General features: G+C 41.3%; 1 protein-coding gene, 1 long non-coding RNA gene and 1 other non-coding gene across 12 annotated transcripts; 1 reads left to right on the forward strand and 2 right to left on the reverse strand.

Annotated features, from left to right (window-relative positions):
• Window positions 1-93,376: 93,376 nt before the first annotated feature.
• LOC120927550 lies at window positions 93,377-123,815 on the reverse strand. Its single transcript, XR_005747098.1, has 2 exons — window positions 123,543-123,815; window positions 93,377-95,451 (listed from the first exon to the last, which is right to left on the reverse strand). It is a non-coding gene; the product is annotated as an uncharacterized LOC120927550 (long non-coding RNA).
• ELN (elastin) lies at window positions 119,456-242,479 on the forward strand. Of its 10 annotated transcripts, none has more exons than XM_040338297.1 (46): window positions 119,456-119,558; window positions 157,435-157,506; window positions 158,510-158,566; window positions 160,936-160,968; window positions 161,504-161,710; window positions 163,442-163,483; window positions 164,962-165,009; window positions 167,564-167,611; window positions 170,806-170,889; window positions 171,359-171,397; window positions 171,944-171,994; window positions 173,149-173,187; window positions 175,165-175,194; window positions 175,960-176,022; window positions 178,695-178,745; window positions 183,308-183,379; window positions 184,683-184,712; window positions 186,964-187,035; window positions 190,211-190,249; window positions 194,131-194,193; window positions 196,296-196,352; window positions 200,673-200,837; window positions 200,933-200,968; window positions 204,017-204,175; window positions 205,868-205,897; window positions 206,142-206,174; window positions 207,732-207,758; window positions 208,614-208,649; window positions 209,928-209,963; window positions 213,759-213,806; window positions 213,905-213,937; window positions 216,630-216,746; window positions 219,480-219,512; window positions 220,225-220,401; window positions 220,920-221,099; window positions 222,023-222,199; window positions 224,811-224,945; window positions 226,116-226,151; window positions 228,378-228,527; window positions 234,308-234,340; window positions 234,433-234,678; window positions 235,185-235,211; window positions 235,929-235,985; window positions 237,238-237,264; window positions 237,361-237,390; window positions 240,914-242,479. In XM_040338297.1, exons 1-46 carry the CDS (start codon window positions 119,480-119,482, stop codon window positions 240,961-240,963), a joined length of 3,354 nt encoding a protein of 1,117 aa, XP_040194231.1. In that variant the 5' UTR covers window positions 119,456-119,479; the 3' UTR covers window positions 240,964-242,479. The 10 variants fall into 10 exon arrangements, with proteins under 10 accessions (XP_040194231.1, XP_040194232.1, XP_040194234.1 ...); XM_040338298.1 differs by having other exon boundaries at window positions 226,122-226,151; XM_040338300.1 differs by lacking the exons at window positions 167,564-167,611; window positions 170,806-170,889 and adding an exon at window positions 166,360-166,407.
• A 462-nt stretch (window positions 242,480-242,941) lies between these two features.
• Window positions 242,942-243,138, reverse strand: LOC120929910. The gene has a single exon (XR_005747560.1). It is a non-coding gene; the product is annotated as a U2 spliceosomal RNA (small nuclear RNA).
• Window positions 243,139-270,057: the final 26,919 nt, after the last annotated feature.

Below are 270,057 nucleotides of genomic sequence, written 5' to 3' on the forward strand. Positions count from 1 at the left end.
GTTAAAGGACAAAAATTTAAAAACCTATTGCAGGACAATTTTATGGTGCAGTTTATTGAGGCCCCAACTAGGAATGATGCCCTGTTGGACCTGATAATCTCAAACCATGCAGAGCTTATTACTAATGTTCAGATAAAGGAACACCTGGGTAGCAGTGATCATAACATGATTTCATTTAATGTTAACTATAAGCAAGAAATACATACAGGAAATATTAAAACACTAAATTTTAAGAGAGCAAATTTTCCAAGGATGAGGGCTGCTCTCCAGGACTTGGACTGGGAGGGACTATTGGCACAGCTGAACACAGAACAGAAATGGGAATTCTTCAAAAAGACTGTGTGGAACCTCACTGCAAAGTATGTTCCCATGGGCAATAAGTTTAAAAGGCTAAAAATAAAACCTATGTGGCTCACGGTCAAAGTTAAAAAAGCTATAAACAATAAGAAAGTAGCTTTTATAAAATATAAAAATGAAGGAACACTAGTGTTGTTTAAATGTTACAAAGAATATAACAGGATATGCAAAAAGGAAATCAAGGATGCAAAAATTCAAAACGAACGACAAATTGCAAAAGATAGTAGGACAAACCCCAAAAAATTCTTTAAATATATTAATAGTAAAAAGGTGAAGTCTGAGCATGTAGGCCCCTTACAGAATAATCTAGAGTGGGTGACTGGGGACAAAGAGAAGGCAAATTTATTAAATGTTTTCTTCAGCTCTGTGTATACAATGGAGCATGGGAGATCTCATGTCCAAAATGGGGGTGGGAGTGACACAGCCTCAAACCCACAATGGCTCAAAAGTGATATGGTCCAAAAATATTTAGACAGAATAAAGGTGGATAAAGCACCTGGACCTGATGGCATCCATCCACGGATCCTAGGTGAGTTGAGCTCTGTCATTTCAAAGCCACTGTATCTAATATTTAGGGACTCATTAAAGACAGGAATAGTACCACTGGATTGGCGCAGGGCCAATGTGGTGCCCATATTTAAAAAGGGAACAAAGTCTTTACCAAGTAACTATAGACCGGTTAGTTTAACTTCTATAGTTGGGAAGATACTGGAACGTTTAATAAAAGACCACATGGATGAGTTCTTGCTGGAAAAAAACTATTTAAGCAGCAGACAACATGGATTCATGAAAGACAGAAGTTGTCAGACAAACCTGATTTCCTTTTATGAAGAGGTAAGTAAAAGCCTGGACAGAGGCGTGGCTGTGGACGTGGTATATTTGGATTTTGCAAAAGCGTTCGATACAGTTCCGCACACACGGCTCATGTGTAAGGTAAGGTCTACAGGATTGGATATATCAGTTTGTAAATGGATAGAAAACTGGCTGAAAGACAGAATTCAGAGAGTCGTGGTTAATGATTCTTACTCTGAATGGTCCAAGGTTATCAGTGGTGTACCCCAAGGTTCAGTGCTGGGACCCTTACTTTTCAATATATTTATAAATGATATTGGGTCTGAGATCAAAAGTAACATTTCTGTCTTTGCAGATGACACCAAGCTATGCAGTGGAATAACGTCCTTGCAGGATGTCTCCAATTTACAAGCCGACCTCAATGCTCTGTCTAATCGGGCGACTAAGTGGCAGATGAGGTTTAATGTAGATAAATGTAAAGTTATGCACTTGGGGGCTAAGAATATGCATGCATCATACATACTAGGGGGAGTACAACTGGGGGGATCTGTAGTGGAGAAGGATCTGGGGGTTTTAGTTGATCATAAGCTCAATAATGGCATGCAATGCCAAGCTGCGGTTTCCAAAGCGAGCAAAGTCCTTTCTTGTATTAAGAGAGGTATGGACTCCAGAGACAGAGATATAATTTTGCCCCTGTACAAATCATTAGTAAGACCTCATCTGGAATATGCAGTTCAGTTTTGGGCACCAGTTCTCAAAAAGGACATCGGAGAACTGGAGAAAGTGCAGAGAAGGGCAACCAAACTGATAAGAGGCATGGAGGAGCTCAGCTATGAGGAAAGATTAGAGGAACTGAATTTATTCACTCTTGAGAAGAGGAGAATAAGGGGGGATATGATCAACATGTACAAATATATAAGAGGTCCATACAGTGTACTTGGTGTTGAGTTATTCACTTTACGGTCAACACTGAGGACAAGGGGGCACTCTTTACGTCTAGAGGAAAAGAGATTTCACCTCCAAATACGGAAAGGTTTTTTCACAGTAAGAGCTGTGAAAATGTGGAACAGACTCCCTCCAGAGGTGGTTCTGGCCAGCTCAGTAGATTGCTTTAAGAAAGGCCTGGATTCTTTCCTAAATGTACAGAATATAACTGAGTACTAAGATTAAAGTTGATCCAGGGTAAATACGATTGCCTCTCGGGGGATCAGGAAGGAATTTTTTCCCCTGCTGTAGCAAATTGGATCATGCTCTGCTGGGATTTTTTGCCTTCCTCTGGATCAACTGTGGGTATGGAGTTGGGTGTATAGGATTTTACTGTGTTTTTTATTTTGTTTTTTTATTTTTTGTGGTTGAACTGGATGGACTTGTGTCTTTTTTCAACCTGCCTAACTATGTAACTATGTAACTATGTAACTATGTATAGGGAGCAGGTAGGGCAGGGAGGGGTGAGGGGATGCTGGGAAAGAAAAAAAAAAAGAAGAAACCCCTGTATCTTAGGGTCTGGTCACTCGTCCAAGTCCCTAAGTAACTAATAAATTCCATGATCGCAGGCGCCCAGCGATTCGCGAGACAGCCTGCTATTCGCTTAATAAAAATAAAAAAGGAAACAAGAAAAAAGAAAAAAATTTGAACGCCTCCGACTTCCCTCCACTTAGAGGAGAGGCGTTATAAATGGGGCGAGTGTGTAAGCAGTGCGGAGAGCTCCACTGTGGTATCTGTCCATGTGCACCCTATAATTAAACTATTAAACTAAATTCCCCTCGATAGGTCCCATCCCCCCTCCCCCCCCCCCCCCCCGTCCAACACCCCTCTGTACCTGTCTCTTAACCTTAGCAACTCCACAAAGGACGAGAGAGGGGGGAGGGGTGAAGGATCCCAGGAACATGAAAAAGAAAAAGAAAAAGAGGGGAAAGAACCCCGACACACCCAATCACCCTTATTCATTGACTCTCATTGACTCTCCTTATTGCATGATGATATTTTGCTGACCATATCTATCATACCATAATATCTCTTATTATAACATCTTGGAATAACCCATCCAACCCATGAAAGATAACCCACAAAAGGAAGGGTTCCCAATCCACCTGTCTATGCCCCCCCCTCAAATCCTATACATTTCATATTAGTGCTATATTGTGTTATTGTGTGCTATATTGTGCAATATTATTCAAAAAGCTCCCCAATCTATCTCAAGGGCCAAACAAAAAAAAAAGAGCTTTCACTAACAAAAACAAAAGCAGACAACAGCACACACCAGCTACTACACAAGTCAAATACAGCCTGGTGTAGTACCTAGCTTGTGCTGTTGTCAGCTCATTTTTTTTTTTAATAAACTACCTTTTTTCCAGATGCAATTATTCACCACAGCAGCTGACAGTTTCCATTGTCTCTATCGTCCTGAATAGCTGGCTGCATGTTTGGACTGAAATTGGATTGATTTACTAAAACTGGAGAGTGCAAAATCTGGGCCAGCTCTGCAAATAAATCTGCTTCCATGTTTTTTTGTCAAAGCTTAATTGAACAAGCTGACGTTAGAAGCTACCATGCACAGCTGCCCCAGATTTTGAACTCTCCAGTTTTAAAAACCAACCCCTATGTACTAAACAGGAGAAATAAGGAGACGGCATAGCAGGAAGATGCTCTATCTGGCAGCTTAGGAAGGGGACGAGGGCTGTGTAGGATTTGTGTGGGCTCTGTGCACACTGCCAGTCATGCCCCTTCTTCTTCTGAGCTGTCACTCAGAAATTTGTGTCACATGGACAGAGTTAGCTGTCTTACACCACAGCTGACAGGTTTAGCAAGCTTCTTTTTTTCCTAATGATAAATCTTTAAATCTACAGACAAATGTGTCATTACAGCCATGACAGCATCTGAATTCTAGTGACAGCTGTGTCTGGGAGGTAGCTATATGAAAACTGCATGTAGTATTCTAACAAGCCTCCAAAGATATGCTACTTGATTTTTTTTTATTTTTTTAAGTATTTTGTATACACAGGTTTTAACTTTGTGCTTTTGATATTCATTAGTAGAACATTTTAAAAAGCCTTTGTAACCCAGTGTTTGAACCAAGATTTTCATCTTACCGATAAAAGTTCAGTTGCAATGACTTATTAATTATTGCTGCAATTGTTGTGTCCTCCATTTGGTTATTGCAGCATGTCCTATTCTGCCACATCTAAAATGTTTTTTTTTTTATTCTGCTATATGAGTCAATTAGAATGTTAACAAAAGTTAGTCAAAAGTTAGGCCAAAATTAAAGCAAAGCAGGAGCAATGACAATTTAACTCCAATTCAAACATTTACCCCGAGAGCAGCTGTTAAGATTGATTACTTTCTGAGTCTGAACATACATAAGCTCTTCAACCTTTAAAAAAAAAAAATTTAGTTGGTACAAGACCTTGGGGAACCCCCTGTAGCGCCTGTGTACTTTTTAGTACCGGTGCTAGTTAAAATTTAAGGTTAGATCAGAGTGTAGTTAGACTCTGATCCAGATTGTTAAGTGCAAAACAGGGTCTCTGTCTCAGCTTGACTGTGCTGTAGGCTATTCTGTTGCGTTGGGGTGTTTTTCCAGCCACGATGCTGCAGGTGGCAACAGTGGAGTCAAGATTTGGGTGCTCGTTCCCAGCAGTCAATCAGGAGGGTTTGACCTTGCTGTGCATGCTGGGGAGGGGTATTTATGAGTTCTGGGTCTTCTTCGTCCAGTGTGGCACCCACCTTTAGGGTGGCCACAACACGGCGCCCCAGCGTTATGGTCTACCTGGCCGGGGCGTGCGTGCCACATGGTGTTCCTGGTTCTGGGGCCATGCTAACCCTGAGCATCTGAACAGCGACTGGGACCCAGTGAGTGACTGGGTTCCCACCTTTGAGGATCCCAAGCTGTACTGCTGTTTGGTGGGGAGTCAGTCTGAGGAGCGCCATTGAGAGGCTGGTGGTCCAAAAGGGCCTGGACAAACCACCGGGGATCGAGGTAGCCGGACACTGAGGGATTGATCACCTGTCAGTCGGTACCTGAGCGACAAGTTGAAGGAGACCCAGGCGTAATTCATCTAAGGAGGGATATCTCCAAGAATTTAGTCCAGAGAGGACCTGTGGCAGAGGTACCTTTTTGAGGCTCCCGAGGAGGGTCTGTGGCAGAGACTTTTTCCTCAAGTTAAAGTTCACCAAGGAGAGTCTGTGGCAGAGACTTCATCCTACAATTGTCTGAGTGATACTCCAGCTGCCAGGTCAGTGAGAGAGGCCTGTCCGGGTACACTAAACCCACTCCGGCAGGAGTGGCGCAGAGAAGTGTTACGCTTGGGAGCAGGACTGTTTCCCTATCATCATGCCTAAATCTGCTATCCTCCCTTCTTCTTCAGCCTTACTTTCCTCATTGCAAGTTTATTGTTTTTACCCGGCTGGGTAATAAAGAGCACAGCAAAGAGCACCTGTCGTGGACATTCCTTTACTTCTACTATATGCAATACGCATCACTCACCCCTAGGAATTCGGAGGAGCCATGAGGTAATGTGCCACCCAAAAATCCAGAAGCTCCTCCAGGGGTAATGCTATACAGGATAAAAGAAGATCCTTGACTGCCGCACTCCTTAAAATTATGTCTTTATTGTACAAATAAAATCCAAAAAAACAACCAAAGCAATGCAGTTTTTTTTTTTTTTCAGGGAAGCCTATCCCATCTTTACCTAAAAACTGACCTTTGACTTTCTCGTTCTCACAGCTATTATCTTTGTATCATCTTGCCCCCACCCTACCACCACCACCATTTGTGATTGCAAGCTCTCATAAGCATGGCCCTTTTTATACCCGTTAAAACAAGAGGAACCTCACAGAAAAAGTCAGATGTGAGCTTTTGAATGGAAATTCCGACCGTGTGTATGCCCCATCGGACTTTTGCTGTCAGAATTTCCGACCAACAAAAGAGCTGAGAGCTGGTTCTCAAATTTTCCAACAGAAAAAAATCCTATCGGAAAATCTGATCATCTGTAGCAATTTCCGACATGCAAAATACAGATGCATGCTCGGAAACAATATGATGCATGCTCGGAAGCATTGAACTTACATTTCTTGGCTCGTCGTAGTGTCGTACGTCACTGCGTTCTTAACGGATGAAGGTTCAGAGAACTTTTGTGTGACCGTGTGTATGCAAGCCAAGCTTGAGTAAAATTCGGTCTGGAAAAACCATGCAAGGTTTTTTCGACGAAAAATCCGATCGTGTGTACACGGCATAAGTTTCTTGTATCGAACTGTTTTGTAAATGTCCTGCATCTCTTATATCTTGTATAATTATAAAGATAGGATTTTTACATGTTACTGTATTTATCTTCACTCGGGAACATCCATGGCCCTCCACTTTGCTCCCATTATACTTTAGGTCTACTTTAATGATTAAACCAAACCACCTACACCTTTAAATGTAACTAATGGCCTAGGTCCTCTATGGCTGCAACAACAAGACATGAGGAAAAGCCCAACAGGCACTTTCTCACTACCCAATCCACAGATGCAAATACAATTGCAGGGCACATACTGTACTCATTATGCCCTGTAAACACGATCATTTTTTCCGTCAGAATAAACTCCGCTCAAGCTGTCTTGCATACACATGGTCACACCAAATTCCGACCGTTAAAAACGCGGTGACGTATAAGGCGTATGATGAGCTGAGAAAAAATTAAGTTCAATGCTTTCCGAGCATGCATTGACTTGATTCTGAGCATGCATGTTTTTTTCTCCGTCAGAGTTCCATACAGACTAAAGGAATTTCCATCGAAAAAAAAGAGAACATGTTCGCTTTCTAAGTCCGTCTAAATTTCCTACGGAAAAAGTCCTATGGGGCATATACACGGTCGGAATATCCGTTAAAAAAATTCCGTCTGACTGTTTTCATCTAAAATTTTGATCATGTGTACGAGGAGTAAGTGTTCAATAAAATCTATTGTTCCACATGGATCTAGTACAAGGATTTGGCTTGTCTGACTTATTTTTCCCTGCTACCGGGCTTAATGATAGACACCTCTTGGAACAATAAAGTTTTAACACTAAAAACTGTGACGTGCATCCTGTGTTTATATTTCCAGCTATCTACTCAATACCAGTTAGGAATAATGAATAATAAGTAGGCCTGCAGACAAACTGCACTGACTAAAATAAACAGCCTGGTAATCTAGAGCAGTGTTTCTCAACTCCAGTCCTCAAGGCGCACCAACAGGTCATGTTTTCAGGATTTCCCTCAGATGAAATGGCTGTGGTAATTACTAAGGCAGTGAAACTGATTAAATCACCTGTGCAAAATAATGGAAAGACTGAAAACATGACCTGTTGGGGCGCCTTGAGGACTGGAGTTGAGAAACACTGATCTAGAGATACAGTGATCCTCGGAACAACCAGTCAATCATCTTCAAACATCTCATAGAAAATCCTTCACTAGACTCAGAATCAGGATTGAGAAATACGCAAGTCCTTCAACTAATTTTTAGGTTAAATAAATTAGGGTGTCACAGACAATTGGAAAAATGTATTCAAGCAATTGCCCATATGATTGCTTCCAGCTCAGATCCATGACCTAACAAAGTAAGAAAGAAATATGATTATGCGTATAAAATTTGCTAATGGTGGTAGCAAACCTGGCATTTTTTTTTCTCCTAGAACTTTCAGCCTCATTTAATGTTACAAGCCATAAAATATTAATATAGCTACAACTACAACAGTTTTGTGGTGAAGATGAAGCAGCTGGTTATAATCCTCCCTTTCAAGTCAAACAAAGCTTCTTTAGGAGCAATTTTCTACATCAGTTTATATTCTGTAACTTAACGTGGATGAAACATCCACATGAAGTGCCACAAAGTGTCGCTACCCAGACATGGGCAAATGCAGGATATAAAATAAAGCATTTAAAAGCAAAATTAATGCCTATCCCTCACTGAAAGGTACAACACATTTTACAGCAAAGAAAACAAATGCATCCACTATGTCTAAGTACTGGTAAGCTGCAATATATTACAATTTAGTTTTTGGGTTTAGATACACTTTAAAAACAAAAACTTTTAAAATAACCAAGCGATTTCTTTCTGGTATACATCTATCCAAGCTTTACACCTCACCCTTTACTGAAACACAGTTTTTGGGTAGGTCTTTACACAGATGGGAGCTGATATCTGATGCAGTGGGTGTTCACAATTAATGTTTTGAGAACAAATCTATCACCATCACTTTGACACTTGAATATCTTGCTGTGAAAATATGTGTACAAACACTATAGGGTCGATTGACTAAAGGCAGATAGGCTGTTCACATTGCAAGGGAATTTTTACTTTGCAACTGAATTTTCCCTTAGGGAATGTGATTAAAAAAATCTATTTGCATAACAGTGTTTTCGCTTTGCCTACAGTAAATGAACCCTAAATATTTATGGGTAGTCCAAAATGGCCATTATGATGTTCTGTTTACAATATTTTTCCATTACAACTATCTAAATAAAGAAGTCAAGATGGCGGTACCTGAATTTGTCAAGTATGTATTTCTACATCTTTTTTATTTATTGATGAATAAACAATGAACTGCTGGTTTATATCACTGGATGCTGCCAACACACAATGGTTGGCTAGATCTGTCAAATATTTAGTTATGGAAAATAATACAATTGACTGTTTAACTATTCATGAATTTTCAGAAACCATAGAGAAGTTTTGGCTGTTAGTGATTGCTCTTTTTAAATGTTCTAATAAAGTGTAAAAAAGTGTACGCAGTAGCGATGGAGATTTCCTCAGTTATTTAGAGCCTACCTATCTTACCTCTAACAAAAGAGGTTTGGGATTGTTTCCATTTCTTGGATTTATCATTTATGCCTTTATAATGTTTAAAAGCAAATAAAGTGAGTTGTGGAGAAACAGCTGTCTACAGTACTGCACTTTCTATATTGTTCATATAATCAACATAACATGTACACAAGCCAGCTTCTGGCACCTTTTCTCACATTTAGACTTGATTGCAAGAAACGGGTGATCATCCAAATTACTCTTCAGTGCTATTTGTCTTATAGTGATTTCTTGCACGCAACATGGGTGTGAAATTCTTTCTTTTGTAGAATATTATGTCCCAGTTTCTCTTCTTTTTGAGCCTTGGTTTAGACTACCCATTGCTAGAATATTGCATATCCCAACTTAACATGCACCATTATCATAAGGCAGGGGTCTCAAACTGCCGACCCACCAGCTGTTGTGAAACTACAAGTCCCATGAGGCATTGCAAGGCTGACAGTTACAAGCATGACTCCCAAAGGCAGAGGCATGATGGATGATGGGACTTATAGATTCACAAAAGCTGGAAGGCCACCAGTTTGAGACCCCTGTCATAAGGCATTCAAGCTGTTAGCATTTGTCAGTCCTGCTCTATCTTTTAATACAGTTACAATATGACATTTATCTGTGACTTATAATGCTAGAATACGGTCAAGAATTTTTAGCCCAGATATTGTATGACATATATTCTATTTCATATTGGTCTTTTTTCTTGTTCCAGAATGCAGAGCTAGTACAGTTGGACATTAGTACCAATTTTAGGACTATCTGCTCTTTCACACCAACAGTCATGCTGAATGTGTTTACTTTTTTCTGCTAACTTGCTACACTGAAAAAGTAATGTCTGCTGTCCTTTTTCAGCACGCACTACAGAACCACAGTGGCCTTTTGCATTGCGTTTTGTTGAGATTGCACTGGGCAAGGGTGCTCAGTGCACCTGGCGTGAAAGGGCCCAAACACAGTACTTGCAGTTATAGCTTCTCTTTGGAACTCTTATCACCATAGACTTTTTCAGAAGGCCCTCTAAAAAAAAGGGCACTAAAAACTCAACTTTCTTGGCAAAAGTTAAGGTCTGTTCCACCGCTTCCCACAACAATCTATAGAACTTTTCAGCCATCCACCTCCTTAACAATGAATGAAGAGCTTAAGGACATTGGATTTTTGGAGTTTAAAAGAAGCTTGAATGGCTTGGACCTTATATTTATTTTTTTGCCCAGATATTTATTCTCAGTTCAATAAAAGTTGCACTTTTTTCAGTTACATGACAAAACAACTTAATTGCATTTTTTGTCCCATTCCATTGACATCATTTTTAAATATACTTAATTTTTCTTAGAAAGATAAGTAATCTTATAAACACCTTCCCTCCTGAGATAGTGTCATTGAACCACCAGCTGTCAAGTACACCAATATCAAATTGAATTCAATTGGCAATTTTCAGCCTCTATATTTGCCAAATATTAGCAAATTTTTACTTTGATATCAATCTAAGATGCTAAATATTCTAACAGGGAAAATTTAATTGGATCAATTTTTCTTGATCAGTTTCCTCTTTGCAGCTGCTTTCAAACTGTATTGGAATAACAATATGAATATTTTAATAATGATCTCAAGTATTTATGTACTAGACGTACACTGACCAACACTTTTTTACGTACTGAATGTGCTAAAACATTTTACGTAACTGACATTAAAGGGGTTGTAAAGGTTCTTATTTTCTAAATAGGTTCCTTTAAGCTAGTGCATTGTTGGTTCACTTACCTTTTCCTTCCATTTCCCTTCTAAATGTTTTTTTCTTTGAATTTCTCACTTCCTGTTCCTCCTCAGTAAGCTGTTCTGGCTGACTAACCACCGCTCGGATGATGGTGGCAAGCTTACTGAGGAGAATCAGGAAGTGAGAAATTCAGACAAAGAAAAAAAACATTTAGAAGGGAAATTGAAAGAAAAGGTAAGTGAACCAACAATGCACTAGCTTAAAGGAACCTATTTGGAAAATAAAAATGAACCTTTACAACCCCTTTAATAAATTAGCTGTAGGTTGCTTGCACATTAGCCTTTGTCCTGTCTATCCCCCTCTGGTCTAGTTGTGCTTTTAACTGTGGTATATTGGAACTCATCCCTGGCTTTTACCAAAGGACCAATGACTCTTTCCATAATCCCTTTGAGTTGCAGAGGATGAAATTAAATAAGTACAGAAACCAGCTCTATTATGTCCCATTGGGGCATTGCTGTTCCTTTTTCAGTATCAGTTAGGCTGCATGCTGCAGTCAAGAGAGAACAAGGGAAGCTTGTATTAGATTGCATTAACCCTGCTCAGTGGTATAAATGGCATAGGAGATCAAAGACAATAAAGAAGGAACTAAAAAGCTGTGATAAAAACAAGACATAATAGTATAGCCACAGCCAGGAGACTCTTCCAGTGGTGACTCAGATTGGAAAATGAGGTTGGCCACTCATATGCTTTACAAAAATAGGGCAAGTACTGTTGTGTAGTTTAGTCTGGGGGGCAGAGTAGTTATGCAGCAGGGGTGTCAAACTCAATTTCATCGTGTGCCACATCAGCATTCTGATTGCCCTCAAAAGGGCCAATTTTATCTGTAAGAGTAGATGTATAGCGCATCCCCTCGCCATATATTAGATGTCAAGAGCCACCCCACCATCAGAAGTTGAGTCCCCAACTCTCCCTTACATGACAGTGCACCCCCATTTCTATATGCTGTTGCTGGGAAAAAGCTGGATGCATTGCTTGAAAGAAGAATATAAGGGTCTGGAGGAGGACCAGATGAGGGTTTTAGCGGTTGCTTTAGACCAGGGGTGTCCAAACTTTTTTCAAAGAGGGCCAGATTTGATGACGTGAACATGAGGGCCAACTATTTTGCCTGACATTCTTTGAACCGTTAAAATACACTGCCCAACAAGAATTCTCTGTGTGTGGTGAAGAGATGAGCTTGGGCGTGTTATTTGGATATATATATATATATATATGTGTGTGTGTGTGTATATATATATAATCTTTTGTGGCCTCAATGAATCCCTGAGGGCGGCTCAGGACTAAGGATGAGCTTAGTAGTGTTGAGCAGAATATGCCATATTCGATTTCGCGATATATCTCGAATATATATTCGAATATTCGAGATATATTCGCTAAATTCGAATATTCGTGATATTTTATCGAAATTAATTGAATGCGATTTTTCGCTATTGCGAATGCGAAAATAATTGCGATTTTTTAATAACTGCGGTAGGAGCGCTCTGATTGGCTTAGAATATTCGTGATATTTTATCGAAATATCGCAACATGCGAATGCGATATTTATTGCGGAATTTCGAGATATGCTGGAGGAGCGCTCTGATTGGCTTAGAATATTCGTGATATTTTATCGAAATATCGCAACATGCGAATGCGATATTTATTGCGGAATTTCGAGATATGCTGGAGGAGCGCTCTGATTGGCTCAGAATATTCGTGATATTTTATCGAAATATCGCAACATGCGAATGCGATATTTATTGCGGAATTTCGAGATATGCTGGAGGAGCGCTCTGATTGGCTCAGAATATTCGTGATATTTTATCGAAATATCGCAACATGCGAATGCGATATTTATTGCGCAATTTCGAGATATGCTGGAGGAGCGCTCTGATTGGCTCAGAATATTCCTGATATTTTATCGAAATATCGCAACATGCGAATGCGAAATTTATTGCAGATATTTCGAAAACTGCTGTAGCAGCACTCTGAAATCGAATATGTATGATATTTTAACCAAAATACATATTGCGATTGCGATTTTTCGATCGCGCATGCGCAATTGCGCGAACAACACGCGACCATTTCCTGGAGCCTTGCCAGTTTCCAACTTATGATCGCAGCGCAATCACACAGCAACATGGTTGGAAGCAATTTCACTAAGTCTGAGGAAAAGTTGCTGATTTGTGTAAGTATTTTGACCACTGTTATTTCATCATCTTCAACTGCATTTTAGTCTAGTTTAAAAGTTAGTATATATGATCAGATATTAGTATTTCACAAAAAATGTGTCTCCTGCTTTTACAAAACTACAAGTCCCAGCATGCCTGGACAGCTGCAGACACCCTGGTTGGCAAATGTGTATTTAGGCACTTTTCCTTGTTATTTAGCATAATGAATTTAACATTTTATTGGACATAGGACGTATGCGAACGTCCTGACTTCAGTGTCCTCAAGGCCCAAGGACGTTCGAATACATATTGCCCTTTAGATGTTGCAGAACTACAACTTCCAGCATGCCTGGGAATGCTGGCACTTCTAGTATTGTAAGTTCTGCAGGCCCACATTTTTCAGGCCTTTATGCACGGGTCTCTAAACTGTGGCACCCTAGATGCAGCAAAAGTAAAATTCTTAGCATGCACTGACAGACCGTGGCTGATGGGAGTAGTAGTTTTGCAACAGCTGGAGGTGGACTGGTCTTGAAACCCAGAGTTAGGTAACAAACCCGTAGTGTTTTGCAACCATTCTGCCTCCAGCTGGTTATTTTCTGTTGAAAAGCCTGTGGCGTGCAAAACACAACCCAAAAACTCCACCCGGTGCAAGGAAAAATTTGCACACACCTAAAGAGTGACATCACAAAAAACTGCGACGGTTGCATACGTCAGTGGTCCTCCGAAAAGGTCCCGTCTCTGACCCCCCGGGGCGTTAGGCTCCTAGGCTCCTGACAGGGAAAAGAGTTACTGTGGTCCATACAGCCGAAGCCATATGGACCCATCTCGGTCCAAGCAGCGCAATCAACACGCGAACAACACGCGACCATTTCCTGGAGCCTTGCCAGTTTCCAACTTATGATCGCAGCGCAATCACACAGCAACATGGTTGGAAGCAATTTCACTAAGTCTGAGGAAAAGTTGCTGATTTGTGTAAGTATTTTGACCACTGTTATTTCATCATCTTCAACTGCATTTAAGTCTAGTTTAAAAGTTAGTATATATGATCAGATATTAGTATTTAACCAAAAATGTGTCTCCTGCTTTTACAAAACTACAAGTCCCAGCCCAGCCCAGCATTTTAGTCTAGTTTAAAAGTTAGTATATATGATCATATATTAGTATTTCACAAAAAATGTGTCTCCTGCTTTTACAAAACTACAAGTCCCAGCATGCCTGGACAGCTGCAGACACCCTGGTTGGCAAATGTGTATTTAGGCACTTTTCCTTGTTATTTAGCATAATGAATTTAAAAAAAATTTGGACATAGGACGTATGCGAACGTCCTGACTTCAGTGTCCTCAAGGCCCAAGGACGTTCGAATACATATTGCCCTTTAGATGTTGCAGAACTACAACTTCCAGCATGCCTGGGAATGCTGGCACTTCTAGTATTGTAAGTTCTGCAGGCCCCCATTTTTCAGGCCTTTATGCACGGGTCTCTAAACTGTGGCACCCTAGATGCAGCAAAAGTAAAATTCTTAGCATGCACTGACAGACCGTGGCTGATGGGAGTAGTAGTTTTGCAACAGCTGGAGGTGGACTGGTCTTGAAACCCAGAGTTAAGTAACAAACACGTAGTGTTTTGCAACCATTCTGCCTCCAGCTGTTTTTTTCCTGTTGAAAAGCCTGTGGCGTGCAAAACACAACCCAAAAACTCCACCCGGATGCAGTGAAAAATGTGCACACACCTAAAGAGTGACATCACAAAAAACTGCGACGGGTACATACGTCAGTGGTCCTCCGAAAAAGGTCCCGTCTCTGACCCCCCGGGGCGTTAGGCTCCTGACAGGGAAAAGAGTTAGCAACGCATATCTCCCCTATACGTGTATCCTGTGTTGTTAATAATATATTCATAATTATGCAAATGATAATGGCTGCTATATTTATGCAAAAAAGGTGGCGATAGAAATTGCAGGATATAAAATCTTTCATGTTACCCCTGTCATTGATTAATAAGGCGAGAATGCTTCCAATTGTTGAATAGCATACATTTACGTCATATATCCATAAGGCTGTCAACAGAAGTATTACAATATACTTTGTTCTTCATCTTGCAGAAGTTCCTGGAAACAGGATACGATGAGCTGCGGAGGCAGCCAGAGAAAAGGGCTGTGGTCAGCGCCCTAATCGCTGACTTTGGCGGCCAACATGACCACAAGGCAATTGTTAAGAAGTGGTCTGACCTGAAGAGGCGCCAAATGGTTCAGGTCAGACGTCTTCGGGCTAAATATCATCCAGGTAAGTTATTGTTGACAGTTATGTTTTTTTTTTAAAAAGTGTATTTTGTGCGTGAACTCGAAAGAGAGAGGAGCCGGCCTGCAGGAGTTGGGAGGCCTCCCCCAGAGGCAATCTGCCACCTTTCTCCATGCCCCGGTTGGCAATGGCGGGTGTGAGGGGGTCCTCCCAACCCAACCTCGCATAGCACACCCACCAGGGGCGGGGCTGAGACCACCAAACTCAATTCACAGGTAGCCGAGAGCGGGATCCGAACCCCTAGCTGCAGAGGTGAATCAGTTGTCAGTGCAGTGGCAATCGCGTGGAGCCACCGCAGCTCCTTTGGTGACAGTTATGTAAGGTCATATGTAATTCATGTAAGGTCAGATGTTGTTAACCAAGATGCCATGTTGTGCTAACATATATCACCACCGGCCAAGGTATTCATAGTACTGTTGAAAAAAGACATGGGACAGCAGACAGGAACACAGAAGTTATGTGGGAACATAATTTTCCCATTGCTTTGCATGGGACTTTAAAGAAAAACCCCGACCATGGCAAGTGGGGGTGGGTAAGGTTTAAACCACCTATCCTATGTTTGTGGCTGACATATAAGTAACCTGTGTGCCAAGTTTCATATAAATATCTTTAGCCGTTTGTACGTGATGCTGGAACATACATACATACATACATACATACATACATACATTTATGCACACACACACGTTGAGTTTTATATATATAGATTACCAATAAATTCCTGTGTTAGGAGTGGGGTTGTTATAGTAATCCCGTGTGCTCCATCAGGCCCTTTTTTTAACATGAGATGGTCTGAACAAAACAAAGTAGACAAAAACAGCTCATTTTAACATGGTTGAATGAATGAATGAATGAAATGAATGAATGAAAAACTTATAAAGCGCGGCGCATGCGAACTGAATCGCTTCTGGTTGCATCCCAGCTCACGCTCAGTCCCCTGTAGTGCCCACAAGACCCTTTAATATAACATTGTCCCATTGGTTAACTGTCTATATAAATCAATTTGTATTCATATACAATACAGCAGAGTACACTGAATTTGCATACGTCATTAGAAAACATTTTTATAATATATGAACATTGTGTTATTATAGGAGCTCCAATGCCAGTTGTCCGCGCCAAGCGCAGAAGGCGCCAGGCCGATGAGGAGGAGGAGGATGCGGCAGAGGAGGATGCGGCAGAGGAGGAGATGCATGAGGAGGAGCAGCCAGGGCCCTCCCACTCCCCAACCCCAGCTCCTGTTGAGGAGCAAGCTGAGGAGCTTCCCCCCCCCACCACCCCAACTTCTCAAGCAGAAGAGCAGGAGGAAGAGAGCGGTCCTGTGAGCCTCATTCAGGAAGGTAAATATGTGCACAATGATTAATAACATTTCAACAACAAAATGTAGATATAAAAATGGACAACATATAAAGCGCACCTGTCAGATTGTAGAACCATAATATGGTATTGATGCTAGAAGTATACAGGTAGTGCATAATTATTAGGCAAGTTGTATTTTTTGAGGATTCATTTTATTATTGAACAACAACCATGTTCTCAATGAACCCCAAAAACTCATTAATATCAAAGCTGAATTTTTTTGGAAGTAGTTTTTAGTTTGTTTTTAGTGTTAGTTATTTTCGGGGGATATCTGTGTGTGCAGGTGACTACTATTACTGTGCAGAATTATTAGGCAACTTAACCAAAAAATAAATAGATACCCATTTCAATGATTTATTTTTAACAGTGAAACCAATATAACATCTCAACATTCACAAATACACATTTCTGACATTTAAAAACAAAACAAAAACAAATCAGTGACCAATATAGCCACCTTTCTTTGCAAGGACACTCAAAAGCCTGACATCCATGGATTCTGTCAGTGTTTTGATCTGTTCACCATCAACATTGCGTGCAGCAGCAACCACAGCCTCCCAGACACTGTTCAGAGAGGTGTACTGTTTTCCCTCCTTGTAAATCCCACATTTGATGATGGACCACAGGTTCTCAATGGGGTTCAGATCAGGTGAACAAGGAGGCCATGTCATTACTTTTTTTTATTTAATACCCTTTCTTGCCAGCCACGCTGTGGAGTACTTTGACACGTGTGATGGAGCATTGTCCTGCATGAAAATCATGTTTTTCTTGAAGGATGGTGACTTTTTCCTGTACCACTGCTTGAAGAAGGTCTCTTCCATAATCTGGCAGTAGGACTGGGAGTTGAGCTTGACTCCATCCTCAATCCGAAAAGGCCCCACAAGCTCATCTTTGATGATACCAGCCCAAACCAGTACTCCACCACCACCTTGCTGGCGTCTGAGTTGGACTGGAGCTCCCTGCCCTTTACCAATCCAGCCACGGGCTCTTCCATCTGGCCCATCAAGACTCACTCTCATTTCAGCAGTCCATAAAACCTTAGAAAAATCTTTCTTGAGATATTTATTGGCACAGTCTTGACGTTGCAGCTTGTGTGTCTTGTTCAGTGGTCATCGTCTTTCAGCCTTTCTTACCTTGGCCATGTCTCTGGGTATTGCACACCTTGTGCTTTTGGGCACCCCAGTGATGTTGCAGCTCTGAAATATGGCCAATCTTGTGGCAAGTGGCATCTTGGCAGCTGCACGCTTAACTTTTCTCAGTTCATGGGCAGTTATTTTGCACCTTTGTTTTTCCACACGCTTCTTTTGTTTGATGATCACGCTTCAGAAGCTTTGCAACTTTAAGAGTGCTGCATCCCTCTGCTAGATATCTCTCTATTTTGGACTTTTCAGAGTCTGTCAAATCCTTCTTTTGGCCAATTTTGCCAAAGAAAAGGAAATTGACTAATAATTATGCACACCTGATATAGAGTGTTGATGTCATTAGACCACACACCTTCTCATTACAGAGATGTACATTACCTAATATGCCTAATCTGTAGTAGGCTTTCGAGCCTATACAGCTTGGAGTAAGACAACATGCATAAAGAGGATGATGTGGTCCAAATACTCATTTGCCTAATAATTCTGCACTCCCGGGATGTGTTAGACACATAACAAGTGTATACACATGATAATGATTGATTAATAAGCAAAAAAAAATATTTATTTATTTGGTAACGTTATTTGAAATCCAAATGTTTTTTTATTATATCCTAAAAGCATCAAGAGATATGAGGAGGCAAAACAGACTCATCGAAAAGACGCACCAGAAGATCCTTCAGAACCAGCGGAAGATGAGCTACCTCACCCAACAAAATGCTCTGCTAGAGCAGCAGCTATCGGGTCAGATTGCGGAAATGCACCGCATTCAGAAACGGATTGAGAGCTATATTTAAATTTATTTTTGTATTAAAAAAACGTATTTTTTGGAAATGTTTCATTTCTTTTTGAGATAGAGTTGTAGGTTTTTCAACACATCTAACTTCACATCAAACAAATCAACATCAACACATTTAACTTCATAATAAGCAAAAACATTTTATACTATTATTTTATTTAACATTAACCTAGGACAAACTAAAGCACACGACACAGACACGACGAACACAAAATAAACTGTTGAAAAATGAACATAACAAAAGCAACAATATATATATATATACAAAGAGAGAGAGAGGGAGAGCAAGAAAGAGAGAGAATGCAGATGAGCTCTTGCAGTCAGCCCAATGGTTGCAGTATAAATGCCGCAAAACAGGGTTTAACATAAGGTTCATTGTTATAGTTACACTTGCTGTTTAGATCCGGTCTGGTAGTCCGGTCTGGTAGCTTGTAGCGGAGGCTGTTGGTGGATCCGCTGTGCCAGAGAGGTCATGAAGCTTTACTCAGCATGGAGGCAGCAGCAGGAGTATTAAAATATAATATAACTAGACAATGCATTTCCTGAGGAAAATGCGAGTGGGAATGCTGAATAGCTTAATTGGTGAGCCCCTTGCCAAAGACATTCACCATAACCACTACACTATCTTTAGGACACACAGCTTCTTTCTCTATCTGCAAAGTATAGAGTATGCTGACTTCCTGGTCGCCCCTCCCCCCTCAATAGGTTTCCCCTCCCCCCCAGGTCAGTGAGGAGGAATATTGCACTGAGGTCAGGAAAGTTATTTATGGAAAGAAATAACATTACAAACGCTTTAAATTCACAGATCTAATACATGATTTAAGCCTCCAAACAAAGCTTAATAAATCCTCAAACGTACATGCAATTGATACAACGACTACACCGTTTGAAATACACGGCCCTTGTAAACGCATCGATATGAAATTTATGTAGATAAACTTAAAAATGTGGCCATGTCTGCGATTTAGAAAAGAGCGTCTTTGTGAGTTCTGCAGCAACATTTTTTAGATAATTTCACATGAGAGTCTATGAGACATAATTTCTGGCTGTTGCTCCAATAATTAAAACTAAAATACGTATCGCAGAATTGGTCACATTGCCATAAACCAGACAAGCATAGCTACGTTTTGATATAAAAATTGTGTATGAAAAGTAGATCTTGTGGGCGTGAGACCAATTTGTTTCCCCTTTTTGTAAAGATATTTTTAATTACAAAGATCTCCAATGTTAAGGTCACATGACAGACTCTAAATCCCCTCCATAGGATTACATTATAACCTATTGCATTTTTGTGAAAAATTCGCAAAACGTAAATTGCGTTTTCACCAAAAAATTGTAAACGATAACGATCTGAAAAGTCATAGCCGGATAGCTAAATATTTTGTGACCGCTTTAAAGTTTTTTCAGTGTCTGTAAGTGAAAGTATGAAGTAGCTGAAACTTTTGGCATGGCATGTGAATTCAAAGGGGAAAAGGATGTTCTCATTGACTTCAATGTTTAAAAAAAGGGTCTAAAAGCTTAAAATTTATAAAAGTGTAAAAAGTAGAAAAAAACTTGAAGAAGTCCCATCATTAGCTGAACGAGACGAACATTTTTACAGTTGAATGGTCTCAATAGCTGAAAGTATGCCGAAGTTACGCAGAACCAAAAAACGTAAGGAATAATAAGATTACTAAATTTACGGATATCAATACTGGAAATGTTTATTAAAGCATTCACACTAATTAAGATTAATACATTTACGGGTATCCATACTAGGAATGCTTATTAAAGCATTCCCACTAAGTATCACACAGGCATGATTTACAAGCAGTAGTGGTAATAGTAATACATAGCATAAAAACACTTGGGGAATACTTTACAGCATCAGTAGTGGTCATAGTAGTCAATAGTGTACCAAAAAATTGGGACACAGGTGTCTTGACTGAGCTGTAATAGTAGTAGTAGACATTGACAATACAGTGTCAAATCACTCGGGCAAGAGGTGCCATGATGAACAGCAGTCTTAATAAGAGTATATAGGGTGTGAAATAACTGCTGACATAGGTGTCTTGACTGGGCAGCAGAAGCAGCAGTAGTAGTATTAACAGTAGTAGTTGATACAGAGTCATATCACATGGGCAGGAGGTGCCATGATGAACAGCAGTAGGAATAGGAGTATATAGAGTGTCAAATAACTGCTGACATAGGTGTCTTGACTGGGCAGCAGCAGCAGAAGCAGCAGTAGTATTAACAGTAGTAGTTGATACAGAGTCATATCACATGGGCAGGAGGTGCCATGATGAACAGCAGTAGGAATAGGAGTATATAGAGTGTCAAATAACTGCTGACATAGGTGTATTGACTGGGCAGCAGCAGCAGAAGCAGCAGTAGTATTAACAGTAGTAGTTGATACAGAGTCATATCACATGGGCAGGAGGTGCCATGATGAACAGCAGTAGGAATAGGAGTATATAGAGTGTCAAATAACTGCTGACATAGGTGTCTTGACTGGGCAGCAGCAGCAGAAGCAGCAGTAGTATTAACAGTAGTAGTTGATACAGAGTCATATCACATGGGCAGGAGGTGCCATGATGAACAGCAGTAGGAATAGGAGTATATAGAGTGTCAAATAACTGCTGACATAGGTGTCTTGACTGGGCAGCAGCAGCAGAAGCAGCAGTAGTATTAACAGTAGTAGTTGATACAGAGTCATATCACATGGGCAGGAGGTGCCATCATGAACAGCAGTAGGAATAGGAGTATATAGAGTGTCAAATAACTGCTGACATAGGTGTCTTGACTGGGCAGCAGCAGCAGCAGAAGCAGCAGCAGTAGTATTAACAGTAGTAGTTGATACAGAGTCATATCACATGGGCAGGAGGTGCCATGATGAACAGCAGTAGGAATAGGAGTATATAGAGTGTCAAATAACTGCTGACATAGGTGTCTTGACTGGGCAGCAGCAGCAGAAGCAGAAGCAGCAGTAGTAGTATTAACAGTAGTAGTTGATACAGAGTCATATCACATGGGCAGGAGGTGCCATGATGAACAGCAGTAGGAATAGGAGTATATAGAGTGTCAAATAACTGCTGACATAGGTGTCTTGACTGGGCAGCAGCAGCAGAAGCAGAAGCAGCAGTAGTAGTATTAACAGTAGTAGTTGATACAGAGTCATATCACATGGGCAGGAGGTGCCATGATGAACAGCAGTAGGAATAAGAGTATATAGAGTGTTAAACAACTGCTGACATAGGTGTATTGACTGGGCGGCAGCAGCAGCAGAAGCAGCAGTAGTAGTATTAACAGTAGTAGTTGATACAGAGTCATATCACATGGGCAGGAGTTGCCATGATGTACAGCAGTCTTAATAAGAGTATATAGGGTGTGAAATAACTGCTGACATAATTGTCTTGACTGATCCAAAGGAGTCATGGGAGAAAATCATGTGGTCAGATGAGACTATAATATAATTTTTTGATCATAATTTCACTAACCGTGTTCGGAGGAAGAATAATGATGAGTACCATGCCAAGAACGCCATCCCTAATGTGAAGCATGGGGGTGGTAGCATCATGCTTTGGTGGTGTTTTTCTGCACATGGGACAGGGTGACTGCACTGTATTAAGGAGAGGATGACCGGGGCCATGTATTGCAAGATTTTGGGCAACAACCTCCTTCCCTGAGTTAGAGCTTTGAAGATGGGTCGAGGCTGGGTCTTCCAACATGAGAATGACCCAAAGCACACAGCCAGGATAACCAAGGATTGGCTCTGTAAGGAGCATATCAAGGTTCTGGCGTGGCCTAGCCAGTCTCCAGACCTAAACCCAATAGAGAATCTTTGGAGGGAGCTCAAACTCCGTGTTTCTCAGCGATAGCCCAGAAACATGACTGATGTAGAGAAGATCTGTGTGGAGGAGTGGGCCAAAATCCTCCTCCAGTGTGTGCAAAGCTGGTGTAAAACTACAAGAAATGTTTGACCGCTGTAATTGCAAAGAAAGCCTACTGTACCAAATATTAACATTGATTTTCTCTGATGTTGAAATAGTTATATTCAGCACTGTAAATACATCAGGTCCGGGGCTTCATCAGGGAATGCATGGCAAGGGACCCTTCAGCGCCCTGAACCGACGACGGGTGCCAGAAAGTCACCGCCGATCCAGGACTCATTCATCTTTATGAATGTGAGTCTGTCCACGGAGTCTGTGGACAGACGGGTCCTCTTGTCCGTGACCACCCCACCTGCCGCGCTGAATGTCCGCTCAGATAGTACGCTGGAGGGGGGGCAAGACAATAACTCCAGCGCATACTGAGCGAGCTCGCGGCAGGTGTCCAATCTGGCAACCCAGTACTCCATGGGGTCGTCGGTGCTCATACTGTCAGAAGCACCGACGGACGCCATGTAGTCTGCCACCATGTGGGCCAGCCGCTGGTGGTGACTGCTGCTGCTGCTGCTGGTGGTGGTACTGGGTCGCTCGGTTTGGAAGAACATCCTCATCTCTTCCATTAGGTCCCCTGCTCGGCTGCAGCTGGGTGCAGCCACCTGCTGGGTGAGATGAGGGGGGACAACTGGAGGCCGGGGAGTTGCCTGCTCCAACCGTCTGACAATGGCTGCCTGCAGTTCCTCCATCCGGTGCTGCCTCCGGCTGGCTGGGATGAACTGCTCCAGTTTCCCCTTGCACCTGGGATCCAAAAGGGTGGCCATCCAGAAATCATCCCTCGTCTTGATGGTCTTAACCCGGGGGTCCCTCCTGAGGCATCTCAGCATGTGGGCAGCCATGGGGAAGAGCACAGCCCGCTGTGACTCCTCAATGCTGGCCAGGTGAATGAGGTGCGACTCTTCATCCCTGAGGCGCTGCTGGTCAAACTCAGACATGCCCAACCCCCGGACTATCGGTGCCCCCAACACCGGCTCTCCCTCCTGACCAGGCCCTGACTCCGGGACGACACCAGCAACCACCTCCTCCTCCTCTTCATCATCATCCTCCTCCTCCTCCTCCTGGTCCTGGCCCTGGTCTCGGTGGAGCATTGCTGACTCCTCCTGCTCCACCAAGGCACTCTCCCCAGCCTCGAGCAGGCGATCTAGTGTCCTCTCCAGCATGAACAGTATTGGCAGCACGCTATTGAGGCCAATTTGCTCACTGCTGACCATCTTGGTCGCCTGCTCGAAGGAGGACAACACTTGGCAGACCTGGTTTATCTGCCCCCACTGCGCACAGGCGATGAAAGGGAGTTGTGGTGAAGCCCTCTCAGTGCCTAGTTCCATCAGGTACTCCCTCACCGCCCTTTGCTGCTCCCACAACCTCTTCAGCATGTGGAGGGTGGAGTTCCACCGCGTCACACTGTCCACAATCAGCCTGTGAAGGGGCAGATTGTACTTCCGCTGCAATTTGGACAGGGACGCGGTAGCGGTTGGGGAGCGCCTGAAGTGGCTGGCAATCCTACGCGCCTTTGCCACAATGTCACTCAACCCTGGATAAGTGCGCAGGAACTTCTGCACCACCAGGTTGAGGACATGTGCCAGACAGGGCACGTGCGTCAGACTGCCAGCATGGAGGGCGGCGAGTAGGTTGCTGCCGTTATCGCAGACAACCATACCTGGCTGGAGCCTTCGGGGTGTCAGCCACTTCTGGACCTGAGCTTGAAGTGCTTTCAGCACTTCTTCTGCAGTGTGTCTCCGGTCCCCTAAACTAACAAGCTGGAGCACGGCCTGACAGCGCACGTGCCCCACACTTGAGTAGCTACGGGGGCGCTTGCTGGGAGGCTCAGCAGCTGCGGAGACAGTGGCTTGAGGGAGACCAGCAGTTCTCCCCTGGACACCCCGGGGCGGCACCACAAGATCGGTTGCCGACGATCCCTCACCGACGCCTCGGAGGGAAACCCAATGGGCCGTGAAGCTGATGTAGCGTCCCTGCCCATGCCTGCTGGTCCAGCCATCCATTGTCAGATGAACCCTGTCGCTGACAGCGTGATCCAGCGACAGGGTTACATTCTGCACAATGTGCTGGTGTAGGGCAGGGACACCAGTCCTGGCAAAGAAATGGCGGCTGGGGACACGCCATTGGGGTTGGGCCTGCTCCAACATCTGCCTGAAGGGGTTGCTGTCAACTATGTTGAAGGGCAGCAGATGTTGGGCAATAACCCTTGCCAGGAGCCCATTGAGGGAACGCACACGTCGGTCTCCAGGGGGGAAGGGAGTGGTGCGGTCAAAGGCGTCTGAAATCGACGCCTGGCGCCGGACGGCAGTGCGGGACACAGACGTGGAGGGTGCTGTGGAAGTAGAGGTCTGGCTGCCGGTACCAGTACCTCTACTAGAGGGAGCGGGGGGGCATGACCTGCTGGAAACAGATGAAGATGTGGCAGGGGCTGCTGTACCCTGCTCACTTGTGGTGGTGGCGCTGCTACCACCACCACGCTTCATCTCGTCATACAACGCCCAGTGGTTTATCCTCAGGTGCTGGTTCAGGGCTGTGGTACCCACCCGAGCCAAACACTTCCCTCTCTTCACCCTCACTTTACAAATCCGGCAGATGGCCACGGTAGGGTTGTCTGCCACCAGGGTAAAGAAATTCCAGACAGGTGACTTCAGCACCGCCCTCCTGTCAGATGGGGTGACGCTTACTTGCACCTGCTAGGATTCGGTGCGCACAGGTGGAGCTGCCTGCTGCTGCTGCTGCTGCTGCTGCTCCTCCTCCTGACACCTCCTGCTGCCATCACCAGTGGAGACCCTGACGATGGTCTCCCTGGTGGTGACCTGGCGCACCGTTTCACCAGGGTGCCTACCTTCCCCGTCGTCACTGACGTAGTGAGCCGACGCGTCAGATGGCAACCATGATGGGTCACCCTCTTCGCCCCCAGAGATGTCAGACCAAGGGCTGAGATGTGTTGGTCTGAGGGAACCACGTGACATGGAGCCTCTAGCCTGGCTCCGCTGTCCCCTCACCCACGCCTGGGTCTGACTAGGTGCTGCTGTTTCCTGCACCAAAACAGCAGCACCAGTTTGAAGGGATGTCTCTGGGATACTGCCAGCAGGTATCCCATCCTCCTCATCCATCCCTTCAAAAAGGTCCTGACCATCAGGACAGAGCTGGAGGTCTGCCTGATGCATGGCCTCCCCCAAGAGATCCCTATCACTGTCGCTGTCGAACAGTAAGATGCTGGACTCTTGGGGGCTGGGGGGGGGTAGTACAGGCAACGGTGTAATGGTGGTACTACTGTGAGTCGGGACCGACGACTCAGTGGCACTGCTGTGCCCCATGTAGTCCACCACTACTTGAGCCTGAGATGGCAATATCGGGCGGCTGCCCGATGGGAAGAACTCCCGGATCAGGCGTACTCCCCTTGCACCCGATCCTCTACCACTAGTAGGGGCACGAGAGGTACCCCGTGCTGGCAGCGATCCAGCACTGGGAGTAACTCCCCTACCCCTGCTGCCACGGCCACGGATGCCGCTCATTATTGCTGATATGTGTGTGGGGGGGGTAAACTTTATTGGGGGGGGAAAATGTGAACAAAATGTGTTTTTGTGTTTTTTTTACAAGACAGGCACGCAGACAAAGACGTACACAGACAGCTACTAAACTATAAGAAAAGTAGTACACCAGACAAGGACTACAAAATTAAAGAAAAAAAAAAAAGCACTAAACAAACACTAACTTTTTTTTTTTTTTTTTTTTTTTAAACACAAAACACAGACACTAAACACACACTAAGCTAAGCTAGATGAAATAAATGTACACTAACAGTGTGTACACTTACTACACAAAATTTAACTAAACTGAACACAAAACTTAGCTTTTATAAAAGCTCTTTAGGGAAAACTAAACAAAATTTGAACTGAGATGCCTATCAAATATCACTGAACAGCGAACCTGCAAGATCTAACAGTAACACAAGATGAACAAAACTTAGCTTTTAGAAAAGCTCTTTTATAAAGCTCAGCAAAATGTGTTCTGAAATCTCTTGCAAATATAACTGAACAGGGAGGATTGCAGGATCAAACAGTAACACAAATGAAAAAAACAGCACAAAACAGCACAAAACGTAGCTTTGAAAAAAGCTCTTGGGTCTATTGCTTTGAAAAAAGCAGTTGATATACTGGAAAAGATCCACTGGAATCACTAAATAGCAATGCTGGTGATGATCTAAATCAATCAAGAACAAAGACACAGGAAACCAGGAACACAGAAACAGCCTCCACACTCTATAGCCAGCTTCTGAATCTGCAATGAAATGGTGCTGGGAGTGAGCTTATATAATGTCCATGCAGGCAGGTTCCTATTGGTTGCTAACCTGTGACGAGTGTGGAAGGAGAACTCTGATTGGCTCTGATGCAAAAGGGCGGAGCAAATAATCGCGCAATATTCCTATTGCCGAATATTCGCATTGCGAATATTCGGCAATATAAAATGATCGCTTCAGCTACTCGGCCCAATGGCTCTAATCATACCAGCAATGCTTTCAGACGTCTATGGAGATCACTAGGATGTGATCTGTTTTAAAAATGAAACTGTAAAAATCGCTCTGATGCGGAAGATCGGGGCGAGGAAAATAATCGCGCGATATTGCGTTTGCCGAATAATCGCATTGCGATCTTTCTGGAAAATTCAATGAACGCTTCAGCTACTCGGCCCAGGGTCTCTAATGATACCAGCAATGCTTTTAGACGTCGATGGAGATATCTAGGATGTGATCTGATTAAAAAAAAAAATTGTAAAAAATCGAATATTCGGAATTGCGAATATTTACCGCGAATTTCGAAATATAGCGCGATTTCTCGAATATGCTATATTCGAGTCGAATATTCGCAATGCGAATATTCGTGAGCAACACTAGAGCTTAGGCGTGTTATTTGGATATACCGTCTTTATCGGCAAATAACACACACAGGCATATGATATAACACACACCTTCACTTTAAGAGGGAAGTTTCAGGACTGTGAAGAAAAATAGGGGGCAGTGCCCAGGAATGCAGCTTCACCATTGCCATGAATTCAGCCTTATCATTGCATCCAATGCAGCCTCACATGTGCCATGAAAGCAGCCTCATATGTGCCATGAAAGCACCTTCACATGTGCCACGAACGTAAGCCTCACATGTGCCATGAATGTAGCCTCACATGTGCCACGAATGCAGCCTTACCATTGCCATGAGTGCAGCCTGATCAATGCCCATCTGCAGCCTTGGAGGGGACAGTGAGGGGGGGCGGGATGAGCGCCGACAGATTACATACAGGAGAAATTCCTTCTTAATATGCAGCCTCTTTAATACAAAGTCCCACCTCCTATGATAGACAGAACAGTTGTCCAATGGCAGCACAGGAGACCGGACTTCCTATTACAGATGCCATTGAGTAAACAGGAGACTCTCCTGTATGTAATCTGAAACTAAATCTAAACTGATAAATACGGTATATATCTTTTGTGCCCTGGGGGCCACACAAGATATATATCCAAATCACCAGGAAGGCTCTATTAAACCGGAACAAGGGCCACAATTGGCCCATGGGCAGGACTTTGGACATGCCTGCCTAGACAGAGCAGAGAGCGATGTACTCACCTGTCACATTATTTTCATTCTCACCTAATACAGTGAGCTCCTTATGTGATTAGCCTCAACTAGTAAGTGTTTAAGGAAACACCTTTTAAATAAAAAATGTGCACATATAATAAATAGAAGTTTTAGTTATGACTACCACCTTCCATACTCTATTCTACACAAAGGAGGATATGCTGATGAAATTCCTGAAAGTCACAAAGAATCAGCCTCTGTCCCGATTCTGCTAATTCCATGCGTGAGACAAACTCTTATCGCGTGAGACACAGGTTCCAGTAACCTAATTAACTTAAACAATGCAATGCCAAAAATAACAAAGTCTAGCCTCATAACTAATAGTTTCAATGCCAGAGGGGCCTGCAAGCCATTACATTGTAATGCTTTTGTAGGTCAATCAAGAAACAAAAGAGTGAAAGGCCACATTTTGTATATACTGATCAACGCTGTGCGGCAGGTGTAAGACAATTGTGTCTCTAATTTACGCGGTTTAAAAATTACATCACGCTGCAGGAATGAGCAAAGAATTTGTAATGTGCATGCTCAGAATACACATGCATTATTCACTGATTGTCACAGAAATGGCTAAAATGATACTACAAGCTAAATGATACTGAAATGAATGCATATCTGTATATTTTTTTAAAGATGATTAATATATGAAAACAGAGATGGAATTATCACAGTATTCACAGCTTGGTGAAAGGGCGGACTAAAAAAAAATTCTGCACCCACTGAAATGATCCTCCAGTTGCAGCTAGAAGTCATTAAATTAGTGGCAGTATTACTACCACCCCTGGATGAAAACTCTCTGCTCCAAACGTCTTTGGGTGCTAGGACACAAGAGACTGCGACATCAGTTCCCAGCAATGTAAATATTTGCCAGCACACCATGGAACAACGTAAATAGCGTTCAAACGGATGATTTATTGCATGATCACAACTAAGGAGAGTGCAACATTTCGGAGTCATACAGGACCCCTTCGTCAGGCATGCCTGACGAAGGGGTCCTGCATGACTCCGAAACGTCCCACTCTCCTGTGTTGTGATCATGCAATAAATCATCCGTTTGGACGCTATTTATGTCGTTCCATGGTGTGCTGGCAAATATTTACATTGTGACTTGAACCAGTTCCCAGCTGGTTGTTGCGACAGCACCCTAATCTGGGAGCTCATCCAGGAATGTGTGTGATGGGAATATGAAGTATGTATCAGTTCCCAGCAGACTCCTAACCATAAATTAAATTTCCCCAGCCAGCACCTAAGGGGCAGGGTCATCACTATAATTAATCTTTTATGTCATCTGGGATATCTTGCACCTTTGTTTACGTGTAACTGTGGAGTTGGGAAACATAATTCACAGCAAAAGTCTATCGGCAGTGGGTCCAAACATTTTGTTTGGCGGGTTTGCACTTTCTGTTTATCGTAGTTAGGGACAAGCTTTGGTTTGGTCTGGACTTGAGTCAATGATATTGACTCAATATGGCCATGTAGCCATATTAGGTCAATGATGTCACATGCATCCCCGCCCCGTTTGTGTATGTGCAACTGCGGTGTTGGGAATGCCCTGGTGTCTGGGATCTTGTGCAGCAGGTGCTCATTCCTTTTCAGCAGCTGCTAATTCCTGTTCATACAGAAACATATTTTTTTACTGTCAGACCTCAGATACTGCCGCACTTTATAGCCAAGGCCAACCTAGACTCCTTCTTGTGGGTGACAAGAGAGAGCTCTGTACAAGGGTTGATTTGTCGAGGGGGGGTTGGGAAAGAGCAACTGCTCTGTATGGCAAAATTCAGTAATTATAATGAATTAAAACAAATAATTATAATGGGCAGAAAAGGAACGTAGCCAGTAAAAATGATATTGGGGTTGATTTACTAAAGGCAAATCCACTTTGCACTACAAGTGCACTTGAAAGTGCACTTGTGGTGCAGTTGCTGTCGATCGCTGTAGATCTGAGGGGAAACTCTGAAATGAGGGGAAGCTCTGCTGATTTTATCATCCAATCATGTGCAAGCAAAAATGCTGTTTTTTTATTTTCCTTGCATCATGCATGTCCCCCTCAGATCTACAGTGCCTGCACTTCCAAGTGCACTTGCAGTGCACTTGTAATGCAAAGTGGATTTGCCTTTCATAAACAACCTCCATTGTGTCCTTATATTAATGTAAGGCCCCGTACACACGACCGAGTTTCTCGGCAGAATTCAGCCAGAAACTCGGTTCAGAGCTGAATTCTGCCGAGAAACCCGGCCGTGTGTACACTTTCGGCCGAGGAAGCCGACGAGGACCTCGGCGAGGAAATAGAGAACATGTTCTCTATTTCCTCGTTGTTCAATGGCAAAAGTCGGCCCGCCGAGTTCCTCGGCGGCTTCCACACTGAACTCGACAAGGAACTCGATGTGTTTGGCACGTCGAGTTCCTCGGTCGTGTGTACGGGGCCTTAGTGGAAGTGCCTTTTTACATTTGTGTTCAGAGAAGTGCTCTCTAGGTAGTCCTAGAAAGAAAAGCCACTTGGATTAGTAATCATGCAGCCACAGACTATGACATGGACATCTTTATGTAGAGCAACATTTCTTTTTTTCAGATCCTCACAGAGTTTACCATGAGGTGCCATGTTGCCAAATGACCAGTATGAGAGAGTGAGTGCGATAACACCACATTTAACACACCTGCTCCCCATTCACACCTGAGACCTTGTAACACTACATTGACACTGGGAGGGAGGGTATTCGTGGGTCTCATTTCCACCACAGATCCAACAAATAAAGGTAATTTTAGTAGGATTGTTTCTTTTAGCCCTCACCTCATCAGAATGTTTTTAGATGTTCTAGTGGTCAAACTACCTCTTGGTGTATTGATCTTGCAGGACATTGGGTCAATAGTAGCATAAAACAGGAAAAAGAGATGGGGTGCTAAGCTGACCACAGTGTAGTAACCAAGTTTATGATAAATTTAAAAGCAAATAAAAGTTGCACTCACAAATATAAATGAATAAGAGCGTGTCTCTCAGACTCTTCATTCAGGACCACTGTGGGAAGGCACTGTGGGGTTGGAAGGGGCTTTAGCTGTGGAACCCCGGATGCCACCACCGAGACACTATGCAAACACTGCCAGGACATCTGTCATCACAAGAACTGTTGGGAAATGCACTTTGAAGGTAAAGACCTGCCTCCTTCCTGAGACTCAGGAAGGAGGCGGGTCTTTGCCTCCGAAAAGTTTTTCGCGACAGCTCTTGAGATGACAGATGTCCTGGCGGTGTTTGCATAGTCTCTCAACGGCAGCTCCAGTGTTCCACAGCTGCATCTCCTTCCAGCTCCATGATGCCTTTCCACAGTGGCACTGGATGAAGAGTGCATGAGGCAGCTGTGATCTGGTTTCCCACCTCCACTGATCTGAGAGACATGCTCTTATTCATTTATGTTTGTGAGTGAAACTTTTATTTGCTTTTAGTTTTATAATAAACTTGGTTACTACACTATGGTCGGCTTATTCATTGCAGCACACTTCATTATTTGTATATGCCAATTACTTAAAGGAGTTGTAAAGGCAGAAGGTTTTTAATTTTAATGCATTCAATGCATTAAGATAAAAAACCTTCTGTGTGTAGCAGCCTCCCCAGCACCTCCTAATTACTTACCTGAGCCCCATCTTTTTCCAGTGATGTCCATGAGTTTCTTGACCGTCCGGGATTCTCTTCCTGATTGAATGAGAAAGGATTGGGAATAGAGAGGGAAAAGAAGGGAGGGCTTAAAAAGAAAAAGGGAGGGGAAGGTTAGGGTGTACACCTCGTGTGTAACGTAGGTGTACACCCTGGGACACATATTTGACCCTCGGACAGCCGCTTGATGCAACCTTTATAGGCTCAAATTTTGATGTCCAGCACAGGAACCAGTATATTGGCGATTTGTTATGTGCGGATGGTATCTTATCCTGTCGTTTGAGAGAAGGTTGTTGTCCCAGTTGGCTGCAGGGTCACTCATTTTAGTACAGATGATGTGTAACTACACCTGTGACGCCTAATCCAAGTTTGAAATACATTTTGTTTTGACCTCAAAGTCACTGCAAGATTCTTTCAAAATTTGAGGACAAGTTTCTTGTCGGTTGTGTTATACCGCCTGCTATACGTGCCCTGTGGATGCATCCATCGAGAGACCATCTGTTATATAACCACTTGTTCTCTGTTACACACTTTTCCACAACATCCTTGTCATGGTCCTGAAGAAGCCCCACGGCGAAACGTGCGTCGGCGACTTCTAAGGATTTTGTATACAGTGGTCATTTTTTGTATTTGTATTTTATAACTATGTGCTTTTTTGTATTATATTGATGATATTAAAACTTTATTTTTAACATACTTCCTTGGCCTTAAAGTCCGACCATCAATATCTACCTGTAGTTATTGTTCTCCTTCCTCTCTTCCTGATTGGACACAGCAGCGGTGCCATTGGCTCCCGTGGCTGTCAATCAAAGTTAGTCAGCCAATCAGGGGAGAAAGGGGGCCGGGCCAGGTCAGGACTCTGTGACTAAATGTGCTCTGACTCAGCTCGGGTGCCCCCATAGAGAGCTGCTGGCTGAGGGGACACTCGATAGGAGGGAGGGGCCAGGAGCAACAAAGATGGACCCAAGAAGTGGAAGATCCGTGCTGCCCAGTGCAAAACCAACTACATAGAAGAGGTATGTATAACATGTTTGTTTTTTTTTGTTTTTTTTAAAACAAGACTTTATAATCACTTTAAGAAACTTTGATTATACAGTTATATCTAGGAGCTGTTTCCTAGCTCATGTTATTTATCACTCTTTTCTGATATTTTTATTCTCCCTGTTGGAAAAGCACCAGATATTTCTCCTTTTTATCGTCCTAAAGGTGAATACTAGCAGAACTACCTAAATGTGTCATGATCTTGCAGGACATTGGGTGATTAGTAGTATAACTGCCTTATTGTGTCTTAATGTTGCAGGACATTGCATGAATAGCAGTATAACTACCCAAATGTGCCTTAATATAGCAGGACAATGGATGAGAGAGGTTCTCAGCACTAGTAGCCAGTTAAGCTTTCTTGCACTGCACATGTGCTTACAGCACTGACAAGAGAAAGCAAAACGAAAACTTCTGCCCTGCCCCTTTATTGTCCAATCAGCAGGTTTGAGGTATGTTTTGGAGCACTGAAGGTCCAGGCTTATGCTATCTTGCAGGAGTATATGGATCAGAAAACTTGGTGCGCATAATTAAAAAAATTTGGGCAAGTTAAAGCATTTACTTATACCTATTTTAACTATGTATGTACCTGATTTTCTGTAAATAAATTTGAAAAAACCTGCACTGTGGAAACAATGGTAACTCAAAAGTAAATAATAATGTGAAAAAGTGGTTTGGGCTGCTGCTGTAGTGCAAGGTAAAAAAAAAAACAAGTGCCGAAAAATAGATGTTATACTAAGTGCTGCTCCTGTAAACAATGAACACTAATGCGATATATAATAATAAAGTGCCTATATCAATATAATCAATGGAATAACATTGCTTAACAATATAATATAAAGTGCTTAGCGCGATTATAGTGCAAAACAAATAAAGTGCAGTTATATAAAATCCATCCAAATAATGTGTTGAACTATGCCTGTTATTATATTGTATCTCCCATCAACTGCTAAGACGTGGTCATTATATGGGTGAAAACGACACCTACCTTCCACCGGTATATTAGAAGTGTCTGGTGTATCCTATAGTCAAATTTGGTTGTCACCTTCCCAACTTTCACAGTGATCATATAATCAGATATGCATTTTAGACGTATGGCAATGAAGAGAAAAAGGTATATAGTGTAATACTGCTAGTTTTATTCATAAAAATACCAAATTATTACTCTTACATTGAGCCTTAGGCTGGGTTCACACTGATACACACGTCAGTCATACGACTTTCATCCTTCTTTGCTCTGCGACATCAGTCCTATATCGGTCCTACATTGGTCCTACATCCATCCGACTTTCATGAACAGGATACTACTTTGATCCGACTTTGTGATAGTCTGACTTGTTTCTTGACCAATTAAAACAATCCCAGTGTGAGATAAATTCCTTTTACTGCTGCTGTAATCACAATGTCAGATGTCACAAGTCGGATGGTTAGGACAAGGATCTTACTTTGATCCGACTTCAATGATATTCAATGGGCTGAAGTACTGTAGGATCAAAGTCGGACCAACGTAGTACAGGGAGCATTTTCAAAGTCGGAGAGACTTGTGTCGGACCAGTTAAGACGGCTCTTATAGGGAAACATTGATTTTCACACGTCATGCGACATGAGCTCCTAATGTCGGAGCGTTTGTCGGACAAGTGTGAACCCAGCCACGTCAGTCATACGACTTTCATCCTACTTTGCTCTGCGACATCAGTCCTACATCGGTCCAACATTGGTCCTACATTGGTCCTACATCCATCCGACTTTCATGAACAGGATACTACTTTGATCCAACTTTGTGATAGTCTGACTTGTTTCTTGACCAATTAAAACAATACCAGTGTGAGATAAATTCCTTTTACTGCTGCTGTAATCACAATGTCGGATGTCACAAGTCGGATGGTTAGGACAAGGATCCTACTTTTATCCGACTTCGAAGATATTCAATGGGCTGAAGTAGGATCAAAGTCGGACCAGCGTAGTACAGGGAGCATTTTCAAAGTCGGAGCGACTTGTGTCAGACCAGTTAAGATGGCTTTTTATAGGGAAACATTGATTTTCACACGTCATGCGACATGAGCTCCCAATGTCGTACCAGTGTGAACCCAGCCTGACACCCACTTTAAGCCTGGGTTCACACTTGCACGACAAACGCTCCGACATTGGGAGCTCATGTCGCTTGACGTGTGAAAATCAATGTTTCCTTATGGGAGCTGTCTTAACTGGTCCGACACAAGTCGGTCCGACTTTGAAAATGCTCCCTATACTACTTTGGTCCGACTTTGATCCTACTTCAAAGTCAGACTTAATGTATATACAAATGAAAGACCTTAGTTAAAAGGAAATATGTGAAACAAAAGTATATTAAAAGTTGCAATTTTGGGATAGCTGTCATTCAATTTATGGCATGACCATGAGTGATAGTGATCAGTGATTTTAAGTGACGTACCTGGTGTTCAAAGTGCTCAGATTGTGCTATGAGTCTTTGCTGTTTATAAATGATCCTTTTTTATCAGTGTGCACATTTATACAAAGGAAAGGCAAATGATAAAAGTCTCTTAGCTGCACAACACCTTGTATTCATTAATGCTTCAATACATTTAATGAAGATGATGTAGTCTTCCAGAGATCTGTCTTTACACAAGATGAAACAACTGTCTGGGCATTTTCTGTCTGTGCACTTTTAACCTACATTCTTTTTGAGTAATAGGCTATACATACAGGCATTTCATGGTCACTGCTAATGTTCAAAGAAATATAGTATAAATTACTTGAAATTATGCATGCAGGAAAATAGTATTAGACACTATCTACATTAAAATAATTACAAATCCAGTAGACAAATTGCAAAACGCAAGAAATTAGAAAGATTAATTGGAAGTCTTGTGACCTTCCTTTAGAAAAAAAAAATGCCAAAAGATATGCTGTTATTTATGTACTATGCTGTACTTTTTTTCTTATGTAGTAAAGCACTGAGGGCCTGATCCACAGCCAGCGGGTGTAACTTAAATATTCGGATTTAAGTTACACCGCCGGAAAATTTCTACCTAAGTGCCCGATCCACAAAGCACTTACCTAGAAATTTTCTGCGGTGTAACTTAAATCCGGCCGGCGCAAGGCGTTCCTAATTTAATGGGGCGAGTCCCATTTAAATTAGGCGCGCTCCCGCGCCGGACGTACTGCGCATGCTCCCGACGTCATTTTCTCAACGTGCTTTGTGCGGTTTTACGTTGCGCCGGGTTTTGAGAATCGCGACGGGCGTAAAAAAAAATACAAGTTGCGGCGGGAAAAAATCGTTTTTTTTAAAAAATAAAAGACAACGACGCGGGATAGGAGGGTCTACTTTTACAAGGTCTAAACAGTTTAGGCCTTGTAAAAGCAGCCCTAATATTGCGACGGCAAACTAATACTTACAGAGAAAAAACGAAGCGTAAAAGCTTTGTGGATCTCCATAAGTGCTAATTTGCATACCCGAAGCGGCATTTCGACGAGAAATGCCCCCAGCGGCGGCTGCGGTACTGCATCCTAAGATCCGACAGTGTAAGTCCCTTACACATGTCGGATCTTCTGCCTATCTATGTGAAACTGATTCTGTGGATCAGTTCCATAGATAGAAACAGGGATACAATGGCGTATCAGGAGATACGCCGGCGTATCCCTTTTGTGGATCAGGCCCTTTGACTTTATGTTATGAAGAGACACGAGATGGCTGCCAGACATTCTGGTATAACCTAATTCAGGTATAACAAACATTTCTTTGTTAACATGCATGCATAGATCAAATGGACACATATTGTAATGCCTACAGTATACATAGAGAGAAGAATGCCCTGACATTTTCTGGCACTTTCCTTATCCTGCATTAAACAATAGTAACAACAAAAATCCAACCCAACTGGTAAATTGGCAAGAATTTCACCAATGAGAGTCTGCTTCTATCCCTAGACATGAGGATTATCACTTGATATGGCTAATTCTCATATCTATGGGTGCCATTATGTTTCCTGACCATAAACATAGATTAGGTAAGTTCTAGGATGCGCCGTCGTATCTATGCGCCGTATTCTTGAAACCAGATACGCCTGAATTCTGGCTCCATCCGACCAACGTAAGTCTCCTACGCCGTCGTATCTTGGGTGCATATTTACGCTGACCGCTAGGGGCGCTTCCATTGATTTACGCGTTGAATATGTAAATGACCTAGATACGCCGATTCACGAACATACTTGCGCCCGTCGCAGTAAGCTACGTCGTTTACGTAAGGCGTACGTTCGGCGTATAGTTATCCCTCATAAAGCAGGGGTAAGTCATGTTAGGGTATGGACGTCCGAACAGCCGTCGGATTTAATGTCGTTTGCGTAAGTCGTACGTGAATGGGGCTGGGCGTAGGTTACGTTCACGCCGTACGCATTGAGGCGTTGTTTCTTAGAGAGTATATGCAATGTGATTCTGAGCATGCGCACGCATGCACCGTTCATCGGCCATTCATTTACATGGGGTCATGGTTAATTTAAATACAACACGCCCACTACCTTCCAAATTTAAATTAGGCGGGCTTACGCCGGCCCATTTACGCTACGCCGCCGTAACTTAGGGAGCAAGTGCTTTGTGAATACTGCTCTTGCCTCTCAGAGTTACATCGGTGTAGCGCATATGAGATGTGATACGCCCGCTCAACGATACGCCAAGCTACCTGAATATGGCCCTATGTCTCTCTCCCCTGACAGAACAGGAATTTGTGTGTTTACACACAAATCCCTGTTCCTGGGCTCACTGGCCATGTGCATCGGGTTCCCCACCGTGCAGCGGGCGTGCGCGCCTGATATTGCCCTTAAGGGTACAGTCGTACCCATATGGCGATTCGCTGGAAACAAACCACTTTGCCAACATATATCGGCTCGAACACGGTCGGCAAGTGGTTAAACACCACTGGCCCCTTTCACATGGGGTGAACTCCATTGAGATCAGGAGAGGATCTGTCTGTTTATCCCCTGCTGATTAGACCAGAGTGGGCGAAAGACAGGTCCATGTATGCTTAGGTCCGCCTGAAAAACTGACAAACTAACCGCATCGGGACCTTCATTGCAAGGAGCCTTATGCCGCATACACACCATCACTTTATGTGATGAAAAAAAACGACACTTTCTGTGAAGTAAAAAATGACGTTTTTGAAACTTCAATTTTCAAAGACGAAGTTGCCTACACACCATCGTTTTTCTCACAATGTTCTTGCAAAGTGAGGTTACGTTCCACCACGTTTTACCATTGAAGTAGCTTCTGGGCATGCGTGGATGAAAAAACGTCTTACAAAACTACGTTTTTTGCTACACACGGTCAATTTCTGTGAAGTAAAAAGTGCACTTTTGAAAAACGACACATAAAATTGAAGCATGCTTCAATTTTTTTTGGTCGTTTTTTACAAGACATAAAACGACGTTTTCCCCCACACACAGTCAATTAAAGTGACGTTTTTAAAAACGTCATTTTTTTTCATCACATAAAGTGATGGTGTGTACGCGGCATTACAGTTTTTTTTTTAATTGATGCATTCCAAACAACCTTGTAAACATTACTCAGGACATAATTTGATTGATATGTATGCTTAACACTTGCACCTTGAGTACTTTAAAATACACACTGCATTAAGGATAGTGTAGACTCCAACTGACGTCAATTATTCACTTGAAGGATTGGGGGGGGGGGCAGGGGAGTGGCTTGCCACAGGGACTGATATACTGTAAATTTGTGGATTCTTTTGTGGACCCTTCCAGAAAAATAATTTCCTGCTTGTGTAATTGGCTCACTGATTTTCCCAGAAGTGTACACTAAAGCCCTGTACACACGATCAGTCCATCCGATGAGAGCGGTCCTTCGGACCGTTCTCATCGGTTAACCAATGAAGCTGACTGATGGTCTGATGTGCCTACACACCATAGGTTAAATAACTGATCGAGTCAGAACGCGGTGACGTAAAACACAACGACGTGCTGAAAAAAATGAAGTTCAATGCTTCCAAGCATGTGTCGACTTGATTCTGAGCATGCATGGATCTTTAACCGATGCTTTTGAATACTAACCGTCGGTTTTGACCTATCGGTTAAGCGTCCATCGGTTCAATTTTAAAGCAAGTTCTACATTTTTTGACCGAAGGATAACTGACCGATGGGGCCCACACACAGTCGGTTTGGTCCGATGAAAAGGTCCTTCAGTCCGTTTTCATCGGTTTTGACCGACCGTGTGTACGCGGCCTAAGATACAAGTCCGATTTCAGTCATCCCCTGCAACAAAAACTAAATTTTTGGTGAGATACTCCCAATAGGAAATCATGTCTAAAAGGATGAAGACACTGCAATTTTCCTCATTAGAGCCTTGCAGGTGCAGCAGCTGATTGATAATTATGAAACCACTCTCATTACTAGTCACTATACACAGACACAGACAAACACACAGGGATTTCTTCAGAATAACAAAAGGTAGGAATCTACAACAAAGTTTGTTAAAATTATTTGTAATATACATAGATTACCCAGAGGGGACTGTTTTTTATTCAACAAAAGTGGAGTTACTCTTTAAGCACAAAAAATGTATGATAAGTTGGTAAAAAAAAGGTCAGTTCTAGAAATAAAACTTCCCAAATAATGTTTTTTGCCCATTTATAATGGAAATGTGGCCTCATTGTACCTTCTAAAGTGACTCTTCCTAACTTATTTAGAAGACCTATGGCTCAAGGGAACCCCAGGGGCCCTCTTAGGTAATTATCGATCACACAAATTCCGAGCCCAAGTGTTCCCACACTCTGTGTCATCAATTTGGCTAACCGATGATGATGAGCCTCACTGGCCAATAAGAAGAATAAGAAATTAAGTGTGGGAAGATAAACTGGAAATTAACTGAATCTTGTATTTGTTTCCAAAGGTGGGAAGGTAGACAAGAGTTTGTGTCATAAATCAGACACTGGGAATTATTCTATGTCGGAGAATAGGTCACAAAAATATGTTGTGTCAGCGGCAACTTTCCAAGCAAAAGGAGTAGCCACACACAGCTCCTAACATTGCATACGCATAGCACTGCTTAGAAAGCGCAAGAGTATATGGATGTCTTATCAATTTATTTTCCTATGGGATAACTGTTTGAAGCATCAAAATATTACAATTTTAAAAAATTGCTAACATTTTAAATTATATTGGCATATTGCATGATTATTTCATATAAAATAATTTAGATATAATATAGCCTTTAAATGATCTTCTGGTTTTTATTAATTAGGGGTATATTTTTAATGTATAAATGATTAATCATTCTCATTTTTACACTGCAGAAAGCGAAAAATTAGCCATGTTTATAAAACATAATTGTAGTCTTCAGTCATTTGCAAGTTTGCATGATTAAGTTACATTTGTCACTGTTGCTCAAGGGAACATCGTAATTATAATGGTTGGTGTTAGATTATTTGCCTTCACAAATTGTATAATTGTGTTGCAAACAGATTGTGATTTATTAAAATTCCTCTCTGTCATCTAAGTGCACAGTTGTAATTCTACAAATAAGAAATTTAGCATATGATCCTCATTTGCATACAAGGGTATTCACTTTCTTTATCCACTACCAGAAAACTTTATAACTCAGTTTATAAAACTGTCGCTGTATATCCAAGGGGAAGATCTGAAATGAGTGGAAGCTCTGTTGATTTTATCATCCAATCATGTGCAAGCTAAAATTTTGTTTTTGTTTTTTTATTTTCCTTGCATGTCCCCCTCAGATCTAGAGCGACTGCACTTCCAAGGGCACTTTCAGTGACCTTGTAGTGCAAAGTGGATTTGCTTTTAGTAAATAACCCCCAACGCTTACATCAATACTGAATTTACCATCCATGTAACTCAATTTAGAGTCATCAAGTCTATTAGAGTCATCAAATCTAATTTCCCCACCACATTTAAGGATTGGTAAGCAGAAATACATAAAATATTGTTTTTGGGTTTGGATAGGATTTATCCTATCCATATAGATAGGAACTGGGTCAGGACTTGTGGAACATCGCCCTAAGCACCAATAGAATTGTTGCAACATTACCCTGAGATTCTTAGACCCCTTTCACACTGAGAAGTTTTTTAGGCGTTTTAGCGCTAAAAATAGCGCCTAAATACCGCCTGAAAAACTCCTGCTCTGCAGTCTCAATGTGAAAGCCAGAGGGCTTTGACACTGGAGCGGTGCCCTAGCAGGACCGCTCCAAAAGTGCTGCTTGCAGCATCTTTGGAGTGGTGAAGGAGCTCCTCCACCGATCCGCCAACGCTCCTTCCCATTGAAAGCAATGGGAAACCGTGGTAATACCACCGGCAATGCACCTCTGCAGAGGCGCATTGCCAGCGTTATTAACCCTTTTTCGCCCGCCAGCGCCCCTATCGTCCGAATACCGCCGCAATTCTGCAGCAATTTTGACGGTATAGCAGCGCTAAAAATAGCACCTCCCGCCCCAGTGTGAAAGACCTTAGTGATCTTAAAGTGAGCACAGAGATGTCACAAGGAGGGAAAACACACCACAAAGGTCATATATGTTCTCTTGAGAAGCACTGAATTTGGGAATAAGCAATCATTCAGACACATCACCACTGGAATATATATATATAGATATGCACTTTATATGGTATGGTATATACCACAGTGTATTAAAATGTATATGATTTTATGATACACGCTGCAGTATAGAGTCTGCGCAACATCATTTTTTACTACTACATTGTCTATACTTGTGGGAGCACAGTGGGAGGGTGGGAGCTTGCAGCAACTCGCCTTTACATTGTATGTTTATTGTGGCTTTATTTTAAAAAATGTTTTTATTTTTTCACATATACACATTTTACCTGGATCATTATATTGTCATAGAGGTAGCACAGAGGTACACATTCACTTTTTATCACTAATAAGGGTATTTACAATTTTGTATATATATATTTTTTAAAGGTACTGGGGTAGATTCAGTAGGGCTGCGCACTCTTACGGAGGCGCAGCGTACCGTTTTAACGCTACGCCTCTGTAAATTACTTGCGCTACGCTTCATTCACGAAGCAGTAGCTCCGTAATTCGCGTGGGCGCTCCGTAAAACTCGCCGGCGTAAGCTCGCGTAATTTAAATGATCCCGTAGGGGGCGTGGATCATTTAAATTAGGCGCGTTCCCGCGCCGAACGTAGTGCGCATGCTCCCTCGGGAAACTTTCCTGATGTGCATTACGGTAAATGACGTCGCAAGGACGTCATTTGCTTCAACGTGAACGTAAATGGCGTCCAGTGCCATTCACGATTCACTTACGCAAACGACGTAATTTTCAAAAATCACGACGCGGGAACGACGGGTATATTGGGAACGACTGCTAATAGCATGAGCAGCCTTACGCAGAAACCGACGAACGCAAATGACGTAAAATGCGAACGCCGGGTGCGCGTACGGTTGTGAATCGGCGTGAGTATGCAATTTTGCATACTCTACGCTGACCACTACGGGAACCCCACCTAGCGGCCAGCGTAAGAATGCAGCCTACGATACGACGGCATAAGAGCCTTATGCCAGTCATATCTTAGGCTACAGTCGGCGTATCGAGCTTTCTGAATACAGAAAAGTAGATACGCTGACGCAACTAAGCAATTACGCTGCGTATCTATGGATACGCAGACGCAATTGCTTTCTGAATCTACCCCAATGTGTACGGTAATTTGTTTTGTTTTATTATGGTCAGGAGAAAATGGAACACACACATTTAAATTTTTTTTTTTTTTTTGGGGGGGGTTAATGGAATATTTTATATTAATATTTTCTTTATCAGCAAGTAGTGTTTTGTGCTCCTTTTCACAGTATGCAGTTGTTTCTTGCCTTTGTAAAAAGCCTGTTGTTTACATAGCTTAAAGCGGAAATTCACCCATTTAAAAGTCAGCAGCTACATAAAGTGTAGCTGCTGACTTTTAATAATCAGACACTCACCTGTCCCAGGGTCCAGCGATGCGGGCTCACGAAGCCCCGCTCCTCTCCCTCTCATCTCCGAGGTACCGATATTCTAACTCTGGGCGCCCGGCTGCGCGCTGTGAATGGCTGGGTCATCTTCTGGGACCTGAGATGTGTCCCAAAACATTGCAGGGAGGGAGGGGGAGAGGTGAACTTCCGTCCAGTGCATTATTTGCAGTGGAGGGGAGCCTCTATGGGAGCCACGTTTTTGCCTTCCCTGGCCAATTTGTACATGTGTTGGTGGGAGGAACTGTTTTTGTTTTCCCACCGATGTGCATACTGCAATGTATGTTAACACATGTTACATACTTTAGTGTGTTGCAGTGCCACTCACTGTCAATGGTACTCCAACATGCTAACCCAACACACTTCCAACAAACATTTGTTGCAGCACACCACAATGCACATCAACACATTACCGTGCATTGTGATATGCTGTGTCAGAAGGAATAGTGCATGTTCGATTTAAATTTTTTGGTCCATTCTGAACACAGTGCATGGGAATTGATTGGTGCAAATCCAGTCTTGTAGCTAGCAGGGATATAGATAATCTTTTTCCTGAGGGGGGAGCAACCTTAATCCGCCAAAGGATTAAAACCACTTACTAGAGGTAGAAGTTAAAAACTCATCATTAGAGTTGAGCGGACACCTGGATGTTTGGGTTCGGACCCGAACCCGGACTTTTAAAAAAAAGTTCGGGTTCGGGACCGAACCCGAACCCGGACTTTGACCCAAACCCGAACCCCATTTAAGTCAATGGGGACCCGGACTTTTGACTACAAAAATGTCTCTAAAAAACTAAGGGGAAAGGCTGGAGGGCTGCAAATGGCAGCAAAATGTTGGGAAGAGCATGGCAAGTACTCTGGAAATAAATGTGGATAGGGAAATAACTTAAAATAACATAAAAAAAATAAAAATAAAAAATATAATGATTTTGACCTTGGAGGACGAGGTCCATGCAGTTTTGTTCAAAATGATTCAACCCCCCAATGCTGTAAAGGGTTTTAGGGAATTTTAGTGTACATTTGTAATTGTATTCAGAATGAAATCCTACAAGGACTTCATAAAGAACCATATGCAACGAATATGACATCAATTGGAAGCCAGCACTAAACAATGTACTGCACAGACAGTATATCACAGGGGACAGGTGGAGTGCTGGTGAAATGGGCAGAGATTCACCTATATTTTTCTCTACCTATAGCAATAAGCAGGAAGCCAGCCCTAAACAATGTACTGCACAGACAGTATATCACAGGGGACAGGCGGAGTGCTGGTGAAATGGGCAGAGATTCACCTATATATTTCTCAAATTTAGGGTCTTGCCCTAATTTTGAGAAATTTTAAATACAAAAATAGTGTAAGCTGGTGAAATAGGCAGAGATTCACCTATATATTTCTCTACCTATAGCAATAAGCAGGAAGCCAGCCCTAAACAATGTACTGCACAGACAGTATATCACAGGGGACAGGTGGAGGGCTGGTGAAATGGGCAGAGATTCACCTATATATTTCTCCACCTATAGCAAGAAGCAGGAACCCAGCCCTAAACAATGTACTGCACAGACAGTATATCACAGGGGACAGGCGCAGTGCTGTTGAAATATTCAGAGTCACCTATAGATTGCTGACTGTCCCTATAGGAAATTTCTGGAACCTGTCCCTGAACTATGTACTTCACAAAAAAACACAGTATATCACAGGTGCACAGGTGGTGGCAGGTGCAGTGCTGTTGAAATATTCAGAGTCACCTATAGATTGCTGACTGTCCCTATAGGAACATTTCTGGAACCTGTCCCTGAACTATGTACTTGACAAAAAAAACACAGTATATCACAGGTGCACAGGTGGTGGCAGGTGCAGTGCTGTTGAAATATTCAGAGTCACCTATAGATTGCTGACTGCCCCTACAGGAAAATTTCTGGAACCTGTCCCTCAACTATGTACTTGACAAAAAACACAGTAAATCACAGGTGCACAGGTGGTGGCAGGTGCAGTGCTGTTGAAATATTCAGAGTCACCTATAGATTGCTGACTGCCCCAAAATGAAAATTTCTGGAACCTGTCCCTGAACTATGTACTTGACAAAAAAACACAGTATATCACAGGTGCACGGGTGGTGGCAGGTGCAGTGCTGTTGAAATATTCAGAGTCACCTATAGATTGCTGACTGCCCCTATAGGAACATTTCTGGAACCTGTCCCTGAACTATGTACTTGACAAAAAAACACAGTATATCACAGGTGCACAGGTGGTGGCAGGTGCAGTGCTGTTGAAATATTCAGAGTCACCTATAGATTGCTGACTGCCCCTATAGGAAAATTTCTGGAACCTGTCCCTGAACTATGTAGAACGCTGGACTCGTAGGTGACGTCACCGAAAGTGCGCCCAAAGTCAGAGTGAACCGCATGGGCTGGAAGTGGCGTCTATTAGGCGGGATGCATTTCAGAGCATCTGATAAGCTCCTTCTTCATGCTGATGGAGATGAGTCTGATTTTTATGATCTTTTTGCGGATCTCCACTTCTTTATCAATTGTGGGGTCTTCAAAGAGCTGCACTATAAGTTACTTTTCCAGAGGGAAGTGTTGCATTCACCTGAATGTGTGCGGAAATACTGTGTGAAAGTTGTATTGAGTTACATTTTGTTTGAGGGTATGGTAGTTGCCAGGAATACAACACTCCCCTCCGGAAAGATATTTATTTTAGGCTAACCCTACATTTAAATAATAACTATCTGGTCTGCTTATATTCGGTATATATAGAGATGGAATCCATTTTTTTTTTAAATGTGAATGGTGAATAAAAAATAATATAATATTTTGGGTTAAATACAATTGATAAAATTTGTAAATATTTGCATACATATGCAAAATCATAAATATTTTAATACTGTATATACACACAATACATGCATATAAATACACATGTTTAGTTCATTAAGATTATATGCTTTCTACATAGTCAAGGCTAATGGAGGAATAAAGAATAGCAGCAAGCAAGAAATATATAATTATAATAAATAAAGGTTTTATTGACTGTTTTCTCCAATGATTACAGTATTACTTTTTAATATCAGTGGAAGCTAAACTGACTACTTACTGCCTAAGCAAAGTGGAAAAGCAGTAAAAAAATCTGTGTGGTGGTCACTAGGCACAGTGGGGGTAAGTAAGTGTCTGAGACAAATTATGTCTCAACTGGCGCCATTCCCTATAGCAACCAATCAGCTTCTACATTTCATTCGTTTACCGCACAGCTCAAAAAAATGAACATTTTGAAGCCATAAGACACTTCTTATTACTGTTTACTATTTATTGGTATATAACACTCACTTTTTTACCCTGAAAATAGAGTGTAAACTGTGCCTGCATGTTATATGCAGGGGGGTGTGGAAAGTTTTTTTCCTGAAACTTCCCTCTTAAAGTTAGGGTGTGTGTTATATGCCTGTGCGTGTTATACTCCAATAAATCTGGTAATTCCCCCCTAGCAGGCCCCGATAATTGTTTTCAAACTAACGTTACATATGCCATTCAAGGGTACATTTTTTTGGGGCAGGTAGGTCATTACTGATCCAATTTAAAAAAAGTTACTGTAACCAATATATTTTAACAATTAATAGTGATTTTTTTTTTTTTTTTTTAAAGGTTTGCTCTTTCCAATTCTATTGCAGAAGATATATTGCATGTGTTTTCTACAATAAGGAACCTGCTTGCTTGTATTTTTTTTTAATTTAGACTTTAGGTTAAAGTGATTGTAAACTATTTTTTTTTTCAAAATAACAAACATGTCATACTTACCTGCTCGATGCAGTGGTTTTGCACAGATCAGCCCTGATCCTCCTCTTCTTGGGTTCCCCACTGGCGTTCCTGGCTCCTCCCCCCACCCAGTGTCCTCATTGCAAGCTGCTTGCAATGTGGGCTTACTTTCAAGCTGGCTCTGGGGGTCCATAGACACACAAAGCGTGACTTGGCACCACCCCCCACTTCCTCCTCACTGGCCGTGATTGAATGAATGAAAACTTATATAGCGCGGCACATGCAAACTAAATCGCCTCTGGGCGCTTGTTGTTCCTGTCTCTTTTGATATCAAAAGAGATGTGTCTTGAGCTTTCTCCTGAATGCTAAGTGGTTTTCTTCCAACCGAATGCTGGTTGGTAAAGCGTTCCATAGTCTGGGACCCTGGACCGCGAATCTTCTTTCTCCTTTGGACTTATAATTGGCTTTCGGTATCTGGAGCAGATTTTGGTTGGTGGATCGCAGAACGCGATTGGGATTATGAGCTTTTATTTTTTCGCAGAGATAATGGGGAGCATTCCCATGAATACATCTATGCGTTAGACAGAGTGCTTTAAAAACAATTCTGTCCTTTACTGGCAACCAATGAAGGGATCTCAGTGAAGGTGAGATTGATTCCCAGGGTTTTTTCCCAGTCACTAGTCTGGCGGCCGTATTTTGAACGACTTGCAGACGAGCGATTTGGTATTTTGGGAGTCCGAGGTAAAGGGCGTTTGCATAATCCAATCTGGAGTTTACAATCGCTCCCACCACGGCCGATATGTCTTCTTTGGGAATAAAAGGAGTACGTTTGCGTAGTAGGCACAGCAGATGGTGAGATCCGCTGACTACTGACCCTATTTGTGCGTCCAATGTCATGTAGGAGTCAAAGATGACTCTGAGACTTTTGACTTTGGCGCTAGGGGTGATGATTTTGCCCAGAATGGGCGGGGGGGTCCAAGTTGTTGCAGGTTGATTCATACACTTGGCGTGAAACAGGAGAAGTTCTGTTTTCGCTCCGTTGAGTTTAAGATAACTCTTTGTCATCCAGTCTTCTATCAAAGAGAGGCATGTCTCTAGATTGAGGTGGTGATCCTTTTTGTTGCAAATGCGGAAATACAGTTGCGTGTCATCTGCATATGAGTGATAAAGCAGTTTTTGGCTGCTAATGATTTCAAAAAGAGGACGAAGATAGATGTTAAACAGCACCGGCGATAGAGGCGATCCTTGAGGGACTCCGTACGATACCGTGCGTTTCTCAGAAGTGAAAGGTCCCAATTTCACTATTTGTGATCGGTTTTCCAAAAAAGAGGAGAACCAAGATAAATCACCTTCTGCGACTTTGGCTACGTCAGCTAGCCGAGTCAGAAATAGTTTGTGGTCTACAGTGTCGAAGGCAGCACTTAGGTCCAACAGAACCAGGAGACAAGATTCTCCTTCGTCTGCGGCCTCGAGAGCGTCGTCCCATATTTTGAGTAATGCTGTTTCCGTACCGTGTCCGGGACGGAAACCTGATTGAAATGGATCAAGTAGGTTATGGGTATCTAGATGCTGTTGCAGCTGTTGTACCACTACTTTCTCAATTACCTTGGAGAAAACGTTTAGACCTGTTATGGGACGACGGTGAAGTGGGTCCTTGGGGTCAAGGGTGGTTTCTTCAAGATGGGTTGGATTATGCCCTCTTTCAACTGGGGGGGCACTATGCCCTCCTTGAAAGACTGGTTTATAAGCTGCGTGATAGGAGGTGCCAGGATGTCGGCGCATTCCTTCAGCAGTTTGGTGGAAATGATATCATTTGGCGCTGTGCTATTTCGCAAGGTACCAATGATATTTTTTGTGGCATCGATGGAGATGGGTTCTAGAGTGAACTTTCCTGATTGTGGTGAATTTCTGTGGGTGTTGGGTGAATAATTGCGGGGGGGGGGGGTTGAGGGGGGTGTTGTTTTGCTGAATGCTTTCCCGGATTCCCTCAATTTTATTAATGAAGTAATCCGACAATTCATTGCAGAACTCTTGGGTGTCCGAATTGGGGGCTTCAAGACAGACGGGATTCATGGTCTGAGTGACCATCTTGATTGACAGCAGTGGGAGCCAATGGTTCCCATATGCTGTGTTTGAGCCTATAAGGAGGGAGAGAGCAGAGAGAGAAGCTGCTCTTGTGCACATTGCTAGATCAAGATCGGGCCCAGATATGTATAGGGGGGGAGGTTGGGGGAGGGGCTGGGTGAGAGAATTGCGTATTTAAGGCTTTTTTGCAGAGAATGCATTAAGGGAAAAATCCTTCAGTCGTTAGAACCATCTAACTTAACAACTTTAACTGTAATTTTAAAAAGATATCTTTCTGTTGTTGATTATAAATCCCTGATTTATTTTAAAGACAGTGTTATGCTATGCATGGTATTCCAAAAAAAAATGTAAAATTTAATTTTAATTATTTAAATGCTTGTGCTATTATATCATTTTAGCATAATAGTGTACTACAGCTGAAACATGAAGATCTAATCTAGGATAGAAGATATATGTTATTTACCATATTTCCTGTAAATCCTTAATTCCTTGTGGATATTATGACCATTGTGAAAGAATGTACAATGAATCTATAATCTGGTATTAGGTGACAGGGAATAGTCACCCGTTGACATCACCTCAGTATCATGTACTCCATGAAAACAAAATACTGTACTGCCACGTACACACGATCGGACATTCCGTCATCAAAACCGTGGATTTTTTTCCCGACAGATTATTCGCATAAACTTGTCTTGCATACACACGGTCACACAAATGTTGTTGGAAATTCCGAACGTCAAGAATGAGGTCAACACCACGACGAGCCGAGAAAAATGAAGTTCAATGATTCTGAGCATGCGTCTAATTGATTCCGAGCATGCGCAGGATTTTTGTGCTTCGGAATTGGCAGACGATCAGAATTTGAGAACCAGCTTTCAAACATCTTTTTGTTGGAAATTCCAACAGCAAATGTCCGATGGAGCATACACACGGTCGGATTTTCCGACAACAAGCTCACATTGAACATTTGTTGTCGGAAATTCCGACTGTGTGTATGCGGCATTAGAGTTACTATTTGGGATAAGGTTCAGGTTTGCACCTATCATGGATTCTTGTCAAATCTTGTGGATTCAATATTCTTGGTTGTAGCAGATTTACTGTATGTGCAAATTCACCCAGGTGAATTTCTATTCAGCTATAATGCACTGTATAGCCTTTGAACCATGGCCAACAAGGTTTGAAGGGTCAATAAGGGGGCTTTTGTAAAAGCTAACCCCTTCACCTAAAAATAAATGGTTCAGAGCAGCCATAGCATCCATATGTTGAAGGCCACTGCAGGAGGAAATAGGGAGGGGTGACAAACTGAGTGAGTGAGTAAGAGTGAGTGAATAACTTGCATAGCGCTACAAATGCGAACTAAATCGCCTCAAGGCTGCAGAGGTCGAGATTAGGGACACTTAGGCAACCTTGCTCTTGGGCGCTCATCCCCTTCTTACCCCCGCCCCTTTCCTTTTGATGCCTTTTTCATTTTTATCATTGGGGTTCCCTTTGTCTTTAGTTTGTGGTTGATTTAACTTTTTTTACTATCACCACTGTATGCCCTATGATAGTGGCAGCAGGGGGGTTTTACACACACTCCCAGTTTTTTCCAAAAAGTGATCAGGTGACTATAAAGCCACCCGATTGCTTTCCTTAACCCCCAGAGTGTCCCCCCTTCCACAGCCAGGGTTAAAGCTGGAGAGCGATCTGGGCTCCATTATCTTCGGTGGAAGACATATGAAATATAAGGGGCCAATAGAGAGAAAAAAATTATACCACATAGGGAACTATTTGCTCCTAATGTGATTTTAATAAGGTTTTAGTGAAAGTATAAACAATTTTTAAAAGGTAAAGTTACACACAAGTCCTTAAAATCCCCCAAACAAAATGTTTTATATTTTAGTGCCCTAAAATTAACTGTACGGTAATCATTTAACCAAAGTACCATTGGGATCAGTCGTGTGTGTCAAGTCATCAGGTATTTTTTTTTTTTTCAGTGAGTCACTGAACAGCAGGCACTGTGATTGATGCTGGATTTATGAGGGACATATTTGGGGGGTTTTTAATTTATTAATAAAGGACTTGTCAAACATTTAGGTGTCTTCTGGGCATTATATTTTTTAATGAATGAGTGGATGTACTTATGCCATGCTATGTACATGTGGCCTGGTAATGTTCAGGAGGGTGGCGCACATTCAACTGAAATTTAAAGCTGAAATTTTGCTAAAATTCTGTGACTGATCAGATTATACCATATTTACAGGTCATGTTACAAGCAGTGTAATCAATGAAAGAACTTTTCTTAATAGACGAGAAGGAAGGGCATGTGCCCATCATTACTAAGGCTTACCAGAGGTAGTGCATAAACTGCTACAGTAGGCTGCTACAGGCCTGTGAACCCCACCTGCCACTTATAACTAAAATGATAAGACCGACACACCTTTGGATTGAAAATTGGCCATAGCGGCCATTTATTAACAATAAACAACATATAAACATTCCTTAGAACAGAAATATAATAACAATAACAATAATGCCCAAGGTCCTCAGCCGCAGAGCACTGGCTCAAGGACAATACCAAATTTCCCGCTGACACCTCCATTTCCACAAATTCCTGTTAACTGGGGTGAAATAGAAGACGCCATATCATAGCCAGGTCCTTACACAGTAAAATCTGGACACCTCCAAATACCCCAACCACCATACCACTAGAACCACCAACAAGTCCACCATTCACAGGATGGGAGAGTGGGAAATTTCCTTGTCGTCCATTGCCTCAAAGCGCCCTCAGACTTTTCGTCCCCCAGCTTTAACATTGTTGTTGCCCCTATCTAGCAATTACTTCCACCAATAAATGCATGTACCCCTTCTATTAACTTTTGACCATGCTATTTATTTCGCCCTCTGACTCCTTGACTACCCTGCTATTCCAGTCATGCCTGCTCTTCTGCCCAATTTTTTTTTATTTTTGCTTCAGGCCTATCTGACCATATTTACTGCTTTTCTGCCTGAAGGACAACAGGGGCTCTTTATTCAATATTATGCAGGGGATCATGGCTTTCTAGTAAGCTTGTAACTTGGTCACTTGCTGTCCCATTCTGTTCAATGGAACTGTTCTAATAGGAGCGACTCAAGTCGCTCCGCCTTATAAAAAGGCTCTTGTACGACTTGCATTGACTTCAATACAGAAGTAATTTTGCAAGTCGCCTCTGAAGTCGTCTTGAGACTGTGTGAACCGGGTCTTAGAGTCGAGTCCCATTCAATGCAATGGAACCGTTCTAATAGGAGCGACGCAAGTCGCTCTGACTTAGAAAAAGGTTCTTGCACGACTTCGGGGGCGGCTCGGGGCAACCTGCATTGACTTCTATACAGAAGTCGTTTTGCGGGTCGCCTCTGAAGTCGTCTTTAGGACGACTTGCAGAGTCGCCCCCAAAGTCGTGCCGCGGAAGTGTGAACTGGCTCTTACTGATACTGTTTTCACTTTATGCTCATGTTTATATGCCCTAAAACCATTGAAAGATAACAATTTTTTTCTTTTTCATTTTCTTTTGTTGGTTTGATTAGCGCTACACTTCATTCTATCTGTTTAAAGGATTTATATGGGATATACATACAGTAGTGTGTTAGCTGCTTTTCACTATAGTTGGTACAGTATTTTCCACTAGTAACCATAAACATGGCACCATTTTCTTTGTTCTGCCTGAGGCTATTGACCATTGTAGCACAGGAATTTCAGAGAACTGGAAAAAGACAGGGCATCCCTGCAGTGAAAGTTTCTTCAAGGTCCAGCTGCCTGCATAACATGGGACATCCTTCAATACTGGTAAGCGATGTGACTAAATCTGTAGAGATTTTTTTACTACCTAAACTTCATCTTTGGGCTACCTGTTTAACATAGTAGGGCCAACTTATGCCCTGTACACACAATCGGAATTTCCGATGGAAAAAGTCCATCTGACTTTTTTCATCGGATTTTTCGATTGTGTGTAGCCCCATCTGAGTTTTTTTAATCGGAAATTCTGATGAATTCCATCAGACTTTAGATATAGAACATGTTCTATATTTTTTTGATAAAATTCCGATGTGATTTGGCCGAGCAAAAGCCTGATCGTGTGTACGCGGCATTAGTCAGGAGACGGCCAACCTACCAGCATGTTTTTGGAGTGTGGGAGAACACCCACTGAAGCACAAGGAGAACATGCAAACTCCATGCATGTAGTATTCTGGTTGGGATTCAAAGCAAGGAACCCCAGCATTGCAGATCAGAAGTGCTAACCACTAATGCCTCGTACACACGACCGAGAATCTCGTCGTAAAATAAACGTTGTTTTCCTCGACTAGGTTCTTGTCAAGCTTTCCTTGCATACACACTGTCGAGACAAAATCTTGTTGTTCTCAAACGCGGTGACGTACAACACGTACAACGGCACTATAAAGGGGAAGTTTGATTCCACTTACGCCACCCTTGGGGCTGCTTTTGCTAATCTCATGTTACCACGTGTTAAGTAAAAGTTTGGTAAGAGACGATTTGCGCTTTTCAGTCTGTTACAGCGTGATGAATGTGCTATCTCCATTACGAACGCTAATTTTACCGAAGGTGCGCTCCCATCTCATACTTTATTCTGAGCATGCGTGGGTTTTTAAGCATTCACACAAGTGTGTTTCTCGTCGTAAACCAGCCCAATGAGAACCACAACGAGAAAATTGAGACTCCCGATGAGAAAAAAGAGAACATCTCGTCGAGATCCACAACAGTTTTCTCGACGAAAAACATACACACGACCGTTTTTTTCGGGAAAAAAGCTCTGCCAGCAGTTTTCTTTATGGTTTTTGCCGGGGAAAACGGTTGTGTGTACGAGGCATCAGCCACAATGCTGCCCTATACAGTATATATAAATCCTTCCTTCTAGAGCTTTTAGGCCTTGTACACACGACCGAACATGTCCGCTGAAACTGGTCCGTGGACCAGTTTCCGCGGACATGTCCGACCGTGTGTAGGGCCTAGCAGAGAGTTTTCCGGCCTAGCGGACAGGTTTTCGAAACTTGTCCGCTGGAAACATGTCCGTCGGACATGTCCGATGGTTAGTACGACTCATCGGACATGTACGCTGGTTATGACGTATAACCAGCGGCCCGAAATACCGCGCATGCGTTGAATTGATTCGACGCATGCGTGGAAGCATTGAACTCGCGTGTTAGAGAACGTCAGTATCTTCTACGTCACCGCGTTCTCTGTCCGCGGGGATTTTGGTCTGATGGTGTGTACACACATCAGACCAAATGCTCCCAGCAGACATGTTCGATGAAAACGGTCCGCGGACTGTTTTCATCGGACATGTCTGCTCGTGTGTACAGGGCCTCAGAAGTGTGTATCGTAGGGATATATTTCCTAATGATGCATTTTTGTCACACCGAGGAGCCGCAATTCTATAATATATATTTTTTCTCTCCTGTTACTCATAATTGGCAACAGTTAACTTCATGGCTGATTTTTAGGTAGCGATGTGTAATGTTTTGGTATCTGGAGACATGCAGGTACTTGTTTTTTTGCCCAGTATGATTCCTTCATGAGGTAATCTGTTAAGTGCTGTTAGTTGTTTGGAGTGTTATGTAAGCCTGCAGGACTGTCAATAGCATTTTGCTATGTGTGGCAAAGTGTGGTTTGGAGGGGAGCAGGTCTGCGGCTTCTCCTGTGGTTGCGGTAAAAAGAGTCTCTATGCTCAGAGGAGTCATTAGTGGTTTGTGGATTTGGCAGGAGTTTCATTAGGTTACATGAACCTTTTCTTGCCAGAAAGTTGAAGAATCCTGCTGCAGCATAATCAAATCCTTGAACAAATCATATTAACACAAAGCCATATTGATCTCATAATATAACAACCTGAAATAATAATAAGTGAATCTCTGCTATTCAGTTTTGTGGTCAGAATAGCTATATCATCAACCAAACAAGCATGTTTATGATATATATACATACACACACTATATTACCAAAAGTATTGGGACGCCTGCCTTTATATGCACATGAACTTTAATGGCATCCCAGTCTTAGTCCGTAGGGTTCAATATTAAGTTGGCCCACCTTTTGCAGCTATAACAGTTTCAACTCGTCTGGGAAGGCTGTCCACAAGGTTTAGGAGTGTTAGGAGTGTTTCTATGGGAATGTTTGACCATTCTTCTAGAAGCGCATTTGTAAGGTCAGGCACTGATGTGGATGAGAAGGCCAGGATCACACTCTCTGCTCTAATCATCCCAAAGGTGTTCTATCGAGTTGAGGTCAGGACTGTGCAGTCAAGTTCCTCCATCCCAAATTCCCTCATATATGTCTTCATGGGCCTTGCTTTGTGAGGTTTGTTGATGAATTACAGTGGAGACTGCGAGGCAGGCCTTCTCATCCACATCAGTACCTGACCTCACAAATGTGCTTCTGGAAGAATGATATACTAACCAGACCAAAGCAGAGAAAATAAGAGAAGTTCATTGTTAGAGTTTGCATACACTTTAAAGTGGTTTTTAAAGTCAAAGTTTTCATCTTAATGCATTCTATGTATTAAGATGAATGACCTTCTGTGTTCAGCAGCCCCCCTCGGCCCCCCTAATACTTATCTGAGCCCCATCTCAATCCAGCAATGTTGCACAGGACTTTCGACTGTCCGGGACTCTCCCTCCTCAATGCCTGATACAGCAGGGGGACGCTATTTGCTCCCGCTGCTGTCAATCAAAGTCAGTGAGCCAATGAGGAGAGAGATGGAGTGGGGCTGAGGCACGGCTCTGTGCCTGAATAGAGACACAGAGCAACGGCTCAGCTCTAGCGCACTATAGCCGACTGACGGCTACAGTGCATCTTGATAACTCTGGGAGGGCGTACATTGACGTCCTCCCAGAAATGCCCACCCGCGTGCCCCCTGGGGCGCGCACACGGGAGTATCTCTGACTGCCATCACAAATCACGATAAATGGCCGCTGACAGTGGCCGTTTACCACATAATCACTCTATCAAATGACGAAGCGATCAATTGGTACAGTGTGAGCGGAGAGGGGAGAGAACGGTTGCAGCAATGCTGTGGGCTGGATGTGTAGTGCCCACAGCGCTGCTCTGTGACAACTGCAGCCTCATACAGCCATCCATCCATCCCTCTGTATTACATCAATACTCAGCCATACCGCAATCCATACTCAGCCATCCCGCCATCCATACTTAGCCATACCGCCATCCATACTCAGCCATCCCGCCATCCATACTCAGCCATCCCACCATCCATACTCAGCCATCTCGCCATCCATACTCAGCCATCCCGCCATCCATACTCATCCATCCATACTCATCCATCTATACTCATACCTCCATGGTCAGCCATCCCTCTGTCATACCTATCCACCCATCCATGCTCATCTATCCAAACTCAGCAATACTCATCCATCCATACATACTCAGCCATCCCATTCACCCCCAGCCATACTCAGCCGTACCCAGCCATACCCAGCCATACTCAGCCATACCCAGCCATACCCAGCCATACTCAGCCGTACCCAGCCATGCTATGCAATATTTGGCGATACCTAGTCATACTCCGCCGTACTCTGCCTCTGTATGTGGACAGGCTGTGGAAAAGTCTCACATGTGGTATCACCGTACTGAGGAGGAGAAGGAGAATCTATTTTGGGTGTCATTTTTGATATGTACATGCTATGTGTTAGAAATATTGTATAAATGGACAACTTTGTGTTAAAAAAAAATGCGTTTTCAATTTTTTTCCCACATTTTCCAAACATTTGTAGAAAAAAATTACATGCATGTGTAGAAGACTCATTATGCCTCATAGATTATACGTTGGGGTGTTTTCTTTCCAAAATTGAGTATTTTTTGGGGTGTTTCCATTGTCCCGGTGCTCCAGGGCCTTCAAAAGTTTAAGAGGTAATCAGGATATTAGATGTGTAATTTGTGCTCCAGAACGCCTGAAGGTGCTCCCTGCATGTTGGGCCTCTGTATGTGGTCACACATGTGGTATCGCCATACTCGGAAGTAATAGCAGAATGTGTTTTGGGTATGTGATATTTGTGGTATGCAGATGCTGTGTGTGAGAAATAACCTGCTAATATGACAATTTTGCGAAAAAAAATTATCTTGATTTTCCAAAGAATTGTGGGAAAAAATGACAACTTAAAAAAACTCACTGTGCCTCTTTCTAAATACCTCGGAGTGTCTACTTTCCAAAAAAGGGGTAATTTGGGGGCATGTTAGGATCTCAAGAAATGAGATAGGGTGTCAGTACATCAGGTGTGATCAATTTTCAGAGATTGGCACCATAGCTTGTTGACTCTATAACTTTCACAAAGACCAAATTATATACACCCATTTGGGTTATTTTTTTACCAAAGATATGTAGCAGTATAAATTTTGCCCAAAATTTATGAAGAAAAATTACTAATTTGTAAAATTTTATAACAAAAACAAAGAATTTTTTTTTTTTTACAGAATTTTCAGTCTTTTATTTTTTTTTTTTTTCAAATAACTTTTTTTATTGAAAATAAGAAGGAGAAGGAGTACATTTCTTACAGAGTACAGAGCCACATGTCGCAGCATGAGGAGACACAAATAGACAAGGCACAAGTCAACTTTCCTTTGGTTTCCTACTGCTGCAGTGCGGATAACAACAAGTATGAACCGTCTACACGATCCTATACAATAACAGGTACATAACTGAGTTAAGAATGTCGCTGCACAGCGACCTATGTTTTCATGTTGCGTGACTGCACACACATAAGAGTAGAGATAGATAAAGAGAGTGAGAAAAGAAAAAAGAAAGGGAACAGAGAGAAGATAGGAGGGGAGGGGTGGGAAGAGGGGGAATCGATCATCGGAATAGCACAGCTACCTGGTCAAGATGCATCCTCCCGGAGGCGCCACGGTTCCCAGACAGTGTCGTGGGTCTCCAGTCTATCCTGTATCCTGGCAGTCATTCTCTCCATCAGCTCCACATCCTTAATCCTGGCATGCAGGGCCTCAGGGGTAGGGGGAGACCGTTTTTTCCAGTTCAGAGCAACAAGACAGCGGGCAGCCGTGAGAATGTGGCGTAACAGTTTTTTGTAAGGTGTGGGAATCTTCAAGGGGGATAGACCCAGAAGAAAAAATTTGGGGGACATGGGGATCTGAGTATCTAGGAGGCGGCTAAGCAATTGCTGAACTTCAGACCAGTAGGGGGCAATCAATGGGCAGCTCCAGTAGATATGGAAGAGGGAGCCCCTATCCCCTTGGCATCGCCAGCAGCGATCGGAACTAGCGGGATATATAGCATGGAGCACATCGGGAGTCATATACCAAAAGAGAAGTATTTTATATGTGTTTTCCTTGTATAAGGTGCAGAGGGAGCTCTTAGCTGCTTGGGACCAAATAGTCCGCCATTGCTCCAGGGGTATTTCCTCATTAAGAGCTTTTTCCCACTTTAACATATAGGAGTGTTTACCTAAAGATTCCAGGGGATAGGCATTTAGAATTTTATAGATATCAGAAATTAGGCCTTTTTGGGTTGATCCGGCCAGGACCAGTCTTTCAAAGGGGGTTGGGGGGGAGAATTGCAGATTGGGTGTTATAGACAAAGCGTAGTGGCGAATTTGCAAGTAACCGTAGAATACCGTCTTGGGAAGGTCATATTTGGCCTGAAGGGTAGGAAAGGGCAGTAGTTTACGCGACAGGGGATCCACCAGGTTCCCAAAATGAAATAGGTTCCGTGACGTCCACGGATGGGACATTTGGTGGGTGAGGCTATCTGGCACTTTGGGATTATACATAAATGAAATCAAAAGTGAGCGCTCCGCTGAGAGTCCACATGGTCGCGACAGACGGCGCCATAGACGTCGAAGCTGCAACACCGAGCCCAGTAGGCGTTCAGGGGGGGCTTCCGCGTCTGCGCCCCAAAGTAGACTGTTAGGGTGGGTCGGGGCCAGCCACAACTTCTCGATCTCCGTCCACCTGTTGTAGGACCGTTGGGTGAACCAGGAGGTCACTGCGCGCAGTTGCGCAGCCTGATAGTACTTGACCAGATTAGGAAACGCAAGGCCGCCGTCCGAGCGCGCTACCATCAGTACCTTCTGGGGTACCCTGTGTCTCTTGTAGTTCCATGTAAATTTAAGTAGGTCAGCTTGAAGTTTTCTCAGATGCTTATGGGGGACTGGAATGGGCAGTGTTTGAAAAAGGTAAAGGAGCTTCGGGAGAATTGTCATCTTGATCGAGGCGATCCGGCCGAGCAAAGAAATATGATGCTTTTTCCATTGCAATAGCAGGGATCGGATAGATCGGAATAGGGGGGGGAAGTTTTCTTGGTACAGGGCAGCGAAGCTTGGGGTGATATGTATCCCTAAGTATTTCAGGGAGGTTGTCTTCCATTGGTAGGGGAAGTTGGCCCGTAGGTGATCGACCTCCACGGTAGGGATGTTGACAGGGAGGGCCTCAGATTTAGAGGTGTTAATTTTGTAGCCCGACAGGGCTCCATATCGGGCCAACTCTGCATGGAGGTTTGGGAGGGAAATCCTGGGTTGCGTGAGGGAAAGGATGATATCGTCCGCGAACAGGGATATTTTAAATTCCCTACCCCGGACAGTCACCCCCCGGATAGACGGGTTTCCCCGAATGGTGGCTGCTAAGGGTTCAACACAAAGTGCGAATAGGAGGGGCGATAGTGGACACCCTTGTCGGGTGCCGTTGGTAATGGGAAAGGAGGGCGAGAGGGCAAAAGGTGTCTTAACCTGGGACGAGGGATCGAGGTAGAGATGGCGAATTGCATTCATAAATGGGCCCCGAATCCCTACATGTCGTAATGTAGCAAACATGAAGGGCCACCCAAGCCGGTCAAAGGCCTTCTCGGCATCCAGGCTAAGAAGCAGGGATGCCGCCATTTCCCTGTTCGCCACATCCACCAAATCAATCACCTTTCGGGTGTTATCGCCCGCCTGCCTAAGGGGTACAAAGCCCACTTGGTCCTTGTGGATAAGGGAGGGGAGAATCCCGTTCAGACGGATAGAAAGCAGTTTTGTAAAAATTTTCAGGTCCGAATTAAGCAGGGCGATGGGTCTATAGTTAGCGCAGAGTACGGGGTCCTTGTCCGGCTTGGGGATCAGAGTAATAAAGGAGCGTTGCATATCTGCCGGGACAGGAGTGTCTCGGAGGAAGGCGTTAAAAAGTTTGCACATGTGGGGTAGGAAGAGGGGTAGGAAGGCTTTATAATATTCATAGGGTAGACCGTCTGGGCCTGGGGACTTGCGGGAGGGCAGGGATTTAATAGTCTGCTCTATCTCCTCTTCGGAGATCAGCATGTTGAGGGATGACAGGTCGGAGGGCTGGAGGCGGGAGACCCCACTCTGTTCCAGATATTGTCTTATACTAAGGGAGACGTCCGGGGGGGGTGGGTTACCGGGGATGTTAGGGTCATTATAAAGTTTTGTGTAAAAGTCTGAGAATGTCTGGGCTATGTCTCTGGGGTGGGACTGAAGGCATCCTGAACCGTCCTTAATTTGGTGAGGTGTCGTCGCGAGATGTGTATCACGTAGTTTCTTTGCTAACAGTGAGTGGGCCTTGTTGCCCTTGTCGTAATAGATCTGTCGCAATCTAACCAGAGCCTTCTCTACGCAGCCAAGAGCCAAGTCCCTCAAGATTGCTCGCAGATTTGTGATTTTCTTAAGGAGGGCAATGGAGGGGGTTAGCTGCAAGCGGCGTTCCAGACCCACTAGCTCCTTCTCGGTTCTCTGTTTAGTGGCCTGTGCATCTTTTTTTAGGGCGGCTGATAGTGCTATGCATTTACCTCGAAGGACTGCCTTATGGGCCTCCCAGAGCGTGGGGGCAGAAATGTCAGGAGTGTTGTTCTCCGCAAAGTAAAGTTGGAGAGTGGAGGTAAGTTCTGTCCTGGACGGCAGGTGCTGGAGGAGGAAAGTGTTTAGTTTCCAGTTGCAGGGCCTACGGGTGGGGGAGCCTAGATCTAGCGTTAGAAGGACAGGAGCGTGGTCTGACCATGATATCGGAAGAATCTGTGTCTCACGTGTCGCCCGGAGTGTGCTGCTATTAGTGAAGAAGTAGTCGATGCGGGAGTGGGTTCTATGGGGGGCCGAATAGAAGGTATACTGCCGATCCCCTGGGTGGAGAGCCCTCCAGGCGTCGAAGAGAGCATATCGTCTAGTGATTTGGCGGAAAAGCTTCGAGTCTCTGAGGGCTCGAGCTGACGGCCCCCGGGGGCCCACCACGTGGCGATCGGCAGTTGCAGATTGGGTCAAATTGAAATCCCCCCCCACCACCAGCAGCCCATGGTCTGACTTAAAGAGACGGGTGAACAACCTAGTTAGGAACCTATGTTGCTGGACATTCGGGGCATAAAGTGCGCAAAAAGTGACCTCCTGTGTCTGCCACATGCCTTTAAGGATAACGAAATGTCCCAGGGGGTCGCTATAACAGCTAGAGCAGGTGAACGGAGATCCACGCTTGAGAAGTATCGCAACCCCAGCTCGTTTGCGGGGGCCCGAGGAGGAGTAGATTTGTGGGAATTGTCTGGTAGCGAACGCGAAGGACCCGCCGCTATCAAAGTGCGTTTCCTGGACAAAAATTACGTCAGCGCCCGACTGTCTAAATTCCCTCAGTGCCAGATGCCTTTTCCTATCTGAGTTTAAACCATGCACGTTCAGGGACAGTATCTTAGCCATGGGATTGGATAGAGGGAGGGGGGGAGCGTCCTACCTGGTGTGGTGTGGAGCTGACGGAGATCAGAGGCCGAGGGTGGAGGCGCCCCGGGAGGAATTCCAGGCGGGTTCCACAGGTTCCATAGCGAACCATCCGACGATCGGGGAGAAGGGAGGGGGGTTGGGAACTGAAAAAGAGAGAAGGCGTCAGTACACAGAACAAAACAACACATAATCAAAAGTAATATTTGCATCAGACCTTGGGAGGCCAAAGGGCCTAGGTCAACACGGTTTCCCAAAGACCCATCCGGCCACATCCCAGAAGAATGCGCCAGATAGGTGCCCGGGAGCCCTAGGGTGGTCATCAAAAAAAAACTAAAATTGCAAAACATGGTTAAATACATTCGCTAGACCAGGGGGGGTGGGTCAAGCAGAAAGGAAAAAGAAAAAAGGGCAAAAAAGAACTCCTAAACTCTCAGGTCTCGGCAGAGACAAGCCCAATGTGAAAACTAGAATTGGTGTTATGGGCATTTTCAGGGGGGACTAAGTGCAAAAAGAAAATGTCCAGGGCAAAAACAACGGTCCCAGTGGGACGGAAGAAAAAAAAACAAAAAGTGAACTGTTCAGGCTAAAAAGCTAAATAACAGAGTCCACAAAAAAGGGAGGGATCTCCAAGTTCAGGCCTTCAGGTGCCTCCATGGCGGGGTGATTTGCGGGGTGGTCCCCTGCTCCGATGGCGGTTAGGCGGGGGCACCTTCTGCCAGACCACTGGTGGAGGAGGTGGTGTAGCCACAAGGTCCCACTCAGGGAGTTGGGGAACAGGGATTCCCAGCACATCGCAGAAAGCGTCGAGATCCTCCGGATACCTCAGGATGGCCGATTTGCCCTGATGCTTGGCTGTGAGGCTGAAGGGGAAACCCCATCTGTAAATTATATGTTCATCTTGCAGGGTACGCAGCAAGGGTTGTAACAATCTGCGCTTTTGAAGAGTGATCCACGAGAGATCCGGGTACAGTTGTATGGGTACCTCTTGAAGCATCACTTTCCGCGCCAAGCGAGCTTGGCGCATGATCTCTTCCTTCAGTGGGTAGGAACTGATCCTGCAAATTATGTCTCTTGGCTTAGAGGCGGTGTTTTTTGGACGCAGGGCCCTATGCGCCCTATCCATTTCAATGCGGGCATTAGGCGGCTCCCCCAGAAGGTTATTGAATACTGACTGTAGCGTGTCTTGGAGATCCTCCGGTACATCAGTTTCCGGCACCCCCCGCAGCCTGATGTTATTTCTGCGCCCCCTGTTGTCCAGGTCCTCCACATGGCGCTGCATGTCCCTCAACAGGGTGCGGTGGTCTGCCCCCTGTAGTTGAACTCTATGGACCGCTAATTTGGTTTCCTGAAGTTCTTCTTCTGCCATCTCTACGCGGTCCGTCAGGTGCTTCATGCCAGATTGGAGCACCTGAATTTCTGAGCGGCATGCCGACTTAACTTCCTCAATCAGGAGTTTAAAGTCCTCTTTGGTAGGGATAGCTTGTAGATAGGATTGCCACTGGAGGGGGACGGGGTGAGCGTAGGTTGGTGTCGATGAATGCCCAGAGGAGGAGGGGTGGGGAGGCGGCTGCTGGGAGTTTGGGGTGACATAGCCATGGGCCAGGTATGCCAGCTCTGTGGGGGAGTGCCCCGGATCGGTCTCTGGCAGGGCCCGGGCAGATGGGTATAGCCTCCGGTCAGAGGGATAGGCTGCAGGGGAACCTGCTTTCTGGGCATATGTAATCAGTGCAGGACGCACCTCAGGAGAGCCAGAGGGCCGCGTCTCCGAAAGTCTCTGTGCCTTAGGGGGGGATGGAACCGATGCACGGGGGCTGCAGGCCTCACGGATCTCCCCAGGCCCCCGCAATGCCCGATCCATAGGATACATAGGGGCTGGCAGGTCAGGAAAGTCCCCTGATGAGACTGAGGGGGTGGGGGAGCCCCCTTCAAAGTCCGGGAGGCAGGGATCTGACATGGTCCTCAGCAATTGAGGGAATGCCTCAGAGCACTGCGTGTAAAACGGGGGGTGGAGGGGGCCTGTCATGGCGGCCTGCGCTCCATGCGGTGAGACCTTGGAGAGGACGAGGTGGCTTGGGCTAGGGGAACTCACCGCTCCCAAGGTGGATGGAGAGTCTGTGGAGCCCGATGTAGCCATCGGTAGTCTCCCGGGAGACAGGGATCCGGAGCAGGCTGGCTGGGAGAGCCGCGCTGGTGACTCAGGGCGCGCTGTGTGAGGATCCGGCGCCATCTTGGCAGCTCCGTCAGGCGGCGCGTTCTGGGCCATAAAGAAGGACCGGAGGTCCGCAGCCGTGCTCGGCGGGGGTTGAGAGGATCCCCGATGTTTCGTGGAGCGGGTGCCCCTGGATCTGCCCATAAGAGTGCGGATTAAAGTCCCCTAAAATGCCTTCTCAGTGCGGGCTGTATGAGAGCTGAGGAATCAGGCTGCCATCCAGGTCGGCTTCCGGTCACGCCCCCCAGTCTTTTTTTTTTATAGCCCAAAAAATTTAAAACCCAGCAGTGATCAAATACCACCAAAAAAAGCTCTATTTGTGTGAAAAAAAAGGAGAAAATTTTCATATGGGTACAATGTTGCATGACTGAGTAATTGTCACCAAAATGTGAGAGCACCGAAAGCTGAAAATTGGTCTGGTTAGGGAGGGGGGTTTAATTGCCCAGTGGTCAAGTGGTTAATCAAAAAAACAAAAAAAAACAAGACTAAAATATCACTATAATATCACTTTAAAGCAGAGCTAAAATAAAAGTTGCAAAGTTTTTTTTAGCAAAAGAGGGATCTACTGTAGTTATAAAAAATTCACTTTGCGAATGTCTCTACGTAAATGAAAGAGTAACAAATAATACCCATAATTCTTGTAATATGAGTATGATAATTATATGCCTATAAAGTCCGACCTAGGGTTACTGTTTAAGTACCCCTATTTTTTGTTCCCCTCTAATCTACGGATGTGGCAATGTGAGTGCTTCCTCTCTTATTCTCATGTGTATAATAGCTTATTTGTTGATTTTTTTCCTATGTGAATGTAACAATTCTGTCCTAAGGGAAAAATCTCTATAAGAACATTCAACAATAAGAGTTAAAGGGTTTTTTCCCCTCTGTTTTCACCTGCTGATCTGGTAACACACCACCTGTATTAGTGACTCCACTCTGGATAAATGAGCACAGGGGGCACATTTGGACAGTAGTATTGTCAGTCTGGGGGGGGGGGGTTGTGTTAGATGTACTAGCAGATTTAAATAGACTAACACATTTTAACCAAACCCCAGTTAACACTTTATGCAGTTGCACCAATAAGTTTTTTTTTTTCATTTTGGGATAACAACTATGGGGAGCAGTGATACACGATCTTAAAATCAAACGAAAAATACCGCTTTCGAAGCAATCATACGATAATCTGGTTGTTAGAGCTTTTTACAGCTTTTGAGAGCCGATACCAACAATTCATGCAAAATTATACGATGGGACAAGTACAAAAAAAATTCTCGTAGGATATCAGACTGTACGTTTTTCATTTAATCAGTACAGTTTTCGTCCAAAAAATACAATACAGATTCAATACAACACATTACATCACTTTTTATTCTGTAACGTTAGTAACCTCTACATTTTCGATGGGAGATTAGCATGCAAAGAAAAGGTTGATTATTCGTCTGATAATCTCATTGTGTGTATCGGGCATTAGACCAGGAATGGGCAATCTATGGCCCGCATGCCGTATACGGCCCGGTGGACCTTTTAATCCGGCCCGCGGAGCACTAGCTAACGGCATGGTAGTGGCTGGGCCGACCAGCAGCTAGCTGGGGTGGCGGGGCCGTGGGCAGAGTACGGATTGAGCCGTATGTGCAGGCGCAGGCAGGGAGTTGACGTCACGTCAGATGACGTCAACTGCCTTTCCGCGCGCCTGCTAGTGAGGAGCGATGCATGCGGCGGGCGGCAGTCTCCTGGCAGCAGATTGCCTTTTGGAAAGAAGAGAGAGAAGACCACAGTCTGGAACTCTGTAAGTTAACTAGTTATTCACTCAGGTCTCAGCCTATATATACTGTTTGCTAGCTGGTGAGGTGAGGGCGGCAGCAGCAGCAAGCGCGCGAACTCCGTACGGTGGCGGCTCTGACTGGAGCCCTATACAGGGGCCTTTATGGTACATTGAGGAGGCATTGTGAAGTGAATAACAGATTGAATAAAATAACTTGTATCAGGCAGGGTAAATTAACAGGGGGTACATAACTAGGGAGGGGTATGCCATCAGGGTACACGTAGGCCGGGTAATGTAACTGAGGAGGGCTAAGCTACTAGCAGACAATATACAGGGGTAATATAACTTATATATTACCCCTCACTCCTGTATTATGTCTCCGATAGTCCTCCTCAGTTATTACCCCTGTGTAATGTACCCTGATACCCATCAGTTAACAAAAAAGGGAGACCAACAACACTAACACTAAACACCAAAATTGAAGGTACTATTTTATGAAAGAAATACATTGCATAAAAGTTTTGTAAAATAACTCTTTTTATGCTTTTCTACCTTAAATTAATCTAAACATTTAATGTTACAAATTTAAATTTAATTTATATTAATTCACACATACACACCGTCCATCTACTCTTGGTCCGGCCCCCGGGTCCAATATATAAACCCATTGCGGCCCTCGAGTCAAAAAGTTTGCCACCCCTGCATTAGACTGTCTATAAGTATTATGCCCTGTACACACGATCGGACCTTTGTCCAACCAAATTCACATCGGAATTCCATCGGAGGAAAAGAGAACATGTTCTCTATGTAACTATAAGCTTGTTAACTAGAAAGTGAGTTGTACTGCAAATAGAAAGCAATCAGATGCTAGACTCCATTTTGACTCCTTTTATAAGAAAGTTTTTGGTAGAAATCTAGTTAGTTTACACAGAAACACATTTTGTTATGTATAAAATGTTTTAAATTGAAACCAATTGCCACTAAAGACAATATATTGGGTTTATGCTGGGAAAAAACTGAGCCATAATTAATATCACAGGCTGTCCTGACTTTTTGCGGATGAAGGGAACTTGTCTTCTTGATGCCTTCCATTCTGACTATGAATGTAACATGCACACATTTTACATCACATAAAACATTGGCTGTAATATTAACCCTAACTCTGATGGATCATTTGGTTTCGAGACATGAGCTCAGCATCTTGGGATGGAGCTGGCAATAACTAAAACACATCTATTCTGCCCAGCATCACATCTGACCAACATTGCTTCTTATTCCCTGTCTGGCACTGGCTGCCCATTTGCTCATTCTACTTTTTTTTTTAATTCCCTATGATGACTCAAACTGAAAAAGGGTTTGAAGTCATTTTATTGAGGCTATTCCAGATTTAGCACAGGACAATAACATTTTATTTTTAAATATCAGTATTATTGTCTTGTTGTTTTAAGCAGAAATTTATAATATATAAAAAAAAACTCAACAACTCGTTGCAATTGCCACTTACAAACCACAATGGATTATGGAAACTTAATTTCAACACCAATAATGAACAACAAATGTCCCCAAGTTGTTACTAAGCCATTGCAAATAAGAAAGCAAATTATAACCATGCACAAAATATGACATTTAAAATGTAATAAGAGTACTTAACCCCCAAAATGTAATATTTTACCTTTAATCTACCACTAAAATAAGCTCTTAACTGGACCCCAAAACTTAGCCCTAGCATCAAAACAAAACAGAACTGCTAAACTGATGACTTAAAGCGGAGTTACAACAAAAATCAGCAGCTACAAATACTGCAGCTGCTGACTTTTAATAATCGGACACTTAAATGTCCCACGGTCCAGCGATACGGGGGAATGAAGCCCCGCTCGTCTCCTCCTCCTCTCCGTGGCGCCGGCATCACTACTGTGGGCGCGAGCCACGCTGCGCACTGTGACTGGCCGGGCAATCATCTGGGACCTGTAACGTGTCCCAGATGATTGCCGAGAGGGAGGGGGGGGAGAGGTGAACTTCCTTCCGGCATTGCGGAGGAAGTGGGAGCGGAAACCCTCTAAAAAGAGGGTTTCTGCTCCCCCCCAAATGTGGCATGTCAGTGGGTCACCTTCCCTTAAAACAGAAGTTTGATTTTTGGGTGGAACTCCGCTTTAACATTTTAAGTGAATAAATAATCAACTGAATGACCAGATAGAGAGTTACTGTGACTTGCAGTTTGCTAAACAGGTCCAATGTTAGAAGCAATAATGCAAAAAAGTTTTAGGGTGGCAAGGAGCATGCATACACTGCAGAAAAACAGATTGTGAAAGCTGCACAAACATAGAGCCTTAACAGCATTGGCTACATTTGCATTTGCTAATCATAGTTGTTTATTGATTTTTACTGTGCAATATTTATTCATTAAATATACAGAACAAGCTTAATTTCTTACACACCTCAAATTGTTTAATTAAATGACCATGCCATATGCGGGCCGTCCGTTATGAGAGCCCGGACGCCGTCCCCTCTATCACATGACCCCTTATATGTATAATGGATAGATTCATGCATTGCAGCAATCTATCCATGGTCGCTGTGGCCACACCCTATTCAGGCATCCGGACCCTTTTCGGACCCCGGGCACCTGAATTACAGCGGCGGGGTGGTTTTTTTTAAGCACATGATTAGAGCCATAGGCTCTAATAGGCTTCAAAAAAGGGTGGACAGTGCAGAGCATTGCATCGCAGAGCAAAAGCGCCTGAAAAATGCCCCGGTGTGAAAAGGGTTTTATTGAACAAGCTGAAGTTAGAAGCTGATTGGTTACTATGCACAACTGCACCAGATTCTGTGTGCACCAGTTGTAGTAAATCTCCCCCTAAAAGTCATCATAGGCACAATATACATTAGACTCAATTCACAATTCAGATTAAAACACCAGGATGGGTATACCTATTTTTTTAAGTCAAAGTTCTGTTAAGCTATGTACAATGAGCCATTACAATTGCAAGACAAAATTCTAAAGCATTACCTTTGTTTGGTGAATGACATATAGGATTGGCCAGGTCACATGCAGTAGTTCTTTGCTGCAGTGCACAATTTAAAGATTATAATCCACATTCAGATAAAGACTAGTGTTGCTAGTCTTTATCTGAGTGTTCAAGTCACAGGCCAAAGATTGCAGAAACCCCAAACCCAAATTTGAACACCATCAAAGTCATTGGCCCAGATTCAAGTAGAATTGCGCGATATTTGCGGGGGAGCAGGGCAACGATTTTGCCCTGCGCCCCCGCAAATATTTTGCGCTGCCCTCGATTCACGGAGCAGTAGCTCCGTAAATTGCGAGGGCGCGCCGGCAAATTTGCCCGGCGTAAGCGCGCAAGTTAAATGATCCCGCCGGGGGCGGGAATCATTTAAATTAGGCGCGCTCCCGCACCGAGTGTACAGCGCATGCTCCGTCAGGAAACTTTCCCGACGTGCATTGCGGCAAATGACGTCGCAAGGACGTCATTTGCTTCTAAGTGAACGTGAATGGCGTCCAGCGCCATTCACGTCATTTGCTTCTAAGTGAACGTGAGTGGCGTCCAGCGCCATTCACGTTTCACTTACGCAAACGCCGTGAAATTCAAATTTCACGGCGCGGGAAGGCCGGCTATACTTTAGCATTGGCTGCCCCTACTATTAGAAGGGGCAGCCTTGCGCTAAAAGTAGCCGTACGGAAACTCCGTACCTGGCTTGCGCGGGGCCCGCGCAAGCTTGTGAATCAGTGGTAGTATGCAATTTGCATACTACACGCTGATACACAATGGGAGCGCCCCCTAGCAGCCCCCGCAAGAATGCAGCCTAAAATCTGCGAGGCATAAGAGCCTTATGCCGCGCAGATTTTAGCCTGCAGTCGGTGTAACGAGGTTCCTGAATCAGGAGCACTCGTTACACCGGAGCAAGTAAGCACTTGCGCAGCGTAACCTATGGTTGCGCGGGCGCAAGTGCTTCTTGAATCTGGGCCATTGGTGTTAGAATTCAGTAATAAACAGGATGGGGTTCCCCTTAGTACTTCAACCAGATCCTTATATATGTAGCCTGAGGGGCCAGGAAAGGAAGGGCAGCTAAAGTTTGACCCCTTCCTATACCATACCAGGCCACATACCATTCAGCATACCTTGCACCTTGCAGAGGAAGGGCATGGCAAAGTACTGGCATCATAACAAGAAGTAAAGCTGCCTCTGGTCCTCCAGACTGAGCAGTGCTGGATATCCAGTGCATGTACAATGCAACAAACATCCAAGCTCTTGCATGGACAGTTTTTTGCATTACACCTGCAAGGGGCCCAATGGTCCCCAGGGCCCCTTACAGGCCCGGCCGGCCCCCCACCCATTTTTTTCGTTTTTTAATTAAGGGGGGCCCTGCCTAATGCTGTGTAAGGGGCCCCAAAATGTGTGATGGTTGCCCTGACAACACTAGAGGAAGAAGCCATGTGTGTAGAGGCTGTACATAGTGCTGTCACAACCATGCTGGATCGAAGACCATATACAGTAAAAAAGCATACCAGTCAAACTAGAATGTGTGGGTAAGTCCTCCAATCAGGGGCACAGTGACAACTCATGGGGCCCCCGGGCAATAGAAGATTATGGGGCCCCGGGCCTACAGATGGCCACCATGCCAGGAGGCAATGCAGAGGCGGGGCAGCTAAAATCTCGAGATTTTCACATCAAAAGCATGTCGGTATCGGACATATCAGGGACAGATGTAAAAAAAAAAACACACAGATTTTTACATACTGTCCCTGGTTTTACTGAGCCGGGCCCCCTAGTGGCATGAGGCCCTCGGGCAGTGCCCGGGAGCCTGAATGGTCAGTCCGCCCCTGCCTCCAATGACTAACATAGGCTCTACTCTGCTCCTGATAGCAAGTAAGACTGTGGTTCAGCTTTAACTCTGCACTACAGATTTTTTGAATTGCTGAACCAGGTTTGAGATCCACTGCAGGTAGAGATAAAAACAAAATATCATACAGCCCGCTGGCAGAACCACTTTTTCATGGCTACTAACCTCAATCCTACTGAGCTAAGAAAGTATGGCCTCTGACCATCTCCTATACAATCTCAGGGATCTCTCCACAGCAAGAACTTATGTGCAGCTCAAACAACTACACAGCATGGCCTGATTTATAGGAATTATGCCTTCAGCGAAGAGTAGACTATAATAGAGAATACATATTTTATCTGCTCGCTATTAGAAATCAGCCCCCTGTGTAGTAGCCAAGGAATTTGGAAAATCACAATCATGAACTAACATGTCTATATGTATTTATTATTTACAGAAAAAGTAAAGCATCTGGACAATCTGGCAATAATTTGGGGTATAAGGCAACGTTGAACTACTCAAGATTGTTGATATATGTGTGAAAGTTCACTTGCTGTAATTGTTTAGAAGGAAAAAGAAAAATAGAAAACCTAATGAAATGTCCACAATTGTACCATGTCAACTAATACTGACCCAAGTGACTGTCATGAAGAAGAAGAGAAGTATAGGTGCTGCCATTGCTTGTCACCTTCTGAAAATGCGATATACCAATCTGAATATGTTTATATTCACACGGGAGTTCATGTGTGACCAGTGGAGGCAAGAATCAGTAGATTTTTGCCCTCTGCTGTAAATCATATCAATGGCAGGCATCACTGCTGTTTGCATGTAACCGCTGCAGGAAGGGGCAGAGAGGGATTGGAGCTGCAGGAAGGGATGGGGGGGTCCGATTATAGAGGGGGATTGCTGGAACTGTTCACCCTGTGGCTCCCCCTGCAGCAGGTGAAAGTCAATGACAGGGAGAGAAGGAGATGCTGGTTGTGGTGCAGAGGGAGCCACAGGGGGATTGATTTCCCTTTACCTCCCTCCTGCTTATCAGGTACCTGGGCATCTCTGTTGAACTGATGTCCATACAGAAGTCCCTGTTCTATTGCATTATCAGTATCCCTTACTCCAACTCGCTCTTCTGGATTTAGTATGCCGAATGAAATCCCTTAGGCAGCCCATAGATAGGGTGCCCAAGTGTCCCGGATTGCTCGGGACTGTTCGCAAATGACATGTCTGTCCTGGGTCCCGGGCACCTTCATTCTGGGAGAATACAATGTCCCTGAATGAAATAGAGGACACAGCCACCCCCTACTAACTAATAACTACATTTCCAGAACTGGTTGCTAGGACCAGCACTGCCTGGCATTTTGCAACCAGTGACAATTTACTTTCAGTCAGTGAGACCGGGAGCGAGGCCTGCGCCTAGTGCAGCACTGCTGTCCCCACCCACCTCGGCACCTCTTCCTTCTCTGGCACCCAGCGGAAAGCAGCAGGGACTGGTGTGAACTCTCCAGATAGTGATGCCACTCCTTTCCTTCTACGCACGTGGCTCATGCAGAGGGAGTGACAGCAGCACTGCATCTGGTGGCAGGCTATGGGTGGCAAGCGGCACTGCATCTGGTGGAAAGTGGCACATTCACCTGACAATTAACCCGCTGCCAAATTCCCCATCAACCCAGAGACTATGTTACCCCCCGCTCCCCTCATCTTTTTGGGGGGAGGGTGAGGGAGGGGGTGTGTCCCTGAATGGCAGTTTGGAAATGTGGTCATCCTACCCATAGATGAGTGACCTTTTTCAATAAACCAGTGGGTTGAATGGAAAAAAAATGACTTGCTTCCTTCATCCATTCTCCTAAATAAGCTATTGTATTCTGACAGTGGAGAGGCTTCCCCGCCACCAAAATACACTGATCGGTGCTGCTGACTATAGCTGGCAGTGCAGATTGAGTGAGGAAAGTCTGACAGGGCACTGCACAGTGGTTGATTGATAGATTGACTACTGTACAACCTCCCTGTGACCACAAATGTATTAAGGCTTTACATTCTCTAAACTAACTGCTGCATACTGCCATCCACCCCACAAGGGGTCAAGGATGCCACCCTGAGGTTTGAAATGCTACTCTATCAGACCACCTAGGACACGTTCTCATTTACCAAGGAACAAGGGGTTGCTACATTTTAATTCCTTAATTTTGGTTAGTTAAATACCAAGTTCAGAAAACTTGAAAATTATACATTGTAGTGGGTTAAAATTTTCCTGAGTTGGGCTTTAAATATGCATTTGAAAGAATAATTATATCTGTTCGATACCTGATGATCCTGCCAGAAATCCTTATTCTATAACTTGCTGTGCTCTCTGCCTGTTAAAGTGGCTGTAAAGGCTGAACGTTTTTTTATTCATTCTATGCATGAAGGTAAAAAAAACTTCAGTGTGCAGCTCCCCCCACTTATACTCATCTGAGCCTGATCTGGATCCAAAGATATGACCGAGAGCAGAAGCTCTCCTAGGTCTCTCCCTCCTCACTGGCTGAGACTCAGCAGTGGGGTGCCATTGTCTCCCGTTGCTGACAATCACAGTCAGTGAGGAGGGAGCAGGGGGCAGGGCCGGCCCATACTTTGTATGTCTATGGGGGCATTCGGCCATGTTCGTTCCTTTTTATTTAATCATGAGCCTTTACAAATAGTTTACCATTTATAATTTTTCCAGTTATCTCTGTGGAGCACAGAAAACCATCTCCCATGTTATGGAAATGAGGAGGTGGGGACAATGTGACAATGTTACTTCTCCTTGGACACAGTATACTGAATGTGTCATCCCACAACAGTCATTATTACAGCATTTTTTTCAAAATTGTCGCTCTATTTTTGTTTATAGCGCAAAAAATAAAAACCGCAGAGGTGATCAAATACCACCAAAAGAAAGCTTTGTTTGTGGGAAAAAAAGGACATCAATTTTGTTTGTGAGCCACGTCGCGCGACCCCGCAATTGTCAGTTAAAGCGGCGCAGTGCCGAATCGCAAAAAGTGGCCTGGTCTTTGGCCAGCAAAATGGTCTGGGGCTTAAGTGGTTAAGAGACATCACCCAGTGGTGTGCGCTCTCGTGAAGTCAATGGCTATAGAGAACAGATTGGAAACCACCCCAGAAAACATGAATTGAAGTGTAATGCCGCGTACACACCACCGTTTTTAATGTCATGGAAAAAAATCTAAGTTTTTCTCTACGTGATTCTTGTCAAGCCTGCCTTGCACACACACGACCGTGAAAAAAATATGGTCAAGCAAAGCGCGGTGACGTACAACACGTACAACGGCACTATAAAGGGAAAGTTCCATTCGAATGAAGCCACCCTTTGGGCTGATTATGCAAATTTCCCTTCTCATAACTTGCTTCTGAGCATGCATGTTTTTTTTTCCCCGTCGTTAAAGCCTACACACGACCGTTTTTCACAACGAGGAAAACGACGATGTGAAAAACGGCATGAAAAAATAGAGTATGTTCTAAATTTTGAATGCCCATTTTTCACGTCGAGAAAAATGCTCTGGAGCCTACACACAATCGTTTTTAATGACCAATTAAAAAAATTTAAATTTTCTCGTCATGAAAAACAGTCGTGTGTACGCGCCATTACACTTCAAAGCAATACAAGGAGCTAAGTGAAATAACTCATAGTGAAGTGAAATATTGATGTTGATTGGTTGCTTTGTGATACATTACTTTGCACATTGGTATTTGCCCTTTTGAATAATCCTGTATATGTTGTTATGTTGTTGAAGTGACATGTAAATGCTTACTGTACATCTGACACTTATACTACTCGTCAAATGTCATATGTTAGCTCCATGAATGAATGCTTTGTTTTCGGATTTCATTAAAGCGGGGGATCACCCAAAAAAAAAAAAATGTATTGCATCTAGCAGATCCAGCATGTTAAGGACATTACATTTCCGCATTTTTTTTTTTTCTCGGTACATACCTTTATATCCTGATGTTGTCCAGGGCTTCCGGGTTCCGATGACTGCAGGACTGGGCGTTCCTATCCTTCCGTTCGATGATTGACGTCTTATGAAACAGGTGACCTGTCGCACAACGCGCGTCACCAGACGTCGGGAAAGAGCTGAGCTGCGAGCCGGCACTATACGGCGCCTGCGCAGTCAGCTCCACACAGCAGGCGCAGGCGCCGTATAGTGCCGACTCTTAGCTCGGGTATTTCCGGAAATCTGGTGACGCGCGTTGTGCGACAGGTCACCTGTTTCACAAGCCGTCAATCATCCAACGAAAGGATAGGAACGCCCAGTCCCTCAAGCATCGGAAGCCTGAGGCAGGGATAGGAACGCCCAGTGTCTGAGTCGTCAGAACGCGGAAGCCCTGGACAAAATCCTGATATAAAGGTAAGTACAGAGCAAAAAAAAAAAATAAACTGCCGAAATGTAATGTCCTTACTATTGTACTTTTTAATGTAAAAAAAAAGTTTTTAGGGTGAACCTCCACTTTAATCACTGTGCATTCCCAATGAAAGTTGTGATGAATAATGTAGGCTGATATAAAATGCAGGCTATTTTTATGTGCTTTGCACATACAAATTATGTAAAAGAAATTTGCTTGTAAAATGCTGTCACTGCATAAATCAACAATACAGGAAAAGTATTTCTTTCAGGTAAAAAGCCTGCTCAGTGTACAGATGCAATAGCCTTCTACAGAGTTCAGCGCTCTTCCATTCTCATGAAGTTCCATTACTAGCTGAACAGCTGACTTTGACTCTGCATTCTATCAAACCCACGGCACCAATTATCTGGAGAAATGTTTGTGACCCTGCTCATCTTTTTTTTACGTTGTACTGTCTGTATCTCGGACTCTCGCACTAAAAAGCACACAGCTGCACGTCTCCGTTCCTCTTGTACAGCTGTTTGCCACTCTGCCCATCATTAAACTTTCTTGACAATTTCTTGGAACGCTAAAAACCTCATTTACATTGTTATCATCAGCTCAATCAGGTGTTGGAAGAGTTAACAATGTTCTTAGATCGAGTTATGTTTTTAAGGAATACACAGAGCGACTGTCTGCAACTGGAACAAGATTTCCTAATCAAAATTCTTTTTACAATCCAAATGTTTCTGTTAGCACGTCATTCCTCTAACCTCATTAAATTGGGTACATTTAAGTGGATTTTTGGGTTATGAAATCCATTTTAAAAAGACAGTATTAACCCCTCCCAACTTAAGAGGCCAATGGAGAATTCCTCCCCTGCAAAGTATTGAATTATGAGATTCGCTGTGATACCCCCGGATTGAGATCAGGCAATGCTCTAGAGCTTCATATGGAGACCATCACATGTTCTTTGTCACAGACGGTTGTCAGCATTACTCTTCCCAATGGAAGGGGGCTGCCAGAGTGAGCATCAGATGGGTGTAAGCCCTGTCACATGACTAGACATCAGAGCAGCTGAGTTATGTCACATGACTAGGCACCAACAATTGTGTCTATGGCACGCCTAGATGCATATGTGCCGACTCATAGTCTAACTGTAAATGTCTGAAACTAAACTAGTGAAATTAAACTAGACATAGGATATATTAGATAAAAAAGGTCCTGGACCGCCGCACTCCTTGAAACAATGGTCCAGATTCACGTAGAAGTGCGGCGGCGTAACGTATCCTAGATACGTTACACCGCTGCAAGTTTTCATCGCAAGTGCCTGATTCACAAAGCACTTGCAATGAAAACCTACGCTGGCGGCCTCCGGCGTAAGCCCGCGTAATTCAAAGGGGCACGTGCCATTTAAATTAGGCGCGCTCCCGCGCCGGACCTACAGCGCATGCTCCATTTCGAAATTCCCGCCGTGTTTTGCGCGAAGTGACGTCATTTTTTCGAACGGCAACGTGAGTAGCGTACTTCCGTATTCCCGGACGTCTTACGCAAGAAAAAAATGTTTGCATTTCGACGGGGGAACGACGGCCATACTTTAACATGGGCCGTGTAAAGTAAGGGCAGCTAAAACGACGACTAACTTTGCGACGGGAAACTAGACTAGCAGCGACGTAGCGAACGCGAAAAGCCGCCGTGGATCGCCGTTAGTACTAATTTGCATACCCGACGCTGGTTTACGACGTGAACTCCCCCCAGCGGCGGCCGCGGTATTGCATCCTAAGATCCGACAGTGTAAAACAATTACACCTGTCGGATCTTAGGGCAAACTATGCGTAACTGATTCTATGAATCAGTCGCATAGTTAGCAAGCCCCTAAAACAGAGATACGACGGCGTATCAGGAGATACGCCGTCGTATCTCTTTTGTGAATCTGGCCCAATGTCTTTATTTAGCAAGTGAAGTTCAAAGAACAAAAAACAACCAAAAACAATGCAGTCAAAAAGAAGAAGTGGACAAAAGGAAAAGGATGGCTGACATGTTTCACATCGTAAGATGCTTACTCGTAGCCCTAACATAGGATATACATACAGTATCTCACGAAAGTACACGCCTCATATTTTTGTAAATATGTTATTATATCCTTTCATGTGACAACACTGAAGAAATGACACTTTGCTACAATGTAAAGTATTAGTGAGTGTACAGCTTGTATAACAGTGTAAATTTGCTGTCCCCTAAAAATAACTCAACACACAACCATTAATGTCTAAAGGGCTGGCAACAAAAGTGAGTACACCCCTGAATGAAAATATCCAAATTGGGCACAATTAGCCATTTTCCCTCCCCGGTGTCATGTGACAAGTTAGTGTTACAAGGTCTCAGGTGTGAATGGGGAGCAGGTGTGTTAAATTTGGTGTTATTGATCTCACTTTGTCATACTGGTCACTGGAAGTTCAACATGGCACCTCATGGCAAAGAACTCTGAGGATTTGAAAAAAATAAATGTTGCTCTATATAAAGATGGCCTAGGCTATAAGAAAATTTCCAAGACCCTGAAACTGAGCTGCAGCACGATGGCCAAGACCATAAAGCGGTATAACAGGACAGGTTCCATTCAGAACAGGCCTCGCCATGGTAGACCAAAGGAGTTGAGTGCACGTGCTCAGCGTCATTTCCAGAGGTTGTCTTTGGGAAATAGACGTATGAGTGCTGCCAGCATTGCTGCAGAGGTTAAAGGGGTGGGGTCTCAGACTGTCTGTGCTCAGACCATACGCTCCATGGCCGTCATCCCAGGAAGCCTCTTCTAAAAATAATGCACAAGAAAGCCCACAAACAGTTTGCTGAAGACAAGCAGACTAAGAACATGGATTACTAGAACCATGTCCTGTGGTCTTATGAGACCATAAGATAAATAAATATGATAAACTTATTTGGTTAACCACTTCCCGACGGCCGTACGACTATATACGGCCGCCGGGTGGCTCTACTTCTCTGGGAGGCCGTGTTTTTACGGCCGCCCCTTTTCGCGTTCCCCGCGCGCGCTCCCGAGCGCGCAGCGGGGAACTGCTGTGCTGGCCGTGTCCCTTGGACACAGCCAGTCACAGATCGCCGTGAACGGCCAATCGGAGCGGCCGTTTCCTAGGCGATCTGTGCGGCCAATGAGAGATGATCTCATATGTTTACATATGAGATCATCTCTCATTCCCGGCTCTCGCAGACAGCGGTGCTGTCAGGGGAGAGAGGAGACGGATCTGTGTCTCTTGTACATAGGGACACAGATCGGTCACCCCCCCCAGTCACCCCCCCTCCCCCACAGTTAGAACACTAATTAGGATACACATTTAACCCCTTCCTCACCCCCTAGTGTTAACCCCTTCCCTGCCAGTCACATTTATACAGTAATTAGTGCATATTTATAGCACTGATTGCAGTATAAATGTGAATGGCGCCAAAAATGTGTCAAAAGTGTCCGATGTGTCCGCCATAACGTCGCAGTCCCAATAAAAATCGCAGATCGCCGCCATTTCTAGTAAAAAAAAAATTTATACAGTAATTAGTGCATATTTATAGCACTGATTGCAGTATAAATGTGAATGGCGCCAAAAACGTGTCAAAAGTGTCCGATGTGTCCGCCATAACGTCGCAGTCCCAATAAAAATCGCAGATCGCCGCCATTTCTAGTAAAAAAAAAATAATAATAATAATAATTCTGTCCCTTATTTTGTAGGCGCTATAACTTTTGCGCAAACCAGTCGCTTATTGCGATTTTTTTTTTTTTTTTTTACTAAAAATATGTAGAATACGTATCGGCCTAGACTGAGGATAAAAAAAAACGTAAAAAAAAAAAATTGAGCTATTTATTATAGCAACAAGTAAAAATATTTTTTTTTTTTTCAAAATTGTCGCTCTATTTTTGTTTATAGCGCAAAAAATAAAAACCGCAGAGGTGATCAAATACCACCAAAAGAAAGCTCTATTTGTGGGGAAAAAAGGACGTTAATTTTGTTTTCGAGCCACGTCGCACGACCGCGCAATTGTCAGTTAAAGCGACGCAGTGCCGAATCGCAAAAAGTCCTCTGGTCAGGAAGGGGTTTAAGTGCCCAGTAAGGAAGTGGTTAAGATGATGTCAAGCGTGTGGCGGCATCCAGGTGAGCAGTACAAAGACAAGTGTGCCTTGCCTACAGTCAAGCATGGTGATGGGAGTGTTATGGTCTGGGCATAGGTGTGCGCAGCCTATTGCATTAGGGTGTGCACCCCAAAGCTCAAACATATTTGCATGTGTATATACAGTATACTGATGGTATCAGCAGAGCGGTGGACGGTGTCAGTAGGGCAGAGGACAGTGTCAGTAGTTTTTTACTTTTTTTTAAGAGCCCCATTAGGGAGCTTTGGTGAAATATTGGGGGTATATTTCTGTGCATTACTGCATGTTTAACTCACTATATTCCAGTGTGTTACTGCACGTTTAATGCAGCATATTTCTGTGCATTAGTGCATGTTTGAAGTAGTATATTTTGGTGTGTTATGTGCCGTTTAATGCTGTATTTTTCTGTGCGTTAGTGCCAGTTTAATGTAGTATTTTTCGGTACAATGTGTACCACACAGGGTGATTAGGGTGTGCCCAGGCACACCTGGCACACCCTGTGCGCACGCCTATCGGTCTGGGGCTGCATAAGTTCTGCCAGCACTGGGAAGCTACAGTTCACTGAGGGAACAATAAATGTCAACATATACTGTGACATAATGGAGCAGAGCATAATCCGCTTCCTTCGAAGACTGGGCCACAGAGCAGTATTCCAACATGATAATGACCACAAACACACCTCCAAGACCACTGCCTTGCTAAACAAGCTGAGGGTAAAGGGGATTGACTGGCCTAGCATGCCTCCAGTCCAGACCTAAACCCTATTGAGCATCTGTGGGGCATCCTCAAATGGAAGGTGGAGGAGCGCAAGGTCTCTAACATCCACCAGCTCTGTGATGTCGTCATGAAGGAGTGGGAAAAAAACGTTTTAGAGCTACTATGCACAGTTACCCGATATACACTTACTCTGCACTGCACTGTGTAATAGGTGGGTGGAGCTAAAAGGTAACTGCTCTGTCACTGCAGGAAGTTTCTTTCTTTTTTGTATTACATTTGTGTTCTTGGGACTTGAAACATTTTAAGATTGTGGTGGTTTCTAGAGTCTTGCTTGTGTGAAGGGGGTTATTTGAAGCCTATCCATTTACAAAAATGAATACATTATGAAGACTTGATCTTGCAACCCCTTAATAATGGTGTTACTGGCTAGCCTCAATCCTGGGAAATGGTAATGTTTTCACTGTGGATGCCACCATGCCTCCAGGGGTCAAAAGGGTGCTACACTTTCGGTGCCAAATGTGGGGCTCAACATTATTTTTGCTGTGTTTGCCCCCAGTAACAGACTGCAGTTACTTCGAGATTTTGTTTGGCTCCACGGAAAACTGGCAGCACCCGTGACCCACGGCTGGACAATAGCACAGCACGTACCTGTACGTGCATGTGCCCAGCCATGCCATTCTGCCGACGTAAATGTGCAGGAGGCAGTCCTTAAGTGGTTAAAGAGCAAGTAAACCTTCCTGTATATTTTGTAGCTATAGGTAAGCCTAGAATAAGTATACTGTAAATATCACCTAAACGTATGCCATTTAGGAGATATTTACTGTATACTGCGCCGATGATGTCATGATGCACTCTGAAGGAACAGCCGTCCATGCCATTTCTTCAGAAGCATGTGCCGTGTTCGCTGGCTCCTGCGCAAATGCACGGCATGCAGCTCTGGCCAGTCACGCAGCCGGAGTCCGTGCCCCAGAAGGAAGACAGGGGAATATGGATGCGGCCTCCAGCGGGGATGGTGCGGGCTTCGTTGCAGGGAAGTGTCACATAATGTGCTAGTAAGCGAACACAATGCCTAGTCACACAGAGCAATGGCCACCCACAAAGAATTCAACAAGATAACAACACAACCATTAATCCAGATCTGTGATCCTGACAAATGCAGAACTTTACAGAAGATGCAGTACTGTATGTCAATGATGCCCAATGCTGGACAGGCAATGACTGAAATTATATATTTAGTCAGCACCTGGGGTTTGTTATAACATTTATAAATTTGATGAAAATGACAGGTATAGAGAAGAGGTTTTTTTTTTTTTTTTCAAATTGCACTTACTGTTTAAAGTCTGCTTTATAATGAATGCATTTAATAAAATTAACTTGCAACTGTTTATTAATTTTAATATGTGCTCAGACAGTGCAGTTACATTTTGGCTTCCTATCTTCAGAGGATGACAGCTGTAATCAGCTCTAAAAGAAATAATGAATATGACCATTTACTGTATGTGTGTAGATTTAGCCTTTCCCCTTCTATATAGACACAGTCACTTCATACACAAGAGAAAGTAAGCAGCTGCAGAGCAAGACTCCCTCTACACTTCAAACATGCACACTGCTATTTCCTAAATCAGTTCTAGCTATATTCTCTTCCCTAAATTACAATCCTAGAGGGTTAAGGCAGTGCTGGAAAATATTGGTGGCCAAACAAAATATTGACACTTTGGGCCCAATTTGGACATTTTCACTCAGGGGTGTACTCACTTTTGTTGCCAACGGTTTAGACATTAATGGCTGCGTGTTGAGTTTTTTTGAGGGGACAGCAAATTTACACTGTTATACAAGTTGTACACTCCTTACTTTACATTGGAGCAAAGTGGCATTTCTTCAGTGTTGTCACATAAAAAGATAGAATAAAATATTTTTAAAATTGTGAGGGGTGTACTCACTTTTGTGAGATAATGTGTGTGTATATATATATATATATATATATATATATATATATATATATATATATATATATATATATATGCGTATGTGTGTATATATATATATATATATGCTCAAAAAAATTAAAGGAACACTTTTGAATCAGAACTCCTGGGATATTGATCTGGTCAGTTAAGTAGCGGAGGGGGAGGGGTGTATACAGAGGGGTTGTTAATCATTTAAAGCTATTTTGCTGTTAATTGAAATTAACAGGTGCACTAGATGGGCAACAATGAGACGACCTCCAAAACAGGAATGTTTTTTCAGGTGGAGGTGTATGACATTTGTTTCCCCTACTCATCTTTTCTGACTGTTTTTCACTCGTTTAGCATTTGGCTAGGGTCAGTGTCACTACTGGTAGCACAAGGCGATACTTGGACCCTATAAAGGTTGCACAGGCAGTCCAACTCCTCCAGGATGGCACATCAATACGTGTCATTGCCAGAAGTCTCAAGAGCATGGAGGAGATTCCAGGAGACAGGCAGTTACTCTAGGAGAGCTGGACAGAGCCGTAGAAGGTCCTTAACCCATCAGCAGGACCGGTATCTGCACCTTTGTGCAAGGAGGAACAGGATGGGCATTGCCAGAGCCCTACAAAATGACCTCCAGCAGGCCACTGGTGTGAATGTCTCTGACCAAACAGAAACAGACTTCATGGGGGTGGCCTGAGGGCCCGACGTCCTCTAGTGTGCTCTCTGCTCACTGCGGGACACTGTGGAGCTCGATTGGCATTTTCCATTGAACACCAGAATTGGCAGGTCCGCCACTGGTGCCCCATGCTTTTCACAGATGAGAGCAGGTTCACCTTGAGCATATGTGACAGACGTGAAAGGGTCTGGAGAAGCCGCGGAGAACTTTATGCTGCCTATAACATCATTCAGCATGACCGGTTTGGTGGTGGGTCAGTGATGGTCTGTGGAGGCATATCCATGGAGGGGCGCACAGATCTCTATAGGCTACACAATGGCACCCTGACTGCCATTAGGTATCGGGATGAAATCCTTGGACCTATTGTCAGACCCTACGCTGGTGTCCTGGGTTCCTGCTGGTGCACGACAATGCCCGGCCTCATGTGGTGAGAGCATGCAGCCAGTTCCTGGAGGATGAAGGAATTTATACCATTGAATGGCCCCCATGCTCACCTGACCTAAATCCAAAAGAACACCTCTGGGACATTATGTTTCGGTCCATCCGGTGCCACCAGGTTGCACCTCAGTCTGTTCAGGAGCTCAGTGATGCTCTGGTCCAGATCTGGGAGGAAATACCCCAGGACACCATCCGTCGTCTCATTAAGAGCATGCCCTGATGTTGTCAGGCATGCATACAAGCACTTGGGGGCCATACAGACTGCTGAGGATCATTTTGAGTTGTTGCAATGAAATTTCAGCAAAATGGACTAGCTTGCTGCATAATTTTTTCACTTTGATTTTCGGGGTATCTTTGAATTCAGCCCTCTGTAGGTGGATAATTTTCATTTCCATTAAATGATGTGCCATCCTTTCATTCCTTACACATTACCCAGTCCATACCAGTATAAATATCCAGCATGAGATGTTTGCCTGTTGATATCTGATATGTTTTCAAAGTGTTCCTTTAATTTTTTTGAGCAGTTTATATATATAAACATACTTTCTGTATATTTATATTAGTATATACATAAAGGCCAACTTATGATGGAAACCTGGGTAGTGGGCCAGATTCTCGTAGAAACGGCGTTGGCGTAGTGTAAGCCATTTACACCACGCCACCGCAACTTACTGGAGCAAGTGCTGTATTTTCCAAGCACTTGCTCCGTAATTTGCGGCGGCGTAGTGTAAATGGCCCGGCGTATGGCCGCGTAATTCAAAGGGGGCGGCTTGTATTCAAATTAAGCGCGCCCCCGTGCCGATTGAACTGCGCATGCTCCGGGCTGAAAAATAGCCCAGTGCGCATGCTCCAGCTCACGACGGAAAACGTCAATGACGCCGATGTGAGCGTCATTGACGTAAAGTCGTATTCAAGAACGACTTAGTAAAACAACATAACCGACGGAAAAAGACGACGCGGACCCGACGCCATACTTAACATGGGATACGGCGGACTGGCGTAAGGTTACCCCTCATATAGCAGTGGTAACCTTACGCTTACGGAAACGACGTAAATGACGACGACGCGGCGCGAATTCGTTCGGGAATCGGCGTATCAGGCTCATTTGCATAGTCAAATGAGACCTAAACGTAAACGTCACCTAGCGGTCAGCGTTGTATTGCATTTAGGATCCGACGGTGTAAGTGACTTACATCAGTCGGATCCTAGCCTAATTCCAGCGTATCTTGTTTTGTGAATACAAAACAATGATACGCCGGCGGGAATGTCGAATTACGCCGGTGTATCTGTAGATACACCGGCGTAACTCTTTTGAGAATCTGGCCCAGTATTCATTGGTGCATATGATGCTTCATAAATTGATGCATAAATTAGCTTCAATGATTAAGCAATCCATTGTGGCATCACATGGTCAAACTGTGCCCTAAATAGATATAAACTAACATATTGACCAAACAAATATGATTATGTGTGGACAGTACTAAGAAAACTTGCACAAGACAATTGGAATAGACAATCTTTCCTCACTACGTCCAGATTATCTTCCAATCATTTCCACATGACTGATAAAAGTGTTGGAAACTAAAACAGTACAGGCTACATGGTATGGTAATGTTTCATGAGTGGACAACAAATTACACTGCCATATTAAAAGTCTTTTAAGGAAGTGGCCAAATTCTGGAAGTTGAACCAAGGATAAGCTGGGAGAAAGTGCGCAGGGTCACATTTCCTCTGCACTTTGGTGTGGTTTTTCCCACTTGGCTTATTTAGTATCCTCTATGAACCTCTATAGCCTTTTTGGATTTCTAATGATAAACAGAGATGTATATTCTGTCATTTTTGCAAACTGGAAATTTTGACACATGATTGTCAAATTCCCTCACGCTGTACTATGGTTTCATCTTTGATGAATATTGTGTGGTCCTCTTCCGCAGCTAGGCTGTCTGAATATTTTAACACATTATTGCTGAATTCCCTCCATGAGATCATTTTTTTCAGTGGAGAATGTTCTCAATGGGACTTCTCTGTGCTATGTTGTTCCTATAGATCCCATATGCAAACAGATGTGTAGGGCAAATCTGCCATGTTCTTTCTATGTAAGTAGTCATAGCAACCATTGACACCATAATAATGTAAGCAGTAGAAGCCCTAAAGCGGCCCTATAAATATATGTAGGATAAGAAAAGACTGTGCTAGAACCAAATGTGAAAAAAAGGAGCTGCCAACACTCTAACAAACAAAGTCAAACAGAAATAAAGGATAAATCGGGCAGCGCTAAATAATCATGAGTGGTAAACTGGTTAAAGCAGTGTTTCTCAATTCCAGTCCTCAGGCCCCCCCAACAGGTCAGGTTTTCAGGATTTCCCTCAGATGAAAAGGCTGTGGTGATTACTAAGGCAGTGAAACTGATCAAATCACCTGTGCAAAATAATGGAAATCCTGAAAACCTGACCTGTTGGGGGGGCCTGAGGACTGGAATTGAGAAACACTGGGTTAAAGTAACCACAAGATGATGGATATAACCAATATAAGTAATAATATTAAATAGTGACACAACTAAGTAAAATAATATAATATGAAACTCCATATGTGATGAACACATAATGTGAGGAAATTCCTTCCAGGCAACAACACTAAATTCTGAATAGCCAGTTGACTGAAGAGATCAAGGTTACTTCAAACAGGAAAAAGGTGAGGCACTCTTACCATGTGTGATGGACTCATCTGTTATACAACAGTGGGTCAGATGGGCTTGTGGTCTCAAAGACCAAAGTCGATGTGACAAGGTCTTGCAGGTTACCCAAAGGGTCTGGATGCTGGGGTGGAGAGCCAGTAGTCCTTCCGCTGAAGAATGAATGTGGGGGAAATCCGTGTGGACTCCAAGAATGATAAAAGCAAAAAAAGAATGCTCCAAATGATGCAGGTCATAAAAAAACAATGAAGGTTTATTAGAATAAAATGGTCATACAGAAAATTACACAATAAAAGTAAATGTAAAAGTGATCACATAAGCAAAATAAAAGCAGTATGGGGTGCAATGATGCAAACCTGACGCGTTTCGACTAAGGAAGTCGTCCACGGGGGCTATAAATATATACCTCAGGGGCCAGGCCAGGCACAGCTATGACCCTGAATCATGTGCAGCTATCAGACTGTCCTACCAAAGCATATGTCCTAAATTCATTTCAGAAGATATAATAATCCACTCACACTAGCTGTCCTTCTTCAGTACTTTGTAATGAAATATTTGTGGATATTATACCTGGCTGTCATCTTATATTGCCACAGATACACAATTGCATTATATAGAATGCATTATGGGCTATATCATTAAATTAGAGTACCATTTTACATTTTGTATGCTTACACAGTGTCTCCAATTTTGCTTCTGCCTCTTATGTTGCATACACACGGTCTGAATTTCCGTTGGAAAAAGACTGATGGGAGCTTTTCATCGGATATTTCGTTCGTGTGTATGCCCCATCTGCCTTTTTCCTTCGGAAATTACCGAAGGACTTAGATAGAGAGCAGGTTTTCTATTTTTCCGTCGGAAATTCCAACTGAGTTTTGTCACGGTCAAAAGTTTGTCCGTGTGTACGCGGCATTAGACTTCATTGGTTCCTTCATATCAACTCAACACTGTAGGCAAAGGAGTTCTATGACTGCAATAACACTTAACAGAGAATATACTGGTGGGCAAACATATACAATACATGGAATTCAAGCTATGCAAACTTTTTTGATTTGATGTTAAGCTTTATGTTTTAAACAGTAGGGGGCAGTCTGGCAAATGCCAACATAATTGCAGCAAAGAAAACATTTATGAATAAGGCATTTCAGTTAAATGTTGTATATGTTGCTTAACAGACAAAGTAAACATAACCCACCTGTCTTGGTAGAGGCAAATATCTATGCTTAGTATTTAGTATTCAGTGAAAAGCTCCCACAACAAGGACCATTCTCTTTCCCTATGGCCCCTAAGCTTAAAGGGGTTTTGTAAAGGTTTGTTTTTTATTTTCTAAATAGGTTACTTTTCCTTCGATTTCCCTTCTAAATGTTTTTTTTGTTTTGTTTTCTTTGTCTGAATTTCTCACTTTCTGTTCCTCCTCAGTACGGTGTTCAGTAAGCTGTTCTAAATGACTTTCCTCCGCTCGGATGATGGTGGAAAGCTTACTGAGGAGAAACTGGAAGTGAGAAATTCAAACAAAGAAAAAAAACATTTAGAAGGGAAATCGAAGGAAAAGGTAAGTGAACCAACAATGCACTAGCTTAAAGGAACATATTTAGAAAATAAAAGACGTACCTTTACAAACCCTTTAACTGTAGCCCTAAAACTAACCTTCCCCTAAGTGAAAATAACCCAATGTACGCATGCTCACTTCCTTTTTACCAACAGAAAGAAAAGGGGGTAACTGGCGCAAAACACAGTGTGATCATGAATACTGAAAGCCCTCTGGGTAAAAACATTCATACATGGACAACAAAAAAAAAACAGTCTATTGACAAGCTGAAATAAGTCTATAAGTCCAATGTAAGACTAATAGTGGCAGCTGTCCTCAAAGATAAGCTAACTCTGTGAAATACAAGTAGGGAAGACAAAGCAGGAAGCGCCACCTGAGTGTAGTATTAAAACCACAGTTTAAAAACACTCTCAGGAACAAAAGTACAAACAGGCTAATCTGGTGCAGGGGGGGCACTATACTCCATCCCACGGACATAACAGATTGACAGGCCTGCCTATCCCAGTGATCTTCCTGTGTGTATCCTGGCTGCCTTCTCACCTCCGGTGACGTCACATTCACAGTGCGGTCCACGGTGGTTCTTCCAGCTTCTCTGAGACCATGGAACGCCATCCAGCCTCTCCACTGCACCAGTGCTTTCTGTGTCCTCTACGCACATCGTGATGTCCGTGGGATGGAGTAGAGCACCCCCCCTGCACGAGATGAGCCTGTTTGTACTTTTGTTCCTGTGAGATTTAAGACTGCAAAATGGCAGACTATATGCAATTTCTGTCCGTTCCTTTACAATGCAATCTTATTAATTTAAAGAAGATCTGAACTCTGAAAGTTGTGCCCAAAAAGATGGGCAGAGGATATGGGACAAGTCAGCAGTATGACATGTGGTCTCTTGCAGTTGATCTCCATTACTGGCACACTCTGTCATCTTCTGCACGGTGTCTCTGTGTGGAGTCATCCATCTTAACCACTTGACCACCTGGCCTATTTTGGCACTTCTCTCCTTCATGTAAAAATCACATTTTTTTTTTTACAGGTTACTATTTTCGAGTTACAGAGGAGGTCTAGTGCTAGAATTGTTGCACACGCTATAACGCACGTGACGATACCTCACATGTGGGGTTTGAACAACGTTTACATATGTGGGTGGGACTTGCATGCGTGTTCACTTCTGAGCGCGAGCTACCGGGGACAGGGGCGTTTTTAAAAAAAATAAATGTTATTTTTATTTTACTTCATTTTTTTTTATCACTTTTATTCCTATTACAAGGAATGTAAACATCCCTTGTAATAGTATTAACTGTGACAGGTCCTCTTTTTGGAAGGATGTGGAGTCAATAAGACGGTCATAGAGATGACTGGTGACCATCTGGTCACCGGTCATCTCTATGCTTCCCAGCCAGCGCCGGTTGATTCGTTCTCCGGGCTCCCGATGGCACGGGAGAGCCCGGAGAAGCACCGGATGGCCCCTCACGCTGACTTATTTTCTATAACACATATGCAAGCTTTCTTGCTACAAAAAAACAAACTCAAATGCAAAAAGGAAGAAATTTATCAAGGCACACTAAAAACTAAGATATACTGGTTACCTTTCAATTTAGCTAATTATTTAATGTGCCTTTCTGCAACTGAAATAATTATTATTTTGTGTAAGATACATATAATTCTTAGGGAATCAAATTTCTGCTGCAGTGTCCCTATTCTAAATTTGGTACTGCTGGGCTGTAGTCAGTCTGGATTGCTTGTTCAGCATAGCTCCCAACTGTCCCTGATTTTGAGAGACTGTCCCTGATTTGGAACAATGTCCCCCTGTCCCTCTTCCCTCCTCATTTGTCCCTCATTTTGGTCTGAGCTATATAGTTGTATATGAAATGCACTTTTTATCTTTTAAAATGGGATTCCCAGTGCTAAACCTTTTATCCAAGTTGGAAATTGCTGCATTTTTAAATGCCAAAAGCCAGCATAAAGGAATAATAGTGGTAAAAATAGCACCTGCCTACATATTTTTGCTAAAATGTGTCCCTCGTTCCCATCTCAAAAAGTTGGGAGGTAGGGTTCACATTATATATAAAAGTCCCAATAGTAAGACCAAGGTAAGGATAAAGTCCCTCGTGAAGAAGATGAGTTTGAATCCGATGCTGGTGAGCGTGACAATAGAATCCTCCACCACACACACAATGTGCTTACCAGAAAAGATGGACCTCTCTGTGGGAGAAGGTCATGTGAGCATGTATCCAACAAGGGATAATACGAAATGATCCATGCAGCAGGAGTGTCTCCAACCAGGTGAGCAGTAAAACCAGGGCTGGCCTGCAGTGTCCGTGATCTCCACTATAAGTTGCTGGGTGAAATCGCATTGGAATGCATGATCAAAAAAATAAAGGAAATAAATGGCCTCCGTATCTGCCTTTTATTCTCCCCTATTCAAGATATTCCAACACCTAGCACAAGGCTTATTCACCCATTTCTCACCTCCATTCATTGGGCCATAGCCTTTAATTGGCACTCCACTTCGGTACCCTGGCCACAGATTCTCAACCGCATGACAAGCATCAAACTCTCTGAGAGAATTTACCATATGTTATATGATTCTATGCCCCTTGACCTTTTATAAAATTGTTTGTAAACAAAAAATAAATGGCCTCCGTGTTTAGTTGAAAAAAAGGAGGTGGACATATAAAAAGGTAAATGCTGATGGTACAGTAGCACAGGGATAAAACAAATGTATCAAACAAGCGGGGAAGCGGAATATAACAATCCAGCAGAGAGATGGCAGCGGGTGACGTCCGTGCATAAGCTCCTCCTCCCATACGCAGCAGTATGTCATGGTTGGACTTCATCAGCGGGGGGTGGAGCCTGAGTGTCACCCGGCCTGTTAAGTAACAAGCTGGTAACTATAGAAACCAAAAGCGAAACCGGAAGTCAGAGAAAAAAACTAAAACGGCTGCCTTTCTCTATGGGGGTGACCAGCTCGCATTAAAGAAGGAAAAAAACATAAAAGTAAAGATGGCAATAAAAATATATTACACATACAGTCCCTATATACAATAAAATTAGTAATAACAATTTTATAATAACGAACATATATAAAAAAATACCCGCGGCCATCTCTTAACAAATATAAGCTAAAATAAGAATTTATTAATAATAAAGTCTACTTATCTGATATAAAACAGTTGAGATCAAACTCAACATTTAACCCCCTAGGCATGGCAACTTTGGTCTCATGGATCCACAGAGATTCCCGTTGACGTAATTGTCTAATATAATTCCCTCCCCTCCAATGTTTGGTCACCTTTTCTAAGCCCCAAAACTTGCGGTATTTCGGATCTCTATCATGAAACATTCTAAAGTGTTTAGACGCATTATGGGTTTTGACACCTCTCTTTATGTTGTTTATTTCTGCCTTCTGCTGGGGAGTTTCACTGCCAATAGTGTGGGAAGATCCAGTAGCCTGGGTTATGAATATTTATTTCACTAGGATGTTTATTGCCAGTTGTGCATGCAGGGGAAGGGTATAAGTATTTGGAGGCTCAGCCTGGGAATGCCCTTTGCTTAACATTCCTTTGACCTCCCAGTCTTGCTGCCCAGAAGGCACATGTGCTTGAGAAAAGTAGGCCCAAGGCTTGAGCCTGAAGCCTGTACTAACTGTTCAGAAGTGTTGCCTGGGAGCAGTGATGCTAAAACTGGAATAGCAGCACCAGGGATGAACTTCTGCTACAGCAGGAGTATTTGGAGAAGCTTGGTACAAGCTTAGACTTCACAGGAACTCTTGTAGTGTGTCAAGTAAATTAAATGCCACTACTGCTTTACAGTCAGGAGAATACAGAGTACTGATCTGACTTGAAGGTCCTTGTTTCTGTTTTAACTGTAACTAGGTTTTTGGAGTCTGTGTATTGTTCTTTTGTGTGTCTAAGTTTCTAAATGTTGTACCTTCATTAAATGTAACCATATTGCTACACTAAGGCCCCGTACACGCGGTCGGTTTGGTCCGATGAGAATGAACCGAAGTTCATTTTCATCGGACCAAACCGACCCTGTGTATAGGCTATCGGTCTGTTTTCCTTCGGTCCAAAATTTTAAAACATGCTTCAAAACCGAACCGATGGACCGCTGCCCCATCGGACCAAACCGATGGTTAGTACAGAAAAGCATCGGTTCAAAACCAGCGCATGCTCAGAATCAAGTCGACGCATACTTGGAAGCATTGAACTTCGTTTTTTTCAGCACGTCGTGTGTTTTACATCACCGCATTCTGACCCGATCGGATTTTGAACTGTACACACATCAGACCATCAGGCCACTTCAGCGGTGAACCGATGAAAACGGTCCGTCGGACCAATCTCATCGGTTTTGTCCGACCGTGTGAACGGGACCTTAGAGGCTCCTCTCTTCTTTTTTATACTCAGTTGTGACATGACGCTACTCTTTTATTAAGACATTGCTTGTATATCAAGGCAAAATGTATTAAAACATTTAGCTTGTCTCGCAAAATGCTCTCAAACCAAGTTACTCTCAAACCAAGGTTTTACTGTACTCAATAAAGCACCATCTCTCTTAAAATGGAATTTGATACATTTATAAATAAGTAGAAAATACTTTATCTGGCAAAGTCTTAGGCAATATTTAAGTAGCGTTTTAACAGATGTTGCAAAATGCAACGCAAGGCTTGAATGAGAGAAAGGAAGAGGAAAACCACAACCTGGCAGTAAAGCCATGTTGCCAGTGGAACACAACTACTCTTCACAGTCTGTCCAGCTGATTTCAGAAGGACAATGTTAGCCCAGTCTTTGGAGACATGACGTATACACGTAAACTACAGCTAAAGTGACACTGGTTGACTGACTTTGACAGGACCTGTTGAGTATCATTAAGTCTGTTGAATATCAAGGGGGTTGTATATTATGCTTAAAACATTTATGAAATTCTGAGTGAATACCCCTTATGTTTGCTTTTGTGCACCAGCTAAAACCAACAAGAGTTGTTCTGTTTTAGGAAAATCTGTTTTGACATACTTTCCAATAAAACCAATTAATTGTACTTTCTTTTTACAGCCTCCATATTTTGTTCCAACCTTCCAGGAAGCGTACAATACAAAAACCTTATAATTTGTACCGTTACCATTTTAATGATCTGAAAAATTGATAATTAAGCTGCATGGCGTATAATTGCATTAAGTCCTAAAGAGAAAAAAAGCTGCTTTTACCAAATATTTCATCATAACAGAGCACTAGAACCTCTGTGTTTTACATCCATTATTGGATGGCTTAATCTCCTATGTGATTAAACATTCTAAATGCAAGGGGGGTGCGACTACTCTCTGGTGTATTGCCTGTGGGCTAGGTTCCCACATGGAGCTCTAGCACCTGTTTTGAAGGTTACCTAGAATGCCAAATATGTAATAAAGTGTATTGGGAACAGTGACATTTAATCCCAGAACAAATTAAAAACGTTAGGATCCCCAGAACACTGCCAAACCAACCCTACTGTATGAATCCCATCTTTAAAAAGGCAGACCACCTCTGGGCTAGAACACGCAACCTTATCCCCATGTCTGTATTAGTGTTGCTGTTATTTAGCTCCATGTTGGCAATGTAAACCAAATGCTTCACAAAGTCATGATCCAGCAATCCAATGTTTAAAAAAAAAAAAAAAAATTCTGATGTACTAAATATATTCTCAAGGGCTACACCATGTGCTACATCCCCACAGCATTCATAAAAAAAGAAATATAGCAAAGAGATGGTAATTTTTAAGGTGCAAATCTCAGGGAAGAACCTCACTTAAAGCATAAAAACAACATGTTTTTGAATATAAATGTTAAAAGTAAAAAAAAAAGAGCGTTACTGTGTCTAAACCCACATACATTAACCTTTATCAGACATCATATCACATCCAATAGTTTCTCATAAATGGGTTGTATATTAGAGCCTTTCAATTTGAGAGTGTAAGGATGAATTCTAGACATAACATATAAATCTGAATGTGAGTTCTCAAAGCGTTTCGCAGTAAAGCTTCATCAGGAGAAGTTTTAGTACTGATAATATAAAAGGTTCACACAAATTAGCACATAATATAAGGAATACAAATACTCATGCAAAGCCAGAACTGAGGCACTCAAGCCTCGGTAGAACACTTATATTGATTGTATCACCATGTACAATGTTGTTCTCCAGGCTTGTGGTTAACTGCTTGCTTGAATATTAAATACATCTTTTTGAATTTGGATTCAGCCGCGGTCAACATTATTGAAAGTCCTTAAATTCTGGGCTTTCCCTGTCAAGAAATATAGCAAAGAGATGGTAATTTTAAGGTGCACATCTCAGGGAAGGACCTCACTTAAAGCATAAAAACAAAATGTTATTGAATATAAATGTTAAAAGTAATATAAAAACAGCATTACTGTGTCAAAACCCACATACTGTACATTAACCTTTATCAGACATCATATCACATCCAATAATTGCTCATTAATGGGTTGTATATTAGAGCCTTTCAATTTGAGAGTGTAAGGATGAATTCTAGACATAACATATAAATCTGAATGTGAGTTCTCAAAGCATTTTGCAGTAAAGCTTCATCAGGAGAAGTTTTAGTACTGATAATATAAAAGGTACACACAACTTAGCACATAATATTAAGAATACAAATACTCATGCAAAGCCAAGATGGATTTCTGCTTACAGCTGATATGTATGCACTGGGCAGCAGCATGTCAATATGGGAGAGGGCCCCCCAAAAATCCCATCTCTTTGCTATATCTATTTTTTATTAAAAGTTTCTTACTGATATTTGTCTATTTTTGTAAATACCAAAATAAGCCAAAAACAAAGTACATATACCCATAAATAAAAAGACATAGAATAAATCATCATATTAGCCAGAAATCTATGAATTTAAATTTCCACAAATGCTTTTATCCCTGATATGCACAGGAAAGCATCCAAGTGGGCATGAACTAATAATAGGATCACTGAAATATAAACCACCCATCACTGAAAACACAGCCTCAGATTCGTCTGTTTATGAAATATAGGTATTCCATCTAACATGAGAGAACAACAAAGATATAAAAGCTGAAAGTGTAATTTGTGAAAGCATAAAACAATAGGGACAAGCAAAAGAGACAAAGCCATAGATCTCAAAGGGAACACACCCTGCATAAATGAATGGAATCCAAACATAGGTGTTCTAGCTCCAAAAGTGTTCTCCAATTACTGGATGCATGAAAGTAGTAGGAAGAGCCAGGAACTTCAGAAACCCTCTTTCAGCCGAAACACGTTAGCATGTATTTCCTTTATCTACAATAAAGTCTTTAAAGAGGATTTCTGTAGTTGCCGGATCTTCATAAAACAAAGGACTCATTACTACTAAACACCTTTGAGTTAATTCCGTCTGTCCTCCCACAACACAGCATGAGATGCCAAGAGGTGGATGCTTACCATAATACTCTGAATTAATGGATCCAACAAAAAGTGTTATTTGGATTCACTAGCAGAGGTCATTCATGAATGAATGCCTTCCATTTGGTACCTAACTTGCTCAGATAATTGTGTGAATCACTACAACATCATGAATAGATAAAGGTTAGTTTTAGGGGAATTTCTAAACATTTCTTAACTTAAATGCATACTGCCATATACCTGGTTGGAGGCCAAGGTGACAATAGGGCTTCCCTTGTGACTAAGGTCCTAGCACCCCTGGAGGTGATGACAGGGAGTGCAAGGCTCACAGAAGCACAGATGCCATTTAGGCTGGTCTACTAAGATCTACTTCAGGAAGTCCCCAGCTAAGTGATTCTCTGGCAGACTGTCAGGAGTGATGGCAGGAACACAAGAAACTGTTGTGGAAGAGCACCCCCGGTGTGGCAGCAAGGGGCGTTCTGACACCCATGGAAGGAGCAGAGTTAGACCAGTACGGTGGGACTAGAGAAGCATAGTCAAGGTCTGGATCCAAGTCAGGGTCAAATACGAGAGATCAGTAGGATGCAAGGCAGGAGCATAGTCAGGAACAGTCATGCACAGGAATCAGGAGCAGAAGACAGCAGAAAGGTCAGGAGGCAAGCCAAGGTTATACATGGGGGGTCAGAAGAGGCAGAGTCCTTTACAAGACATGGGGTAACAATGAGAGGTCAGATCAAGTCGGTAACGAGGAATCATGATAATATAGGGTACACAGGAAAAAACAGCACTGATAAGCTGAAGATCATCCAGCTATCTACTGTCACTGCTTCCTTTCCTAAATATGGTGTTTGGGGGCCAGTTCTGGTATTAGGCATGCACACCCAAACGCCAGCACTCCTTGGCATGCATGCAATGCGTCTGCACACATTTCTACACAAAAAGCTTAATTTATGTAGAATATTGGCAGACTTGCTATGCCCGTCTTTTTGCACTTTCGCAATTCTGTTCTGCACAGTGCCCTGAAGCATACAATGTTTACACTGAAATGATAAAACTACTTATATTTTATTAGATACACCCTAAGAAAATTACTGCCAGAATTTTAAATAGTTCCTTGTTTTGTCATATTTTAATGTTCAAGTACTCAATGTTGTCATGTCATCACACTACACACAATACCATCACATAAAGTGTTATAACATTGCTACATAATGGATAACAACCTCACTGGGTTTTCTGGGTTTACTGCATTTATTTATAAAGCAAAAAAAAAAAATAGTACATCGCTTTTGATTGTGGGGTGAAGATATAAAGAAATTATTTGGCTGATTAGCAGACTTTCAGGTGATAAGCATTATTTAACCATATACAGTGTGTATCAGCTTGAATTATGGATATTCTTAAGAGAACGCTGCAGGTTCAAGGTCTGTCATTCTGATCCCGTCTTCACTATCTCATGTAGCCGTTAAAATCTGAACTCCCTTCTTACATGCTGGTTCCAATGCAGTGTCTCCCTAGATAATAAAGTGAGAATGACAGCTGCAGAACCTGCAAAAAAAAAAAAAAACATTAATGTTTGCTACCATATTTTTATCCACAAAAATTCCCTTTAGGTTAAGGATGTAGTTCTAGCCTATCACGTCCCTATCATATTTGGTGTTACTACATTATATGCATATTGGTTTTGCAGAAACTTCAGATTACAGGTTAGCCCATCACAGAAACTAGCTCTAGCCTTTGTTCATGTAGCACCCTTTAGTTGTGCTAGGTGTTAGTGTAGGCACATTTCTAAGCCTGAGCTGTGAATCTGGGTCAGGGTTCAGTGAATCTGGGCTGGATGACTCATCCTTGCAGCCTCTCCGGTGCCTCCCCCTGCTTTCTGGGACACTGGAGAATGTTCTAGACATAGCGGGTGGGGGTTAGCAGGAACTGCTTAGCATATTTATGAAGGACTCAACAAATCCCCAGTAAAGGGCTGGCAGGGGGCAGGCCACCTTATAAATAGGCATGAGTCATGTCAGCAAAGGGAAGTCGGGTGGAAGATGGAGAACTTTGAGTGCCGAGGAGGCCCTCAAAGGTGCCCCTAGTCTGGGGGGGGTGACCTTAAGTTGGGGCTAGAGTGCTGCAAGGATCCTGCCATAACACATGAAGGAAGACCTTTGTGGAGGCACAAGAGCAAGGAGAGAGGACAGCAGGGGCAGGTCAGCACTACTGGTAAATCTCCTGAGAGTCAGCCAAGTGGGCTGGTGTGTGTCGGTCTGGAGGACTGTGGTGGAGAAGTTAACCTGGAGGGCTAGTAAAGGGGCAACTGCAGCCAGGCGTGTTGGCAGTGCCTGAAGAGGTGGTTCTGGGATCAATAGCCACAGGAGGAGGAGTACAAGCTGGACACTGTAATCTTTTTGCTACACAACCAACCAACCAAGTGTGCACTGAAAAATAAAGTGGAGCTGTATATAGAGACTGTATATAGGAAGAATGTCCCTGAAGTTCTGCTAAAGTTAAGTGGGCATCCTATAACCTCCCATCCCTATCCAAGTTATAACCCTCTAATAAAAAAAAAACACAAAGTCATAGACTGTTCTCTGCCTCAAAAGTGCCTTTGGAAATTCGGTGTGTCTGGCTGTGCAGGGTGGAGGATCCCAGTTTAACCACAGCTCCTTAGAGGGATGTGCTAGATTCATCTTCATTGCATGCAGGATCAGTAGTTTACAGAACAAAGTTAAAATTTTACTAAACCCAGGACCCTGCATTCACTATATCTGGTATCCGGCAGTACACATAACATATAAATGCAATCAATTTAGTCAATATAAACTGTTAAATATCTTTTCTCATTTAGCAGTTAGAGCAGTCTTGTGATTTATATCAGTGCCTGGTTAAAGCTTGTAGGAGTAGTTTTCATTCTGCCCTGATTGTCCTGATTGGCCCTGTGCTGATCACATGTACAACCCCCCCCCCCCCCAAAAAAAAACTTTTTCTAGCAATACACACAAAACTGAGCATGTGCAGAGTGCCCCCAAAGCTCTGTTCTATCAGGAGATGGTTTGGGGACTGTGGAAAAAAGTGAGGATCAAAGAAGATGGGATCAAACAGCCTTTTTACACAATGCAGAGGATTAACCCCTTAGGTTCCACAACGAATTTAACAAGCATGCTTTACTGCATATACAGACTGAGACAATGCCGATTGGATAATAACAGAATGCAACAAACAAGATGTCACTGAGCACTTCATCAGAAGTGTGCCCAGCAAAGGAACTCCTTCTAACTACTGCACTGACATCGGTCAGGCAAATTCAGTATTTCAAATAAACTAATCAGACTTTAAGAAGGACAAATATATATATATACAGTATATATATATATATATATATATATATATATATATATATATATATATATATATATATATATATATATATATATTTGGATCCATGTTGCATTCTGGGTGTATCCAAATAAATCTGTGTATGGACCCGTAACAGAAAATACATCCATGGGCCTTCATACAGACGCCTTTGAAAACAGACATGATGCCTTGGTTTCCACCCTATAAAGTTAGGCATGACAACTATAATGATCTCAAAGCTGACAAAGCTGATTGGAGGAGGTGGAGAAGTGGGACAGTTTTCTCACCTCCTGCAACATGGCAGAAAACAGTTGGAGGGCTCTAAGTTCAGGTACCAGCTACAACATAGCAGAGCACAATTCAACAGGCAGTATTAAGGAGTGAGTTTGGGGTGGAGAATGTGTGAATATGATTAAGGGGTATTGTCATGAATGCTGCTGCCAGATTTATCCACCCTACTAATCGTTCAGTGTCCACCACTCCTCTCTGACAATCCTTCCCTTAACTTCTGAATACAATTAAAAAAATAACGACAACATACAAAACCATCCAGAACTTTGTCCCCAGCTACATCACCAAGCTTGTCTCAAAAAATCAACCAAACCATACCCTTTGCTCCTCCTAAGACCTTCTGCTCTAGAACAGTTCCCATCTCTGCCGGTACACGTGGTGAACTACTGCATGCAACAGCTTGGATGCATTTATCACTGAATAAAATTATACATGCCCTCCTTATCTCTATACCAGTCTTCAGCCCAGCTATCCAGCTATCCAGTCAAAGTCTTAACAATAACATAACTAACACTGAATACATCTGTGATTGTTTTTTTTTTTTTGTTCTGTAATGGACTAATCAACATGTTATGACCCAGCCCAGTGCTCCATGCTTATCTCATTTCTTTATAGTGAAATTACTTCTGACAGTTGTCTAACAAAACTCAAACATTGTACTGCCTGGGAGAAAGAGCCGTTTCCACAGAGGAGGGCATATGGGAGGATGTTTATATTTAAAGAACAGTAAAGTGTCTAAATCAGTTTCCATCAATTAAATTGCCTTGAAAGTGATGTTTAAATTGTGCCTTTATCCAGAAAGGAAGAATCAATCTGATCCTTCGAGTTCTGCTAATTACTTCCGGAACTGCTCCTAATGCCTCGTGCACACGGTCAGACTTTTGACCGTGCAAAAGTCCACCGTGAGTCCGTCGGAAGTCCGACGGAAAGATAGAGAACAGGTTCTCTATCTAAGGTCCGTCGGACTTCCGACCAAAAAAGTCCGACTGTGTGTAAGAGGCATAAGGTTCATTTATTTTTGGTAGAGGTGTCCTGTCATCAAGTAGTTTTGGAAGCATGTATATACAAATATTTCAGTTGTTTCGCTGCAATGGGACCCAGATTCTGAATTTATCTGTTGAAGCTGAATTCCAAGTATGGATATATTTTGCTTAGTTATGATGTTGATACAGCTTGGACCATGTGGCATACCTGTGGGATCCATGTGCAAGCTTAAATCACTGTAGAAGGCACCACTACTACAGTGATCTCCACTAACTTCCCAGGTTTATTTTCACAATGATCAATCAATTCTCTGGTTTGATGAGGTGCAGAAGCAGGATGTTAATCTCACAATTTCCACCCCATCCAATCAGAAAATGCCTTTTATTCATTGAGAAAAACACAAGGCCTTCTGTGAATGGTGCCCGCACTGTGTGAGTGACCATCTGTGTTCACTATATAGCAGGGCAGCAACTTGATGCATGACCTGGAAGCTAGCAGGGATCACTGTAGTAGTGGTGACTACTACAGTGATTTCCAGCTGTCACAGGGCTTGGCCAAGTATGGAACATGTATACTTACATTGCTCCAAGCTGGACCAATGCTTTAAAGTGGATGTAAACCCTATTGTTTTTTTGTTTTTTTTGCTGTCATCATGTAGAGTATAAGATTTCCTATCATCTGTGCCCAGTCTTGCCACAAAGAGTTAATCCAGCTCTGAGCAATCCTCTTTTGTTTTTTCAGTGAGATAAACAGACAAACAGGAGAAAACTTTTGTCCGTTCTTCCCCCTTGCTGTGAATGACAGATTATTTACATATCTTATGCACTAGCCTGAGAGGCATTATTTTTTAATTCCCACCCCCACTCCTTTTCTGAAGTCATGTGGTTACTTTTTTGGATTTTGACTGGATGTTAGTGATCATAGCAGAATTTAGTTTAAGGAATACACAGGAGAAAATGCATGTTGACAAGGGGAGTGTACAGGTGGGCGGGGGGAGTCTACTGTGATCACGACTCCACCCACCGAGCTCCAGACAACAGATCCACCCACAGAATCTGCAGTTTTTCCGTTCTTATAACAGACAGAGGGGAGACATTTGACAGGTAAGGATACATTCAGGAGGCACCCATATCCTTATAGATCAGCACTATGGCAGTAGTTTAGAAAGGATGAGAGTGGGTTTACATCTACTTTAACTATACTATTGAAAGTGTTTAGTCAAATTTGTTCAGCAAATGCAAAAAAAATACCTGTTGATCATGCCCAAAATCCATTTCTGTTCTGTGTTCTGTGCTTTCCGCGGTGTGATCTCAAACACCGATGTCAGCACTTCCTACCTCTGTGTTATGGAGAAGAAGAAGGGGGAGGTGTTCTGCAGTCTTAACACACATTCTGCGCTATTGGGACATCGCTGCTACTCTAGACATGCAGTACAATGAGTGAGCATTGTCCCCCTAGTACAGAAAGTACGATATTGAAAAGCCCACCACCAGCAAATAAAATAAAAAAATGCCAGAGAAAAGAAAACAAACTCAGCCATATAAACTGGTAAGCCTCATGTAGGCAAGTGGAGTTGGGCTTAGGTCTATTTTAGGGTTGCTCCTCCTTCTGAAAAAGAAAAGTGGTTGCTGGTGCAAACCTGGTCACAGAGTCTTAGAAATTGGCGCTTGGAATTAATGTGTGAGTTCTGCTGGGGGCAAGGGGGATAGCAATACACGGTCAGAAGAGTGGGATGCTTAGGCCTATGGCCACCATCCATGCAAGGATCAGTATGGAGTGAGCTGTACAGTTGATGCAGTTGATGCAGCCCAGCAACTGGAATTTTCTGAGTCGACGTCTGGTTGCATGTGATACTGTAACCACAAGTGAACAAGCCACACTTGCCAACACACAATCTACTAAATCAGGGTTGCCCAACCAGTGGCCCGGGGGCCATATGTGGCCCGCGACCTCCTGCTCTGGGATGGAATAAAATTGAATATAATACTGTTAGTAAAGGTAAATTTATTACTAAAATCACACTGTATATATGGGCTTATCTGTTCTGCAGTGGTTACTGGGCTTCTTTCAAACTTATCCACAGGTGCAGAGAAGGGCACCTGTGGGTTACCTACACTGTGCCACAGACTTCTATTACCTGGTTTGGTGTGCTGGGAGTAGAGTGGGCTCTATACAGTATAGCCGAGTGGGCTGCCATCCACCTACTCTGCCCATTGTGGCCCACGACCGGTTACCAAGTCGCCTAAGTGGCCCTTGCTCTTCAAAAGGTTGGGCAGCCCTGTACTAAATGTTTGTTCTTGGGGTTAGATACACTTTCACGAGACAAAAATAAATAACTAAGAATTCCAGTATACTGTATATATACCATTTTATGTAGATGCTTTCACGCAAACCAATTAATATGTGCTTATAGGAAATGTTTTACCAAAGGCATGTGCAATAGCAGAATATATTTTGGACAACATTTATATAAAAAAAATTCTATGGAAATGTTTAATAGCAGAATGTTAAAAAAAAAAATGTTTTCCATCTTTTCAATTGTTTTTACTTATATAATAAAAAAACTGTGGTGATCAAATACTACATTTTTGAAGGTGTCTTTGTTGTTATTTTTGTGATAATGGTGAGGTTACTTTTCAACATATAAGCAAAAAAGAAAAAATACGTTCATCCAGAAGTTTTCCATTGGCTTTTTATTTTTCATACTTTCCTTTGGTAGTGTTTTTTCTAGAGACAAGCAGGAAACCCCCAACAGTTTCACCACTTTCCCTGTTACCAGTAAGTCACAACACAAGGTCCACAAGCATGTGTACTTAGTGTTATACGAGTGCCAGTCAATATGCTTTGTAGCTTTCAGTGAATGCTTCAAGGAGGTGCCCAAAAATTCTGCATGTCATATTATTAGGACTTCCGAGCATCAGTCTTTTACACACATCTGGTGTTTCAAAATACGGTGTGGGAAGTGTGTGTGTGGGCAAATATATATATATACTAGTCCTGTTAAAATACTGGAGTGGATATCTATAGTTCTACGGTGTCTAATCTCTGATCACCAAGTTTGGAGATCGGTGGAGGAATATCATTGCATATGTACTTAACAAGGGAGAAACGAGGGGCAGAGAAAGAGGTAAGATAAAGGAATAGTGGGCCAGATTCAGATACAATTACGTTGCTCCACGGCAGCGTAACGTATCGGATTTACGTTACACCGCCGCAGGTTTACAGCGTAAGTGCCTGATTCTCAAAACTCTTACCTGTAAACTTGCGGCGGTGTAACGTAAATGCGCTCAGCGCAAGCCCGCCCAATTCAAATGGGGCGGGCACCATTTAAATTAGGCGCGTTCACGCGCCGAACGTACTGCGCATGCTCCGTCGGATAAATTACCTGACGTGCATTGCGCTAAATGACGTCACATAGACGTCATTTGTTTAGACGTTAATGTAAATGGCGCCCAGCGCCATTCACGGACGACTTACACAAACGACGTGGTTTTTTAAATTTCGACGCGGGAACGACGGCCATACTTAACATGGCTTAGAACAACTAGAGCTCAGCCCTAATTTTACGTGGCGTAACTCGACGGAAACAACGTAAAGTTAGATCGACGGGCAGCGCGGACGTTCGGGAATCGCCGTAACTAGTCATTTGCATATTTTACGCCGACCGCAATGGCCTCGCCACCTATCGGCCGTCCTAGAATTGCATCCTTAAGATCCGACAGTGTAATTCAATTACACCTGTCGGATCTTAGGGCTGGCTATGCGTAACTGATTCTATGAATCAGTCACATAGTTAGGACGGCCGTAACACAGAGATACGACGGCGTATCAGGAGAGGAGATACGCCGTCGTATCTCTTCTGTGAATCTGGCCCAAAGTTCTTATAGTAGAGAAAGAGTAAATCTCCACACCCTTTAGGAGCTCTCAAACCTTATATCTGCTGTATATACATATACTCTTGTAGCATATCCAGACTAACAAAGTATTTAAAAAGTCATCATTTGTGTTTCTGTACTGGGAAATCGTTCATTCCATCTGATGTATGTAAGCTAATCCCCCCATTTCCATTATTTGGGGGGTATTGTACTATCACAAGCATTTAGCGAAAACGGTGCAAGCCACAGTCAAGTGTCTCACAGTAGTCCATTATAAATGTATATGTTCCAGGTATCATAGTGAGCAGGTTAATGCTTGACATGTTGTGACTTGTATGTCCTGCAATTCTGTCATTTACTTAAAGAAGGGGTCCATTTTGTGGAGAACAAATGGACATCTGTACCAGTTTAATAACATCTTCTAATTCCCCTGAGCTCTGGAAGAGACAGAGATTTTGTGGGCTAAGGGCAATGCCTTATGCCAGACAGCCTCTTTGGTAGTGTTATTCAAGTCCATCTCCAATTTAGTCACAAAACTAGGCATAAGTGGAAATGTTTCCTTAACCAATAGACTATAAACTGGAGAAACTAGTTGGTCTGTTTTTGGTGTTTGTGGCACTAGTGAAGAATGCTCCCTTTAGAATAGTGGTCCGAATGCCACCCTTACAAACACCTAAAACTATTATTTCTGTTATGCAGCTGGCTCTGCCGTGTGGCTTTGTCCCCAGAAGTATGAAAGCACTGTCAAACTGGAGGTCAATCTTCTACAACCAATACCTAGTAACTTCTGGATGAACCCTGGTTGAGTTTGTTATAGTAACTGCAGCTTATGGAGGGAGGGAGTTGGGGGTTGGTGAAAGGGTGGGCCCTCTTGCAAATGTATACGAGTTGCACTTTAAATCTGAAAATTGGCAGTGGCTTGAGTCAATTAACACACAGCAGTAATCCGCAGATTTTCTCTTATTTCTTGATCGTAAACCTTTCCAATGGTTTTCTAATGTCTAATTTTCCAGGGATATAAGTAGGTGTAGGCCTGATTACGCCTATACTAGTATCTTAATGTAACCCTTACATTATAAAGTAACATGACTTAAGAATTCGTCAGCCTCGGTTCTTCAACCTTTTTAATAAAGACACTGACTGTGTGACATGGGTTTAAATTGGTTGTACACCTCCCTTGGCAAGTAGTACCTATAGGTAAGTCTAGACACCATACAGTTCTGAAGCCATCAGTTCCAAAAACATTTATAATGGCCTCAGGGCCACCATCAGGAATTATGGGACCCCTTACACAGCTTCAGGGAACCCGAACCGGGGGGGGGGGGTGCTGCCGCCTGAAATTGAGAAGCGGGGGGGGACCTTTACAAAAAAAAGAAGGAATAAATAAAAATATATATAAAAATAAAAGAACCCCATTGACGTCTATGGGACTACTAAAATGTTTTTATAAAAAAAGGGGGTAGCCATCCGGGGGCCTGGGGACCTCTGGGCCCTTTAATAAAAAGAAAAAAATAAACCTCTGGGCCCTTTAATAAAAAATAAATAAAAAAAATATAAACAAAATAAACATTTATAAAAAATAAATAAAAAAAAAGGGGGGTTGCCATCCGGGGGCCCTGGGGACCCCTGGGCCTTTTAATAAAAAAATAATAATTTTAAGATAAAAAAATAAATATAAACAAAAATAAAAAATAAACATTTATAAAAAAAAATGGGGGGGATCGCCGTTATCGGTGGCGGGTGAGGGCCCCCCCTCCCGCCGCTCTTCCGCTCCCCGGTAGCGGCGGAGGAGATCGGATGCTGCTGGCTCTTCAGTGAGGACTCGAGTGAGGGCAAGATGGCCCCCACCCGTCCTCATAGCTTTGCTGGGCGGAAGTGACGTCAAAACGTCAGTCCCGCCCAGCGTCTTAAAGAGACAATTTTTTTGTTGTCATTTTTTTAAATGACAAATTTTCCTTTTTTTTTTTTTTCTTGCATTTAAGTCTAAATATGAGATCTGAGGTCTTTTTGACCCCAGATCTCATATTTAAGAGGACCTGTCATGCTTTTTTCTATTACAAGGGATGTTTACATTCCTTGTAATAGGAATAAAAGTGATAATTTTTTTTTTTTATTATTTCAGTGTAAAAAATTATAAAATCAAGAATAATAAATAAGAAAACAAAAAAAAAATTATTTTAAAGCGCCCCGTCCCGACGAGCTTGCGCGCAGAAGCGAACTCATATGCGAGTAGAGCCCACATATGAAAACGTTGTTCAAACCACACAAGTGAGGTATCGCCGCGATCGTTAGAGCGAGAGCAATAATTATAGCCCTAGACCTACTCTGTAACTCAAAAAATGCAACCTATAGAATTTTTTAAACGTCGCCTATTGAGATTTTTATGGGTAAAAGTTTGACGCCATGCCACGAGCGGGCGCAATTTTTAAGCGTGACATGTTGGGTATCATTTTACTCGGCGTAACATTATCTTTCACAATATATAAAAAAATTGGGCCAAATTTATTGTGGTCTTATTTTTTAATTCAAAAAAGTGATTTTTTTCCAAAAAAGTTTGCTTGTAAGACCGCTGCGCAAATACGGTGTGACAAAAAGTATTGCAATGACCGCCATTTTATTCTCTAGGGTGTTAGAAAAAAATATATATAATTTTTGGGGGTTTTAAGTAATTTTCTAGCAAAAAAAAATTTTTTAGTCTTGTAAAGGCCGAATCTGAAAAACACCTTCTGTCCTTAAGTGGATAATCAACTGTCTACTGGACACCTGTTTAATGAATAATTAGACTCACTTGTATTTGAATTCTTGTTAATAAGGATTTTGAAAGGAAAGAAAAGGGTTTCTGACAAATATGTTGGGGTGTACAACAGTATACTGTATTTATATATGTAAAACATAAAAGCTTCTGCTTTAGACTCTCTTCTGATTAACAATATATGTGTGGTATGTAATTATGTTTCCTTATATTTAATAGAATGGCAAAAATGTATATTAAAATGAATGCAGCCACATATATAAAACTCTTATTAAGTAGTATTTTTCACAGATGTATGCCTGCTTCCATACAGGTGGCTTGTTTAAAATGAATAGGCTGGTGACGTTCTCATTTAAGTTTACTTCACCTTTATGTAAACATAGCATATTAAATGCCATTACATGGCACCAACCCAAGTACATTACAAGAATACTTGTAGATCTGCTTTAAATCATAGGACTGACCCCGAAAGTCAACCTTTAACTAACCTAGGTGATTCAAACTGAGCATATATTAGAAAATGGATATACAGCGGTTACCATGAGTAAAAACTGCATGTAGGAGCAATCAGTAAATACAGAGATATAGATAGCTGAAGCTGTATGCAAATTTAGCATTTTCTTGTAAAAAGCAAGCTTGGACTTTGCAAAAAAATTCAGTATGCAGTTTTCACTGCAGCTAAACATTATGTTAATGTCTCTAAAGGTCTGCATTTATCTAGAACCCAATATAGCTAGTAGTAGTAGTTAGTATAGTAATAGCAGTTAGTCACATTGTTCTGTACCATTTATATGTATTTTCTCTGTGTTATATTAAACAGTATCAGGTTGCCTTTAATGTTTGCTGACATCTAGTGGTGGTTTTGGGTCATTACAACGTGTTTACTTACCTGAATTGGTATCTCCCTCTGTCCTCGCCTCCTATTTAGTGCTAGTTAGTTTAGTCCTACAGTAGGTGTTTGTGACATTGTGTTTTTAGCACGACAGCATCGCGCTGATTCTCGGCGACGTGGTGCCGAGATCTCGCACTCACTGGAATAGTGACAGCACATCCCAGCAAGCGCGTCATAGAAGCGACGGGAGATCCGACTTGGATTCCCGCCAATTCTACACGTGTGCGGCGTTTGTTATGAATCCTGAGGGGGAAGTCCCCGCCGGATTTTAAATAAAAATCCGGCATAGGTTCCCCCCTCAGGAGCATACCGGGCCCTTAGGTCTGTTATGGGTTGTAAGGAGAGCCCCCCTACGCCGAAAAAAATGGCGTAGGGGGTCCCCCTACAATCCATACCAGACCCGTATCCAAAGCACGCTATCCGGCCGGCCAGGAAGGGAGTGGGGACGAGCGAGCGCCCCCCCCCCCTCCTGAGCCGTACCAGGCTGCATGCCCTCAACATGGGGGGGTTGGGTGCTCTGGGGCAGGGGGGCGCACTGCGGCCCCCCCACCTCAGAGCACCCTGTCCCCATGTTGATGAGGACAGGGCCCCTTCCCGACAACCCTGGCCGTTGGTTGTCGGGGTATGCGGGCGGGAGGCTTATCGGAATCTGGGAGCCCCCTTTAATAAGGGGGCCCCCAGATACCGGCCCCCCACCCTAAGTGAATGGATATGGGGTACATCGTACCCCTACCCATTCACCTGGAGGAAAAATGTCAAAGTTAATAAGCACACCACACAAGGGTTTTTAAAATAATTTATTTTTCAGCTCCGGAGGCCCCCCCTGTCTTCTTTATTAGCTCTGTTTACCAGGGGGGCTTCTTCTGTGACGTCTTCGGGTGGGTGGGGGCCGCCGTCTGGTTCTCTTCCACCGCCGGGGGGGGGTCGCTTTTAAAAAAGCCCCCACCCCCCAGCGGGTTTCCTCCGGCGTCTTCGGCGGGGGGGCTTCTTCTTCCGCTATCCCGACGGGTCTTCTCCGCTATCCGGGGGGTCTCCTTCTATGTTCGCCGCTCTCCGCTGTTGACTCGGCGCACCCCGGTTCTTCCTCCAGCTGTCCGGTGCCTTCTCCTTCAGCGCTGAACGTCTATCTTCTTCTTCCGTGCTGTGAAGTATTCTTCTTCTTCCGGGCTGTGACGTCATCTTCTTCACTTCTCCAGATGTTGACACGCCGGCTCTGGGTAGGTACAGAGCATGATGGGACTGTGAGGCCTATATAGGTCCGATGCAAGGCGCGCATCCGTCATTTCAGTGAGAAGAGCCGGCGTGTCAACATCTGGAGAAGTGAAGAAGGATTCATAACAAACGCCGCACACGTGTAGAATTGGCGGGAATCCAAGTCGGATCTCCCGTCGCTTCTATGACGGCTCTGTCTCCATCGCGGCAAGCCAGCTCGGCGCTGGCTCCCGCGATGGGGCTCGTAGGTGGTCAATCTCGCCGAGAAAGGGAGCGAGATTGACACAATATCGAGTTCACCTACTGTAGCTAGACCCTTCGTGTTTCTTCCGTGCGCCGATAGTCAGCGTTAGTACTCACAGAGACAGGACTTAGGAAGGTCATTGGCTTCTCACATTTCTAAATACTGGAAAAAAATCATCATCTGTACTGCAATTATCTGAAATAAATCTGCATTGGATTCCACCTTTATGAGTTAAAGTGGAAGTAAATAAAAAAATATATATATATCTCCTTGTAAGGTTAATTCATAATGTGCTAGTATGCATCACATCCAGTGGTGCACTGTCACTGCTGACAGGGCTTCTATCTTCGCCCAGTCTTTCTTCCAGGTTCGCAGGCTCCGGCCCTTTGAATGGCTGAGCCACGATAATGTCCCTGATAATGTCCCCGCTTATGTCATGTGCACGAGATTCCCTGTTTTCAGCACAGGGCTCTGAAGGAACGGCATTTGCCGTTCCTTCAGAGCCCTGTGCTGTATACAGCGACTCCCGTGAATGCGCCGGTGACGTCACTGGCTGCAGAGGCACTAAATATCTCCTAAACAGTGCACACTTAGGATATATTTATTTTATTTATAGGTAAGCCTTATTATAAGCTTACCTGCAGATCAAAGTGTTGAATGGGACTTTAATGCCACTTTAAGCTGCCTTTGGATGGTGGAAGTTCAGCAGGTGACAATACAATCTGGGAAAACTGCATCTACGGAGGTATGTCACTTTATGAAGAGCCATTTGAAACACATTGAACACACATTGAACTGGACTTTGCTTATGAATATGTTTTTGGTATATTCAGTTTGAGTTGCCCAAGTTTGTGGAAGGCCGTTTGCTGAATGCTTCAAATGTTACTGTATTTTTGAAGGCCTAATGAGATGCTTTGGCAATTCAGTATGTGCATCAGTGCTGTCTCTTGGCCTAGGCCGACAAGGCCCAGGCCCAGTGCGGCACTTTGCGGGGGGCGGCAAATAAGCCGCCCCGCACGAAAAAAAGCCCCCCAACCTGTCCTCCCGAGTCTCGCCTTGCATGGCCGCCTCCCGCACATATACTGTATAATCACCGGCGGAAGGCGGATAGAGCGCCGCGCTGCCTAGCACCACCATAGAGAGCACCACGCTGCCCAGTACCACCAGAGAGACCGCCACACTGCCCAGCACCACCAGAGAGACCGCTACACAACACAGGGTGAGCAAACATCCAGCCGGTGGGATCACTGCTGCTGTTTCGCTGGGTCTAGTAAGAGGGCCTGTCGGCCATTATGCATTACTGATCCTAGGGACTGAGGGGGGGTGACACCATGTTTTACCGCACCAGGTGACATCCGATCTCCTCATAGAGGAGAGCAGGGCTCTGACAGGTCGGTCCCTGCACAGTGAGCAGAGATGGACCTGTCATCCAACCGGCTCAGTGGAGATCAATGGAGCGATCCCCACTGAGCTAGTGGGGTCTGTCAAAACGAATTGACCCCATGTGAAAGGGACCTTAGTGTTATCTCATGAGATAATTGTGGGGTTGGGTGTGGCAAGTGGTAGTGAGTAACTTTTAAGGCCTGGCTAGTGGCTCATGACTTGAAATTTTGAGGCCTGCATTGTACATTCACATTGGTCCCTGCCCCCAAGGAGCTTGCAAGTAGGCACTTGTTACCCACTTTTAATGTACAGAGAGGAAGAGGTGGAGCCTAAAAGGGAAGGCGTGTGGTTTACAGATGACAGGGTAGCTCTTAAACAGAAATGGTTGTGGTCTTGACAGGAAGGGGTGGTCATATTTAAATTAGGGGGTCACAAGTTTAGTCAGGCCTAGGGCAGCACAAAACCTAAATACACTACTGATGTGCATTGATATCAGATGGTGGTAACTAGAATCCTCATAGTCATAACAACAATGTGTAAGGATTTTTATTATTAGTTGTAAAGTTATGACAGTTCTGCAGTACTGTATAGTAAGCAGACAAATATGCAATAAATATACAGTTAAAGAGGAAGTAAACCCCCCCCCTCCCCAAAAAAACGAGGGGAAAAAACCTGCAAGAGAAAGGCATAATGAGCTAGTATGCATAGCATACTAGCTCATTATGTGGCACTTTCCTGATATCGAAGCCCCCAAAGTCCTCCTCATTCCCCGCCGCCATGTCCTCTTTGCAGATACTTCCTGTTTTCGCCGCTCCGGCGCTGTGATTGGCCGGAGCGGCAATGAGGTCCCGGCGCATGCGCAGAAATACGGCATTAACCCTGGTTATGCCAATAAGAAAAACGTTACTTTCAGTGCGCCTGGGCCGTTGTCTACGGCACGCATGCACCGTAGACATCGGCACCTGTAATTACTGTAAATATCTCCTAAACCGTGTAGGTTTAGGAGATATATCTTGCACCTACAGGTAAGCCTTAATCTAGGCTTACCTGTAGGTGCAAGATGTGTGGTTGGGTTTACAACCACTTTACTATAACACAATACAGAACCTACGGTTCTCAAGGAAACACTTAAAAAAAAAAATCAATTACTTGGAAACCAAGCTGTTCCTTGATTTGTAACAGGTAGCTTATTAGGGTTCATGGGAGCACTGAGACTTGTTTGCTTTTATCTTAAAACAGGAGTGCTGAAACAGGCTGGCTGTTAGGGGAAATTACTGCCAAGCTTATTCATTTTTATGACAAGCTAGGGCAGCACCTCCCTTAGCCACCAATCTCTCTGGGTGCTGGCTAGTTTCAGACTAGACCTCAGATTTCACACAGCCCTCAGCTCTTCAATTAAAGTTAGTGAGATGAGAGATGTAAAAAAAAAACTAAAATTGAGCGGCCCCTTATGGAATATATTGAGGGGCTTTGCATGCAAGAGCTTACAACTTGTTAGGGTACAGGGGAGGAATAAAGAGGGTATAACTGCTGAGAGGTGAACCAGCCACATGGGCACCTAGTGCCTTGTTAGAGCCAGCTTTAAGGGTTCTGAGGATGCAGGCTCTTGTACTTTAATGCCTGCATTTTCTTCTTATACTTGAACTTGACCTGAAGAAGTTTTTGTAGGTAAGATATGTATGAGATTTCTCTTCTCTTTTGGAAGAGAAGCGATGGACGGGAATTAAAGAAAATATGCTAAGTGTATTGGTTTGCCATGCTGTTGTAATGGCTACCAACATCATAACATTATTGCAGTGCGGTTGTGGTGGCCTAAAAGTGGCGGATGCTGAGCACAGCTGGAGCAGGGAGAGCAAACTTTTGCACATGCATAACTTGAACAGTCAGGAGCAGCTAGTAGGGGGCGCATTACAGTACTGTAATGTCCAGCCTGTCCTGCAAATGGCAGGATGGAGGGGGTCAAGTGGCCAGCAGTTTTTTGTGGAAAAGAACCCCCCCCCAACAGCTGCATTGGTATTGAAGGAGCTTAACAATGTACAAAATGAGTTGTACGTACTATTCAGGGATATAGAATTGCATTGGGGGGATTGTGGAAAATTTTCCTGAAGGAGAGTTTACAGTGCCTTGCAAAAGTATTCACCCCCCTTGGCTTTTTGCCTATTATGTTACATTACAGCCTTTAGTTCAATGTTTTTTTTTTTTTTTTTTTTTATCTGAATTATATGTGATGGATCAGAACACAATAGTCGGTGGTGAAGTAAAATTAGAAAAATATAAACATAAAACTATTTTTCAGAAATAAAACAATTATAATTGGCATGTGCGTATGTATTCACCCCCTTTGTTATGAAGCCCATAAAAAGCTCTGGTGCAAGTACCTTCAAAAATCACATAATTAGTGAAATGATGTCCACCTGTGTGCAATCTAAGTGTCACATGATCTGTCATTACATATACACATCTTTTTGAAAGGCCCCAGAGGCTGCAACACCTAAACAAGAGGCACCACTAACCAAACACTGCCATGAAGACCAAGGAACCCCCCTAAACAAGTAAGGGACAATGTTGTTAAGAAGTACAAGTCAGGGTTAGGTTATAAAAAAATATCCACATTTTTGATGATCCCTAGAAGCACCATCAAATCTATCATAACCAAATGGAAAGAAAATGGCACAACAGAAAACCCGCACACCAAAACTCACATACTGAGCAAGGAGGGCATTAATCAGAGAGGCAGCACAGAGACCTACAGAGACCTAAGGTAACCCTGGAGGAGCTGCAGAGTTCCACAGCAGAGACTGGAGTATCTGTACATAGGACGACAATAAGTCGTACGCTCCATAGAGTTGGGCTTTATGGCAGAGTGGTCAGAATAAAAAGCCATTACTTTCAACAAAAAACAAAATTGCACGTTTTAAGTTTGTGAAAAGGAAAGTGGGAGACTCCCAAAATGTATGGAGGAAAGTGCTCTGATCTGATGAGACTAATATTTTACTTTTTGGCCATCAAAGGAAATGCTATGTCTGGCGCAAACCCAACACCAAAGAACACCATCCCCAGAGAAACATGGTGGTGGCAGCATCATGCTGTGGGGATGTTTTTCAGCAGTCGGGACTGGGAAACTGGTCAGAGTTGAGGGAAAGATGGATGGTGCTAAATACAGGGATATTTTTGAGCAAAACCTGTACCACTCTGTGTGTGATTTGAGGTTAGAATGGAGGTTCACTTTCCAGCAGGACAATGGCCCCAAACACACTGCTAAAGCAACACTTGAGTGGTTTAAAGGGAAACATGTAAATGTGTTGGAATGGCCTAGTCAAAGCCCAGACCTCAATCCAATAGAAAATCTCAGGTTAAACTTAACAATTGCTGTTTACAAGTGCAAACCATCCAACTGGAAGGAGCTGGAGCAGTTTTGCATGGAGGGATGGGCATAAATCCCAATGGTAAGATGTGGCAAGCTCAAAAAGACTTATCCAAAGCGACTTGGAGCTGTGATTGCCGCAAAAGGTGGATCTACAAAGTATTGACTTTAGGGGGGTGAATAGTTATGCACATTGACTTTTTCTGTTATTTTGTCCTATTTTTTGTTTGCTTCACAATAATAATTATAAAAAAATCTTCAAAGTTGTGGGCATGTTCTGTAAATCAAATGATGCAAATCCTCAAACAATCCATGTTAATTCCAGGTTGTTAGGCAACAAAACATGGAAAATCCCAAGGGGGGTGAATACTTTTGCAAGGCACTGTACATTTTAGGCCAGGGTCTGGAAGCAGGAAGGGACTTAAAAAGGGAGGGGAGTGCTGTAACTGGTTTTCCTAGTGACAACATGGCAGCATAGGAGTGGTTAGTATGCTGCCATGGATTGGCACCAAGAGATGAAAATTAGAGTAAGTATTTGACACAATTTTCAATTTTCCTGGCACCAACATGGCAGCATACTAACTGCATGTATGCTGCCAAGGATTGGTGTCAGAAAAGAAACATCATAGTAAGTATTTGATATATGATAGAGGCTAGGAAAATGGACAGCCGCACTCCAATAGACCTTTCGGCTGTTTTTTATTGTAAAAACAGAACAGAAAATGCACTACAAAAATACAGCAAAAAGTTTTTAGCCATGACTAAGCACTGATCCAGAGTGTGAAACGCGTTGACTGCTATCCCCATTTTTTACTGTATTTTTGTATTCCTTTTTATGTTCTGTTTTTACAATAAAAGACAAATGAAAGGTCTATTGGAGTGCGGCTGTCCATTTTCCTAGCCTCTATCATATGCCTTGTGCATTGCCGGCACCCTTGATTTCCTGAGAAGCCACTGATTGCTCAGCATACCCACCTGGAGCTGTGACTTCCTCTTTCTCCAAGTATTTGATATAATTTTCTGTTTTAAACCAATGAGGAGCCAGGGATTGTACAACAGGCAAAGAAAATGCCAAACAATAAAATCCTTCCAGGCTACCTTCCCAGTGCAGAGGCAAAACTAAGCACCACCCGGTGCCAGGTTCTACTCCCAGCAATCTCACATATAGATAAGTTGTTCTGTTTAGTCAATCTTTCGTTTGCTACTACCATGTTACATAGACAGGGGTTCCCGTGGTTTGTGATCACTTATCGGACAATAAATGGAATCATAATTTGCTGTTTCAGTGTGTAATGAGCAGGCACATTATACAGGAAAGTGCTATGCTATACATTGTGGCAGAGACTTGGAAATTAAAAGATTTGCCATACAGAATTACAAATCTGTTGTTGGATTAAACAAATCAGCTCTTTGCCTGGAGCTGTGCTTCAAATCCCCTACAGCACTCTAAAATGCTTTGCTTTACCTTTGGTTACCCACAGTGCCAATTACTAACATGAATACAGAAGAAGCAACAGCGCCACCAGCCAGTTCTTGAGGAAATCTTTATGCCTTAATGAGAAAAAGTCATCTGACCAAAATTGCTATCACTCCGTCACTTGTGAACTTGAGAAAGGGCGGGGACGAGCAAAACAGACGCTCTAGTTTTCCATGTGTTTAACAAAAAAGAATAATCCCCTCATTTTGGAATTATATAAAATGAAATACAAGAAGGTTACAAAACAGACAGTGTGTTCTATTAAAGAATAATTCACAGATATATCTGTGTTTAGATCCTAAATGGCTTACATTTATACAACATGGTACAATATATGAGATTTTAAAGGAATGTAACCACATTTTTAACACTGGATGTTAACTCTCTGCACTCTACCAAACACCTTTTTATATTCCTAGCAAACATTTGCTTAAAAAACAGGGATTCATAGTTTGCACACTATATATTGCTATACATGTTTAAGCTGGCCAAGTGCATCGTAGTGATCCCACTCTGGCCAGTACATACCCTACTTTTCAGATTGCCAAACTCTTACTTTCAAATAGCATACTCTAAGGCCTCGTACACACGACCGAGAAACTCGACGGGCGAAACACATCGTTTTGCTCGTCGAGTTCCTTGTTAGGCTGTCGAGAATCTCGGCAAGCCAAATTTCTCCATTGCCGTTGAGGAAAATGAAGACATGCTTTCTTTTTGGCTCGATGAGATCCTCGACAGTTTCCTCGTCGAAAAGTGTACACACGACCGGTTTCCTCGGCAAAAAAAAAAAACAGCAAGTTTCTTGCTGGTTTTTGCAGAGAAACTCGGTCGTGTGTACGAGGCCTAAAGCCCTGTACACACGGGCCAGAATCTTGTCAGGAAAAAAACTTTGTTTTTCCTGATGATACAGACACTCCTTTCAAAAGAACCGTGGTTCTTTTGAAAGGCAAGAACACGGTGACGTCATCGCCGTACGACGAGCAAGCGCTCGTCACATTCGATGCCGTCGCCGCCATCTTGCTGCACCCTACCTATGCCTAGGAATCTACCGTGCATGGGTCAAAGTCATTTCGAGCCTGCACGGGTTTCCACGGTGACAGGTAAGTATACACACTCTCGGGTTTCTCGGCAGGAAAACACTGCCGAGAATCACGACGAGAAAATAGAGAACATGTTCTCTATTTTTCTCGTCGAGATTTTTGGCAGTTTTCTTGACGAGAAACCTGCAAGCCTCCTACACACGCCTGGTATACTCGGCAAGAAAGCTCTGCCAGCAGTTTTCTTGCTGGTTCTTGCCGAGTAAACCGAGCGCGTGTACGAGGCTTAAGACAGTGTTTCTCAACTTCAGTCCTCAAGTACCTACAACAGGTCATGTTTTCAGGATTTCAGACGGCTGTGGTAATTACTAAGGCAGTGAAACTGATCAAATCACTTTTGCAAAATAATTGAAAACCTGAAAACATGACCTGATGGGGGTACTTGAGGACTGGAGTTGACAAACATTGCTCTAAGAGCATGGGTACAAAGTGATAATATGGAGCAAACAGACACAGCTGGAGGGGAGCTACAGACCAAGGTCCAGTGATGCACATCCACTATGGGGAAGCGATAGGGCTGCCACCTGTTCGGGATTCACCCGGACAGTCCGGGTTTTGAATCATGTGTCTGGGCTGCAGGTGGACTGAATCCCGGACACCTGCATTCAGATTCAAAACCTAGACTGTCCTTCATTATTCAGACAAGAATGTGGCTCGGAACAGGGGTGACAAGTAGGTGAGGGGGCGCTTTGCATGACACATTACTGTTCTCTTTGGAGCACCCAATGGTGTCCCAGATCTGTTACAATTCTTTAGTGTATATTCAAAAAAAATTCTATGGTGTTTGGGTTTGCTTGAAGAAAAAGTGGCAACCCTAGAAAGCGATCTACTTTTCAGAGAGTGGTAATAGCAGGAATTCAGGAGACCATACTTTCACTGCCTGTTTTTTCTTTTCTTTTTTTTGTGCTGAATGACATTTTTTTATTGCAGGACCACACCGCAAATGCAAACTAAGCGTTGCCCACAATTACTTACAAGGGAGAGTATAACAGCTGGTACCACTTGTCAAAGTCTGCATGTAGCAATAAAATTGCATCGTGGCCATAAAAATGTGTACTGTGCCAAGCGGCACCATGTCCACTTCTGGGTGGGGGAGTGATAAAAACATGGATCAACCGTCTGCTTTTAATGCCCTCAGCGGCCCATGTGAAAGGAGTCTTAGAGCGTAAAAACTAAAAGGGGCATTTCAGAGGTTACATACTATTGTCCCCTTCATATGGGTTTTGTCAGTACTAAAAGAAGGATCTAGACCAGGGGTCTCCAAAATTTCAAAACAAAGCGCCAGTTTACTGTCCTTTAGACTTTAAAGGGGCCGGACTGTGGCCATTGGAATCAGAAATAGTCCTGGTGTCCGTGAAAGTTAACAATGCATCTTTGGTATTGGAGGGGGGGGGGGGGGTAGGGTCCCATTATTGGTGTTAGTGAGCAAAACAATGCCCAATCGCTGGTGTCAGTGGGAGGAATAGTGCCCCATCATTGGTGTTAGTAAGAGAAATAGTGCCGCATTGTTGGCGTCAATGGGAGAAACCATGCCCCATTGTTGGTGTCAGTAGTAGGAATTATGCCCCATTGTTGGTGTCGGTGGGAGGAATAGTTTACCATTGTTGGTGTCTGTGGGAGGAAGAGTATCTTTTATCAGTGGAAAGAAAAGTGCCCCAAGGGCCAGGTGAAGGCAAGCAAAGCGCCGCATCTGTCCCCTGGGCCACAGTTTGGAAACCACTGATCTAGACTCAGAAAGAAAACCAGAAAGGAGATGTGGATGCAGCAAAGCTTTGTTTGGGACAGAGCACCACACACTCCTCATCTTCCATTAACCTTCATAGTCTGGAAGATTAAGCTACTACTACTACTACTTTCCTGGTTAGGATTTGCTGCTTCCTAAATCACCTCTCTACTCATTTAACAGACGTAATGCTGGTGCTGCTTCATTGTCAAGTAAACAGACTGGAAGTAGAGAAGTGACATAGAAAGCTCCAAGGAATAAAGTAAGTATGCCCCATGTGGGGAAAAAAAGTATGCCTGGGTGTGCAGTGTGGCAGATGTGTGTAAATCTTAAGACTGGCTGAACTAATATACCAATGGAGTTCTGCTTTAAAGAATATGTAAACCCAACTATTCATATTCCTGATATGGCTGCTGTACCATGTACTTGTATAGAAAAAAGGATCCTGTTCTCTTTTTAATGCTTCCTGTGTATAAAATCTCTAATGTTTATGCCAGTCCCTTCTGCTCTCTTGATAAAAACTGACCATACCAGACATGAGAGCACAGCAAGGTTAGATCGCTAGCTGTGCTGTGAACTTAGCCTGTTCTCTGTCAATAATCAGACCTGTGCTGACAAGCCCCCCCCCCCCCCCCCCTGCATAGCCATTCACTGGGAAAATCAGTGTACTGCTGTTTCTCCACCCATACCTCTCTGAGCTCCTTATGTAGCTTAGAACAGAGATGTTGTGATAACTTATAGAAAAGGGGAAAACGTATTTACAATGTGTTTTATATGTATACACAAATGTTTTGTCTTTCATTTCTATTCTAAACGGAATGGATTGTTTTACAAGGTGATGGTGTACATATATTTTAATGTGTTACTAAAGCCACAACAGTAAAATAAGTCTGTATATGCAGTGAAGCATTATTGTTATACTAACTGTGGAACCTAAGGGATAATGCTGCACATTGTGTAAAAAGGCTGCGTGATCCTGTCTTCTATGATCCCCCCCTTTTTTTACTATCCCCAATCCATTTGCTGATAGTACAGAGCCTTGGAGGCACTCTGCACATGCTCAGCTTGGTGTGTACTGCTAGAGCAGGCATATGCAATTAGTGGACCTCCAGCTGTTGCAGAACTACAAGTCCCATGAGGCATAGCAAGACTGACACAGCAACAAGCATGACACCCAGAGGCAGAGGCATGATAGGACTTGTAGTTTTGCAACAGCGTGAGGTCCGCTAATTGCATATCCCTGGGCTAGAGAGTTTTACGTTTTGGGGAGGGTGCATGTGATCAGCACAGGGCTAATCAGCACTGTCCAGACAGAGGGTAAGGGTCCTACAGCCTCAAAGGACAGTCAGAGGAAAATGAAAACTCCTCCTACAAGCATTAACCATTGCTTGGCCGGACACGGATAGAAGTCATAAGACTGCTATATACTGCAGATTTAGCAGTTTATATTTACTAAAATAATTGCATTTCCATTTTCTGTGTACTGTGGGAGACCAGATATAGTGAATGCAGGGTCCGGGGTTTAGTAACACTTTAAGGAGCCTGTAGTTGTTGAACAAGCACCTAAATGCAATGCTTTTTCTTCAGTGGCTTAAATAAGACAATATTGGCTTTCTGTTAGCACTTTGTGCCACTGCACATATTTTGTGAAGGAACATGTCACTTTAAAGTTAGGAAAGACTTTGCACTTAGCATCACCTGGGCCTTGTAGCGGCCACGTGAGTTGCTATGGAAATAGCAAGCCTCTGATTTTTATTCAAGGCCCCGTAATGGGAAGCGTAGGTCATGTATTCCTCTTTCATCCAGCCATAAATCTGCTCATAACTCATATGTAACCTTACAACACTAAGCATTTTATCCCACATATGGCGGCCTAAGCTAGACATATAAAACAATTTGAAACATAACGGAGCTGTTGAACTTGTGTGATAATGGGATGTTAAATATTATGAGGTTCTTGCTATCCTGCATTACCTTTTGCCTGTATTATTAGAGACAAGCAGTGTTGGCAATTTACCATGTCCGTTTAAAACGGTACGTTAATCCCACAAACAAGAATTACACATTTGTAAAACATTAAGCAAAAAAAAAAAAAAACTCTGCATCCATTTTTCCATTAATAGAAAAAGCGCTAATTGCATTTTGTGTTTAATTGAAAGCGATCATCATGGATACTGAGTCAAGTCTGTTAGAGGATTTTGTACCTGATCTCATCTAACTGCTTGAAGTCATTATCAATAACCTGCACAACGTGTAACAGGTCTTGGAGAAATTTTTTTTATTTAAAGTCCCAAATTTCATTTTACAGTAGGAAAGTCCTATAACTTGGAATCTCAGTGCCCGAGATTTATAGTTTCACAACTTGATATTCTCAGATCATGAAAGTGAAGGGTTTTCTTTTCCCATAACCGCAGACGTTCATACATGCTGGAAACAATCTGCTTAACACACAGTCTTCTCATCTTTCCCCCGAGCACGTCTTGCACCTGCACTCCAAAGTAACGGGATGAGTTCATTGATAAAACTGGATGCCTTTTTGCCCCGGCACAGAGCTAGCAAATGAACTTGATAAATCCCCCGTGAAGCCAGTGGAGGGACAGACAGACAAACAGAGAATGAGAGAGACAGATAAACACAGAAAGGAGAATTCTACACCCCCCTCTCCCTGGCTCGGCTCCCATGTCTATTTCAGCCAGAATTGCAGAACGTCAGCCAAGAAAAATGAAAAAAAAAAAAGAAAAAGGAAAAAAGGAAACAAAACAAAATAAAATATTCCCCCTCCTCTCCCAATATCAAGGGGGGGGGGTGTGGGATGGGGCTGTTGGCACTGTTAGAATGACGTCGTGTCTCTTGCTGCCCCTCCCTCATTGGGGATGTGAGCTGAGCGGCGGGATAAAACCCAGCATGTGTGAGGGGACGGGGGCATTGTGAGACATGGAGAGCATACGGCCTGCCGCTCCACTGCGGAGCATCATCCTGCTGCTCGCCTTCTGCCAAATTACTCTGCAGGGAGGTGAGTTGCTTTGCACTGCAGTGCACTTTATTCTAATTCTCTACATATCCACCTAATGCTCTGCATTTCACTTTCTTATGCACACAAAGCTTTTCCTTGAGTTATACTTAAAAGTAATTTTTGCTAACAGGCAGGACATCTTTAGCACTGACTTATCAGACACTAAACACAATTTCAGGTTATTCTTCCATGTGCAAACACCTGTTACACATATTCTTTATTTTTCATTGCAATGCATATTAAAGTTTATTGAAGCCTGCACAGGTTTATAACCCAAATCAGCCAATCAGAATTCATTAAACCGTAGACATGGTTGCTCCTAGAACACACTGTAGAATAGGTAAGTACAAATCCTATGTCGAAGATGAAATGACATATACATGACCCATAGCAACCACCAAGTCATATTTTACTGAACTCACTACAGTAAGCTGAAATCTGATAGGTAGTTGTAAGCTAATGGGCTTTTCACATATAGGGATAAGTCTTTGCATTACCTTTCTAATTGAGGGATATGATCAGCATCACTAAGACTAACACTATTAGATTTTCTGTATGTTTGTGTCTTCAGATTTACCAAAACCATGCAGTGTAAGGGCCTGCCTGATTGCATACAAATTGAAATTCTTATGGTTTGACCTCATATTACATGGTTTTGGTAAATCTGAAGACAAAAATCTGCAGAAAATGTAATAGTGTGTATGAGGTCTAAGCAGCAGTACAATCTTCTAGCCTATAAATATTCTATTCTATATATATTCTTTTAGCATCTTTAGTGCTACACATCGTACCTTATAGAAATCATGTCCTGACCTCTGCAGAGTGCTATGACATGTTTCAACCAGCCCTGCAGGTTATCCCCACTATACTTAGAAGCATCCTGCTCTCTCACACTGGTCCTCCCGATATCCTCCTGCCGCTCCCACTTCAGCTACTCATACACACAACAGGATCTTACAGCTGAGGACAGGGGATAAGCCAGAGCTTGACTCTTGGAGTAACTAATGTTTTTACAAACACATGTGAAAACACTCAGTTTACACATGAAATTGATATTCCCAAGCAGCGTAAAGAATCCTAAACAGTACGGGGCCCTGTGAACAGAACACAGTACCTGTGTGAGATGAAAGGCTTGCAGTCATATATACTTGTAGACACATAGCAGGTACTTTTCTGGCTTTTAACCCCTGGAACTATTTACTGTCAGAGGCTTAGAGATAGAAATGTGGCCAGTTATTTGCAAAGCCAACTAGGTAACTCCAAGCTAATCAAGAAAAGTGTCAGCAGATGTTTTAGTTGTATTCTTTATGTAGCTGTGCCTATATACTATACCCATGCCTATTAATGACTGGCATGTCCAAGTGAGGCGTAACACTCCGCATGAGCTTATACACATTTTTAATGATATAAAAACTATTCTGTAACACCCAACTGGTATCATCAAGCTTATCAAGAAAAGTGTCAATAGATGTCTTTGTTTTATCCTTTCCATAATTGTGATTAACCACTACACACTTGCCAATAATGACCAGTATGTCCATGCATGTTGTGACAACCTATATGAGTTTATACACCTTTCTAATGATATACAGACAGTATTCGGTAACACCCACTAGGTAACACCAAATTGATGAAGAAAAGTGTTTATTGGTAACACCAAACTAATCAAGAAATGTTTCACAAATGTCTTAAGCCCCATACACACTATCAGTTTTCCTGAAGGTTTTTCTCTTCAGGTTTACCAAAACCATGTAGTGCAAGGGCCTGCCTGATTGCATACAAATTGACACTCTTGAGGTTTGACCTCATATTAGATGGTTTTGGTAAACCTGAAGAGAAAAACCTGCAGGAAAACTGATAGTGTGTATGAGGCTTTAGTTTTATCCTTCCATAATTGTGACTATCTACTGCACCCTTGCCTATTAGCTTATACACCTTTCTAGTGATATACAGACAAGCTTCTGTAACACCCAACAGGTAACACCAAACTGATCAAGAAAGGTGGTCAACAGACGCTTTAGTTTTATCCTTTACCTAATTGTGACTTTCTACTACACAATTTCCAATTATAGACTAGTATGTCCAAGCATGAAGTGACAACCTACATGAGCCTATACATTTTTGTAATAATGTACAGACATTATTCTGTAGCACCTTAGGTTACGCTAAGCTGATCAAGAAACGTGCCTCAGTTTTATGTTTTATGTAGTTGACATCTAACAAACACTCACTAATTAATGACAGGTAATGTTTATGCATGGTGTGATAACCAACACCAGCCTTTACACCTTTCTAAACGATATGCAGGCAGCATTCTGTATCACCTAATATGTAAAACCAAACTGATCAAGAAAAGTGTCAACAGATGTCTCAGTTTGATCTTTTATGGCATTTTTGTCTAACAAACCTTTGCCAATTATTGACTGGTATGTCAATGCATGGTGTGACAACCTGTGTGAGCTTATACATCTTTCTAAATGATATGCAGACAGTATTCTGTAACACCGAATAGGTAAAACCAAGCTGATCAAGAAAAGTGTCCACAGATGTCTTAGTTGTATTCTTTCCATAATTGTGACTATCTACTGCACCCTTGCCAATTAAGGACTGGTATGTCCATACATTGTGTAACAACTTATATAAGCTTACACACCTTTCTAAATGATATGCAGACAGTATTCTGTAACACCAAATAGGTAACACCAATCTGATGAAGAAAAGTGTTCACAGATGTCTTAGTTTAATCCCTTCCATAATTGTCACTACCTACTGAACCCTTGCCAGTTAATGACTGGTAAGTCCATGCATGGTGGGGCAACATATATGGGCTTATACACCTTTCTATGATATACATACAGTATTCCATAACACCAAGCTGATCAGGAAAAGATTCAGGAATGTCTTAGTTGTATCCTTTCCATAATTGTCACTACCTACTGCACCCTTGCCAGTTAATGACTGGTAAGTCCATGCATGGTGGGGCAACATATATGGGCTTATACACCTTTCTATGATATACATACAGTATTCCATAACACCAAGCTGATCAGGAAACGTTTCAGGAATGTCTTAGTTGTATCCTTTCCATAATTGTCACTACCTACTGAACCCTTGCCAGTTAATGACTGGTAAGTCCATGCATGGTGGGGCAACATATATGGGCTTATACACCTTTCTATGATATACATACAGTATTCCATAACACCAAGCTGATCAGGAAAAGATTCAGGAATGTCTTAGTTGTATCCTTTCCATAATTGTCACTACCTACTGCACCCTTGCCAGTTAATGACTGGTAAGTCCATGCATGGTGGGACAACCTTTATGAGCTTATACACCTTTCTATGATATACGTACAGTATTCCATAACACCAAGCTGATCAGGAAAAGTTTCAGAAATGTCTATGGCCCCATACACACGTCCGAGGAACTCGACGGGCAAAACTCATCGTTTTGCTCGTCGAGTTCTGTGTGAAGCTGCCGAGGATCTCGGCGAGCCAACTTTCCTCATAGTACAACGAGGAAATTGAGAACATGTTCTCTATTTGGCTCGACAAGGAACTTGTCGACTTCCTCGGCCGAAAGTGTACACACGCCGGGTTTCTCGGCAGAATTCAGCTCCGACCGAGTTTATGGCTGAATTCTGCCGAGAAACTCGGTCGTGTGTACGGGGCCTTAGTTGTATCCTTTCCATAATTGTCACTATCTACCGCACCCTTGCCAATGAATGACTGATATGTCCACACATGGTGTGACAACCTATACAATAATGATATATAGAAGACAAGGATAGATAGATAATAATAATTGATTAAAGACACAACAAATAGAAACTTTTCCTCAGTACACAAACAACTCAAAAATGCACATACTTGTAAATCTTAATCACCATCATTCCTTCTTGATAATTTAGTCTTGTCCATAAAACAGATTAAATGTACATGAGAAACCGAGAGTTTAGAAAAACAAACAGATCACACCTACCTGTTACCTCTAGCACTGCACATCTTCTTGGATACCAGTTTAAAATAAGCAAATTATGTCTTTTAAGTCCAAAAAACACATCTGATGTATCAGGAATGTTGGCAATTCACTTAGCAGAGTTTAGGCACAGCATTAAGTCAGTTGATAAAGTTGTAGAATGAGTCGAATGCTATAGCACGCATAGAGGGCTGGATCTAGTCACTAGAGGAAGCAAGTGTATGAATCACTGCCAAGTTTACATGGATAGAAAGTGCATTTGAAAGTGAATTTCACAGTGATTTACAACGTATGTTTTGTTTATTGGACAAAGCTGTGCAGGCTGGAAGGGTTGAAATGTACATTTCACACTAATTAAGGATGATGTCATTTCGTAGATATGTATTTCTTACATGTAAACATATTTCACACTACGGGGAAGTCTTATGTAGAGACCACTTAAAGAAGAATTCTAGATATTTCAAATAAACGTGTTATATAACACAGGCGCGTTTAACCTTTGCAGTTTATTTTTAGAATCCTATTTCTTTTATGATATATGATGCCTCTGACTGCTAGTTTAAGAAATTGATGTAAGCACATGAGATACGGTCATATGGGTGCAAGCAACAATTATGATATGCTTATAACATGCTTTATTGTAAAGGAGACAGACCATGAAAGCTGATTTTTGATTGCTATGGGTTGCTGTGGGTTAGTTCAATGCGATGGGGTTGATTTACTAAAGGGAAATATGCTGTTCGCTTTGCAAAGGAATCTTCCCTTAGCTTAGTGAATGAGGTTCTGGGTGAAGCTCTGCTGACTTCCATCATCAAATCATGTGCAAACAACAGTTTTTTTTTATATTTTCCTTGAACAGGATTGGGTACGCTTTGCAAAGTGGATTTTCATCACATTCATGCCTAGAAAATTCCCCTGCACATTGAAAGTGGCAACTCCCTTACAAAGTGAAAAGCCAGTTTGCTTTAACCACTTGCCTACAGAACACTTTCACGCCCTTCCAATTTTCAGCTTTCAGCACTGTCACACTTTGAATGACAATTGCGCAGTCATGCAACGCTGTAGCCAAATGATTTTTTTTTACATTTTTTTTTACACAAATAGGGCTTTTTAGGTGGTAATTAATCACCACTGGGTTTTTCTTTTTTTCTCCACAAAAAGAAAAAATACAGAAAATGTAAAAATGTTTTTTTGTAAATAAGTATATTTGTCTCCTTCACCAATGTGTGCTGATGAGGCTGCACTGATGGGCACTGATAGGCTGCACTAATGGGCACTGATGGGGCAGCACTGATGAGATGGCACTGAAGGGCACTGAAGAGTTGGCACTGATGAGGAGGCACTCATATGCAGCACTGATGGGCACTGATAGGTGACACTGATATGCAGCACTGATGGGCACTGATAGGCGGTGCTGATGGGCACTGATAGGTGGCACTGATGGGCACTCATAGGCAGTATATGGGCAATGATGGATGGCACATATAGGCAGCACTGATAGGCAGCACTAATGGGCACTGGTGGGTGGCACTGATGGACACTGATGGGCAGTACTGATGAGCAGGCACAGATGGGCACTGAAGGGCAGCACTGATTTGCATCACTGATGGACACAAAATGGCCTAGCTGATGGGCACAAATTGGCATCACTGATAGTCACAGATTGGTGTCACTGATGGGCACAGACTGGCATCACTGCCCTGATTATCTGTACAGGTCTCCCCTGTGAGGAGATGCCAGTGATCAGCTCTCCTCTCCTCACACACTGTCAGTGTGAGATGAGGAGAGCCGAATACCCGCACTTCCGTGCTTACATGTGATTGGCTGTAATTGGACACAGCCGATCACATGGGTAAAGAGCCGCATCATTGGCTCTTTACCAAGATTAGTCATATGACATTGGCCCAGAACAAGAGGGCGCCGTCATTTGTCTATATGGTGGTCAGGGAGGTGGATAAAGTAATATTATAGGCAAGTTTAAAAAATAAAGCAGCCCTGATTCTCCTCTTCTCAGGTTCCCTGCTGGTGCTTATGGCCCCTCCCTCCTTCCAAGTGCCCCCACAGCACACAGCTTACTGTGGGGGCACTCAAACAGCCTCACTCCCGAGCCTCTGCTCTGCATGTACATTCAGACACAAAGCCGCAGTTCCTCCCCGCCCCCACTCTCTTTTCTCATTGCATCACTGGCTGTGAGTGAAAAGCAATGGCTCTCGCTGCTGTCTCAGTCAATGAGAAGGGAGAGTCCACGTTGCTGGATCGCAATGGGGCTCTGATAAGTATTATGGGGGCTGGGGGGCCTGCTGCACACACAAGGTTTAAACCTTGAGCCTTTAGAACAATTTCACGTGAATCAACCCCAAAGTGTTCCAAGTAATATCAAACTACTGTACAGACCGGGCTGTACTGAATATGTGCATTCCATACATAACAGTGTGTAAACTAGATATAAGTGCAAAGGCACAGTTATAGTGAAGTTTAAGTCATATTCTAACTAAGCCTAAATCTACACCCACCCCTATTCTAAGACTAGTCTATCTGCCATGTAAAAGTAAAGATGTCTATACTTACCTTTTCTGAAGCCGCTCTGGTCACATGATTGGGTCCCAGCGTCAGTTTTCGTGTAGAGGAGAGGCGACGACAATGGCTGCAGAGTCTGGATGATGATGTCACCCATAGGCCTACAATGGAGCAGCGGTTGTCGGCAATCCCCCTTCCCTACACTGAAGCCGGTGCTGGAAGCTGATCACGTGACTGGACCGCAGCTCTTCAGAGTAGGTAAGTATACACATCTTTTCTTTTACAGGGTATATGGAATAGTCTTAGAATGGAAGTCGGAGGAGATTTCGTTTTAGTTCGAATTTTCCATGGAATTACACATTAATCCATTTGTTTTTCCATCCACCTAATCCCGTACATTGAGTTAGCCTTTCCCACCAGCAAAAAACAAATGTTTTAAATTAAGCATTAACCATATAAACATTTCCCTTTTGTTAGGTTTTCAGCAAAGCATTTGCGTACAAAGAGCATGATAATTACTGAATTGCTTATCTTTGGTAATCTTTAATGATGAGAAAACTTAACATTATATAAATGTATAGTCTTAACACTGTTTTGCTTGGACACACTATTGGCTGCTTTTTTAACAATGTATAAACTGTCATAATTTTTGCTAAAACTATCTAGCTAGCAGTAAAAAGGAAATACAGTATATATATATATATATATATATATATATATATATATATATATATATACAGTATAAATATATAAATATAAATATATATATATATATATATATATATATATATATATATATATATATATATATATATATATATATATATATATATATATACTGTATTTCCTTTTTACTGCTAGCTAGATAGTTTTAGCAAAAATTATGACAGTATAAATATATATATATATATATTTAGATATATATATATATATATATATATATATATATATATATATATATATATATATATACTGTATATGTATTTTCTTTTGTATACCATGCCAATGTGTATTTAGGCTTACCTTTCATGGCAGAATTTTTTTATGTTACAATAAGGCTTTGTTCACATGTGCAGCTAGGGGACATTAAAACCAGGCAGCTGAGTTGTGGTTTTACCTCCCCCTTGAACAAGGGCTTGTAGGGCTGGACAGGGCTGTACACACGCAGCTGTAACAAGTGATGCTTATCCGCATGACGCATTGCTGCCAATCAGTGCAAGTCTATGGGGCTGCGCTGTAACTGTCCCACAACCACATGCAATGCATGTGATTGCAGCGCAGTGATGCATCTTAGACCCCTTACACACTGAGGGCATATGGCAGGCTCTATAGCGTTACAGCTGCTCCATTGTCTCCAGTGTGAAAGCCTGAGGGCTTTCACACTGGAGCGTTGCGCTAGGAGGACGGTAAAAAAAGTCCTTTGGAGCTGTGAAGGAGCGGTGTGTATACCGCTCCTCCACCGCTCCTGCCCATTGAAATCAATGGGCACCGCGGCTATACCGCCCGCAATAGCGTAGACCAGTGGTTCTCAACCTTACTAGTGCCGTGACCCCTTGATAACATTTCCCAAGTTGTGGGGACCCCTAACAGTAAAATTATTTTCGTAGCGTGGGTTGTCAGCACCCAAGGCAATAGGAAAAAAAAGGAAAATATGGGAATCCCACCTAATAAAGAATAGTGCAATACTCAACGATATTATCGGGGGGTGCAATCAAAAAGTACAATATAACAAAGATAAAAAATAAAAAAGAGACAGACTGCTGCACACCCTAAAGAGTTAACTACAAGTTTATTGAAAAAATATATCAAAAAGAACACACATGTATCAGGCATAAAAAATGGGTCCCCAAAAAATAGGTGGACCTACCCAGATAATTCCCTAATGGACACCCCCCCACAGACCGGCATATACTGGTAACTAGAATGAGGGAATACTCGATCCTCCCGAAGGAGGGTCAGAGTAAATACATAGCGCACCCACCCTTCACACAATACACAGATACCCCCACCCAAGGCAAGACAAGTAAATTGCGCCCCTAACCCACGGACAATTAGTGCTCCCTGAGTCCCTTCCACTCGTACAGTATTAAAACCCCTTATGGTACATTTGAGGATGTACCACTCTTTCTCTTTGTTCTCCTTTCTTTCCTTTTTTCCCCCCATCCCTCTCTAGCCGTCTTTTGTTACCTTTTTCTTTGTTCCTCCTCCTCTTTTTCTCTCCCTTCCATGTATTCTCTATTTTTATTCCTTCTCTTACTCCTTGGTATTTAATAGGATCAGTGGCAATGCTGGGGGAGCTCTGGTCAGTCAACTTAGATGCTCTTGATCAAGGTCATCTGCTGATCTGAGAACTGTAGTGGGGACTTTTAATGGCAACTATATTCACAGGTAGTGTTACAGTGGGTGTCTCTGTGAGTGACTTTGTGGTGTCTCGTAGCAGTGACACCTATGCCGAAATCAGGAGTTAGGGTCTCCTCCAGCCTCTCCCACTTTACATTCCTCACATCAACTGACCTCTAGTCTCTGTCCCCCAGCCATGCCGTGAACTGAATGCCCGGCTGTGAAGCAGCTGAGTGTAGGGTGACCACATTTCCAAACTACCATTTAGGGACACCTTCCCTTCCCAGTAAATCAGCTTGTGCTGTAACGAATCACAGCACAGTGATTGGACACAAGTGGCTGGATTTATGATTTCTCCAATCACAAACAGGGGGCGGGATTGTGCTCCTCCAGGCATTCCTGTTCAGGACAAGTACTGTCAGTGAGTAAAGCAGTAATGGGGCGCCCTTTTTTGGGGGCATCAGGTTGGCCTGGGGGGGGGGGTGGCTGTGTCCGCTTCATTCCGGGACACTGTATTGTCCTGGAATGAAGGTGCCCGGGACAGACCTACAAAATGCGGGACTGTCCCGGGCAAACCAGGACACGTGGTCACCCTAGCTGAGTGGGAGGCTGCGGGCTCCAGGAACAGCCCAGGATTCGGTGACCCTTGCAAATCACCATTTGACCCCCAAGGGGGTCCCGACCCCCAGGTTGAGAACCACTGGCGTAGACGGTCAAAAATAGTGGCGTTTTACTGCCGACGCTATGGGCGGCTCAGTGTGAAAGGGGTCTTACAGAGTTAAATAAGGAATTGAGAATGCAACATATACTCTGAGAAGCGATGCATCACGGATCATTTTTCAGAGGGATGGCGAGGGCTGCTGCATGTGTGAACAAACCCTAACTGCCTTATTTCTAATTATTCAAAAAATTCGGCCTTGCTGTCATGATGAGCCTCTGCCTTGACCAGTTTCTGAGGCCTCGTACACACGACCGAGTTTCTTGGCAAAAACCAGCAAGAAACTTGCTGGGAGATATTTTTTTGCCGAGGAAACCGGTCGTGTGTACATTTTCGTCGAGGAAACTGTTGAGAAACTCGACAAGCCAAAAAGAGAGCATGTTCTCTATTTCCTTGACGGGAATGGAGAAAATTGGCTTGTCGAGTTTCACAAGGAACTCGACGAGCAAAACGATGTGTTTCGCCCGTCGAGTTCCTCGGTCGTGTGTACGAGGCCTCAGTCACTGACCCAAAACAAACATTCAGCAAGTGAGGTATTTTTTCAGGATAGCGACTTCAGGACAGTCCTGAGGCAACTGTATCAACCCAACAGACAGGCAATCAGCATTTTCTGAAAGAGAAGTTAAATAATTCTCATATGACAGGATTCCTTTCTTCTGTTTTTTGTTAGTTACAGTATTAAATGGGCATGTTTACTCATTTAAGGCATGTAAAGTTTATGGGGTGATTTTCTAATGGCAACAAGTTGTTCACTTTTCAAGGGAATTAGTGCTGTGCAAGGGAATGTTTCCTTTAATTTAGTAATTGTGGTGAAACATGTATGTGTAAGAAACATAAAAAAAAATGTATTTGCCTACACATGATTGGATGATAGAAGTTAGCAGAGATTTACCTTATTCAGTAATTAAGGCCAACTTCCCTTGTAAGCAGAGCAGCCTATTTGTCTTTAGTAAATCAATCCTTATGATTCTAGCCAAGTGATGATGCTTGGTGATTGTGTTTTGCTGTTCCTCTTCTTCCTCAATTCACATCTGTAAGGCAGCTCATGTACACAAAACAATGCTAATACATATATGCCACTCTATTTTCTTAGCAGTCCTTCAGTAAGGATGCTAACTGCATTTGTTTGACAAATAGAAATAGATTATCATTTCTTATTACTAATGATGTACACAGAATAATGTTAGGGCCTGTTCACACCAGAACTTGGTGCATGAAACCCTCCTTCTGTGCGCATTTCCCACACCACATTTAAAACACTCTGCAGTTGCAATCTGCAGTGGGTGTCAATTTTAGGTTAACAACACCCTAAATGAAGGTTGCAAATGCAGTGCATTTGCCTACCCTGGATCGCATGGTACAGAAGTACCATGTGATGCAGTTGCAGTGAGTTTCTAAAAGTAGTGCATACTCTACTTTTGGTGGGGTGCAGTGCGATTTAAGCCCATTCAAAATGAATGGGCTGAAATGGCACCACACTGAATCATATGTAAATCACACAGGAACACGCACTGGGTTCCTGTGTGATTTCCGGTGTGAACCAACCTTATTTGATAAATAATAATGCCCATGATATCATAGTTGCAATTCATGAGCTATGCATAGACTTAAAGAAGGGGTGCCCAACCTTTTGAAGAGCGAGGGCCATTTTAAGCAATTTGGTAACCGGTCGTGGGCCACAATGAGCGGAGTGGGTGGATGACAGGCCTGTGTCTACTCTGCATACTGCAGAGCGGACACAGACGCAGCCCACTATACTCTATGGGCCTTCCAATCCGATCCGACCAGATGGAAGGGGATGAATTCCACTATACTGAACCTGCGGATAAGTTTGAAAGCAGCCCAGTAACCAATGCAGAACAGATATGCCCATATATACACTGTGATTTTAGTAATAAACGTACCTTTAACAACAGTCTTCCATTCAGGTATCGCTGACTGTTGCTGTCCCAGGCAGAGTGCATTTGGTATCACTCTGCCTGTGACAGGAGCCGACACTATACAGGAAGCATTGGCTTATGCGACTCTGCTCTGCAGCCGCTTGCTTCCTCTACTGCCGGCTTCATTCACACCACTGATGCTCTGGGATAGAGGTTCAGAAATCCAAGATCTGGGCTTGGCAAACAGCCATACCAGAGCAGGAGGTCGCGGGCCACATCAGAGTTGCCCCCGGGCCACTGGTTGCGCACCCCTGACTTAAAGTGATACTAAAGTATCTTTTTTTCATTCAAAATAACAAACATATCATACTTACCTGCTCTGTGCAGTGGTTTTGCACAGAGCAGCCCAGATCCTCCTCTTCTCAGGTCCCTCTTCTGTGCTCCTGGCCTCTCACTCCTGTCGAGTGCCCCCACAGCAAGCAGCTTGCTATGGGGGCACCCAAGCCGAGACGCAGCTATGTGTGTCCATTCAGATATGGAACCAGGGTTCGGCCCTGTCCCCTCTCGCTCCTCATTGGCTAACTGACTTTGATTGACAGCAGCGGGGCCAATGGCACAGCTGCTGTGTCTCAGCCAATCAGAAGGGAGAGTCCTGCACGGCCAAAGCACTTGTACACATTGCTGGATTGAGATGGGGTTTGGGTAAGTATTAGGGGGGCTGAGGGGGCTGCTGCACACTGAAGGTTTTTTATCTAAATGCATAGAATGCATTAGGATAAAAACATTTTGCATTTACTGTTTTTTTTTCTTAACCGCTATGTGCTATAGAACAGAGTTGTGCTTAAAGTGAACTTCCACTTTGCCTATGTGCATTTGACCTTGGTCACCTTGCTGTGAGAGTAGTACAGGTAGTCCTGTGTAAGCTACAAGTCACAACCTGGAGCTTACACAGGACTCTTCACACCCATGTGACAATACATCAGTCAATCACCATGCACCAGTGCTAGCACATGGGAGAAAGGGAAGCGAGTCACATGCTTCTCCATACCCAGAAGTACTTGTCTCTCATACTTAAGGATTTGTAGAAGGAGAGTGAAAGTCAGGTAAGGAGTGGCCATCATTGAACGGAACCGGTTGAATTGGCCAAGTACAGATTCTCTTTAAGCTATAGACCAAGGATATGACCACACAAGCCTCAATTTGTGTTGTTCATACCTGCCAAGTCTGAAAGAGTGTACTGACCCAAACAGCTCAGTACACATTTCCATGGTCAATGGGTGTTGCATAGCCCTGATTGAAATGTTATATACAATGTTCTGATCAGACTATCCGATAGCTAAACAGACTAAACAAAATTTGAAAAACATGGGTACTGAATGTTGTTCTGTGGTAACATAACCTTATTCAATGCCTGATAAGTGATCATTAAACAGGCTTTTTAGGAATTGATGTTCTTTGTAGATAGTGACTATACAGATTAAAATCTAGTTTATGTAAACTTGTTATATGACAGTGACCGATGTCCACAATAAAGATCATGGTCAGATAAAGAGGTTAGTCGGTGATAGTATACTGCCCTAGTGTATTTTTGGCATTCTCAGGGAGCATTAATAGTGACAGGTCCTCCATAGAATTTACGGTACATCTGACTATCTGAGGAAGTGAGGTCCGCACCTAATGCCGTGTACACAGACGGTCGTTTTTTGTGATGAAAAAAAAACGTTGTTTTTGAAAACGTAATTTAAAATGACCGTGTGTGGGGAAAACGTCCTTTTATGTCTTCTGAAAAACGACCTAAAAAAAAATTCGAACATGCTTGAATTTTTTGTGTCGTTTTTGAAAATGTAGTTTTTTGTGTCAATTAAAATGATAGTGTGTGGGCAAAACGACCTTTAAAACAAAGTTTTTAAACCCGTGCATGCTCAGAAGCAAGTTATGAAGCTAGCTTCAATGGAAAAAAAAGCTGAACGTAACCACGCTTTGCTAGAGCATTTTGAAAAAACGATGGTGTGTAGGCACCGTCGTTTTTGAAAATGAAGTTTCAAAAACGTAGTTTTATTTCATGATTTAAAACGTCGTTTTTTTTCATCACAAAAAACGACCGTCTGTACGCGGGATTAGGCCAAAATTCACAAACGGCACAACCCTGTTGTATACTAAAAAAGGTGTTCCTGTCGAAGGAATTCAATTGTAAATTGGACACCACTGGTAAAGAAAATAAAGTAATTTTCAAAGGTCGTCATACCAATTAAAATTCCCTATTGTGACAGCTTTTAGAGTGCTGAAATGGCAATCCAGTCCGCTGTCAGACATGGTACTAAAATATACATGTCACTGTTGCTCTATGCACTTTCTTTTAAAATAATCATGCCTCTATTATAGGTTACCATATCCTATTGTTTGGATATCAAAGTGGAAGTAATGTGAAAAGTAATGCCCGTGACAAACACAAAGTACAGCACGCTCTATATAAAATGACTTTCACTGCCCATGCTTTAGGCTATATCTGCTGAACTTGTTCTAGTTAGGGAATCGCAATCTAAGTTACTGTAAGATTTCAGCGAACGCCAAGCTCAAAGAGCACTATACAAGAGATCTGTTTCTGCAGAAATTCCAGATGTTTTCTGTCAAGGGAAGCAAAAGCTTTAACTCACAAGTGAAAGCTGACACATTCCCATCTGACACGAAGGCAAAGGCTTTAGCTGTTAACGCCTTCTTGCCAGCGAGGACCTGCATACCTATGGAGATCGCCTTCGTTGCCTCAATTACCCCTGTTAGACGTTTAAAAATCACCTCTGCTGAAAAATTGTTCATTACTTTAATGTAGCGAAACTAAATCTCCCTAGTTGTGACCGTAAAAATGTTTCTGCTTAGACTATTGAGCTATTTTTTATTTTTTTTTACATTTCTGGCAAAATCTGAGTTAATAAAGCAATAGTGTCCGCCAAGCATGGGGTTGATTACAAAGGCAACATTCCCTAAGTACCTCACTTGTGGATGAAGTTAAGCAATGATATGCACTATGGGTTAGTCAAGGGGACATGCATAATGTTAACTAAGCCCTGTTAAGCAGATGTGTCCACTCTGGACAGGCTCATGCCTCTCTCCTATAATTGACTTCTCTTTATTTAGATTTTCTGCATACTTGATGTTTGCAGATTATTACCCTGTTCCAAGTCCTCTCAGATAAGTGAGATCAATGCAGAAAGAAACACTTTGTACGTTTGTAAACCTCCGGCATGGAAGATGAGTCCAGATTTGTTTTTAGAGGATGTACTTATGTGTTGGTGTAAAGTTATTGCAAATAGCAACATAAAAGCAATAACAGATGTCCTGTCATAGATCTGATGCAATCTTACCACAGTTGTTTAAAATGTCAGGATCGCTCGTTATTCTGCGGTTTTATGATTACGCCAAACATGATGGAATAAGGGCATTGTGCATGCAAGTGAATTTTATTCCATATTTCCAAAAACTTTTTTTTTTCATACAGATGTAACGCTGACCTTTATGCACAATTACAAAATGTTCCATAAATGTAACAAACTGTGCAAAAATGTAAGTGCGATTCCTTGTCATTGTTACACATAAATTATACAGACAAAAAGCTGTAGACATCTGATCATCACCCCTCCCTATATTGGTAAAAGTATGCAAAAACCTTCCAAATTATTGAGTTTAGCTGGTTCCAGTGAAGGTTACTGATAATTTAAGGGAACTGTGTGCTTCCAACTTTATGCCAAGAGTTTAGGTAAGGCCCTTTTCTTTTCCAGCATGATTGTTCCCCTGTGCATAATGCTAGACATAGTTTGATGAGTCTGGTGCAAAGGAACTGCAGTTGCCTGCACAGAGCCTTGACCTCAGCCTTATTGAACTCTAAAGCCCTGTACACACGATCAGTTTGTCTGATGAAAACAGACCTATGGACCGTTTTCATCGGACAAACCGATCGTGTGTGGGCCCCATCGGTTTGTTTTCCATCGTTAAAAAAAAATAGAACATATTTTAAAATTTTACTATGGATAAAAAAAACGAAAGAAAAAAACGATCGTCTTGTGTGGAAGTCCATCGGTCAAAAATCCACGCATGCTCGGAGGCATTGAACTTAATTTTTCTTAGCATGTCGTAGTGTTTTACATCACCGCATTGGACACAGTCAGATTTTTGACCGATGGTGTGTAGGCAAGACTGATGAAAGTCAGCTTCATCGGATATCCGACGAAAAAATCCATCGGATTAGATTTCATCAGATATCCGATCGTGTGTACAGGGCTTAATTGTGAGCCAGGTCTTCTTGCCCAACATCACTACCTGGCCTTACAAATGCTGTTTCGGCTACATAGCACACATTTCCACAGAAACACTCCACAATCTTGTACAAAGCCTTCCCAGAAAAAGTGAAGGCTGCAATAGCCACAAAGGGAAGGGGACATTTTGGAATGTGATTTCCAACAAAAGTATAGTGTAATAGTCTGGTGTGCACAACCTTTTGGCCATACAGGCTGTCCCTACGAACAAGATGTTGTGTAGGTTTGTTCTCAAGTTGGATTTGTATGTAAGTTGGAACAGGTACATTTTTTAAGTGTTACTCCAGCCCAAATAATATTTTTATGTTTTGGCGAGCATAGGGAAGGGTTTTACTGGCCATGCAGTAATGTTGGATTGCTCACAGGTCCACCAGACAGTGGGTGGCAGCATGCTATGAGCAGCAAGATGGCCACCTGGTGGTTTCCAGAGCCAGCGTGGCATCACGCTGCCTCCGTTCTTAGGTACAAGTCGTATGTAAGATGGATGTTTGTACCTCGGGGACTGCCTGTATAGTATACATTTTATTATAAATATTGTCCCTAGAATTCACCATCTTCTCCCTGTGTGCTATGACTCACTTATCACACTGAGCTGTGATACTGTAAGTGTGTCACACAGACAGCTGTGAAATGGAGCATGCTGGGATGATTCTGTTGTGACAAGCAACATTAATGAAGTTAAACTAGCTATTTAAGTTCTCATGCATAATTATCAATATATATATATAGATATATATATATATATATATATATATATATATATATATATATATATATATATATATATATATATATATATATACCAGGTAAGATGATGGTAACATTATATGGACCTGTGGAAAGAAGATTTTATATTTAAAAAAAACATTAGGGCCTGTATCGATGGGCGTTGGGCTTGTGTCGACATTCGTTTGAGATACTTCACTCAGACCTCATTGACAGGTGCATTTCACCAGCAGTTGGTCTCCTTCTAACCTAACCTGCATTTGACTTGCTTTAAGTGGGTTTTACAATCATATAGACTTATATGGGAAGGCAAAACCCACCTGACATGAGCAAAAGTCTGGTGGACCTAGGCCCTTTAAAAACTCTATTAGGCAAGTTTGTTTGATCCAAAATGGTCATGTAACATATTTTCTGTTCTTAACTCCTAAACCTTCCAGTTACTGTGTGGGTATTCACAGGTCCCTCTTATCTGGTGCATGAGTACAGCACCTTATTATATCACCGCTAAGTAAATCTGAACCAGGAAAAATAGCATACTTCCCATTTTGCACTGCCAACTGTTTAGATCCTGCATCATTAGTGCTATCAGTCAGCACAATGGAGCAGATGCTTAGTACACACACATATTTTGTACGAGTTAAAAAAATAAATGGGACCAGAGTACTTTAAGAATTATGTAACACATAATTAGTTATAATTATTGCTGTGCCTGTGCAGAGCATGTGTCATTTTGTGTACTATGAGGCCTCATACACACGACAAAAACCAGCAAGAAACTTGCTGGGAGATATTTTTTTGCCGAGGAAACCGATCGTGTGTACATTTTCGTCGAGGAAACTGTCGAGAAACTCGACGAGCCAAAAAGAAAGCATGTTCGCTATTTCCTTGACGGGAATGGAGAAAATTGGCTTGTCGAGTTTCTCGACGGCTTCACAAGGAACTCGACGAGCAAAACGATGTGTTTCGCCCGTCGAGTTTCTCGGTCGTGTGTACGAGGCCTCAGTGACAGGCCGCCTTTAACAAGATAAATGATACCGAGACAATGCAAACCAAACAGCAGCATTGTGTATCAAAATACAAGTGAAGTATAGGCAAATTCCCTGAAATGTCAAACATGCTGCCCAAATTTAGCTTTTTATTAATGTCCTAGACTCCCTGGCGACTATTTATTATAGTGTTCTTTAGCTGGAAAACTGGTCTGGTAATGTACCAGAATTATTAAAATTATCCTCACTGAAATCAGTGCAACTTTATACTTTGACAGGTCTGGTCCATGCTTGAACTAGATTTGGATCCAGCAGACTTTGATACATGATACTTTTCCCAGTTGTACTTTTAAAAGGTTTTAGGCCATTCCTTTCCAGGAGATAGAATATGTCTTGGCAACGTGTTGCCTAATTTCTTTTTTCTTGCTAAATAAAGACAAATACTTAAAAAAATAAAAACATTTAAGAAGAAAGAACATATACAGAAAATGAGGGCTGCTAAGCAAATTACCCTGATTTCCATATGCCCGAACCTTCACTGGTAACTCCCATAATGATCAAATCCTAAGACCTTTCACAGCTGTTTTTATTTACTTGGGTGTCACATATTTCTCTATAGGGTTGCATGAGGCATTTTGTATTGGTACATGTAAGAGCTATATGTAGGCTCATGAAGCTGACTGCAACAGTGGCCTGGGGTATGCAGAAGAGAAAGGAGAATGTACTCATCATCCATATTCCCTAGCCCCCCTTACTGCACTTAGAAGTGAAAATAATCGTTTTCTAATACAATTCTTAACACCCCTATACAGTCTTAGTGGATTCCTTATATAGTAGGTGGGACCCAACATGTGGCACTGTATAGCCTTGGTCTTTAGAATTAAACAGGGAGAAAGGGAAGGAGAAATTATTAACAGTCTTGTAATAGGAACGGCGTGAATAACATTTAAACTGATTATATATATTTTTTGCAGTCTTGCACTCAGATATGATTATAAGACTAAGACTTGTCTTATTAATTTGTTTGATAACAGTTTCATCTAGCTTCCTTGAACTTGGGAAAAGTTAGCAGCCCTACTATGGGTTGGAGAGGCTGGATGCACTTTTGCTAGTGATCTCTTTGTATACATGATACACCGTAGGGTCTTCTCTTAATTTTCAGCTATTCTGCCCATGACATACACTAAATTGTCAAAAGTATTGGGACACCTACCTTTACAGACACGTAAACTTTAAGGCATCCCAGTCTTAGCCCACAGGGTTCAATATTGAGTTAGCTCACCCTTTGCAGCTATCCTCCACCCCAAACTCGCTCATCCATGTCTTTATGGACCTTGCTTTGTTTACTGATGTGCAGTCATGTTAGAACAGGAAGGGACCATCCCCAAAAGTTGGGAGTGTGAAATTGTCCAAAATGCTTTGGTATGCTGCTGCCTTAAGTGTTTTCTTCACTGGAACTAAAGGTCAAGCCCAACCCCTGAAAAACAACCCCACACAGTAATCCCCCATAAATTATTTGGAGGGGGTGGCCCAATACTTTTGGCAATATAGTGTGGATGAGCAAGTTTGGGGCGGAGGAACTTTACTGGTCCCGACCTTAACCCGATAGAACACCTTTGGGATGAATTTGAGTGGAGACTGTGAGGCAGGCCTGCTCGTCCAACATCCGTGCCTGATTTCATAAATGAGCTTCTGGAAGAATGGTCAAACATTCCCAAAGACAGACTCTTAAACCTTGTGGACAGCCTTCCCAGAAGAGTTGAAGCTGTTATAGCTGCAAATGGTGGGCCAACTCAATATTAAACACTATGGACTAAGACTGGGATGCCATTAAAGTCTGTGTGCATGTAAAGGCAGGAGTCCCAACACTTTTTACAATATAGTGTATGTTGTATGACAGTTTCCTAATCTGTTTTCTGTTGGATCATGTAACAATATAATACGATTGGGGCACCAACACCACCAGCTGATGCACATTGGAAGAAGTAGACATGGTGTCCTTCCCCCTCTCCCCAATAAACTTGCACAAGAAGTATCTTCAGCATGCCTTAAGGCTCGTACACACGATAGGTTAAACCGATGAAAATGGTCTGATGGACTGTTTTCATCGGTCCAAACCGATCGTGTGTGGGCGCCATAGGTTATTTAACCTTCGGTTAAAAAAAAGCAAACTTGCTTTAAAATTGAATTGATGGATTGCTAACCGATAGGTCAAAACCGATCGTTAGTATGCCAAACCATCGGTTAAAAACCGTGCATGCTCAGAATCAAGTCGACGTATGCTTGGAAGCATTGAACTTCGTTTTTTTCAGCACATCGTTGTGTTTTACGTCACCGCGTTATGACACGATCGGTCACTTAACCTATGGTGTGTACACGGGACCATCAGTCAGCTTCATTGGTTAACCTAAGACAACTGTCCTTCAGACCGTTTTCATCGGATGGACTGATCGTGTGTACGAGGCTTTAGCCCCCATTATACGGGGCCTAGAACTGGCAATACAACGATTTAAACATGTAGCAATAGCAAGGGGCAGGCACATTCAAATAAACAGAACATATATTTAGTTTGGGACCCTATAAATGCTGTAAAATTCATTATTATCCTTTACCATAAAAAATAAATTCTTTTTGAGATGAAAATTAGAAAGATGAGGGGTAGGGCCTAATACATTTTCTATTGGGTCCCATTACACATAGTTATGGCAGTCCCCAATGTGTAATATAAATTACAATTCTAAGAAACAGTTTGTGCCCCCTCACTATGGAAATTAAAAAGATGAGGGGTAGGGACTAATGATTTTTCTATTGGGACCCAATGTGTAATATAAATGACATTTTGTTGCCTTTCACAATGGCTTAAGGGGAATAGTTTTACTACTGAAGTCCATATATAAGATATAACAATCTTTACAAACTGTAAGAATAACTGCCGCATAAAAAAAAATAAAAAAAATTACATGTGTTCTGACATCTGATTACACATGCATGCACATGAAAATAGTTCTTTGATAAAGATGAGTGTTGTTATAGGCATGTCCAGAATCAGCAGAATAGTATCATGGGTCCTAGGGCTGATATCATCATCTGGCTAGGTTTTATAGCTATTACACATTACTCATGTTATCAGTTAGCTATTACTTTCACTGTGTAAAGGAAATAATTGTTATTACTACTTTCTAGGACATTTTTAGATCCCTTTCTGTCAGTATCTTCAATTGAATTTATTTCTTTGACTGCCAAGTCTGTGGCAGCATTAAACCTTCCAGACATTTCCTTTCCTTGTACATAATACCAACATAAAAGTACATGCAAGAAAATGTGCTATGGTAACTGGAATTACTTCAACCTTCTGTAACGATTAGACCTGGCATTTTCACCACGTTTAGGTGCTAATATAATGTGTATGCCATTGATCAGAGTAACAGGGCATTTCATTTTAACAAGAAGGGAAATTCTCTGGCAATTACCGGTATGTAATAACATTGTGAAATATATATTTATAAACTATTCCTAAATAAGAGTTGTAACATGCTGTTTTAAATGCATTAGCAATGACGCACACATAATTGAATGACTCTTTGATGTACTGTATGATGCTGTGTGGCAATAGTGACATCACAACATCACTGTGTGAGGATAGTCTGTATACATGCTAGGCTTGCATTAATCCACCGCAGTAATAGTAGTAGACCTTGTCAAATAGCAAAAGCAGCAGATAAGTGTTATAGGTTGTGTTTTTCTAGGTTGTCTTCAACAACTTTGTCACTGTATTATAAAAAAAATAGCTTAAACTGTATTTAAAACTTTTCAAAATGCCATCATTTACATCTTTATATCTTCTTTTAATGTGAAAACACAGTGGTCCACCAAGGTGTAGTAGATACTAATTCCCCGCTAGATAATCTAAGCCCTGACCAGTTGGGTCAGACAGCCTATTCATCTACCATTTTGGGGTTGTGCTATTTCTCATCTGAATTTTACCTGCTCCTCCACTTGATTCCTAATGAATTAAGATGGAGCTGAATATCAGAAGAGATAAAACATATACAACAATTATATTGGCAGTTTCAAACTGTGGATCAGAGAAAAAGAAGCAAAGAAGTGGGCAGTGTCACAACCTCATCTTGACTCATATCTACTAATACTATCCTGGTTGAAATGCCCACCAATTCCTACCTTGGTATGAGCAGAGTGATTTCAGCTAAGTTTATTTACCAGATATATTACTAGTGTACCAATTTTTCCATTGTGCTGCTTAGGCATAATTTGCTTGAAAAAATAAAAAATAAATTATATTTAGAGGGTGAAAGTTTTGTGAATATATTTAGGATAGTTTGGTTCATTTAATTTAGTGTTCTTTGTAGTAGTATTGTTTTTTAATTTTAATGAAGGCCCAGTCAAGGTTAGCCAAAGGAAGATTCTGTAAAACTTACAATTTAAAGTCAATGGATTAAAAGCCACCAAAATCACATTGACATGTATCCAAAATGGCAAAATTTCAGCAAAATCTGTTGGGGATTCGGGAAATGTAATCTTGAAATTTTGCTTATCCCATTTCTTACACTATTTAGTTATTCACTCCCATATTATGCTCTAGTGCACTATGCTGTAATTATCGAATTTCTTGGGAACAATTTTAAAAGTATAATTTCTGTAATATTGGAAATGAACTGGGATTTTAATCAAGGGATAAAGAAAACCTTAACTGATTAGTGTACATTTTTACAAGGTCAGCTTAATTACAGCATTGTTTTTCTTCCATCATTTCATACACATTCAGAAAACAGACACTAATCTTTAAATTCAAGTTCAGAAGAGGTGGGAAGATCTGCCAATGTTCGTCAAATTGCCTACACATGTTCCACTACTTAGTATTTGACTATATATACTTGTTATGGATGGATGTTACTGAATATTTTGTGATACTGGATGTGTCAGTGTAAAGTGAACCATACACAGAGAATTCACAAAACTGTTATTCCCCATAACAATTGTTGAGTGCCCATATTTTTTAAATAAAAAAAAACTTTTATTTTCCAATTATGTTAAAAGGATTACATTTTTTTTTCTCCAAAAAAAATGTTAACGCCATTTTGGCTGGACATTTAGCCACCAGAATTACTGTGAACAAACACACACATTTCACAAAGCCTGTTCTTGGCCTTTATGTAAAGCCTACATCAACATTTGACAAATACTATTAGCCAGATAACCTAAGCAATGCACCAAAAATGTAACAGCTCGAAACAACATAAAACCCTTTAAAAACTTTTTAAGCGAAGAACATCTTCATCCAATTGCACTCAAAATGGCTTGATACTGAATTCTACTTGAATTTGTACATGACCATCTGACATTACCCAATTAGTTACCAGATCTGTTGCAATTCTACTACATATATGATATATAATATCTTCAATTATTTTACCTTCAATTTATTAACAGCTTGCCAATTCAAGTTTGATCTTTCACCGAGATGGTCAAAATAGCCAATGAAAGCAGGATGTTTATTGGGACTTGAGTGTCCATGTGTATGTAATATTGAAAAGAATATACAGTACATTCCCTTTAAACTGACAGATTTCTCTCTCATTTTGCATGTTTCTTAACATGCTGTAGACTTCCAAGTTCATTCATTATTCATTTAGCAGTGGTGTCAAAACTTTCAATAAGTCTAGGTTTACAACAACGATTAACGTAAGCCTTTATTAGCCTCCATTGACTTTATTTATAAGACTTCATTGGCTAACATATATTCCTATATTTTTACTAACACATGATTTAGGATCACTTTGTTTTAATCACCTCTTTCCTTTTCTTGCTGCCGCCTACCCTGAGCCTCCACTAATTCTCAATTAACTTTTGCTACATTTCACTCACTCTCCTTCCTGTGTTTCTGTTTCTACTCTACTTGCATTCAGATTATGTTTAATAATCTTCTCCAATCTATCTATCTTTTCTCTGTAGACAGCTGAAAAGTCATTACAGTTCCACAAAACTCACTCTGGTAGCATTTCAGAAAATATTGCATTGTAAGTGCTAGATTTTCACCTAACTTCCTAAAATAGTAATAAAAATAACTTTTTTACCCTAAATCTCAGAATTACTGACCTCTGGGCCATTGCCAGTCCCATACAATGCATTTTACTACTAGAGAAGTTTATATCAGATTTAACATCGATCCATCTGATTCTAATAACCCTTGGGTCCATTCAAATTCATATTCAAATTGGATCTTTTTAAAGGATTGATTTACAAACAGTAAAAAATATATAAGACTCTTTAATTTTTTGGTTTGGTGCCCTTTTCTATACGTCTGTACTTTGAGCCACACGACCTGTCTGTCTCATCTACTATGTCCCCTACCATGAACACCTGGGTCCTGGTATACCGTTATTCCCATTATTTTTGCATCTGTTGCATTGGCTGTCAGCTGGTTACATTCTATGTTGCAAATTGGTACCATGACCATTGGGGTATATACAGCCAAACAAGCCCCACAAGATCTGTTTACCTGATATTCCACTACATTTTAAAACCCAAGCACCTAAAAGGGCATTTAACATGAACTTTCATCCTCAGTATTAGCCAGGACTAACTTAACTCCCTGAACTTCCAAATTAACCCATGCATGATAATTTCTTAATCTCCACTCACAGCTTCACTGACCCCAGCCAGTGCCTGCTCATTGAGTAACAAACCCCTCCCCACATTTTTACTGCTTTATAATGCTATATAAGATTTTGAGGTCAGGTACTGATATTGACCAAGAAGACCAACAATCTATGCTTCAATTATTTCCAAAAGTATTTAATAGGGTTGAGGTCAGGGTTGTATACAAGCCACTTGAATATCTCCATGACAACCTAATTAAACCATAGGGGTTGATTTCCAAGGGAATTGTTCCTTAGTTTAGTGAAAGCAGTGAAAACTCAATTTACATAGAATACCAAATCACTTGCACTTGCTTTTCGCTTGCACATGATTGGATGGTGGAAGTCAGCAGAGCTTTACCTAATTCGCCAAGCTATGGAAAAATTATTTTCCAAAGGGATCAACCTATTTTCCTTTAGTAAATCAACCGCTATGTCTTTACAGACCTAGCTTTGTTCATAGTAGCACAGTCATCCTGGAACTAAAAACAAACTGTCCAAACTGCTGCCACAAGCTTGGAAACACACAATTGTCTAAAATGTATTTGTACTGTACGTGGTAGTGCTAACAGTACTCTTCACTGCAAACACTTGAACTCAATAATTTGGAAGATTGTTCACATACCTCGATCATATAGTGCATTTCTCTACAATTTTAATGGTTAAACTACCCTTTTACAGACAAATTAAAATTGATTTGTTCAACAGACATGGTACAGAAATGTGTAGAGATCCATTTGTATATATTTGTCGGTGTAGTACATGTTTTAGTTAAAACCTTTCAGTTTCATTGTGTTCCATCATTACCAGCAAAGCATAAAGAACGTATTAAATGAGGACACAAAAGTTGACTAAAGTATTTGTTTAAATCCTTCAGTCTGAAGAGGCTTGTTAAGTAACGCTATATTTAGAAAGCCTGGCCAGACATTTCTATTAAATAATTTTCCTTGGACACTCATTGTGAGGCATTTTTTAAACCTAATTTATTATTTGAAAGTAAATAGTCTCAAGTTTAGTCTACATGGCTTTCTTAACCATATAAAATTAAATAGCTTCAAACAATTACATAGCGTAGCAAATTCAATTTTTTTTCCGATTATTAGGCCCTGTACACACGGTCGGACCGAACCGATGAGAATGAACCGAAGTTCAGTTTCATCGGACCAAACCGACCGCGTGTATAGGCTATCAGTCTGTTTTCCTTCGGTCCAAAATTTTAAAACATGCTTCAAAACCGAACCGATGGACCGCTGCCCCATTGGACCAAACCGATGGTTAGTACAGAAAAGCATTGGTTCAAAACCTGCGCATGCTCAGAATCAAGTCGACGCATGCTTGGAAGCATTGAACTTCATTTTATTCAGCACGTCGTGTGTTTGACGTCACCGCGTTCTGACCCGATCGGATTTTGGACTGACGGTGTGTACACATATCAGGCCGTACGGCCACTTCAGAGGTGAACCGATGAAAACGGTCGGACGGACCAGTCACATCGGTTTGGTCCGACCGTGTGTACAAGGCCTTAAAGGTACACTTCAACCAAAATTGAAAATTAGCCATTGAGATATATGTAGGGAGCATAATCTACCTGCTTGCATTCCAGTTTCTCATCCAGACACTGGTGTAATGCAACTGTCTAAGGCCTTGTACACACAATCAGTCCAAACTGATGAAAACGGACTGAAGTTCAGTTTGATCAGTCCAAACCTACCGTGTGTATGCCCCATCGGACTTTTGTCCTTCAGACCAAAGTTTTAGAACTTGCTTTAAAATCGGACTGATGGACGCCTGACTGATCGGTCAAAACCGACGGTTAGTACGCAAAAGCATCGGTTCAAAACCCGCGTATGCTCAGAATCAAGTCGACGCCTGCTTGGAAGCATTGAACTTCGTTTTTTTCAGCACGTCGTTGTGTTTTATGTCACCGCGTTGGACTTGATCGGTTTTTGAACTGATGGTGTGTACGCACATCAGACCATCAGTCTGGTTCATCGGTGAACCGATGAAACTGAACTTCAGTTCGTTTTCATCAGTTTGGACTGATCGTGTGTACAGGGCCTAAGACTTTGTTTGTATTCTGGTGAGCAAGAAATATCCTTGTTTGTGATGTTGGTACACCCAACTTTCTGCCTTAAACATGTAGAAGATTATCAGTATCAGAATGTCTCATACAGCCCACAGTCACATTAACAACCTGCTTTAGTAGTTTAAATGCGTCCGGTGATGCTGGAAGCAAGTTAAAAATGCAAAGGCTTCATGAAATATACTACTCTTATTCTCCTATTGACCCTGTCAGGTTGTCCTTGTGTGCTGGGATGGTAGCCCACTGGTTTGTTTCACTTCTCGCCTGGACTTGCTCTTTAAAAGTATTACTAAACTTAATTCTGTTTATTGAAGGAAACCTAAACCTACCATACTAAGGCAGTATGGAAGATGCAACTAGTGGCCTTCTAAAAAAAAAATTGTTGCCCAGCATTCATTCCAATCCAAGTTCCAATCGAATCCAAGTTCCATTCTAATCCGAGATCTCACTGCACTCTGATCTTCCCGGTCTGCTTACTCATATGTCATTAAAGGCCTAATTTAACAACAAATAAACTAAATTAAAAACTACCACAGAAAATTGCAACAACACAAAAATGTGTTACAGCAGTTGCAGTGTTTTGCCTTTCAGAGTACAACCTATTGATTTGAATCATGTCCTGCTTTTCATGTTCTTCAGTCCTTACACATAAAGCAATTGCTAGTAACGTTTCTTGAGCTGGCCAGTCACAAAGATGTGAGCCATATGGCGGATTAACAAATATTACTATATATTAACCAATGCTGTATAATAGACAGAATGCGAAGAAGGCCTTGTATGTATAAAATCCTGGAAGTGCATGGCATGTCAAGAAGATTGTCCATGGTTCTCACTGTAAGTTGCAGCTCTGCAGCTCTCTTCTGGCATGGAACACATTGGGTAATGGGTTGAGATTCTCTGTCTCCTATGACATTCCTACCCTACTAAGGAAGTACCGTATTTATCTTCATATAACTTGCCCCGGCGTATAGCGCGCACCCCCAACCTAGAAGGAAAATTCCTGGAAAAAAAGAAATACTTACAGTTTGGATGTCCCCGTCGGTGTCTTGCCCGGCGTCCATCGCATCCATCGGCGGCCTTGTCCGGTCCGGCATCCTTCTGCGGCCATCGTGGTGTCCTTCCCGCTGTGTTTTTCAGCCGATCCCCGCTTCCCGCTCTGTGTTTGAACCACTCCGCCGACATATACCGAGCGCAGTACACTCGGGTATACTCAGGCAGGCTCGGCTCCTCTCGCGTAAAGGACGTACAGGACGCACAGGACGTGACCGCGAGCGGAGCCGAGCCTGCCCGACTATACCCGAGTGTACTGCGCTCGGTATATGTCGGCGGAGTGGTTCAAACACATCGGGGGAAGCAAGTATCGGCGTATATCATGCACCCACGATTTTGCCCTGATTTTAAGGGCAAAAAAGTGCGTGGTATACGCCGATAAATACGGTATTTTATGTCTTTATGAGTGCAAAGATGTTACAGGTGTTGTGAACTCCTGTCACTGAATCTCCTTATGAGTTTAAAAAAAAGTAGGATTTCCATTGGAGATCCTCATAAATATCAACCTGCAGATGAACTCCTAAGGTAAAAAATACCTTATGAAAAGAGCAGTTTGCCTTGATAAATTGCTGATTTACAGCCACCATTTTCTCATTTGAATTGGCTCCATCTGGTGGAAATACCAGTTCATGTAAATACATCCATCCATGCTTGTTTATTGCAGCATGATCTGATTCCCCACTGTTTTGTGTAAATTTCTATCTTTTATGCAAAGCATCCAGTTTAATTCCACAAGATTGAGTAGCACTGGATGATGCAGTTACTTGCAGATTTCAGTTAAGAAAAGCTGACCAATAAGGAATACACTGTTGCATACTTAACAGTCTTGGATAGTACTAACGTCCTTTTATTAGCCTTCCCAAAGCTCATCTGATTCAGAAGTTTGAGTAGACATTCTAAATGATTTATAATAATAGTAGTGACCTCACATATTCTAAATTAACATTGGGAATTGGTTAATAAAAAAGCAAATTCAGACAGACTATTCTCTGTACTCAGTTGGGTGTGTTAGTGAAAGCTCTTCTGCTGGTTCCTGTCTATTAAAGATTTTGGAATATGAACTGCTGGGACATACTGTTTAAATCCAATTTACCCTTTTAAAAAGACAAATACTGTAATTCCCATTTGCATGTTTCCCACTCGTTCAATGTTCATGATGGGCTATTTGTGCATTGCTCAGGACTTCCTTTGAAAATGATATGCTGTATTATTTCACAGGGGATTGTTTAATTGGCATCACCTTCAGTCTACACTGTTGCCTGCTGTTCATTCTAAGTAGAAATGCCTGCTTTTAGTTTCAGCAAGTATTATGTATGACAGATAGGGAAAACCGGCCAAAGTCAGTCTCTTAGGAGAAGGAACAGCATTGATCTGCTTTATTTCCTATCTCTGCACTCTATGGGCCGGATTAAGATACATTGGTGTATCTATCCGCGTGGCATAACGTATCTCAGATACGTTACGCCGCCGTAAATTAGGGCGCAAGTTCCGTATTCAGAAAGAACTTGCGCCCTATGTTACGGCGGAGTAACGTATGTGGTTCAAATGTGGATAATGTGGGCGTGTTTTATTCAAATTTAGTGTGACCCCACGTATTTGACATGCGCCGTTCGTGAAAGAATTCCAGTGCGCATTCTCGAAATTACGCCGCAAATCGTCATTGCTTTCGACGTGAACGTAAATTACGTCCAGCCCTATTCGCGAACGACTTACGCAAACGACGTACAATTTTCAAAATTCGACGCAGGAACGACGTCCATACTTAACATAGGATACCCCTCATATAGCAGCGGTAACTTTACGCCGGAAAAAGCCTAACGTAAACGATGTAAAAAAATGCGCCGGGCGGACGTACGTTTCTGAATCGGCGTATTTACCTAATTAGCATATTCCTTGCGTAAATCTACGGAAGCGCCACCTAGCGGCCAACGTAAATATGCAGCCTAAGATACGACGTGTAAGACACTTACGCCGGTCGGATCGTAGGGAAATCTATGTGTAACTGATTCTATGAATCAGTCGCATAGTTTTGACCCCGCACACTCAGAGTTACGACGGCGTATCCGGAGATACGCTGTCGTATCTCCTTTCTGAATCCGGGACTATGCATTTATTCAATTTAATGGACACTGCGGTGTCTGTTTTCTGATAAAACTGCTGCAAATCTAAAACTTTTGCTCTCCATAAGAAAAAGAATATCAGTACATGCTGTCAAATTTCCAAAAGTGGGTCAAAATAAGCACTTTTAATTGTCCATCTCTATTACAGAAACATCATCCTTCCTAAACCTTGAACCTTAAACATTAGTGCTGGGCTTATCTATGCACTCGCACTGGATATCATTAGGAAGCTTGGTGAAAATTTGCAATCCCATCATTTGACATTTCTGACCATATCTGGTGTCATAATGGGATTCGTGACTGAAACAAACTGAAATAAGTGACTGTTTACCAATGGCAGACAATCAGCTTCTCCACTCGTGCTGTCAGGTCAGGCTAGAAATTTAAAGGGGGTAAATTATTGGTTTCTGTGAACAAAATAAGCAGTTTTTTGCATGTGCACATTGGAACACAAAGCTCTAAATTCTTGGGCAAAAAGGGAACTTTCCTATGTTTTTTTCCCAGACTTTCCCTAAGCTCACACATGCACGTTATGCAATAAACAGCATATTGCAAAATGAAATAGCATAAATACTCACTCATTCCTTATTTTCACCCAACAAAACCTTTAAATAGTGACAAAAATCTGAAGCGTACTCATTTACAGTTATTTATAAGCTTGTAATTTTAGGAGCATCGTGTCTCTCTTTTCAGATGTCTGTGGTTTTGTTAGCAATTTGCTTAAAAATCAAAATGAAAATACACATGGTGCCACTGGTAATAATACTATTCCTGATCTCTGTCTCAGAACTTCTAAGTGAAATACAAACCAAATAGAAAAGCCTCATGATATGTACAAGGTAATGGATTAATTTGGCCAGATATATATTTTTTTTAAGTTATAAGTTCAGAAAAGTAAGTCACGCTAAAATGTTCAATGGACATTCCACTAAGATTACATCTACAGGAAGCTTACATAATTGTTATGCTGATAAAAAACAGCATGGCTTTTTTTAGACAGATGTACAATACCCTCTTGAGAGATATAATTTACAGCATGTTCTAAAGATTTCCTGTATTGCACCAGTTACAGGCATGGAACTATTTCCCTTATTGGAATGGAGATCTAAAAACCTTGGTTGGTACATTAAATCACTCGTTCTTGTATTAAAGGGTTTGTAAAGGTAAAAAAAAAAAAAAAAAAAAACCCTAAATAGCTTCCTGTACCTTAGTGCAGTCCTCCTTAACTTACCGGTACCTCATCCTTCGATTTTGCTTTTAAATGTCCTTATTTCTTCTGAGAAATCCTCAGTTCCTGTTCTTCTGTCTGTAACTCCACACAGTAATGCAAGGCTTTCTCCCTGGTGTGGAGAAAGCCTATTGAGGGGGGAGGGGTCGAGCAGCAGTGTCAGGACACTCTCTACTTTGCAGGTAGAGAAAGGAGCTGTGTGTTAGTGGGCGTCCTGACACTCCTGCTCGCCCCCTCAAGTGACTTTCTCCACACCAGGGAGAAAGCCTCGCATTACTGTGTGTAGTTACAGACAGAAGAACAGGAAGTGAGGATTTCTCAGAAGAAATAAGGACATTTGAAAGCAAAATCGAAGGATGAGGTAAGTGAAGGAGGACTGCACTAAGGTAAAGGAAGCTACTGTATTTAGGGAATTTTTTTTTATCTTTACAACCCCTTTAAAGGCATACAACAGCTGTGTCACTAATCTATAAATTGTCAGAACCCCGGACAGCTGCCCTTGAGACCACAGCTTAACCTTCGTCACAGGGGGCATCCAATGCTGTCTCACCTTATACATTTCATGATGAAGCTGACTTGTGACAGTAGGCAACGGCAGCCATAATACTATTAAAACCCATTTAGTTGTGTGGCAACTAGAGTTAAATACTGTATTAAAGTCATTCTTTAAAACTCAGAATTTTTAAGTTACAGTATGTCTCCTAGGCTATCCTTTGACAAACATTAATGCATTGTGATTGGCTATTTACCCTACAAACATTAAGGATGATAAAACTGGAAGGACATTGGCAGGGTACTACAGGCTTCACTGAGAGACCATCAAACGGAGGTCTATATGTAATGAATACCTGCTGTAAAATGGATAGTAAATTCCCAGGACTACAGCAATCATCCTCAGCTCTGGAAAGAAACAACCATTAATCTGAAGATGGAATACTCTAGTGGAAATTTCCTGGCATTGTGATCATTTATTTGTCACTAAGTAGCAGGGTGTCCAGGTAATTGGCCACATTGGACTACAATGTGTGCTGTAGCACCTATTTATAAGTGCATCAACACCTACAGTTTCCTCTTAGTTCCCCACAAAGACCTACAAATAGAGCCTACCAGTGAAGACCATCTAATGCATGTTGTAGCAATGATGCTGCACTGCTCCTGAACTCAAAGCAGAGTTTCCACCTAAATGTAGGCTGTGCCTCTTTGTACTACAGTGGGATAAAAAAAGAAGTTGCAGGGGGTGAAGCGAAAACAGCCAAAAAAAAAGGTTTGGGGCTTTTGAAGTGCTGTGTTTCTGCATGCTGTGTGTTTTAAATAGCCTATGTCCATTGTAGTCTGTATCCAATGCATTAGTTAATGGCAACTTTTTCTTCTTGATAGCAGTATGTACACATCCTTAAAGTATATCCTATGCCAACTCTAAGCAAAACATTTGTTTTAGTTTTAGATAAAGTGGTAAAGGATCAGGTTTGTATTGCTGCCTAAGTCCCCACTTTCATAGATTCTCTCTCTCCCTCTCTCTCTCTCTTACTATTCTGGTGAGCACATTCACCATGGCTAAAAATGAAGCAAATCTAAAATTTTGATTCATCACAAAAACTTGAACAGAGAAATCCTCCAGTGAGGACACTCGTTGAAGTGATTAATATTAAGAGGGCATTCCCCTCATTTTTGAGAGATTTGCTCTTGGGCAGGGAAATTTGCCCAACTGGACACAGCTGACCAAAACAAAACTTGACAGGGGTTCTAACTATTTCCTACTCTATCTAGTCTAAGTTTTGACAATTTTGTGGATCCTCATGTTGGCATTCATACATTTTGCAATGTTGTACAAGTATGCAGTTCCGAAATTTGCAAATCACCATTCACCCTTGCTAAGGTACGGACGCTGTTGAGGCTGTTACTTGGATATTTTTTTAAGCATTCCAGAAAAACTAAAAGTTACCATCCATGCCAGCTATTTCAATGGACCACCTGACTACACTTATAAAGATCCCCCGCTGCATTCTGTTTACTAAACTGAACTTAGGCTAGTATTGTTGCAGTGCTCCCCCACGGCCGGCACTCGTACACTGAGATCTGGCATTAGTGTATCAGATACTGTGTGCTTCAAATTCCTCTCAAGCTGAGATCAACAATTCTGGAATTCTTAATTCCTCCAGGGCGCTAGTAATCAAACACACACCTCTCATGTGGGGTTGTGGTTATTTGTTTTAACCCCGTCAGAGCACAGCAACCTGCCAGGCATTCTTGCATTAACTAATACACTGCCAAGAGGCCCATCTAAGTAAAGGTATCTTTTAACTAGAGTTCTGTCAGATAAAACTTTACAGCTTTAGCATGCAGTTATCCAAGAGAAAGCCTGGACAGACTTCCAAAATCCTGGGAACAGAAAATGCTTGGGAAATGGACCAGTAATCTTTCATACTTAAGCATCAGGACAGAGCTAGATTTACTCAGTCACTAATCACACACTTCCAAGTTGTCTGTATGCTGCTCCAAAGGAATGTATTTTTTAGGCAAGAGAGTAAAGAAACAGTTTAGAGCTTCTCTCAGTGAAATTAAAGAGAATCAGATAACAGAGGTATGGTTAATTTATTTTTAGTGATATGGCTTCAAGAGGCTTCAAGCTGATGACCATTGTGGTTCACCATAATTTATGAACAATGGGGTAAATTGATTATGTTGTGCTTTAAATTAAAGCATTATTCTAACCAAACATAAGTAAGAAAAATGAATAAAAGCTTAAATAAAATCAGATTTTGCTTCAAAATGTATCATCAATCCATATTCTTCCCCTGGAGTAATTACTTTCTGCTGCTAGATGTCCTTAACCTGATAGCCAATATCATTCAACCTACTTATTTAGAGCCCAGGCTGTCCTGAATCAACCCCAGCCTGATATTGCTCTGTAAAAGAAGATGATGCACAGTAATGAATTTATCACTCTATCCCTTTGCTCTTTCCCCCAATCGGCATTTCTCTTGTCAGCAAGTGAACTGATTGGCTCCTTGTGTTACTTTTTACTTTCACACTTCAGGGACTACAAGAGGATGACACCAGGTCAAAATCAGGTACTAAAGCCACATGGGTTGAATGCCGGATGACATTGGCCTGTTCAATAAAAACTGTCCGACATTTGACCTGTGTGTAAGGCAGCCAGTCAGACAAGCATGTTGGAAAACCAGCAACCAACCAGCTCCCGATCAGTGCTTTTTTCAGTCAATGACTGAGAGCGCTGATCAGAGTGTTCTGGCGAGGGGGCACCCCCTGTCAGAACACAACAGCTCAGTGGGGAAGATAGCTGTACTAACTTTGGATCGTTAGTACAGTGGCTCCGACCAGAGCTGACAGATTTTTTTAGTTTAACCCGCTGGGTTGAATGGAAAACTACTCTTGGCGTGTACCAGGCTTTACACTGCTTGCATTTTAAAAAAAACTATATATAGTGATGTTTGAATGAATACAGATATGCATTAAAGGGGTTGTAAAGGTAAAAAATGTTTTCCCTAAATAGCTTCCTTTACCTTCGATTTTGCTTTTAAATGTCTTTATTTCTTCTGAGAAATCCTCACTTCCTGTTCTTCTGTCTGTAACTCCATACAGTAATGGCTTTCTCCCTGGTGGGGAGTGTCATGCTCGCCCCCTTCCTTTGGACTACAGGAGAGTCAGGATGCCCACTAACACACAGCTTCTTTCTCTATCTACAATGTAGAGAGCTATTTAGGAAAAATAATTGTACATTTACAACCCCTTTAATTGGTGTCTTTTATATCTGCCTAAAGTTCAGCTTTCCCTTATTTGCACTGTAATTTTCTTTTTTTGTTACCACACAAATCTGTCTACTAAACACTTACCAAAACTTTCCTGAATATTAACAGTATCTGTTTCTTGGTAGAGTAACATATGGATCATATATATTTAAATCCCTTACACTGGGCGAACAATTCACTAATAATCCAACTACACGTGAAATAACCTGCAGCAAACTTCTGCCTTTGAGATCTGTTCTGATATCATAAAACCATCTGTAGAAAATGTTAAAGAAGCAATTTTTGAGGACATTTATACTCTGTCAATACTTATGCCCTGTACACACGATCAGTTCGTCTGATGAAAACGAACCGATGAATTTTTCATCAGATATTCAATGAAGCTGACTTTCATCGGTCTTGCCTACACACCATCGGTTAAAAATCTGATCGTGTCCAACGCGGTGACGTAAAACACAACAATGTGCTGATAAAAATGAAGTTCAATGCTTAGGAGCATGCGTCGACTTGATTCTGAGCATGCGTGGATTTTTGACCGATGGATTTCCCCACAGACGATCGTTTTTTTCTATCGTTTTTTTAACCATAAGAAAAATGTAAAACAGGTTCTATTTTTTTCACCGATGGGAAAAAAAATGATAGGGCCCACACGCGATCGGTTCGTCTGATGAAAACAGTCCATCGTTTCGTTTTCATCAGACGAACCGATCGTGTGTACAGGGCATAATAGTTCCGGAGCAAAAATGTAATATATTATACTGCATCAAGATATGTCTCTATAAACATTGCCCTGTGCACTAATAGGTATATGCAGCTGCGGCACCCCCTTATCTCCACCCCCACCTTTTCTTAGCAGTTGGCAGCAGAGAACTCTTCCACCAGGTTCTGCGTTTCTCTGTGCATCCGCAGAGAGGCTCCTATCTGCCTGCCCCATCTCAGCAGTTGGCATTAGAGAGGAAAGGGCTCCTCCTACATTACCTGCACTTCTTTGAGCAGCCGCAGTATCACCTCGTCTCTGCCTCCAATGGTCCTAGCATTCAGCAGACTCCGGAAGCTGACTCCTGCCTGCTCTGGTCCTCCTCCAGACACTACACTTTCTGTTTCCTAGCTCTGCCCTCAGCTTCTTCCCAGAAGCAGCACAAGACAAGAGGGGTGCACTGTGATGTAAGGGAGGGTGGGGTCCTTTGATGGTTAGGGGGGGGGCTAGTTCTGAATATCTAGTCTTACAGATACAACTGGCCCTTTGAGTGCAACCATAATGCTGATGCGGCCCAAAATGAAATTGAGTTTGCCACCCCTGCTTTAGTCCTACCTTATCCCACTTCCTTCTCCCACCAACGTTCTCTTTTTACAATGACTGTGCAATTACATCATCATAAACAATAGAAAAGAACTGAACTGACAGGAAGATTGTACATGATGTTATATCAGAAACAGCTTGATTAGCCGTCTCAATTACTAATTTAATAAGCATGCACAACTTCACGGCATCCATGAAAGGAAAACAAACAAAAATGAATACAAAGGCCCACAAAGCATGAGCAGAGTTACAAAGCAAATAATCTGTAGAGTTGGGGATGTTTGCTGTTACTCTGACCACATCCACTGCTTGGCTAGCGTTGACTCTGCTTGAACTGTATAAATTATCTGCACACATAGTAAATCAATTTTTCAAAGTTGAGCAAAACATGTATAACATATGTTTATTTACTTGATGTATTTATAGGTTTTTCTTTTAGTTTTGTGTCTGTGATGGGTAATTTTAAAGGTACCTTCATGCATCATTCATTAAATGGTACTCCAACATTTATACCATATTTATTTTAAAGGGGAACTGAAATCTTGAAGCTCTAAACCAGTTTGGTTCAACTCCAACTCCAAGGCACACCAACAGGTTATGTTTCAGGATTTCCCTCAGATGAAACAGCTGTGGTATTTAATAAGGCAGTGAAGCTGATCAAATCACCTTTGCGAAATAATGGAAAGCCTGAAAACATGACCTGTTGGTGCGCCTTGATGATTGTAATTGAGAAACACTGCTTTAAACCAAAACAAAAACAGACAAAGGACAAAAGACGAGACACTAGTATTGCCTGTGGCCCCACTGCAGCTGTTGTTTCCCCATTACTAGTTTGGAGGCAGCCAACTTGGTAGAGGTAGGGATTTGCTTCCTCATGTCAGAGCTTCCAGCAAAGGGAACAGTGAACAGTGCAATAGCAACGTCAGAGGTAAAAGTGTTTTAGAGTGCACACGTAGGCAGGGCCTAGGGCAGAGGTACCCAACCTGAGAGAGATCACACACACACAGTCCTGGATTTTGAATAGTATTTTGTATTGTAATAAAGTTAGTAAAAGGTGAATACAGACAGTTTCTATGTAGACTGGTGCTAGTGCTAAAGTACTAGGTGCTAGTACTCAAGTAACAATTGGTTGGGTGTTCATACAGTTGATATTATAACACTCAATAATAGTACAGTATTGCAAGGTGGCAGTAGCACCAGTTTCAGCCTTTTTTCCACTTGAGGGTGTGCAAACTGCAGTATACTGAAATGACACTTCACGGTGCTCAAGAGAACCACACTTCACTGGTCCTGATACTGGAATGTCCACTGTGAACAAGAGATGTCCTGCATTGACCCTACTCTATCAGGCACCTCCACCTGTGACAAACACTGTCTTTGTCCCTCACCTACCACACCCAAATAGAGCAGGTACCCTGTTTTATAGAGTTCCACAACAAGATGGCCACCAGAGGTCATCAGAAGTTGCAGCTTCCATTCAGACAGCTGCAACCTCTGTGACAACTACAGTCTCCAAAGGAACATTAAGACTTAAGACTTCTCTCCATCTGTACAGTGGCACAGCACCACCACATGTTGGATGGAGGCCAAATTGCACCTGCCTACACAGATATACAGCTATGAGGCTCCGGGCATCCTCGCGTACAAGAAGGTGCCCTGCTATGATTCAGGAGGGGTTCAAGATTAAAATAATATTTTCATGGTAGTGTTTAGACAGAATTAAAGAAGAATTCCAGGTATAGCATTTTTGTACCAATGTAACTATGCATATAGTATAATTGTGGGTTTCCAAGCTGGAAATCACTATAGCAGACACCACCGAGCAGCTACCCTGCTGCATACTGAGGTTAGCCACTCAGCATGATCGTATTTCAGAGAATGCTTTGCAGAATGTGTAACAAACCAGGGCAAAAAAATATATATTTTTTTTACAGTATATCCCAATCGTGCCCTTAACCCTGAAAATGTTGTATTGTGTTATATAATTACCAACCACCAACTTCATGATTTGGAGAGAACAATATCATTTTATAATATATATATATATGTATATATATATATATATATATATATATATATATATATATATATATTAAAGGGATGACAAGTCATACATAAAATTAAGCTGTATCTGATCATCTGAACTGCATATAACAATATGTTTTACGTTTTTACATTTTATGGAATTATAGAAGTCTGTCTTTATATCCACAGGTGTCCCTGGTGCAGGAGTAGCTGGTGTAGGTGGTCAATATTATCCAGCAGGAGGTGCTGGGGCATATCCAGGTAACAAACTGAAACACTTGAACCTGTAGTAGAACACTGTAGTGTCACAATATTGTCTTCAATGTGTTTAAAATTCCCATAAATTGACATTTAACCTCGATATGGCAACAGCTATTTTCAGGAGGATGCAGTGTATTACAATATTTTGTGTGACAGAACATGGCCTGACATTTTGTTTTTTTAATACAACAAGCACAGAAAAAGATTAAAATAGTTTTTCTCTTGAAGGCTTTATAGCATGTGTTATGGGGAAGTGGAATACATCTGCTTTTATCTCTTAGGCCTCGTACACACGACCGAGGAACTCGTCGTAAATTAAACATTGTTTTCCTCGATGAGTTCCTTGTTAGGCTTGTCGAGAAACTTGACAAGCTTGCTTTGCATACACACGGTCAAGACCAAATCTCCTTATTCTCAAACGCAGTGACATACAACACATACAATGGCAGGGGAAGTTCGATTCCACTGGCATAACCCTTGGGGCTGCTTTTGCTAATCTCATGTTACTGCGTGTTAAGTAAACGTTTGGTAAGAGACGATTTGCACTTTTCAGATGTGCTATCTCCATTACAAACCCTACATTTACGGAAGGTGCGCTCCCGTCTCATACTTTATTCTGAGCATGCGCGGGTTTCTTAGCATACACACGAACGTGTTTCTCGTCGAAAACCAGTCCGACGAGGAACACGATGAGGAAATTGAGACTAACGTCAAAGAAAAAGAGAACAGTTCCTCGTCAGTTTTCTCGATGAAAAACATACACACAACCGTTTTCCACGTCAAAAAAGCTCTGCCACCAAATTTCTTGATGTATTCTGTCGAGGAAAACTGTCATGTGTACAAGGCCTTAGTAACGAAAAACTTTCCTTACAAACCTAATAATATTGGTGTTATGAAGACGGTATTGTATATCTATCTGTCTATCAATGCTGTATAATGCACAGTTTGGCTATAAATGAAAACTCATTTTGACATTTTTATGTTTTTTTTCTCTCAAAATCAGGGGCTGGAATTGGAACGGGAGGATTAGGACAAGGAGGAGTTGGAGGACAAGGAGCAGGTTAGTATTTTTATCCAATAAATTAGACCAACATATGTAAAGCAGTACTGGAATCGCTATATAACAGCAGCTATCATGAGTGTTTAATGAATTAGAATAAGCATATGTTGCTGATATAAAGATGGACTCCTCACTATAAGTCTGTATGCCAATGATAACAGCACATAGGGGGTTATTTACTAAAGGCAAACCCACTTTGCAAACTAAAAGTGCAAAGTGCACTTGAAATTGCACTAAAAGTGCACTTGGAAGTGCAGTCGCTGTAGATCCGAGGGGGACATGCAAGTATCAAAAGCGATCACCTAACCTAAAGCCTATCTCCATGCAAGTTCCATTATTTGTGGATACAATCAGGAATTTCTTCAGGTTTCTTTTCTCCCTTTGACCTCTGGGTTGATATGTCCTTGATTTCTGTGTTAGTGATGCCTCTACAATAAATTAGGTTGTGGGCTTCATATGGACAGGAAGGCAGAAACTGCTATGAAAACAAGTTTTAACCCTCCCTTGCTCTACTATAAATTTGGTTTATTTCATCTTTAAAGGCATTTTTCATCACTTTCTGTTATAACAATCTTACAAGTAAGAGCACACATGGAACTGGAGAGGCTTTTTTTGTTCTATCTTTTTTGTTCTATTTGGATCTTGGCTTTAAACCATTAACCACACTTACAAATATCTTGGTATCACAGATTAGGAGCAGATTAGGAGCAGGGATCAAATCCGTGATAGAGTCCAACTATCTGTGCCCACATCTTTACCTCAATTGTTAAATACAAAGTAAAAACCCATATGTGCTTACAGTTTTACCTGTCTAAAGATTTAATTGGAATGGGCAATGCATATACATATGATTCATCAAACTCTACAGTGCTACATGATTGCATAGCAAAACATAGGTAACAATACTATACAGTGCTTGTAGTCAGTGCTTGTAGTCAGTAGTGGACAGAGTTTAAGACCAATTTCTGCACTTATCAAACTACTGGCCAAATAAAAACATTATGTATTATTTGACAGCAAGAAAGAAGTCAGCCATGTCTAGGTCTACGTGATGGTGTGTGTGTGTGTGTGTGTGTGAATGGGGGTTCCAGAACCTCTCTGACCCACATCTAGTATATAGAGTCTTCTATGTACCGTTTATGCCAAATGTGTCTTTTGTAGCTGCACAAAAAGTATCCTTGCCCATGCTTTCAGCTCTGCAAACTTCATGGCCTTGCACAGTCTTTGATCTATTGCCCAAATTATTGATTACACATTATCAAAATGAAATTACATTCCTTTTGAGCTTTTACATTCATTTGCACACTCCAATAAAAGCTCCTAGTTTTGACTGCAACCTCTACATTGATCAACCATAAAATATTTATGTGAAATATTCTGTATGTTTTCCCAGTGACTTCCCCTATTTCATTATATTTAATTACAATTATTATATATTTGGACCTTGAGAAGCTTTTTATTGATGTCAGCTTTCCGTTGGCACGTGGCAGCTTAAAGTACAATTAATGTCTCCTATATGCCATTCTACAAAAGTACCAAATACAGCTACTATGAGATGCTCAATCTTTACAAAGTAAACAAAAAGTCCTTTACCTTTCCTGACGGAATCAAATCCTAATTGGTTTGTGTCTCACACTTTCCCCTTCCCAGACACTGCAGCTCACAGTTGGAAGGTCTCTGCAACAGAGTCAGTGCTGTTATCACAGAAAACAGTGGGCAGGACTAGGTGTGGTCAGGTGCTAATCGATAAGCTACAGGCTTGTTAATCTACACTGACCATGTTGATAGCCATGGCCCCTGCGACAATTTTGCATCCCATTCTAGTGCAGTCTTAACAAGAATAGCAACTCTATTCTGAATTTAGGAGCAGTGCAGCATTGTTGCCACACTGTCACAAGAAAGCTGCATTACGTGCACTTTGCAGGGAGGGCAAGGAGAAAATTGTATGTACAGGTGTACTAATAATTAAGTGCTGCAGCACATTTGTTTTTTAATGGGAGGCCATAGTTCTACTTTATTATAAAGACAGATTATAGGCACAAAGGGAATTGAGAAATGCTTTAATTGATTGAGATTAATTGAGAATATATAAGAGACTAAAGAGAGTGTTAATAATTTAATATTAATTAGCATGGAGCTGCCATGTTAACCACACCCATTCTCCTTACCCTGTTATTCTTAGGATGTTCTAAGCTACTGACTGACCCTTTGTTATATAAGAATAGTTGGAAAAAACTTTACTTTTAAAACTTGTAAACTATGTTAAAGGGAATATAATCTAACAAACCATGGTGTGCTAGTATATATGTTTCATAAATGTTTTCATAAATGTTTCATTTGATAAATACTAACAAATAATTTTTACCTAGGAGTATATCCTGGAGGAAAACCCCCCAAACCAGGTAATTAAAGATATCTAGATTTCTACTGGTGGTTGTAGGCATGTTGTAAGTGTGTCATTTTCATCCTAGCTCTCACCATGGTGACATAATAAACAAGGCATGGCAAACTGTGCTATTACATGTTTCATAGAGAGTACAAGAACCTTTTAATAACATTAGTCCAATGTTTAACTCATAGTATATTGATACATTGCTTTATTCCCAAATGTAAGAAACTAGAGAGCTCTGTAATAACTTTCTCTCCATGTGGAAAGCCAAGCAAAACATAGCTATTTGGACTTCAAATAATAATGAATATGTAATTATCTTAGTATTTTCATTACTGTCAATGAATTAATGGCACAAGGGAACTATAATTACCTTCATACATTCTAAGTCTCAGAACGTATGCTATATCCGTTTAATAAGCCAGTTTTAATACAGATGTTTTTTTGTGTTCTTGTTTTAACCCTATATTATTTCTATGACATGATCATAGCCAGAAATACAGAGAAAGCTTTGCAATATTACTTATGCCAATGTCTCCATGTGACAGGTTTTGGAGCCCTTGGAGCAGGAGGAGTTGGAGCTGGTGGCTTTGGAGCTGGTGGCCTAGGAGCTGGTGGTCTTGGTGCTGGTGGTCTTGGTGCTGGTGGCCTTGGAGCTGGTGGTCTTGGAGCTGGCGGCCTTGGAGCTGGTGGTCTTGGAGCTGGTGGTCTAGGAGCTGGTGGCCTAGGAGCTGGTGGAAAGCCACCAAAACCAGGTTGGTTGTAAAACTAAATACCACACAGCTGCAACACACAGTTTGATCCTAGAGGCATCAAAAAAATAATTGTGTATATATATATATATATACCGTATTTATCGGCGTATAACGCGCACCGGCGTATAACGCGCACCCCAATTTTAAGAGGGAATTTTCTAGAAAAAAAACAATTTTTTTAAATAAACAACTTTGAAGAAGCAATCTAAGGGTCAGTGCCCATGAATGTCCATCTACAGCCTGATTAATTAAATTAAAGAGTAAACAATTTACTACATGATGGAGATTGTGCTGCTTAGTGTGGTTGAAGGAGAATTGCAATAGAGGATACATTCACTAAAAAACGTATGTAATGTCAGGTTAGGTGTATTTGCGGTTTCTTTTTAGTGTTTGAGTATTCTTGCAGCTTAGAAAAACATTCTGAGCATGGATGAGTCTGTTCTCTGGATTGCACTGAAGCTGAATATTATCTGACACGGATACATTAGCGAGATCAGTAAGCTGAACATGCACTAGTGAAAAAAATAATATAAATACAGATGAAAGCCAAAGCCGATCAGGCACTTTTGTACAAGCGGCTCTCACACACACACGGCTCTCACATACCTCACATACCACGGCTCTCACATAGCTCACATTCCACTGCTCTGACATACCTCAGAGGGGGACGAGCGCCAGCCGGAAAAATCACAGAGCCGTCATCTCCTCTCACCCGGCTTTCACGTCACACATGCACAGTCCCGCCTTCACCATCGGCATTGGACATTTCCTGTAACAGACAGAACACTGGTCGTGTGACGTGACAGCCGAGAGGAGATGACGGCTCTGTGATTTCCGTGGGCGTTCCTTCCCCTCCGAGGTATGCTATCGGCGTATAGCGCGCACCCGTGATTTTCCCCCTATTTTCAGGGGGGAAAAGTGCGTGTTATACGCCGATAAATACGGTATATATATATATAAATACATATATATATATATATATATATATATATATATATATATATATATATATATATATATATATATTAATATTATAAATGCAGAACAATTTAGAAAACACATTGTAGAAAACTATCTACAGTATAGTAGAAAGGGTAAAATTATATGTACACTGTAATTTTTTCTGGGAAATATACAAAGCAACAATTGCATCCATATGTTTTCACTTCATGTTTCTAAGTGAATCAAAGCACAAACATTTCAATACATAGCCTTAATAGGTTAGGCTCTGCTTAATAAGCAGCACCAGTTGTCATTGCCTAATATTTATATTGCATTGTATTAAAATATAGTATACAAATTGCAACCATCTTTTATTGTTCCAACTGTCCTAATCTAATTGATTACTATAGCTGTGATTAACTAAACTGTGTTACTTTGCATATAATCTCTGCCCTTTTAGTTACCTAACTACATATCCCTTATGGTGGCATAGAGCAATATTTCATTTTAAGCCTATACGTTTATTTTTTCATATTTGTATTATACACCATCTAGCTCCCTATAGTAATATTCTAGTCAAAGAATTGACACAGGGTTGCAAGAAAATCCTGTATCAAATCCTGTTTAAAATTTGTGGTTAGCATATAAATATGCAATGTATATTTTTGTAGCCTTTGGTATATATCAAGTAAATGAAACACATCATAACAATGCATTTAAACGTTTTAGAGATTTAATAATACTTTATTAAAATAAAGCCATTACACCATTGCATTTTTCTTCCTCCAGGTTATGGACCAGGAGGCATTGGAACTGGTGCAGGTGGGCTTGGTGAGTAGACTATCCCTGAGAGGCTCAATTCAGATTGTGCTAGGATATTTAAGGTTTAAATATTAGATCCATAACTATAATAAAGACGAACTCCAGTCAGATATAAAAGACAGCTTAAGGCAGCTCTGTACTTATTAAAAAAATCTTTACATTTATATTTTGCTACTCCTGTAAATGCGTGAACTTGACTTGATATTGTCCTCTTGCAATCCCCAGCATAGCAGCGCTCAGACTGGTAGAGGGAGGACTGGGTGTGCTGCATGTAAATTCACTAACATGGAACAAGCCCATACAAAAAGAGAGCAGTGTGAGCAGAAAGATGCCCTCATCAGTCTGCTACTACTCCTTCACTGTCCAATGGATGAGATGTTATCAGCATTGTTATCATCCTTTTAGCCGTGCTGTCTGGCAGACTGTATAAATCACAGGAATGACTGGATTGAAACATAAATCCTTTGACAGATAGGAAAATAGACACCATATATGAATTTCAATTGTGAATTTTGACGTTTGACTGGAATTCAGCTATAAATACATGCTTGCATTTTTCTACTGTACAGAGTAGATACTACTTTTAATACTGTATATAGTGTTTTTAATAGCTTTTATTTCTTTTTTTTATGAATTTATTATGTAAAGGACTTCCTTTCACAAGTTTACCTATCTATTTATAATTTTGTTGTTTGTAATGCTCAAGTGCTCAAGTGCAGATTTACAAACAGGCATGACTTTTGTCCCTCTTTCTCTTCTGTGTTCAGACTAGCTGTATAGAGTTTCAGTTAGAAAGAGTCAGAAAGAAAACAGTTCCTGGTGTGCTCTTTAAAAAACCCAAATGTTCAGCAAATCCTTGCTAATGATAAATATATATACAGTATATGTATGTAATGTAAATGAAATTGACATAAACCCATTACAGTTTCTTTTTAAGGTCCCTCATTCACACAGACAGATTGACCTGGGTGTAGCAAGTATATTGTGAAATGTTCACAGGAGCCATAGGGTTTCTGAACAGCAATGACAGACTGACAAGGCCACAGCTAAACACCATTGTTCGGATCTAATCGCACAGCCATTGATTACCTGTGGTTGGGGACAGAGGTTCATCCCTGGGCACAAGAGTCCAGTAACTGTCCCAAACCACAGGTAAGTCATCCCTGTGCAATTTCTTCCAAACACTGACAGACAGCTGTGGTCACTGTCAGCCTGTCATTGCTGTGCTGAATTTCAAAAGATGGCAACACAAAGATAGTGTGTTTTTTATGTATTAAATAAAAATAGCTGTCAAACATGCAAACGTCTATAAAACAAAGAATAAAACAACAGTAAATATAAATTAGAAAAATGTAGTCCAGTAACAACAGGTCATGCTGTATAAAATATATAGGGAGTCTGGTGTCTGGTGGATACAAAAATGGAAACAGTGCATACAAAAAAACTGCTTACTGACTAGCAGTGTACAACCACTGGTGCTTTTCTAGGTGCTCCAGGGTGTCAAAAGGGAGAAACAACGCCAGAAAAAGGCCAAGGTATGAAGATTATCTGCACATAGGAGCATAATGTGCAGATGACTACTGCAAAATGCCCAATGGATGTGAAATATTTCTCTTGAAATCTTTCAATCTTGGCAAATTCTAACCAGATGGTCAAGACAAGATCTTACAGCTTTCCCCATACTACATTTATGAAACATGAATGTATATTTCAATACTTACATAGCACAATACTTCACTCTTGACGGCCTTGAACCCTACACAATTTTAATTTCTCCATTGGAATACTTAGTAATGTGCTTTATTAGGCATGATATAGTTTACTGACCAGAAGTTGTGTGCCAGTAATAAATAAAAGCTGTATGTGGCCCTCAAGATCTGAAGTTGTGCAATCTTAATATCACTACCCAACTGCTTTGTACTTATTGAATTCCTCTTAACTTTTCTGTGTATTCATTTTTGTTGATACTGTAAATTGTTATTTTTTCAGTTTTACACGATAAACCCTAAACTATATGTATATTAACATATTATACTGTATGTGTATATATATATATATATATATATATATATATATATATATATATATATATATATATATATATATATATATATATATATATTATTATTATTATTATTATTTTTTTTCTATAAAATTTACATAACCCCATTCTAGTTTCTCTTTAATGCCTCATTAATATTGACTAGATTGACTTTGGTGTGGCAAGTATGTTGCAAACAACTGTCCCCCCAGAATCCAGGGCTGTGGCCAGGAAGTCTGTACAAAGCAATGACAGGCTGACAACTGCCACGGATGTCCGCCAGTGATTGAATATAATCGCACAGCCAGCGATTTTTCCTGGACACAAATTGCTTAGACACAGGGATAATCATCAATCCCAAACCACCAAATCCCTCCCTGTGCTATTTCTTCCAAACACCATCAGACAGCTGTGGTCACTGTCAGCCTGTCATTGCTTTGCCAGCCATTTATGTCCAGACACACTTGGACAAAATCATTTGCAACATACTTGCCGCACCACAGCTTATTTGACCATATGAATGAGGCCTACGGTTTTAGAAATGCTGAGGGTTGGATTTCAAAAGGTGGCAACACAAAGATAGGTTTGTTTATAACATCTGTTAATGTGGGCTGTAATAAATGAAAAGGGCCATCAAACAGCTTGCAACTTCTATCAACAAAGAATAAAAAAACAGTAAACGTCAAATAGAAAAATGTAGTCCAGTAGTACCAGGTCATGTTGTGTATAATAGATAGGGAGTCTGGTGGATATTTGAAAACGTGAAAAGAATGAATACAAATAAAATATTTAGTAATTCATGCAATTACTGACCAGTAGTGTACGACCAATGGTGCTTTTCTAGGTGCTCCAGGGGCTCAAAAAGGAGAAGCAAAGCCAGCAAAAGCCCCAGGTATGAAGATTATCTGTACATGGCAGCATAATGTACAGATGACAATGGCAAAATGCCCAATGGATGTGAAACATTTCTTATGAAATCTTTCACTCTTGGCAAATTCTAACCAGATAGTCAAGACAAGATCTTAGATCTGTTAACATACTGTATTTTTGAAGTATGAATGCATATTTTAATACTTATATACTGTAGTGCAATACTTCACTCCTTGAGGGTCATAAGCCTTACACCGTTTTAGTTTCTTCAGTGGAATACTGGGTAATGTGTTGGATTAGGTATGATGTAGTTCACTGACCAAAAGTTTTGTGGCAGTCATAATCTAGACCTGTATGTGGCCCTCAAGATCTGGAGTTATGCAATTCTGATATCCCTACCTAATCTTTTTTTGTTGACACTGTCAGTCACTTTCTTCAGCAATTGTTGTTTTGCCAATCAGTTTTACACGATAAAGCATGCATAGTAAAAACACAAAGGAAAACTGTGTCGTGGTAAGTATGCTGTATACAACTGTGGCAAGAAGTCCAAGGGTGTGCAGACAGCTGCAGCAGGGGCTCCTGTACAAAGCAATAACAGGCTGACAATGGCCACAGCTGTCCACCAGTGTTCAGATGTAATCACACAGCCAATGATTATCTGCAGCTAAGGACAGATGGTAATTCCTGGACACAAGTAGCTTAGGTCCAGGAACAATCACCAGTCCCTAACCACAGGTAACCCATTCCTGTGATATTACTTCCGAACACCAGTAGAACAGCTGTGGCCATTGTTAGCCTGTCATTGCTTTCCACCTAGCCATGGCTGTCCATACACACCTTAGCTGCTGGACCCTTAGCTCCTGGAGGCAGTTGTTCGTGACCTGCTTGACGCACCACAGCTGATTATACCAAGTGAATGAGGCCTAAGGTTTTAGAAATGCTGCAAGTTGGATTTCAAAATATGTCAACACTAAGATAGGCCTTATTATAACTTTTCTTTTTTTGGGCTGTTTTCATTTTAAATAGCCGTCAAACAGCTTGCAACCTCTATAAAATAAAGAATAAAATAACAGTAAATGTAAAGTAGAAAAATGTTGTATAGTAATAACAGGTCGTGTTGTGTAAAATTAAAGGGGAGTTTACTGACCAGCAGTGTATGACCACTGGTGATTTTCTAGGTAATCCAGAGGCTCAAAAAGTAGAAGCAAAGCCAGCAAAAGCCCCAGGTATGAAGACTATCTGCACATGGGAGCATAATGTGCAGATGACAATGGCAAAAAGCCCAATGAATGTGAAACATTTCTCATAAAATCTTTCACTCTTGGCAAATTCTAACTAAATAGTCAAGCCAAGATCTTACATCTGTTCCTATACTACATTTATGAAGTATAAATGTATATTTGAATACTTGTATAGTGCAATACTTCACTCTTTAAGGGCCATGATCCTTCCTTACACAGTTTTTATTCCTCCAATGGAATACCTAATAGTAATGTGCAGTATTAGGTAGGGTGTAGTTTATTGACAAAAAGTTTTTTGTCAGTTTAATTCAGACCTGTATATGGCCCTCAAGATTTGGAGTTATCAAATCATAATATCCCTACCTGACTGCGTTGTGCTTATTTAATTCCTCCTAACATTTCCATGTATAATTTTTCAATGATACTTGCAGTAACTTTCTTCTTCAATTGTTCTTTTGCCCACCTAATTTACAATTTGTTATCTCTTTTTAATTCTACCACCTTGTCTTTAATGAACCTAAGTACCAGTAATGTCTTTAGGCATATTATTGCCTTAAGAAAGGGAAATCATTTCAGAAGCATAAATAAACTGATGATATGTTTTATCATGCTTATTTTTTCAGTGAGCCTTAAATACTTAACATCAGATTACCATACACTTGTACTTGGGACTACTACATCAAGAGTAAAATAATTATCAGAATGATCTTTGCAGATCAACATTGTTATCATCTAGCCAAATCGGTTGAATGAATCTGATCTTCTGTATCATTAGATGCTACAAACAATGCTCATAAAGCTGGCTACACATTATACAATTTTTGTTTTTGTTCAATTTCCTTTAGATTTATGTTCAACTATACAGTGTAAGGGCCTACCTGATTGCATACAATTTGAAAGTGTTTAGGTTTGATCTTATATTATATGGTTTTGATAAATCTAAAGGAAAATTGTACAAGAAAATTGTATAATGTGTATCCAGCTTTACACTGTAATAGACATCAGCCTAAAACAAATAGGGGGTCATTGTGGTATATGAATTGTCATTGTCCTATATAGCCTTTAATGATGCAGTAGCAGGGAATGCTCTGCAGTACATTCTTTTTACCACCTCCAGCAGATAGGCCAAAAAAATAAAACTAAAGCCTAAAGCTTTTAGGCAATTGTTTTAGGTCAGAGACAAGCAGATCTGTCGCCTAGAATGAAATGTCTGCTTCTCATTTCCAAAACCATGAAACCCCATAAGGCTTTGTCCATAAGCTCCGGTGATGTTCAGCAAGAACGAACACCCAGATCAAGAATCTTTTGTTTGACCTTTGAAAAAGGAATGACCCCCAAATCAAATGAATATTTATCTTGTTAAAACATATCTGTAACTAGTACTGAATATTGTTGTAACTTACAGATTCTGCAATCAGTTTTATCATTGGAGAATAAGGCCTCGTACACACGGCCGAGGAACTCGACGTGCCAAACACATCGAGTTCCTCGGCCAGTTCAGCCCTGAAGCCGCCGAGGAGCTCGGCGGGCCGAGAGCTCCCATAGAACAACGAGGAAATAGAGAACATGTTCTCTATTTCCTCGTCGAGCTCCTCGTCGGCTTCCTCGGCCGAAAGTGTACACACGACCAGTTTCCTCGGCAGAATTCAGCCAGAAACTCGGTCGGAAGCTGAATTCTGCCGAGGAAACTGGTCGTGTGTACGGGGCCTATCAGATCAACAATAAAAAGTCTAACACACATTCTTAGGTCAATTGTGTGTGTTTTACAATCTGGATTAATACACATATCTGCATTCTATGCTCTAATATTGTAAGATTTCACATATAACTGCAGTTACCTTTATTGCAAGAAAACATAAATAGCAATAAATATATAGAACATGGGGTAGATTGTTGCAGTAAAAATGAGTAGTGCCGGTTTTTTATCACTAAATCAATATACTGTTTGGAAGATGGAGTGAAAAGATGCATTCCTAATTCCTCTGATCAACTTCAGGTTACAAAGCAGTCATAAACTGCTAAGTGTTCATGATTTTTATAGCTCAATATGAATATTTCAATATCCCAGAAGTAATGTCTACAGGGGATTTGATAAAAAAAAAGTTGGCCATAATGGTTCAGAGTTTGAAAAGTGATGTAATTTTACAATACATTTTGACTGATTCGAGAAAGGAGACAAGGCTATATAAAATGATTTCATTCAGGCAGTTGTTTAGGGGCCCAATGTGTATTTTTATGGATTACACAATCACTAAATAATTCTGAGATTCTTAAAGTTAATCTGATAAACCTTAATAAAACAACCGGATACAGGAGAAAATGAAAATGAGTGTTTATCCAGCACAATAATAAAAATATCACTGGAAATGGTTAGTCAGTTCATGTTGACATCAGACCGTACCATTGTGGTTTGTTTAACTTGGCTAGTTCCTGTTTCCTGACCTTTATCTTGCATTCATTTGAGCACATTAGTGTAAACCTGCAGTCATGATTGGGTGAGAGCTGCCCAGTGCACTTCTTCTGTGGATTACAAATGTTTTCTGATAAAGAATTCCGCATTACAAGCAGTGGATGGAATTTAAACTAAACTTCAAACCACAGCCATTTATGTTTGTTTCCAAGAAAGTCACAATTACTTTGGAAATTATAATTTCCTCAGCTCTAACAGACATGGCAACCATTTTCCCTGATTAGCCCCTAGAGGAAGACAGCTCCAATGCCTATGTGACTTAATGTAATGTAAATGTAAAATTAGTTAAAAACACATCACTAAATAAAATTAAGCTGAAGGTTGGTTATCAGAAATGTAATGAGACTTTTTAGGTTTAGCGGTAGTGATTAGTGTCACTTTAAAAAGGAATCTTCACCAAGTCTTAAAGCCTCACATGAAAGTTTTGGATGCCATTCACTACATATGGACTTAGATATGTTTGTGTTCCATAATATAAAGACCATTCTTTATACACACATAAAAACACGTGGACAACATGGACATGGACAATACATGGTCCACCAACTGCAACACATGGAGACACATTGGAGGCTAAATATTACCCTTTCATATGAAGACAGCAGAAACACCAGTTAGTTAGGATATAAGAAGTCAGTAGATGCAAAGTCAGGAGTTTAAACATCTCTTAGGTATATGCTAACTTAGTTTTAACATTTTTATTTGATAGGTGGAGTTGGTGGTGTTGGCGGTGTTGGTGGCCTTGGTGGTGTGGGTGGAGTTGGTGGTGTGGGCGCTGGTGGACTACTACCAGGTAAAAAAGTTATCTTAAAATAAATGTCTGCCATGATTGCTTACTTACTGACCACTTTTACCCTGACATGTGGAGTGGTTTGAAACTAATTCACAACTAAAATAAAAAAATCAGTCTAATTCAGTGGGACAGAAATCAGAGTTTAAAATATAGTAAACCATAGCAACCAACCTGAAATAATCTATTGCTGATGCAAATAATGTAAACTAGAGTCTGTGTTAAAATATTGTGCACATGATCACAAATCTGTGATAAGCATTAGTAAATAAATGCCGGTATATGTGTTTTAGTTCATTTGGAGTTTGGGTGCTTTTTTCCACCTTTAAATATCCAAAATGATAAATTCTTTCATCTTACATATTAGACAGGGAATGGATTTTTTCCTGGTATAAATGTGGGTTGGCATCCTTTAAATGTAATGTTATCGCCTGAGAAATTGTGCTTAATAATTTGTCTTTATCCTTTAAAGGAGGTCTTGGTGCCGGTGTTAAACCAGGAAAAGGACCAGGTAATACATAGTGCTGTTTTATATACATATCACTATTTTTATTAATTTCATGTACAGCATAAAAAGGTGTCATATTCATTATACTACACTGCCAAAATGTATGCAATTTCTGACTTGTTTTAAAGGTTCAAGCTTCAGGGCTGTCAACCTGTTTTTGACTTTAGTACTTGGTCAGTCTCTGACTTGAATCATACAGCTATGAACCCACCACCCTCAAAAACTAGACAGCAATGGGGTTATGTATTTCTGCCCTGGCAGATTCTCTTTAAGTATATAAAGTATATATTACAACCTTTCTATTTTCTTTACATGGGACTAGCTCACCAACATTTCTCATAAAAAAAAGTGCTGCCTCTGTCTTTCCATAGTTCCCTAAATTGCAAATGTAATAAACGTAAACTGTAATAGGTGATTTTGATCCATTGTTTAGATATGCAAACAGTAAAAAGATGATGCATATTTATAAAATCCTACAATGAATGCTGTTGTACTACTCCATGAATGTGTCATACGAATCCCTAATGTCTGACTTTGACATCCTGGCAGGTGCAGGGATCCCTGGCTTGTACCCCGGGGGAGTGGTACAAGGAGGTGCAGGTCAGTGTCTTTGCTTCCCTTTCCTCTGTTACCACCCTGTTCTGTCAGCTGCTCTTGTGATATTATCTTATGAAACTTAGAACATTCCCAAGTGTTTTATGTGTATCATGAGAAAAGATTTATGTAAAATAGAATTATGTAATATCAGTCCCTGTCCATTGCAAGAATATGCCGCAAAACCAGTTAATTGGGATTAAATTTACGTACATCTACAATAGATAATGCACAAAAAACAATCTTTAAATGGTATCCCCATCCTGTCCTCAACATAACGAACAACATAAATGAAACTACCAATAGACTTTAGGGATATATTTATACCATAACTTAGTTTGTCCGATAAAAAAAGATGCTTGTGTTGCAGGTTGAGACTTTTGATCTTATGGCACCCAGTAATCATAGTTCATACACTGCAGTCCCATTGTAGTGCAGTGCGCAAAGTCTTCCCAAAGTCAACAGTATAATAAATAAGGTGAACCGGATCCCATCTTGTACAAGGGAAACCAGAATTTTTTTTTTTTTGCTAAGACATGATTGGTTGATTGAAGTGAATGCAGCTTCACCTTATTGATTAGGTCTTTACTCCTTAAAGTGGTTCTAAAGGCCTAAGGTTTTTTAACTTGAATGCATTCTATACATTAAGGTAAAAAGCATTCCATTATCAGCTCCCCCCACCCCACAAATATTTTCCTGATTCTTCTTTGGATCCTAAAGGCAGCACCGCTGTGCTCTCCTCACAGGCACTTAGGCAGCAACAGGAGCCATTAACCCCTGCTTCTGTCAATCAAAGAAGAAAGTGGGGCTATGGACACACAGTGCCCAGCTCAGGAATGAGCCTGCACATCTGCCCAATAGCACACGCTTGCTACGGGGCAGACACAGAAGATGAGGAGCCAAGAGCACCAGAAAAGGAGTATAACATGTATATTATTTAAATAAAAAAATTTGCCTTTAGTAATGCTTTATATTTATTCTTATATTTGTGGGTTTAATGTACACTTTACTGAAGGAAAACAATAACCTTTCTCCGATGTATTTTTTATTTATTTACTGTCTCTTTCAAGTAGCGAGAAAATGTTGTTTATTCCTAATGCCAGGCATTGCATTGTTTCCGCATAAATTCTTCTGTGTATTCAGCTATGTTTCTGTTACAGGGGGAGTACCTGGTGCATATCCAGGCGGCCTTATCCCAGGTCAGTTTTATTTCTGACCTCCTTGAATGTTTACAGACTTTATGACCTATATAATCCAATAATTCTGTCAGCAGCTCCCTTGAGAGGGGAAGTTATGTGCATGGTCATTAATGCTGACTCAGGCTCTCTCAGCAACATGTGCATAGCTGGAGGGAAGTAATTTTTTCCAGGGTTGGAAAGGCTAAAGCTGGCCCTGCCTTCTTCTCATAAAAACTCATGGGAGGTTATCTGAACTCGCAGTGCTGTCAAATGTTGTGTCTAAATCAGGAGATTACATAATAACTGCAAGAAGCAGTCTAGTGTATAGATGCCAGACTGATGCACACTAAGGGAATATAAAAAATAAATGTGCCCAGTAGAAATGTGTCAAGTTCCGTTATTTTAAAGCAGAATTTATTGACTTACAATTAGACATATGTAAATAAAAATGTTGTCAGCTACATAACAACTATAATCCTGGCATTCATAATTCAGAATAGAATGTTTGCAGGCCCCACATACCCAAACTGTGCCATCTAAGGAATGTGGCTGCTATAGCTACCAATTAAGTGTTTGCAAAGTCTGTTCTCCCTGTCTCTCATATAGATCCCTATCCTACTGTATGTACACCTATCCTTTTGGAGGACCAGTGTGTCACCAATACACTGCTCTCTTCAAGGTGACATGTGGGGTCAATAGTAAAGAACTCATCTGATTTGTAGTTTATATCACCATTCTTTCTCTGGTGCTTGGTTGTTGTGGCTAGACAGAGTTTGGGTGTTCTTAAACAATTCTCCATTTTGATGCTGATTCTTGCTATTTACTACCCACATAGAAGAAGTTTGCTACTAATGAGAGACAGGCCTGACCTCAACCCGATAGAACACCTTTGGGATGAATTAAAGCAGAGACTGCAAACGAGATCTTCTTGTCCACATCAGTGCCTGACTTCACAAATGCGATACTGGAAGAATGGTCAAACATTCCCATAGACACACTCCTAAACCTTATGGACAGCCTTCCCAGAAGAGTTGAAGCTGTTATAGTAGCAAAGGGTGGGTCAACTTAATTTTGAACCCTACAGATAATAAACCCTACGGACTATAACTGGGATGCCATTACAATATTGAACCCTACAGATATTGAACCCTGTGGACTATAACTGGGATGCCATTAAAGTTCATGTGCATGTAAAGGCAGGTGTGCCAATACTTTTGGTAATATAGTGTGTGTATATATATATATATATATATATATATATATACACACACACACACACACACACACACACACACACAGGGGATAAAGTTGCTAGTTTTGTGGTGTATAGGAAGAGTAAAACCATGCAGAGCTCCAGTAGATTTCAAATCAATTTGCACCTTTCCTTAGACAATGTGTAAAACTGGTATCTACTGGTATCTGGTATAAACTGGTATCTACTATCTACTGGTATCTATATTTAAATTAATAAAGTAAATTATAAATAGATGTTGTTTGATTACACTTGCCATTCTTGGCCATTTTGCTCTTAAGGTGATTCATAAGGTCACTTGTCATGTGCAAAGGTCAAATGCAATTGTGTCATTGTTCAATCTAAAAAAATGTTATTCATCTTTTAAGACAAGGCATTAAGCTCCTTGTACAGCAGTCTACTGATTATTTACAGCTGCATCTTTCATCTCTAGGGTGTCACAGATCATTCATTTAAACACGTTAAATGATGGCTATGCTGCAAATTTACCTATATAGTAAATCAAGCCTGTAATGTCCATCCAGAACAGATAATAGCAGTAGCATGCTAGGTGCTACAGTATGTGGTCTTCATTTACATAAAGTTACAATGTGCATAAAGCCATCTATACAGCACTAAGAATATTATGTGTTAATAAAAGACAGTGGGCTAAGTGCCCATGTCACTTCTAGCATAGCCCCTTCATTTGATTCAGGCAAATTGTGAGAGCTACATTGATAACTATACATCACTTTATCTTGGTACAGGAGTTGGTGGTGTACCAGGACTGACATCAGGTAAGTCTTGATTCTTGTCCTTCTGTGCAAAAGTATAATTTGCTAATTAGCTATTGAGTGAAAGTTAATTACATGTGTATTTGTTGGGAGTTGGAGTTGCAGGGTGAGTGCCTGTGAATTGTGAGGGTTTTCAGGTATTGAAGAAAACTATTTTATTCTGGTTACTTGCTGTTGAGCATTTTCAACCATTATTTTTTGATTAATTTAGAAAAGATTAAACTATCAAATTGTAGCATTGATTTTACTTATTCTACCTCTCCCTTATCGTTTGTATTGTAAGCATTGCTGGCAAGGGTTCTTATTTTTAGGGATAATTTACACTTTGCATTGCTTAACACACATTCCCTAATGCAACACGTTATCATGTGTTAAGGCATAATGCATTAAGGTAGTTCATTTACTTTTATGAACTTAAAGCTTCCCTTAAGGAAGCATGAAAAATTGATAGGATCTTTTTTTTTTTTTATACTACAGATATGCTGTGTATATGTAATCATACTTTGGAAATTCAAAAATGGCACTACAATGCACTACTGAATGGGCATTACTTTGCATTGTGGTAGTGTGTGATAACAAGCAGATTACTGCAATGCACCTTTTTTGAATGGGCTCTTCATGTTTTAAATAAAAAAAATTGCATGTTGTAATGTTGTTGATAATACTGGGCCTGTATTTCATCACTTGGTAAAGTGCTCTTAAAATAACCGAACACTATGTATAATAATAATAATAGTAATTTTCATATTACTCTTCATTCTTACTTAGGAGCTGTCATACCACAAACTGGTTACCAGCCAGGAGCTGGAGGAAAACCCGGAAAAGTTCCAGGTGGGAAGAACTCACTATTTCCCAGTATTGTACTGAATGATACACTGGTAACTGACCAAAACTAACACATTAAAAGATGTATTTCAGCTTTGGATGTACACCATTGGGTTCTCATATTTCTTAGATACTCGAGCAGTAAGACCAACCCCAAGAGAGTTACTGGCATGTACTAGCATTGCTATTACAAGGCCAGGCAAGCTAACACTCATCCATCTGCATTCTCCATAAAATAGTATACAATTAGGCAATTAGAGTGAAACTTCCTCATGACACCCAAAGGAGCCACAGGTGGACAGATATCGCCTAAGCATTCAACAAAAGGAAAGGAAACATAGCTTTATCAAAATTCCTATATTAACATAGACTTTGAAAAGTGAGTATGCTCTACTTTTATAGTAAATTAACTGAACTCCAGGGCAAAATTAAAACCACCCTTGCAGTTGGGCCCACTACATACTGCAAGGTTAAATGCACATGTTTGACTAGAGTACAGTTAAATGTAGTTTTTAACTCACCTTTACCCTCACTCCCTGAGGCTTCATCCGTTCCGTGCAACCTTTTCTTTAAAGCTGCTTCACTTCTGAGCTTCATCCAGTGGACGCAATCTAACGTCATCATGTACAATGCAGGACCAGAAGTCCTGCATTGCAAATGACCACACCAAGGGCTTGCCCACTACCCAGAGCATCAGAAGGAAGAAGAAAGTGCTAATTGCCTGGGAGAACAAGAGGAAAGTAAAAACGGCATTAAAAAGCCCATGAAGCCCTGTACACACGATTGGATATCTGATGGAATCAAATCCGATGGCTTTTTTGTCGGATATCTGATGAAGCTGACTTTCATCAGTCTTGCATACACACTATCAGACTAAATTCCGACCGTGCCAAAACGCAGTGACGGAAAACACTACAACGAGCGGAAAAAAATAAGTTCAATGCTTCTGAGCATGCGTTGACTTGATTCTGCGCATGCATGGATTTTTCTCTGATGGAGTTCCACACAGACGATCAGATTTTTCTATCAGTTTTTTATCCATAGGAAAAATTTAAACATGTTCTATTTTTTAACACCGATGGAAAAAACACTGATGGGGCCCACACACGATTGGTTTGTCCGATGAAAACAGTCCATCGGTCTGTTTTCATCGGACAAACCGATCGTGTGTATACAGCTTTAGAGATTTAACACTTGCAGCACAGGGGAGCATCACTGCAGCTGTAGTTTTAATTCTTACCCAGAGTTTTAATTCTTACCCAGAGTTCAGACTTCAGCATATTTTAACGGCATAATGGTTATAATTATATAACATGCTACATAATAAAACAAAAATAAAAACAAAGAATATGAGATATGCGAACTCTGCTTTTTACCTGAATACCTATTTCTTACAAACCCAGGGAGTTTGTAGTGTAAAGACTACTTTTTTGATTTTTGGTAGACTTGAAAGTGTAAGGCCTCGTACACACGGCCGAGGAACTCGACGTGCCAAACACATCGAGTTCCTCGGCCAGTTCAGCCCTGAAGCCGCCGAGGAGCTCGGCGGGCCGAGAGCTCCCATAGAACAACGAGGAAATAGAGAACATGTTCTCTATTTCCTCGTCGAGCTCCTCGTCGGCTTCCTCGGCCGAAAGTGTACACACGACCAGTTTCCTCGGCAGAATTCAGCCAGAAACTCGGTCGGAAGCTGAATTCTGCCGAGGAAACTGGTCGTGTGTACGGGGCCTTAGACCCTTTGTTAATTATTTATTGCTTAAAGGAATGGATAGGTAGTTCTGGAACTTTAGAATTCTACCAAATTGTGTTGTAATGAAGTTTGGGCCTTGGTGTCTAAATTTTGGGCTGGCAGCTTCTACAAACCAAACGATCCCCATAGTTTCATTTGTTTCTGATGCAACTAAATAGATTAGAGATTGCATCTCCACATTGTGGGTCTATAGGCTAGGTATACATTTATTCCAATGCAACATCAGGTAGGTTTTACAAAAAATACAATATCTGGACTATACTTAACAATATTATATCTTGACTATACACCTGTGGTGTGGCATGTCCATCCTAAATCCAGTTTTTGTTGCTGATAATGTGCCTCTTGGGGAGGTTACCCATTAATTTGTACTGGTGAGCACTGTCACTGAGATTAAAATTAAGAGAAAATACAAACATTTGGAGTTGTCATTAGAGCAAAGGGTAAGGTAAAATCCACCAACGGGGACAAATTATCCAGCAACAATTCTCAAAGATAGGAATTCTATTCAATTTAAAGAGATTTCTCTTTTATTTCCTGTTGGGTCTCTAGGCAAGTAAGTGGGCTGTAAGGCAGGCCATACATGGTGAGAATTTATTTTCCTGCAAGAAATGTGCACAATTTCCCCATTAACACAGACAGTGCTGAATCCCTGTGAACCAGGCCTGAGTAAAGTAAATTATATGCTAAGTAAAGTGTGCTACATTGATCTGAAGAACCTCTAGTAAATTAACCACAAATAAAACTTTGTGATATTTATGAAATGGCAGTGATGAGAGTAACAAATGAAGAGTCTGTTAAACTAATGTTTCCATCTATATTGTAATCTTAGATGTTCTTATAGAAAAAGCTGCCTAGCAACATGGTTTGTTTTTAATCATTTACAAGAACAAATATATTAACAGCTTTATCATTCTGAAAATTCCAGGTGTTGGAATTCCCGGGACTTTCCCTGGAGGAGGAGTGCTGCCTGGATCAGGTGAGCATAGTAGATATGGTCACCTTAGCTGTCAAAGCGAAGCAATTTATTACACCATTTAAAGTAACAAAGATAATGGCACCATGCCATGCATTCAGCATCATTTTACTGTGTTGGTCTGCTTTGAATATAGCTTGTTTTAAACATATTTTCTTAAATTTGTCAAATGACCTGCCATAACTGAGAAATGACAGGTATATGTTGCATGACATTACAGAAACATTTTGTAATCCATCCCCAGTATCCCTGAATTTGTATGTGGGGACAATGAACCTTACACTTGTGAATTAAAAGTGAGTCTCCAAAAATAAAACCAATACAAAATCTTAGGTTTTAAAATTGAACTCTGGGCACAAGATTTTTAATATATTATTAGAACTTAACTGTATCTGAGCACCATAAACCAAAATATCTATTTAACTAATTTTATTATTCAATGCAAACTCCCCCATCCATCCATGTCTCCATGCTTTATTTTGTTAAGAAATCACCCCTTAACATTTCTAGCCACAGCCATTTTGAGTAAGGGCAGATGATTTGTGTAGTATTTACTTCCTGGAATCTATTCTGCCCTCCACTCTGGGATGTATGACATAATTTTGGCCTAGGCCAGAAACCAGGAAGAAAATTAAGAAATGTTTAAGGCTGGGTTCACACTACTACACTACTTTCATCCTACTTTGCTCGGTGTTCAATGTTTCCCTATGAGAGCGTCTTGTAGTGTCCTACATTGGTCCTACACAAGTCGGTCCGACTTTGAAAATGCTCCCTGTACTACTTTTGGTCCTACATTGATCCTACTTCAGGCCCATTGAATATCATTGAAGTCGGACCAAAGTAGTATCCTGTTCATGAAAGTAGGATGGATGTAGGACCAATGTAGGATAAATGTAGGACCAATGTAGCAGAGCAAAGTAGGATCAAAGTAGTGTAGTAGTGTGAACCCAGCCTAAAAATAAAAGTTTCAAACAAATTTAGAATATCTTCAAAACTATTTAGTATTGCCAGTACAATAAGGATTAAAAATAGGTCATGTTGATTCAGAGAGTTGGGGTCCACTTTATCTATAAGTGCATCTGCAATTACAGTTTTCTCTTACTTCCCCCAAACATTCCCACAAACCCCCCTTGACCCTGCCAGTGAAGACCACCCAATACAGCTGCCTGTGTTGGCAGAGTAGCCTTTTCCCTCATAAAGGCTGTACCTGGTTGCACTACAGTTGAAGAAAATCGTGTTGCAGGGGGTGTATTAGCATTGCCATTGCTGATTTACAAACCTATAGCTTGTCAATCAGACACACCAAGTCCAGCCCACTGATTTCTGAAATGACAGCACTGTGAGCTGCAGTGTCTGAGACACAAGTGAAGGTGGATTTGACTCAGTCAAGAAAGATTTTGGTTTACTTTATAAGGCTTTGCTACTGAATTTGGTACTTGTTTAGACCATCATATAGGAACTTTTAGTGGTACTTTAAATAAAAACAGTTTCCTCGATATACAGAAGTGTGATTCTCAAAAAGATTTGTAGAGAAATAAAATTCTAATACAGAAATAATTATAATATAAAAAAATATATATTTCATTATTCAAGAAGGCTTAAATCCTAATTTGTGGGCATTTTGCTGCAATAGACCTCATACACACGATCGTTTTCCTCGATAGAATCCATCAAGAAACTTGGTGGGAGAGCTTTTTTGCAGAGGAAAGCGGTCGTGTGTATGTTTTTCATCGAGGAAACTGTCGAGGAACTTGACGAGGAAAAAAGAGAACAAGTTCTCTTTTTCCTCGACGGGAGTCTCAATTTCCTCGTCATGTTCCTCGTCAGGCTGGTTTTCGACGAGATGCTAAGTGTATGCTAAGAAACCCACGCATGCTCAGAATAAAGTATGAGACGGGAGCGCACCTTCAGTAAAAGTAGCGTTTGTAATGGAGATAGCACATTTGTCACACTGTAACAGTCTGAAAAGTGCAAATTGTCTCTTACCGAACTTTTACTTAACACACAGTAACATGAGATTAGCAAAAGCAGCCCCAAAGGTTGTGCCAATGGAATCGAACTTCCCCTGTCGTTGTATGTGTTCTACGTCACCGCGTTTGAGAACAAGGAGATTTGGTCTTGACCGGGTGTACGCAAAGGAAGCTTGTCGAGGTCCTCGACAAGCCTAACAAGGAACTCGTTGAGGAAAACGATGTGTCTTTTCCGACGTGTTCCTCGGTCGAGTGTACGAGACCATATACTGTGTAAGATGCTAAGGGCCTTAGAAGACGATTGTAGAAATTAGAAATAACTGCCTGTGAAGAGAGCAATGGGACATTATCTCACTGGAATGAAATTTGTTTGTGTGAAAATTGAGTTTGCACTGCATGATACAATAGCAGGGAACCAGAAGAAAATGGTTTGGGAGATTAAACTCTTTACAATTTTAAACATATCCTAAATTGATTTTCTGGCTGCACATAAGAAAGATACAGTAAACCATTATTTCTCCAGATGTGCAAGTCTGTCAGACTCTTAGGTTCCTATAGCCCGAGGATTTGCTGTTATTAGCATAACCATCTTTTTAGTTTCATTTAAAGACAGTTCTTCAGCCAGCTATTTATACATGAGGCCCTCTGTTATTTTGGAATCATGCCAGAAATGTGGTATTTCTACAAATAGGGACATGAAATTCTAAATAAAATGTGCTGTTTACTGCAGTTTGGTATATAAATGAGACAAAACCACATACTTTTATAACAGGGAGACAAGAAAATGACATATTGTCTACCAGGCAAACCCTGGGCAAGTCCAATAGATCATAAGCAGAAGTTACCTTCAGTGAAAACAACATCAAAACCATCAATAGCTCCAGATATATAGGCAGATAAAGTTATGTGCAGTTCTCTACCATCCTTTACACCAGTGGTTCTCAACCCTGTCCTCAAGTACCCCCAACAGGCCATGTTTTGGGAATTTATTTTAGATAAAATAGCTGTCCAAAATACCAAGCCATTGACTTTGATTTAAGCACCTGTGCAAGATAAAGGAAAACCAGAAAACATGGCCTGTTGGGGGGACAGGGTTGAGAACCACTGCTTCACACACACACACACACACACACACCCTCTTAAAGTGGGAGTTCACCCGAAAAACAATTTTTAACACTAGATTGAGGCTCATTTTGTGAAGCAGAATCGGGTGTTTTTTTTAAAATCGAAGCAGTACTTACCGTTATAGAGATAGATCTTCTCCGCCGCTTCCGGGTATGGTCTTCGGGACTGGGCGTTCTTATTTGATTGACAGGCTTCCGACAAGGTTTCCGACGGTCGCATACATCGCGTCACGAGAAGCCGAAAGAAGCCGAACGCCGGTGCGGCTCTATACGGTGCCTGCGCACCGACGTTCGGCTACTTTCGGAAAATCGCGACGTGCTGTATGCGACCGTCGGAAGCCTGTCGGAAGCCTGTCAATCAAATAGAAACGCCCAGTCCCGCAGCCCATACCCAGAAGCGGCGGAGAAGATCTATCTCTAAAACGGTAAGTACTGCTTCGATTTTAAAAAAAACACCCGATTCTGCTTCACAAAATGAGCCTCAATCTAATGTTAAAAATTTAGTTTTTGGGTGAACCTCCACTTTAACTCTCATAAAGATTCTTTAATTTATCAAGCCGCCTCGTTGAGGCTACAGAGATGGAAGGGGCTGGATCAACCTCACCATTTACCGGGAACGTTAGGATGTTTATATAATTTCAAATGCCTATATCTTTAGATCTATTGATCATTTTGGCAGAGGCTGACAGTAACCCCTGCTTATGTATTTTTTCCACATATGTTTAATTTTAATCAACAAAGTTTATAAAAAATGTACTTTAATTGTCATTCATCATTGTATTTAGATTATCGTTGGCATTGCCAAATCTTTCTACAGTTCCTATTAAGTAGAACTGAAGGCAACATTTTTTTGTTACTTGGTTAGAGTACAATCTTTTTGCACCATCTGTGAGAGATTACCTCTCACTTCCTGTCCCATAACCATGACAGAAAGTAAGAGAAAATCCCTACAAATTGAGGGATTCCCTGGTTGTCACCAAAGAAAACCAGAACTAGTGTCCCCATTGGAAGATTTTCCTATTAATGTTCTGGCGATAACCCTGACATATGGGATTTCTTTTCACTGTTGCATTCAGTTATAATGGTAAATGTGACCAAATTAGAGGGTGAATCTCCTTATTGAGAACACAATCAGCAATAAAAACCAGACAGGTTTTCCCTCCACTCCATCTAGACTCTATCTCTAGCGGTTCTCCCCCTCCCCTCTAACCAAAACCAAAAAAAAAGGAAAAAATTAAAGTTTTGCCTTTAGTTATATTTTAAATACTGACCAAGTAATTTCACCCTTGAGTACCTAAGATTTTTTTTAAAACATATTAAAAGTAAAGAGAAAAATATAGTCTAGATGTAAATGTGCTCATGAAGACAAATTACATTTCATATTTTACTTCAGGAGAAAATTGCCCATATACCTAATATACCTATGTATGAACATATCATTTAATAACCTGTTAATACTTTTTTAATCTAGGTGTGAGATACCCGGGAGTTGGTGTTCTTCCTGGAGTGGCAACAGGAAGTGGTGTGAAACAGAAACCTCAACGTAAGTCTAGCTCTTGTTCCTTTCATAAATTGTTTTGTGGCTGTAATTATTATTTTGAGAAAAGTTTTCTATATGCTTCTTGGCAAAAGAGAAATATGTGCTAATTATCTACCAATTAGAAGAACAAATAATATGGGTGTGTTACTAAAAAAACTGAGCTTCTTTTCAGACCAATAAGCAATACAATACTCTATGGCAGGGGTCTCTAAACATTTTAAAGGGCCAGTTTATGATTCTTCGGAAGTTATGGGGGCTGAACTTTGGCCAGTGGGAGTAGAAAATTCCCCAGCATCAGTGGGAGTAAACAATGCCTCAGGCTTGGTGGTCAGAGAGAGTAAAAATAATTCTATAATGCCTGTGGTCAGAAAGAAGAGGAATCATTGATATTAGTGGGAGAAAAACTGCCCTATTGTTGGTTAGTGGCCCATCGTTGGTGTCAGTGGAAGGAATAATGCCACATCATTGGTATTAGTGGGAGGAAATGTGCTCCATAGTTAGTGTCAGTGGAAGAAATAGTGCTCAGTCATTTTTGTCAAGGGGAGGAATATTGCCCCATTGTTGGTGTCAGGAGGAGGAATTATGCCCCGCTTTTGGTGTCAGTGGAAGGAATAGTGTAGTGTATTGATTAGGACTACATAAAAATCAATATTTTGAATTTAGGTTAATATGTTTATGTTTATGTATGCACATAAACCATTTGTAGATACAATGCTGTCTTTTGAAAAAAAAAGAACCCTTAGGTAAAGAACATTTAGGTAAAAAAATAGTGTAGCTAAAGGCAAAGTTTTTAAAAAAAAGAACCGGATAGAGTAAGGAAGGGTTATAACCCCTGCCATTTTTTAATTTTTTTGCCATCTGTCCAATTGGGGAGTTTTCCTTTCACTTCCTGTCCCATAGCCAAAACAGGAAGTGAGAGAAAATCCTTCCAAAGGGAAGGAATTCCAGTGTGTCATCTGCGTCACCAGGATTAGTGTCCACATTTGAAGATTTCCCCTCTATTAGTGTTATGATGTCAACCCAAAATTTGAAATGTTCTTTTACTTTTGATGATAACAGTAAACAGGACAAATAGAGAGGGTGAATATGACCGGGGCACAAATAGCAATAACACCAGGGGTTCTAATCCCCTTTCACTCCATCCAAAACAAAAACAAAAAGTTTTTCCTTTAGTTTCACTTTAAACTGGTTTAGCCAGGATACTTGGTACTTTTTGATATATTCTTTTTTATTTTACTTAACCAATGCATTTATAAAAATGATGGCATTTTGAGATAATTAATCTTTTGTTTGCTCTTCTTTGTAGCTGGTGGTGGAGTTTTGGGTGGAATACCTGGTAAGTCTAAAGATAACATTTCTTATGACAGCATAAAATTTTTTTAACATACATATTTTGTGTATTTATAAAACAATTTGCATAGCAATTCGCCCAGTAAAAGTGGATGTACGTTTTTTCTTTGTGAATGGGGAAAAATATCATGTTATTAGACTATTTCCTGTGCTGGTAAAACCTTTTTTATTTATTGAAAATTAAAAATTACACATTTGGCCACTAGATGACGCAAAGTATTATAGGACATCCCTATGATACTTAGCACCATCTTTGTTTAAGTCAATCAAAAACATTTGACCAGCATTTAATGAATGTAAGTGAACATTGAACTTAAGGTTGAGATTATGTAACAGTTGTTGAGCTACATAACATGCAAAAGTCCAGCATTTTGTAAAGGAACCACATTTTACTAGCTCAAACAGCTAATCAGATTATTACTTTCTTATGGTGAACTTCAAATTATTTGATAAACCAAAGAACTATGTTCCCCAAACACAAGCTCACAGCATTTTGGTATGAAGCAGTTTTTCCAACATTAACTTCACATATAGCAAAATATTTGGAATATGATATAATTATTGATTCTTTTTACACATTTTTGTAATTTTGGAGAGTAATGCCAAAATCTAAATCCTGATATCTGCAAGCCGGTGTTTAAGAAATAAATGCACTGTTAACATTTTTTGAATGAGGAAGCGGGTGCTGAGAGCATGTTTTTCCTTTACCGCACCCTGTCCTCAATCCAGAGCCAATACAGATAAAGGGCTAGGGAAGAGATGGAGCTATTGCTGTATGTTGTCCAACATATAACGCTATCAGAAAAGGGAGCCGAAGGAGGAAACCAAACCCTATGCAGTTTCTGCTCACCATGTCGTTTTATTCTTTTTAGACTATCTTTACAGGAATAGCTACATCCCATTGTGAGCCCCAGCCATATAACAACCAGTTCTGGCCCCTAACCTTTTACAATGATGTAATGTGTCATTATGAGATACAGTCAGGATCATCATAATATATAAAGAATACATTACTGCAGATGACAAATAAACTGTATTCTTGACAATTGGAATGTCGATTCCTCTAACAAAACTATTTATGAATCTAATATAGAAAATATTTCCATTGCCTGTATTTTGATTATTATCCTCTGTCCCCTTTTATAGAATAATAGAATTCAAACCTGAAGGAACTATTTATAAATGTAATATAGAAAGTATTCTCATTGACCATACTTTTATTTGTTACTGTCTGTCTCTTTTTATAGAATAACATGTTTCTTCGGCTGTTGTAAAATGCAGTCCCCCTCATGCTTATTTATTGATCATTGTTCATTGTGGATGAAAGAAACTAAGGGTGATTCAAATGCTGTGTAATAAAGATACAAACATTAGAAATTAAAGTGGTTGTTAAACTTTACCTAAATCCAGTGAAGTGACTGGCCTCAAGTGATACACAGAAATGAAACAGATTCTCCCACATAGTTTGTACCTGTTTATCTGTAGCTGTCTCTTTCTACAGCTGTTCAAAGTGCATAATTTCAACAGCTTGTCTGAGCTTTCAGAAAGCAGAGAATAGGGATCTGGAGAACTGAAGTCAATTAGAGCTGATTGTAAGGAAAGGACACCCCCTCCCCTTTCACACACCAAGAACAGAGCTGAAGCTGTCAATCACAGGCTGTGTGCTAGAGCTCTGCCCCGTGTTATTTTTGGACCTCTTGGTGTCGAGAAAACATGTCACAAGTGATTTATGCAGATAGCAGAAGAATGAGGTAGCAGACAGAAATAATTGCGTCAAGTAAACTCTATAGTGGGATATGCTTTGTTCATATTACATAGAGGTTTGCAACCACCTTTAAGGTCTACTTGTCTATAACACTCTTTTTAACTATGTTGTGCTCTGAGATTGAGAAGATTTTTTTTTTTTAAAACAAAATAAAGAAGAGCTTAACTTTTTTTTTTAGGTTTTCTTTGCTACCTGTGTTCTCATTGGGAGAGTTCACCTTGATTCCTGTTTTGGTGTCTAAACGGGAAGTGAGGCGATCTCCCCATGAAAAAAACTGACAGCAGAGCTTCTCACTTGTACTGACTCTATTTTCAAAAACATTGTATTACTGTCTGTAAATCCATTGGAAACATTCACCTGAGGCTTTAATCCTTTCCCACTATGTCCCAAACTAAAGAAAAAGTTTTTGCCGAAATTGCATTTTAAAATATTACCAAATTTTGATGTAGTGGTTACATTTTTTTATTTCAAGGCTTTGGCGGATTTGGTGGACAGCAGCCTGGTGTACCTCTAGGATATCCTATTAAAGCACCTAAGCTACCAGGTATGTAGAATATATCTCAATAACTGGGTCTCTATAGATGCACAACCTTTTCTTTGGTCAGTGTTTCTTGTGGTGAGACAAGGAGGTTGATTTACTAAAGGCAAACAAACTGCACTTTGCAAAGTGCAATTGTACTCTGCAAGTGCAGTTGCTCCAGAGCTTGGTAAATGAGGTAAATGAGGTAAAGCTTTACTTTGTAATGCGTACCCAATCACGTGCAAGGAAAATAAAAAACAGCATTTTTGCTTGCACACGATTGGGTGGAAGTCATCAGAGCTTCTGCTCATTTACTAAGCTATGAAGCAACTGCAGTCTATTTTCTTTGAGTAAATCGACCCCAAGGTTTTTAAAAGTAGAGGATGAACAAAGAAAATTAGAAGTGTTGACTAGTACAATAAACTCAGTTTTGTTAAAGCTAAACTTTTAGAAAAATGGCTAAAAACACAGGCAAAATACATATAAGAGAGCTGTTTTTATCAGCAAAAGGTTTTGTGTGCATTGAATCCTGAGATTTACACATCTGTGCAATACAGCATAGCCCTGTCTGGCAGAGGAGACCTGATTTTCCCTGCTGAAGTTAACTAACACTTATTGTCCTTCCTAAAGTCTGTGACTTGCTGCTGAACTGAAATATACCAGAATGATAAGTTTATCTCTCATCCCCCTTCTCTTTCTTACAGCCAGCATGCTCCTTGTTAGCACAAGAGCACTTCAGGTCAACTGACTGGCTCCTTGTGCTGCTTTGACCCTTCTAAGTCTGAGTTCTGCTGTATGGGGATATTGGTAATGGTATGATGCAGTAGCCTCAATGAAATTAAAAGAGGAAGTCAACACAGGTCATGTGACTTTAGGGGGTTTGTTTACACGTGTGGTTAGGGGGCATTAAAAATAAGAGATTGAGATAGATTTTCTAATGTCCCTTACCCCAACTGTCCCTCTTATGCTGCAAAGGCAGCTCTATGAGAAAGTACAATTGTTTCAAGAATGGCAAAAATCGTCCTCCATCGGGTTTCATCGGCAGTACCACCACTGAATGCATCCCATTCAAGTAAATGGGGCCACAACGCAACTTCCCTGCAACGGTACACAGTGCACTGGGTTGTGCCACGGTGATGCTGTATTTACAGGTGGTGAGGCTGAATGTCAGTAGAGGGCAGAGCACATATGTAAATCACATCACTGGGCTTTATAAATGTGTGGCGATGGTTTTTTTTTTTTTTTTTTTTAAGTTATGGCTTTTTAAATGAGCCCCTATATAATAGAACGCAAAAGGAATAACTTTGCTAATCATTGTTTTTACGACTGCTTGTATGTGTATATGGGCAATTTTTAAATCCACACAATAGGCTCAATTCACAAAGCTAACACACCAGGATAAGTATTCTTATTTTCAAAAAAGTTACAACTTGTATAGTAATGATAAAATAGGCATTTAACTTGTTCAAAATTTTTAATAAGGTTTATCAAAATACGATACATAAATAGCAAACAAATGGGACTAAAAAAAAATAGGAAACTTTTCCCAAATACTAGTCATTAATTAATTGCAAGTTATAGCAATAAAAACATTGGGTAACAATTGTAAAATAAACAGAGAAGAATGACTAGGACCAAAGAGGGTAGGCCTCAGTTGAAGCAAGCTATAGAAGGTAGTTTACGGATGATGACAATGAAAATAGTCACACTTTAAATTCTGCTATGTAAAGTTGCTGCCTCATTCCTGCCTAGAGATCCAAGACTAGTCATTTATGTGTGGAATTTTGACACCACAATATTTTGCTATACATGTTATCATGCATATCCTCATCTTTTACTAAGTGATTCCCGCTGTCTAAAAAGAAACTGATAGAAATTTCTCAATGAGTGATGGTGAAGACGAACACTGTCCAGGGCTGTTTTGACAGCTGTGTGAGGAAGTCATTCAGGTGTAAACAGGACAGAAGAGAAGCAGAATCGCCTCCGAACATTCCTTTTGGGATACCATTGATAGGAATGTATTCCAACACACTGATAACAGGAAAATGAACACGCCATTCAGGCCAAATGATACAAGTAACACATCCGACACCAGCTAATTATTGCATTCCTAGTTCTGAAAACAGCATCAATAAAATGCAGAGGGTTGGATTCATTTTCTACGTAAGGACTTATTTAAAGTGGTACTCTGGTGAGATTTATAGGTACTTATATAGCGACATCAATTTACACAGCGTTTTAGATATATTATACATTGGCATCAGTCCCTGCCTTCAAGGAGCTTACAATCCAAGGTCCCTAGCTCACATTCCTAAATATACATTCATGTGCTAATTAACTTACCAGCATGTGTTTGGAGCATGAATAGAAACCAGAGTAAACACAAACAGGCACAGGGAGAATATGCAAACCTTGTGTACAGGTATTTCCGATCATTGGGATTTGAACCAATGACCCTAGTGCTGCTAGGCAGAAGTGATAACCACTTAGCCACTGCGCTGCCAAATTCAACATTTAAATATATAATGCAGCCTGTCATTATCAATAACACAGCAATTTCTGGAAACTGTTAGCTTCATGCACCCCCAACAGTGATGTAAGCTGCTAAAACTGACAGTTGGGACTGGAGCACAGTGATCACAGTGAATAACTCACTCTGTAGCTCCTCCACTCATGAAACATCTGGCATTCTTTTCAAAGAATACAAGGTGCTCAGCTCTGGGTTCAATCACGGAGACATTGTGACATTTATATACCCTTGTCCAATCATAGAATGTAGACTCACTGTGCTCCAGCCCAGAATGCCAGTCTCGGTGGTTTTCAGGGACGATGCAGCAGCCACAAAGAGCTCACAAACTTCAGCTAGCATTTGATAACACTGAACTGGGTTAACAGTAAAGTTTTTTTGGGTAGGGTCTCTCAGTGATATGTTTAGTTAAGTTGCCCCTCTTTAAAATGTTGCATTGAAGGTTTCTCTAATTACTGGGCCCGTGAGGTAAATGTCCAGGTGCTCACCCACAAAGAAATATCCATACAAATCCAAAACAGGTATAGAGGCACTCACAGGTCATGCAATAGAGATAAATCAAAGCAACAGCATTTTTACTATCAATGTTTCAATGGAGTTCAGTCTGGCGTTGTCAAGATATATATATTGCTCCTCTGTTCATCGAAATGTAAACTTTTTTCTTCTTCCTAGGAGGATATGGGGTTCCCTATACATCAGGAGGACCTGGAGGTATGTATGCCAAACCTTTATTTGCCTCCCTGGGCTACAATAGCCTTCCAAATGTAATCAGCCTGGAACAAAACCTAATGGCCAACAACCCATTTGGAAAAAAATGTTATGTCAACGTATCGAAGCGTGCTGTTCTGCTTTGCCATTATTGAGACGGAAACATTGTGCAGGCTCAGGCTGAAGCCTGTGAAAAAGAAGAAATAAATAAACATGTTCTCCTATTATTATTTCACTATATTTCCTGGCATGCACAACGTCTCCTTCTCTGTAAAATGAGTTTCTATACAAGCATATGCCGCAACATTTAAAATATGTAGGAGAAACGAGTCTGCAGTGTGTCTGGCCAATATGAAAATAATTTATAACTTGCTGTGACATGTAATGAGTGTAGCTGACATTAATAGCCTTCTAATCTACACCATTCTCCTAGCAGAGAGATGAGAGGTCTGACCCAGGAGCTTGAGGCTTTGACTCTTACTGTGCTTGTTTGTATATAAGATACTGCCTATGTATAACAGAATGGCTGTCTATATTTCCACCACAGATTATCGTTACTTCTGACAGTTTTCGTATGTTAATATATAACATATGATGGGGATGTAATAAGTAAAGGGATAAAACTAGAAGTGATGGAATGCAGTACTTTCCAAGTCATGACACACCCATAAGATATCAAATTTTGTCACGCTTACGAGAACATACTGTGTAAGAGTATTTATCTGTATAAAGGCAAACTATAGTGAGGGATGTTTATGAAGCATTGACACATTTATACAGGCATTTATTGCAAAGCAGGCTGCATTTCGTTTAGTAAACTATTTGCAACAGTTAATTTTCAAGCCCTTCGTCTACAATCCTGAAAAACAAACTTCTACAGTTTTGTAAAGGTCCTGGCTACCCTTTGAGTGAGTCCTGTTAGGGGCCCATCCCGCTGGCTCCCAGTCAGAAGCCTTGACCAAGGGCTGTCAGTGACATCTTGCTTAGTGTGCTGGGATCACACAGTGAGCATGCTCTCAGCACACAAACCTCATCTTACCATGAACACATATGTGTGGTGCCTGGGCGTTAACGCCCACCTTTCTTGTTCCATTTGGTAGGAGGTTAAAGTGGTATTAAAGGTTCAGCTTTAAAAAAAAGAGCAGCCTCAATCTTCTTCTTCTCAGGTTCCCTCACCATTGACCAGTTCCCCCAAAGCAAGCTGCTTGCTTTGGGGGCACTGGTGCGTGCTCGCTCCCAATCCCTGCTCTATGTGTCCATAAGACACATAAAAAAAATACCAAGCATTTATATCCACGCAGTTAGCACAGACACATTTTATCTAGTAGTTGGTCACATTCAGCTAGATTGTGTAATGTTGACATAATGTTGACGTTTCATAGCTTATCCAAACCACTTCTTCAGTTATAAAGAACTAAAGAACAGAAGAAGTGGCTTGGATAAGCTACAAAACGTCTTCAACAGTAATTCAGTAGGATTTCAAAATAACAAATCTAGTTGAATATGACCACCTTTTTGCCTAAAATAAAAAAGCAGTTTATACTTACCTGCTTGGTTCAAGGATATTGAACTAAGCAACCCTTACATCCTCTTTTGTAGTCCCACACCTCCGTCTCTTCTCCGAGTGCCCCACAGTATGGTAGCACTCGTGCAGATGCTCTCCCAAGCTGGGCTGTGTGCTTCCTCCTCACAGTATTTGACTGACAAAAGCAAGAGCCAATGGCTCCTGGTGCTCTCAGTCTGTCCTATGACACCAAGAAGAGAGACCAGCGCTTCTGCAGATGTGTACAGCACTGGAACTGGAGAGTATTGGGGGAAGGGTACAGCAAGTGGAAGTTTTTTTTCACCTAATGCATTACGGTAAAAACTTTAGAACCACTTTAATCCAATCACCATGCAGAGGCAGATGTTTGGTTTAAGAATAGGATGGGAGGTGTGAAATGTGTGGAACCATCCTGTTTTGCTTACATAATCCTATCCATGGTGTCAGGGAGGCTTCATAGGTGTTAATCCTTTGATATACATGGGTGAAGGTATGAATCGTTGTCCAAATGCTGGGGTAGAGATGTTAAAATGGCATTATATGTGGAAGACAGAGGGTGTGGAAGGCCGCCCCCATCTCCTGTTCAAAGATGCTTTGCATTGCATCCTTGCTACAATGATAAACCAATGAGCAAATAACCTCCCAAGAGATTTGTTGTCAGTGAGTAAGTGTGAAGACTGGATGACCCCCCTTTGGCTTGGTTATAAACTCGAAAGTCTGACAGGGAGATAACTTGGGGGACAGGGCCAACATTTAATATCTTTTTTATTTATTGTGACAACAAAACATTTATACAAGCATGTTTTGTGCAGCTATAAACCATTTTTTTTTAATGAATGGGAAAATATGAATAGGCAAGGCTTGTTTTATTGTGCCCTGAATAAGCACAACAAAATTGTCACTTTTATAAATGAATAACATTTCGTATTGTTTGGCACTGGCTGGCAAATTGCGAATTTGTGTGTATGTGTCACCTAGGTTTCTCACATACACATGGTAATAGGATTTATGGCAGATGTCAAGAAAACAGACTTTTTGTTGCCCTGGATCTTATTAAATTATATTCTAGGTCCCAGAGCCCAGAGAATATGTAGAGCTTTTACATAGTTATATAGTTAGTCAGGTTGAAAAAAGACATCATGCTTAACCAATAGAAACATAAATGAATAAATATAAATCCTCCAAAATGTCCACAATTGATCTAGAGAAAGGCAAACAAAGCCCATATAAGGCTTGGTCCAATTTGCTCCATCAGGGGAAAAAAATCCTAATCTCCTAAAAAAAAATCAGATTGTCTGTGGATTAACAATCTAATGTTATTAGTTAGAATTGTTACTATCCAGTTATATTCTATTAATTTAGGGATGCATCCAGCTTTTTTTAAACAATCAACCAAGCTGGCAAGAACTAATACTTGAGGGAGTCTATTCCCTATTTTCTACAGCCTTTCCATATATGTAGGTTACACCCAATGCTGGGACAAGGTCATCCAGCGCCCAGGGTAAAGATGCTAAACTGCGCCCCTCCTTTCCCTTAGGGTTAGGGTCAGGGTGCCCCCATTTCTGCAATAAACCATTGCACCAGGGGCAGCCGCCCCTTCCTGCCCACCCCTTGTCCCGGCCCTGGCTACACCTCTTTTTCTCAATATGTAAGAGAGTGCCCCCTTTTCCTTTTAACAACCATAACGTAATTAATTAACTTTGCACCTAGTTCACTATATGAACCATTAATATATTTATACATGGTGATCATATCGCCCCTTCTATTTTGAAAATAAATACAGTACAGGTAATTTTGCCTCATAGATGAGCTCCTCCATGCCTCTTAAAGTTTTTGGATGGAACAAAGCCTCCACTCCTGGGTCCACGTCCTTCCTGGTAGCCAGACCTCATTATTACTCAAGTCCACAAGCCTTTTTATATGTAAGCTGACTGATGCTCAGAGCTCTCCTTTTCTCACTTCCACTCTCTCTCTCTCTGCTGTGAGAAAAGGCTGACTGCTAAAAAGACACTAAAAATGTACATGTGCTGCTGATTTGTTTTAGGGAACTTATTAGGGAGTGTCCTGTTAGTCAGGAGCTTATCTGAGTTTAGTAAGTGATTTAGACATGCAGATGTTTTGTTTTGCTTATGCAATGGACCTACTGTACAAATCCCTCCTGAAATGTGCTTATTTATGGCCTTGCTGAATACATGTGCAGGACAAACCTGCTTAGACAGGGGTGTCATGGTTTACCACCCCCCTATAACAGTTGAGCCTTTTCCCTCTACAAGAAATACATAATTACATGTTAAGTGTTTTTTGATATTTTCACTAACAAAATGCTCATCCTGCATTGTAGGTTATGGTACTGGTGCTTTGGGAGCTGGAGCTGGTGGCAAAGCTGGATATCCTACAGGAACTGGTATGTACTAGACAAGATGTCTGTTTGTTATGCCACAATTTCTCAAAAAGTGCCCTGTGTCTGAGACATTCAAATTACCTGGAAAATAATGGTAACCTGTACTTATAGAATATGCAGGTTACCATTGTTGACCTTATCTTCAGAAATTGCTAGCTGCCTGAACGTCATGCTGATCCAGTGGCTTCAATAGTTCCTGTGCAAAAATGAAAAGAATAGAGAATAAGCATTTGGACTTCATTTTGATTTATTAATTGACATAGTTGTTCCAGAACAGTGTATCAGAGTCTGAGACAACCAGGCAACTAAATTTTTTTAAAGAAGATCTACAAATCTCTCATAGTACAGGCTTCCTTTAAACTCAAAATAAGAATCTCACATGTACTTGTTGAGATTCTAACAATGTTAAATTGTCTTTTGAGTGCCTTGTGCCTCCCTACATGTATTCCTTTTCAAGAACCGTATGTGCTCTGTAGTGAAAACTGCAACCATAGCCTGCATAGACATCATGTAGCCCGCCCTTTGTCTCCAGCCATGCTTTTATTTTTGCCCAATGGGGCCATCCATTACATTTGCAGGCCAATAGGAAAGTGCATGTGGAGGGAAGGGGCAAGTAACAAGGGAACTAAGCAGCCTGTATTCTTAGTTTAGCATTATAGATCAGGTTGGAATTTTAGGCTTCCGAAGCTGATTAGCAGGATACCCAAGCTGATTACTGGATCAGTAGAAGGTTAAAGGCAGTGAGATTAACTGTATTTTCAAATAATACATTTTATATAAAAAGACATGCCAATGTATTTCTACATTCTTAAAAACCTACATATATTATAAAGCAAAGGATTTAACATACAGTCCCCAACCAGGATATAATTATTGATCATAGAGCTGTTTATTTTCCGTGTCGTGAGTTCAGACTACATTGCAGATTTAGAAATGTACATATTTGCAGGGTAATTGCAATAAAAAGAATATAAGTTTGGGGTTACTAGCATGCAATGATACAACAGGGGGTACTTGAGAAATGATTAACCTCATAAAATGATACAAAATTGATGTATGGCTCCCTGTACAAGGTTTTAGTTTGGCGTCTCCAGTCAAAAAAAACAAAAAAAAAACATGCTCACTCTTCAAAACATTTTTGACTGCAATTCCTATCAAGTACAGTGTCTTGATGTGTGGAAGTCCTCCCTGATCACCAGTGTACTTTTTCCTTTTTATAGTGTTTTTATTATATACGGTATCAACTTACATGGCAGCAAAGAGACTTTAACAAAACAACGAGGATAGCGAGAGGAAGACATGAGGGTGGGAGGGGAGGGAGCAGGCATCTCAGCTCGTAATAGTGGGGTGTTACTAGCTTTAGCTCATAATGCATTCATTATTTATAGCTTTTAAAGGTTGTTAAGGGATGAAAATTCTGAAATGGGGGACCTCAAACTAGACTGTGCCCACACAGGCAGCTCATAGCAAAGGTACTAGGTTAGGTCATATTTGAGAACTATATATATATATATTTATTTATTTATATATATATATATATATATGTATGTATTTACAATATGTGACACACCAGGAATGATCTGATTTTAACAAAGTACAGTGTATTTCCTGACAGCGTTCTGTTTTTGTTTAAACTCTAGTAACCATAGTAATTACTCCCAAGTTAATTGACAGTCATTTATATCATTTTGAGAGGCTCACTAACAGTTTTTTTTTATGCATGCAAATAAAGTAAACATATAGCATCTGTTTTGAATATTTCATGGGCCTTATGTTGAACAGCTAGGTTAAAAAAGTACTTACATCATAGAGAAGGAAGGGGCTGCAGGGAAACAGCAGAATAAGTCAAGCATGGTGTATTTGTAGACAGGCCATAACTTCTATTATTCTGTGTCCATCTTGGCTTACAGACATTTTGGTGACCTGCATGATCCCAAATGTGTTCGTTTTAATGTGAATTAATTTCCTTTGCTGAGCTTTATCCTGTTATGGCAGGATCCCGCTGTTAATGTGCAGAGTGACGTAATAAGAAACAGGTGTTGTTCTGATGGCTGTAGAGCCTTGCCAGGACTAATGATTTCCCTCTCTGTCTTTCCTGTGCTCAGGAGTAGGCGCTCAGGCAGCAGCCGCCAAAGCTGCAGCTAAGGCTGGAAGATATGGTGGTGAGTCCCTCCATTTTCTATTGTTTTTATTTCTATAATCAACTTTACCTGCAATAGGTTATACTTAAAACTGAAATCCGGGCAAATATAAAAAACACAAAATCATTAAATTTATTTTTTAAGGAAGTAGTGTAAGTAAATAAATTAGACTTGTTATCAGCCTATTCGCCGTCCCCTATACAGCAACATTAAGGATGGGAAAGGCAAGACTGGAAGCTATTTAGGTGTGCTGCAGGTGAATATGTTAACAAAGAATATGTAGAATATTATAGAAGGAAACAGTAGAGTGAGCAGAGGATGACCTCATTAGTCTGTATCTCTTCTTTCACTGTCCAGTTAGAAGGCTAGGGTTGAGTCGAGCACACCACCATACTCTTTAAAGTTAAATTAAACTGTAAAAAAAAAATTGCGAACAGAAGAACTTTTTATTCTACAAGAGACATGCTATGCAAGTAAACAAACGTACCTGCATGTTTGCAATCTTATTTAAAATGTACAATGAGCCATGCATGCACAGCTCAGTGTATATTATTAGAACACCACAGTGCAGGAATAAATAAACTCCCATACTCATGTGCTCTGGTCAATCAAGATGGCTGAAGATCCTGAATGCTGAGGAAGACTGAGCAAAAATGCCAATGATGGCAAGATGGTAAACGGAGGTTAGTTTACTTCCACTTCAACTGTAAGTGGTGTCTTTCACCTAGCTGTGCTGAGCGATGGGGCTGTATAAATCTTAGGAATGGATGGATAGAAATATAAATCATTTAGCAGGGCAAGCAGTCCAAACTCTAATATACAGTATGTACGCATATCATCTGTGGATTTAGCTATTTGCCTGGAGTTTGCCAGCTTGAGCCATGGAAGCAAAAGTCATTATCACTTGTTTTTAGGGTCTCTTACTGATTTCTTATATTAAGATTTTAGCTTAAGAAAGCTTATTTGAAATTAGATTTTCATCCAAAACTTTTATTTTAATTTGTGGGGATTGAAAATCAGCTAGCACTTCTCTTAGGTTTTTATTGCTCCTTATATTATGATTTTAGCTAAAGAAAGCTTATTTTAAATTAGATTTTCATCCAAAACTTTTATTTTAATTCTTGGGGATTGGGGAAGAACTAGAACTTCTCTTTCTACCCTCTTTTCCAAACCCAGGACAGGAAATTAGAATAATGACTTCAATTTGAACACAGATAGGAATAAAATCATGTGTATAGCAAGAGGGAGGCAGGTTTAGAACCTCGGTCAAGATGTCGCTGCTTCTAGACCCTAATTTTAGAGATTTTCCTTTTCTTTTTATTATGTCTCCAGGACAGGAAATTATTAGAATAACTTTAATTTGAGCACAGATTGTAATAACAATAACAAGTGAGCAAGTTTAGAACCCCTGTCAAGTTGTTTTTGGAGATTTTTTTCTCTTCCTATTGTGTCACCGGGACAGGAAATGAGAATGTGGCCAACAAAGACAGGCAGGAATAAAATAACTTTTATAAGTAAAGTGAGAAAGGGTTGGAACCTGAGTCAGATTTTGTTGCTGCTTGTTTTCTTGCTCATGAGATTTCTTGTTGTATTAGTGGGATAGGAAGCACTGGGAAGTATTACCAATAAAGACACCGGTGACCATAGGAACTTAACCCTAAACTAATGCCACGTACACACGATCGGTTCATCTGATGGAAACGGACCAATGGATTTTTTCATCAGATATCCGATGAAGCTGACTTTCATCAGTCTTGCCTACACACCATCAGTTAAAAATCTGATCGTGTCCAACACGGTGACGTAAAACACAACGACGTGCAGAGAAAAATGAAGTCCAATGCTTCCGAGCATGTGTCGACTTGATTCTAAGAATGCGTGGATTTTTGACCAATGGATTTCCCCACAGACGATCGTTTTTTTCTATCTGTTTTTTAACCATCAGAAAATTTTAAAACAGGTTCTATTTTTTTTCACCGATGGGAAAAAAACGATGGGGCCCTCACACGATCGGTTCGTCCGATGAAAACGGACCGTTTTCATCGGACGAACCGAGTGTGTGTACAGGGCATTAGAGTGTTAGATAATTTCCAATTAATTACAAATTTCCTGGAGAGCAGCAGATATCTTGCAGGTTTATGTGAGAGACAGATAACTAAAATGTTAAAAATGAAAATACCAAGGGCATGAAACTTATAGCTTGTACACATGATCGGAATTTCCGATGGAAAAAGTCAGATGGACTTTTTCCATCGGAAATTACGACCGTGTGTATGCCCCATTGGATTGTTTCTATGGGAAATTCAGAGGAATTCCGTAGGAAGTTTAGATAGAGAACATATTCTCTTTTACTCCGATGGAATTCCGATGTGATTTTGGCCGGACAAAAGTCCGACCATGTGTACGGGGCTTAAGTATTAGAAAATGGGCATGTAAAATAATACAACTGATGTACTGTAGGTGGTGCCTTTACCAAGCCCTTTTAAGACACTGGTCTGTTGAAGAGCTTCCACTTGCTACTTGCACTTCCACTTGCCACAAGTTTAAGCTGTGCAAAGACTTCTGGTTTAGATAGGCTTGATGCAAATACTACCTAAAGAAGTACAGTACATCATTTGTATATGGCTGATTTTTATGTCCTTGTGTCTACAAAAGATATAGGGCCAGATTCAGAAAGAAATATGTTACGCTGCGGCAGCGTAATGTATCCCATTTACGTTACACCACCGCAGGTTTACAGCGTAAGTGCCTGATTCACAAAGCTCTTACCTGTAAACTTGCGACGGTGTAACGTAATTCTGCTCAGCGCAAGCCCGCCTAATTCAAATAGGGCTGGCACCATTTAAATTAGGCGCGTTCCCGCGGAGAACGTTCTGCGAATGCTTCGTTAGGAAATTTCCCGACGTGCATTGGGCGAAATTACGTCGCCCCAACGTTTTTTTTTTAAATGCGACGTGCGTTACAGCGTTTCGTATTCCCGGACGTCTTACGCAAAAAAAAAAAAAAACGAAATTCGACGCGGGAACGACGGCCATACTTTAACATGGCTGATCTAAAGATAAGCCATGTTAAAGCAGGTGTAACTTTGCGACGGGTAAAAATAACTAGCGACGACGTACGGGATTGCGACGAACGCGCGGATCTTCGTGGATCGCCGTAACTAGTCATTTGCATATTCTACGCCGACCGCAATGGCCTCACCACCTAGCGGCCGGCCTAGAATTGCATCCTTAAGATCCGACCGTGTAATTCAATTACACCTGTCGGATCTTAGGGCTAGCTATGCGTAACTGATTCTATGAATCAGTCGCATAGTTAGGACGGCCGTAACACAGAGATACGGCTGCGTATCAGGAGATGAATCTGGCCCATAATATCTACACCCATATTTCTTTCTTCATCAAAAGACATCATGCTGATTTTCTACTCTGCAGTTATATAATTCTGAGACTGCAAAGGCCTCTGTACTTAAAAAAAAAAAGAAAACTGGGTCACCTATGGCAAGTCAACTTTATGATGTAAAGATTACAGGCATATTGTATTAAACTGGTGGAAACAGATTAAAAGGGGTGTTTATTATAGCAACCAAACACACGTTTGAAATAACTGGCCAGCCTCATCTAGAAATCAGAGTATTTAAATGCGATTGGTTGCTTTGGGCACCATCAGCAAGTCTTTTCCTCCAGTGAGCCCCTGTTAGTGAATGTTTACTTGAAAATAAACAGGTGTTTTACAGCACTGTCACCGTAGCCTTACCTGCACTGTTTTGTATCAAGGTCATGTATAATAGAACCATTATACAAATCAATTGAAGGACGGGGCTGTTTTTGTACCACATGTGGAAATTAACACCAGGCAGCTAACTCTTTGAACAGTCACAGCTAATACACAACATATCTGATGTACAGATAATATAATCCTGTTTATGAATTTTTTAAGAACTATGTAATAATATCTTGCAGGCAAAATAACAAAAATATGGAAGTACCCTTAAATGTAGCACAAACCAAGCTTATAAAATAACATATCAGTTATGATCTAGCTTGTTTATTTAGGCACACATGAAAACTAATAAGACCAGCTTTTAGCACATCTGGCTGTTTGCTTTGCTTGGTTACATGATTTTCATTGAATTTCTAAAACTATAAAAGGGAAAGTGCTGGTTCAGCAATTTGGCTCCTGCTTTAAAAGGTCTAAAAAAACAGACATGTTTCATATTAAAAAGTATCATTTTCACTTTTATCCATCTGTTTGCCTAAACATATTAACTGTATACAGTGCACCAACGCTTGTTTTAAATATATCGTGAGCATGTCTTCTTGATCATGTCATCTCATACAGTAGCTGGAGTTGGAGGTATACCTGGTGGTGTACCTGGAGCTGGTGGCATCCCTGGTGCTGTGCCAGGTTTAGGCCCTGGAGGTGGAGCTGTTCCCGGTGTCGTGCCTGGCCTTTATCCTGGAGCTGGGGGTGTTTTGCCTGGGGGTGGAGCACTGCCAGGAGCTGGTAAGGCTTAATTAAAATCATACATGCAATTTTTTAAAACGGATTGGTTTATAGAAAAGTGATTTTTATTGTTTTTTTTTTATTTATTTTTACAGGTATACCTCAATATGGTGGCAAACCGCCTAAATATGGTAAGCTACTAGTACTATTTTCTACAAATGGCATGGCTGTTGAAGTTGGTATTTCACCAGTGTCTGACTAGTCTTTAATTCTGCTAAAAGAGCATTTTTTTCTTGGAATCAATGTTGAACACTCTATCATGTGGCCATACGTATACTCAAAAAACATACTTTGCAGGTTTTTATTTATGTTTAAAAGCATGGACTTAAAAAAACAAAACAAAAACATTTATACTCACCTAGGTGGATGCAGCGATGATCTGATGCTGCATCTGTCCCCTGCTGCCTCTGTAGTAAGATCTGAGTGATCAAACACAGCTGAGAATACTCTCTACTTTGCCCCTCCAGTGCTCACTGGAGCACTGTGCTATGGAGGAGGTGGGAGTGGCTGGATCAGCCTCTGAGCAGATCGCTAAGAGGCTGACCTAGGTGCCAGTCCAGGCATCTGGGTGGATCAAAACCATATTGTCAGAATCTTTATGGACCGGCATGATGACAGCTGACAGCGGACTTTAGCCCTCTTTCAGCTGAAAATGGGTCAAAGGAGTGCAGAACAAACTGCACTCCTGTGACCTACAGGGAAAGTTTAGCCAATATAGCTTTTTAAATTTACATTTATTTCCATTGTTTTTTTAACTCTATTGCGGTCAATTTCAACATTATTAATTTGAGAGCTCTACTTTCTTCATCTGTCTCTAACATATTATCATTACCATCCTAAATATAATTCATTACAAATATCTAGACAAGCCTTTCTCAACCAGGGTCCCATGAAACCCCATGGTTCCACCAGAGTTTGTTAGGGTTTCCTTGAGTAATGCGCACATTCTGTCTCTAATAATAATAATACACCACTAACAATGATCTTTTTAGCAATCTGTGAGGGGGTGGGGGGAATCTTTTCAATGACTAAAAAAGTAACAGCCATTCTTCCCAGTGTCCAGCACAGTAAACTTCTATTATTCTCTCCTATTATAGATTGATGACTGTGTTTACTATTTTTGATAGATATATCAATACACGGTATATGTATAATATGAGTGGTAAACATGTTCTAAAGTTTTATTTTCTCTATTACCCACAATTGTATGTATTTCTAATTCTGAAAAGCTACACTGTAGTTTACGGGACATTTTTTTTAAAAATTAGTGATGATAATAATAGTATTTTGCGTAATGTATTTATATTTTTATCTGGATAAATTGCATTTTAATATCTCATTCTATGAGATGTTTTTTACTGCACAAGATATTTAAATATATTTTGATACATTTATAACTGAGCTTTGCATAAATTACCCTAGCTTAGTGAGAAGTTTTATGCATCCTTTGCTTTTTTATTGTACTTTTTATAAGAGTAGGCGGGAGTGTGAAGGAAACTCATAAACGCATAACCACACACATAGCATATAATAAAGCAATACTTGGACTGTGCCTAGAAAAAAAATAAGATAATTTTTTTTCGTTTTGTGCGTGACAGAACATGAAAATGAGATCTGTTTGCTTGTACAGTACTGTGCAGACCCCTTTCTCTCCTCCTTTTGTTATATATAAGTATGGCTCAAGTGTAAAATACAGATTTAGCTGATTACCCCTAGCTATCATATTTCCATTATCAACATCGACTTTTCCTCTTTTGTGCCATTCAATGTTTACTTCTAGTTAAAACTCAAGTTTGCAGACTTTCTAAAATCTATGGATCAGAGTGACATCTATGGGGAAAAAACATGTAATGCGGATTGGTCTCACTAAATCCTAGAAACAAGGCACAATAAATGAGCAAACTAACATAGAAAAAAAAAAAAAAATCACATATTGCTGCTTACCAGTGGTAGCTGCATTACTTTCCTTTTCACAGGTGTGTTTTCCTTTTTTTTCGACAGAATCAGATGGTAAAAAAAAAAAAGAAAAAAAAGAAATCATATATTGCTGTTTACCTGTGGTAACTGCATTAAGCCTTGTACACACGATCTGTCCATCCGATGAGAACGGACCGATGGACCATTTTCATCGGTTAACCGATGAAGCTGACTGATGGTCCGTCGCGCCTACACACCATCGGTTAAAAAAACGATCGTGTCAGAACGCGGTGAAACACAACAACGTGCTGAAAAAAACGAAGTTCAATGCTTCCAAGCATGCGTCGACTTGATTCTGAGCATGCGTGGATTTTTAACCGATGGTTGTGCCTACTAACAATCGTTTTTTTTCCCATCGGTTAGGAATCCTTTGGTTAAATTTAAAGCAAGTTGGCTTTTTTTTAACCGATGGTTAAATAACCTATGGGGCCCACACACGATCGGTTTTGACCAGTGAAAACGGTCCATCAGACCGTTGTACTCTGGTTAACCTATCGTGTGTACAAGGCCTCAATTTCCTTCTTACAGGTGTTTCTTTTGACCATCGGTCGGATTCTGCCAAAAAACAGTTCCAGGATGACAATTTTGACTAAAAACACCTCCCCCTGTCTATTACATAATGGGGTGTTGTTGTGTAGTTCACAGAAGGTAGCTGAGAATTCTGATTTCAGTTCAGAACTCTGGAAATGACAAGTACAGGATCAATAGGTATTTTTCTGTACTTGCAAAAACTTGTAAGTTGAGATAGATTACATGCGTGTTCTTTGGTTTATTTTGGTTTAAAAATTCAAAGTCTGCAGCTACAAATACTATACATAGCCGCTGGCTTTTAAAAATCAGGTACTTACCGTGGATTCTCACCTAGGATTGTAAGCGTGCTTCACTTTTTGAGTTAAGTTCCACTTTAAATTGTAACTACAAAGCTCAGTTGTCCAAGTCACCAAGCACCTTTAAAACTTAAAAAAATACCTTGAGAGAACTTCAGTAGACACACAATTAGAAACAAATAGGAATGTGAATTACAATGATTAGAGAATTATATGGAAACCATGTCTCAGTAAAACAAAAACAAAGAATTTACAATAGAAATTATTAACAGCATTTTTTCCATAATATGTGTTCCTTGCAAATCTACCTAAATCATATTTTTTTCAGATTTTTTTTTATGCAGTGATCATGCATAATGCTGTATGTTTCCATAGGTGTTCCTGGTGTTGGTGGTGTACAAGGTGTTGGTGGTGTACCAGGTGTTGGTGGCGTTCCTGGAGTTGGTGGTGTTCCCGGAGTTGGAGGTGTTCCTGGAGCTGGTGGTTATCCTGGAGTTGGTGGTTATCCTGGAGCTGGTGGTTATCCTGGAGCCGGTAAGTAATTAAATAGTAATAGTAGTCTTTTTTCCTTGCTTTTACAGTTCATACAGAAAGCAAATATAGACTTTTACATAGACAATGCCACTCTAAGGCCTCGTACACACGGCCGAGGAACTCGACATGCCAAACACATCGAGTTCCTCGGCCAGTTCAGCACTGAAGCCGCCGAGGAGCTCGGCGGGACGAGAGCTCCCAGAGCTCCCATAGAACAACGTGTTCTCTATTTCCTCGCCGAGCTCCTCGTCGGCTTCCTCGGCCGAAAGTGTACACACGGCCGGGTTTCTCGGCAGAATTCAGCCAGAAACTCGGTCGGAAGCTGAATTCTGCCGAGGAAACTGGTCGTGTGTACGGGGCCTCACTATGATGTGAGGATCTTTTCTCAGGTGATACATTTTAAGGTGTGACAAAGATAATACCTTACCTGCTGGCCCCTCTCGAATTACTGGGGTTGATTTACTAAAGGAGTAGAGGTTGCTAACTAAGCAAAGTAAATATCTACTTTAAAAGGGAATAATAATATATAACACGAACCAGTGTCCAATCATGCATGAGAAAAATGAAAAATAAATTCTAAGACACTTGATTGGTTAATTTCATCCTATTTATTAGGCTCCCTGAACATTTCACTTTACTTAATCAATAGTCTCTATTACTATGTCAATAGTTTATATTATAGTTTATTATATGTTAATAAGAAGGCTGCTTCTGGCAATTGTGTCACAGATTTACCATACTGGTCAAAAGAACTTGAGCCATCTAACTTGTGGCGAAAAGTTTTGTTGCTTAAGACAATATTGCTTGGCATAATCATGGAATTTTTTTTGGTAACAATCAGTATTTCAGTACCTTGCATTTTTGTTTCCTTTCTGGACAAAACTTACTTTGCTGCAGCAATATAATGGCTTTTCATCTGTCTGCCCTGGCACACGTGTATGATGTTCAGTGCCACAATTCCACCCCACACTCTTTGAAAATCTTTGGTTTGGGCACTTCATAAAGGGATGACAATGTACATTGCTGCAGCACAATAGTTTGAACACAGGCTAAGGAACACCCTGCATACTGTCATGTATTAAATTCATATGATGATTATTTTCTATCATTTAAGGTGGTGGTTCTTAACTCATGTCCTCAGAACCCACTAAGAGGCCATATTTTAAGTATTACCTTGGGGAGATGCAGACTAGAATACTGCAATCGCTAAGCCGCAAATTATATCACCTGTGATGTATTTTTGTTATCTTGCAAACATGGCCTGTTAGTGGGCCCTGAGGACAGGAATTAAGAACCACTGGTAAGGTATACTAAGACCCCTTTCACACTGGAACGGTTTGCAGGCGCTATTGCACTAAAAATAGCGCCTGCAAACCGACCATAAACAGCTGCTGCTATGTCTCCAGTGTGAAAGCCCCGAGGGCTTTCACGCTGGAGCAGTGCGCTAGCAGGACGGTAAGCGGCCGAATAGCGCAGCGAAATTGGCGGTAAAGCACCGCTAAAAATATTGGCACTGTAATATTCTGCTTAGAAACTTTGATTACATTTTTCCACAAATTGGTCATCATTTAAACGATTAAAATCATTGGAAATAGTAATAGTGATTTTAACGCTTGAGCCATATTTCTCCTACCACTGTTGCTTTTGTTTTGCTTGAAATGCTAAACCTTTGTTGTATATTTTGTTATACAGGTATTGGTGCTAAACCACCTAAAACTGGAGGTGAGTTGTAATTATAGAAATGGTAGTTATGCATATTCTAAAGCTGAATCCAGGTATATATGCAGATACAAATAACTGAAACATGTATTTGATGAGTTAAAAAAGATTTTAGGGGAAAAGAATAAGAAATGCATTGCAGAAATGTAACCAGAGAGAATGACCTCCAGAACAGCTGTATTTCATTCTGTAAGAAAAGTTCAATGAACCAAACTGGAGTTTCATTTTGATCTCTTGTCTTCTGCAGCTGGAATAGGCGTTGGTGGGCTTCCAGGTGGAAGTAAGTTTACCCTTATGTTTCCAAACATTTTACCTATAGTTTATTGTGTTAATATTAGAAACATCAGATACTTGTAACTGTAGAGGTGTCACAATTAAAAATGGCATGTACTTGAAAACCCTTGTGAAAATATTTTCAATCAGTATGTATTTATTAAATGATATAGGGAGGTACTGGTGCTTGCTCGCCAATTTGTGGACCACTGTGCTCTTCGTCTTTTTTTATTGCATAGGTAAAAGCATATATAGGTAATTGCTTGTTTTAAAACCTTTCTTCCTGATGTCAGATATTCCTGCGAACGGTCATAAATGAGTAGGTTTGTGTAGATATCCAACCATCATTGAGCAAGTCTCCAGAATGTTGAGGCCGTTTTTAATACTAGCCTGACAATACTTTGATACTTCTATCCCCTACAAATATGGTTGAAGGACCAGGTGCAAGTGGAAAAATGTCCCTATGGGGTGGATTTTTTTAAAACTGGAGTGTGCAAAATTTAGTGCAACTGTACATGGTAGCCAATCAGCTTCTAACTTCAACTTGTTCAATTAAGCTTTGATAAAAAAAAAAATGGAAGCTGATTGTTTCTATGCAGAGCTCCTCCAGATTTTTCCCTTTCCAGTATTAATAAATCAAAGAACTTTAATGGAGCAGCCAAATAAACACTCACATGTGTTCCATAAGAATGTGTTTATCTAGTAGTATCAACAGAAGGGTCTCCCAGGTTCCAGTTCGGTAGTCAGATCATCAGTGGTGTCTGGTGGTGTCTGATGGTGCGAACTGGGTCACCCTGTCTTACAGAGATCCTTTTCTGTCTCTGGGAGGATCTGCCCACCTAGTGCTCTATTGATACACCATTCCTTCTTGTGGATTTATGGACTTTTGTAGTTTTATGAACTTTTATGAACTATAATATGACACATATTACAATTTTTTTTTATAAGGCATGGGAGTTTTACATGCTAATTTACTAGCGATTGCACCATATACCTTGCTGTTGTTATACTATAGGGGCAGACAGGCAGCCTGCTGCTGGAAATTTGCCTGAAGCTGCAGAATCACCTGTCGGACATTAACTTAAAGCGGAGTTCCACCCAAAAGTGTTAGCTCTGCTTATCAACCTCCTGTTTTTGACCAGTACCCATCCACACTTCCGAGAGATGTCGCTGCAGTGAGATCACTCTGAAGTTTGTACCCCCTCCTCCTTCCTCCGCCGCTCGACCATTCAGAAAAAGCAGTGTGCTTCGCGCATTCGCAGTAAGGGAACCCTTACTATGAATGTGGCAGCAGCACCCAAGAGCCAATGGAAACCGGCTGGGGTGCTGGCATCACTGGATTCCAGGACAGGTAAGTGTCCCAATATTAAAAGTCATCAGTCATCTGCTGGAGGGGCAGAACTCCTCTTTAAGCTATATAATTATACATTATATTTGCTATTGCTCTCCTGTACAGCTAAATTCCTAGTTTCACCATGCATACTTTACTTTGTGTACACAAATCAATGTTTTTTTTTTTTTTTTTTGGTAATGTCATCCTTTTTTACTTGTTTTTGTCTTCCAGTTGGAGCTGGTGGTCTTCCCATTGGAGGTAGGCATTACGCTGTGTGTTCTGCTGATTGTGAAATCAAATCACCCACATATATTGTACAATAACAGCAGCAATCTCATAGAGGAAAAATATTGTCTATCACTCCGTGTTGGCGTTAGTTTAAGCGATTACGTGGTTACATACACAATACTGATATGAGAATCCTGATCGGTAGGATTCTTCTTCAATTTAGTCAAATTAGACATTGATTACCTTGCAGTTTGCTGGTAGTGTTAAGAGTCTGAATGTGTAAGATTTTTAGAATACAGTGGGATTACATATTTAAAAGAAAGGTTTATCTTTGTCAACCTTTGATATCACTGTTCGCCCACACAAAAGCAATTTTCATTATATTATGGGGTTTCATCTAACAAGTTTTCTGGATTGAAAACTGTATACAAGATAATGTCTGAAAGTAGCCAATGAATGCCAGTTTGAGTAATTTCTTACATCTGATATCAATAAATTTGTTTGAATTGAATTACTGTATGCTTCATCTATGTCTGAATGTAACTAAATACCAAAAAGAAGCTTAATAAATGTATAACCATCAAACAGGTTGCTGTCTGCAATGAGAATCTTTCCATCATTCTCAATTAATGCGCCAAATTATCTTAGCCAGTCAATTCACTGGCATAAATGATGCCAGCCCCAGATCTTTCCTTAAGCAAGCAGCCCATAACAGAAGTCTATCTGTAGGAATATGCTTTTGACAGGCTGACACTTTTTTTCTAACAAAGAATAAACATTAAAAACACATGCGCAATATTAATAGTTATATACATAAACATATATGTATATTTAGAAACTAGAAATGAAATAAAATGTGACTTTTTTATCATTTTTCTCACACAGTTGGAGGAGTTGGAGCAGGTGGCCTGCCAGTTGGAGGTCTGTAATTATTTTAAATGTCATATTTATATATTTAGTTAGTAAGTGTTGTTTAACATTAAACTTTGAGTTTAGGTGAATTAGTCATAACATTTTAGAATATTCTTGCCATATAAATTTCTTAGTAGATTTTAAATTACATTATTAAAGGGTAACTCCACTTTCATAGGAAAAAACATAGCAAATAATAATAATATAGTGTATACAATTGCAACACAAGTCATATTGTCATTAAGTGTTAATAAAATTACCTTTCCTTTTCAAACTGTAGCCGCTGTAATTTTCTGTAAAATGCAATACCATATGGCTACCTGGAGATGTTCTGTACACAGAATGTGTACAGAACGCCCCCCAGAAACATAATTTCCTTCTTGTGTAATTGGCTCACTGATTTTACCAGAAGTCTACACTAAGGTACAAGTCAGATTTTGACATCCCCTGCAACAAAATTTTTATTTTTGGTGAGATATTACCAATAGTAAATCATGTCTAAAGGAATGCAGACCCAGCAGCTTTCCTCATTAGAGCTTTGCAGGTGCAGCAGCTAGTTGATAACCATTAGACACAATGAGCACAGGGGCACTTAGGAACATACAGGGATTTCTTCAGAAGATAGGAATCTGCAACAAAGTTTGTGAAAATCCCTGCAATATACATAGATCACCCAGAGGGAAATGTTTTTTTTAATCAACAAAAGTGGAGTTGCACTTTAAATAAATCCTAACTTGTCATGCATTTATATATTAATACCTATATTAAGACCTGCTATAGTTTGTTTAATAATCCGGTCTTTTCTGACATGTTAGACTGCTGGAGCCCTGGATAGTGGTGAGGGGTTAGACCCCCTCCAGTCTTTTATTGCTGTCTTGGCTCCTGCTTGATAGATTTACCCTCTCTATTGTCTAGGTGACCATTATTACTGACCATTATAATAGTGGAGGAAAATCCCAACAATGGCTAGAACAGGAGTAGATGGGTAGTGTTCCAATTGGAATACTTGTTCCAGGGGAGCATGTTTATTTCAATTTGGAGAAAAATGTATCCTTACGGGATCCCTGCTGTGTATACAAAACAGGAGGCAAAGGGAAATCTCTTCAAGGAGACACAGATGACAATCCAGAATGAATAAATAAATAAAGAATTGGCTTTAAATATTATGTTAACTTTGTTATGCATGTTATTACATTAACACTTTACCATATATAGAACTACAAAATTTTAAGCATGTAGCTAAGAAGTAAGTAATACATGGCTAACTATTCATATTCTGCCACTTAGTTGGAGGAGTTGGACGAGGTGGTTGGCCATTTGGAGGTCTGTAATACTTTAAAAGGTTATATTTATGTATTTTGTTAGTAAGTGTTGTTTAACCTTTAACCTTTGAGTTTAGGTGTGTCATTCGTAGCATTTGCGGAATTTTAACCAATTCCTGCAGTATACCTTTCTTAGTAAATGAAAAATTACAAACTTATCATGCATTAATATACTAATATCTCTGACCTGCTATGGTTTGTCTAATAGTCTGGTCTTCTCTATCAGGAATGACATCTTGGACTGCTAGGGCCCTGGATAATGGTGAAGGGTTAGACACCCCTCAGTCTTTTATTGCTGTCTATGATCCCGCTTGATAGATTTACCCTCTCTATTTGTCCAAGTGACTGCTATTAATAGTACCAAACATGGAGGAAAATCCACAACTTTGAATGGTTAGAACATGAAAAGGGGGGAAGTGTTCCAGATAGAATATTTGTTCCAATGACAACTGTCTAGTATAATATTTCCTTCACCTTGGAGAGATTTACCCTTATTTCCTGCTGTGTCTACAAAACAGGAGGCAATGGGAAAACTTTACCATAGGCCACAGATGGGAAAAAAAACAGAGTGGGGTTTTAGCCATTCCCTACTCTATCCAAAATTAAGCTATAACTAAAGGCAAAACTTTATTTTAGTCTTGAATAGCGTGGAGAAGGATTAGAGGACCTATCAGTTTTTATTGTTGTCTGCGCCCCCTTTAAGGAGAGGACCTGGGGGTCCCCAAAGAATTCCCTTAATTATCAGGGATTTCCTCTCACTTCCTGTTTGGCCATGGGACAGGGAGCGAAAGGAAATCTCCAAAACAGATGGTGAAAAAAAAGACCATCCAAGTGAAATCCCAAAACTCCCAGTGAGTTCCACCACCACTGCCACACAGAGTTTCTGACCGACTGAAAAGATCCCAAGTTATAGGTGGTCTTAATGTGCCCACGACCATGTAGGTCTATTGCCACAAAATATCTCTTAAGCTTTGGAACTGCAGGGTACACCACAAGGGACTGTGGTAGCAAGGTGTCTTTAAGGACCTGGGAATTATAGGGCACACCAGCAGGGACTCTAAACACCTATTTCACATTACTCACATCTGTCGTGCAAGAGAAATAGACAGCATCCCATAAGACTGATCGCTTTAATGATCTGTATATTGTCTATCTACTTGCATTCCAAATGCATGTAATAGGCATAATGCGTTCTCCACACAATTTCTGTTATGCCTATTATTATGCCTATTATGTCCATTTGGAATGTGAGTAGATATACAGATTATTAAAGCCATCAGTTTTACACTATGGGATGCTGTCTATTTCTCTTGCCGCACAGATGTGAGTGATGTGAGAGAGGTGATTGTACAGATTTAATCTTCAGATATAGAATCAAGGAAAAGGATAAGACCAGGACCTAGTGCAAGAAAATGCCAAGAGGTAGCAGAGGGTTGTTGAATGCCTGCAGGAAACCAAGTGTAGAATATACTTATTTATATTTTTTAAATGCTTGAGTACCCACAAATATCATGGTCAGAATAACCAAATCAGCCAACAGAGACCAATTTCTGAATGGAAGCTCTGCTAATAATATATGTCACTATATGGTCTTAAAGAGACATTGGGGGTTATTTACGAAAGGCAAATCCACTTTGCACCACAAGTGCAAACTACAAGTGCAAAGTGTACTTGAAAGTGATTTACAGCCACTGCACTTGCAATTGCACTTTCAGTGCAATCGCAAGTGCACTTTGCACTTGCAGTGCAAAGTGGATTTGCCTTTAGTAAATAACCCCCTCTGTCATCATGTACAGTCAGAATAAAATGACAGTGGGGGTTATTTACTATAGCAAATCCATTTTGCACTACAAGTGCACTTATAAGTGCAGTCGCTGTAGATTGCTGTAGATCTGAGGGAAAGCTCTGAAATGAGGAGAAGCTCAAGTGCAAAGTGGATTTGCCTTTAGTAAATTACCCCCAATGTCTCATTAAAGCAACCCAAAACACAGATACTTTTCCAACAATCCCCCACAACTCCTTCTGTCATCACAGTCAGCACTCAGATATTGGTGAGCATTAGACCTCCCTTTATGATTCAGTGCTTATACCTAGCAGCCAATTCTTAGGCCTGAGCACTGACAGAGCAGGTGATGTCATAGCTCCCTCTAGGCTCTGTCACCACCCAACATAGGGTATTATGATTTGTCTGCCACAGAGAAAGAGGTGGCTGGCAATTACCAGAGAGGTGAGTATCTGTGGGTCAGGGAAGGGAGGTGAGCTTTACACATTGACCTGTTACTACATTAGAAGCAGCTTTGCAACCAATTTCATATTCGTATAACAGCTGGCACTTGTAGTTTTAACTTCACCTTCTGGCAGAATCATCTTTATAATCTTACTAATGTAACACAATAAAGAAAACAATACGATTGATGCACACTGTTATTCTGTTACTAAATGATTTCTTGCATCCACCATTGGCAGTGTTGGCCCTGGTGGACTCCCAGTACAAGGTTTGTATTAAAGTGGATGTAAACTCAATTCATGGAATTTGAGCTGGGCACATATATCTGCAGTGTTTTGTTATCTCTCTTCAAAGAGCTAAGTCCCATAGCTCTCTCCTGATCCATTCCTCTGTTATCAGCCAGATAACTCCTGAAAAATTATCGGACACGTCAGATAAAAAGCAGCCTGATACTTCTGATATAGATTAGCAGGGAGCTAGCCCTGTTACAAAACACTGCTGATAGTCGCTGCCTATGATGAGAGGGGGTGTGTGTGCCTTTCCTCCAATCAGCAATTTTAGCTATCTTGGCTGTAGGCCCAGACATCATACTCTGTGTTAAACAGGAAGAGAACATTTCCTAAAACGATCTGAACTTTCTAAACAGTATATAAATGTGAAGACAGCAAATATACATGTAAAACCTATGTAGGGAGATTTGGTTCATCTCTGTGTATCATCTGAGGCTGTTCACTGGGTGTATGGAGGGTTTACATCCACTTTAACTACTTTAAAAAAATCCACAATGTATTATAGTGTTAGTTTACAAATATGTGCACACATAATATACAGTATATAATAGTAATGTATATAGTATACAGTGTGTATATAAATAACTCAATCCATCAATTGTATGTAAAATACAGGAAAAAGTCAGACCCCATATTATAAATCAACCCCATATTGGGGTTGATTTACAAAATCAATAATTGCTAATTGCATATTTTTTATTCCGGTGTGGTTTAGTTACTAATTCAACATTCATGTAGCTATGTGAACCATCTCTACTTCTTTAGTGAATGAAAATATTGTTTATAACACTGGTGACCTTTGTTGCAGCTTTTTACAACAATCTTTGGGCTCATGAAGTGATAACAGAAAGTAATGTGCCTTTCATTGTGTAATGGAAATATATAAAGCTGTCCTTCATATACTAAAAGCTCAGAAAGTGTTATGCTCCGTACACACGATCAGAAATTCCAACAGCAAAAGTCCAATGTGAGCTTTTGAACGGAAATCCGATCGTCTGTAGCTATTCCGATGCGCAAAATTCCATGCTCTGAAACAATATGACGCATGCTCGAAAGCATTGAACCTAATCTTCTCGGCTCGTCGTAGTGTTGTACATCACCACGTTCTTGACAGTCAAAGAACTTTTGTGTGACCGTGTGTATGCAAGCCAAGCTTGAGCGGAATTTCATCGGAAAAACCATCCAAGGTTTTTCCGACGGAAAATACAATCGTGTGTACATGGCATTACAATGCAATTTAACCACTGTTACAATAACTATGTATTGATGACTTTGGCAGGTGTTGGTGGTGTTGGTGGTGTTGGAGCTAAGCCCCCTAAGACTGGAGGTGGGTAAAAATCTGATGGTGGGTAACAAGATGTGATGGGTTTAAGTAAGTCAACATCTAATAGAACTAACAACCAATTGTTGTCTATCTTCCAATAGCTGGATTGGGTGCTGGTGGTGTACCAACAGGAGGTGAGTGCACAGAAGTATAAAACACATAAGTCATATACTTGCACCTATAACAGATGTCCAGAAAATAGAGTAAGATAGCAGAGAGATAATTGTACATTATTTAAAATGGACTTTATAGACACACCCATACACGTCATATTTTTTTAAAACATATTTCCTTTTATTAACATTATTTAAAACAGCATATACACATATATTTTTGTTAAAAGATTACGTGATATCAAATTACCTACGTAGCACTCACACCACTAATTACACCAATATTACATGTGTAGAAGTATAATATATCTTGAAAAGTGTATAGATTATTCCAAATACTTAGATGCAATTTATGGTTGAGGCCTATTGTAGGTTGCTCTACATGTTGCGCGCATCAGCGCTTCTTCAGGAGCTTGAAGATCTATCATATATGAAAAAAGATAATGAGTTTAACATCCGATAAAACATATGATTAACAAACGGTAAATCGAATAAACATAATAAAGCTAGTAAATCATGTAGTGGCAGCCCATGACCCAATATGCAAATGGTTCATATACAATTCAGCCCAGCTATAGAGAAGCACAACCTAATTATGGGGGCGTGTGTAACATTGTACTACGAGTTCGGGTCCCATATACAACATAAACAATAAGATACAGTATATACTAGTATAATCAAAAATTAGTAGAAAAAATTACACTTTCAATGCAATCATCTTGATAACATCGAATGATAAAAGCAAATAACACAAAACACAATCCCACGCTGCTCAGGTGTCTCAATAGAAAATTTGAATATAAATCTATAAGAAAAATAGTGTATATTTCTGTGTGTCTATATATATATATATATATATATATATATATATATATATATGCATAATGTGCAGCTTGTGTCATTATACTAGGTAACTAGGTAACCAATACCAGTAAGAGAAGTATAAACTTAACCAAAACTTGCTTACATAATAGTATCTAAGGTAGACAACCACTACTTTAAACCCAGAGGACGGCGGTGGAGAGACGTGGCCATATTAACATCCCAAACTGCGAAATTCACAGATTTGAGTAGACATAATCAAAAATATATATATATATTATAGTTCTCAAGTAACCAGTATACATAGCAGAGAGGTCAAAACCCTTTTAAAAGCACAGCCAGATTCTGTCAATTTAACCCAGCCCATTGCTACCTGTAAAATGAGCAGTGACCATAATGGAAAATATTGTTGATTGACAGCCTGATCTTAAGATTTTGCCCTGGTTCACACTGATGCTACTTTGAAATCGTGCTACTTTACTTGAAGTAGCGCGATTTCAAAGTAGCAAGGTCATCGCGATTTTAGGTGCTACTTGATAGACATTTGTGTGGCTTCATACACAGATGTCTATAGAAATCGCACCTGAAATCGGCAAAAGTAGTGCAGGAACTACTTTTGAAAATCGGTGTGGTGCCGCAAAATCGGTGTCGCACCGATTGTAACAGTGCCATTGCCACCAATAGGCTGCGACTTGTCATGCGATTTGATCTCTCAAATCACATGACAAATCGCTCCAATGTGAACCTAGGCTTAAGCAGTCATTGCAGTGGCTTAGTCTTAGTCAGGGCCAATACACAGTCACTGTGACTTGTGGTCTTTCAACTTTGCCTTAAAAAATAGTTTCTGTCGTTTTTTTTACAACTTCTGTTTTCCTAATGCAATCAAGCAGTCTGGCTTAGAAGATGAAATTCTGGCATTTTAGATTTGGCCATATGCTGGTTAAATTGCTAAATTGCTGGTCACATTGTTATAGATCTGGCTATGCCTGCAACAAAGCAAGATCATAATGTTGTATGTGGTGATAGCTTGTAGAGAAGCCTTATATAGGATACTCATCATCTCCCCTCTTTCAGCTACCTCATCCAGTTATGGGCTCTAAAGCATAATGCAGAATTTAGAATTAGAATACCTTCTATTTTGAAATTGACATGTGCTGCAATGATAATTGGGTAGCTTTTATGGCAACACTTCTAAACTAAATAAGCCAATAATAGTGTAGTATGTGGGCATTCCTCATCTGACTTTATTGGCCAGCAAGATATATATTCTGATATTAAAGGAATGAAGGAAAGATGGGGTCATGCAAGGTCAGTGCCAGGACATGTGGCCAAGTCTACAACCTATTTACAACCCTCATAATTTGACGGGTTACTGATAACTACTGTAAAATAGTTGCCCCCCCCCATCCTTCGGACTCTTTCCCACTTCTTCCTTTTTCTGTCCCCTTTCTAGCCCTCCAGTACCTCCCTCCCTCTCCCCTTTCTTTCTTCCCTTCTTTTTCTCATCTCTCTACTTCCCAGCTTCCCCTTTTCTTCCTTTTCCTTCCTTCTTTATCTCTTTTTCTCTTGACCCAACACTTTTATAATGAGAACATTCTACCTACCCCCTGGACATCTTCTGTAAAAGGACCCACATTCCGCACCCCTTGTTCATTGCAATATTTTTGTTAACGTCAACTTTTTTGTGGTACATTCTTCACAATTTCCTACCTTCTTCTGATTTTCATTTTACCCAATATTCTTACTTGTGGTGGATGTTTACATTTTAAGATTTAAGATTAAGATTTAAGATTTTACATTTTTGTAGTATCATACTGTAAAAAAAAGATTTAGTGCTTTCCATGTAAATTTTTCAAAGACTATATCACTTTATTTTTCTCTACTTGGTTAGTTGGAGTTGGTGGTGTACCAGGAGTTGGAGTTGGTGGAGTACCAGGAGCTGGAATTGGAGGAGTACCAGGAGTTGGAGCTGGAGGATTACCAGGAGTTGGCGGAGTACCAGGAGGAGGTCAGTAATGTGTCTGCTCTTTTGTACAATTATTTAAATGTTTCTTTAAATCAAGCTTTACCTAGAACTCCATGGGATTGCAGAAGTCTCCATACAGAATGCTATTCTGGTGTGGGGCACTGGTGGATTTAGAGTACTTCAAGGGGGTGGCATGGCCTGAATATTGTCCCTATAGTTCAGACCGTCATGAAGCAATATAAGGTTCAGTGCATATACCTGACCTAATCATTGGGGAGCTTAGCAAAAAAAAATGCCCAATAGTATCCCATATTGAAGTCAAACATACATTTTTATGGAATATGGAAATATTGAACAATGTGATTGAAACTTGAAAAACATGACCATGAGCATTAAAAAAATATTAGCTTATCCAAATAGTGGATTGTGACACGTCAATTTACCTTTTCCCACTCAAATTAAAGTGGTACTAAAGGCAACATCAAATATGACATATACTGTATGATGCAGTCGGTCACTAACATTAACAAAGCAGTATTGGTTCCTCCTGTAACTTATTCTTATTCATTGGTTGATCCAGCAGGTGTTTTTTTAACTTCCTTTAACAGACCAAGGTGTGCAGCAAAAATTAAAGTTAGAGGGTTGATACAAACAATGACAGAGGTACCTCTAGTGCCAACTTTTATTCATTTAGTTAAAACATTTATCCCAAAAGGAAAAAAAATGTTCTGTAACTGCTTAAAAAGTGTTAGCTTTAGTTAAGCTTTAGTTTGTTAGTCATTTATTTAAAGTCCATCTAAATCTACCAGTCCATCTAACAATACCCTCTCCAGACAGTGCTGCTGTCTAAGGCCGCGTACACACCATCGGTCCAAACCGATGAAAACAGAACGAAGTTCAGTTTCATCGGTCCAAACCATCCATGTGTACGCCCCATCGGTCTTTTGTCCTTCGGACAAAAATTAGAGAACTTGCTTTAAAATCTAACCGATGGACCTCTGACCGATAGGTCCAAACCGATGGTTAGTACACAAAAGCATCGGTTCAAAACCCGCGCATGCTCAGAATCAAGTCGACGCATGCTTGGAAGCATTGAACTTCGTTTTTTTTTCAGCACGTCGTGTGTTTTACGTCACCAGGTTCTGACCCAATCGGTTTTTGAACTGATGGTGTGTACGCACATCAGACCATCAGTCTGCTTCAGCGGTGAACTGATGAAAACGGTCCGTCGGACCATTCTCATCGGATGGATCGACCGTGTGTACGCGGTCTTAGTGGTGACTGTGTTGCTCCTCTATAGATAGGAAAGCTACCCCCCCCCCCCAAAAAAAATGATATTGGCCAGATCACCAGATGAAAATAAAGGAAAAAGAAAGCAGCCATTACGTTTAAGGACTGGTCAGCTGCAATACATCACATTTTTGTATAAATCTGCTTTTAACTACCAAAATAAAACATGGTCTTCCTGCCTCTAACTATGTCCTGACCTTGTCATCATTCTTCTTTTTTAATACGAAGAGCATTCAGAAAAATATTTTTAAAAATGTTTGCATGACATGTATTTATATGATGGTAGGGAAATTCATATTCTAGTTATGAATATGCCTTGTGTCTTTGCAAAACAGTGTCATCATACTATATTATTTGTGTCATCTACCTACCTATTTATATACAAGCATTGACATAGAGCTATGCATCATTTATTAAGCTACATTCACAAAGCTGTTTTCACTTGCTTGGCCATCATTTCTTGAAACTATGCCTTACATAACACTGTAGCCTTCTCTGTATATACTGGTGTTTTGCTACTACCAGTGCTAATAATGACTGTTACAGTAAAAAAAACTGTGTAAAAGTAATTTCGCAAACATACCTGAATAAGTAATCCTGAAAGCAACTCTGAGTCTTCAATCAAAAATGCAATTAGAGCTCACTGCAATTTAAGCTTACTGTACTTAGTACAGTGAGTCCTTATGGTTTTATGTGTTAAAGCCTCTGACAGAATTTTTTTTTCTGGCACACTTTCGGGTGTAGTGGATGCCTGGTCCCCTGCTGCACTTAATGGTTGATCCCATCAGCCCCTACATCACTACTGTGTCCTGTAATGACACAGGGTTAGCAGATAAACCCTATAGCAAGGCAGGATTATCAGACACTCCCAGAAACGCAGAATGCTAATGCCTGTTGTAGACAGTTTTTTTGACAGGTTTAGAATAACACACACTTCTGAATGGTGATTACTGTGATTGGTCTATCAAAGTGGTTGTAAACCCTTACATATACCCAGTAAAGTGACTAGCCTTCAGATAATAACCGTGATAAGCAACTAGCCTCAGCGATTAACCGCATTTTCCTACATAGGTTGTACATGTTTATCTGCTTCACTCTGTTCTCCGGAGCTGTTCAAAGCACACAGTTTAAACAGCATTTATGAGCTTCCAGAGGCATGGGGCAGAGATCTGATAGCATACACTGCACTTCATAAAACAGGGAGCTGATTGGAGGGAAAGGACACTTCCCCTCTACATAGTCTCATAGGGAAATATCCATTGCCGAGGCCGTCAATTACAGACTGTGTGCTGGAGCTCCCCCTCCCCATCACTGGTGATTGCTTGGAGTCATTTGCTTTGTTCATTTTTAATTTCAGACTTTTACAACCACTTTAAGGATAAAACAAAAGGGGTCAATTTAAGGAGAAAATGTAAAATATATCACAGTTTTTTGTATTGGTATGCTCAGTAAGATACTGAATAGCATTGTTTTATGTAATTTTAGGAGCGTACCCAGGAGGCAAGCCACCTAAGCCTGGTGAGTAGACTGATCCTTGTAATTGCCATTTAAGCCCCACATTTGCTTTAAAGTAGAACCATATGCTGCAGCAGGAAAATATAAGTGCATCTACACCTACAGTGTTTCCGTCCCTCTGTGCTACAAATACTACACCCAGTGCAGCTTTCTGTGATGTTATGACAACAATGCTGCACTTCTACTAAATTCAGAACAGAGTTGTCACCCTCATATAGGCTGTGTCTGCTTGCACTACAGTTTAATAAAAACAATGTTGCAGGGGGCGTGTAAAAAATGTAACATGTTAGTCGGCACCCGGTCCTGCCCATTGCATTCTGGATCAACAGCATTGCCTCTGTGAGCTTCTTTATTTAAAAGGGGGATCATGTAAGATGAAATTATTAATTTTGGCCAGGGAAAGTGATGGAGCTTTTTGTTTACTTGCATCACATGGTGCCTAGATTAGGTTCTTGTTTGGACTGGCATACAGGGGAGTTTTGTACTTTAATTTGGCTTGCCCCATCGTATATTATATATAAGGTTTTATGGAAACACTAAGTGAGTAAGCTGAAGCAGACTTAGGATGATTACAATCGTGTACGACATAAAAGATGAGAAAGCTGTAACAGAGCAGTGCAATTCACAGAAAAGAAACACAAGACAAGTATACGGGCAGTGTGGCAAAAATGTCTATAGAAATATGTTTTTTTTTTTTGTGTGCCCATGTTTATAGGTTATGGAGCTGGAACAGGATATGGAACTGGATTATTAGGTGGAGGCGGAGTAGGACCTGGAGGGGCATTATTACCTGGTGGTGGATTAGTACCTGGAGCTGGATATGGCTATGGTCCTGGTGGTATAGGTGGCGTAGGAGCAGGAGCAGGGGCAGGCGGCAAACCCCCCAAACCAGGTACAAATTGTAGTTATACAATTCAGAGAAATGCTGTTTATGTTTTTAACAATAGCACCTTTGTGATCAAATATTATTGTGTTTAAATTAATGTTTGCTATAGTATATTCTAATAATGCCTAGGATGCCATTAGATGAATGATGATTCATTCTTTATATCAGACATGTCTGGAAGGTTTATGTTTAACAAGTGTTAGCAGACAAAAGTGATGGAGATTTTTGTTTACTTGCATCACATGGTGCCTAGATTAGGTTCTTGTTTGGACTGGCATACAGGGGAGTTCTGTACTTTAAATTGGCTTGCCCCATCTTATATTATATATAAGGTTTTATGGAAACACTAAGTGAGTAAGCTGAAGCAGAATTAGGATGATTACAATAGTGTACGACATAAAAGATGAGAAAGCCGTAACAGAGCAATGCAAATCACATAAAAGAAACGCAAGACAAGTATACGGGCAGTGTGGCAAAAATGTGTATAGAAATATTTTTTTTTTTTTGTGTGGCCATGTTTATAGGTTATGGAGCTGGAACAGGATATGGAACTGGATTATTAGGTGGAGGCGGCGGAGTAGGACCTGGAGGGGCATTATTACCTGGTGGTGGATTAGTACCTGGAGCTGGATATGGCTATGGTCCTGGTGGTATAGGTGGTGTAGGAGCAGGAGCAGGTGCAGGCGGCAAACCCCCCAAACCAGGTACAAATTGTAGTTATACAATTCAGAGAAATTATGTTTATGTTTTTAATAATAACACCTTTGTGATCATATATTATTGTGTTTAAATTATTGTTTGCTATAGTATATTCTAATAATGCCTAGGATGCCATTAGATGATCGATGATTTATTCTTTATATCAGACATGTCTGGAAGGTTTAAGTTTAACAAGTGTTAGCAGACAAAGTGATTGAGCTTTTTGTTTACTTGCATCACATGGTGCCTAGATTAGGTTCTTGTTTGGACTGGCATACAGGGGAGTTTTGTACTTTAATTTGGCTTGCCCCATCTTATATTATATATAAGGTGTTATGGAAACACTAAGTGAGTAAGCTGAAGCAGAATTAGGATGATTACAATTAGGGTTGTCCCGATACCACTTTTTTAGGACCGAGTACAAGTACCGATACTTTTTTTCATGTACTCGCCGATACCGAATACCGATACTTTTTTTAAATGTCATGTAACAGTTTTCAAACCACAATACAGACTAAGGATATTTTCTTTAGAATTATGAAGAACTCTAACTCAAGACATTATAAAAGAATAAAAATGAGTAAAAATGAATAAAAATGTTTTGTTTGCTTGTCACGCAGTAGTAAAAAAACTCAAAGAATTTTCATAGAACATGTTGATAAATACAAAAAAAGTATTCTATTCAGGCATCGGGAGCATTTGCGCGAGTACAAGTACTCCCGCAAATACTCGGTATCGGTCCCGATACCGATACTAGTATCGGTATCTGGACAACCCTAATTACAATAGTGTACAACATAAAAGATGAAAAAAGCCGTAACAGAGCAGTGCAAATCACAGAAAAGAAACACAAGACAAGTATACGGGCGGTGTGGCAAAAATGTGTATAGAAATATGTGGTTTTTTTTACGTGTGGCCATGTTTATAGGTTATGGAGCTGGAACAGGATACGGAACTGGATTATTAGGTGGAGGCGGAGTAGGACCTGGAGGGGCATTATTACCTGGTGGTGGATTAGTACCTGGAGCTGGATATGGCTATGGTCCTGGTGGTATAGGTGGTGTAGGAGCAGGAGCAGGTGCAGGCGGCAAACCCCCCAAACCAGGTACAAATTGTAGTTGTACAATTCAGAGAAATGCTGTTTATGTTTATATTATTGTGTTTAAATTATTGTTTGCTATAGTATATTCTAATAATGCCTAGGATGCCATTAGATGAATGATGATTTATTATTTATATCAGACATGTCTGGAAGGTTTAAGTTTAACAAGTGTTAGCAGACAAATTTATACTCAATGTGGAAAAAAAAGCCTTATACATATGGTGTTGAACATATTAAGAGATTAGCTTTAAGATACTGTATTTTTTATGGACACAGATTTTTCTGTGTGGTCAGAGAGCCGTTGTAGGTGGAGCATGCACTTTAATTAGGGGTGGGTCAATAATTTAATATGAGCGTGCTTCTACAAGAAGGTTAGTCACATGCCTCCATCAGTGATCTGACCGCAATTAAATCGTTAATCATGTCTAGCCACCAGAGATCTGCTAGCAGTAAAAGGGTTCATTACGTACAGCAAACAAGCACCTTCTAGCAATCAAAGGGTTAATTATGTCTCTAGCCACCAGGGATACTAGGCTAGTAAGTTCCCTGGTGGCTAGAGACATGATTAACCCTTTTATTGCTAGCAGATTCTTGCTGGCTGGACATTCTTGGCAACTATGCAATAAGCTAGTAAGAGCCATGTGGTGGCTAGAAACATGATAATGCTGTATCTAGCCACCACAGGGATCTTACTAGCCTATTGCATAATTGCCAAAAATGTACAGTCAACAAGAATCTGTTAGCAGTAAAATGGTTATTCATTAACTCTTTTAATGCTAGCAGGTCCTTGCTGGCTGTACATTCTTGGCAACTATGCAGGCTAGTAAGATCCCTGTGGCTAGAGACATGATTGCTAGCAGAGATATTTCTTGCTGCCCACACAGACCTTACCATTCAGCTCTCACTGCAGTCTCACTGAGCCATGTGAGCCACCGCCCAAGTGCTCACTACTGGGGGAAGAGATAGGGGAGGTGTAATGGACATGCGCATTGGGCTCATGAAAAGTTGTATGTGGCGACCATGTTGATCAGATTCCAAATCCCCCCATGCCATATTATCATAAAAAGAGACATAGCTGCAGTGACCCCCCAACACTCCTCATTCAGTTTATACAATCACAAACTTTAGGTTGCATACCAGAAAATGTGTATCAGGTCCTTGAGAGGACAGATGCAGACCCTCTATTATCCAAATCCACTCTTCAGTCTAGATGCCCCCCATAAAACTGTCAGATTCGCAAGCTTGAGCAACTTGGAAAACAAACAGATATTCTGCTAGGTCGCCCCCATCGTAAATACCTTAGCTGGAGTCTTTAGCAATACACAATTCTGCTTTGGTAGAATCAATAACTTCAGGGTATTTCATAACTAATGAACTAATACCAGTACAGCCAGAATAAGGACATATACTGTATATATCCATCAGTTAATAAGTAAACACCCAAACACCCCTATCTTTGACGATATGGGGAGCTAATGAGAAACATCACTCCTCCAAAGTAAAGTAGACATCTGAAACCTAATTGCCCTCTGGACCACAATACAGTATATAAGTTAGCAGATTGTATTATGTAGGTATTAAAAAATATTAATACCTATAAAAAACTGCATATGCGGCATGATCCTAAACATAGAAACATCCCATGGCCAACCTTCAGCCTCTTGATTGTCATTTCTGACAATATCCCTCCCACGGACAAGCAAAGAAGGCTGCCCTGCAAGTTGACAGCTCTCGTTTTACCATTAACAAGAAGGAATATCTGAAAAGACTACTTTGCTCGTTATTTGGACTCTACTGAATAAACAGAACCAGGGCATTGTTAAGTATTTTCACTCTCAACTCCTTTCTATTTTTCTGTTCCATTATTGTCTCTTTGTTTTCTTTGTAATATATTTTTTTCTGTAAATATTTTAATTGCATAATTTTTTACCTTTTCATTACTAAACAATATTTTGAAAACTGTTTCTAATGCAGTAACGCAAAACTTAAAGCATCCCTGTCTCTTGAAGAGCACTACTACATGGTAAATCTCTGGATTTACCTGTCTGTGGTTACAGTCTGTATCCAGACATTTATTTAAAATCATAATTGCTATTGCTAATATTGTGAACGTTTACTATTTTACGATAAAAGTAGTTGATGACAGTTTAAAGGTTTAATTGCTTAGTTAACTAAACTATGTTACAATCGCTATCAGTCTCCTGGCACTTAGATTGTGACCCTGCACGCTGGAAAATATTTATGCAGGGTGAGACTGAGAGTGTAATTGTTGCGAATTAGTGACAGTGTTGTGGGAGGTTTGACCAGCCATTTGTCACAGGAGGTATCTGTGCCCAGCAGCATGGCCCTGTTGAATGTGATGATCCGGCCCAGCAGCAGCACTGAGCATTTAAACGAACTGTGAATGTCAGACTGTCATGTGTCTAACTGTCCATGACCTGCCTTGATTTCTAGGATGGAGCAAAAGACAAGGTCGGGTTGGGACACATTTTTTTAAATCTGCGAGTGTCACTGACAGATCAGGACAGTTGGCAATTATGTAATTTTTAACTGATTGTAGAAAAAAGAGAATAGTTTCCAAATATTAAGAAAAATAAAATGTTCTTCTTTTCAGGTTATGGCCTTGGAGCTGGTCTTGGAGCTGGTGGTGGACTTGGTGGTCTTGGAGCTGGTGGTGCACTTGGTGGTCTTGGAGCTGGTGGTGGACTAGGAGGTCTTGGAGCTGGTGCTGGTGGTGTTGGTGCTGGAGGTAAGATTTGAATAGGATTCCCATAAATAACTCCTTTCTTTCATACATATATTTTGATTGTGCTTTATCAGCCAAATACACAAGTAATCTTTCCAATTTTTTTACAATTCACAATAACATATATTGTTTTTATTTATTAAAACTATGCAAAAAAGTTGGAAAAATCTGGAAAAGGATAAACTTCAATATCATGAACCACAACACTACCAAGTGGCTAAATCATGGATATGCAAGACTGGCAGTTTTTATTTTTAAGTTAAAAAAACATGTATGCATCCAACATAAGCAGAATAAGTGTCAATGTCTTGGAAAACTGGGACTAGACCATGATCTCACAGCTGACCTGAGATTAGTTGACGTCTTTATAAGGGCAGTAAAATACAGTTGGCTGTTTGAAAATGTAATGTTCCCTGGAGCTATATTACTAAAGTCCATAGAAACACCCTAAGCTGGCAATCCATCTAAAAAGGAAAACCTTTTAATTCTAAAATGAGGAGCATAGATTACAATGAGTCACCAGATATGCAGCTGTAATGTCACCCTGTGATGGCTGTTTACTGGACTGAGTGAAGACGTTAAGCATGTGCCTGAGTGTTCACTGAGCTCTCCAACCAACTCCAGTCTCCAAGGGCCATTGACAGAAATCCAGGAATACTAAATTACTGTAGATAAATAAATGTTATGTTTAGTTAATTGGTTAACTACATGCTAATTTGAGAAACCTTAGCACTCTGGCCAGCCAGTGATCCCATGGGGCTAAGATTTACAGCTGTTAAAGTGTTGTAAGAAAATAAATAATCTGTATTCCTCAGGCATAAAGTTACTACAACTTGTGAAAAGTGAACCTCTATTCTAAACTGAACTGATTGTGAAAGCACCGATATGCTGATCAGATAAACAGAATATGATTATTAGCTTTCAAAAGATATCTACGAACACGTTCAGCAATGAAGCACAACGTACAATCAGGACAATCAGTGTATGCTGCAGTAATCCATATCAACTAATTCTAGTACAGTTTATTGGGGTCAGATTGATTAAAATATTTCTCCTAAATGTTCATTTCAACTTTTTCTCCAAGTTGCACATACAGTACTCATTGACATGCATTATTAAAAAAAGCTGTTACAATCATTAATTTTATTGTGTTTTTTCAATTAATTCCTAAAGCAGGAGCAGGAGCAGGAGGAAAACCACCTAAGCCTGGTAAGAATAAAGATTTTTTTTTCAGCAACTCATGATAAATTAGTGTGATGGTCATTGAGAAGAATGCTTGTTACACTTGTGGTCATTGGGAAGAATTACCCCCTTACAGATAGCTAAAAAGATCAATGGTGTCAGTGGGAACTTATCTGAGAGGCAGAAATTGCTCATCGCTCAAGGAGCCCCTTACAACCTCTGGAGGAACCCTAGATTAGAAACCCTGGTATATATATATATATATATATATATATATATATATATATATATATTAGGGTTGTCCCGATACCACTTTTTTAGGACCGAGTACAAGTACCGATACTTTTTTTCAAGTAGTCGCCGATACCGAATACCGATACTTTTTTTAAATGTGTCCCCAAATGCAGCCATGTCCCCCCATATGCAGCCATGTCCCCCACATATGCAGCCATGTCCCTCTAGCCATGTCCCTCACATATGCAGCCATGTCCCTCTAGCCATGTCCCTCACATATGCAGCCATGTCCCTCTAGCCATGTCCCTCACATATGCAGCCATGTCCCTCACATATGCAGCCATGTCCCTCTAGCCATGTCCCTCACATATGCAGCCATGTCCCTCACATATGCAGCCATGTCCCTCACATATGCAGCCATGTCCCTCTAGCCATGTCCCTCACATATGCAGCCATGTCCCTCTAGCCATGTCCCTCTAGCCATGTCCCTCACATATGCAGCAATGTCCCTCTAGCCATGTCCCTCACATATGCAGCCATGTCCCTCTAGCCATGTCCCTCACATATGCAGCCATGTCCCTCACATATGCAGCAATGTCCCTCTAGCCATGTCCCTCACATATGCAGCAATGTCCCTCTAGCCATGTCCCTCGATGCGGCGGCGCGATGCGGCGGCAGCGGCGGGGGGGGGGAAGTATTCTATTTAGGTATCGGGGGTATTTGCGCGAGTACGAGTACTCCCGCAAATACTCGGTATCGGTCCCGATACCGATACTGGTATCGGTATCTGGACAACCCTAATATATATATATATATATATATATATATAGATATATAGATAGATAGATAGATAGATAGATAGATAGATAGATAGATAGATAGATACATATATATTTATATATATATATATATATATATATATATATATATATATATATATATATATATATATATATATATATATATAAAACCAGTGGCAGCATGTCATCTACATACAGTAGTTATACAGTTAATAAGGTTGAAAATAGAATGATGTCTATCAAATTCAACATCTCTCTTGCAAGTTAGTTCAGCTTTGGCCCAGAAGAAGTCAAAACAAAACCTGTTGCTAATTTTGACACACAGTAGGAGAAATAAATTCCAATCACCCAAGAGAAGTTGACTCCAGTCACAGGTTCAAAATATTGCTCTCTTAGGCCCCGTACACACGGCCGGACCAAACCGATGAGACTGGCCGTTTTCATAGGTTCACCTCTGAAGTGGCCGTACGGCCTGATATGTGTACACACCATCAGTCCAAAATCTGATCGGGTCAGAACGTGGTGACGTCAAACACACGACGTGCTGAATAAAACGAAGTTCAATGCTTCCAAGCATGCGTCGACTTGATTCTGAGCATGCGCGGGTTTTGAACCGATGCTTTTCTGTACTAACCATCGGTTTGGTCCGATGGGGCAGCGGTCCATCGGTTCGGTTTTGAAGCATGTTTGAAATTTTGGACCGAAGGAAACCAGACCGATAGCCTATACACACGGTCGGTTTCGGTTCATTCTCATCGGACCAAACCGACCGTGTGTACGAGGCCTTAGCCTTACAACCTTACTTATTACTTTAAATATTATTAATTACAAGAAAATTACCAAGCCCCTTTTAAAATTCCAGTTTTCTTTTTACTAGTACTTTTTTCATGTTTTAAACCTTCCCTGACTGTAAAGTCATCATATGTCCATATACAACTGATGTTCTTTGTGCAGTCCTTTGAGATAGAAAAGTAACCAAATCTCTATCCTGTCCTTGTATATATCTAAATATGTTAAAAAAAAAGTTGCCCCTCAGATGTTTTCTTTTCAAAACTGAACATACCTGTAACTCAATACTACTAATAAATTAATTTGAAAATATTTAAAAAAAACATAATTTTTTGGGTGACAGATCTGACAGATGCAAACTTTTATAACGGTATAACAGAATTATAAGAAACAGTAGAGCAGGTTAACATTTGAGGTGTAATCTATTTAGGTTATGGACCTGGAACCGGTGCAATAACTGGAGGCGGCACTGGGGGTGGATATGGACCTGGTGGTGGATATGGACCAGGAGCTGGAATTGGAGGAGGATATGGACCTGGAGCTGGATATGGAACAGGACCAGGTGGAATAGGAGGTGCAGGTAAGGTCTTTATAGCAAGTGCTTCAGAAGCTCAGAGAGTTATCTAAAACGAATAGTGATTTATGCACAGAAGGCAGACACTGTGCAGCGAAAAAGTAGTTATCTTTGTTGCTGTCCATACAAAGGATCTTAGCAATTGGGCTAGGAGTACATTAGCAATTTATGATAGTACAACTTTGGTACCTTCGGAAGGATGAGATGGCAAGTAACAGTCAAGATCTGCATATAATATCACCTACCTATAACTTTGTATTCACTAAACAATTGTATCCATGAACCAACTTCGGGTCACTGGACATCTGGCAAACCAGAAGTTTGTGAACCCGAAACATAGCACTGATCCCTAATGAAGCCTATGGTAGGCAAATCCTCCAAAAAAAAGGTTAATTTGCTATTTTTTGTTAAAAGGGGCATGGGTAGTTGGTATGAGGTACATGTCCCAATGTAAACACATTTAAAAAAAATGTCTGTTCATATTTAATTTGAATATGTTAAAATATATGCATGGGGGTGCCTTAAAGCTGCTTGTGAAATTTTTAGAACAGTATGCTTTAACACTTTAAAATGACCTTAAAAAACATTTTTTAAATGTTGTGAGGTCTCCTTTTAAAATTCATAACAGAACCGTATTCAACCGTATGTGGCCAGAAAAGGCCAGAAAAGGAAGGGCAGTGAATGTGTGGATCCTCCCTCCTGAAGCATACCAGGCAGGGAACTCCCACCCAAGATCCACTCCCCCACCAAAAAATAAATAAAAATGATACGCAGGTCTGCCGCGAGTTATTGCGGCATTTAGAAAGAACTTTAAGCAAGTTCTTTCCAAATCCTGCGGTAACTGGCAGCAGACCACCGCAATGTCTCCTGGGAACAATGACAAAAGCTCCCAGGAGACATTGCGGCATCGAGGAAGTGACGGAATACCCGCACACTACCCGATGAATCCATATACAGGAAGCGGCCAGTAACATAAAGGATTACTAAGGTTCTCCTGCCCCTGACAGTGACTCGAGCTGGGCATCGCCGCTTAGTGAAGGATTGGCTCGGGCGGCTCGGCTGCTTTCGTCCTGCAAAGGGAACTGCGTTCCTGCTGTGAAAAAAGTGCAGGAACTCCGTTCCCACACGTTCCCGCAGGACTTGAGCCCTGATACCAGGCTGTGATACATTTGCCTATATGCCTCAGTGTACTGCTCCCTGCTAGCCATATGGGTTAGAGGTAGAAAGGAATTTCATGTGTGATTCATTGCTCTGACCGGTTATTGACGTGCTAATGTCCCCTCACTATTCTAAACGTTAATTGATCTATTGTGTTGTGTAAAGAAGATCTGTGTTTACCCTTAAAAGATGTGTATTGTATCATCAGGCTAAATGATTAGAGAAGTAGTATGTTAATTATTCTGATTGCTTCAGTGTAGTAATTAACTCCAGTGATGTCTTTATCTAAAGAAACGTGTCTGCAGGGTCGGCTCCGACTTGTCTCCTATAATCTGTATGGGAAACCCCACTGTGTGAGGGGGGCGTTCCTAACAGGCTGTAACCACATATAAGCTGAGTTTTTGTGTCAATAAAGAGTCTTGGTTCCAGCATCCAGTCTTGACTCATGTGTGGGGAATCCTGTGATGTTCTTGTATGGAGAGGAGGGAATGCTTGGCGGGGATATCATACCGATACCGTCACAAATTGGTTGGCAGCAGCGGGATCTTCCCTTCTACTCTCCTTTACACCCGGATTCCAAGCAGACACTGGAAGAACTACTGGAAGGATTGCTAGCAACAAAACCAAGCGGGTCATCATAGCGGAATCAATGGAGATAGACCAGGAGGACGGGATTGCAGCAACGCCAGCAGTACAAGAGATGGATACACCAGTGATTCAGGAGGAGGAATCGCCAGCCAACAAGCTAATGAGAGAGAAGCTAGCGTGGTTCGGCCCGAACCCAACGCCGGATGTGGTGCTGAAAGTGATGGACCTGTTAGCGGAGGAGGCTAAACAAATAAGAGACGCAGAGCTACAGAAGGCTAAACAAATAAGAGACGCAGAGCTACAGAAGGATAAACAAATAAGGGACGCAGAACTACAGTTAAAACTGGCAGCAGTCCAACAAGCAGCCGCACCTTCTCTGAACAGTGAGTACAGCACAGCAGACGCAAGGAAGATTCCGTTTAGCGCTTTTAAAGCTTTTGATGAAAAGGACTGTGAAATTGATAACTACCTGGCGGATTTTGAGCGACAATGTAACCTGCACCGAATAGCTAGAAGAGAGTGGGTTGCAATATTGTCAGGCAAACTGTCAGGCAAAGCTTCTGATGCTTTCCGGACCGTGCCAGATCAGGATATCCATAGCTACGCCCGGGTTAAAGAAGTGCTCCTGGCTCGTTATGCAGTAACCCCAGAGTCCCACCGACAGAAGTTCAGGGACTCGCGCAAAACCACGAAAGACTCTTACGCAGAATGGGCATGCCAGCTGTCCCTGTCGGCCTCTAACTGGGTTAACAGCAGCCAGGCCACCACCGCAGAGGACATTTTGCAACTAATGCTCCTGGAGCAATTTTACAATCACATCCAGACGGACGTCAAGGATTGGGTGAGAGATCGCAGGCCCATGACTCTACCAGAGGCCGCGAAGTTGGCGGATGAATATGCGGATACTCGCAAGACAAACCAGGTCACACCACGGGTACAACCTCCACGACCAACGACGCCCTCACACCCACCAGCCGCTAGATACCAACCTCCTAACAGACCGGTGACATCTAGCCCTCGCTATCCACGCCAGGAGGACAACGAACAACGCTGCTTCCGGTGCAAACAGTTGGGTCACTTCAAGCAGAATTGTCCCATGAATGACAACACCAGGTCAAATTGGTCTCAACCTGGGTACCGCCCACCAGCAGCAGCCCATTGTGTAGACTCGGCTTGGGATCCCCAGGAGCGGGGTCGGGAAGAACCATTGGGCACCCCTTACGAAGCCCTCATGGTACAATCTGCTATTACGGACAACAGGGAACACCATTGTCAGCTGGTCATGGGCTCCAGCCCTGAGCCGGAGGGGCCCTGGAGGGAGCTGGGCAGAAAGAGGCACCGCCGGCCACCCTTCAAGAAGAAGAGGTCCTGGAAGTCATATAACCAGCGGACCTGGGAGGAGAAGAAGCGACTGGAGGAGAGGGAGTCGCAGCGGGCGTCCCAGATGCGGGCCGAGATGTTCGCCAAGGGCCCACCGGTGGCCCCTTACACCACCACCCAGTTCCTGATGATGAAGGACCACGTGGAGAGCCTGCAGGACATGAGCAAGCAGGAGCTGATCCGTGAGTACATAGAGCTGGAGGAGTGCATAAGCCGCATGGAGGAGGAGAACAACCACCTGAGGTCACAGCAGGCTGACCCCCCCAGGCTCCATGAACTGGAGATGGAGCTGGAGAAGCTCCAAGAGGAGAACCGGCGGCTGCGGAGGGAGCAGGGGGTGGCTGACCTTATGGGGCTCTGAGTCCCCTCCCCCCCCCCCCCGGACTCTGAGCACCAGTGCTACAACAAATATAACTTTTCCTTTTTATGAATCTCCTGTGATTGTCACTTCAGAGCCATAACCTGCCCCTCCCATAGCGGGACACCTAGACGGCGGCGCACAGACCCATTCGCTGGCTTCACACTGACTTCTGGTGACTTTGCAGATCGCACAAAGACTTGGGGACTGACCGGCGTGTGATCTGACGACCCGGTGACATACCTGAGTCTGAAGCAGTTGCCAAGGGAGGTCAGTCATGCCAAATGGAGTTAACCTCGGACTAAAAGCTCTGAACCCGTCAACCCTACTGGACCAGGGAAGGTCCAACCGGATTTGCCGGAGCAGGGAGCAAAAGGGGGGCCATTGTGATACATTTGCCTATATGCCTCAGTGTACTGCTCCCTGCTAGCCATATGGGTTAGAGGTAGAAAGGAATTTCATGTGTGATTCATTGCTCTGACCGGTTATTGACGTGCTAATGTCCCCTCACTATTCTAAACGTTAATTGATCTATTGTGTTGTGTAAAGAAGATCTGTGTTTACCCTTAAAAGATGTGTATTGTATCATCAGGCTAAATGATTAGAGAAGTAGTATGTTAATTATTCTGATTGCTTCAGTGTAGTAATTAACTCCAGTGATGTCTTTATCTAAAGAAACGTGTCTGCAGGGTCGGCTCCGACTTGTCTCCTATAATCTGTATGGGAAACCCCACTGTGTGAGGGGGGCGTTCCTAACAGGCTGTAACCACATATAAGCTGAGTTTTTGTGTCAATAAAGAGTCTTGGTTCCAGCATCCAGTCTTGACTCATGTGTGGGGAATCCTGTGATGTTCTTGTATGGAGAGGAGGGAATGCTTGGCGGGGATATCATACCGATACCGTCACACAGGCCATATCCATTTCAACATTGGAAAGATAACTTGCAAGAGGATGGTGTCAAAAGCTTCCCCATTGAGAGGCACCTTTTACCCATGCTGAGGGGACAACAACCTTATCACAACATCCAGTCCCAAAGAGAATGTGAAAGTTTGCAGGGAAGGGAACTTATGGAAATATGGAAGCTCCTTTTATAATTATGGGGCCCCAGATATCTGCCTCCCACTAAGGGAATGAGTACCCCTTATAACTTATCCCCCAAAAAATATAATATAAATAAAGACACCCACACCATGATAAAATCCTTTATTGTAAATACAAAATATCCATTGTCAATTAAGTTATCTAGCCTCTGGCGAGGTTTCCCTGCTACAGTTTTACCAAAAATATACATATTTCCAGCTGGCTACTATTTGTAAACCATCCAGGGATCCTAGGTGATGTATTTGACCAAATATGGTTTTAACTATATTTAGTCAATGAAATCATCCTGGATTCCTGCCTGGTTTGTTTGCAAACAACACATGACAGATCTCGAGTCGACATGTTTACAAACAGCCAACGGGAATAAACGCAGGTGAACTGGCCACACAGTGAACTGGACGCCTAACTGAAAAGAGGCTGGATTTGGGTCAAACCCAAACCCATCCCTATATCCCCATTTTTTCATATGCTTACTTGGAATTGCCAGCATTTTTGCCATGTGGTAAGTGCCATGTGGCAAGTGCTGACCATAAGGGGACATTTGCCTAATCTTTAAAATATGCATTACTTTCTCAAAACAAAGTAAGGTTATTAGGTATGTGCTAGCAACTGAACAACATTCAAACTACACATGTCACAAACACTAAGAAGTGTTGTATATACAACCAAAGTTTGCTGATGTGCTTCCTTTTCTAAGAGACTAAGCACCTGTTTTCTCACTGCAGTTTGCAGCACAGAACCACAGATGTGGTACCCTGGAAAGAATTATGGGAACTTGGGCCATCACTGCATAGCCAGAATCTTCTGTTAAAAACAAATGGGGCCATAAAAGTCATAAGTCACTCAGTATCATTGGCATATTTAGCAGACTGTGTCATAAAAATCAAAACAATCATGAAAACAGACTGGGGATAGTCAGTATTTTAATGGAATCAGACAATGGAGAAACTATGTTTATTCTTTGTTTAATCTCACTGGAACATTGTGGTCAGAGAACAAACTGCAGACATCTGGAGAAGAACAAGTGAAATGTAGACTGCATGTAAGCTGCCCAACAAAAGGAGACAGAAATAAATATTCAGTGTTACTAAGAGATGATCACAGAACAGCTGCATTATAAGCTGTATTATCCAAGATTTTGAGATTTCTTAAGACATGTCAGAAAAAGTATATATGATCACTCGTTTTCTTTTCCTGACAGGCCAGTACCCAGGAGGCAAGCCACCTAAGCCAGGTAAGGTAAAATAAGATAGCATTGGCATTCTCACAATCCTTTAAATTGGTGTGTCGGGATGATAAACTCTTTTGTTTTCTTTTATTATTCAGGATATGGTGCTGGTCAGGTAGCAGGTGGTGCTGGTTATGGACCTGGTGCTGGAGCTGGTGGTTATGGACCTGGTGCTGGAGCTGGTGGTTATGGACCTGGTGCTGGAGCTGGTGGTTATGGACCTGGTGCTGGAGCTGGTGGTTATGGACCTGGTGCTGGAGCTGGTGGTTATGGACCTGGTGCTGGAGCTGGTGGTTATGGACCTGGTGCTGGAGCTGGTTATGGCCCTGGAGGATTAGGAGCAGGTGAGAGTAAGCTGCTGTTCTTCACTGCAAATGACTAATAGTAATAAAATCTATATTCAATAAACCTTTCCCTTTTTACTCCCAACAAAAAACACTAAACTGTTTAAAGATAAAGAGCAGGGCCACAGCTTTATTGAATTTACAAAGTGTACATATCACAAACATGATGATAAATGACAATTTTGTTTCCGCTGATCACAAAAGTCTGTACCAATCACTGTTGTACTGTGAGCACTCAAATAACACAACAAAACCCAAAGATCTGTCCTAACCATAAGTTGTGGACAGACCAATGACCTACACTTCATTACATATTCTTATATTAAGGTCCAGGAAACATTGTTTAACTTGCCAGTCAAGAGACACTTTTACCATGAAAAACAAAGCAGTAAGAAAGATAATAAAGAAAAATAGACAATCTATAAAAATAAAATGTAATGCTATTGGTGAATATTGAGCGGACATATATTAAAATAAAGTTTTGTTTTTTTCTTGTGTATGCCCAGGGGCTGGAGGCAAACCACCTAAGCCAGGTAAGGATACATAGATTACAATTCCCTCTTGAAATATACACTGTAATTTAGGCTCACACTGATATACTCAAACTGCGACATTTGTCAGAGTAAATAAATTCATGGTCGTGAGCCTGTTTTGATAATGTGTAAAAAATGTATTTCACATATGCGTGATATGTTTTTGGTTCTCCACACTCAACTGAATTATTCTCCATGGCAGCCCATTCATATTGCTGGGTCAAACGTAAGAACCTATAGTCACAAACAGTAATATGGGTTGATATATTTAAAGAATACCTGTAGCATAAACCAATTTTTACACTATTCCCCACAAATAATATCTAAAAATACCTGTTTGTATAATCCCCACATAAGGGACTGCATTCCGAGTTGCAGTATTGGCCATGTTTTTGGGGAGGTTTTATTACATAGGGGCTTAAGGGGTATTAAGTGAGGCAAAGGCAACCAATCAGGGACTTTGCCTAAAGACCTATCCTCCTTGGATTGGTCATATGACACAGGACATAGACCCATTTAGGTAAAGAGCAGGTATGTTATTCAGCAACTTTCACTGATATACTGCTACTTTTATGTAAATTCTATTCTATTCTAACCATAGATCTACCTAGAAACACGAGGGCTTCTTTTTGCAGCTTTAATGCTTGTCAAGTGTGCCTGAATTTTAATGTTTGGTGTAAAAATGCAATAATTAACAAGCTTTTTTTGCATTATCAGGTTATGGAGCTGGTGCTAGTTTAGGTCCAGGAGGATTAGGGGGAGCTGGAGTTGGAGGTAAGCATACTTCTATATTTACAAAGTAGTTAATTTACTTATACCATAAACAAGATCATGTATATGCTAATTATTCAGTTGAATATACAGATAACTACTTTCACAGATTTTATATATTACAGTAAAACCTTGGTTTGTGAGCATAATTAGTTCCAGAAACATGCTTGTAATCCAAAGCACTTGTATATCAAAGCATTTTTTTTACAGGGTATAAAAGAGAAGAGAGGCACCTCTAAGTGTAGCAATAAGTTGCTAAATGTTGTACCTTCATTAAATGTAACCATATTTCTACACTTAGAGGTGCCTCTCTTCTCTTTTATACCCTCTCTTCTTTTTATACTCAGTTGTGACATGACGCTATTCTTATATCAAGACATCGCTTGCATATCAAGGCAAAATGTATTAAAACATTTTGCTTGTCTTGCAAAATGCTCTCAAACCAAGTTACTCTCAAACCAAGGTTGTACTGTACTTGAAATAACAAGGGAATAATTAATATTGTCTATTCCATAGCATTTTCCAAGTGCAAGGTACATCTTCTTTGAAATTCACCAACTACTACTGCTTTATAAAACACATTTATTGTATGTCATTAAAGAGCATTACCTACTATAGCTAAAGCTATACGCGAAATCAAGGAAAAGTTACACTACATATTTTAGTATCTAAATGTAAGTCATCATGTGTTAAGCGTTTATATGCTTTTATAATTTACCAGTGCTAAATAGTAGGCTAAAAATGTAACATACAAGGTTTACCACTGAAAGGATTTTAGGTTAGGATATCTTTTCTTAGTGTTCTTTTTGGGCACATTAGCATTAATAAAAGATATAGAAGGGCTCATGCTTTGAAACAGTAAAAACGTAAAAAATTTCAACTTCTAGTTGTCCTAAATCTACAGCAGGTTAAAAAGCAAAATAAAATAGACTGATATTTTACTGTAGGCAATAGAGGCACTTCTTTTTCCTTTCCTTGTATGAGTGAGGGCCATGGGGAGGCAAATATGTTGTTTACATAGTTTCTTTACATAGCCATACAATTATGTTCCCTACTATTTTCAGTCACACAAAATAAATAAGATATTATTATTTGCAAAATATGTATTTTATTTTGAAAAACGTATTGGTATTCATAAAAGATCAAGATAGAAACTTAGCATGCATTCTATATTATGAACACTAGAGGGCAAACACACATAAGTTTAAAACATTGTGTATGTATATTTATTTATTGTGTTAAAACTGTTTTACAGGATATGGAGCTGGACAGCCATTAGGAGGTTAGTAATTATTTATTATTTAAAATATTTATTTATTTTTGAAATTGTGGAAACACATACATATAATAATTAAAATATTTCCAATTCTGTTTGCAGCACAAAAACCGGCCAAATCCTACTACAGAGGTAAAAAAAAAAAATACATATATTTTTATGCTTTTAACTATCGTTAATGTAAAATAAAAACAGATCAGTATAGTCCTGAAAAACATATCGAATTGGATTCTTATTAATCTATATTGCCAGATGTTACTTTCAAGTTATCAAAGAGTTATTTTCGTATTAAAAATATTTATATAGTTTCACTTGCAAAACTTTGGATAATTAAATTTTAATAAAAATTAGCTTACTGGCCTTATCTGTAGCCAGCTATGACTTTCGAAAACTACAAAAAATTTAGGCATGACTTCCCCATATGAGGACATTTAGAACACACCTCCAGAATGTAATTTCCCACTCATGATTGGCTCATTGCTGTACCCAGTAGCGCTTCATATGTAGCGCTTACCATGAAGGAGTCACTGATGTATGAGTCCCCTGGTTCCACATGACAACAACCCTTCTGGCAGTGCCACACCCTCTGACACACTAAAGCCCCTTTTGCAAAAGAGGTCTGATCAAGTCCAGCTATATGTTTTTCAGCAGTACTCACATGGACCGGGGTAGTCGAATGTGAACAGACTTGTGTCCGTTTACACTCGACTACCTCTGTGTCCAATCCAGCAAAAAAAAATGGAAGGGGATCCTTTTTTGGGGGATCTCTGAATCAAGGGGGGGAGTCCAAAGTGAAGGGGATGGTACTGGAAAATAAAAGGTCCTTCAGTGATTCCAAATCAAAACTAAGACACTTGGCCAGTATATTTGTATTGTTTGGGCCCAGACTTTTTCTGTCGGAGATCTTAAATCTAGTTGTATCTCACAGTAAAGGGTCTTAGTCCCCAAACTATGTTCTAAGTTAGAGTGATTCTGTCCCTTTAAAAGGTCTCTTTTCACCAGCCCACAGGATCTCTGATATTTGAAGCCTCTATATAAATGTAGCAACACCCTGGTGAACTCTGAAAACAGTTGCATCTCCAACTTAGTGGCACCCTTCAATAGTTACCTTTCACTCCCCATGTAAGACCACCTCATGCCCAAGGCTTCGCTTTCCATTTCCTCCTTCTGCTGCATCCTTGTTCTCCTGGGGCCTCCTGTGACCAATCACTGCTCTCCTGCTGTCCCTGGCAGTGGGCAGGCCTTCAGGCAGCAGCAACTGCAAGTGCAACTCTTTCAAGTGTCCTTTGGCTGTCTCTCCCTCTCTATCCCCTTCTCCTCACGGTTGTTCCTCGGCTCAATGGTGGCAAGGGCAAGGGAGGAAGCCATGTGTGTGGGCAGCTATTGCATTGTCAGTGACACTGACAGCCTGGTCAAGGCAGCTGAGGGGAAGAGAGTGCCACGGACTGGGCTACATTTGTATTATAACATTGGAAATGATAATGACATTATGACAAGCAAACTATCCCACCCAACATTCGGGAAGTGGTATGTGACCGCAGAGAGTAGATTATGAGTGGAATCAATGTGTGAGTTTCAATACCAATAGCAGTGTAATTGATCAGAGAATGATTTATTTATTTTCTTTCTTAGCAAAATTCACATAAACTTTAAAGAAAAAAACATCATTAGACAGCCTTTTGTTAAGAAGGTTTTACTCGTTATTTGTATCTTCCCACAAAATATATCCAAACAGAGTCAAAGACATTACCTATGTATCTGTTTTATTTTATTACTCTACTTTTTGATGTTGCCCACTAGACAAGTTCTTTAACATTTGATCTCAAGAGACCCCCTTGGGTTTCGTCAGCTTCTTCAGATATCAGTTGAGATTAGATGTACATTGGATATGAGACTCATATGGGGTATTAATCCCTAGATTTTTGAAAGGGAGATCATGCAAAAACTTCTGTCATTTCCTTTCCTAAGGATCTTAGTTTTCCTAGAGATTTCAATATATCTGGGCAGTTTTTCTACTGCAGAGATACCTTTGCAATATAATTCTACCCTCTACAAGCTTTTGCTAATATTACAGTACACTGTGTTCCCCAGATTTCTAATAGAATGGAAAAGCAAGTTACATTTAAAGTTTTCAAATGGCCAAAGATACATAAGATCATAACCAGAAGTAGCTCAGCAATAGAAGACTGAAATTACAAACTTTTGGTTACTCATACAGAGCCCCCTTTTGTCTTTACCTAATTTGGTCCCACCATTGTCCTATGTGTTGGAGAGGCAGTCATTTACCCATTTCCTTCCAAAATATTTTTGGGGATTTTCTCTTATTTTTTTAGAAACTATTATTGGATTTGTCATGCAATTTATTGGTGTTGATCCTCATTTGGTCCACTAGAATTTAGGGTTTCATCATACAAATCACTCTGTTGGTTGGTACAAAATGTTACTTATTTTACTAAAGCAAATATTTAAAATAGTCCATTTCCTCTTCCATTAGAAATGGCTTTCAGAGTAGATCACAGCAGATTGTTAAAAAAAATGATTTTGAATCGTCATCTACAAATATTAAGCTGGCTATAGTTTATATGCTGTTTCTTGTCTCTTGGCCTACTCCTAGTTTAGCTGATACAATTGTAAAATGCATAGACTGTAACACCTTTTTCATAATATAATCTCTTGGATTATTTGTTAGACCCTACGGCTTAAAGATGTTACAGGCTAAACTGTTCCCAACTTGATCTCCTTTGGGCTCCCGTCCTTTCCATTTCCTTCTTTATGTGTCTTGTCCGGTCTTGGCTGCCTTCCCCTGAATTTGTTTACAGGGAAGCATCCAGCTGGTTTATGCTTTCCAAGATGTAATGGTTCTACAAGTATTGTAAAGGCGATTATATTTTCGATAAAAGAAAAAATATTCAAAAAGCTTATAACTATCAATTAATAAAAAATTTTATTATAAGTGGTATATACAGTAAATTACGCTTTTTTACCATATTTTTTAGAAGCCGTTTGGTCTGTTGTACACAATATTTGAGCAACAATTCATTATAATGCAATTTGTTCCAGTGATCTGAACAATATCTCTTTGTCAGGGTGATATATGGAGCTAGGTAAAGCGGAAACAGGATCTGCTAATGCTTCATATTTTTTTCCTGCACTGCTGTTCCTTCTGGAATATTAATTTATTTAGTGCTGGGCTATGTTATCTGTATTTTTTTTGTATACAGTAGTTATGGTAGTACTATCTTTGTTTTAGATAATAAGATTTGTGACTTACCAGAAGCAAACTGATGACCAAGTAGTGAGTGAGTCACAACAACGCACGTTTTTAGCCTCTTTAGCTGAACTCTCCAGATCTGTGTTTCTTTCACATTTATTAAAAATATAAATTTTAGATTGTGACACAATAGTTAAACTTTGTAATAGCAATAGGAAATTGCAGTGAGAATATTTCCCCAATGTAGCCCTTAAAAAAGGTGAGATGTCAGCATGCAATTCAACTTCACAGTAACCACAAAAAATCCATTGTGAACCTAAAGAAACTTAAAGAAAATGAAATAACTTTTTAATCACAGCAAAGTTTGCACTTTTACATTTCTTATACAAAAATTCCACATTTACACTATCCTGTTGATAAGTGGATTATCTCTGTTTTTTGTAGGTGGTGGCCTCTGTGGTCAAGGAAAGTACTGTGGCAGGCGGAGAAAATAACCAGTCAGAGAGCTACGAGTAACCTCATCAACTATGGTGCTACTGCATGGTGTGAATGTAAAAGGATCCAAGTATCCCCCCTGATTTTTCTACCCCCTCCCGGATCCCCTTTTTCAACTCCTTCCCCATCCTTCCATCCTCCTCTTTCTTGAACTTCCACCTGTAAACAACGAGTCAGGCAGCTACACTTTATGTAATGAGCCTGTAGTCTGACAATAATAAAATGGCAGGCAGACATATACACACGTTGATGCTGTATGAATATGTCTGTAATGTGTGTATGTGTATGTGCCAATAAATCAGAACACAGTCTATGAATGCACATAGAGAACTCTATGGAATTGTGCATACTTGTATACAGTACAATACAGACATTAACAAGTATGGACATACATGCACTATATATATATATATATATAAATATATGTAAAGTATACAAACATGCACATCTATACATAGCCGTAGGTTGTCATTCATCTGGGCCACCATGAGACTACATAGGTCCACTTCAGAGGCTGGTGAAGTGAAACCTGCAAAATAGGGCTGGTAGACAATACCATGACTTGATCCTAAACAGATAAGCACTGTTAAACCCCCACACAAACTTAATTGTGTCACCTTGTCACACAAACTTAATTGTGTCACCTTGTAGGGTTTTTTTTTTTTTTTTCGCCTCTGATAGGATAAATAGAGTGGAAATACAAGGACTACTGGTGGCCTGGTACTGGGCCAGTAAATATTTTGCCCACCCTTTTAAAGAGCTGCAAATCAACCCTTTCTTATGTCCCCGTGTCTTATTCCTGTCTCTCACACCATGGCCCCAATAAGTTGTTGTTGCTGTAACTTATACTTGGAATTAAATCCGTTGTTATGCAATTGGCCTGCAACTGTACAGGATATTGTTTTTATATATGTTATTTGTCTTAATGAAGTGTGTGACTTCTCCCTCTCCCAGGGGGGAGCGTGATGGAAGTGATTTCAGAAGTATCATCCTTGAAATTTACATATTTCCTACCTTTTTGCAATAAAATGCAGAGCGTAGCTTTTTTTTTTTTTTTTTTTTTTTTAATAAACTGGTGCCATTCTCTGCAGATCTGTTAAAAGTGGGAGGCATTACCCTTTGTTTCCAGAGGGGCATAATAAAGCTTCTCTGAAGTTAGGGAGAGAGGCAATGTCAAGAGAGCAGGGAACAAGAACTGATATACTTGTAATTATTATTTTTATTTGTTGCCAAAGACATGTGTAACATATTTAAACTTTGAGGCTTGGAAGAAGTTAAAAGTAATAAAAAAGATTGTGAGATTAGGTAGAGTGAAGTCCCCCTCAGGCTTTGTTCCCTCTTTTGTCTTCGCTCTGTCTTCCCCGCAAACCAAAAAAGCTGCAGGAAGCTCTAGAGTCTTCCACCCCATGTCTTTGGTTGTGAGGGGTGTGTTTGATGTGCGAATGCCTTAGTTTACTGACCACCCCCCTCATCTTCCACCTCTCAATGTATTCCCTCTTTTACCGCCTCCATTGGGAAAAAAAACAATTTTTTTGTAAAAATAATACTGAAAAAAGTTATTAAAAGTAATTTTGCTTAAATAAAAATAAAGAAATCTTTTTAAATGAATTATCGTTTGCTGTATTTATTTATTTTTTCACTTTGATTAATGGGATGCAAGGTTATAATACATTTTGATGCCCCACTGCTGTACAGATTCATGGATCAAGAAAATAAAACGTCTGTCTTAGAAAAGTTTTCATTACCCTTTTAAACAATGAAAGACCAGAGTTTTTGTTTTTTTTTCCCAGGGAGGGGGATATATAGAGTAGAGAATGGTTAAAACTCTTTTCACGTATTTTTTTTAATCACCCTTCATTCCCTATGCCAGAAACCCAATAGGAATTGAAGAGAAATTCTCTATTTTTCTAAAAGTATTACTGAAAAAGGTTATTACAAATAATTTTACTTAAAGGGTAACTCCACTTTCTTTATTTTTTTTTTTTTTTTTTTTTTGGAGGTACTGCAATACCAGGTCGATGCGTGGAGTGGACAGAGCAAGCTCTTCTTCCATCTCCCTGTTCTAAAAATCCATTTAATATATGGTCCCCAGATAGGGGACGTATCAGATATTAAACTGATAAGAACAGATACTACACTTGATCTTAGCCAAAAGGCTACCGCCTAGCAGTTAGGAGGTCCCAGGTTCGTATCCCAGACCAGGCTGCTTGGAGTTTGCATGTTCTCCATGGACTGCGTGGGTTTTCTCCGGGCACTCCGGTTTCCCCCCACAACATCCAAAGACATGATGATAGGTTATTTCCAGACCCGGATCACCCTACATGCACGGATCAGCATACACTAAATGTAAATTGTCCCGTAGGCACATACCTTCCGAGGTGACGGAGAACGATGAGTCTCCTCACCCTGTGGAGGACAAGGTGAGTGCAACTATCACCCCAATACACGTAGAAGGTTGCTAGGTAGGAAAACAAAAAAAAAAACAACATTTAAAAAAAAAAAAAAAAAAAAAAAAAGGGTAACTCCACTTTCATGGGAAAAAAATATATATATACAGCTTATACAATTGTGGCACGTCACAGCATGACAAGACAAGTCATATTGTAATTGAATGTTATTAAACATTACCTTTTATTTTCAATCTGCACCTCTGTAATTTTCTGTAAAATGCAATGTAATATGTCTACCACAAGGTGTTCTGTACACAGATGGTATACAAAACATCCCCTGAAAATGTAATTTTTCTGCTTGAGTGATTGGCTCACTGATTTTCCCAGAAGTCTGCACTAAGATATAAATTCAATTTTGAGCAGCCCCTACAAATGGCATTTTTTTTATTAGATACTCTCAAAGGGAAATAACATCTAAAGTGATGCAGACTCTTCAATTTTCCTCATTAGAGTCCTACAGGTGCAGCAGCTGACTGATAATTATAAAACCACTCCCGTACAGATTCACACTACCCATGGACACAGACAAAAAAAACAGCTGTTTATTTAGAATAACAAAAAGTAGGAATCTGCAGGCTTGTGAAAATCCCTGCAATGTACATAGATCACCCAGTGGGGAATGTTTTTTCCTCAACAAAGGTGGAGTTACACTTTAAATAAAAATAAAGGAATTTCCTTAAGTAAAATATTGTTTAATTGGAAAAAGGGATAGGATCTGGCTAGTCTAGACTGAAGAATTAATTTGATTAGCAAATGCACCTCATCCCAAAAATATATAGGGAAGATAGAACAATGGCGGGACTGTAGCGGTGCTCAAAATAAACACATATAGAATAATAAAGTAAATTTTAATAATTTATTAAAAGAGATAGAGTAACATCAGGCTATATAGCACAATATAGACCCACAAGGGCCCACTAAGTACATAGATAACCTGAGTGATGGTACAATATTGATTAAAATAATTCCTGTAACAGACAGCGAAATTTGTAACAAGGATCGCAACCAGATTGGTAAACCCCTATATATTTCGCCCGGTTGGGCTTCTTCAGGGGTATGGTTGAGATCGGGATTTCGATTCTAATGATGAAATACAAAAAAAAATATATAAGTTTACAAACATTCAAAAATATATACATAAATGAATAATATTATCGCTCTGCCAGTCTACATCACAAAATGCCAACCTGCTGGTCCGTGGTGGGAATAAAAGAAAGGGGTGCAGACACACCCTAGTCACATCACAAGCCAGATGGATAAGACCGGGTGACAAAAGTTGGCAACCAAAACATGGGGAATCCCAGGCAGGAAAAACAATAGCCCAATGTAGGACACTGCTGCGGATGGAGGTCACACAATCCCCGACCACCGGAGAGGCTGGGGGGTACAAAGAGGACACAGGAACCAGCTAGGGAGAAAAAGAAGTACTATCAAAACATATTCAATGAAATGCCTACAGAAAACATGTATAGAGGGTACTGAGTATAATATTTACTCACGGTGCTTGAATAAGCATATAAATCATCTGTGAAAATATCCACCTAGGTAGGACGCGGTTGGTTCACCAGATCTATACAACGCTGGTCCAGAAAAAATATAGTATAAAAATCAAACCGAAAAAGAAACGAAGGAAAGGGCATAAAAAAATTTTTTGTATAAATATTTATCATGAAGGACCTCAGGCATACAGCTGGTCCACATTAAGATCAAGAAGATCTGTTTAGCAAAAGACAATATTTCTAGTAAGCCACAGTAAAGATAAAGCTAGATAGTATCCTTTGGGACAAAGAGTAGCAAATGAAGTAGGAATAAAGAAGGTAAGTGTACACACTCACTGGAGCAGATACAGAGTATACAAAGACACAGCAAAAACAAAGTTCAAATGGATCAGCAGTGAAGATGCTGACAAGGAATACCTGGTTAATCAGCGCCAGTAGCATAGGTGGTTCCACAAGAGTGTAACACAGCACACTGAAGCTCCTCAGCGAGGCAGGGTCCATATATATCCGCCAGCCCCTCCCACACGTCCGCGCCTCACAGGGGGCGCGGTCGGACGTGGGCGGACACACAGTGTCAATGCATAAGCTCCGGGGGAGAGCTGGAAACCGGCCTACAATCCCCAGCATCCCCTGGGTTGAAAAGCGGGGAAGGCCGGGGAAACGGCCAATAACGACGCGCCAGGGGAGGGGTAAACACCGCCGAGTGGTACAGCCAATGGGCACTACGAGTTGTCCAATGGCCGAGGGCGGGGAGGGGCCGGACCGCCGATGGAGTGGGCACTAGTCAGCCGTCCGAGGGAGGAAAACAAGGACAAAAAAACGGGCTCACGAAGGTGAAGCCCTTGGGTGTCCAAATGGAAGGGGACAAATAAAAGGACCAGACACCCGCCGCAGCGCCGACAGGGAAAAAGTCCTGCAGAGAAGTAAAAAGGGATCCCCAGGTGGTAGAAAAAACATGGCCACAACTTAATAACTAAGGGAATTATCCCAAACATTTACTAAAAAAGGCAGGGATACAAAGGCCCTCCATATGGGACAGCAGGGTGGCAGCAGCGCATGCACAGTGGCAGAACGAATCACATAGGTAGTTTACAGACAAAAATATACACATGGTTCAAGTGGTGATCACAATACAAAATAGATACATGACAATCATAGAATAAATGTAGTTAATTCGTATATACTGGGTAAAGGTAACAAAGTACCTTGGTAGCCCAAGGTAAGAAGTAGGGACAGTGGGGAAAAGAAGTATGAGAAAAAAGGGCAGACGGACGCAAAGGGGGAAAAAAGAAAGGAAAACCATACAAAGAAAGGGGGAGGAAGAAAGAAGAAGGGGAGGGGGGGAGGGACGGCAAAACATAGAAAAAAAAAGGGTAAAAAAGGGAAGGAAAACCAGATAGAGCAGACCAGGGGGAAAAGGACAAAGGAGGGGGACAGGGAAACATACAGACAGATGATGCATGATGAAGGCATCATGAAATCCCTGCTGGAGGACCCCAGGTGGTCAATTAGAGGCAGCAAGGCTACCTATTCAGTACAGCCCAGAGGGAATAAATCTAAAGAGTAACATAAAATGGGGATTCCCTATAAAAAAGATTTGAAGCTGATATACTCATTCAACCCCGGATATTTAGTGGCATTTAGGGTTTGTATCCACTTGGTTTCAAGTTGCAAAAGATTACGGTCAATGCCCCCACCCCTAACGTGTGTGGGCACATGTTCCAAAGCAGCAAATTTGACCATAGTGGGCTCAAAATTATGTTCATGTCCCACATGTCGGCTAATGGCGGTGGTGGATAGCTTCTTTCGTATAGGTCCAATGTGATCCGATATTCGCTTAAAAAATGGTCTTTTAGTCTTGCCCACGTAGAAGCACCCACACAAACACTTGGCCAGGTAAACCACGCCGATGGTTTGGCATGTGACCCGATGCCGAATGGTGTGGGTGCGTCCACCGGGCAATACCACTGTAGATCCACTAAGGATAAAGGGGCACATGTTGCATCCCTTGCATGAAAAAGTACCATTAGTCACATATACTGAATTTTCCAAAGGGTTGTGATGACTCTGGACGAGCTTGTCTCTTAAGGATGGTGCTCTACGAAAAGTGACTTCCGGTCGGTCTTTAATGAATTTACTCACAGTATTGTCGGCCAATAGTAGAGGCCAAAACCTGTCCAGAATTTCCCTAAACTGTACATGGCAAGTGGAGTATTGAGTAAGCAGACGTATCGGTTGCAAGGTATTAGCCCTCTTGAGAGGGAAGATCAAATCCTTGCGGTCAATACTGGCAGCTCGATTATAAGCCTTCTTAAGAGTATTGTGACTATATCCTCTGTCCTTTAAACGGGAGTATAAATCCCTAGCAGCTATTTCATAATCATTATTAAGGACACAATTTCTCTTTAATCTAATGTACTGACTATAGGGTATACTTTTTACGAGCGACTGAGGATGGCCACTGGAGGCATGTAAGATAGTGTTGCCAGAGGAAGGCTTACGATAAAGGGAAGAGTATACGACTCCATCAGAGCCAATGAAGATGGTAAGGTCTAGAAAATTGATCGATTTTAGGCTACAATCCATGGTAAATTTCAAATTAAAGGTATTTTTAGCCAATATATCCATGAATCAATCAAGTTCCGTTCTGGTGCCGGACCATAGTAGCAGAACGTCATCGATGTATCTGTACCACGCAATCACGTGGCACAGATACATCGAGGAATCATCACCAGAGAATAGTTCCCTCTCCCACCCCCCCAGGTACAGGTTGGCATACGATGGGGCACACTTAGTCCCCATCGCAACCCCCTGCGCCTGGAGGTAGTGCGAGAGTCCGAACATGAAAACATTCCTGGTGAGGATGAACTTCAACAGATCCAAGATAAACAAATTATAGGGTTCGGCCTGGTCGCCTCTGTCCCCAGGAATTTTACCCACAACTTCAATACCCCTGTCATGGGGGATTGCGTTGTATAGGCTTTCAATGTCGATGGCAACCAGCCAGGTGTTGGGTGGGACTGATATACCATCGATAGTTTGCAACAGGTCAATCGTATCCTTAATGTACGAGGTCAAAGCAGTGACATGTGGGCGAAGATAATTGTCAACCAAAGAGCTGGCGTTTTCTGTTAGACCCGCACAGCCAGATACTATAGGTCTACTGGGTGGGCATTTTAAAGATTTATGTATCTTAGGTAAGGCGTACATTGTGGGGACCCTAGGTTCCTGGGTGTTAAGAAAATTCCACGTATCCTTATCAATCAGGCCTTGATGATAGGCCTGAGTGATAAGGAAGTAGTATTCATTGTTGAAGCTTAGAATTACTGACTGAGATATTGGACGATACCAGTCCTTGTTCTCAAGGATCTTATAGCACATCCGTTCGTAGCCATGTACATTCATGACTACTACGTTGCCCCCTTTGTCAGAGGGCTTAATTATTATAGATCGATTGTTCTGAAGACTCCTAAGAGCCTTCAGAACAATCGATCTTACCTTCAGTCGTTGGCTGAAGGTAAGATTTTGGGTATTATTGGAAAGGTCAATTTTTTCCACTTCTTTAGTGGTCTGTTGAACAAAAGACCATATACTGGCATTTTTGTTCAGAAGTGGAAAGTTTAGCGATTTCGGTTTAAAGGACATAGGTGAAGGAAAAGTGACCTCTGGGGCACATATTCCCAGGGTAGATGGAACAAGGGGGTTATCATCATCAACGTGACCTTCCTCCCATAGTTCCATCAGGGTCTCAATGGCCTGTATCTCATCGACGTCATTTTTACGTTGTTCAAAAGTACTCGTATCTAAATCTGTAGATGGTTTATTGTAGATAACCTTAAACATCAATTTCCGAGCAAAAAGATGAATATCTTTAATCATTTGAAACCTATCACCCCCTGTTGAAGGGCAAAAAGTGAGCCCAAGCTTGAGGACATCAATCTCATGTCCACTGAGTGAAGTGGATGATAGATTGATGACCTCAAGATCCATCACAGGTGTATTTAATTCGTCAGTGGTATCGGGGTGGATGACAGGTCCATCTGTTTGCCTAAAAAAATAGGTGCGATTTTAGGATCGATACTCGCCAGGCTTTGAGGAAAAAGTGAGGGTATATGTGAAGATACATTTGGTTCACTTACCCGTCTCGTCGGAGTGATGTTAGGTGTCATTAACAAAGACGACGTTAGTGCCGAAATTCGCAAAGGGTGCGCTGATGCGGAATTAGTCACCTGTGGAGTGTCCGGGTGCACAATTCGTGACAGAGAGGATGGACGAAAATTGTCTAGAATGGAAGAGTTAGTGGGTAAACGTTTGGTGGTATTAGGGCCAGTTTGTGATAGAGATTCCGATGAGGTAGATTTGCGATCACTTTTGCGTTTCCTCGGGAAACGATCATGAGACATTTCACGATACACAGTTGACTGGCTCGAAGCTGTAGAGGAGACAGAGGCAACATTGGGTATGTTAGTCGCATTAACAGGCATATTCCGTGTAGACGGGTAAGCCGTAGGTTTATTAAATGTAGGCTGATTCCACTTGTAGGCGTATTTGTTGTCATATGCAGCTTTATCCCTTAAATATTTACCCTCCTTAACGTTGATTAAATCTGTTGTATACTCTTCCAAATGTTCTTTCAAGGATTTCTCCCTCTCAATAAATAGGGGATTAGATACAGATAATACAAGTTCAATATACCAGGCGTTAACCTGGGCATCAAGATCTTCAATTTCAGTTTCATACTGATTACATAATATGTTCATCATTTCAAATGAGCATGTCTGTAGATTCTGTTCCCACCTAAGTTTCAGTGGATCATCTACTTTTTTGAGGTTAGGGAATATCTGAATCCTTAGACCCCACGGGGTTATTTGATTCTCAACATATTTGATAAAATATTGTTTGTGCCAAAATACCCTGACCTTCTTTTCCAGAAGTCGTTGTAGTCTTGAAAACGCGCGATCTAACTCAGGAATAGTTATGTCGGCATTATTGTTGCTCGATTGGATTTTGAACATAAAACCCTCCCAGGCGGCACCACGAAAGTCTGCCATGCCGAGAATAAATGACAGCCTGAGCAAGGAAACAGCAACGAAATTTCAAACAATACACAAAAAAATAACAATGGATACCGTGTAACAAGTGAGGCAAAAACGCAGCACCGCACAAGGTAACCAAATGAGAGTGACAATGATGCACATAGAGTAGTGCTGAGAACACTGTCAGTGGAGGAGGGTAAGAAAGGGTAGAGGGAAAAGGAAGGGGAGGGGCGGTAAGGGGAGGGGCTAACCAATAGGTAATAGAGACTAGCTCTTTAGAAAAAGTTTTTTATCCGCATTTAAGACAGTACACACAGTAACAACATTAGTATATATCAAAGGACAAGATCCACAAGATGCGGCAGGTGTCTGGTCCTTTTATTTGTCCCCTTCCATTTGGGCACCCAAGGGCTTCACCTTCGTGAGCCCGTTTTTTTGTCCTTGTTTTCCTCCCTTGGACGGCTGACTAGTGCCCACTCCATCGGCGGTCCGGCCCCTCCCCGCCCTCGGCCATTGGACAACTCGCAGTGCCCATTGGCTGTACCACTCGGCGGTGTTTACCCCTCCCCTGGCGCGTCGTGATTGGCCGTTTCCCCGGTCTTCCCCGCTTTTTTGTAGGCCGGTTTCCAGCTCTCCCCCGGAGCTTATGCATTGACACTGTGTGTCCGCCCACGTCCGACCGCGCCCCCTGTGACGCGCGGACGTGTGGGAGGGGCTGGCGGATATATATGGACCCTGCCTCGCTGAGGAGCTTCAGTGTGCTGTGTTACACTCTTGTGGAACCACCTATACTGGAGCTGATTAACCAGGTATTCCTTGTCAGCATCTTCACTGCTGATCCATTTAAACTTTGTTTTTGCTGTGTCTTTGTATACTCTGTATCTGCTCCAGTGAGTGTGTACACTTACCTTCTTTATTCCTACTTCATTTGCTACTCTTTGTCCCAAAGGATACTATCTAGCTTTATCTTTACTGTGGCTTACTAGAAATATTGGGCCAGATCCACAAAAACCTGACGTAACTTAAAAAATCCCATTTAAGTTACACTGCCTTAAAGTTTCTACCTAAGTGCCTGATCCACAAAGCACTTATCTAGAAATTTCAGGCTGTGTAACTAAAATTCCGCCAGCGCAAGGCGTTCCTATTCAAATGGGGCGAGTCCCATTTAAATGAGGCGCGCTCCCGCGCCGGCCGTACTGCGCATGCGCGAAGTTACGTTACGCCGAGTTTTGAGGATCGCGACGGCTTAAAAAAGTTGCGTCGGGGAAAAAAAAAAAATTACAGCGTCGCTCGGCATGCATTCCTGAGGGAGAACTCCATGCCAATTTTCAAATAAAAAACCGGCATGGGTTCACCCCCCAGGAGCATACCAGGCCCTTAGGTCTGTTATGGGTTGTAAGGAGACCCCCCTACGCCGAAAAATCGACGTAGGGGGTCCCCCTACAATCCATACCAGACCCGTATCCAAAGCACGCTACCCGGCCGGTCAGGAATGGGAGTGGGGACGAGCGAGCGCCCCCCCCCCTCCTGAGCCGTGCCAGGCCGCATGCCCTCAACATGGGGGGGTTGGGTGCTCTGGGGCAGGGGGGCGCACTACGGGCCCCCCCACCTCAGAGCACCCTGTCCCCATGTTGATGAGGACAGGACCTCTTCCCGACAACCCTTGCCATTGGTTGTCGGGGTCTGCGGGCGGGGGCTTATCGGAATCTGGGAGTCCCCTCAAATAAGGGGGCCCCCAGATACCGGCCCCCCACCCTAAGTGAATGGATATGGGGTACATCGTACCCCTATCCATTCACCTGTAGGCAAAAAGTAAAAGTTAATAAACACACAACACAAGGCTTTTTAAAATATTTTATTATTCTGCTCCGGATGCCCCCCCTGTCTTCGTTATTAGCTCAATTACCAGGGGGGGCTTCTTCTTCCGCTCTCCGGGGGTCTTCCACTCTCCGGGGGTCTTCTCCGGACTCCGGGGGGGCTTCTCCGGACTCCGGGGGGGCTTCTCCGGACTCCGGGGGGGCTTCTTCCATCTTCTCCCCTCTTCCGCTGTTGACTCGGCGAACCCCGGTTCTTCTGCAGATGTCCGGTGCCTTCTTCTTCAGCGCTGGCTGCCTGCTATGTTTGTGTGTTAGCTCAATTTCTAACAGGCAGCCAGCACGGTCTTCTGTGGCGTCAGGGTCTTCTCTTCCTTTCTTCCGATGTTGACTCGTCGCCTGTTGTCGCTGTAATGATGGAAGCGCGCCTTGCATCCCATTTATATAGGCATCACCGTCCCATCATGCTCCGGTAGGTACCCACGTGGTGGGTGCACGTGGGTAGGCACCCACCACGTGGGTACCTGCCGGAGCATGATGGGACGGTGATGCCTATATAAATGGGATGCAAGGCGCGCTTCCATCATTACAGCGACAACAGGCGACGAGGCAACATCGGAAGAAAGGAAGAGAAGACCCTGACGCCACAGAAGACCGCGCCGGCTGCCTGTTAGAAATTGAGCTAACACACAAACATAGCAGGCAGCCAGCGCTGAAGAAGAAGGCACCGGAGAGCTGCAGAAGAACCGGGGTTCGCCGAGTCAACAGCGGAAGAGGGGAGAAGATGGAAGAAGCCCCCCGGAGTCCGGAGAAGCCCCCCCGGAGAGCGGAGAAGACCCCCGGAGAGTGGAAGACCCCCGGAGAGTGGAAGACCCCCGGAGAGCGGAAGAAGAAGCCCCCCCTGGTAATTGAGCTAATAACGAAGACAGGGGGGGCATCCGGAGCAGAATAATAAAATATTTTAAAAAGCCTTGTGTTGTGTGTTTATTAACTTACTTTTTGCCTACAGGTGAATGGATAGGGGTACGATGTACCCCATATCCATTCACTTAGGGTGGGGGGCCGGTATCTGGGGGCCCCCTTATTTGAGGGGACTCCCAGATTCCGATAAGCCCCCGCCCGCAGACCCCGACAACCAATGGCAAGGGTTGTCGGGAAGAGGTCCTGTCCTCATCAACATGGGGACAGGGTGCTCTGGGGTGGGGGGGCCCGCAGTGCGCCCCCCTGCCCCAGAGCACCCAACCCCCCCATGTTGAGGGCATGCGGCCTGGCACGGCTCAGGAGGGGGGGGCGCTCGCTCGTCCCCACTCCCATTCCTGACCGGCCGGGTAGCGTGCTTTGGATACGGGTCTGGTATGGATTGTAGGGGGACCCCCTACGTCGATTTTTCGGCGTAGGGGGGGTCCCCTTACAACCCATACCAGACCTAAGGGCCTGGTATGCTCCTGGGGGGGAACCCATGCCGGTTTTGTTTTTACAAATTGCTGTGGAGTTCTCCCTCGGGAAAGCATACCAAATGCCGTCGCTGGAATGGGCTTTTGCAAGGTGTGACTAGTTTACACTTTGTAGAACCAGCCCTAATTTTACACTTGCAAAATAACACTTACGGCGCAAAAAGGAAGCTGGAAAGCTTTGTGGATCGCCTTAAGTGCTAATTTGCATACTAGAAACGGCATTTCGACTCGAAATGCCCCCAGCGGCGGATGCGGTACTGCATCCTAAGATTCGGCAGTGTAATTCAATTACACATGCCGGATCTTCTGCCTAACTTTGGAAAAAGCCTTTTGAGGATCGTTTCCAAAGTTACACACAGACTGAACAGCAGTTAAGTCGGAGTATCTCTTTTGTGGATCTGGCCCATTGTCTTTTGCTAAACAGATCTTCTTGATCTTAATGTGGACCAGCTGTATGCCTGAGGTCCTTCATGATAAATATTTATACAAAAAAAAATTTTATGCCCTTTCCTTCGTTTCTTTTTCGGTTTGATTTTTATACTATATTTTTTCTGGACCAGCGTTGTATAGATCTGGTGAACCAACCGCGTCCTACCTAGGTGGATATTTTCACAGATGATTTATATGCTTATTCAAGCACCGTGAGTAAATATTATACTCAGTACCCTCTATACATGTTTTCTGTAGGCATTTCATTGAATATGTTTTGATAGTACTTCTTTTTCTCCCTAGCTGGTTCCTGTGTCCTCTTTGTACCCCCTAGCCTCTCCGATGGTCGGGGATTGTGTGACCTCCATCCGCAGCAGTGTCCTACATTGGGCTATTGTTTTTCCTGCCTGGGATTCCCCATGTTTTGGTTGCCAACTTTTGTCACCCGGTCTTATCCATCTGGCTTGTGATGTGACTAGGGTGTGTCTGCACCCCTTTCTTTTATTCCCACCACGGACCAGCAGGTTGGCATTTTGTGATGTAGACTGGCAGAGCGATAATATTATTCATTTATGTATATATTTTTGAATGTTTGTAAACTTATATATTTTTTTTTGTATTTCATCATTAGAATCGAAATCCCGATCTCAACCATACCCCTGAAGAAGCCCAACCGGGCGAAATATATAGGGGTTTACCAATCTGGTTGCGATCCTTGTTACAAATTTCGCTGTCTGTTACAGGAATTCTTTTAATCAATATTGTACCATCACTCAGGTTATCTATGTACTTAGTGGGCCCTTGTGGGTCTATATTGTGCTATATAGCCTGATGTTACTCTATCTCTTTTAATAAATTATTAAAATTTACTTTATTATTCTATATGTGTTTATTTTGAGCACCGCTACAGTCCTGCCATTGTTCTATCTTCCCTAAAATATTGTTTAATGTTTCTTTTTTCTTTACTTTTGTTATTGGAATTTAATTGTATAATAAATCTTAATGCCCCACAACTGTTCAGATGCATGGATCAAGAAAGCAGAAAAAATGTTTTAATTACAAATTTTTCAAATTAAAGTCCTACGTTTTTTAGGAATAAATAGAGTAGAGAATGGATAAAACCCCCATCAGGCTATATTTTTTGTTACTGCCTGATTCACATCTATGCATTTTTAGTGCTTTTTGCATTTTGCAGGTTTGCACTATAGTTTCCTATGGAACACGTTCTGTAGTGCAAATCTGCAAAATACAAAAAGCACTAACGTGCATAGGAGTGAACCAGGCAGTTTTCATAGATACAGATGTCTCCAATTAAAGATATACTCTTTATTTCTGCTCAAGTGACAACTTTAAGGCTTCAGTTTGTATAAGAGCAGATTGTAAAACAATTGGGATGTTGCAGCCTGTAGCATTTAAGTTACAGATTGTGGATTTTAAGTCTATATAGTTTGTTTGGACCAAGCTGATCCAAACAAACTATCACCTTCATTAAGAGATGGAGCACTGTATAAGCTGTAAGTAGCCTTATGCCCTGTACACACGATCGGATATCTGATCGAATCTAATCCGATGGATTTTTTCATCGGATACCCAATGAAGCTGACTTTCATCAGTCTTGCCTACACACCATCAGTCAAAAATCCGACCATGTCCAACACGGTGACGTAAAACACTACGACGTGCAGAGAAAAATGAATGCTTCCGAGCATTGCTTCCGAGCATGCATCGACTTGATTCTGAACATGCGTGGATTTTTTCTATCGTTTTTTTTATCCATAGGAAGATTTTAAAACAAGTTCTATTTTTTTTCACCAATGGAAAACAAACCGATTGGTCCCACACACGATTGGTTTGTCCGATGAAAATATACAAGCTGAGGCCCTTATAAACAAAACCTAAACATTTGCAGTTTCCATAACTTTGTGTGTTCCAATAACAATGGTCATCACAGTAAATAAAGATAGTGAACCTCTCCAGTAGGGTCAGAGACAGCAATGAAAACTTCTAAACTTTTAAAAAGGTTTTTGGTCTTGAAAAAAAAATTCAACCTCTTCCCATCAGCATAATACATTTCTGTGATGGCTTGGCAGGTGAGCCTTAACACCAAGCTGGGGGGGGGCTTCCAGGTTATTTCTGAGAGTGTGCTTACCGCGCACTCCCATCACACTGACCAAGCTTTCTCAGTAATCACATAAACACCCACTTAAAGGGCCACTGGAAGACAGCGACAAAAGGTAAAAAAAATTGGAGCGGTAAACAGGTGAAGATGGATTAAAGACAGCTTTTAAAAACCATGCATGGTAGTTTAACGCATATAAAATGTTTAAAGTGAAGCGTGGGCAACCTCCCTTTTGGTAGCCCATAGAAAGCAACTATTACCAAAGAAAGTGTGTGCCTTGCTACATTAAATGTATGGTAATACAAATCTGTACACAGTCTGGACTCAACAACGTGGATTAAGAATACTGCTATGGTGTATTGCACAGTCTACCCCATTCCCTCTAGTAAATAATTTGGTAATCTGGGAACCCCTTCTGTATACCTGTTGGTAACGAAGAAAATGGGCTAGATTCAGGTAGGGCGACGTAAATTTGTGCGGGCGTAGCATATGTTATTTACGCTACGCCGCCACAATTTAGAGAGGCAAGTGCAGTATTCAGAAAGCACTTGCTCCGTAAGTTGCGGCGGCGTAGCGTAAATGACGTTTCTCACAAACGGCGCATGCGCCGGCCGTGAACGTATCCCAGTGTGCATACTACTAATCACGTCGCAAATAGTCAATGCTTTAGACGTGAACATAATTTAGGCAAAGCCCTATTCGCGAATGACTTACGCAAACGACGAAAACGACGCAAAATTTGACGCTGTCCCGACGTCCATACTTAACATTGGCTATGCCTCATATAGCAGGAGTAACGTTACACCGGAAAAAGCATTACGCAAACAACGTAAAAAAAATCCACCGGGCACACGTACGTTTCTGAATCGGCGTATCCAGCTCATTTGCATATTCTACGCTGAAATCGACGGAAGCGCCACCTAGCGGCCAGCGTAAATATGCACCCTAAGATATGACGGCGTAGGAGACTTACGCCGCTCGTATCTTAGCCTAATTTAAGCGTATCTGGTTTCTAGAATACGCTTAAATTTACGAAGGCGTAGATTCAGAGTTAAAACGGCGTATCTACTGATACGCTGGCATAACTGTCTCTGAATCTAGCCCAATATATTTTTAAAACCACCTACAAAACCTCTTCTGTTGTCTCACTTGCAGAAAGTATGATGATTCAAGAAGTTTCCATGCAGAGAGATAAGCATAGATTTAGGAAAAGAACCCTCACCCATAATACGTTCTTTGTAGTAGACTTTCTGTGATTTCACAGAATTGATAATAGGGTTAATGTATTCGTATGAGTTATTAGCACAACATTAGATTGGTATTAGAATCAGTACAAAACTGTGGATATCGGGTTTTGCATTGTTAATTTTCTAAAGGGTATTAATTTGAGATTAGGGGTCCATAGTCTAAATCTAAACTAGATCTCACTTTGTCCATCATGCAGCAAAACAGTAGTGTATTGTTTGCAAAAGAGCTAAGGAGATTTTGTTGAGATCTGTGTATTTTAGCCATGATGTAATGGCAAATAGTGACCTTGCACTGATCTAGCTTAACAGGTTTTATTTTTTCAATGGCAGCGAGAATGTTGTATTCCCACATTAGAAGCTACGGGTGAGAGCAAAACTACTGCATTTCATACATGTTTGTCAAATTCATACAGCTGCCAAAGAAGAATGAAAAAAAAAAACAATGAGCTTAAAACAATATACAGAAAGTACCTGAATGAGATGAATTGACCTGTGAACTCTGAATGTCATTATTGATGTCATTCAAAAAGCAATGAAGAATTGTAACTCATAGCAACTGTTTTTCAAATTTCTATAAGTTAGTACAAATTATTAGTTACTATGAGTTACTATTTTTTTTTCTTTCAAATTATTTGTTTAAAGTATCCAGCATTCACAGAGCAGTACATCACACTTACAGTAAAAGAGTACATGCATGAAGTGACCCGAGAAAGGTCCTAACCCAACCGAAAATATAACATTAGTTATAGTTAACATGAAGTGCATGGGCAGCCTTTCCAGAACACCCAGCAATAGCAAAATCAATAGGGCTTAAAATAGAATGGGGGGGGGGGTCTGCCACTATGAATGTACAAGATACAGCATTTTCCACAATAAATAAAGATATTTGTTTATAACCTAACCCTGCTTTAAACCTCACCACAACTTTATCCCTGACCTGTCTGGTGTGTTCCTTGGCCTTTATGATGCTGTTTGTTTACTAAGGTTTTCTTACAAACCTCTGAGGGCTTCACAGAACAGCTGTATTTATACTGAGATTAAATTACACACAGGTGGACTCTATGTACTAATTAGGTGCCTTCTGAAGGCAATTGGTTCCACTATGGTTAGGAGTATCAGAGAAAGGGGGCGGAATACAAATGCATGCCACACTTTTCAGATATTTATTTGTAAAATATTTTGGAAACCATTTATCATTTACTTTTCACTTCACAATTATGTGCCACTTTGTGTTGGTCTATCACATAAAATCCCAATAAAATACATTTACGTTTTTGGTTGTAACATGACAAAATGTGGAAAATTTCAAGGGGTATGAATACTATTTCAAGGCACTGTATATGTGTATGAGTTAAATTATACGAGTACGAGTAAAGTTCTAAAACATAGTTGTCAGAACTACTGATAACTATAAGTCAAACTTTACCTTAATTTATGGTATCTTTTAATAAAATTATTTGTGAAAGAGGAGTAAGAATGCTCAAAGGAAGTACAAAATTTGATTTAGGAATGTTGTCTGATGAAAGCCATACTTCAAAACAAATGATATTTTTCTCAGGACAGGTTCCCTTATAATATGAATCTGTTAGCCAGTTTAAATGTAAGAGTCAGTCCACAGGCTGAGCAAGAGAAAATCAAGAAGTGTACAGTATACGTAGTTAGTAACTCTTTCCAGTCTCATAGTAATGACCTCACTTGCTGACCGATGAGGGCTTCTGTTACCAGACTTACTTGGCCATAAATGTGTACATGTAAACATGGGAAATTTAAAAGTTACTTGAAAAATCTTAAATTTATTTGGTTTAGATAAATTGAGGGAAGAGTTATTGTTGATGTCTTTATCCCTATTTGGGAAATATTTCCCAAAGTACTGTCCCAGATATTTGACATGAAAAGAAATGTACTCAAAGTGATAGGAAATACCACCTTTGACTGTTACTAAAGGAATCCGTATCCCCATTTACTTTAGGGCTCGTTCACACGGTGATCCGCCCCGTGAACCTCCGCTTGCTCAGCTGAGATCGCTCCGCTGATCCCCGCTGAGGCGGCGGATGACAGGGCGGGGACTTCCTGTCTTTTCTCCGCTCTCCTCTATGGGGGGATCGGATGAACACGGACCGTCTGTCCGTTTTCACCCGATCCGATCTACAGACGGATGGAAAAATAGGGTTTCCCTCCGTCTGCAGAATCGGAGGATTGCGGAACTGGGTGAGATCGGGTGGGATGTTCATTCGCTGACACCCGCAATCTCATAAGGACCAATGTATGTCCCTTTTTCATCCGTACACGGATGGATGAAAAAGCGGACATATGGTCCGCCCGTGTGAAAGAGCCCTTAAATTTGGATAGGAGGAGGCTGATTCTCCCCATTGGGGAGTTCAATTCAGTTCCTTTTTTTGGGTGAAAAACGGATGCGAATGTCAAGTTTGACATCCGTTTTCATGTACGTAAACATCCGTTTTACATCCGCGAACGTCCGTTTTTCCAAAGCAGACCAGGAGCACTGGAAGGTCAAACGCATGTCAAATAAAACCAAAGAATTTCCAAGCTCAACTTACCAACCAGCCTGAGACCAACCAAATTAACCTGTTTAACAGTATGCATTATAAAAAGGGGTTTAGTTGCACACATTTGCAAATACATGCGTAAGCTGCAGGCCCCGCCAAGACACCCTGTGTACTGCAGATCCTAACTCTAAATTTGGAGAGTCTCCACAGTGGGAGCACATGTATTCTGATGGATAGATGAAGGGCAGATGACTGGAGGGAGCCCAACCCTCCTTAACCACTTCAATACAGGGCTTTAAAACCCACCTCCACACCGGGCCTATTCTGGCACTTCTCACCTACATGTACAAATCATCATTCTTTTGCTAGAAAATTACTCAAAACCCCCAAACATTATATATGTTTTTTTAGCAGACACCCTAGGGAATAAAATGGCGGTCATTGCAACTTTTTATCTTGCACGGTATTTGCGCAATAATTTTGTAAAAAAAATGGTTTCATGAATTAAAAAATAACAAAACAGTAAAGTTAGCCCAATTTTTTTGAAAAATATGAAAGATGATGTTACGCCGAGTAAATAGATACCTAACATGTCATGCTTTAAAATTGCGCACACTCATGGAATGGCGCCAAATTTCGTTACCTAAAAATCTCCATAGGCGACGCTTTAAAATGTTTACAGGTTACCAGTTTAGAGTTACAGAGGGGGTCTAGTGCTGGAATTGTTGCACACACTCAAACGCACGCGGCAACACCTCACATGTGTGGTTTGAACAACGTTTCCATACGTGGGCGGGACTTACGTGTGCGTTCGCTTCTGAGCGCGAGCTACCAGGGACAGGGGCGTTTTAATTTTTTTATTTATTTATTTTTTTACTTATTTATTAATTTTTTACACTTTTTTTTACATTTTTTTTTCGGTCGCTTTTATTCCTATAAGAAGGAATGTAAACATCCCTTGTAATAGGAATAGTGTGTGACAGGTCCTGTTTAAGGAGAGATGTGGGGTCAATAAGACCCCACATCTCTCCTCCAGGCTAGAAAGAATGAGATTGTGAATTTTTTTTTACAGATCTCATTCTTACTAGCCGCAATTGCGGTTTGTTTACTTACGGGTACCCGGGCGTGACGTCATTACATCACGCCGGGGCCTCAGGCGGTCATAGAGATGACTGGTGACCATCTGGTCACCAGTCATCTCTATGCTTCACATCCGGCCGACGGTGATCATCTCTCCGGGCCCCCAATGGCACGGGAGAGCCCGCAGAAGCACCGGATGGCGGCGGGAGGGGGGCGATGTCCCCTCCCGCCGCCTATAAGAACGATAAAGCGGCGGAACAGCCGCTATGATTGTTCTTACGGTGCGCAGGATCGCCGCCGGAAGAAAATGATATCTGAATGATGCCTCTAAGTTCAGGCATCATTCAGATATCCCAGATAATTACAGGACGTAATATGACGTCCACCCAGGATAACAGATCCCCTTTTTGGACATCATATGACGTTGTTCGGTTTGAAGTGGTTAAAGACGCAGGAACACACTACATGGGCACACTTATTGAGCACACCTGCACCCACACGGCAGCAAATTCAAAGCAACCTACAGATACGTTGCTTTGCGCAGCCGTGCCATTCTGCCTGACGGATATGTACATGTGGCGGTCAGCAAGTTGTTAAGAATGTAAAGATATAGATAAGAATATTTAAATGTTCATAGTCTAGCAACAATTCTACTTTAATGTTCTGTAAAAAATGCCATGCAAACCTTATAAAGTTTTCCATAGCAATAGATGTCATTATTGTATGTATGTGGGAGCAACAATTTGTTGTATGCACCTTAGTAGAACACTTTTAGAAAAATAGTAGTACCAATACACTTAAAGTTGCACTTATTGCAGTTGTATTTTACTAGCTTTAATACTTTGACAAATAGACTTAGTACATAAAAATGCAATAGTTTTAGTAAATATAAACTGCTAAATACCTTTTCTCATCAGCCTTTAGAGCAGTCTTGTGACTTCTATCAGTGTCTGGTTAAAGCTTGTAGAAGGAGTTTTCATTCTTTCCTGATTGTTCTATGATGATGCAGGACCCCTTACCCTCTGTCTGGACAGTGCTGATTAAGCGTTCGATACAGTTCCGCACACACGGCTCATGTGTAAGGTAAGGTCTACAGGATTGGATAGATCAGTTTGTAAATGGATAGAAAACTGGCTGAAAGACAGAATTCAGAGAGTCGTGGTTAATAATTCTTACTCTGAATGGTCTAAGGTAATCAGTGGTGTACCCCAAGGTTCAGTGTTGGGACCCTTACTTTTTAATATCTTTATAAATGGTATTGGGTCTGAGATCAAAAGTAACATTTCTGTCTTTGCAGATGACACCAAGCTATGCAGTGGAATAACGTCCTTACAGGATGTCTCCAATTTACAAGCCGACCTCAATGCTCTGTCTAATTGGGCGACTAAGTGGCAGATGAGGTTTAATGTTGATAAATGTAAAGTTATGCACTTGGGGGCTAAGAATATGCATGCATCATACATGCTAGGGGGAGTACAACTGGGGGGATCTGTAGTGGAGAAGGATCTGGGGGTTTTAGTTGATCATAAGCTCAATAATGGCATGCAATGCCAAGCTGCGGTTTCCAAAGCGAGCAAAGTCCTTTCTTGTATTAAGAGAGGTATGGACTCCAGAGAGAGAGAGAGAGAGATAATTTTGCCCCTGTACAAATCATTAGTAAGACCTCATCTGGAATATGCAGTCCAGTTTTGGGCCCCAGTTCTCAAAAAGGATATCGGAGAATTGGAGAAAGTGCAGAGAAGGGTAACCAAACTGATAAGAGGCATGGAGGAGCTCAGCTATGAGGAAAGATTAGAAGAACTAAATGTATTCACTCTTGAGAAGAGAATAAGGGGGGATATGATCAACATGTACAAATATATAAGGGGACCATATAGTGAACTTGGTGTTGGGTTATTCACTTTACGGTCAACACTGAGGACAAGGGGGCACTCTTTACGTCTAGAGGAAAATAGATTTCACCAAATACGGAAAGGTTTCTTCACAGTAAGAGCTGTAAAAATGTATAAAAAGACTCCCTCCAGACGTGGTTCTGGCTAGCTCAGTAGATTGCTTTAAGAAAGGCCTGGATTCTTTCTTAAATGTACATAGTGGGGCAGATCCACAGAAGAATTACGCCGGGGTATCTATTGATACTCCGCGTAATTTAAAAGTTCCCGCGTCGTATCTTTGTTTTGTATCCACAAAACAAGATACGACTGCATCTGGGCTCGATCCGACAGGCGTACGTCTTAGTACGCCGTCGGATCTTAGGTGCATTTTTCCGGCGGCCGCTAGGTGGCGTTTCCGTCTAATTCCACGTCGAGTATGCAAATTAGCTAGATACAGCGATCCACGAACGTACGTCCGTCCGGCACATTTTTTTACGTCGTTTGCGTTCGGCTTTTTCCGGCGTATAGTTACCCCTGCTATATGAGGCGTACTCAATGTTAAGTATGGCTGCCGTTCCCACGTCCAATTTTGAATTTTTAACGTTGTTTGCATAAGTCGTTCGCGAATAGGGATTTGCATAGAATGACGTCACCGTCGTGAGCATTGGCTTGTTCCGGTTTCATTTCGAGCATGCGCACTGGGATATCCCCACGGACGGCGCATGCGCAGTTGAAAAAAAACGTAATTTACGTCGGGTCAAGACGTATTTACATAAAACACGCCCCCATCACATACATTTGAATTGCGCGCCCTTACCCCGCATAAGTTACGCTACGCCGCCGTAACTTACGGCGGAAATCCTTTCATGATACCAACAAAAAAAATTTAAGCTACGGTGGCGTAGCGTATCATAGATACGCTACGCCGGTCGGAGGAATTCGCCGATCTACCTGGATCTGCCCCAATATAACTGAGTACTAAGATTTATAGGTAAAGTTGATCCAGGGTAAATCCGATTGCCTCTCGGGGAATCAGAAAGGATTTTTTTCCCCTGCTGTAGCAAATTAGATCATGCTCTGCTGTTTTTTTCTGCCTTCCTCTGGATCAACTGTGGGTATGGAGTTGGGTGTATGGGATTGTATTGTGTTTTTTATTTTGTTTGTTTATTTTTTGTGGTTGAACTGGATGGACTTGTGTCTTTTTTCAACCTGACTAACTATGTAACTATGATTAACCCTGTGTTGATCAGGTGCAGTTTCCCAAGAAAAAGAAACTCTCTAGCAATACACACCAAACTGAGCATGTGTTGGCTCCAAAGACTCTGTCTTATCAAGAGATGGATTGAGATAGTGGAAGAAGGGGAGGATCAGAGAAGACAGAATCAAACAGCCTTTTACACAATGCAGAGGATTAACCCCCTAGGTTCCACAGTGGGTATAACAAGCATGCTTTACTGCATATACAGACTGATTTTACTGTTGTGGGTTTAATAACACTTTAATGCATGAAGTGAAATTAGCTGTGTGTTACCACTGACCCATGCACACTGTATTATATACAACTGACCCCTGCGCCAATTGCTACTAACCCCTGTGCTGTGCATTACTTACTTCTAACCCCTGAACTCTGCATTCATTACTCCTGAACTCTGCACTTTGCAATACTTACTACTGATTCCTGAACTCTGCATTACTCACTACTGATCCCCTGCACACTGCATTTATTACTCCTGACAAGAACTCTGCATTACTTACTCCTGACCCCTGCACATTGCGTTATACACTGCTGACTGCTTAAATAGTATTGTCCTCTGCTGTTTGTACTACTTGATGCTTACCCCAGCACTGTCCTGACCAAAATGTATACTCTTCTGACAGGCCTAACCCAGACAGCCAAGCCTAACCCAGTCAGTAGAAGAAGAAAAAGTCCTGGACTGCCGCACTCCGCTGCAAGGTGTCTTTATTGTGGAAATAAATAAAATCCAAAAGCAATACAGTCAAAACAAAACGTGGACAAAACAGGGACAAGTGGCCAACGCGTTTCACATCGTTAGATGCTTACTCATAGCACACTAGCCCTAACCCGGTCAGTCAGGCCAGAACCCAGCCCAGCCAGCTTACTCTTCAGGCATGGAAAAAAAACATAATGAAATTGAAAGTCAAGTTTCTCACTGAAGCTGAAAAAGGTAATCTAAGTTTATATATATTTACAGTGACATTTATAATATGTTTTTTTTTTAAGTTTTCCTCAAACAGTTCTTACTTTTTAAGTGGGACCCTCATACATAATACAGTAATTACTGAGTATTTTGGGAGTACAAGGACCGCAGACTGTACAGTGTATACAATATGTAGGCTTAGACCCTATTTATTCATGCTTCTCTAAATCATACTCATAATTCAGTGCGATTTCGGCACAGACATTTTTGGTGCGGCACGCTAAGTGCGCCATGCCCTCTATCCAAAGTGTCCCTTATTCTCAATTTCCAAAGTTGGGAGGTATGCATACCAACTTCACTTCACAACGACAGTTATGAGGTAGTTGGCTTTCTTTATTACTACCCCCCAAGGGCATGTTCTTGTGTTGGCATTACATGCAATGTGATTTTGTGATAAAAGGAAATTTTTAATTATCTTAAAGCGGATCTCCACTCTAAAGTGGAGTCCCGCTGATCGGCACCCTCCCCCCCTCCGGTGTCACATTTGACACCTTTCAGGGGGGAGGGGGGTGCAGATACCTGTCTACAGACAGGTATCTGCACCCACTTCCGGCCCTACGATGCGGGAAAAAGACGGGTTTTTCCCTTGCTTCCCGTCCGTCCCCCGTTGTATGCTGGGAACACTCGGCTCCCAGCACACAGCGGGAGCCAATCGGCGGGCGCAGCGCGACTCGCGCATGCGCCGTAGGGAACCGGGCAGTGAAGCCGGAGCGCTTCACTTCCTGGTTCCCTCACCGTGAATGGAGGGGGGAGCAGCGATCGGCTCGTCATCTGCTGCGATCTGCGCTGGACTCCAGGACAGGTAAGTGTCCTTATATTAAAAGTCAGCAGCTGCAGTATTTGTAGCTGCTGGCTTTTAATATATTTTTTTAGTGGCACATCCGCTTTAATGCTGGTAAAAAGTTTCCAATTTTTGGCTTTTCTAACTGCAGTAGCTTTACCGTGACCTATTTATTTGAATAGCCATGTGGCCTGGGACATGTGGATTAATTTACACAGGAAATGTATTCACATATTAGAAAACACAAGAGTAACACATGCACCTCTAAGTTTTCATCCCCCATTACTAGGCACTTTGCTGAACTAGTCACAATTCATCGCAGCTGCAATTTACTGTCATACAGCAGGTTACTAAAGCTAAGAGAGGTGCGAATTTCCCTGACAGATTTTCCCAGAGGGAGCTTTTTTGGATCTATAATTTTTATTTTTATTTTTTTAACAAGAAATTGGATCTATAATTCTAAAACCTTGTCTCGTACGGAGCTTAACGTTGAGTGTGCTTTGTCAGCCTTTTTGTAATAGGATCTGCTGTATCTGTAAAATTTCCCTGTAATTATGCTTTTATTTTTGTCATATACTGTATGTTGTATATTGCTTATACACAGGCTTATAGAACAGTCTGGTGATATATGTTATTTTTAGTTTTCGAGAGTGCCGCTCTATATGTGCTGCAACCACTTACTTACATTTATGACCTAAAAAAATATTGCTTTCGTCCTGCTCTAAGCCTAGTAACTCTGGCCCTTACTTAAAATGAAAGGTGAGCCTCACATTTGAGTTCTGGCTGAGTGGTCTAAATGTATTGTAAGCCTTGCATGTAATTCATTCTCGTAGTTTCTTTAGTAAATAAAATAGATCCCAACCACCTAAGGGTGCAAAGTGAAGGTAACTCTGCTAAATAGCAAAGTGAGTTGTCCATCATAAGGGCTTTCTTTGTACATGGATGTAGTCCTGAACACTAGGAGGATTATTAAGGGATATCTTATGTTGGGACTCGGGAGCAATACTTTCACACACTAATCACCTTGAAAGCTCAGTACAAGCAGAAACATGGATACTTTGATGCCATAGATTTTTGGTTGTATTTTTTAACCTAAACTGTATATGGTATCTAGCAAAACCTTATTTTTTATTTTGGATTCAGTAGTGAATCAGGTTTTTTTGTCTGTGGTCATGTTTGGGGGATCCTGTCACTGGGACAATGCAGTCACCTGTTGTGGAAATTTTATGAAGATGTATTTTATGTATTGTTATAGTTTCACCCAGTGTTATTACTTCCTTAAACCACTCTGAATAGCTTATATAGGAAAAAAGACTGCACTAACCAAATAAAAAATAGCATCAATAAAGATCAAAGGCAGCAATAAAATGTGACAAACATAAATAACATAATACAAAAGATAAACTGCGCCAATGTAATGGACCAGCAACAAAGTGCCAGTACTCAATATAGTACCAAAGTCTCTGAACCCCAAAATAAAAAGTTAAATGGGGGTAAATAGAAATAAAAATAATAATAATAATAATAATAATAATAATAATAATAATGTAGTCCCAAATGATGATTAAGGGATCAGGCGGACCCCACAAGCAGGGGTCCGCCTGACCCCCAAAATGTATTAAAAATAAGGACGAAAATGGACGAAAACGTACAATGATTGATAATGTCTATTTGATGACAAAACGCGCCTGGGACGGCGCACACAGAATTCACTGCGTTGTTACGTTTGGAGGAAGGGCTCCTATAGTGCCGGCCGGCAACTTATACATGTTTTTAATCACGCTACTTGCTGTAAGTACGTTTTTGTCCCTATTTTTAATAAATTTTATACAGAGTTACACTATTGGTCTGTTTTCTTTCACATCCATGAATCGAGGACCTGTTCATCTGTGAGGAAACGATCACACCCTGCAGACCTGTTCTTGGAATCCCTCTTGGCTCGGTGTCCTTATTCCGTGGATGGAGTTTTCTATAGGCCTATTAACCTCTTGGTTGTGGTAAGCAGCTTTCCATTAGGTGGTGGTCTCCTCACAAGAAGTCAATCTCACGTTGGTGTTTGTTTTTCCTGCTTGTGGGGTCCGCCTGATCCCTTAATCATCATTTGGGACTACATTATTATTATTATTATTATTTTTATTTCTATTTACCCCCATTTAAGTTTTTATTTTGGGGTTCAGAGACTTTGGTACTATATTGAGCACTGCCACTTTGTTGCTGGTCCACTCTAAATAGCTGACTGGGGCAGTCTGAGACTGGTTGAGATAAACTTCCTGATTTGGAGAAGGGTGTTTGCGGAGTGGGGATGTCGGCCGGCGAAAGGGGCCCTGTGTGATGCACAGAAATTCGTCTGTGGGGATGTGTCCACTCTGCAAACGCATTGTTGGTTTAGCGGATGTGTGCTTTTGTCGTCTCTCAGTGCCTGATTAACATTGGTATGATGGCATGAGCATATACCTGCAGATAAGCTCCCCTCATCAGGAACTGTGTTCATTGGTTATTGTAGTATTGTTGTATTATACTGCCGTTGTCTTGTATTAATATTATATTGTATGTATCTAAATATCCCTGGTAGAAGGGTTATCATATATTGTCACATCCTGTGTTGTCAAATCCATATATGGGAATTTTCTGTGTAGAGCCTGTGAGCTCACTTCCCATGGAGGAGGTCACATGCTGTCCCCTGACTTCCCATGGAGGAGGTCACATTCTGTGACATTACTTCATATGGAGGAGGTCACATGCTGCGGCCAATCACCTGCTGTTTGTGAGAGCTTTTGTTATAATAAAAGGACCCTTTTTATTAGTAGGGTGGGGAAGACTGAAACCGGCGTTAATTTTTTATCACTGCTTGTGTTCCCATTAAAGATTTTCCCTTACATTCTGTGTAATGACTATGTTGTCACCAGGACAGAGAATTCAAGAAAATCCCCCCCAACAAAACACGTGTAGCACCCTGATGTTTAGTCAGGGTGGCTATTAAATCTATCTGCCAAGTGACAGTTGCTTTAGCCAATTGATAGGAGGCCAATTGATTTCACCCTAATTCTAAAAATTGCTGCACTTCTTTCTTCTGTCACATGATGGATGTGTATCTGATGGCATTAGATAAGACAAGAGCATTGCAAGGACAGATTAGGAATGAATGGAAAGTCTCAGCCAATGGGCAGGAATTTAAGTCCCTTGGCCTACTGGGAGAACCTATTTATTTCGGTGGAGTCAGGTGATCAGGGTTCTGTGCCACCTGGATGGCTGTCTGGGTGGACATGTGTTGTAATGCCTCAGTTTGCTAGGCCATAAGCCTTGGGCCTATCCCGGGGACATCTGGCTGCAAGGCTGTCTGAGACCCTATTTAGAAGCAAGAGAGCAGAGTAGGGTTTGGACTGCGGCTTGCAGTCCAACCAGAAGTAACGGTTACACTGGCTGGGGAACCAGTCATGGTCGGAGGTAGAAGGAAAGCTCTGGCCACTAAGGCACCTTGCTACCAGAGACCAATGTGAGTAAGCTGAGGCCAGTATCAGAGCAGACTTCTCGCCAGCCGGGGATGGTGAAGAAGTGGGAAAACTTCAGCAAGTGCCAAGTCAGGGACCCAGCAGGACAGCAGAGGGGAGGCTTGTGTAGTGCCAAGCCAGGCACCTAATGTGTCAGCAAGGGAGAAGATTGAGGAGTATCTGTGAGTGCCAAGCCAGGGACCCAACGGTGAAATGGGATGACGCTTAAATGCTGTGGACGGAACACAGGGTGGCTAAGGAAGGCAGGTCCACTGGAGCACTAACAGGGGTCCCACAGGGAGCTAGAGCCTAAGATTCCCCCAGGGCGCGGAGTCTAAGATCCAGAAGGTGTTCACCAGAGCCTCTAGCGGTGAGGATGGACTGGGCTGCAACTGGATATAGGTCGAGGCCCCCAGAGTCCCCCAGCTCACGCTCACAGTAGGCTATAGGGGATAGAGGGTAAGCAGCTCAAGATACAAGAGATAGTGAGGGGATAAGCCAAAGGTCGGGGCAACTTGCAGACAAGGATAAACAAAGGACACGCCAAAGGTCAAGGCAGGGATAGTCAAGAACAAGCCAAGATCGGTAAAACAGAGAAACATAGCACACGGCAAGCAGGAACTCAAACACACAATAGCTTAACAAACACTGTTGATCAGCATGGCTGGCTTGCAGTGCACAGGTTAATATAGAGTTCTCTGATAGGGCCTGGGGTGGAGCCATGCTTGAAGGAGGAGAGATTACTTAAGCAGCCAGGTGAGAGTGGCTGGCCTCTAAAGCAGGACACATGGAGGAGGTAAGCCGACAGACAAACATTACTGCATAACCATGACAAAATTATTTTTCTACACACACAGGTTGAACTGGATGGAATGTTGTCTTTATTCAACCTTACCAACTATGTAACTATGTTGTTCTGTCTCAAAGACATTCAGCTAAACCTTCTTATCCCATAAACTTCAGATACCATATTTATTTGATCTCAGTTTATTAGAACAAGCTAGGTGAAACTACAAAATAACAGAAATAGACCTCAATAAGTACACTATTGCATACAATACAGCATACATAGCAGAAACAACAATACACAAAACAAGAT

The sequence above is a fragment of the Rana temporaria genome, chromosome 2, assembly GCF_905171775.1.
Source record: "Rana temporaria chromosome 2, aRanTem1.1, whole genome shotgun sequence".
NCBI lineage: Eukaryota > Metazoa > Chordata > Amphibia > Anura > Ranidae > Rana > Rana temporaria.

Coding starts and splice junctions, on each gene's coding strand:
- ELN (XM_040338297.1), top strand. CDS start 119,480: ATGGAGAGCATACGGCCTGCCGCTCCACTGCGGAGCATCATCCTGCTG. Junction 205,898..206,141: donor TAAACCACCTAAAACTGGAG/GTGAGTTGTAAT, acceptor TGTCTTCTGCAG/CTGGAATAGGCGTTGGTGGG. Junction 209,964..213,758: donor AGGTGGTTGGCCATTTGGAG/GTCTGTAATACT, acceptor TGACTTTGGCAG/GTGTTGGTGGTGTTGGTGGT.